At 43.8% G+C, this 288,358-nt stretch overlaps 1 protein-coding gene across 3 annotated transcripts; it reads right to left on the bottom strand.

Moving 5' to 3' along the window:
• Positions 1-129,006: 129,006 nt before the first annotated feature.
• Positions 129,007-286,305, bottom strand: KIF26A (kinesin family member 26A). Of its 3 annotated transcripts, none has more exons than XM_073638633.1 (16): positions 285,590-286,305; positions 263,052-263,279; positions 217,234-217,749; positions 200,453-200,613; positions 172,602-172,785; positions 146,234-146,443; positions 145,265-145,358; positions 144,563-144,825; positions 144,138-144,318; positions 142,322-142,481; positions 139,811-139,973; positions 135,558-138,768; positions 134,900-135,090; positions 132,801-132,821; positions 131,959-132,109; positions 129,007-130,404 (listed from the first exon to the last, which is right to left on the bottom strand). In XM_073638633.1, exons 1-16 carry the CDS (start codon positions 285,722-285,724, stop codon positions 130,226-130,228), a joined length of 6,048 nt encoding a protein of 2,015 aa, XP_073494734.1. In that variant the 5' UTR covers positions 285,725-286,305; the 3' UTR covers positions 129,007-130,225. The 3 variants fall into 3 exon arrangements, with proteins under 3 accessions (XP_073494734.1, XP_073494736.1, XP_073494735.1); XM_073638635.1 differs by having other exon boundaries at positions 217,465-217,749; XM_073638634.1 differs by lacking the exon at positions 285,590-286,305 and adding an exon at positions 270,200-270,493.
• Between the last annotated feature and the right edge of the window lie 2,053 nt (positions 286,306-288,358).

Below are 288,358 nucleotides of genomic sequence, written 5' to 3'. Positions count from 1 at the left end.
CCTTTTATACTCCCTCTGACACCCGAGCCCAGGTGACTAGCCACCAATGGGCTCCTTCCTATGCCCAGAGTCCCTCCCCTCTCTGCTCCTGCACCACTGGGATATTCCTCCCCCCCTCCCACTCCAGCCAGGGACAGACGCTGTCGTACCTGCACATCTATCTGGTGGGAGTACCGTTGATCTGTCCCCCGGAAATGGGATGTATGTGGTGCATGCAGCTAACAGAGTTCCAGTCCACACTCCATGCTTACCCGGGAGTGGAATACCACACCTCTGGTTCGAGGTGCAATACCCCTGTAGCAGCCGAGCCCTCGGGGTGCTACACAAGCAGCTGTCAAAAATTTGGCAGTATAATATTGCAGCCTGTGGGTGGGGGGCTGCATACTTGCGTTTGCATTCCAAGGAATGGGGTAGGGACAACTGAACGTTGCAGTGGGACAAGGACATGGACGGTGATTGTTGCAAGTCTGCAACGACAGGTGCATGGCGGGAGGCATCTTCGCATGCGCCAAGGATCACTTATGATGGGCACACTTTTAGGCAGTGATCTGGGAGTCAGAGAAGCTTCCAGAGGTCTTCCCCATGCTGTTCCCATGTCTTTTCAGCACTGTAAGCATATGTCTGATGATGTGTCACACACCACATGGCCAGATAAGGTTCTAAAATGTTAAAATGACATTTCCTGGTGAATGCATTTGTCTTAGTTGAAAGCAATTCAAAAGTGTAAAAACGCATCAAAAATGCTACGTGTGAACATAGCCCAAGTTGTGGAGGAGTATTTTTGTTTTTGGTTATTTATTTTGCCTTATATACAAGTCATTACCCTGGAAAGGATGTTCCTTAACATATTTCCCAGGAAAATCCATTTTGGCTTAGTTTTTGTATGTTTTATTGTGAATCCGTAAAAGTGGTGTAATACTCTGACAACGTTGTTGACAGCAGTGATCTGGAAGTCAGAAATGCTTCCAGGGGTCTTCCCCATGTCATTTGAGCACTGTTCCCATCGATTTGGGCAAGTTTTAGGCCCTCTGCAGACTGCCAGGGTGCCGCCTGAAAAATGCTTGGTTTCCCATAGACTTACATTGGGCTCGTTGCTCGGGTCGAGCACCCGAGTATTCCAATTTGCTCGACCCGAGAAACGAGTACCCGAGCATTTTAGTGCTCGCTCATCACTAAACGCAATCTCTAGTGGACCTCTGTCCGGTCAATCCTGGAAATCTAGAAAAGACCTCTGGGTTGTCTAGTCTGCAGGTAGGACACAATGCCCATACACATTAAACTAAAGTCAGCCAAACCGGGTGGGATACGCCAACAGCCTAATATGTATGCTTTTATACCCAGAAAGATGATGTTGGGGAAGAGAAGAGTCTGGTTTGTTGGATTTCCATTGGGCGATTCTTTTGCTGTCTGGGAGATGAGCCGCTGCCAGAGGAGTCTGTCCGCAGGTCTCTGAGAGAACACAGGAGCACTCAGACAAACTAAGCACTGCTATGTATTGGGGAGTCCTAGCTATCAAAGGAATATAGTGTTTAGATAGCTAAGTTACTTAGCCGCCTGTTCAACTTTTGGTACATTTATTTTTACTTTAAAGGGGATCTGTCAGCAGTTTTTTGCTCTGTAATCTGAGAGCAGCATGATGTAGGAGCACAGACCCTGATTCCAGCGATGTGTGTGTTTACTGGGTGCAGCAGTTGTGACACAATCAGTTTTCTCTGCTGCAGAGCTCGAAATTCTGAGCTGTTTATAGCCTCACCCACACCCCATGTCAAATCTTCCTCATCCAAAAATGTCTTTGCTTTCCAATAGTAAGGGGAAAAAAAAATCCGTTGTAAGTATTCAGTTGCCGTCGTCTGTGTCAGGCTGTGATAGGTTTGATGTGTTATTAAAGTCGATACCCTGAACACAGAATCATATTACCAGGACTGTAACTACAGACGCTAAGAACAGATATCATCGCTATTTCGGTAAAAGCTCAAATTTACAACTCATTTTTTTTCCCTTCTTTTCAACTAAAAACACATAAGATGACATTTGCCACCAAGTGCAATAACAAAAAACAAAAGGAAAGAAAAATATTAGTTTTTTCTTTTCTCCCTGTTCCGTGCATTCCGTGCCGGGCTCATCAGTAATCACGGCGGCTCCTTTTGATTGGTGGTATTTTGCAGCAATTTCATCCCGGCATATGCCTTGAAGTTTGATATTCTCCGGTAAGAAGTATGCAGCGTTATTGCTTATTGAAAGAGTTTATGTCGCTCTGAAATACAGTTATTACTGGCGCTCTTGGTGCAGAATTGCCTTTGTGCTGTTCAACACTTTCCCTCTTTTATTATAACTATCTAAAGTAGAATCTGGAATGAAGCCGGTGAGAAAGGAGGAATTTCCGTGCTCTACAGCCGAGATGAAATTCCTTTATATTGCAATATACTTTAGATATGCGTATAATCCAGTTATCTAGGCCCGAGCTTGTCTAAAGTGCACTCATGTTTGCTCGGCCCAGGTTCCAGTGGTCCATCATTACTTTATTAAGAGAAACTCTATAGGCCCTTCCATTACTCATTAGATAAAGAAAATCTGGGTAAGTGGGATATGTAATCTTAGATTACGGCTCCTCGCTCCTCTTATCATTCATCATGTTGACCACAATATGATAAATTAGTATAAGAGGTTTATATTTATGTCCTAGGTCCCTGTTTGACTGCGCTTTTATCTTTTTATGGATAGAAAGTGGGTAATAGGATAAGATCAGAATATTTGCTTTAGTAAAAAATTATTGTTTTTTTTTTTTTTTTTTTCTTCCTTGCGCTCATACTGTAGTTTTTTATCAAGTGGGAGGAGGGCGCACACATAGGAAACGCAGAATGCACACAGACTATCATAACTGGCCACCAAGCTTCTATCCCAGCGCCATCTTTTCTTAGGTCACAAGCAGTACTGGGTATTTTTTCCCAGAAACAAGACCCCTCTTATCACAGACGAATCAGCAGCTTCCGCTGACATCACATCGGCAGAACGACGGCTTCTCTTCCGCTCTGCTCTGACAGGGCATGACTGCCGACGTCATTCTGATTCACAGCCAGCTCCCCGCCGCCTAACTGTGGGGAGCCGGCTGGCAATCGGCATGATGTCAGCAGTCACGCCCTGTTGATAGAACAGCCCGGAAGAGGAAGAGCTGCTCTGTTGACGTGGAGCAGTTGAATCGCCAGCAGGAGTGGACGGTGACTGCTTTGAGTTGGCGCCTAGTAAAGCAGGCAGGCAGTTGCCTCTGTTAGCAACTACCTGACTGTTAGTTTTCAGACCCTTAGTAAAAAATAAAATAAAACAGTCCTGGACAACCCCTTTTTAGTCATTTCTTTTTATCAATTAACAAAATGCAAAGCAGATAAACCAAAGAGAAATTTTAATCATTTCAATATTTGGTGACCGTCCTTTGCCGTCATCAGTTCTTCTAGATACACTTGTACTTGCACACAGTTTTTGAAGGAACTCAGCAGAAGGTTGTTCCAAATATCTTGGAGAAGTAACCACAGATCTTCTATGTATGAGGCGTATGCAGATCCTTCTGTCTCTTCATGTGATCCCAGACAGACTGGATGATGTGAGATCAGGGCTCTGTGGGGACCGTATCATCATCCCTTGCCTGACTGCCATTATACATCTCACACAGTTTGTCACCCAACTCGTCTGAATTGGCAAGTTCTGCAATAATACTGTACATACCAGGTACCCAAGGAAAAATCATGAAACACCTAGGTCCTAATGCAAAACTCTCAGAAGAACTCCTCAGCTACTCCTCAGCTACTATATGTCATTTATAACACTGGTGTATTCCCATGTGGAAAAGGCATCTTTGGGCTCCGTAAGGCACCAGGGCCATGTGTAACTGTTAATTCTGTTCCCCTCTTTGCTAACTCTGTGCCTCCCATTGCCCCTGGTAAGCCCAAAATGTTCTCTTACTGCTTTATTAATCAGATTTTCCCAAAATAAATTATTAAAGGGGTTGTCCTATCTTCTGTCTTCAGGACCGCACTGCTTATCTGGCTCTCTGCTTCCTATTTTTTGGGGATTGCGCACTCCTGATGTTCAAGAGTTAAGACCAGCGCTATGGCCGAGTCTCTGATCTGAACTGTGTGCTCTGCGTGGCTACTTTGCCTCTGCTGCATCAGAGGAGCCCCCGGACACTGAAAATGCCCAAACCCAGTGATCCGGACCAGCTTCAGAGCAGCGCTTACAAGCTCAATAGCAAAGACCTTAAAAGCCATGAGACTAACTACCACTGATAGACTACATAGGTGGCCGGTAACCTAGGCAACGTGCAGTAAACAATAAAATTAAACTCTTCCAGTCTTGAGAACAGAGAGGATTTTTAACAAGAGGTAAATTGCAAAATTGCTGGTTTATACTATCACTTTCTCTCATCTTGTCAAATGGCTAAATCTCTTTAATAATTTGTTTAGATTTATGTATTTATTTTCATGTTACTTTTCTTTATGTATTAATATATTTATTACCTGCAGGTGACCACATGTCAGTCTCAGTCTAATTTAATTTTGGAGTATAAAACTGCAACTTTCCTGGGACAAATTGAGCCATTCCAATAATCAGCCTAAATCACTGCCATTGTATGTTGCACTCTTTTCAATCAGCCCTCCAATAAACCAACAGGAATGCCCACTTGCTTTACTCACTAAATTAGACCCTATTGGATTGAAGTTGATTGCTCACAATTTTATGACTACTGTTGGGGGATATATAGATCGCCTGGCTTAGGTCTGCAATATTGAGGTTTATGACACTTGACTAGCGGTAAGGATTGGGTTCACATATGCTTGCTTTTTTTTTTGTAGCAGGCCATAAGCGGTAATTCTACAGGCCATACAGTACCTACATGTGCCATAAATTTCATGCACTCTCTGTTAAAAAGATGTTCTCTAGGAGGCACCATGTGTTGGCACCTGGGCAATGATTCCATAAGACTGGCATTTTGTACGCCAGACTCGATGAACAGTGCACTAGAGTAAGATGCGTCAAGCGTGCGCTTCTTAATGAATTTGGCACACCTTTTAGCTGTTGTGCATCATATTTCTGATGTATATGATAAATTTGTCAGGTGTGATTAGCCACGCTCCTCCTGGCAAGGTCCGACCATATTTCAAAAAGTTGCCACCACTAACCAGAAATGACATAAAAGCATCAAAAGCCGCAATGTTTTTTGCACAACTACAAGTCCCTCAAAAATGTTGGGACATTTCAGCCAGTTTTATGGAGTTTTACCCCATTTTTTTCCAGTCCAGTCCTTGTATTTCCTGCAAAGTTATTTTTTCTGATGAAGCCCCCTTCAGACTGTTGGAGACATAGACAATTGATTGTCTGGAGAAGAAAAGGTGAGTGCTACCTTGAGTCCTGTGTCTGCCAACAGTAAAGCCTCCTGAGACCATTCATGTTTGTGGGTTTCTCATCCATGGCGAGGGGCTCACTCACAATTTTGCCTAAGATTATGGCCATGAATAAAGAATGAGATCTACTTGTCCTCCAAGAGCAACTTCTCCCAACCATCCAGGAGCAATCAGGTGATGATGCTTTTTCCAGCATGATGGAGACCAGGTCAAAAGACAAACATGATCACCAAGTGGCTCGGTGAACAAAAGATTGACATTTTGGGTCCATGGCCAACAAACTCCCCAGATCTCAATTCCATTGAGAACCTCTGTGGTCAATCCTCAAAAAGCGGGAGGACAAACAAACTCACAGAAATTGTGATCAACTCTGAGAATAGGCAAGAATGGCTCATCAGTCAGGATGTGACCCGGAAGCTACCGGGGCGAAGGGCAGAAGTTTGGAGAAATAATGCAGCTCTGGAAATATTGAGTCTTTGTATAAACTTGATGTATTTCTCAATAAAAGTTTAAAAACTTATGAAAAGATGATTGTTCTTCAGTAACGAGAGAAACATCCAACTAAAAGATCTGAAGCTGCCAATTGGGAAAACCAAAATTTGTGTCAGTCTCAAAATTGGCCACAACTGTATATACTGTACAAAGAGGATAAAAAAATATATATACTGTGCTGTGACTTTAAAACTTGGTATATTGAGTGCTGTACTCCATATCGATAAGCCGTGATGAAGAAGAGACTCCAGGTCTACACTCACTTTTTATAAAGACGGCATCTCCCCGATGTCTTCACTTCTGGCTGTCATGTGGGTTCCGTGTATGAATAGGTACATATCGTACTGCATTGTCCTCAGATGAGCATAACAAACCACTGGTTTAGTACATGACCCGGAACACCTGACGGAACAGACCCTCGTTCAGGGTCATGTTATTAAGCCAAAGCGTCTGATGGTGCAATTTACCCAACACTTATGTGCTAAAATCTGACAAGTTACATTGACACCGTTCATATATCTCCAGCTGACACATTATTGGGCCTAACGGAATTACCGTTTGTCATAAAACTCTGAGTGAGCATTTGTCCAAATTAGCCCCAAGGGTGAAGAAGAGCAGAAGTGTCCTTGTGGGATTTGTAGTGTCGTTATTAATTACTGAATTTCCAGGGGGTTGAGGAAAATATTCCCTTAAAATAATATTTGTGCCTCTAAATGCCATCATGAGGGTCCTCCAAAAAAAAAAAGGGACCAGTAACCGGAGGGTCTAATAGAAAATAGTAAGGCAGTATATTATAGGGTTCTTTACCTATTTGTCAGACAGCAGGGTCTCGTGTGACTCCTACTATTGCCCCCCTAATAACAAGAACCCTGAGCCATTAAATTCAGGACATAGTGGTTTTCCACCTTTTGGGGCTTTTATTTTTTACATAAATACATATTTGGGGTAAAAAAAAAATTAACAATTGAAACCTTTTTAAAACTTCTCACTATTTGACTTTTATGGGCTTTTTGTTTCCCTGCACATTCAATTTTGTTGTGGTCTGTGGTGCTAAATCTGAGAGGAGCTCAGAAAAAGACAGATAACAGCTACAAAGCTCACTGATGAAATCTCCGTTAACTCATTCTGCAGCCAGTAATAGACACTGCAACATGGAGGCTATAGAAGGCAAACTTTTAATGAAACCCAATTGCAAAAATGATTTTTAGCCAAAAATGTACGCTTTTAAGAAGGTGAACAACCCTTTTAGTACCTAGCATTCTAGATTTACAAATAACATAAATTGCAATGATCTAACTGAGAGAGTTATATCATACTATCCTCGTAATGCCTATGTAGATGGTTGTATTCCATAGTTTTTCTTTTGACCTTAACAGTTCTGATATTACTTAGTCTACCCATAAACTCGCTGGTTAATCTGATCATTGGGCTGTTTTTTGTCGGGCAAAATACTATGGAGCTCTCGCTAGATAACCGACTGCTTCCTTCATGGTGGCGAGAGCCTCCGTCTTGATCTGCCAGGGCAAGCGGCACTTCATGGTAACGTCACAGACTGGGTCTTTCCTGAATAATAAAGTGATTCTGTCACTTGATCATTGTTCCTGTGCTATTTGACTCTGTTTCTGACTCCCTATCCTGACCTTAACCTGGTTCTAAGATTCTGCTTCTGTCTCGTCCGTCGCACTTGTCACCTCCTTTCTCTATTTCCACTATTGGTTTTAACTTCTGACCTGTCTCCTGACTATTCTGATTCATGTTCTGGCTTATTGAATCCTAACCACTATATCACTGATGACCTGTCTACAAGTTTTTCACTAGAGAGCATCCGACCATAATTGGTGACACGTCTGGCGACCATAACTTGTGAATCCAACTGGAAATATCCATCCCTGCTTTCAGGCGTTAAAGGGGTTGTCCAATCTTGGGGTTCACTCTGTGACTGCAGACTTGTGATTCCTCACAGCGTACACATTGCGCACTGTCAGGATTCTCCAGCGCCAGGAGCAACAGGCATGTGACTGCAAGTATGCGACTTGCATACATGCGGTCACGTGATGACTGGATATGCACGGCCTCGCTCAATACAAGTGAATTGAGCAAAGCCGGACACGTCTAGTTGGAATGTGGCCGGAAGTATGCAAATCACATACTTGTGGCCACATGATCGCCTGGCATTGGAGAATCCTGACAGTGTGGAGTGTGCATGCTGTGAGGATTCACAAGTCTGCAGTTACTTAGTGACTGCAGACTTGAGTCCCAAGCCTGGAAAACTCCTTTCAGGGAAAAGAATAGAGAGAGTCCTTAGATTTTTCACCCAATTCTACACTGAAACTGATTCTAAACTGATTGCTGAGCTCAGCTTTTTTATGTAGAATGTATCTACATATAGGGTATAAGTAGTGTTCAAGGATGGACATATTTTTTAAGGAGGTATTCCAGGTAATTGCTATTAGATCAGTGTGTATCTGACACCCCACTGATCATCCGTTTGTGGCTCCCGCGGTGGGCAGTTGTGCACACTGTACAGAACAGAGCACCGCAATCCCATACACTGTGTAGTGCTCATTCTCTGGTTCTACAACTCAGCTTCTAGTGAAGTTAATGATCTGCAGCACCCGAGAATGCGGGAGTTAAATGGGTTGTCCACTTTGTGACTGCAGACTTGTGGATCCTCACATCTTGCACACTGCGTGCTGTCAGGATTCTCCAGTGCCGGACACAATGAACGGAGCTGAGCGGTGCCATACTTCATATTTTTCTGGCTTTCCCAGTACCTGGTAACAGCTAATCAGTAGTGTTGAGCCACCCCCGTAGTGTTCGGGTTCGGTTCGGTTCGTCGAACACCGGGATGTTCGAGGAACTGTTCATCGAACTGTTCGTCGAACACCTTAGAACACCGTCGAACACCGTTAAAACCAATGGCAGGCAAACAAAAACACATAGAAACACATAGAAAACACCTTCAAAGGTGTCCAAAAGCTGACAAACTGCTCAGAAGACACTCTCTTTAAAAAAGCCGGCCGGCAAATTCAGCAGCGGCATACACCGGTACCCGACAATTTAGACAAGAAGGAATAGAGCTTCACACATAGATTAGATAGATAGAAACATGTCAGTCACTTATATATGAAGTACAGTGACAGTGTTGGTTACTGCACTTGTCATTTAGTGTAAAGGATTTATTAAAAAAAATAATAGTGTTTTCATGCACCGTCTCTCTAAAAAAGCCGGCCGGCAATTCAGCAGCGGTACCCGACAATTTAGAACAGAAAGAATAGAGCTTCACACATAGATTAGATAGATAGAAACATGTCAGTCACATATATAATAAGTACAGTGACAGTGTTGCTTACTGTACTTGTCATTTAGTGTTAAAATAAAGGATTTATTAAAAAAAAAATTGGCGTGGGGTTCCCCGTAATTTTAGTCTCTAGCGGAGGTTAAGCAGATGGCTGGGGCAGATGTTTGAAGCCTGGGAAGGGGGTAATACCCACGAAGCTTCCCAGGCTACTAATATCAGCCCCCAGCTGAATACCTAGCCTTTACTAGGTATTAAAATGGGGAACCCCCAAAAAAATGATGTGGGGTCCCCCCTATTTTAATAGCTAGCAAAGGCTAGGCAGACAGCTGGGGGCTGATATTAATAGCTCAGGAAGGGTGCCATGAATATTGGCCCCCTCCCAGGCTAGAAACACCAGCCGTCAGCCGCCCCAGAAATGGCGCATCCATAGGATGCGCCAATTCTGGCACTTAGCCTCGCTCTTCCCACTGCCCTGTAGCGGTGGCAGTGGGGTAATAGGGCTGGGGTTGATGTCAGCTTATAATGCCAGCTGACATCAAGCCCAGGTTAGTAATGGAGAGGCGTCTATAAGACACCCCCATTACTAACCCCATAGTGAAAGTTAAAAAAACCACAAACACCCAGAATAAAGTCCTTTAATTGAAATAAACACACAATTCTTTATTGTTCTAAATTAAATCATACTTACCATCACGCCCATTCCAGCTGAAGCCAACGATCTCCTGCAATAAAAATTAAATAATAAACCAACATCATCCTTACCTTTCGATGGTTCCCAGGACAGCTCCAGCTCTGCTACATCGAGATGACAGGCTGGACCGCAGCAGAACGCTGCCATCCAGCCTGTCAACCCGCAGACACTGAGAAGAGCAGGCTTGCTTGCGCTCCTCAGTGTCTCGCTGTGACGGCATCCAGATGAGCCGAGGTCATGTCCAATGAACTCGGCTCACCTCATGCACGTCACTGACAGCATGGGAAAATTCTCCTGCACTCAGCGCTTCAGCGTGGGAGAATTCTCACGCTGAAGCGCTGAGTGCAGGAGAATTTTCCCACGCTGTCAGTGACGTGCATGAGGTGAGCTGAGATCATTGGACATGAACTCACCTCAAGCACGTCACTGACAGCGTGGGAAAATTCTCACGCTGAAGCGCTGAGTGCAGGAGAATTCTCCCACGCTGTCAGTGACGTGCATGAGATGAGTTCATGTCCAATGAACTCAGCTCACCTCATGCACGTCACTGACAGCGTGGGAAAATTCTCCTGCACTCAGCGCTTCAGCGTGAGAATTTTCCCACGCTGTCAGTGACGTGCATGAGGTGATCTCATGTCCAATGATCTCAGCTCACCTCATGCACGTCACTTACAGCATGGGAGAATTCTCACGCTGAAGCGCTGAGTGCAGGAGAATTCTCCCACGCTGTCAGTGACGTGCATGAGGTGAGCTGAGTTCATTGGACATGACCTCGGCTCATCTGGATGCCGTCACAGAGAGACGCTGAGGAGCGCAAGCAAGCCTGCGCTTCTCAGTGTCTGCGGGATGACAGGCTGGATGGCAGCTTTCTGCTGCGGTCCAGCCTGTCATCTCGATGTAGCAGAGCTGAAGCTGTCCTGGGAACCATGGAAAGGTAAGGATTATGTTGCTTTATTATTTTTCTTTTATTGCAGGGGATCGTTGGCTTCAGCTGGAATGGGCGTGATTGTAAGTATGGTTTAATTTAGAGCAATAAAGAATTGTGTCTTTATTTCAATTAAAGGACTTTATTCTGGGTGTTTGTGTTTTTTTTTAACTTTGACTATGGGGTTAGTAATGGGGGTGTCTTATAGACGCCTCTCCATTACTAACCTGGGCTTGATGTCAGCTGGCATTATAAGCTGACATCAACCCCAGCCCTATTACCCCACTGCCACCGCTACAGGGCAGTGGGAAGAGCGAGGCTAAGTGCCAGAATTGGCGCATCCTATGGATGTGCCATTTCTGGGGCGGCTGACGGTTGGTGTTTCTAGCCTGGGAGGGGGCCAATATTCATGGCACCCTTCCTGGGCTATTAATATCAGCCCCCAGCTGTCTGCCTAGCCTTTGCTAGCTATTAAAATAGGGGGGGCCCCACGTCAATTTTTTGGGGGGTCCCCCATTTTAATAGCTAGTAAAGGCTAGGTATTCAGCTGGGGGCTGATATTAGTAGCCTGGGAAGCTCCGTGGGTATTACCCTCTTCCCAGGCTTCAAACATCAGCCCCAGCCGTCCGCTTAACCTCCGCTAGAGCCTAAAATTACGGGGAACCCCACGCCAATTTTTTTTTAAATAAATCCTTTATTTTAACACTAAATGACAAGTACAGTAATCAACACTGTCACTGTACTTCATATATATGTGACTGACATGTTTCTATATATCTTATCTATGTGTGAAGCTCTATTCTGTCTTATAAATTGTCGGGTACAGATGCTGAATTGCCGGCCGGCTTTTTTAAAGAGACGGTGCATGAAAACACTAATATTTTTTTTAATAAATCCTTTACACTAAATGGCAAGTACAGTAATCAACACTGTCACTGTACTTTTTATATATGTGACTGACATGTTTCTATCTATCTAATCTATGTGTGATTCTCTATTCCTTCTATTCTAAATTGTCGGGTACCGCTGCTGAATTGCCGGCCGGCTTTTTTAAAGAGACGGTGCATGAAAACACTAATATTTTTTTTAATAAATCCTTTACACTAAATGACAAGTACAGTAAGCAACACTGTCACTGTAATTCTTATATATGTGATTGACATGTTTCTATCTATCTAATCTATGTGTGAAGCTCTATTCTTTCGGTTCTAAATTGTCGGGTACCGGTGTATGCCGCTGATGAATTGCCGGCTTTTCATGTTTCACTGTGAGCACAGTTCCCATCGATTTGGGCAATCACTCTAATGCCACAACCACCATGGCTGTGGCATTACAGTGAGTGGCAGACAATCCCTGCATGATTGGTGCTCTAAATAGCGCCAGACATGCAGGACACACTTTTGGTGCACGAACAGTTATCGAACATAACCTCGAACAGCCGAATTTTTTGCAAATCGCTCGGGTTCGTCGAACAACTCGAACACCGCCCAAAACAGCTCGAATTTGAGATTGGCGAACAGTTCTAGTCGAACACCGCTCATCTCTACTAATCAGTAGAGATGCTGGGTGTTGCAACCCCAAGGATTTGATACTGGTCACCCATCCTAAGGATAGGCCATCTATATATCAAAGCGGATGGTAATACAAGTGGCAATGACAGGACCAGATCTGATCTCATCCTCACACAGTCATCAGTCCTTAGACCAAAGCTTACTTCTGGAAAATCTGTTTTATGGCTCATATTAAAATTTACAACTCTGGCATTACTGACAGAGACCACACATAGGTATAAGAATTTATTCCTATAAGCAGATGGCTTGGTCGGAAAAATGAAACGTTGGTAAATCCAGGAACAATTTACTCATATAGGAAAATAAAATGCTTTGTGAAGTCAATTCAGGCTTCATTGACTCGAGTGAAAGTATTCAGCTTCATGGAGCTCAGTCGAACTTCTAATGTCTACATATGTTATACCATAGGGGGTAAATGATTCCCGTTATGTTACATTACGGCGTGCTGTAGCATGCCATGTCAGTGCTTAACCAACGGGAAGAGCTGGAATCAGAGTAAGCATACATTTATGTAATACATAGTGACAACCTCACATTACCCACAGTATCGTTACCTGATCGCTATCGGATTGTAACCCTTTGTGTGCTGTCATCGACCATTCATAAATAATACCATACAGGCAGAAGGAGGAGAATGACTGACTGATTTCCTCCATCATCCCTCAATCCATATGGAATTGTGCAAGTCAACTTTTAATTGCATTTTTGTTTTTTTTCATTGCATGCATAGAACATATCATCATTAAAGGGGTTGTACAGGAATATAATATCGACGACCCATAGATCGGAAGGGGTCCAACATCTAGCACCTCCATCAATCAGCTATTCATTAGCTCCAGCAGCAGCCTGATGGGAACGGCTTTGTTCAATGTGTAGCGGCCGCTGCTGTCAACAAAGCATCAGCTCCTATTCAAGGGATGCCAGAAAATCCCTTTTAAGGTCAAATATTTAATTTATAAATCATCCCATAGGTAAAAAAAACAAAACAACAACCTGGTCCCAAATGATTGGCTCCAAAGTCACTTCAAATCGGGGGCCACTGGTAGACCACTTCAAAATTAGTTAAGACAATATGATAAAGTAGGGGGGTACAGTATGTTTTGGGTGCCCAAAAGCAAGACGTAGTAGCCAAGCTATGGATGGAGAGGGCTAAGTCCATACCATTTGCCAAGATGTGTATGATTCCTCTTTTTGGTTGCAAGCCTGTCTTAATTTTTACTTTTATACCAATGCGTGGCGTGAGGCAGTGACCGGGATCGTATACGAGGGACGTTATATCTCCCCCAGAATGTGTACAGAGACCTATTAAATCCATTGGAGTGCATTGCAGTCACAAACTCACCTGCGGCTGCAATGCAGGAATGAAGGTGAGCATTGACCTGGTCAGGCTATCTGGCTAAGGCAGATTAGTAAAACCCGGCAGGGCCTTCATTTCTTGGAGGAGGCTACAGGAAGGCAGTGGGGCGGCCTCCTCCCTCCAACCCGGGTTTTCCAGTGGCTCTTGCCACAGGTCCTTTAAAAACCCTGCACTAAGGATTAGTGTTGTTCTATGTTGGGACCTGCTAGGAGCACAGCAGGAAAGCTCGGCGGGCCTGTGTGTAGCTGAACCTACACCTGGGAAGGCTCTGCATTCAGGCTCTGAGCGGCCCGGCGCGGCCGTTGCCCCCGGCGACTGTTGTTTTTGACTTGTGTTAACCCGGCTGCGAACCGGAGGACTCTTCTGTTTACCCGTGAGTTGCTGAATAAAATCTGCTTACGTTGGACTTGCTTGGGTCACTGCCTCAGTTACCTCATGGTGTGAACACCGCCGCTCTACAGTGCCTACCAATGCAGCAGACATAACCGTTAACATGGCACAGTAGCTAAGGCGCCACTTTTTACTTGCAAAGCAATTCTTAGTTTAGGGACAGGTAGTAGGTTGAACTTTTGCAAACTTCCATCTTGCTTTCAAGTACAATTTGTCAACAATAATGTATCGTCTGTTGATTGTATTCCATATGATTGTGAGGAATTTGAGCCTTTCTTGGTCTAATCTCAGATCATCCTTGATAACAAGGTAGCTCTTCCAATAATAGTGGTCTGCAGTTTACTTCTGTATGATAGCTAATACCTGATAGAGAGTAGGTTCCATCTTTGGGATTCCCACCTAGCAGTAGACTATTGTGATCCGTTTCCTTTATAGGATCAGAAATGAAAATTTTGGAATACCATATAATGTGAAGTTGTCCGCCATTTCTTCTTGTTCAAACCAAGTTGTTCAAATCTAGTCACACTCCTTTGTAAGGAATGTAGCACTGCAATCTTTCAGAAGCTGGATAAGGGCACATTTGTGGGCTCACTTTGTGAGGTGGATTCTTAAAGCCATAGGTCAGGGTGAGCATCACCAGCTGGAGGCGATTTATACAACAGACTTGGACTTTGCGTGGATCAGCACAGACCAGGACAGCAAGGTATTCAGGATGACATATGGGCAAGCGAATCTGGAAGTCCTAGATATAGCTGAACCAAATGTGCAGATAGTATAGTAACATCAGAAAATGTAGGCAACTAGTATGAAGTTGCAGGAGTGTAGTTACACTCAGAAATTGAAGACATGTATAGTCAAACTGGTAACTTGCTTGCAGATTGTTACTGACAGAAATAGCAAAGTAGCAAATGTGGACAGCATCAGGATAGCAGAGAAAAGCAGGTTTGCATACAGGAGTAGCTGGGAAGATTATGTGACATCTGGCTGAAGTAAAGACAAGAGGAAGATGAGGCTGACTCCAGGAAAAGAATGTGGTAGCAGGGTGTTATACTTCCTGAATACTTTTGGCAGTGGCTGGAGTCCTGAGCCTGCCTTAAAACGCCTAGAATGATGGCATCAGTAGGGCTTGCCAATCTACCACAAAAACCTGGTGAAGTCTAGCACAGAGGGAGTTGACTATAGGACTAGGAAGTGTAACGCGGCACTGGAGCTGGGACAAGTGAGTACCAGACATTCAGTGGATGACTCCTTTCCATGTCCAGCCTGGATAAACTGACATGTCTCTCTCTATATGCAAACAGAGAGGGACCTGTAATTCAGACTAAGCTGAGCAATGAGAAGCTTGAGGAAGCCCACCTGGCAGATTCCTCCCTCCCTCCCATGCCCAGCTTGGCTTGATTAACAGGTCCCTTCCTATATGGAAATGAGGAAGAACCTGTAAATTAAGTCAGGCTTGTGGGTAAAAAGCTAAATGAAGCCTCGTCTTGCCATGCCCGGATCCTTCTTCAATTTAGTTTTGTGTATTGAAGAAGCCTGTCTAGAATTGCTGTATGTGCAATTGCAAATTAATTGCTTGTTCACCCTTTTAATTAATTATGTTTTAGGATTAGAATTAAATGGATTGTACAGAAAAAAACTTAAGCAATATACAAGTATACTTGAAGACTGAAAGATGCCCCCATTTTCACGTACAAGCCCCTTTCCCAGGTCATAGCAGGTCTTCTCCCAATTAGTGTCACACACAGGGCAATGTATCCTGTGTTGGTATGTAACTAGTGATGAGCGAGCACTAAAATGCTCGGGTACTCGTTGCTCGGGTCAAGCAAATTGGAATACTCGGGTGCTCGACCCGAGCAACGAGCCCAATGTAAGTCTATGGGAAACTCGAGCATTTTTCAGGCGGCTCCCCCCGGCGGTCTGCAGAGGGCCTAAAAATTGCCCAAATCAATGGGAACAGTGCTCAAGTCATATGGGAACAGCATGGGGAAGACCCCTGGAAGCATCTCTGACTCCCAGATCACTGCTGTCAACAACATTGTCAGAGTATTACGCCACTTTTACGGACTCACAATAAAACATACAAAAATGAAACCAAAATGGATTTTCCTGGGAAATATGTTAAGGAACATCCTTTCCAGGGTAATGACTTGTATATAAGGCAAAATAAATAACCAAAAACAAAAATACTCCTCCACACTCTGGGCTATGTTCACACGTAGCGTTTTTGATGCGTTTTTGCACTTTTGCATTGCTTTCAACCAAGACAAATGCATTCACCAGGAAATGTAATTTTAACATTTTACAACCTTATCTGGCCATGTGGTGTGTGACACATCATCAGACACATGCATACAGTGCTGAAAAGACATGGGAACAGCATGGGGAAGACCTCTGGAAGCATCTCTGACTTCCCAGGTCACTGCCTAAAAGTGTGCCCATCATAAGTGATCCTTGGCGCATGCGAAGATGCCTCCCGCCATGCACCTGTCATTGTAGACTTGCAACAATCACCGTCCACGTCCTTGTCTCAGTGCAGCGTTCAGTTGTCCCTACCCCATTCCTTGGAATGCAGGCGCAAGTATGCAGCCAGCCACCCACCCACCCACAGGCTGCAATACTATACTGCCAAATTTTTGACAGCTGCTTGCACTTGAAATGTGGCCTTTTAGGCTCGTGGAGGCGGAAGCTTTTCATAACCTCATGCCGGTGGCGGCTGGGTGTCCATACTCGGTCCCCAGCTGCCACTGTTTCTCCCGGTGTCGTCTCCGCCTTCCACAAGCATGGGTCCCACAACATTACCCGTGCTATCCCCAGTGCACTTACTGGGAAGGACCGCCTAACCACAAACATGTGGATAGGTGAATGTGGACAGGGACGGTAAGGAGCCAGTCCACAGCTTTTTTTGCTGAGTTGTATTTCACCACAGCCATATTCTTTAGCTTAGTGAAAGGACTAGGGAAACCATATCTAAACAGCTGTCATTTCTCCCAGGAAGTCCTCTAAAGCTGCTTTCACTTGAAATGTGGCCTTTTTAGGCTCGTGGAGGCGGAAGCTTTTCACAACCTCATGCCTCGTGTCCATACTCGGTCCTCGGCCTCCACTATTTCTTCCGGTGTTGTCTCCGACTTCTTTAAGCGCGGGTCCCTGAACATTACTGTTGGTACTTTTCTGTGGGAATTTGCTTGCCTCCTACCAGCCTGGAATATTTCCAGTAAACTATGGTACGACACCATGGTATTAGCACTGCCCCCAGTACCAGTAGCGAAGCCTTCCCCAATTTCCTTCTCAGGAATTTTATTTGCTAGACTGAGTGGCTGCCCAAATACATTAGTTTATCACAAAGGAGCTGAAGATAGAGTGGCAGTAGGTGCAAGTTTCTCCAGCCTGTTAGATATCAGAGGGTGAACGGCAGCACATTGGATCAGTGGATAGCACTGAAGCCTTGCAGCGCTGGGATCCTGGGTTCAAATCCCAGCAAGGACAAAATCTACAAGGATTTTGTATGTTCTCCCCGTGTTTGCGTGGGTTTCCTCCTCAGTAAAAAAGCAGCCATAGAGTGTCCGGGCACCTTCCCACACACTTTTCTTTAGTCAGGACTGCTTCTCGGCATGGTTAGACGGTCTCACCAGAGAATGGTGTGCCCTGGCCTCTACATCAGGAGAGTTCATGATAGCACTAACTTTGCAGCTGCTATGGGGCGCTTGAGCGGGTGAGAAAGGTGAGCCCTCAGAATGAAATCCTGTGGTGGGCCCAATGTTTTTCAATCTGAAACAGCTTCTCAGTGGGAGTTGTATTTCACCACAGCCATATTCTTATGCTCGGTGAAAGGACTGGCATAGAGGGAAACTGTATCTACTCCGGCTGTCATTTCTCCGTCACCAGGTTCCGCCCATTGTCTCACACAACCATGCCTGGCTGTATGTTCAGCGGTGAGAGCCATAGATCAGGCTGCTATGTTACAGCTTTCAACAACTCTGCAGCGCTGGGCGGTTTGTCATTTAAGCATGTTATCTTCAGCACAGCCTGTTGCCGCTTGGCCAAGGCAGTGCTGCAGTGCTATCAGCTTGTGACTGATGTGATCATTTCGGAGATGGAGGAGGAGGTGCAGGAGCTGAACAATGTGATAACATTGAGGTTACATTGGCGACTCTGTTTTTATACTAAAGAAAGATCCTACTGTTTTTTGTTTTTTTTACGTTATTTTTTAAGGCAAATGCATTCACCGGGAAATGTCATTTTAACATTTTACAACTTTATCTGGCAATGTGGTGTGTGACACATCATCAGACACATCCTGTTTCATTGATGATGGAGGGACTCTGAAAGACACACAGAGCAGGGCCACAGTAACGAGTACAACATGTTCCCATTAGAAAGGAGAGAGTCTGCTATACAGTTATAGGGTTTACAGTGAGTCCAACGGCTGACCAAATTTAGGAAAAACCACACTAAGAAACTAAAGACACATAGAGCAGGGCCACAGTAACGACAAATTCACATTAGAAAGGACAGAGTCTGCTATACAGTTATAGGGTATGCAGTGAGTCCAACGGCTGACCAAATTTAGGAAAAACCCCACTAAGAAATTAAAGACCCATAGAACAGGGCCACAGTAACAAGTACGACATGTTCCCATTAGAAAGGAGAGGATCTGCTATACAGTTATAGGGTATGCAGTGAGTCTAACGGCTGACCAAATTTAGGAAAAACCACACTAACAATTTAAACAGACAAAGAGCAGGGCCACAGTAATGACAAATTCCCATTAGAAAGGAGAGAGTCTCCCATTGTGTTGGCCTATGCAGTGAATGCAAGTGCTGCCAAAAATTTGGAGGCACTTCAATGCCCCTTGGAAGAGACGTGGAGGAGGGCCTCATAAAAAATGTTCCCATTAGAAAGGAGCAGGCCTCCTATACTTGTAATGCCCATGCACTAAGTGTATGGGCTGACAAACATTTACCCCTGGGGGGTATACATGAACATATTGTATAAAAAAAAATTTTACGGGCATCATAAACACCCTTTAAAAAAATTATGTGGGTGTTGCATCACGGACCACGGTCACCCTGGTGATATGATGGTGGAAGATGAGGAAGAGGACAAGAGCAAATAGCCAAAATCAGGAAGCGTATACCCATGTGTGGGTGTTTAAAGGTGCATGGGAATACACCTCCCAAGAAAAGACACTGGATTTGAGTTTATGTTACTCTGCTATCATTCGGTGGTGTTGAGAAGTCTGGCCCAATCCAGCCCTTGTTCATTTTTATAAGAGTCAGCCTGTCAGCATTTTCAGTTGACCGGCGGATGCGCTTATCAGTTATAATTCCACCAGCGGCACTAAATACCCACTCTGATAAAACGCTGGCGGCAGGGCACACCAGGACCTCCAAGGCATAGAGAGCCAGCTCATTCCACGTATCCAGCTTGGATACCCAATAATTATAAGGCACAGCGGAATCATGGAGGACGTGGTACGGTCGGCAAGGTACTCCCTCAACATCTTCCCAAACTTTGCACTCCTTGTGAGAGTACCCCGCGCCTCAGGGCCTGTGCGAGGGGAGGGTCTGAGAAAACGCTCCCAGAACTTTGACAGTGTTCCCCTGCCTCTCCTTGATTGAAGTTGTGTCTCTCTCGCCTCTACTCCTTGGTTGTCCAACGAAGTGTGCCCTCTGCCGCCAGCGTTTTCAGATGGGAATTGTTTTAATAGTTCCGCAACAAGGGCCTTCTGGTACAGCCCCATTTTTGTAGACCTGTCCGCCTCAGGAATAAGAGATATAAAGTTCTCCTTGTAGCGTGGGTCTAGAAGTGTCACCAACCAGTAATGACTGTCACCCAAAATTTTGAGACCGCGAGGGTCATGGGAAAGGCAGCGTACCATAAACTCAGCCATGCGTGCCAGACTACTAACAGGCAAGACTTCCGTGTCCTCACCAAGAGGATGACTGACCATGCTCTCCTCCTCTCTGTCCTCTGGCCATCCACGCTGAACAGACAGTATGACAGCTGTGCAGGTAGTACCGTCTATAGTGCATGAAACTTGCTCCTGCCCTTCCTCCTCTTCCTCCTCTTCTTCCTCATTGTCACCCAATCCACGTTGGGATGAGATGAGGCTTGGCTGTGTGTAATCACCCTGTATGGTTCCTTGCTCCATTTCATCGTGCTCCGCCTGCAATGCATCCTCTTTGATTCTGAGCAGAGAGCGTTTCAGAAGACAGAGAAGCGGGATGGTGACGCTAATTATGGCGTCATTGCCGCTCACCATCTTGGTGGAGTCCTCAAAGTTTTGGAGGATGGTACATATGTCTGACATCCATGTCCACTCCTGAGGTCTTATGTGTGGAGTCTGAACTGAATACCGACGGCCTTGTTGATGCTGGTACTCAACAACTGCCCTCTTCTGCTCACAAATCCTTCCCAACATCTGCAGTGTAGAGTTCCAAAGGGTGGGGACATCACACACCAGTCTGTGAGCCGGAAGCTGCAAACGCTGCTGAAACACGGCAAGGGCGGCGTAAGCTGTAGCTGACTTTCTAAAATGGGCACACAGGCGGCGTACTTTAACAAGTAGATCCGGCACCTCCGGGTAGGATTTGAGAAACCGCTGAACCACGAGGTTAAGCACATGGGCCAGGCATGGTATGTGTGTGAGCTCGCCTCGCCTCAGAGCCGCCATCAGGTTCCGGCCATTGTCACACACGACCATACCTGGCTGTAGGTTCAGTGGTGTGAGCCACAGATCTGCCTGCTCTTTCAGATCTGTCCACAACTCTTCAGCATTGTGCGGTTTGTCACCTAAGCATATTAGCTTCAGCACAGCCTGTTGCCGCTTGGCCAAGGCAGTGCTGCAGTGCTTCCAGCTTGTGACTGATGTGGTCATTTCGGAGATGGAGGCTGAAGAGGAGGAGGATGAGGTGCAGAAGCTGTAGACCATGGGGGCAACCCTGATTGACCTAGGGTCCGCAATACTTGGCGTCGGGAGGAGGTGTTCCGTCCCAAGGTCCGACTGGGTCCCGGCTTCCACTATGTTAACCCAGTGTGCCGTCAGTGAGATGTACCGTCCCTGCCCACAAGCACTTGTCCACGTGTCCGTGGTTAGATGGACTTTCCTGGTAACTGCGTTGTTGAGGGCACGGCTAATGTTTTGGGACACGTGCTTGTGTAATGCGGGGACGGCACACCGGGAGAAATAGTGGCGGCTGGGGACCGAGTACCGAGGGACGGCCACCGCCATCAGGTTGTGGAATGCTTCCGTCTCCATGAGCCTAAAAGGCAACATTTCGAGCCCAAGCAGTCGAGAAATGTGAGAATTTAGTAGTGTGGCCTGTGGGGCGTTGGCTGTATATTTGCACTTTGTGTTCCAAGGACTGGGGTATGGACAACTGAACGCTGCGCTGGGACAAGGACATGGACGTGCTTCCTGATGCTGCTACTTGAGTGTGCAATGACAGGTCCAGGTCAAGAGGCATCTTCGCATGCACCATGGACAGGGGATTGGCTTGCATGCACAACAGCGGAAGAATCAATGGTGCGACCTGCACACACTGTTCCTGGACCCTGGGGTTCCGCCCATAAAGTCGGGTGCTTTGCTGCCATGTGCCTGATCATGCTGGTGGTGGTCAGGCTGGTCGTTTTGCCACCCCTGCTGATGCTGGTGTGACGCCTCTTCTCGGAAGCCCCTTTATTTACCCTGGGAGATGGGGGACTCGGAGTCGGGTCCAGCGATGGGGAGATGGGGTGCAGCCATGGCCCGGACCCGACCCGTGCCCAGGGCCGTCACATTAAAAAAAGGATGGTACGGGCTTATCCGGGTTGAGTGGCTGGTTACGACTACGCCACCTGTGACATTTGATGGCAGAAGGAAGGCGACTCCCTGCTCCTCACGGAGTTCTGCGGTCACCAGAGACGAAGGGGGTCCGACAACCTCCGAGTAAGTCCAGCGTTCAATCAGGACCCCGCACCAGAGTGTTCCTAAACTACAGACCGAGTGCTTTCCTGTCTGTGTGTGTAAATAGGCCGGGTCTCCCTCTGAACTCCTCTCAGAAAAAGGGCACGGGTGGCAGCTCACTCCTTCCGATACCCGGTGGGATCCTCAGGGCCTACAAGGCTTCCCCGACCAGGACATGGAGTAGCAAGGTCGGGTGTCGGGGGCTGATACCCCTCTTGCAGCCGGACTCCCTCTGAATATATCAGGTGGTGAGGACAGGTGGCGTATACCGCTCCGTCTGCATCCTCCCTGGGATCAATTTGCTGTGGAGCTACACTCTTAAGCTCCGGGCCTTCTTGGTCGTGGTCCTAGACCGGGTTGAGACATTCCTTGTCTACAACCTACCCCTCGACCCAAGGCCAAGGTACGAGGGCCGTGTCTCCATCCGCTGCAGGTCCACACAGGATCCACGTTCAGGGTGGGAGATCACAGTAATCCTCAGTTCAAAGACCCATCGAAAGACTTATAACCAAAAATGGCTTTTTATTAAATATGAAATTTTAAGTGTTACTAAAATGTGAGTCCTACACCCTCACCCACTAAAATGGTTCCCCTAGCTCTTGGTTCCCCAGTCTCCCTGTAACCAGGAGGGCAGCACCAAGTGCATTCTAGCTCCCTCTGGTGGAGAAATGTGGTGTTGGATGTGGAGGTGGAGTCCCGATCATCACACTGTTCTTACCTCAGAGGAGGAAGACTACACTCCATTAAAGAAGTGCAGCATCCCTGTGGCGGTCGAACCCTCAGGGGCGGCACACTGGCCTGGCAGGTGGTGCAAATGGCCTTTTTGGGGTTATCGGCAGAGTCTTTAAAAAACAACCAGACTCGGGAAGACCTAACAGTTGTACTGCCAACTTCCTTCGTGTTGGTGTTACGGGGATCGTTTGCCTGCCCTCTGTCTGTGGCCACCACACTGCTTCTTCCTGCCTGTTGGGGTGCTCTGCCTCCCTCCCCCTGTGTGCTGCTGTCCTCGCTCTGCATGTCCTCCTGCCAGGTTGGGTCAGTTACTATATCATCCACCACCTCGTCTTCCACTTCTGCACCCTGATCTTCCTCCTGACTTTCTGGCAATTGTGTCTTATCATCGTCCACCTCTTGTGACACTTTCCCACCGTCACCTTCGTGTGACCGTGGCTGCTCAAATATTTGGGCATCGCTACACGCGATCTCCTCTTGCCCCGCTTCAAGTGGACCAGGCGAGAGGCCCGAATCTATAAATGGAAAAGTAAACAGCTCTTCAGAGTGTCCAAGTGTGGGATCAGTTGTCTCCGGGTACTCAGCATGGTGGGAGGAAGGAGGATCAGGGTGAGGAATATGCGGTCCAGACTCATGGCTACTGAGACTTGACCGTGTGGAAGACAGGGTGGTGGTGGTGGTGGTGGCTAAGTGACTGGAAGCATTATCCGCTATCCAACCAACAATCTTTTGACACTGCTCAGTGTTCAATAGTGATGTGCTGCGGTCCCCTAGAAATTGGGACAGGAAGGTCAGGCAAGAAGATGTGGGTGTTTGTTGTGGCACAATTTCAGCTTGCCCACGGCCTTGTCCTCGGCCTCTGCATGCACCATTACCATCACGTCCAGTTCCCCGTCTCTTGCCACGTGCCTTGCCCTTTTTAAATGGAGGACAGTATCTTCCATGCTCACTACAAATGAATTTGGAGCGAACTTATATGTGATCCGTGTGACGGAGAAAACAGAGTTTTAAATACCTGGCCTGTAGGTAAGTAGTTTGAACAGCAAACTGCAGTGAATTGCTTCAATGACACACTAAAGGAAATTTTTAATGGAGGCCAGAAATGGCAGTATTTTCTGACAACGTATATGTGATCTGTGTGATGGAGAAAACACAGTTTTAAATAGCTGGATTTTTAACGCTGTAATATGGAAAGGACCTGGCTGTACTCTGCAGTGTCAACAAGCAAATGGCGCAGAAAAACGGTGTTCTCTGGATTGCTTTTTAAGCAAGTCATGAGGATTAAGATCCAAAGAAAAGTATTCCTGGCCCCTGAGATCTGGCCTTTGTATATAAATATCTAACAGCAGCAGAAGGCAGAATTGGAATGGAGCCTCTTGTGCTATATGCACTGCAGTCTGCTATATACACCGCCTGCCTATACACCCTGCCTGCCTGATATCTCTGCAGATGGATTAGTCCTCAGAAGGACTGTTTAAGATGAATATGTGTAATGTACGGTTTTTCTCCCTACACTACCTAATACACAAGCAAATCTCTCCCTAGCTCAGCAGCACCTCTCCCTACGCTGCCTGATTCCGGAGTGACTGTGACGAACATGGCGGCGCCAGGTCTGATATAGACCTGATGACGCTGTGCGGCCAGCCAATCACTGTAATGCCCACAAGCAACATGGCTGCGGCATTACAGTGCATGGCAGGCAATCGTTGCATGTTCATTGGCTCTGTAAAGAGCGCCAAACATGTAGGGAGGGGACCCGAGCTCCCGCTAGTAACCCCGGAAATACTCGGCGAGCGCCGAGCATCTCGAGCAGTGAGATGCTCGGGCAAGCACCGAGCAGTAGCGAGCATGCTCGCTCATCACTATATGTAACTACAGCGGAGTTTGTAAAGTCAGCCAGCCCCCTTCACACACTGCCCTGGTTACTGAAAAGCTGTATTAAGACCTGCCAAGTCCAAGGACCAGAACTTTAGATCGGAGCACCCCCAGAATACTAGTAAGTTGCATGACTTAATAATATAGGTTCATTTAACTATCATTTTCTTTGGCTGGATAAACCTTTTATTATATTTTACACTAAAATGTTCTTTTTTTTTTTTTTTTTATTCATTATTTAGATTTTTACATAAGAACTTGGAAAATCTATAAATATGAGTATTACATGAAGCATTACTCACACAGTCCTATGGTATCTGCTTGACACATTAACTTCATCTAGTCACCATAAATTTTACGATCTATTTTAACAATTCCAGTTTATGGTAATGAATCTGAGCCATGAAATGGTGCAGAAGCGAATGTCGGATTGGCACATAGGAGCCAATCTTTTCAGGACCGACACGTGTTCTCTAGCTTGAACCATTAGAGGGAATTACATCTGCAAACAAATTCTCTGCCGTGAACAATGAGCGAGATTCAGCCTTCCATCAAAGAATAAAATGTACTGGTGTGGACATAGCAGCACAGGACTTATTTAAATGTTAATGAGAGAGGCTTTCCGAATGATGGGACTACTAATGAAACAGTCCCAAAGAAACCCCATATTCTCTGCTCAACACTTTTATGGTGCCATGCTATAAACTCAGGGACATATGCAGGGCTAACAATCTGACTCTGCGTATTTGGTAATGGACTTGAGGTGGCCGGTTTCCATTAGAATGAGAGTTTATTGCAGCGGCAAGAAACTAACATTGCATTTATTGCAAATATTGTACAATATGGATAGTGTAAATAATTGAAAAGAGTAGGAAAATACGTAAGATATTTTCGACATGTAGAACGCATTATGGGAGTTGGAATTGACGGTATCCAGAATGCTTTGTGTACAACGTATGTCCCTTAATGCAGTGCAGGTACATTAATAATCTACATCTCCATCTGGTTATGTTATAGCGACATATACTTCTCTGCTTACAATGTAATAGCGGTGTAACTAAAGCTGATAGCAAGGCACCCTAATAGAGCGTACTGTCAACAGGACATGGTGCCTTGAAGGGTCGGCAGTTAGAAATTATCATTTATTTTTAGAGCACCATTGATTCCATGGTGCCGTACATGAGTTGGGGGTTACATACAGGATAAAAATATAAATTATAATTAACAAACTAACAATGACCGAATGGTATAGAGGGTAGAGGACCCTGACCTTGCAGACTTACAGTATACAGTGTGATGGGGAAGGAGACAGTAGGTTAGGGGGTTGTGGCAGCTCCAGTGGTGTTGAGGAGGCGGCTCCGGTGGGGGTGAGGAGGCGGCTCCGGTGGGGGTGAGGAGGCGGCTCCGGTGGGGGTGAGGAGGCGGCTCCGGTGGTGGTGAGTTGGCAGCGGGGTAATTGCAAGCTGTAGCTTTCTTGAAGACATGGGTTTTCAAGTTCCGTCTGAAAGTTCCGAATTTTGTGTATAATTGGAAGTGTTGGGGCACAGAATTCCAGAGGATGGGGGATATTCGGGAAAAGTTTAGGATGTGATTGGGTGAGGAATGTATAAATGTGGAGGAGGGAAGGAGGTCTTGGGAGGACCGGAGATTACGTGTTGCAAGATATTGAAATATTGGTTCAGACACATATGGAGGAAACAGATTATGGATGGCTTTGAAGGTCAATGTTAGTAGTTTGAACTGGATACTTTGGGGGAATTGGGAGCCAATGAAGGAATATGCAGAGGAGAGATGCAGAGGAATAGCAAGGAAAGAGGTGGATTAGTCGGGCAGCATTAAGGACACACTGGAGAGGTGCGAGAGTTTTAGCAGGGAGGCCACATAGAAGGATATTGCCGTAGTCGAGGCGGGAGATGATGAGGGCATGCATTAACATTTTAGTAGACTGAGGTTTATGGAAAGGATGGATTCTGGGAATATTTTTGAGTTGGAGGTGGTAAGAGCTTGGATGTGCAGTTTGAAGGACAGGGCAGAGTCAAGTGTTACTAAGAGGCAGCGGACTTCCGGTACTGAAGAAAAAGTAGTGTCATTTATTGTGATAGATAGATCAGGTAGGGGAGTTAGGTGAGATGGAAGAAAGATGATGAGTTCAGTTTTGTCCACATTGAGCTTCAGGAAGCTTGATGAGAAGGAGGAGGATATGGCTCATGGACATTGTGAGTCTTAGAGCAGAGAGGTGACATCTCACAAAATAACAGGATTCTGCAAATATTTACTATGTGTTCCCAACTTTTCTGGATCCTTAGACATCAGAGTCATAGGGGACCATTGGTTTACACAACCCTCAGATAGAAAAGTGCAGAGCATGTATACCCAGATTATCCTCTCTGTCTGTCCTCCCTAATCTGGAGCCTATAAGTGTGCAAAAGGCTTGTGCCATAAACAACACCTGTATATAACCTGTTCACAAGAGAGGTGATAAATGTATGATCGCTGGGGGGTCGACCTCTGGGCCCCCCACTGATCACAGAAATGGTTGTCCTTAATTTTCGAGTGAGAAGGGAGCGGTAATGAGCATGTGTGACCACTGCTTCATTCACAATCTACAGCAGGAATGGAGGTGGAGTGATTGCAAATGCTCACTACCCCTCTATTCACACAGGGGACTTTGAACCCCTGTTGTTGGTTTTGGTAAGGGTCACAGTGGTCGAATCCACAGGGATCATGCATTTATCATGTATCCTGCCATCAGGTAATATATGTTGTTTATGGGTCAAAGATTGTGATCTGTAGTTCCTGTGAAAACCAGTGATAATCTGGAACCCATAAATGCAAATGGTTTCTCCTGTTCCCGCTCTGTAGGTATCCCAAATATTGAGAGTCTTGAACTTCTTGGAAGAGTAAAATAATATCCACTTTTATGTATAAATGCATAATGCTGCACAGTTCTAAATAATTTTCCATTTATTACCAGCCTACGCTGGGCGCCAATGCGATCATTGTCTTCGATAGTTTAGTTGTATTTAGAGAACAGTCCATGAATTGTCTTACAGTATTAACAGATTAAATCCATCAGTGCACTACTTCCCATTCACCAGCAGATTATCCCAGCTACGGCCGGCATGTATTTATATGTTATTGTGAGGCCGAACAATGAAGGCACAGAACAATATAGCAAATCAGGCTTACACAACGTGTGGCTTTTAATATGCTGCTACAGTACGTCCCGGCAAGCTCCTCGGCCTAAACTGGTTGATAAACTGCTGTAGGCTAGAATCACACATGTAGCCAGAGGTAGATTAAAAAATAGTGGAAATATAAAGGAAGAACTTCTACTTCTTTTTTCTGTTGGATCCACCTTGACTTTGCCCTCAAAATTGCAGTGGTATTTCCTGTCTAAAAGAGAAATCCAGTTAGATGTGAGATACCTGCCCAAACCCCTATAGCGCTATGGAAGCATTGCTAGAAATCTCCATTCTAAACAAAAGAGCAATAAAATCAATGAGCCTTCACTTGCACTTTGTTTTTAAAGCTGCCCCATTGTTCAGGTCAACAATAGGGATTTGAGCTCATGGTCTCCTCCAGAGCAATCTTTTATGGCCTGTGATATCTGGTATTAGGTTAATTGCACCATCTGTCATGTTTATAGAGTCACTAGTTGTTCCTTAAGACCTCCCATACAGGTTAGATGGCTGTGGGCCAAACAATGCTTTGGCTGATCGATCGTTCAGCTGATGGCCATCTCGGCTGACTCTTCCATAGACAGCAGCGCTCGTTCGGCTGAGTCCTCCTGTGTTCTCTCCAATCAGCGCCGGCGTCACTGTCCCCGCTTTCTGTTGAATTGAACATGAAGAGGACGCCCGGGCTGCGGCTGATCTTTGACTTCATCTTCATGTTCAATTCGTACGAAGGCGGAGACAGTGACACCAGCGCTCATTGGGCACCTGGCTCAAGTGTCACAACAAGCGCACGAGAGCCCCGGGGAGAGCGAGTGCTGACACCGCTGGAACGGCGCCTGCACAGAAGGTGACTATAAGCTTTTTGTATTTTATCGGGGTCAAGCGTGGGGTATGACGAGGAGTTGTTCAAGTAGCGGACAACTTCTTTAAGACATAATAGGCATGTATGATGCAGTTGAATTCAGGTTAGAAGACCTAGTGCCAGTCTGAACGTTGCGGTTCATACTTGTAACGTAAATGTTAGAAGTATGAAATCAGTCTTAATCAGCAAATAGCAAATGTCTACCTTATGTCTAAGGTGTTATATCATCTAATCTCAGTAGGCTTCTTCTAGAAACTCCAGTTTTCTCATAACGAGGTTATAGCCATTTGTCTTTCAGATTTTTATTACCATAGAGTTTTGGAGGCACCTAGCCACTTCTCTTCATACCCTGATGCCCTCTTGTACATCCTACTTAACTGTGCAATAAGTCTCTAGTCCGCACCTACAATAGTACTAGTCGTAACGGTTAATATATGATGGTGTTCTGTAGAGTAACATTTTATATACTCCTTTTCTTAAGCAATATGTAATTATTTTTTTCCTATTGACCTTAATGGAAAAAATTTAATTGAAAAAATGCATTCATGAATTACTCAAAAATGATTTTTAGATCCCGTACCATGATGGTAGTTTCCCATACATATTCTACAAACATTTACACATTCAAATAGTCTGTTAAAGACCCTGAAAAAAAAAATTAATGGTTGTTTTGTCTACACAGTGTTCTGTCTCCTAACTCGCGTCCGTATGTCTATTTTTGATCTGTATATGACATCTGTTTTTTACTTCTTAAAAAAAATGCTCAGTTCACTTTCCTGTGTCATTTTTGCAACGGATCAGTAAAAAAACGGATGCCCTGTAGATAGTGACTAGGTGCTTTTGCTTTTTTGTTTTTTTAACATTCATTGAATTGAATGGACAAGTCTAGTGCACAGAACACACTAGTGCATGCCGGCAGTTATTTCATGGGAACTGTGTGTTAGAGTGGGAAAACTTTCACCTGAATTGTGCTTTTATCTGAATTGTGGTTACATTAGTCCATGTACAGTCCGTCATGCATGGACTGAAAATACACTCATCTGAACTCAGCCTAAATCTGTCTGTTTGTTTTTTTAGTAATGAAACCCCTTGCAGTGTGTTATGTCTCACCTGGTGAGGTGGATCCTCAAATTCTTGGTCTGGATGAACAGTTGTTATGTAGCACGGACAGATGGCGTTGGTGCAGCAGGTTTATCAAGATAGAAAAACAAAAGCTGTAGTGGCAGAACGGCAACAGAAGGAGCAAAATGGGGTGAATGGATCCAATGAGACAGTGTTGAGCTAACGGCAACAGGAATGACTGAGTGATGTTCCACAAGGAAGTATAGGAGACTCTGTTACATATGAGATTCCAAGGCAAGACCAGACCTGTAGTGAAGCAGAGCTAGGTTTGTTACAGAGTTCAATGCAGAAATGACTCAGTGATGCACAGCTAAGTTTGTCACAAGGTACAATGCAGACCTGGCGGTGGTATGACAGAGTCTACTCCATGATAGCAGAGCTTAGTTTACCACAAGGTCCAATTCAGAGCTAGCAGCTGTATGACATAGCAAAGCTAACTCATCAATAGCAGAGCTTAGTTTGCCACAAGGTCCAATTCAGAGCTAGAAGCTCTATAGCATATCAAAGCTGACTCCTCAATAGCAGAGCTTAGTTTGTCACAAGGTCCAATACAGAAATGGCAATGGTGCACAGTAGCTCCAAGGTTGCAAACTACCTGAAAACTCAGGCAGCGTTCAGCCGCGAGAGCTGGCCTACGAAACCAAGGAGTATGATGACTTTAGGTTACCATGGTAACCAGAATAGAAGAAGGAAACTGAGAGCTTGGCATTAGATTCATGAGAGGTGAGTAATATAATTGCCATTAACAGGCTTTATGATGCAACACAGTGAATCACTTAAAACTATGAGCATAGAGCTCATGCACATGGATGCATGCTAGAGACATATTGATTCCTCTATTGTATCTCCATTTGCCTCCCATTTCACACACAGCATTTCTTCTATGGGTTAATATCGGTACACACAAAGTCCATCCCAGCTTATGTGGCTGTGCATGGCTGCATGGTCCTGTATTGGAGACTCCGAGCCTTTCTCGCTGACAAAGTATGTGGATACTGTGTGCATATGTCGTGTCAGACTGAAAATAAAAGGCCGGACTCTATACCCCAAAATCAAACCACATGTATAATTTCATAGATGAGTGATCCTGTCACTTACAGAGAGTCCCTGTGGAACGGTTTGGCTCATTTTTAGCATGGCTGGTCCCAGCGGCTGGAATGGATTGTCACTCTCCGATGTCAGATATCTACTTTAATGTCGTTTTTGGTCGCGAGACTTTAAATTTCACTTATTCCTCCAAATGACATTGACAAATGTGCCCTGATGACAGAAAATCAAAAATAGAAGTTTTTCCTTCTCTGCTCTGTTGAACACAAGCCTAAGAAGATTGCATAATCATGGAAATTATCCGCTAGGCCGTTTTTCTGTATTTTAAACAATGTTTACATTCGAGAATCGGAGAACTGAATTAATTTATATTTGCCAACACGTTAAATGGGAAAAATTGAATTGCTGCTTTGTTACCCGCACTGGTGAAACGGCAGCTGTCTGGTTCCTCCGGGTAACACCTCCACTTTTTATTTGCTCTGGTGTTTATAAATGTGGCCAAAAAACCAAGCAAGTCAGCTCCTTCCCAGAAGGAAAGATAATTTTACTAGTGCCATGTGTTAAACGCAGATATTTGCAGGTTCATGTCTGACCCTTTTAACAAGACTTATTATATGATGAAGGGTATAAGCCGAGCCGGACACCCATCTGCAAACAGCATGCACGCACTTATGTAAATGAGTTCTTCTCCAAGAGGAAAAATAAGCTGACTCTTTAGTGCCATCTATTGGGAGGTAGCTACTCTACAAGACCATGTTTAACCCTTTAAATAGAACTCGTCATGTCCCCAAAGCTAGTAACATGCAGATATGGGGTTAAACTGTGGATCAATAGTGTTCTACAGCTGTACGGCTGCCATATTGAGGGAATGAATACCGGGAGGAAATTAGCTCCGGCTTTCAGTCATAGAGGCCGGTGCAGTTACAGTCTTCACTCAGTACATAGTGAGCTGCAGCGGTAAGCACGTCTGGCATATTGACTGGCAACTATCTGTGCACTGATACGCTGCAGAGACGGCTGTCGGATATTGTGCCAGAGCATTGTTACAGCCACCACTCATTGTTTACTAAGCGGTGACGGAAGCCGTGCTGGCCACACCTCTATGACTGAAAGCCGGAAGCTGCCTGGAGGAATACTGTAGTTAGTTTCCTCCCGACAGTCGGGCATTCATTATGTCGGACGCGCAGCTTTGGAACGCTATTAACCTGCAGATTAACACTGTATCTGCAGGCAAATAGCATTTGGGGACATTATAGGTTTCCTTTAATAAAACTAATCTTCTCTAAAACATGAAAATAGCCCATCTGCAGATGACTGGTTTGGGGTTTCTTGCCCTTCATTACTACAGAGAAGGGTAAAGATTTGGCTGCCTCATGGTTTTTGACGAAAGTCAAGTGAATTTAAGCTCTCACACAGCCAACCAGTACCCCACTAATGCTCATTAAGGGGTTATACAGTGACTTATAGGGTAGCTACATCCTGTAGATGGCACCAGAGAGCCAGTTTTCTTCCTATTGGAGCTAATTTACATACTTTTTTCCCAGGTAGCACTGACTGACTACACTAGCTTGGCAGACTTCTCTGTACCCCCTAAAAGTACTCTTAGGCTGTGTGCCCACAATGCATTTTTGGTGCGGATTTGCAGCACAGAAACGCTCCAGAAACGCATTGCATACCTTATCCCATGACTTCCTATGACATTCTGCAAGTTCTGTGCACATGGTCAGGATTTTTTCTGCGTGGATTTTACTCGCAGAAAAAAAACTGACATGACCAATTCTTGTGCGTTTCTGCATGTTTTCCGTTTGTCTATACAATGCATTGGAAAAACGCATGGCAAAAACGCATCAAAAACGCGTAAAAAATGCATGGAAAAACTGCATGCGTTTTTCTGCCAAGGAGATGCAGAAATGCTCAGGAAAATTTCTGCATCATGGGCACTATGCCTTAGGCCGATTTCAGACACCCCATCAACATTCCCAGTCTGAGTGTCTGAGTATGGACAGCTATGTCTGGACCAGCCGTGGGTCTCATGACTCAAACTCAACAGTCAAGTAGGCATTATGAGTCTGTTGGCTTTGGGTTAGGAAATCCACAGGCAGTCCGTAACTGGACCTTGAATGTCAAATATGAGAATCTGGCTTTAGGGGCACTATTCTGGTTTATGGCTAAAATTATGAGGTAGACGTATTGCTTTTTTAGGAGGCCTCATCTGTATAATACAATGCTGCACAGAGGAACCATATGGCAGCCCTCGAAGTGCCAAGACTCTTTGTAAAGCTTCTGTGCATATAACACAGGAACAAGTTATCAGGAACCTCAAACCTCCAGGAGACCTTTAGTGACTCCTGAAATCTAAAACCACAGCTGAATTGATTTAATCTGGTTTCTCCTAAGATATTCCCTAAAAGGGGGTCAGTGTCAATCCTGCCTGTCCACTCCCCACTTCACAATTCATAAAGCGCTGAATGTTAAAGCACCAGCTATTTATTGTGTCAGTCAGTAATGTGAAGAATGATGAGCGCTGCAGCTGCATGATGCCGGGATGAAGCCGCTATTTATATTTCCAGGGAAGACATTAGTGATACGAACTAGTGTTGAGAGAGCACTTGTTATGCACACGCCCGGGCTAAGCGGCGTGTGCGGGGGATTGGTAGTGATTCCACTGGACCGTGCCGGAGAGTGTATGCCTGGAGGGGCGTGACTAAGTATTCACCCGATCCGACCAGGGTCGCACGACGGCATACGACGCCAGTGCACCAAGGAGGAACCGAGCAGAGGGACCAGGTGCTACTCCAGGAAAGACCCCGGACACGGCTGTTGACCCACACAGGGGAATACAGGAACAGACTGGTATGCAGGCAGGCGGGTATGCAGGCAGGCGGGTATGCAGGCAGGCGGGTATGCAGGCAGGCGGGTAAAGGTAAGCACAGATAGAGTGCAGACAGGGAGGCACTAGCAAGTAGGAACACAGGCGGGATAGGACCCAGTACACACCGGGATTCAGGAACAATACAGGCAGAGGGGTACAGGCAAGCACAACTAGAGTGCAGAAGACTGAGCAGGGAGGACAGGGCTCTGTTCACACTGAACAGACAGGAAGGGAAAGGCAGAGCCAGACACCCACAGGGTACTTGCAGTGAAGTAGCGAGTGGACCACAAACTCACAAACGGGAGTACAGAGACAACAGGCAGGAGTTAGGTACAAGTTCAGACTCTGCAGAAAAAGGAAGGGAACGGGCATAGAGGCAAAACAGGTAAAGGATAGGAGAGAGTTCAGACTGGAACTGAGTGTACGGAGGAGACCGACACTGCAGCGGAATACAGGAGCGGGTCTGGGAATACTGCCCCCAGAGAGGCGGAACGAACAGGCAAGGAGCGTGTTCAGACAGGACAGACTAGATACACAGAAAGGACTCAGTTCAGACACGGGAACTAATACCGTAAAGCAGGAAACATACAGGACTTAGTTCAGACACGGGAACTAATACCGTAAAGCAGGAGACATACAGGACACAGTTCAGACACGGGAGCTGACACCGCAAGGCAGGAGAAATACAGGACTTAGTTCAGACACGGGAACTAATACCGTAAAGCAGGAGACATACAGGACTTAGTTCAGACACGGGAACTAATACCGTAAAGCAGGAGACATACAGGACACAGTTCAGACACGGGAGCTGACACCGCAAGGCAGGAGACATACAGGACACAGTTCAGACACGGGAGCTGACACCGCAAGGCAGGAGACATACAGGACACAGTTCAGACACGGGAGCTGACACCGCAAGGCAGGAGACATACAGGACACAGTTCAGACAGGCCTGGAAATACAGCCTCCAGGAAGGGCGGACAGGGAAACAGGAACGGGACCTGGCATCTTCAGAGTGCAAGCACACACTGAAAGAAACACATATGCACAGGCAGGGATAGAAGGGAGCTGCTGAGCTATATACCAAGTGTCAGACAGCAATAGGCTGAGGACGCACAAGGGGCGTGACCCACAGCAGGTACAAAGAGCAGGAAGTGATCGGGCGCCGCCCTTAAGCAGCAGAGACAGACACAAACAGACAGCATGGAGGGAAGCCAGAGAGACATTCTGGACAGGAGATCAAGTGCGCTCTCTTGCACAGTGGGAGATGGACCACCATGCAAGGACGCCGCCAGGTATGTTACAGTACCTCCCCCCTTACGCCCCCTCTTCTTCAGGCCTGCCAGAATCTTCCGCAGGGAATTCGAGGACCAGTCGTTCACTGGGTTGGAGGGGGACAGAGACTTGAGGGTAATCTCTGCTTCGAGGTACATCTTGTCAAGCTCACAGGAAAAAATAGACGGGTTATCAGGTACATAATGAGGAAAAGTCACTGTCTCTTTGTTATCTGGTGGTATCCCGGAGGATTCAGGAAACAACTGGAGGTCCTCCGCCGGGTCAGAAGAGTACTGAGGCTCAGAGAAAACATCTGCTTCAGAGTACACTAGGTCGGACTCACTGGAGGAAGCAGGCGAGGTATCAGGTACAGGAAATAGGAAAGTCTCTGTCCATTCACCACCAGGTGGCACCCCGAAGGGTTCTAAACACAACTGGAGGTCCTCCGCCTGGTCGGAGGGGTGTAGAGACTCGGGAGTAACTTCTGCTTCGGAGAACACTAGGTCGGACTCACTGGAGGAAGCAGGCGAGGTATCAGGTACAGGAAATAGGAAAGTCTCTGTCCATTCACCACCAGGTGGCACCCCGAAGGGTTCTAAACACAACTGGAGGTCCTCCGCCTGGTCGGAGGGGTGTAGAGACTCGGGAGTAACTTCTGCTTCGGAGAACACTAGGTCGGACTCACTGGAGGAAGCAGGCGAGGTATCAGGTACAGGAAATAGGAAAGTCTCTGTCCATTCACCACCAGGTGGCACCCCGAAGGGTTCTAAACACAACTGGAGGTCCTCCGCCTGGTCGGAGGGGTGTAGAGACTCGGGAGTAACTTCTGCTTCGGAGAACACTAGGTCGGACTCACTGGAGGAAGCAGGCGAGGTATCGGGTACCGAGTATAGGAAAGTCTCTGTCCATTCACCACCAGGTGGCACCCCGAAGGGTTCTGAACACAACTGGAGGTCCTCCGCCTGGTCGGAGGGGTGTAGAGACTCGGGAGTAACCTCTGCTTCGGAGTACACCAGGTTGGACTCACTGGACGAAGCGAGCGAGGTATCAGGTACAGAGTATAGGAGAGTCTCTGTCCTTTCGTTACCAGGTAGCACCCCGAAGGGTTCAGGAGGTCTCAGGGAGGACAGACCCAGGCGTGACTGCTTGCCTCTAAGTCTAGCACGTCTGGACTGCCTCTTGAGGTTGGGAGAAGTATTCCGGAAAGCGTAGTCACCCTGTGAGGATTCTGGGTGGGCAGTAGTCTCATTGGGCTGGAGAACTATTACGCTACCCACACACATTACCCATTGGGGCTGCTCCGGGATATTGGGAAGTGAAGCTTCAGCAGGAGCCTCCGGGTTAGGATCATCGAAGACCATTAGAAAGGCCACCAGGAAGGCCATTAGGTCCCGGAGGATCGGATCCTGTGTCTCATATAGGGGGTTGATCCATTCCAAGGCATCCCCCGCCAGGTAAGACATAATAAAGGCCACTTTAGCCCAATCGGAAGGAAAATAGAGAGGGTAGGCCTTAAAGTGTAGCATGCATTGCTCCACAAATGCACGACACTGTTTTGGATCCCCATAGTAACGTGGCGGATCCGCAGGAACGAGAGCTGATAGATCCATCTGGACGAGTGCGCAATTCGCCTGGAACTCAGCTAAGGGAAAAAAATTTATTTATTTATTTTAATGCATGTATTCGCTGGAAAACTTCTCAGAGAGCGAAGGCCGTGGGGCTCAACGGGAACCAGGGCCTGTGCATGCTGTTATGCACACGCCCGGGCTAAGCGGCGTGTGCGGGGGATTGGTAGTGATTCCACTGGACCGTGCCGGAGAGTGTATGCCTGGAGGGGCGTGACTAAGTATTCACCCGATCCGACCAGGGTCGCACGACGGCATACGACGCCAGTGCACCAAGGAGGAACCGAGCAGAGGGACCAGGTGCTACTCCAGGAAAGACCCCGGACACGGCTGTTGACCCACACAGGGGAATACAGGAACAGACTGGTATGCAGGCAGGCGGGTATGCAGGCAGGCGGGTATGCAGGCAGGCGGGTATGCAGGCAGGCGGGTAAAGGTAAGCACAGATAGAGTGCAGACAGGGAGGCACTAGCAAGTAGGAACACAGGCGGGATAGGACCCAGTACACACCGGGATTCAGGAACAATACAGGCAGAGGGGTACAGGCAAGCACAACTAGAGTGCAGAAGACTGAGCAGGGAGGACAGGGCTCTGTTCACACTGAACAGACAGGAAGGGAAAGGCAGAGCCAGACACCCACAGGGTACTTGCAGTGAAGTAGCGAGTGGACCACAAACTCACAAACGGGAGTACAGAGACAACAGGCAGGAGTTAGGTACAAGTTCAGACTCTGCAGAAAAAGGAAGGGAACGGGCATAGAGGCAAAACAGGTAAAGGATAGGAGAGAGTTCAGACTGGAACTGAGTGTACGGAGGAGACCGACACTGCAGCGGAATACAGGAGCGGGTCTGGGAATACTGCCCCCAGAGAGGCGGAACGAACAGGCAAGGAGCGTGTTCAGACAGGACAGACTAGATACACAGAAAGGACTCAGTTCAGACACGGGAACTAATACCGTAAAGCAGGAAACATACAGGACTTAGTTCAGACACGGGAACTAATACCGTAAAGCAGGAGACATACAGGACACAGTTCAGACACGGGAGCTGACACCGCAAGGCAGGAGAAATACAGGACTTAGTTCAGACACGGGAACTAATACCGTAAAGCAGGAGACATACAGGACTTAGTTCAGACACGGGAACTAATACCGTAAAGCAGGAGACATACAGGACACAGTTCAGACACGGGAGCTGACACCGCAAGGCAGGAGACATACAGGACACAGTTCAGACACGGGAGCTGACACCGCAAGGCAGGAGACATACAGGACACAGTTCAGACACGGGAGCTGACACCGCAAGGCAGGAGACATACAGGACACAGTTCAGACAGGCCTGGAAATACAGCCTCCAGGAAGGGCGGACAGGGAAACAGGAACGGGACCTGGCATCTTCAGAGTGCAAGCACACACTGAAAGAAACACATATGCACAGGCAGGGATAGAAGGGAGCTGCTGAGCTATATACCAAGTGTCAGACAGCAATAGGCTGAGGACGCACAAGGGGCGTGACCCACAGCAGGTACAAAGAGCAGGAAGTGATCGGGCGCCGCCCTTAAGCAGCAGAGACAGACACAAACAGACAGCATGGAGGGAAGCCAGAGAGACATTCTGGACAGGAGATCAAGTGCGCTCTCTTGCACAGTGGGAGATGGACCACCATGCAAGGACGCCGCCAGGTATGTTACAGCACTAAAATGCTCGGGTGCTCGAAGCTCGGGTCGAGCTCGCCGTGATACTCGGGTGCTCGACCCGAGCAACGAGCCCAATGTTAGTCTACGGGAGACCCAAGCATTTTTGCGGCGGCACCCCCGGCAGTCTGTAGAAAGCCTTAAAAGAGCCCAAAACGATAGTGACAGTGCTCAAATGGTATGGGGGACAGCATGGGGATCGCCCCAAGAAGCATTTCTGACCCCCAGGTCACTGCTGGCAACAACGTGGTCAGAGGTATTAAGCCACTTTTACGGGCTCACAATAAAACGTTCAAAAACGAAACTGAAACTGTTTTCCTGTGAAATATGTTAAGGAACATCCTTTCCAGGGTAAAGACTTGTGTATAAGGTAAAATAAATAGCCAAAAACAAAAATACTCCGCTACACCTTGGGCTATGTTCACAAGCAGCATTTTTTATGCGTTTTTGCACTTTTGTATTGCTTTCAACCGTGACAAATGCATTCACCGGGAAATGTCATTTTAACATTTTACAACCTTATCTGGCCATGTGCTGTGTGACACATGCATACAGTGCTGAAAAGACATGGGAACAGCATGGGGAAGACCCCTGGAAGCATCTCTGACACCCAGGTCACTGCCTAAAAGTGTGCCCATCAGAAGTCATCCTTGCCGCATCAGAAGATGCAGACTTGCAACTATCTCCGTGCAAGTCCTTGTCCCAGGGCAGTGTTCAATTGTACCTCCCCCATTCCTTGCAATGCAAGCGCAAATATGCAGCCAACCACCCACCCACCCGCAGGCTGCAATACTATACTGCTAGCTTGCACTTGAAATGGGGCCTTTTAGTTTGGAGGAGGCCGAACTGGCCACTACCTCATGGTTGCGTCGGCAGCGAGGTCTCCATACTCAGTCCCCAGCTGCCACTATTTGTCCTGGGAACCTTCCCACACTTTTCTTAGCCTGGCCTGCTTTAGGGCAGCATTGGACGAGCCCACCAGACCACCAGAGACTCCTCCGGTGGGCCCTGGCTTCTCCATCAGGGGCGTTGAGAGTGCCAAGGTGAGGAGCATGATGATGATGATAGAAGTTAGCATCTGCTTTGTTTTCTTGGAATGCAAGCATAAGTGTGCAGCCTGCCACCCACACACCCCCAGGCTTCAATACCATACTGATAGCTTTAGTTTGGAGGAGGTCGAAGCTGGCCACTAACTCATGGCTGCTTCGGCTGCTTCGGCAGCGAGCTCTCCATACTCAGTCCCAAGCCGCCACTATTTGTCCCGGTAACCTTCCCCACACTTTTTTCTTAGCCTGGCCTGCTTTAGGGCAGCATTGGACGAGCCCACCAGACAACCAGACTCCTCCGGTGGGCCCTGGCTTCTCCATCAGGGGAGTTGAGAGTGGCAAGGTGAGGAGTATGATGATGATGATGATGATGATGATGATAGAAGTTAACATCTGCTTTGTTTTCTTGGAATGCAAGCATAAGTGTGCAGCCTGACACCCACCCACCCCCAGGCTTCAATACCATACTGATAGCTTGCTTGCACTTGAAATGAGGCCTTTTAGGCTTGTGGAGGCAGACGCCGGCCACCATGTCATGGCTGCGTTGGCGGCCTGGTATACATACTCCGTACCCAGCCGCCCGGCGGCCGGGTGTCCACGCTTGGTCCCCAGCCGCCAGGGGGCGGCCGAGTGTCCACACTTGGTCCCCAGCCGCCTGGGGGTGGCCGGGTGGCCATAAACAGTTCCCAGCCGCCCCTGTTTGTCTCGGTGCACCCTATACACAAGCGTGCATACCAAAACATTACCTGTGCCTTCCCCAGTGCATTTAATGGGAAGGACAGCCTAACCACAAAAACATGGACAAGTGAATGTGGCCAGGGATGGTCCATCTCACTGACGCCTTCACATTGGGTTAATATTGTGGAAGCCGGGACACAGTTGGACACTGGGATGCAACACGTCCTCCAGATATAGAGGATTGCGGGTCCTGGGTAAATCATTCAACACAAAGTTCAGAAGGTAGACAGCAGCAGTGGTCGGCCTCCTACACAACGAGTAAATTATTCATGATCATGAGGCCATCCATCTCCTTAGCTTTCTGTTCCTTGGAATGCAAGCGCATGTATGTGTGGCTCCCAGGGGATGGGGACTACTCGGCGCCTGGGCCTTAATGCCTGGTCTTGGGGGGGGGGGAATGTCGCGGTGGTCGGCTCCCGGGCCCGTACCCTGGGGTCTCTCTTAAAAAAAAAAAAAAAAAAGAAGGGGAAAATAAAATGTCAAAGTTCGTGACGCCCCCTGTGGTGTCTGGTGAGGATCACCAACGCTGCGGCAGTCCACTGAGGCCGGTGTTACGGCAGCTTTGATGGTGTAGCTCCCCACAGGTGGAGCTAGGCCTCAGGGCAGCGATGTTTGACGAGGTGCACGATATGGCGGTGACCCAGCCGGGTCCAAGGAAGGACAGGGGACACACACACACGGTTTGCTTCTGTACCTTTTACTGGTGGAAATGCAGGTACCGTCCGGAGCGCTGTAGGGTGAGGGGTGCACTGCAGGACTCTCCCCAGTGAGCAGGTGTAGGGCCTCCTGTTTCTTCGCCGCTTAGTGTTAGTCTCTGGCCTGCCTGGAGCTAGGCCAAACTTAGTCTCTGTTCTGCACCGGCTGATCCTGTGGTAGGGCCTTCTGTTGGAGTGCACACTCCCTGGTATATGGGGCCTCGGTAACTCCTGACCCTGGTATAACAGTCAGCGTTTGGTATTCCTGGGAAATGTAGTTCGCCAGGGGTTCTGGTTGTCTTCTGCTGGGTGTAAAGAATCCTTGCAGACTCGGACCCGGTGTCCGGTATATGGTTTCTGGGGTGAGCTGATAAAGCTCCTCTGCCCCCAATGCTACTCACTCCTCTAGCCTTTGGCCTACTCGGGCCTTCACTAGGCTATACACACTGGCAGTTAGCTGGCTGCCTCTTCTGCTGCTCTCTGAGTGTCAGCAGTGCTCCTAGCTCACTTAACTTGAGCTGCTTGAGTCTGACTGAGCTCCACTGCAGACTGACCTGTTTCTCTGTGTCTCACTCTGCAGGAACTGGCTGTGGACTCCAGACTGTTCTGTCTCCACTCACTTCCTGAGGAGAACTAACTCACAGACTGACTCTGCCTAGCTCCACCCTCCGTATTTATATTCCTATCGGGGATCCCTCTGGTGGTCAGAGGTAGGGTGGAGGTGTGTGTATGCTCTGAGAGCCTCTTGTGGAGAAATCCTGAAATGCACCCCTCCAGGATCTGTGGCTCCATGCGCAGCAGGGCGTCACATATGTAGTAGCGGCTAGGCCTGAGGTGGTCAGCGTTTTGGCGCATATCCTACCTCCTCCGAGGATTGCTGGATGTTTTCCTGCTACTATCCCAGTTCTATGACTCCCGTTAAAACAAAGCTTCAGGTGATGAATGATGGATGAGGTGGTGGCAAAGGAGAAAGAGCAGGAGGAACAGGGACCATTCACATCAATATCAGGCCAGTCAACCACACATGTCTTGTAGGATATATGTTTCTGTACCAAAAGGAGCGGTTCGGCTACACAGTTATAGGGCATACAGTGAGTGCAATGCCTACCAAAAATTTCGAGGCACTCCAATGCCCCTTGGAAGTGACATGGAGGTCAGAGGGCCTTAACTAAACCGTTTTTTCCATTTATAGCAACTGGGTCTCCTGTACACTGTTGGCCTAAGCAGTGAATGGAAGGCTTTCCAAAAATTATGAGGAACTGCAATGCCCCTTGAAACAGACGTGGATTACAGCATACTAAAAACCTTCTACCCATTATTAAGGAGTAGGTCTCCCTTAGTGTTCGCCTATGCATTGAAAAGCAAAAGCTGACTAAAATTAGGAGGAAATGCAATGCCCGTTGGAAGAGTCATGGAGGTTAGAGGTAATTAAAAACAACATTTCAATGCCCCTTGGAAGGGCTGTGGAGTTCAGAGTGGTTTAACAAGACGGTTTTAATGCCCCTTGGAAGAGACGTGGAGGTCACAGTAGTTTAACAAGACAGTTTTAATGCCCCTTGGAAGAGACGTGGAGGTAACAGTAGCTTAACAAGACGATTTTAATGCCCCTTACAAGAGCCATGCAGTACAGCATATTAAAAACATTATTCCCATTATTGGGGAGTGGATCTCCCATAGTCTTTGCCTATGCCTTCCAAGCAAAAGCTGACAAAAATTAGGACGGAGGAACTCTTGCAATGCTGGCAACACGGACCACGGTCACCCTGGTGGTATAGTGGTGGTGGAGGCTGAGGATAAGGAGAAGAGCAAAAAACAGCCGAAATGAGGAAGCGTATACCCATGTGGGTTATAGGAAGTTTCGCCACCAGCAGTTCGCCCCCATCAGTTTGCCCCCAGGTACATTTCGCCCCTGCACATTTCACCCCCAGGAAGATTCGCCCCCGCACGTTTCGCCCCCGGACCGGTTACGAACTGGGGGCGATATGTGCGGGGGTGAAATGTGCGGGGGCAAAACATCCTGGAGGCCAAATGCTGGGGACGAAATGTGCGGGAGCGAAATGTACCCCGGGGCGAACTGCTGGGGGCGAACTGCTGGGGGCAAAACATCCAATTCCCACCCATGTGTGGGTGTGAAGCGGTGCATGGGAATACACCTCCCGAAATAACACAGTGGATTTGACTTTATGTTACTCTGTTGTCATTCGGTGGTGATGAGAAGTCTGGCCCAATCCAGCCCTTTGTTCGTTTTGATAAGGGTCAGCTTGTCAGTATTGTCAGTTGACAGGCGAGTGCGCTTATCAGTTATAATTCCCCCAGCAGCACTAAAAACATGCTCCGATAACACGCTAGCGGCAGGGCAGACCAGGACCTCCAAGGCGTACAGAGCGAGTTCATTCCAAGTGTCCAGCTTGGATACCCAATAATTAAAAGGCACAGAGGAATCACGGAGGACGCTGGTACGGTCGGCAAGGTACTCCCTCACCATCTTTTGAAACTTTCCACTCCTTGTGAGAGTACCCCGCACCTCAGTGCCTGTAAGCTGGTCGGGTCTCAGAAAACTGTCCCAGAACGTTGACAGTGTTCCCCTGCCTCTGCTGGATTGGAGTTGCGTCTCTCTCGCCTGTACGCCTTGGTTGGGCAACGAACTGTGACCTCTGCCGCTAGCGTGTTCAGATGGGAATTTTTTTAACAGTTCTGCAGCATGGCCTTCTGGTACTGCTCCATTTTTGTAGACCTCTCCACCTCAGGAATAAGAGAGTGAAAGTTTTCCTTGTAGCAGGGGTCTAAAAGTGTCACCAACCAGTAATGACTGTCACCCAACATTTTGAAGCGAGGGTCACGGTTAAGGCAGCGTAACATAAAGTCAGCCATGCGTGCCAGACTGGTAACGGGAAAGACTTCCGTGTCCTCACCAAGATGACGACTGACCATGTCCTCCTCCTCCTCCTCCCCCCTGTCCTCAGGCCACCCACGCTGAACCGACGGTATGACAGTTGTACAGGTAATACCGTCTACTGCGCATGATACCAGCTCCTGTTCTTCCTCCTCCTCCTCTCCCTCATTGTCCCCCAATGCACATTGGGATGAGATGAGGCTGGGCTGTGTGTAATCGCCCGCTACGGCTTCTTGATCCATCTCCTCATACTCTGGCTACAATGCCTCCTCTTTAATTCTCTGCAGAGAGCGTTGCAAAAGACAGACAAGTGGGATGCTGACGCTAATGATGGCGTCATTACCACTCACCATCTTGGTGGAATCCTCAAAGTTTGTCAGGATGGTACATATGTCAGACATCCAGGTCCACTCCTGAGGTCTTACGTGTGGAGTCTGACCTGAATATCGACGGCCTTGTGGCAGCTGGTACGCCACAACTGCTCTCTTCTGCTCACAAATCCTTTGCAACATGTGGAGGGTAGAGTTCCAACGTGTGGGGACATCACACACCAGTCGGTGTGCCGGAAGATGCAAACGCTGCTGCAACACAGCAAGGGCAGCAGAAGCTGTAGCCGACTTCCGAAAATGAGCTGACAGGCGGCGTACTTTGACGAGCAGATCTGGCAACTCTGGGTACAATTTAAGAAACCGCTGAACCACGAGGTTAAGCACATGAGCCAGGCATGGTACGTGTGTGATCTCGCCTCGCCTCAGAGCCACCACCAGGTTACGGCCATTGTCACACACTACCATGCCTGGATGTAGGTTCAGCGGTCTCAGCCACAGATCTGCCTGCTCTTTCACAGCTGTCCACAACTCACAAGCAGTGTGAGGATTCTCACCTAAGCTTGAGTTTCAGCACAGCCTGTTGCCGCTTGGCTGAGGCAGTACTGCAGTGCTTCCAGCTTGCAACTGATGTGGTGATATCTGAGATGGAGGCTGAGCATGAGGAGGAGGAGGAGGATGATGCACAGGAGCTGTACACTGTGGGGGCAACTCTGACTGACATAGGGCCCATAATCCTCGGTGTGGGGAGGATGTGTTCCGTCCCAAGGTCCGACTGGGTCCCGGCTTCCACTATGTTTACCCAGTGTGCCGTCAGGGAGATGTACCGTCCCTGGCCACAAGCACTTGTCCACGTGTCCGTTGTCAGGTGGACTCTCCCAGTAACTGCGTTGTTGAGGACACGGCAGATGTTTTGGGACACGTGCTTGTGTAGTGCGGGGATGGCACACCGTGCAAAATAGTGTCAGCTGGGGACCGAGTACCGAGGGACGGCCACCGCCATAAGGTTGCGGAAGGATTCCGTCTCCACCAGCCTAAAAGGCAGCATTTCCAATGCAAGCAGTCGTGAAATGTGCGAATTTAGGACTGTGGCCTGTGGGGCGTTGGATGCGAATTTGTGCTTTCGTTCCAACGTTTTTCTTTACTTAGAATTTGTATTATGGCAAGAAAAAAGCAGCTAACAGTCTATTCAGTAGGACTATCAGCTGTGTATCCACCTGACTTCTGCACAACACAACTGATGGTCCCAACCCCATTTATAAGGCAAGAAATCCCACTTATTAAACCTGACAGGGCACACCTGTGAAGCGAAAACCATTTCCGGTGACTACCTCTTGAAGCTCATCAAGAGAATGCCAAGAGTGTGCAAAGCAGTCCTCAAAGCAAAAGGTGGCTACTTTGAAGAACCTAGAATATAAGACATATTTTCAGTTGTTTCACACTTTTTTTGTTAAGTATATAATTCCACATGTGTTAATTCATAGTTTTGATGCCTTCAGTGTGAATGTACAATTTTCATAGTCATGGAAATACAGAAAAATCTTTAAATGAGAAGGTGTGTCCAAACTTTTGGTCTGTACTGTATCTACCTTGTTCGGTGCCTACTGTAATACAATACCTAGTTACAAAAACTATACCTTTCTGCTCAATAACAGTGCCTAAGATTGGCCAAATAACAGTTTTTCATGTAGTTGCATAAAAAGATGAGTGCATCGATTCTAAACTATTCAAATTCACTACAAATTCAAGAGATATTCTGCTTTCTACAAATATGATTTATGTTCTAGATAGATCAGTGTAGGTACAATCACTGGAACAACCACAGAATGAGGTGATTATGGCCAGGAGAAGTAGATTGGCGTGATAGTCGCTCATAAGCCCTGCTGCTCTATTTAAAATCTAAGGTACTTATTAGGACCTGGATCTAGTGATTAGTGGTGGTCCTCGTAATTAGAACCACTCTGATTTAAGTTATCATCATCTCTCCAGTGAATAGGTGACCATTTGTTGAAAGGGAGTTTGTGAGCTTAAAATGACTGCTCAAACCAAGCATAGGTGCTCGGTGTATCCTTGGCCTTGCGGAGTAGTTCAGTGCATCTTCCCACCTGCTTGTTTTCCATAGATCTCTGGCTCCTGTAAAACCAGAGCTGTCAATCAAGAAAGAAGAGGGTGAAGATGGATGGAAAGCAAATAAGTAGGAAGGAGCACCGAACTGCTCAGCCAAAGTGCACTGAGTGCCTGTGCTTGGTTTGAACAGTCATTTTGTGCTGACAAACTCAGTTTAACCTATATAATACCCCTGGACTTAATGAGACCTTTTCTGATGGACTTCATGATGCTGAGGCATATGCTGTAAAGCGAATTGCTGAAATTGTGAGTAACAGCTCAGGCTAGATGACTGTACCAAAAAACAGAATAAAAAATATGTACAATCAAAAAATGGATATAGTTAGCTAAAAAATTGTAAAAAAAAAAAGAGAAATATTTTCCCCTTTAAAAAATAAAATAAAAAAATCCATTTAATCTCCCTGGTAGCTAGAATCCACGGAGTTTATGAGGGACCCATTTAGGAAAGACATAAAAACAGGTTAAATGAGGTTGACTATAAAATTTCTATCTATTCTCGTGGCGCAACAAATTGAGAGAAAATGCAGAGCAAATGACAGGTAGACTAATTTCAATCATCTCAGTCTTCCTGTGTGAGTGTCAGTGAGTGATTGGATCTACAATTTCATTCAATGTGTGACTATTGCTTTTTGGTGAAGATTTACATTACCGTTCCAAGCCCTAAGGGGAAAGGATTCTGAAAATTGGTTTCGAAATGTTCTTTTCATTACATTTTTTTTTCTCCCTCCCCTGAAATAAAAGACCAATTGTGAGCTGTTGAACATCTGACTGACAAAGTTGCAGTTAGACCTGATACGATTTTTATTTCTTTGTTTTTTTTTTTTTTCTCCCTTTTTAAGTCGAGAAGGAAAACACATCATGTTTTATATTGACCCGCTAAATTACCTCAGCACTGAAAAAAATCTTTGTCGGCGTAAAAAGAAGATAGAGGAGATGAGAAATAGATTTTGTAGGAAGCATTAATTTGCCATTGAGAAGAATGATGTAGCACCTGAAGAAAGACGAGGAGAGGGTGTAAATGTCTGAGAAAATGTTAATGACTTACTATTTAAGACCTGCTGTCAAGATGGCACATTCCCCATTACGCACACGGGTATCTAAACAAAGGGACACCATGACAGACATTTAAAGCAAAATTATGGAACACACAAGTAGGGGTGACGTCTCTAAAAAGTTCGATAACAATAGGGAATGATATTTTATCTATAGAATTTGCCTCTGAGCAAAAGTTAACGGGATTCTTCAAAAGCGCATTCGAATGTTTTCGCCCCCAATGTTCACAAGGCGAGGCTTCACAGGATAGCCACCAGTTCTTGCACACAGTCATCCGCTAAATCACAAGTTTCATGGTGGCTATTATCATTTGCGGGTTTCTCCAAAAAGTTGCGCTCATAGACATTTAAGTCTCGCCCCAGAAGAACACTCTCAAACCTCACAGGAACCAACCCGAACACCTACTTTGGAACGGGGTTGACATAAAATCTGACCCGCAATATTGTAACACGGGGATCATTTGGGGTTATGCACCCCTGAGTGGATATGAGGCTACTCAGGCTCACAGATGTAAAAAAAAAAAAAAAAGTCAACAGGATATTTTATGGAAGAATCTTCCAGTTGGACTGACACTTGGCTTAAATGTTGCTCAAATAGTAAAGAAGAGTGGCCAGTCCTCTCAGGTGCCTCTGCGTTCACGATAGCCACATTTTATTCCGGCATGGTTCCATCCTGCTACATTCACACAAGCCTAGTCAAGCCAAGTTCTCCACCGAGTTTTTTTCAATCCTCTCTGCTTTTTTCCTATCTAGAAGAGGTGATACTTCCTTCCCAACAGTTTGGTCTCCTCCTGGGTGGGCAACGTATGTAGACCAGCCGTCGACTTTATTTCTTTTTACTTTTCACACAGGCTTCAGAGGTCTACTATCACCCCTCAGGAAGGCAGCACCCCTCCACCTCAGTTTCTGCAGCAAGCCGGCTATACACACTCGCTCTTGCTCCCGTCTAGGTTGCCCATAAGCAAAGGTTTTCAGACATGGTTTCTTCAGCAACCCTACTTACCGGGTGGCCTGTCTTTCACATGCAGAGAGCCACAGAAAGCCTCCACGATACTTAGCAAAGGTGACACACTGTATCTTCGAGTGTACACCCAGGTTAAAGTTTACACATTTTATTCAACATCTTAGGTGTCACCTGCATCTGTACCCTCTGTAACTGACCCGAAATGGAGGCAAAATCCAGCTTAAGTGTGAATGGACACATCACATGTTCTGTGCAACACCACCAATTCGCTATGCTCACAGGCAACGTACATGTCATACCCACATGGATTCTTAGAAGTCCCGAACCACCCACTTGCTATTCAGGGATACAATCCAGGGCTTCCGGGCCAGACGACCTCTCTTGATGCCATATCTCTATGCTTGCTTCCCTAAAACACAAGCACATACAAATGTTGCAGCAAATAAAGTGCAACATTACAACACAATATCAAGTGCAATCATGGTGCACAAAGGAAGAATGAATCCAACATTAGTAAGATTTCATCCAGCCAGACTCATGGCAATAACATTGGTAAGAGTTTTGTTGGTGGATTTTCAAAAATGGACAAAATGGAGAACTGGTAAATATTGTTATCGGCATATCCCTGTTTGTTGTTATATCTTAGACCATATAAAGATATGATCAGCTGATGAACAATTGTTTTGCTTACCTGCTGACACAGTCCAATGATCAGAAACAAATATTGCCACCAACACTCGCTCAGCCAATTTTCTGCTCATATAAAAGAGTCTTAATCCCTAAACTACAGCAATATCAAGTTCTTGGAAAGTGGAAGATGGATGAATGAATGGATGAAACATAGATACTAGTGATGAGCACAAGTGTTCGTTACTCGAGTTTGCCGAGGGTGCTCGGTAATGCACCGAGTATCGCGGGTGCTCGAGTGACATGTTAAAGTCCCCGCAGCTGCATATTCCGCGGCTGTAAGGCTGGGTGCCCACGTAGCGTTTTTCAAGCGTTTATGCTGTGGAATTTCCGCAGCGTAAACGCTTGTTAAACGCTAGGTAATCCGCACCCCATGGTCTCCAAGGGGATTCCGCATGTTCTATGCACATGCTGCGGATTTTTCCGCAGCGTTTATGCTGCGTACAAAAATCCGCAGCATGTCATTTAATTTTGCGGTAGCGCAGCGGAACTCCCGCCATTGACTTGCATTGAAACGCATAGAAACCGCGACTGTACATTTCTACAAGCGGCTTCTATGCGTCTCTATGTGCGGATGGTACCCAGTTCTGGAGGAGAGGAGACTCTCCTCCAGACCTGGGTACCATTGTACCTGTAAAAAAAGAATAAAATAACAAATAAAGTTATATTCACCTGTCCGGCGTCTTCTCTCTGAATGCCGGCATCGCTTGAGGACCTGCGGTGACGTCACAGTCATGTGACCGCAGGCCCTTCACCGCTCTGTCTCGCAATATGCCGGCAGCCGGGAACCAGACAGGAACGAGCGCTGCAGCCACGCCGGGACATCGGGGGTGAGTATAGCTTTATTTGTTTTAATTTTTACAGTTCACACTGTATAAATCCATGCCGTTTGCATGGATTTATACAGTGTGACCTAGCTGTCAAGCACTTTCCAATTGATGCTAAAATCGCCTGGAAAGCGCTTGTCAATCTGCATGCGGAAACGCATGTGAACCCGCATGTGGATCCGCATGTATTCTGCAGGAAAAACGCATGCACAATCTGCATGCGTTTTTTCTGCCAGGGAGATGCAGAAATGCTGCAGAAATTTTCTGCTTCATTTCTGCATCGTGGGCACATAGCCTTAGACCGTCACAAAACATGCGAGGAATGCCTGACAAACATGGGCAATCCCCGCATGTTTTGTGGCTGTCTTAAAAGTCGCGAAACATGAGGCTGCGGAGACTTGAACATGTCACTCAAGCACCCGCGATACTCTGTGCATTACCGAGCACCCTCGGCAAACTCAAGTAATGAGTACTGGCGCTCATCACTAGTAGATATTCAGGCAGGAATTCTGTACAATTACCCATCAGATGAATAATACATATATTTAGCTCCCATATAATGCCCAGATATATGTGTGCAGGTCATATGGAGCAGGATCACTGCATATAAGCAATGCAGCAAATATTTGTGGTCAGAGATGTATTTTTGAATCGCGTCACTAGATTGACACGCTGCCGCATCTTCACGGACAGACATAACCACATGAACCGCATGAAGAAGAGTGATGAGAGCTGGTTTCAAAACCATTTGTCATTCCTTTTCATGCATATGTGTTCATGTACAGACATAGGCTGGTACAAATGTGAGCTGATCAATGGACATTTATACAAAAGTTTGTAAAAAAAACTTTGTAGAAGTGATGGATGGATAGATGTTAGACAAGAGATCCATGGGGAGAGAGCCACAGATACAGATCCATGGATATATATATTTGATGAATAGGAGTTGGCTGGATATGGGATGATAGATTGATAGGCATGGGATGCATGGATAGATATGAGATGAATAGATAATTAGCTATGGAATGTATGGATAGATGAATAGATAATTTAGATATGGGATGGATGGAGATTGGGTGGATAGATATGGGCTGTATAGCTTGATAGATATGGGATAGATGAATTGGTAATTAGATATGTGATGGTTGGATATATAAATATAGGATACGTAGGAAATGGATGGATACATAGAAGGATGTATTGATAGATACGATGGATAGATGATAGATGAATATGAGAGAAATATAATTGGGCACCTTCAGTAGATGAGTATTAGATGTGATCAGACTACAAAGGATCTTTTTGTAGTCTGTAACTATGGAGGCACAAGTCTATATAAGAGTTATATACACAAGGTATAATAACAATAATCACGATTATTTACAAAATGGCTTATTTTTTTAATTTTAGACACAATGGTACAGTATAAAAATATTGGTTGTACATGTAGACCCCCTTTAAGGGGGTTTTCCACCCCTTCCTTTTATTTTAGGTATAACTCGTATTATACCAAACTCATTGGAGGACATAGACTGAAGAGGCCCCTGTGCGAGGGCTGTATATGGGCCCTTTGCAGTCCAATAGCTCATGATAATGCACAAGTCTACCTGCTTTTGAGGTAGAGGTGGCCCCCTTACCTCTTGGGCCCCTGGACAGGTTGCACCTAACTCACCTGGTGTTCCCCTGTCGCTACTCCATCCCGCTGTCTAGGTTTCCTACCGGTCTCCGCTTCATCTTTTCCTTCTTGGATGGCTCCTGATTTTCCACCGCAGCCATCAGTCACACACCGACAACGCTGGAAGAGAAGGAAAGGAGATCAGCGAGGGCCCCGGCCAACGGGACGGAGGAGCGGCGGGACATCAGCAGGTGTGTAGGTGCTGTTCATTATGCTGACAGCACTTTAGGGCTATACCTTAAAATAAAAAAAACGGTAGAAAACCCTTTTTAAGGTCATCATAACCCATAGAGAGCAATTGGCAAATTATGTACAGAAATATTTTAAGGGAAGTTACTTTAGAGCAACACATTTAATGAAAACATCCTTTAATTTTACTATTAGTGAAAAAGCTTTGGGCATTTTAAACATGAATCCAAATAGAAATTAAATCACTTTTCTCCTTTTAACACTGCATTAACATGTCAGACGTAAAAACTCAAAATGAAATGTTACGACCTGATGGACCCGCTGAAAAAGGCGTAATAATAGCCGCTAAATGTGTGAAAGTCTCTCCAACAAGTATCACATTATCTGCTGAGAGCACCTCTAACACGACATGACGGGGGCAGTAAATCTGTGCGGATACAGTCACTTACCAGGCTCTCAGCACGGGAAACGCCATATAACGGAGCAGCGGAGTAGTGCGGGGACTGCACCTCCAGACTTATCATAGCACGGCCTCAGTCACATCATGATACTATCGGGGCTTTATTATGCTAAATAGCTTTAAGCATTCATTCTCCAGTCTAGACGCTGTTCCTACAGAGAGATGAATGGTTCATAAAAGTAATGTTTCATCTTCTGTAAAATCGCCATCAGAACTGTAATGTGTGTTTCCGAATCCAGCAGTATGCACATAGTAAGATCATGCAAGGGTAGACGGACTAGGCAGCAGACTAAGGCTCAAATGTAGGGGGGGGTGCAATTTAAAAATATATAATTTCTTACAGGAAAAAGGCAGACATGTTTTTCTAATTCCTTTAACAGCCCCAACCCTGCTTACAGGTTGTCTCATTTTGGAGACCGGCTCCTGTGCATGCTGGATACAATATGTAGAGAGTAGGGTTGAGCAAAAAATATTTGCAAGACCCTGGTCCGGTTGGCGAGTCTGTAGTCTGTGGCTACCGAACCAGAGCACTTCAAACTTCCTACTACCTACCCCCAGTGCTTCTTTCGATTAATATGCCCTGCAACATAATTACATTGTGGCGCAATGTTGCTGGGACCTGCAGTTCAGAAGAGGCGCTAGGGATATTGTAGGAGGTTCTCAGAGCTCTGGTCCACAAATTACTGACATGGCCGCTGGACCAGGGTCCTGAAAATATTTTTTGCTCAACTAGTAGATGAGTAAAATCTCTAAATAGTAGGTAGCCACTACTATGCAACCCCGAAATCAAGAGGTGACTAGTAGTTAGTCATAACTGAAGATGGAAGTTGGATTTAGTGTTGCAGATTACTGGGAGACCAAGTCAAGAAGGAAAGAGACTAAAACGATTATAAACTTCCATGTTGTGAAGAAAACAACCCAACCTTACATTGGATAGTTGATAACTTTTACTGTTGCGAATATCACTCATATGGAGGAGTACGGCCCCGCAGGTTTCCTTGTGATCAGTAACAGGCACGAGGGGCAGGTTAACCCCTTTAACTTTAAGGTATACTTAACAGATAGGGTTCTGATGGGTCTATACACTGCTGGCCAAAAGTATTGGCACCCCTGCAATTCTGTCAGATAATACTCAGTTTCTTCCTGAAAATGATTGCAATCACAAATTCTTTGGTATTATTCTCTTCATTTAATTTGTCTTCAATGAAAAAAACACAAAAAGAATTGTCCTAAAGCCAAATTGGATATAATTCCACACCAAACCTAAAAAAGGGGTGGACAAAAGTATTGGCACCCTTTGAAAAATCATGTGATGCTTCTCTAATTCGTGTAATTAACAGCACCTGTAACTTACCTGTGGCACCTAACAGGTGTTGGCAATAACTAAATCACACTTGCAGCCAGTTAACATGGATTAAAGTTGACTCAACCTCTGTCCTGTGTCCTTGTGTGTACCACATTGAGCATGGAGAAAAGAAAGAAGACCAAAGAACTGTCTGAGGACTTGAGAAACCAAATTGTGAGGAAGCATGAGCAATCTCAAGGCTACAAGTCCATCTCCAAAGACCTGAATGTTCCTGTGTCTTCCGTGCGCAGTGTCATCAAGAAGTTTAAAGCCCATGGCACTGTGGCTAACCTCCCTAGATGTGGACGGAAAAGAAAAATTGACGAGAGATTTCAACGCAAGATTGTGCGGATGGTGGATAAAGAACCTCGACTAACATCCAAACAAGTTCAAGCTGCCCTGCAGTCCGAGGGTACAACAGTGTCAACCCGTACTATCCGTCGGCGTCTGAATGAAAAAGGACTGTATGGTAGGATACCCAGGAAGACCCCACTTCTTACCCCGAGACATAAAAAAGCCAGGCTGGAGTTTGCCAAAACTTACCTGAGAAAGTCTAAAACGTTTTGGAAGAATGTTCTCTGGTCAGATGAGACAAAAGTAGAGCTTTTTGGGAAAAAGCATCAACATAGAGTGTACAGGAAAAAAAAAGAGGCATTCAAAGAAAAGAACACGGTCTCTACAGTCAAACATGGCGGAGGTTCCCTGATGTTTTGGGGTTGCTTTGCTGCCTCTGGCACTGGACTGCTTGACCGTGTGCATGGCATTATGAAGTCTGAAGACTACCAACAAATTTTGCAGCATAATGTAGGGCCCAGTGTGAGAAAGCTGGGTCTCCCTCAGAGGTCATGGGTCTTCCAGCAGGACAATGACCCAAAACACACTTCCAAAAGCACTATAAAATGATTTGAGAGAAAGCACTGGAGACTTCTAAGGTGGCCAGCAATGAGTCCAGACCTGAATCTCATAGAACACCTGTGGAGAGATCTCAAAATGGCAGTTTGGAGAAGGCACCCTTCAAATATCAGGGACCTGGAGCAGTTTGCCAAAGAAGAATGGTCTACAATTCCAGCAGAGCATTGTAAGAAACTCATTGATGGTTACCGGAAGCGGTTGTTCGCAGTTATTTTGGCTAAAGGTTGTGCAACCAAGTATTAGGCTGGGGGTGCCAATACTTTTGTCTGGCCCTTTTTTGGAGTTTTGTGTGAAATGATCAATGATTTGATTTTTGCTTCATTCTCTTTTGTGTTTTTTCATTGAAGACAAATTAAATGAAGAGAATAATACCAAAGAATTTGCGATTGCAATGATTTTCAGGAAGAAACTGAGTATTGTCTGACAGAATTGCAGGGGTGCCAATACTTTTGGCCAGCACTGTATATTTCCCTTTGCCTATATAGAGCCAGTATATTCTGCATCACAGTACAAAAATGATCACCATTAACATCAGTCTATGTTCCCAGAAGTATTAAAAGACGTCACTTCCAAACAGAACAGGTGTGAACAGGTGCATACTAAGAGTAGCCATCTCTATATATAACAAAGTTGTACTCTGTAGTGCTATAGCATGTAAACATGAAATATATGAAATTGGAATTGCATTACTGCTCTAGAAAATAGGAAAAAACGAAGATACTTAGCTCATAAATTGGCCAATCCATGTATGCCCAGTAGCCATGACAAGGCGATCTTCTTTGCTGGGAACCTAGCTTAATGTGTTTCCTCTCCTGGGCTGAATAGCATACAAATATATGGGTAGGTAGGATCCTGCTGTTATTAAAACCACCATAGGCTGATGGGTGGAGTACTTGGTCAGAGAGCCTATGTATACAAATATCAAAAGACTGAAGGTCCCTTCCAAACTGAACAGGTGTGAACAGGTACATACTAAGAGTAGCCATCTGCATATATAACAACAAATAACAAAGTTGCACTGTGTAACACCATAGCATGAAATATATGAAATTGGAATTGCATTAATGCTCTAGAAAATAGGAAAAAATGAAGATACTTAGCACATGAATTGGCCAATCCATGTGTGCCCAGCAACCACAACAAGGCGATCTTCTTCGCTGGGGACCTCACGAGTTCTGTTCCCAGAAGAGCTCACAATCTAATAACCCTCCCACTAGGACCAATTGCATACAAAGCCAATGTTTTTATATTTTTTTTTAGTGGAGTATTAATATAAAACCCATGCAAACACAGTAAGACTATACAAACTTCAATGTCGATCTCAAATCAGCGTGGCATATATACAAATTTGCGTCAAAGTGGCATTTCTGGGGCAGAGAGCCTAAAGGGATTGGATGATAATTTGCTGATGGCTAGGATCCCACCAATCCCAAGATCTGGGCTCTGAAATGCCCATTAGCATGTAGCATGTGGTTGCGTATTTGCCTCACTGCCCTGTGCATTGTCGGTGGGACTTTCGGAGACAGATGAGTGTTACCGCTCCATTCCAACAAGGCGTTTCAGAACCCCAATCTCAGAATCCCTTTCTCGGGGGGCCACAGCTAGTGATCTGCATGTTACCAGCTATTTTGTGGATTGGTAGTTACCTACTCATTTGTGGCAACCCCTTTAACAGGAACCTGTCCGCACCTTTTTGTGCATATGGAAGTAACGGTATGGCTGTATAGGCAATGAAAATGATACCTTTTTTTATGTAGACATCCAAGGAACCAGTCATGAGAAATCTAGTGCAGAAGACTGTGTGTCTGGGTGTGTCAATGCATTTGGAAGAAGCAGTCCACGCCCCCTTTGCACTTCCAGCCTGATTTGCATATGGCTTCTATGCTAGATTTCTCCAGACTGGCGCAACAAAAAGGTATAATTTTTATTGTGAGAAAAAACATCTGTTAAAACACGTGGACGGGTTTCCCTTTAAATTTTCCAAAATTGAAGTGTTGGAAGGTATGTTTATAGATGGAGACATAATCCCATACCATTACCTAATGCATCTGCGGTATAGCATCTGTCTGTGAAGGATATAATAGCATCATCCTGAAATTCTGAACACGGCACATAACAAGTTATTATGTATCACTGATTAAATTAGGCAGAACACAAAACGCTGGCGGAAAAGTGGAGCTTTATAATGGGTACTGCGGAGAGGTATAGGGAAAGCCATGTCCAGATGTGCGCGACATTCATTACTAGACCTGTTTTCCATCTGGGTAGATAATAGGGCATATCATGTTGTTTGGCATTGAACTGCACAGCAAGTCGTTATATCAGCACAATGGATTGTGGGAAATGACGGAGTCAACATTATCCATTTAGCCGCCTCACCTAATATTGATACAATGCGAAGCAATCAGGGGTCCCGATCAATTCCTTTCTTAAAGAAGCTGCACCTAGAGAAAGAACGGGACTAAATTACCCTTAACTGGGCAGAGAGCTGGAAAAAAATCCCTGGTGGTGAATTAACATTTCCAGCCCATTTCAGACCAATTTTACAACACATTTCTGCTTAGTGCTTGACTGAACCCTTTAAGTGACTCACTTTGCGTGTTCAGCATTAGAATATATCAACATTTTTTCCAATAACCGGAGCCTCGGCATATATCCCACTGATGGTGGCGCGTGCATGGGGCTGAATGATAATCTGTCCACAGATCCAAATAATGGCCGCACAGTGTGCGCAGTGTCAGTCTCCGCTGCCAGCCCAGAAACCCTACAAACTCCTACCCATCACCGGAAATCAGTAATTTCCTAATGTATTCCCCCTTCCATGAAGTTAGATGGTGTCTGAGGGTGGCCCTGGTGTCTGAGGGTGGCCAAACACCTCTCTGCCCCCAAAGAGACTTCAGTATTAGTGGGACTTGGATGTTCAGACCCATATTAGAGATTTTGCATTGGGACCCAGGAGCCGCCAGTCACACATGGGGTATGTGTGGTATTACATGGGCTTTGTACAATGGTAGACTGTAGACCAGTGATATTACGTGGGCTCTGTATATAGGTATTACATAGTGTGTATAACACTATTATGTGCTCACTGTATAGTGATATTACATGGGCTGTGTATATTGGTATTACATAGGGTGTGTATGGCACTATTATGTGCTCACTGTATAGTGATATTACATGGGCTATATATATTGGTATTACATAGGGTGTGTATGGCACTATTATGTGCTCACTGTATAGTGGTATTGTAGCGCCGGCGTTCCTGCCCTCTGCTAGGCAGGGACGCTGTTCCCCTCACCTCTTTGCTCCGTGCCCGGCGTCCTCCTCCCGCTCTGCTGGCAGCGCGCGCTCCTTCCCGGCCACTGTGCTTAGGGCGCGCGCGCTCTCCCTCCCTCTTAAAGGGGCCGCGCGCGCCGTCCTAAGGAGTCCCCGGCCAATGGCCGGAGGACTTCACCATATATAAGGCACCTCCTCCAAAATGGAGGTGCCCGAGCAATGTTGTTGCACTGTTCACTACTCTGCTTCAGCCCTCAGGTCCCGTTGCCAGTTACCTGCCAGATACCTGCCAGATTCCTGCCAGCTTGCTGTCTTATTCCTGCCTGATATTCTGCTACCTGCCTGCTAGCCTGAGGTCCGACGGTCTGCTTTACTACTCCTGTCAGTCTGTCTAAGGACCAGCTTGCCCGCTCACCTGGGAGCGCACATCAACTACCTGCCTGCTTGCCTGAGGTCCGACGGTCTGCCTTCCAACTCTTGTCAGTCTGTCTATGGACCAGCTTGCCCGCTCACCTGGGAGCGCACATCTGCTACCTGCCTGCTAGCCTACCTGGAGGCTCTGCCGTCACGTGCTGTGACCACCCGCCTGTCCAGAGACTTCTGCCCGCTCACCTGGGAGCGCTCATCTGCCGCCTGTCTGTTGGTCTTCCTGGAGGCTCCGCCGTCACATGCTGTGACCACCCATTTATCCAGAGACTCTCGCCTGCTCACCTGGGATCTCACGTCTACCATCAGCCGCCACAGGTCGTACCAACCCTTTACCCAGAGACTGCCCCGGTCACTTGCCGTGACCATCTGCCCGTTCACCCAGAGACTGCCCCGGTCACTTGCCGTGACCATCTGCCCGTTCACCCAGAGACTGCCCCGGTCACTTGCCGTGACCATCTGCCCGTTCACCCAGAGACTGCCCCGGTCACTTGCCGTGACCATCTGCCCGTTCATCCAGAGACTGCCCCGGTCACTTGCCGTGACCTCCTGCCCGTTCTTCTAGAGACTGTCCCGGTCACCTGCTGTGACTGCCTGCCTGGTCGCCACCCGCTCCCTTACAAGGACCGCCCCCTTGTATAGTAGCTCAGAGGTTCCGCCTCCCAGACCCGTTACAGTTTGCTTGGGCCATGGAACCAGGTGGCACCCAAGCTCCCTCGCTCTCGGACCTGTGTCATGAACTGTCCCGTCAGAGGTCCCAACAGGAGTCCATCCTGGGTCACCTGCGGAATGCCAATTCTCGCCTGGACACTCTGACTGCTCCACCAGCAACCTCCGCCAGTGCCATGACTCGCAATCCGGCAGCTCCGCTGTCCACTAATACCATGGTATCCTACCCCGGCTTTCTGCACCTCCTCGCTTCGGAGGCGACTCCGCCCAGGCTCGGGGCTTCATAAATCAGTGCACCCTGCACTTTGAACTCCTGTCCCACCAGTTTAACTCCGACCGGGCCAAAATTGCCTTCATCATGTCCCATCTCACCGGGGAGGCCCTGGCCTGGCTAAATCCTCTATGGGAGAGAGGAGACCCCCTGGTGTCCGACTTGCCTGCCTTTCTCATGGCTTTCCGGAGAGTCTTCGACGAACCCGGACGGAAGACCTCATCCGCATCATCACTGCTACGCCTCCGTCAGGGAAGCCTCACCGTGGGCCAATATGCCATACGGTTCCGTACCCTTGCCTCGGAGCTGGCCTGGGATAACGACGCTCTGGTATCCGTCTTCTGGGAGGGTCTGTCCGGCCGTATTAAAGATGAACTTGCCGGTCGGGACATTCCTACCACTCTCGATGACCTAATAACTCTTGCCACCCGGATTGACCTACGGTTCCAGGAGCGTGCCAAAGAGGTCACCCGTGAGAGGAGGTTTCCACGTCTAGCTCCTACTTTTCAGAAATCCGTCTCTCCCCAGGTACACTCTCCTGAGCCTAGGCAGGTCGACCAGACCAAGATGGTCAAAACCCGTCAGGACTTACGCCGTGCCGAGGGGAGCTGCTTCTACTGTGGCAGTAAGGAGCACCGGATCCGTGCCTACCCGGAGAGGTCGGGAAACGCCTGTGTCTAGGTTCGCTCAGAGAGGTCGACCTAGACAAGAATAAATCCTCTCCATCTCTGCTGCTGTCAGTCTCAATCGTCTGCGGGGAGAACCGTTATTTCGAACTAGCCCAACTTGACTCTGGAGCAGCCGGGAATCTTATTTCACAGTCCCTGGTAGAGAAATACCGCATCCCCACCAAACCTCTGGCTGTACCCTTGTCTGTTGCTGCCGTGGATGGGGGTCTCTTACCACGCCCCATCCAACTCATCACCGAATCCATTACTCTGCAGGTGGGAATGCTGCATTCTGAGAGTATCTCCTTTCATGTTCTGCCTGGACTCTCTCACGCCCTCTTGCTAGGTCTACCTTGGCTCCAGAGACATGCACCCGTGCTTGACTGGCAGACCGGAGAAGTCCTTCGCTGGGGACAGGACTGCCATAAGACCTGTCTGGTTCCCGTCCATCCCGTCCGTCCTTCTCCTACCCCAGCTAATCTACCTGGACTTCCGATTCCTTATTGGTCTTATGCTGATGTCTTTAATAAAAAGGAGGCAGAGACACTACCCCCTCATAGACCATACGACTGCCCTATCGACCTGTTACCTGGTACTACTCCTCCCCGTGGGCGTATTTATCCATTATCCGCTGCTGAGACCCGGTCGATGTCCGAATATATTGAGGAGAATCTGGCCAGGGGATTCATCCGGAAATCTACCTCCCCGGCGGGAGCAGGCTTCTTTTTCGTCAAAAAGAAGGACGGCTCTCTCCGTCCCTGTATAGACTATAGAGGCCTTAACCAGATCACGGTGAAGAATAAGTACCCCCTTCCGCTCATTCCAGAGTTATTTGATCGTCTGAGGGGGGCTAGAATCTTCACCAAACTGGACCTCCGTGGGGCGTACAACCTGGCTCGTATCCGTCAGGGGGATGAATGGAAGACGGCATTCAACACCCGGGACGGCCACTATGAATATCTGGTAATGCCCTTTGGTCTCTGTAACGCTCCTGCCGTCTTTCAAGAGTTGGTCAATGACATCTTCCGGGACCTTCTCTACTCCTGCGTAGTGGTGTACCTGGACGACATCTTGGTCTTCTCTCCGGATCTCCAGACTCACCGGAGGGACGTTCGTCAGGTCCTGCTCAGGCTCAGGCAGAATCACCTCTTCGCTAAATACGAGAAGTGCCTCTTTGAGCAGACCTCGCTTCCGTTTTTGGGCTACATTATTTCTCAGACCGGCCTACGAATGGATCCAGAGAAACTGTCTGCCATCGAGAAATGGCCTTGACCGGAGGGGTTGAAGGCCATTCAGCGGTTCCTGGGCTTCGCCAACTACTACCACCTCTTCATACCGCACTTCTCTTCCCGGACTGCCCCAATTTCCGCGCTCACCCGTAAGGGTACTAATCCCAAAGAGTGGCCGCCCGAAGCAGAGGAGGCCTTTCTTTCCTTAAAACAGGCCTTCTCTTCCGCCCCGGTGCTGCATCGCCCGGACGGCAACAAGCAGTTCTTCCTGGAAGTTGACGCCTCCTCCTCTGGAGCCGGAGCGGTACTTACTCAAAAATCATCTTCCGGGAGGATGGTAACTTGCGGCTTCTTCTCTAAACTCTTCTCCTCCTCAGAGCGCAATTATTCCATAGGAGACCGAGAGTTATTGGCCATCAAACTGGCATTGGAGGAGTGGCGTTACCTGCTCGAGGGGGCTCTTCACCCGGTAATAATTTACACTGACCACAAGAACTTGGCTTACCTCCAGCATGCCCAGAGACTTAACCCGCGCCAAGCCCGGTGGTCCTTGTTTTTTGCTCGCTTTGATTTTGTTCTTCATTTTCGCCCGGCTGACAAAAACGTCAAGGCGGACGCCTTGTCCCGATCCTTTCTGGTGTCTGATCTCGAGGAAGATCCGAAACACATCATCGATCCCGCCAGAGTAATGCAGGTGGCTCCCGTGAGTCTAAATCGTCTCCCTCCCGGAAAGACGTTCGTATCAGTACCTGATCGGGAGAAGATCCTTCACTGGGGTCACTCGTCTAAACTGGCTGGCCACGCCGGTCAGAAAAAGACCCTCCAGCTTATTACCCGGCACTACTGGTGGCCTACCCTGCACAAGGACGTAATAGACTTTGTTTCTGCCTGTGTGTCCTGCGCCTGCAACAAGGTTCCGAGACATCTGCCAGCCGGTTGCCTCCTTCCGCTTTCTGTACCTGCTGCCCCCTGGCAGCATATAGCAATGGACTTTATAACTGACCTCCCAGTCTCTGCCGGTTGTACGGTCATTTGGGTGGTCGCTGACCGCTTCTCCAAGATGGCTCATTTCGTTCCCCTGCCAGGCCTCCCGTCTGCACCCGAGCTAGCTAAAGACTTTATTCGTCACATCTTTCGTCTTCATGGCCTGCCCCTCCACATCGTGTCGGATCGTGGGGTACAGTTCACCTCACGCTTCTGGAGAGCCACTTGTAAACTGCTAGACGTCACCCTGGACTTCTCTTCCGCTTACCACCCACAGTCCATTGGTCAAGTGGAGCGGATCAATCAGAACCTGACCAGTTACCTCCGGCACTTCGTTAATGCCCATCATTCAGACTGGGTGGATCTCCTACCATGGGCCGAGTTCTCTTATAACAATCACGAGAGCGAATCCTCCTCCAAATCCCCGTTTTTTGTAGTCTTCGGTCAGCATCCTCGGATTCCTTTTCCTGTCTCCACCTCTGTGGACAACCCGGCTGCGGAATCTCTCGTTAGCAAATTTTCCTCCATTTGGGAGAGTACACGATCCGCACTCCTTCAGTCGTCCGAACGGATGAAAAGACACGCTGACAAAAAACGCCTGGATCCTCCACAATTTCGTCCTGGAGATAAAGTCTGGCTCTCATCTAAATATGTCCGACTCAAGATACCTTCTTACAAGTTAGGGCCTCGGTTCATCGGTCCTCTGGAGGTCATCAGTCAGATCAACCCGGTGGCCTATAAATTGAAACTCCCGGCCAACTTACGGATCCCTAACTCCTTCCATGTATCTCTCCTCAAACCTGTGGTACTTAACTCTTTTTCCAAGTCTACAGGTACGCCTCCTGCTCCGGTTTCTGCTGAGGACGAGTTTGAGGTAGAGAACATTCTTGCCACCAAAAGGGTAAGAGGAAAGACCTTTTTTCTAGTAGATTGGAAGGGGTTTGGTCCTGAGGAGAGAACGTGGGAGCCCCGGGAGAACATCCATGCCCCGCTCATCCTTGCTAAATTTCTGTCTGGCCTAAAAAAGGGGGGGCCTAATGGGGGGGGTACTGTAGCGCCGGCGTCCCTGCCCTCTGCTAGGAAGGGACGCTGTTCCCCTCACCTCTCTGCTCCGTGCCCGGCATCCTCCTCCCGCTCTGCTGGCAGCGCGCGCTCCTTCCTGGCCACTGTGCTTAGGGCGCGCGCGCGCGCTCTCCCTCCCTCTTAAAGGGGCCGCGCGCGCCGTCCTAAGGAGTCCCCGGCCAATGGCCGGAGGACTTCACCATATATAAGGCACCTCCTCCAAAATGGAGGTGCCCGAGCAATGTTGTTACACTGTTCACTACTCTGCTTCAGCCCTCAGGTCCCGTTGCCAGTTACCTGCCAGATACCTGCCAGATTCCTGCCAGCTTGCGGTCTTATTCCTGCCTGATATTCTGCTACCTGCCTGCTAGCCTGAGGTCCGACGGTCTGCTTTACTACTCCTGTCAGTCTGTCTAAGGACCAGCTTGCCCGCTCACCTGGGAGCGCACATCAACTACCTGCCTGCTTGCCTGAGGTCCGACGGTCTGCCTTCCAACTCTTGTCAGTCTGTCTATGGACCAGCTTGCCCGCTCACCTGGGAGCGCACATCTGCTACCTGCCTGCTAGCCTACCTGGAGGCTCTGCCGTCACGTGCTGTGACCACCTGCCTGTCCAGTGACTCCTGCCCGCTCACCTGGGAGCGCTCATCTGCTGCCTGTCTGCTAGCCTACCTGGAGGCTCTGCCGTCACGTGCTGTGACCACCCGCCTGTCCAGAGACTTCTGCCCGCTCACCTGGGAGCACTCATCTGCCGCCTGTCTGTTGGTCTTCCTGGAGGCTCCGCCGTCACATGCTGTGACCACCCGTTTATCCAGAGACTCTCGCCTGCTCACCTGGGAGCTCACGTCTACCATCAGCCGCCACAGGTCGTACCAACCCTTTACCCAGAGACTGCCCCGGTCACTTGCCGTGACCATCTGCCCGTTCACCCAGAGACTGCCACGGTCACTTGCCGTGACCATCTGCCCGTTCACCCAGAGACTGCCCCGGTCACTTGCCGTGACCATCTGCCCGTTCACCCAGAGACTGCCCCGGTCACTTGCCGTGACCATCTGCCCGTTCATCCAGAGACTGCCCCGGTCACCTGCTGTGACTGCCTGCCTGGTCGCCACCCGCTCCCTTACAAGGACCGCCCCCTTGTATAGTAGCTCAGAGGTTCCGCCTCCCAGACCCGTTACAGGTATTACATGGGGTGTGTATGGCACTATTATGTGCTCACTGTATAGTGGTATTACATGGGCTGTGTATATTGGTATTACATAGGGTGTGTATGGCACTATTATGTGCTCACTGTATAGTGATATTACGTGGGCTCTGTATATAGATATTACATAGGGTGTGTATGGCACTATTATGTGCTCACTGTATAGTGATATTACATGGGCTATATATATTGGTATTACATAGGGTGTGTATGGCACTATTATGTGCTCACTGTATAGTGATATTACATGGGCTATGTATATTGGTATTACATAGGGTGTGTATGGCACTATTATGTGCTCACTGTATAGTGATATTACATGGGCTGTGTATATTGGTATTACATAGGGTGTGTATGGCACTATTATGTGCTCACTGTATAGTGATATTACATGGGCTGTGTATATTGGTATTACATAGGGTGTGTATGGCACTATTATGTGCTCACTGTATAATGATATTACATGGGCTGTGTATATTGGTATTACATAGGGTGTGTATGGCACTATTATGTGCTCACTGTATAGTGATATTACATGGGCTGTGTATATTGGTATTACATAGGGTGTGTATGGCACTATTATGTGCTCACTGTATAGTGATATTACATGGGCTGTGTATATTGGTATTACATAGTGTGTATGGCACTATTATGTGCTCACTGTATAGTGATATTACATGGGCTGTGTATATTGGTATTAAATGGGGTGTGTATGGCACTATTATGTGCTCATTGTATAGTGGTATTACATGGGCTGTGTATATTGGTATTACATAGGGTGTGTATGGCACTATTATGTGCTCACTGTATAGTGATATTACATGGGCTGTGTATATTGGTATTACATAGGGTGTGTATGGCACTATTATGTGCTCACTGTATAGTGATATTACATGGGCTGTGTATATTGGTATTACATAGGGTGTGTATGGCACTATTATGTGCTCACTGTATAGTGTTATTACATGGGGTGTGTATGGCACTATTATGTGCTCACTGTATAGTGGTATTACATGGGCTGTGTATATTGGTATTACATAGGGTGTGTATGGCACTATTATGTGCTCACTGTATAGTGGTATTACATGGGCTATGTATATTGGTATTACATAGGGTGTGTATGGCACTATTATGTGCTCACTGTATAGTGATATTACATGGGCAGTGTATATTGGTATTACATAGGGTGTGTATGGCACTATTATGTGCTCACTGTATAGTGATATTACATGGGCTGTGTATATTGGTATTAAATGGGGTGTGTATGGCACTATTATGTGCTCACTGTATAGTGATATTACATGGGCTGTGTATATTGGTATTACATAGTGTGTATGGCACTATTATGTGCTCACTGTATAGTGATATTACATGGGCTGTGTATATTGGTATTACATAGGGTGTGTATGGCACTATTATGCGCTCACTGTATAGTGGTATTACATGGGCTGTGTATATTGGTATTACATAGGGTGTGTATGGCACTATTATGTGCTCACTGTATAGTGATATTACATGGGCTGTGTATATTGGTATTACATAGGGTGTGTATGGCACTATTATGTGCTCACTGTATAGTGATATTACATGGGCTGTGTATATTGGTATTACATAGGGTGTGTATGGCACTATTATGTGCTCACTGTATAGTGGTATTACATGGGCTGTGTATATTGGTATTACATAGGGTGTGTATGGCACTATTATGTGCTCACTGTATAGTGGTATTACATGGGCTGTGTATATTGGTATTACATAGGGTGTGTATGGCACTATTATGTGCTCACTGTATAGTGATATTACATGGGCTGTGTATATTGGTATTACATAGGGTGTGTATGGCACTATTATGTGCTCACTGTATAGTGATATTACATGGGCTGTGTATATTGGTATTACATAGGGTGTGTATGGCACTATTATGTGCTCACTGTATAGTGATATTACATGGGCTGTGTATATTGGTATTACATAGGGTGTGTATGGCACTATTATGTGCTCACTGTATAATGATATTACATGGGTTGTGTATATTGGTATTACATAGGGTGTGTATGGCACTATTATGTGCTCACTGTATAGTGATATTACATGGGCTGTGTATATTGGTATTACATAGGGTGTGTATGGCACTATTATGTGCTCACTGTATAGTGGTATTACATGGGCTGTGTATATTGGTATTACATGGGCTGTGTATATTGGTATTACATAGGGTGTGTATGGCACTATTATGTGCTCACTGTATAGTGATATTACATGGGCTGTGTATATTGGTATTACATAGGGTGTGTATGGCACTATTATGTGCTCACTGTATAGTGGTATTACATGGGCTGTGTATATTGGTATTACATGGGCTGTGTATATTGGTATTACATAGGGTGTGTATGGCACTATTATGTGCTCACTGTATAGTGGTATTACATGGGCTGTGTATATTGGTATTACATAGGGTGTGTATGGCACTATTATGTGCTCACTGTATAGCGATATTACATGGGCTGTGTATATTGGTATTACATAGTGTGTATGGCACTATTATGTGCTCACTGTACAGTGGTATTACATGGGCTGTGTATATTGGTATTACATAGGGTGTGTATGGCACTATTATGTGCTCACTGTATTGTGATATTACATGGGCTGTGTATATTGGTATTACATAGGGTGTGTATGGCACTATTATGTGCTCACTGTATAGTGATATTACATGGGCTGTGTATATTGGTATTACATAGGGTGTGTATGGCACTATTATGTGCTCACTGTATAGTGGTATTACATGGGGTGTGTATGGCACTATTATGTGCTCACTGTATAGTGATATTACATGGGCTGTGTATATTGGTATTACATACGGTGTGTATGGCACTATTATGTGCTCACTGTATAGTGGTATTACATGGGCTATGTATATTGGTATTACATAGGGTGTGTATGGCACTATTATGTGCTCACTGTATAGTGATATTACATGGGCTGTGTATGTTGGTATTACATAGGGTGTTTATGGCACTATTATGTGCTCACTGTATAGTGGTATTACATGGGCTGTGTATATTGGTATTACATAGGGTGTGTATGGCACTATTATGTGCTCACTGTATAGTGATATTACATGGGCTGTGTATATTGGTATTAAATGGGGTGTGTATGGCACTATTATGTGCTCACTGTATAGTGATAATACATGGGCTGTGTGTATTGGTATTACATAGTGTGTATGGCACTATTATGTGCTCACTGTATAGTGATATTACATGGGCTGTGTATATTGGTATTACATAGGGTGTGTATGGCACTATTATGTGCTCACTGTATAGTGATATTACATGGGCTGTGTATATTGGTATTACATAGGGTGTGTATGGCACTATTATCTGCTCACTGTATAGTGATATTACATGGGCTGTGTATATTGGTATTACATAGGGTGTGTATGGCACTATTATGTGCTCACTGTATAGTGATATTACATGGGCTGTGTATATTGGTATTAAATGGGGTGTGTATGGCACTATTATGTGCTCACTGTATAGTGATATTACATGGGCTGTGTATATTGGTATTACATAGTGTGTATGGCACTATTATGTGCTCACTGTATAGTGATATTACATGGGCTGTGTATATTGGTATTACATAGGGTGTGTATGGCACTATTATGTGCTCAATGTATAATGATATTACATAGGCTGTGTATATTGGTATTACATAGGGTGTGTATGGCACTATTATGTGCTCACTGTATAGTGATATTACATGGGCTGTGTATATTGGTATTACATAGGGTGTGTATGGCACTATTATGTGCTCACTGTATAGTGATATTACATGGGCTGTGTATATTGGTATTACATAGTGTGTATGGCACTATTATGTGCTCACTGTATAGTGATATTACATGGGCTGTGTATATTGGTATTACATAGGGTGTGTATGGCACTATTATGTGCTCAATGTATAGTGATATTACATGGGCTGTTAATATTGGTATTACATAGGGTGTGTATGGCACTATTATGTGCTCACTGTATAGTGATATTACATGGGCTGTGTATATTGGTATTACATAGGGTGTGTATGGCACTATTATGTGCTCACTGTATAGTGATATTACATGGGCTGTGTATATTGTTATTACATAGTGTGTATGGCACTATTATGTGCTCACTGTATAGTGATATTACATGGGCTGTGTATATTGGTATTAAATGGGGTGTGTATGGCACTATTATGTGCTCACTGTATAGTGATATTACATGGGCTGTGTATATTGGTATTAAATGGGGTGTGTATGGCACTATTATGTGCTCACTGTATAGTGATATTACATGGGCTGTGTATATTGGTATTACATAGGGTGTGTATGGCACTATTATGTGCTCACTGTATAGTGATATTACATGGGCTGTGTATATAGGTATTACATAGTGTGTATGACACTATTATGTGCTCACTGTATAGTGATATTACGTGGGCTCTGTATATTGGTATTACATAGGGTGTGTATGGCACTATTATGTGCTCACTGTATAGTGATATTACATGGGCTGTGTATATTGGTATTACATAGGGTGTGTATGGCACTATTATGTGCTCACTGTATAGTGATATTACATGGGCTGTGTATATTGTTATTACATAGTGTGTATGGCACTATTATGTGCTCACTGTATAGTGATATTACATGGGCTGTGTATATTGGTATTAAATGGGGTGTGTATGGCACTATTATGTGCTCACTGTATAGTGATATTACATGGGCTGTGTATATTGGTATTAAATGGGGTGTGTATGGCACTATTATGTGCTCACTGTATAGTGATATTACATGGGCTGTGTATATTGGTATTACATAGGGTGTGTATGGCACTATTATGTGCTCACTGTATAGTGATATTACATGGGCTGTGTATATAGGTATTACATAGTGTGTATGACACTATTATGTGCTCACTGTATAGTGATATTACGTGGGCTCTGTATATTGGTATTACATAGGGTGTGTATGGCACTATTATATGCTCACTGTATAATGATATTACATGGGCTGTTTACATCAGTATTACTTAGGCAGAATTATCTGTGCTTTGTGAAGTCTTATAGATCCTTGGGTTTGTAGGTCAGTATTATTTTTCAATGTCCTATAGATTGACTTTGATTTTGGTTCTGGGGTCCGCAGGGTCTTCTGATAAAAGCTTGCAGCCACTCAATGTGACTGTAGACTTCTGAATCCTTAGGCTATGTTCACACGATGATCTTTTGTTGAGTTTTTTACTGTTGCAGAATTTCTGTGCCTATTATTGAAATTAGGTTACTTGCGTTATTTTATTGCATTTTTGTGTGCGTTTTTTTAACGTGTTTTTGACGCTGCGGTTTTTGTCTTGTTGATGTGTCATGCTTTAAATAAAGCTGTTTTGTTTTTGAAACGCCTTGATATTTGGCTTTGACAAAACTTTGACATACTTAGGTGCAGATTACATGCATTTTTGATGCGTTTCTGCCGAGGAAACGCACTTAAAAACACGTGCGGTTTTTTTACCTGCTGATTTTTTGTTTCTAATGTAAATCTATGGGGAAATTCATCACAGAAAACTCTGTTTACTTACAAGAGATATAAACTGGCTGCGGATTTGAAACTCGCACCGCCGATGATGAGATTTTTAGAAATTCTATCCACTTTGCTGGAACTGTAAGACGCAATGTTTTTGCGGTAGCAAAAATACGCAGCGTAAATAAAAGCACCAAAAGCTCATCATGGAACGTAGCCTTCCAGTGTGTGGTGTGTACACTGTCAGGATTCACTGGTATTGTCAGCAAGAGCGATTTTCATACTTGCGGTCACATACCAACCAGACGTGCTCGGTCTCTGAATTAACTTTGATCGAGCGAGGCCGAGCACGTCTAGTTAAATTGTGGCCAGAAATATGCAAATCACATATTTGTGGTCACACAACCTCCCGCTCTCGCTGGCAATACCAGAGAATCCTGACTGTGTGCGCATCGCACGCTGTAAGTATTTAAGTTTTACTTGCACCTTAAAGGAACCTTTTCTGTCTATTATTTCATCCTAATTTGAAGCATCGTGGATGATAAATGGATGAGACGAAAGCCCCAAATAAGTAAATCATAAAGAAAATCCTAAATGTATATAATAATCAGTACCGAAACGTGAATAATTAGGGATTTATAGATCCACACAAAACCCAGGCAGATGTATTCATTGTGCTGTAAACCTTTATTAAAGTAACGAGCCGTGTTTGTCCCCTTCTTGTTTAGCCCCAGCCTCCACGTACAGATAAAAGCCAGGCGGAGATGTGTTTTAATGGGCAGATTTATGGGAAAGCTAATAAACTGGGTAAGAGGTTTAGCAAATAAACAGGTAGATCCTCAAATGCTACAAATCCGCTGCCAAAGAAATTATAACCTTGGGTGAAAGCGGCTTTTAGAGGCAGTTGCTGTCGTCGATAGCAGGGTAAAGCCTTTGTAATCTGTTACTGGAAGCATCTTTCCGGCAGCCTTTTTACGACTCCAGGCAGGCAGCAATGAAGAGTTTTCTTAAGCCAATGCTATATGTCCCTTCTAAACCCGGCTTCCAAGTCAATGAAGTGAGAGATGCAAACGGCAATTTCAGTCGCCAGCATCGAGCACCTAGCAGATGGCATCCGCTGGAATTCAACAGTGCTGACTCTGGTCAATGAAATTTTACGGCAAGCCCACCAATATGAATTACTGTCTTCAGAACCACTAATTAAAATAGCTCTTTTTATTAGTTAAGACCATCTGTTAAACCATTGAATTTGTAGAAGAGAGAACTATGGTGGTTACGTTGATGGAACCTGTTGTTTTTGTAATGAAAGGTTTGGGTCGATGCGGAGACTTACCAGTAGAACTAAAAGTGTCTCAGTCAGGACCTGGAAGAGTTGGATCTGTTTTCTCTGAATCAGGACCTAGGGGGAAGGACTCCAGTGTGTGTTTGTACCTAGTACATGGCTATATAGTTCATTATTTATTTGCTTTTCTTGCAATTTGGTCTTCCTTGGAAGTCAAACTCACAATCTGTAGCATGGCAGACAGAAACCTAAGGAGTGAGCCACATGCTGCACTGCTTGGTATAGGAGCATTTTCTCTGCCTAAACATCTAAATAATATTCCTCTTCTTGACAAACCTGTTATAATGGTACATAGAGATACATCTCCATGTATTGTACCTGTATTTTAAGGATAAATTAAAACTCAGAGATTGACTTTTAATGAATAATGAAATGAACGAATGAACAAAGAAAACTGTCTGAACAAATGCATAACAAAATGTCATTGTGTATGTGCATGTGTAATATACTGCTCAAAAAAATACAGGGAACACTTAAACAGAATATAACTCCAAGTAAATGAAACTTCTGTGAAATCAAACTGTCCACTTAGGAAGCAACACTGATTGACAATTAATTTCACATGCTGTTGTGCAAATGGAATAGACAATAGATGGAAATTATTGGCAATTATCAAGACACCCTCAATAAAGGAGTGGTTCTGCAGGTGGGGACCACAGACCACATCTCAGTACCAATGCTTTCTGGCTGATGTTTTGGTCACTTTTGAATGTTGGTTGTTTTTTCACACTCGTGGTAGCATGAGACGTACTCTACAACCCACAGAAGTTGCTCAGGTAGTGCTGCTCATCCAGGATGGCACATCAATGCGAGCTGTGGCAAGAAGGTTTGCTGTGTCTGTCAGCATAGTGTCCATAGGCTGGAGGTGCTACCAGGAGACAGGCCAGTACACCAGGAGACGTGGAGGGGGCCGTAGGAGGGCAACAACCCAGCAGCAGAACCGCTACCTCCGCCTTTGTGCAAGGAGAAACAGGAGGAGCACTTCCAGAGCCCTGCAAAATGACCTCCAGCAGGCCACAAATGGGCATGTATCTGTACAAATTGTTAGAAATTGACTCCATGAGGGTGGTATGAGGGCCCGGCGTCCACAGATGGGGGTTGTGCTCACAGCCCAACACCATGCAGGGAACTTGGCATTTGCCACAGAACACCAGGATTGGAAAAGTCGCCACTGGCGCCCTGTGCTCTTCACAGATGAAAGCAGGTTCACACTGAGCACATGTGACAGACGTGACAGAGTCTGGAGACGCCGTGGAGAGCGATCTGCTGCCTGCAACATCCTTCAGCATGACCGGTTTGGCAGTGGGTCAGTAATAGTGTGGGTGGCATCTCTTTGGAGGGCCGCACAGCCCTCCATGTGCTCGCCAGAGGTAGCCTGACTGCCATTAGGTATCGAGATGAGATCCTCAGACCCCTTGTGAGACCATATGCTGGTGCGGTTGGCCCTGGGTTTCTCCTAATGCAGCACAATGCCAGACCTCATGTGGCTGGAGTGTGTCAGCAGTTCCTACAAGATAAAGACATTGAAGCTATGGACTGGCCGCCCGTTCCCCAGACCTGAATCCGATTGAGCACATCTGGGGCATCATGTCTCGCTCCATCCACCAACGTCACGTTGCACCACAGACTGTCCAGGAGTTGGCGGATGCTTTAGTCCGGGTCTGGGAGGAGATCCCACAGGAGACCATCCGCAACCTCATCAGGAGCATGCCCAGGCATTGTAGGGAGGTCATACAGGCACATGGAGGCCACACACAATACTGAGCCTCATTTTGACTTGTTTTAAGGACATTACATCAAAGTTGGATCAGCCTGTAGTGTGTTTTTCCACTTTAATTTTGGGGGTGACTCCAAATCCAGGCCTCCATTGGTTAATAAATTTGATTTCCATTCATGATTTTTGTGTGATTTTGTCAACACATTCAACTTTGTACAGAACAAAGTATTCAATGAGAATATTTCATTCATTCAGATCTAGGATGTGTTATTTGAGTGTATATATGGGTGTATCTTATATATGCTTGTGTGAATGTGTGGCACCCCAGGGGTCTGGTTACCACAGTAATAGAAATATTACGTCTGAGAGCAAGTGGGAGGTTTCCTGGTCAGGAGCCCTTAAACATGCAACACCTCCTGTCCCAGACCAGATAGGGGAGGAACCTGCCCTATATAAACTGGATCTGGGGCGGGGTTAGTTAGTCAGAGCCTGGAGTTTGTTCCAGACACAGGGAAAGTGACAGCAAGGAGCTCTGTAGGAGCAGGAGCTGAAGACCAGGGGCTGGAGCTAAGCAGAGCTCGCCCTGGCAGAAGAATCTAAGAACCGGACACCGGAGTCCGAGGCTGCAAGGATCTTTAAGTCCAGCAGCAGAAACCAGCCGGCTGGGGATTCCAGGTCCTCTGGCCATAGAAGCCCGGAGGCTCAGTCACGAGCAAGGGACCAGCACCGCCATCGAGGAGCGGAGGCTAACAGAAGGCCCCAAGTCACCAGCCGTACGGGTGAGCACTACACGGTACACTCAGGGACGTGGGCTACTTCCACTCGCTTACAGCAAGGTAGCCAGGAAGAGTGCAGACAGACGGGGAGGCCTACAACTCCACCTGGTCAGGGGAACTCCTGTTTGCTCACAGACTGACCAGGCCCCTTATGCTAGCCAGTACTCTCGGGAGGGTCTGCCTTATCACCAGTAAAGACCCTGAACTGCACTGCAAAGACTCTGAGTCATTCCTGCTGCGCTCATGCACCATCACTCCCATCATCCACATTCCCTGCCCTGAGGCTATACTCCTCCCGTGGGGAGTTGTCTCATCCTTTGCTGCGCACACCACACCAGCCTCAGCGGTCTGCCTCGCAGCGGCGGTACACCCTGACCGCAATCCACGGGTGGCGTAGTCGGACATTAAACCACAAAAACCCTATAAAGACTGCCACTGGTTTGACCACCCTGAGCCACGGGACCGGGTCGCCGCCACGGAGACTACAACCCCCAGAGACCCGGCTCCGGGTAACCCACACGCGTGCACACACGGCCCAGGGGGCGCGTCACATGCTTGTACTGTGTATATGCATGTTTAATGTGTATGGGTATACAGTTGCGCTCAAAAATTTACATACCCCGGCAGAATTTTTGCTTTCTTGTCCTTGTTTCAGAGAATATGAATGATAACAGAAAAACTTTTTCTCCACTCATGGTTATTGGTTGGGTGAAGCTATTTATTGTTAAATTACTGTGTTTTCTCTTTTTAAATCTTAATCACAACCAAAAACATCCAAATGACCCTGATCAAATGTTCACATACCCTGGTGATTTTGGCCTGACAACATGCACAGAATTTGACACAAATGGGTTTGAATGGCTACTAAAGGTAACATCCTCACCTGTGACCTGTTTGCTTGTAATCAGTGTGTGTGCATAAAAGCTGAGTGAGTTTCTGGGATCCAGACAGACTCTTGCATCTTTCATCCAGCCACTGACATATCTGGATTGTGAGTCATGGGGAAAGCAAAAGAATTGTCAACGGATCTACAGGAAAAGGTAAAAATTGAACTGTATAACACAGGAAAGGGATACAAAAAATATCCAATGAATTGATAATGCCAGTCAGCAGCATTCAGACTGTGATTAACAAATGGAAAATCAGGGGCTCTGTAAAAACCAAACCACGGTCAGGTAGACCAACAAAAATTTCGGCCACAACTGCCAGGAAAACTGTTCAGGATGCAATGAAAAACCCAGAAATAACATCAGCTGAAATTCAGGACTCTCTGAAAACTAGCGGTGTGGCTGTTTCAAGATGCACAATAAGGAGGCACTTAAAGAAAAATGGGCTGCATGATCGAGTCGCCTGAAGAAAGCCATTATTGCGCAAATGCCACAAAGTATCTCGCCTACAATACGCCAAACAGCACAGAGACAAGCCTCAAAACTTCTGGAACAAGGTAATTTGGAGTGATGAGACCAAAATTGAACTTTTTGGCCACAACCATAAATGTTACATTTGGAGAGAGGTCAACAAGGCCTATGATGAAAGGAACACCATTCCTACAGTAAAGCACGGAGGTGGATCGCTAATGTTTTGGGGAAATGTGAACTACAAAGGCACAGGAAACTTGGTAAAAGTTGAAGGAAAGATGAATGCAGCACGTTATCAGCAAATACTGGAGGCAAATTTGCACTCATCAGCTGGAAGCTGAGCATGGGACGTACTTGGATGTTCCAATATGACATCGATCCAAAACACAAGGCCAAGTCGACCTGTCAATGACTACAGCAGAACAAAGTGAAGGTTCTGGAGTGGTTATCTCTCCTGACCTCAATATCATTGAGCCACTCTGGGGAGATCTCAAGCGCGCAGTTCATGCTAGACAGCCCAGGAATTTACAGGAACTGGAGGCTTTTTGCCAAGAAGAATGGGCAGCTTTATCATATGAGAAAATAAAGAACCTCATCCACAACTATCACAAAAGACTTCAAGCTGTCATTGATGTTAGAGGGGGCAATACACAGTATTAAGAACTGGGGTATGTGAAGTTTTGATCAGGGTCATTTGGATGTTTTTGGTTGTCATTAAGATTTAGAAAGAGAAAACACAGTAGTTTAACAATAAATGGCTTCACCCAACCAATACCAAAAAATCTTTTTCTCCACTCATTGTTATTATTCATATTTTCTGAAACCAGGCCAAAAAAGGAAAAATTCTGCCAGGGTATGTAAACTTTTGAGCACAACTGTATCTTATGCTTGTGTGCATGATTGTACTGTGTGTATGCGTGTGTAATGTGTATGGGTGTATCTTATGCTTGTGTGCATGTTTGTACTGTGTATATGCATGTGTAATGTGTATGGGTTGTGGGGTTTCTACTCACTCGGGTTCGTCGGGAGGCAAAACAGGAAGCATTTCTGTTTTAAATGTCCATGTCGGTTTAGTACCTCATAAATCGTCCACAAGCAAAAGGAAAACAAACAGCCTGCGGTGCAGGCAAAACAAAGAAAACGGTCCTTTAGGCAAAATCTCTGATTAACTAGTCCTGTGGTCACACAGGCTGGATAGCATCTAGTACACTGGCTCAGTCTCACACAGGAGGCCTTATCCCTCCATACACAGACCATGTGTCAAACAAAGGACTCCATTTTAACCTCTTAACCACACCCAGAGGTGAGGTATGTAGGCAATCAGACCCGCCCATCTCTCAGGTTGCCTGTAAAATCTGGGCCCGGATGCACCAAACAATCCTCTCACTGCTTACGTGCACTAGAGCAACATTCCAGGATTACATCACAGATGACAACCATGTGTCCGAGAGTTATCTTACAGGGTGTATCTTATGCTTGTGTGCATGTTTGTTCTGTGTATATGCATATGTAATGTGTATGGGTGTATCTTATATATGCTTGTGTGCATGTTTGTTCTGTGTACATGCATGTGTTATATGTATGGGTGCATCTTCTATATGCTTGTGTGCATGTTTGTACTGTGTATATGCATGTGTAATGTGTATGGGTGTATCTTATGCTTGTGTGCATGTTTGTACTGTGTATATGCATGTGCAATGTGTATGGATGTATCTTATGCTTGTGTGCATGATTGTTCTATGTACAGTTAAGTCCATATATATTTGGACAGAGACAACATTTTTCTAATTTTGGTTCTAGACATTACCACAATGAATTTTAAACAAAACAATTCAGATGCAGTTGAAGTTCAGACTTTCAGCTTTCATTTGAGGGTATCCACATTAAAATTGGATGAAGGGTTTAGGAGTTTCAGCTCCTTAACATGTGCCACCCTGTTTTTAAAGGGACTAAAAGTAATTGGACAGATTAAATAATTGTAAATAAAATGTTCATTTCTAGTACTTGGTTGAAAACCCTTTGTTGGCAATGACTGCCTGAAGTCTTGAACTCATGGACATCACCAGACGCTGTGTTTCCTCCTTTTTGATGCTCTGCCAGGCCTTCACTGCGGTGGTTTTCAGTTGCTGTTTGTTTGTGGGCCTTTCTGTCTGAAGTTTAGTCTTTAACAAGTGAAATGCATGCTCAATTGGGTTGAGATCAGGTGACTGACTTGGCCATTCAAGAATATTCCACTTCTTTGCTTTAATAAACTCCTGGGTTGCTTTGGCTTTATGTTTTGGGTCATTGTCCATCTGTAGTAGGAAACGACGACCAATCAGTTTGGCTGCATTTGGCTGGATCTGAGTACACAGTATGGCTTTGAATACATCAGAATTCATTCGGCTGCTTCTGTCCTGTGTCACATAATCAATAAACACTAGTGACCCAGTGCCACTGCAAGCCATGCATGCCCAAGCCATCACACTGCCTCCGCCGTGTTTTACAGATGATGTGGTATGCTTTGGATCATGAGCTGTACCATGCCTTCGCCATACTTTTCTCTTTCCATCATTCTGGTAGAGGTTGATCTTGGTTTCATCTGTCCAAAGAATGTTCTTCCAGAACTGTGCTGGCTTTTTTAGATGTTTTTTAGCAAAGTCCAGTCTAGCCCTTTTCTTCTTGATGCTTATGAGTGGCTTGCACCGTGCAGTGAACCCTCTGTAGTTACTTTCATGCAGTCTTCTCTTTATGGTAGATTTGGATATTGATACGCCTACCTCCTGGAGAGTGTTGTTCACTTGGTTGGCTGTTGTGAAGGGGTTTCTCTTCACCATGGAGATTATTCTGTGATCATCCACCACTGTTGTGTTCTGTGGGCGCCCAGGTCTTTTTGCATTGATGAGTTCACCAGTGCTTTCTTTCTTTCTTTCTTTCTTTCTCAGGATGTACCAAACTGTAGATTTTGCCACTCCTAATATTGTAGCAATTTCTTGGATGGGTTTTTTCTGTTTTTGCAGCTTAAGGATGGCTTGATTCACCTGCATGGAGAGCTCCTTTGGTCACATGTTTACTTCACAGCAAAACCTTCCAAATGCAAGCACCACACCTCAAATCAACTCCAGGCCTTTTATCTGCTTAATTGAGAATTACATAACGAAGGGATTGCCCACACCTGTCCATGAAATAGCCTTGGAGTCAATTGTCCAATTACTTTTAGTCCCTTTAAAAACAGGGTGGCACATATTAAGGAGCTGAAACTCCTAAACCCTTCATCCAATTTTAATGTGGATACCCTCAAATGAAAGCTGAAAGTCTGAATTTCAACTGCATCTGAATTGTTTTGTTTAAAATTCATTGTGGTAATGTCTAGAACCAAAATTAGAAAAATGTTGTCTCTGTCCAAATATATATGGACCTAACTGTATATGCATGTGCAATGTGTATCTTATGCTTGTGTGTATGTTTGTACTATGTATATGCATGTGTAATGTGTATGGGTGTATCTTATATATGCTTGTGTTCATGTTTGTACTGTGTATATGCATGTGCAATGTGTATGGATGTATCTTAGGCTTGTGTGCATGCTTGTTCTGTGTATATGCATGTGTAATGTGTATGGGTGTATCTTTTATATGCTTGCGTGCATGTTTGTTCTGTGTATATTCATGTGTAATGTGTATGGGTGTATCTTACCCTTGTGCGCATGTTTGATCTATGTATATGCATGTGTATCTTATGCTTGTGTGCATGTTTGTTCTGTGTATATGCATGTGTAATGTGTATGGGTGTATCTTATATATGCTTGTGTGCATGTTTGTAATGTGTAAATGCTCATGTAATCTGCATGTGCATATTTTATAGTATATGATGTACCTAATGTGAATATGCATGTAAATGTGCGTGTGTGTATATGCAGGTGGGGCCTGACGTAGGGGAAGGGGACCGGACATGAGTCCTTTACTGTCTGTATCTGCCCCTGCACAGTATCACTAGCATTTCTTTAGGCATCTATATGGAAGTATTATTTAGCCAATGGACTGTTTGGCACTGCTGTTTGGGCACTATAGTAGGCAGTTTTATATTTAGGCCCTTAAAGGGAAGGGTCAGTAGACCATACTGCTGTGGCCTTGGCATATGCAATTTTTATTATTTTGGTAATATGTGCAATAATGGAAATATATGAAATATGGCTCCATTTGTAGAAAATACAACCACAATATAGCAATGCCTTAGTAAATGCAGGGGACACAATGCTCTTGGCTTATATCCATGTTCTAATAATCCCAGTCAATTAGAATGGCTCTGTGCCAGACAAAATGCAAATAAGGCGACCTGGAGTCTTGAGAAGAAAAACGCAAGAAAAGCCAAAAGCCTATTATGCATCCCTCCCGCGACACGGCGCACAATTTTCACCTTTTGACCATTCGTTAATGTGGTGAAATACCTAAGAACGGCCGGGCAGGAAGCGGCACGCAGCACGGCTCCTTTCCTATTACCCAGTGTAAATATGTATTCAGGAAGGAGCTCGGCCTTAATCCTCGCCAAGATCCAGGCTTGTTTGCTTTATCCACAATGTTTTTACACTTCCACGTTCTGAGGCCGGGGAGGACCAGGACAGAAATCGTTTCTGCCTCCTCTGAGAATGAACATGTCAAGTTGCTGAGTCTGTGACATTTACACTTGTCAGAGGAGAGTGCTGGCCGAGCTGCCTTCCAAAAAAAAGCGAGCGAGCCAGGGGGAAATTGATTAGAAGGTTACTGTAGACGCTGGTCGTGAAAGTAAATAGCCCTTCTGGCTGCCAGGCTGGAGAAGAAAGAAAAGGCCACCAATGGGAAACCAATTTCCCTGTCACTGTTTGTTTTTTACTTTTTTTAGTTTTTGATAATAGAAGGATGGATAGATATTAGGTAGATATAGCGTTTGTGTGTGTGTGTGTGTGTATATATATATATATATATATATATTAAAATGGCCACCAGACATGTCCTTGAGGGGAGATATGTATCGCTGAGGTTGGCAACTTCAGTGATGTAAAACCAGAAAAGCATGCTCCAGCACAAGTAGTGCTGAGAGGGTTAATAGGGCGTATCATGGCCGTTTTTTTCGAACAGTCATAAGAGATGGGGGGATTGGCTGCTCACATATCCCCACCCCCAGGGCGTGTGTATAAAATGGAGACCAAGTGTCTCATTCAGTGTCTGTGGCTGGAGGTGTGGAGACCTCCAGAGTGTTTGTGCCAAAAAGACACTGACTGGGACCGTGAGCGGGCGAACCCGCCATATTTTATTGAACTGTTTATTTTCTGTTTTTGTTACACTGTGTCGGACAAGGCTTTCTTTTGTTTACTTCTGAGAGTTCAGTTTATGCAGCATAATAAATCTGCTTTGGATATTTTAAAGAGACGGTGTCCCGTGCCTACCTCTAACGCGGCTAAGTGAGTACCGAACCCTGCAGTTGGTGGAGAATGCAGGCACTAATCCCAAGGGGCAGTGTGACGGCTATAAGAACCCGTTTATGTCCTGGGTGAAGGCCGCCAGCCAGCCAGGGACGTCCAGCAGCATGGAGGAGCTCATTAAGCAACTGGTGCAGGCTAACCTCCAGAAGCACCAACAGCAGCAGCAGTGGCAACAGCAGCAGAAAGCGCATCGGTAGTGGCAACAGCATCAGCAGATGCAACCTGAATCTTCCTTCCCAGCACAAATGGTTGAGAAAGTTGTCATGGACAGGTTCATACACTCCCTTCCGAGGTCGGTGCAATCCTGGGTTGCCCAGGGAGATCCCTGCAATGCCGATGACTTGGTGGGGTTGGTGGAAAGGTACCAGGCGGTTGAGAGTTCCTTGGGGAAACAAAGGGTCGTAGCATCTCCATACTGGGGTTCCCAAAAAGGGGCGGACACCCAAAAGAGGGGAGCTAGAGCTACACCTGGGGGGCGTCCTAAAGCTCAGGAGGGGTCTGAGTTGCTGCCCAAGGTCCCCCCCCATAACGTAGAATGATGGAGGTGTCATACCCCAGGTCACATAGCCACCCAGTGCCCCATGACAACTGAACCAATGGACTGCAGCGCAGGACGGCGTTGCTCATATTTTGCATATCCTGCCTGCAGTGCTGTCCCTCAACCAGGCGAGGGACCGCAGGCATGCCTTGTGTCGGTGAATGGTATGCAAGTGACTGCTCTGTTAGACTCGGGGAGTTTAGTAACCCTAGTGAGAGCCACAGTTCCTCATCAGCTGGTTCCGGGGAAAAAGGTTGGCGTCCGTTGTATCCATGGGGATGTTAAGGAATACCCTGTGGCCCGAGTTGTCATAGACACAAACTGTCCCATAAGGTCGGCGTTGTCAAGGACCTGTTGCATCTGGTTATAATAGGGCGGGACATTGCCCTGTTTTGGGACTCGTGGGAGAATGGGAGGAAGTCGAGTTGTCCGGGCAACAACCAAGTCAACCCTGAGAAAACCTCTTCACAGGCCGCAGTCGATGGGTTTCCTTTTTGTGTGCTGGTTGGGGATGAGGATGAGGCAGCATCCCCGGAGGTTAACATCCCTGAACTGGAGGTGTCTGGGGGAAACTTTGGAACTGCCCAGCTCAGGGACTTAACTCTAAAAGGGGCGTTTAATAATGTAACGGTTCTTAATGGTGTTGCTCAAGAGCCGGGGGCTGACACCCGATATCCGCACTTAGCCATAAATGGGGAGTTACTATATCGGGTCACCAAGCTCAGAGGGGAAGTAATCGAGCAGTTACTAGTGCCAAGGCCGCACAGACGCAGGGTGTTTGATATGGCCCATTCAAATGTCTTGGGTGGACCTCTGGAAGTAGAAAAAACCCAGGAAAGGATCTTCCAGAAGTTCTACTGGCCTGGGTGTCACCGAGAGATAGTGAATTATTGCAGGTCGTGTCCCACCTGTCAGCTGACCTCCCCGGTGGCTCACTTCCGTTGCCCTTTAGTTCCTCTACCTGTCATTGAGATCCCGTTTGAAAGCATCGCAAAGGATCTACTGGGACCCCTGGTCAAGTCCGCCGGGGGACATCAGTACATCCTAGTGGTACTGGACTATGCTACGCAGTATCTGGAGGTCGTAATAATATAATAGTTTATTTTTTATTTTATTTTTTATTATAGTCGTACCCCTACGAAACTCCTCCAAGTGTATAGCCCGGGAGTTGGTCCATATCTTTTCCAGGACGCGGTTGCCTAAAGAGATTCTAACTGACCAAGTAACTCCGTTTATGTGAAAGATGATGAGGGAGTTGTGCAAGAGCCTGCAAATCACACAACTAAGGACCTCTCTTTACCACCCGCAGACAGATGGCTTGATGGAGCGGTTCAATAAAACCTTGAAGGCCATGTTGAAGAAGGTCGTACAGAAAGACGTCTGGGACTGGGACTGCTTACTGCCGTACATTCTGCTCTCCATCAGAGAGGTCCCAAAGGCCTCTATTGGATTCTCCCCTTTCGAGCTGCTGTATGGCCGACACCCCTCGTGGACTTCTGGACGTAGCAAAGGAGACCTGAGAGGCTGAGTCTACACCCTACAGGACTGTAATTGAACATGTGGCACAGATGCAAGAGAGGATTGCAGAAGTAATGCCCATTGTGAAACAACACCTCAAAGCGCAAGAAGCACAGTCGAGGGTGTACAATAGGTCGGCGAGGGTGAGACACTTCAACCCTGGAGATTGGGTACTTGTGCTGGTGCCTAAAGTGGAGAGCAAATTCCTGGCCAAGTGGCAGGGTCCCTATGAAGTAGTGGAAAAGGTTGGTGATGTAAATTATAAAATTCATCAGCCAGGGAGGAGAAAGCCCTACCAGGTGTACCACGTCAACTTAATCAAGCCATGGCGAGCTAGGGAGCCTGTGGAAGCTTTGTGTTTGGTGGCGAAGTCTGAAGCCGATGTGGAAGAGGTCAAGGTGGCTGAGTCGCTCTCATGTGGCCATAAGCAACAGTGCCGAGAGTTGCTGCAGCAGAACAGGAACCTGTTCTCCAAACTACCAGGTTGTACCCAGATCATAGAGCATGAGGTCCTTACAGAACCTCATGTCCGGGTAAACCTGAAGCCGTATCGGATTCCTGAAGTCCGCCGAGAGGTAATCTCGAAAGAAGTAAAGTGGATGCTAGGTCTGGGAGTCATTGAAGAATCCAAGAGTGGCTGGTCCAGTCCCATAGTCCTAGTGCTGAAACCAGATGGAGAATGGCGGTTTTGCAACGACTATAGGAAACTAAATGAGGTCTCTAAATTTGATTCATACCCAATGCCCAGGGTAGATGAACTAATTGAAAGGCTAGGGCCGGCCAGGTACATTACCACCCTTAACCTCACAAAACTGTATTGGCAGATCCCTATGGCCCAAGATGCCAAGGAGAAGATGACCTTTTCAACTCCAGATGGGTGTTTTCAGTACTCCAAGATGCCATTTGGGTTGCAAGGAGCTCCAGCTACCTTCCAGAGAGCCATGGACCGGATCCTAGCTCCCCACAAGAAGTATGCAGCGGCCTACCTGGATGATATTGTGATCTACAGCCAGAATTGGGGAAGCCATCTGAGTAAAGTCCAGGCAATATTCGATGCTCTGCGATAGGCGGGGTTTGCAATCAACCCAAAGAAATGTGCCATGGGCATGGAGGAAGCCAGATATTTGGGCTATGTCATAGGCAGAGGCATGATAAAGCCCCAAATAAATAAAATTGAAGCGATCCAGGGTTGGCCACAACCTCTCTCAAAAAAACATGTCAGACCCTTCCTGGGCATCGTGGGCTACTACCGCCGGTTCATCCCTAACTTCGCCATGATAGCCACCTCTCTGACAGACCTCCTTAAAGGGACAAAGGGCTATGGCTAAGTGGTCTCCAGAAGCTGAGACGGCTTTCCAGGAGGTGAAGCAGGCTCTGTGTAAATAGCCAGTGCTGGTGGCGCCGGATTTCTCAAAGGAGTTTGTGGTCCAGACGGACGAGTCAGATGTTGGACTGGGGGCTGTCTTATCACAAGAGGTGAACGGGGATGAGCACCCCATAATGTATTTTTTAAGTCGGAAGCTGACATCTTGTGAGAAGAATTACTCCATAGTGGAGAAGGAATGTTTGGCCATCAAGTGGGTGTTGGACACCCTGAAATACTACCTCTTAGGCAGTAAGTTCAGGCTGGTGTCAGACCATGCCTCACTAAGGTGGATGAGCGAGAAGAAGGGGAACAATGCCCGAGTGACCAGGTGGTTCCTAGCCCTCCAGGAATTTAGCTTCCATGTAAAGCATAGGCCTGGGAAACTGCATGGCAATGCTGATGCATTGTCGAGGGTCCACTGTATGTTAGCAGAAGGTGCCAAGCCTCCCAGCTTTGGGCAGAGGAAGGGGGGGGGGTATGTAAAATGGCCACCGAACATGTCCTTGAGGGGAGATATGTATCGCTGAGGTTGGCAACTTCAGTGATGTAAAACCAGAAAAGCATGCTCCAGCACAAGTAGTGCTGAGAGGGTTAATTAGGTGTATCAGGGCTGGTTTTTTCAAGCAGTCATAAGACCGTGAGTGGGTGAACCCGCCATATTGTATTGGACTGTTTATTTTCTGATTTTGTTACACTGTGTCGGACAAGGCTTTCTTTTGTTTACTTCTGAGAGTGCGGTTTATGCAGCGTAATAAATCTGCTTTGGATATTTTAAAGAGACAGTGTCCCGTGCCTACCTCTAACGCGGCTAAGTGAGTACCGAACCCTACAATGTATTTATGATGCGCCCCTTGGGCCGTGGGGTACTCGGTAGCCGGGCCTGTCGGTGCTGGGGATAGCACTTTGGCAGTGATCCGGTCCGTGACCCAGGGCGGTCAATTAAAGGGAAAGTAAAAAGGGAATAAAGTTTTTAGGATAATGTTCGTGACTCCACCTGTGGTATGCGGCTATATGGGGCCGCCACTGCGGTGCAAATCCTCTGGAGCTGATGGTGACACAGCAGAATTGGTTCAGCTCTCCACAGGTAGAGCTAAGCTCCAGGGCAGGATATAGGGGTTTTATGAGGTAGATGTTGTTGGTGCTGTGTAGTGCAGGGCTGGTGATGGCGCAGCAATAATTCCAGGACACGGTGGGGTGCAGTCTTCAAGGTTTACTCACAGTTGTTCAAGACTCCAGGTTATCAGCGCCAGTGTGTAAACTCCCGCATCGTCCTGTGTTCACCAGGGAAGGCGTTCAGAAACTCTCAAGTCTCTGAGGAGTACTTAAACGGGACCCCGTTCTATGTGCCTTTCCCAGTCGTCTTCCCTGCGCTGGCTCTCTCCCTCCTGCCCTGCGCCTCACAATCAGTGTCCCAAGCCGGTAGCCTCGGGTCTTGTCGGGCGACTTGCAATCCCCTGGACCCTATGCGGCCACCTTTTCGGCGATGTAATTGTGGTGGTTGGCTGCAGCATCTTCCAAATACAGCAGACTCCGGTTATCTAGCTGAGCCTAATTATTCTCCACTAGTTTAGGGGCCGGTACCCTCTGCGGCCTGATCCCTCCACGTCCGTGTAGATTCGGGAGCACGGGTGGTTTCCTGCACTCACCGTGCCCCTGGGATCCCCTCTGTTGGTGGAGCCTTCCCTCTGCTCTTGTCCTCTCCCAATATCTCCTGAGCCTCTCAGACTAGGCCTGACTCCTCTCTCCACTCCTCCTGAGCAGAGCTCCTCCTGAGCTCCTGCTCTGGACTCTCACTCTGACTGACTTCACTCCTTCTAGATGGTTCCCCCTCTTCTTATACTCTTCCTGTCTGTGCTGCCTTCATCTACTTCCTCCACCCACACCCACTACATGATTCCCCCTCTCTTGGTTCCCCCCCTTCCAACCAGGACAGGGCTCAGCAGTGGATCAGTGCATCTTGCCCCTCCTGCTGGTCTGGAATGGTGTAGTGTTGGATGTGGGTGTTTGGGTCTCAGGTAGTACTCCCTCCTTACCTGAGAGTGGGGTACCACACCTCTGGGTGAGATGCAGTACCTCTGTGGCGACTGAACCCGCAGGGGCGCCACATATATACACTGCTCAAAAAAATAAAGGGAACACTTAAACAGAGTATAACTCCAAGTAAATTAAACTTCTGTGAAATCAAACTGTCCACTTAGGAAGCAACACTGATTGACAATCAATTTCACATGCTGTTGTGCAAATGGAATAGACAATAGATGGAAATTATTGGCAATTATCAAGACACCCTCAATAAAGGAGTGGTTCTGCAGGTGGGGACCACAGACCACATCTCAGTACCAATGCTTTCTGGCTGATGTTTTGGTCACTTTTGAATGCTGGTTGTGCTTTCACGCTCGTGGTAGCATGAGATGGACTGTACAACCCACAGAAGTTGCTCAGGTAGTGACGCGCCCCGGGCCGGTCGATGCTGGGTGATGTCACAGTGGCAGTGACCCGCTCCGTGACCCAGTGCGGTCAATAAAAGGGGAATAAAGAAAAGGGAATAAAGTTTTTATACAAATGTTTGTGACGCCACCTGTGGTATGTGGCTATATGGAGCCGCCGCTGCGGTGCAGATCCTCTGGAGCTTTTGGTGATGCAGCAGAGTTGGTTCAACTCTCCACAGGTAGAGCTAAGCTCCAGGGCAGTGCAGTGATGTTATAGATGAGGTAGATGTTGCTGTGCAGTGTAGTGCAGGGGATGGCACAGATAATAATTCTAGGACACAGTGGGGTGCAGTCTTCAAGGTTTACTCACAGTTGTTGCACTCCAGGTTACCAGGACCGTGGTAACCTCCCACGCCGTCCTGTGTTTACCAAGGCAGGGGTTCAGCAAACTCCCAGGTGCTTCAGAAGTACATAACGGGACCCCATTCTGTGTGCCTTCCTCGGTCATCTTTCTACGCTGGCTCTCACCCTCCTGCCCTGCGCCTCGCAACCAGTGTCCCAAGCCAGTAACCTCAGATTTTGGCGGGCAACCTGCTGTCCCCTGAATCCTATATGGCTATCTTTTCGGCGATATAGTTGTGGCTGTGGCAACTGCACCCTGAAAGTACAGAAGCCTCCGGTTTCTAGCTGAGCCTTGTAGTTCTCCACTAGTTAGGGGCTGGTCCCCTTTGCGGCCTGATCCCTCCACGTTCCTGCAGATTCGGGCGCACGGGTGGCTTCCGCACTCGCCGTGCCCCTGGGATCCCCTCACTCCTGGAGCCTTCCTCCGCTCCCTTCCTTGTCCTGCCAGTCCTCCTGGGCCTCTCAACTTAGGCCAGCTCCTCTGAGCAGAGCTCTTACAGAGCTCCTGCTCCCACACTCTCTCCTCACTGAACTCTCTCCTCAGACTAATCTGTCTCCTTCAAGATGGTTCCCTCTTTATATACTCCCTCTGAAGTGCTCCCCTGTTCAGCTTCCTCCACCCACACCCACTACATGGTTCCACCCTCCAGCTACGGACCAGGGACTGTGCTCTCTCTTAGGAGCAATCTCGCCCTTCCCTCTGAAGTGGAGCGTAATGGATGCAAGTGGGTGGGTCCCGGGCAGTACTCCATCCTTACCTGAGAGTGGGATACCACACCTCTGGGTGAGATGCAGTACATCTTTGGCGACTGAACCCTCAGGGGCGCCACAGTAGTGCAGCTCATCCAGGATGGCACATCAATGCGAGCTGTGGCAAGAAGGTTTGCTGTGTCTGTCAGCGTAGTGTTCAGAGGCTGGAAGCGCTATCAGGGAACAGGACAGTACACTAGGAGACGTGGAGGGGGCCGTAGGAGGGCAACAACTCAGCAGCAGGACCGCTACCTCCGCCTGTGCAAGGAGGAACAGGACGAGCACTGCCAGAGCCCTGCAAAATGTCCTCCCACAGGCCACAAATGTGCATGTGTCTGCACAAACGGTTAGAGGGTGGTATGAGGGCCTGACGTCCACAGATGGGGGTTGTTCTCACAGCCCAACACCGTGCAGGACGCTTGGCATTTGCCACAGAACACCAGGATTGGCAAAGTCGCCACTGGCACCCTGTGCTCTTCAAATATGAAAGCAGGTTCACACTGAGCACATGTGACAGACGTGACAAAGTCTGGAGACGCCGTGGGGAGCGATCTGCTGCCTGCAACATCCTGCAGCATGACCGTTTTGGCAGTGGGTCAGTAATGGTGTGGGGTGGCATTTCTTTGGAGGGCCGCACAGCCCTCCATGTGCTCGCCAGAGGTAGCCTGACTGCCATTAGGTACCGAGATGAGATCCTCAGACCACTTGTGAGACCATATGCTGATGCGGTTGGCCCTGGGTTCCTCCTAATGCTGGACAATGCCAGACCTCATGTGGCTGGAGTGTGTCAGCAGTTCCTGCAAGATGAAGGCATTGAAGCTATGGACTGGCCGCCCGTTCCCCAGACCTGAATCCGATTGAGCACATCTGGGACATCATGTCTCGCTCCATCCACCAACGTCACGTTGCACCACAGACTGTCCAGGAGTTGGCGGATGCTTTAGTCCAGGTCTGGGAGGAGATCCCACAGGAGACCATCCGCAACCTCATCAGGAGCATGCCCAGGCGTTGTAGGGAGGTCATACAGGCACATGGAGGCCACACACAATATTGAGCCTCATTTTGACTTGTTTTAAGGACATTACATCAAGGTTGGATCAGCCTGTAGTGTGTTTTTCCACTTTAATTTTGGGGGTGACTCCAAATCCAGGCTTCCATTGGTTAATACATTTGATTTCCATTGATGATTTTTTGTGTGATTTTTGTTGTCCGCACATTCAACTTTGTACAGAACAAAGTATTCAATGAGAATATTTCATTCATTCAGATCTAGGATGTGTTATTTGAGTGTTCCCTTTATTTTTTTGAGCAGTAATATATATATATATATATATATATATATATACACTAGCGACCCAGGTTTAAGAAAAATACGTTTTGGAAGCTAGAAAAGTGTGCTCTACATAATAAAAGCTAACTCAAATTACCCTTGTCTATTTACTTTCAGCCTTTTAACAAGATAAAAAACAGAGTTATAGTAATTAATAAATTAGTCAATGGCATTACGGAAAACAAAAATAAAATTTAGAAGATTACAGAGATGTTCGCCAATTCAAAAAGTGAATTGCCCAGGGCAGATCGCGTGGAAATCTCTCTGTGTGCTGCCCCTCTGGCCTACTTGAAGTAATTGCAGCTGATGTTTTTCTTGGACTCACCTCATCATTAAGCTCTTTATGTAGTAAGATAATTAAATGGATATATTGCAAGATATTAGATGGATTGATTGATGGATATATATTAATGAATGGAAAGATATTAGATGGATAAATGGATTGACAGATGGATAGATATGTATTACGTGGATGGATAGACATTAGGTAGATGAATGGATATATATTGGATAGATGAATGGATACATATTAGGCCTCCTTCACATGTACCGTATGTGTGTACAGTACGTGTGGCATCCGTTTTCTTCACGGATACCACATGTACCCATGTTGTAGGTATTTAACTTTGCAAAGTAGAGAAGAAGCTTTGTAATTTCATTCTCTCTTTATCTGTACTGGAAAAACAGTGTCGGCACACTTGTCCAAAATACCAATGACACTAGAGCTGTTTTTTCCGATACCGGTTTAATACGGACGTGTGAAGGGGACCCAGATGAATAGATATTAGATTGGTGGATAGATACATATTAGATGGATGAATAGATAGATATTAGATGGATAGATACATATTAGAGGGTGTAACACCATTGCCGGCGCCCCTGCATGTTGTCTTCTCCCCCCTCCATGCAGGGATGCTGGCTTACTCACAGCCTCGGCTCCGCGACATGGTCCCCAGCGCGTTCCCTGCTTCCTACTTCCTGCTCTGTCCAGAGACCGGGTGGTGCGCCTAGGGCGCATGTTCCCCTGCTCTCAAATTGTTGCTGAGAGGTATTTAGTATAACAACCTCACCTGCTGGATGACTCTCAGCCAATTGCTGGGAGTCATTTTGTATGAAAGACTCCCTCTCCCTTAGGGAGTCACCAAAGCAACTGTTTTCATTAGTATGTAGTCTCCCCTACTAGTGAGTTGTTGGGTCCGCTGGTCCCAGTGGTGTGGCCAGTGTCCTAAACCCAAATCCCTAGTCCCGGTGCGGCCAGGTCATGAACCTGAATCCCAGGGCCTGAACATTGTCCCCTGTTCCTGGTGTGGCCAGTCCTGTTTCCGAAGTCCCCTGGTCCCGGTGAAATAAATAGCAGAATGTTTCCCTATCTGAATCTTTGTGTCAGTAACCATTCTGCAGTGATCCTGTACGGAGCCCTAGTCTGTGTCAGCTAACCGGATCACTGGGGTCAGCTGCTGTAGTACTGGCATTAGCCTAGGAGTGGTACCTGGTGGCTACCTGCAGCTTAGCCTGTCTCCACGATCTGGAGCTGCAGTGAACACCAGGCAGCCGCTCAGCTAGGCCCCTACCTAGGCAGTCCCAGCACAGTGGCACAGTGGGTCCACTAATCCAGATTTGCTACAGGTGGGCGTAGCAGAGAGATAGACACATAGATGGATATATGTATAATAGATGGCTGTATAGATGAATGGATAGATATGAAATGGATGAATAGATATTAGAACTCTTTACAGACAGACATTGGCATAGAGACCCCCTTTATGGTGTGATGTGCCCTTGTGAGGAGTTTAATTTTTATCTATCTTGTGGATGTACTCTTCACTCACTGGAATAAGCTTCTCCGCTCCCCTCTGTAGTGGCAGTCTTCGCCCTCTCTCCATAAAGGCAGTACTTTCTTGCAGTTTGGTTTGTCTCTTTCATCTGGGATAAATCACATCAGCTGCAGTTAATGCTCCACTGTGGCCCCCTAACTCCCACTTGCTAGCTAGATATAGCGCAAGCTTTTGCTGCTGCACAGTTTCTCCATCTTTTCCAGGTTGTGTTTGAACTTTATTGGTGGGGGGGGGAGACAGGAATCTTTTATTCTATCTACAAAACTTACTTCTTTTTTTACTTTTTTTTTTCTTAGACCTGCAATCACTTGATTGCTTGTTTTGTATACTGCAATACTATAGCGCTGCACTATATTGTGGTGAAGTTTATTATCTTATATGAAGTCAAGCCACAGGTTTCATAGTAGCACAGAGATGAACAGAGATGGTGTCTTTTAGTCGGCCCCGGGGTAATATGGAAACTGATCGGCATTCTGTGATCGTGTCATAGGGCAGCCAGTAGGTTTCTTAAATGTCGTTGTCAGAAATTGACAATAGTATTTAGCCGGTTAAAAAGCAGTGAATAAGGCTAGCTAGTTAAGTCAATATTTTTGTAAGAGGATGGCGGACTTATTTTTGTCTTACAGATGGATGGATTCTTGGAAAGATTTTATATGAGGGTTATACACAGTACAGACCAAAAGTTTGGACACACCTTCCTATTTAAAGATTTTTCTGTATTTTCATGACTTTGAAAATTGTACATTCACACTGAAGGCATCAAAACTATGAATTAACACATGTGGAATTATATACTTAACAAAAAAGTGTGAAACAGCTGAAAATATGTCTTATATTCTAGGTTCTTCAAAGTAGCCACCTTTTGCTTTGATGACTGCTTTGCACACTCTTGGCAATCTCTTGATGAGCTTCAAGAGGTAGTCACCGGAAATGGTCTTCCAACAATCTTGAAGGAGTTCCCAGAGATGCTTAGCACTTGTTGGCCCTTTTCCCTAAACTCTGCGGTCCAGCTCACCCCAAACCATTTTGATTGGGTTCAGGTCTGGTAACTGTGGAGGCCAGGTTATCTGGCGTAGCACCCCATCACTCTCCTTCTTGGTCAAATAGCCCTTACACAGCCTGGAGGTGTGTTTGGCGTCATTATGCTGTTGAAAAATAAATTATGGTCCAACTAAACGCAAACCGGATGGAATAGCATGCCGCTGTAAGATGCTGTGGTAGCCATGCTGGTTCAGTATGCCTTCAATTTTGAATAAATCCCCAACAGTGTCATCAGCAAAGCACCCCCACACCATCACACCTCCTCCTCCTCCATGCTTCACGGTGGGAACCAGGCATGTAGAGTCCATCCGTTCACCTTTTTTGCGTCGCACAAAGACACGGTGGTTGGAACCAAAGATTTCAAATTTGGACTCATCAAAGCACAGATTTCCACTGGTCTAATGTCCATTCCTTGTGCTCTTTAGCCCAAACAAGTCTCTTCTGCTTGTTGCCTGTCCTTAGCAGCGGTTTCCTAGCAGCTATTTTACCATGAAGGCCTCCTGCACAAAGTCTCCTCTTAACAGTTGTTGTAGAGATGTGTCTGCTGCTAGAACTCTGTGTGGCATTGACCTGGTCTCTAATCTGAGCTGCTGTTAACCTGCGATTTCTGAGGCTGGTGACTCGGATAAACTTATCCTCAGAAGCAGAGGTGACTCTTGGTCTTCTTTTCCTGGGGCGGTCCTCATGTGAGCCAGTTTCTTTGTAGCGCTTGATGGTTTTTGCAACTGCACTTGGGGACACTTTCTAAGCTTTCCCAATTTTTCGGACTGACTGACCTTCATTTCTTTAAGTAATGATGGCCACTAGTTTTTCTTTACTTAGCTGCTTTTTTCTTGCCATAATACAAATTCTAACAGTCTATTCAGTAGTACTATCACCTGTGTATCCACTAGACTTCTGCACAACACAACTGATGGTCCCAACCCCATTTATAAGGCAAGAAACCCCACTTATTAAACCTGACAGGGCACACCTGTGAAGTGAAAACCATTTCCGGTGACTACCTCTTGAAGCTCATCAAGAGAATGCCAAGAGTGTGCAAAGCAGTCATCAAAGCAAAAGGTGGCTACTTTGAAGAACCTAGAATATAAGACATATTTTCAGTTGTTTCACACTTTTTTGTTAAGTATATAATTCCACATGTCTTAATTCATAATTTTGATGCCTTCAGTGTGAATGTACAATTTTCATAGTCATGAAAATACAGAAAAATCTTTAAATGAGAAGGTGTGTCCAAACTTTTGGTCTGTACTGTATGTGGTGCCAATGTAAGAAGAATATATAAGGATCCTGCTCTCCACGGCTTATTATTGAGTATCTCCTTCACGTCTCTTTAGCAGTTTTATTCTCATTAGCTCAGTCTCGTCAATGCAACCTAATAGACCGTAGGAAGCACTACTAATAGCCCTGCAAGCTGGCAGTCAACCCCCATTACTTATAGGGTAGCCGCAAGCATTGTATAAATGGATACATACATAGATAGGTGTGACTATTTATTTTACTCACTTGTATAGCGCCATTAATTCCACAGCGCTTTACAGACATTATCATCACTGTCCCCATTGGGGTTCACAATCTACATTTCCTATCAGTATGTCTTTGGAGTGTGGGAGGAAACCGGAGAACCTGGAGGAAACTCACACAAACACGGGGAGAACATACAGACTCCTTGCAGATGTTAAAGTAAAATGTAAAAAACTGCAGTATCGCTGCTGCTATAGTAAGATCAGATAGGCAAAGAGCCGCAATCTCAAAGCACCGTATGCCCTGGTGCAAATAATAATGAAATGATAAAAGAAAAGAGATGCGCTGCAAACCACTCATAAAATACAAAAAGAGTGATTCCTACCGGTCTTAGAGAAAATGGTAGTCCAAATGAAGCACTTCAGATATACGCAGCTTCCAGGGGTCCTTTGAAGAAGTCACAACTGCAACTAGAGGTGATGGACAAGTGCCGGAGTCTGTAGAACAAGCCGTGAGTGTTGCAGAATATGAGTTCAGACGGCGTGTTAACGCCGGAGATAGAGGGCTGCAGAGACTCTCAGAGACTCGGGCTTTCAGGTACATGCAGCCGTTGCACTAGGTGGATACAGGGATGAAGATCATGGGTGAGAAGAACTGCAGACAGCCTGGTAGGTGTGCCGGCCGGTCACACATGCAGGACCGCTGATAATCAAGGATGTGAGCTCTTAGTATCTGTGTGACGTCACAACAGCTGGGGGATTCCACTGAGGGAAAAACAGTCAACCGGCAGCACCTACAAACACCACGTTTTCCTTTTTTCTTTTTTCTTCAAGTTCTGTGCCTGACTTGGTCAGATTCAGCGGGTGGAGCAGCAGCCACGTCCTACCATTCATTCCTCAAACCCAGTGCAGTGTTGTACGTGCAATTTGAATAACCTTACCAGGTAATCCTGACCCTTGAGTCCCTCTCTCTCAGTTTTATCCCACAGATTTCACATATGGAGCGCACCTGGTTCTTATCCTTTTTAGTTCTGAGTTGATGGCACTGCTGGGCATCTAATTTTAAAAGGGAAGCATGATGTGTCTGTTATCTGCAGGGCCACCACCAGGAATTTCAAGGCCCATACTGGCAACATTTTCGGGCCCCCTTGAGACTTCACCCAGGTTCCACCCCAGCTCCGCCTCTACCTCAGCTCCGCCTCTACCTCAGCTCCGCCTCCACCTCAGCTCCGCCTCTACACCTCAAAACTCCCATATTCCTACCCCAAACTCCTCTTCTGCCCCACATCCTCACCAATCACACACTAACAGTTCCCATTGAACACCACATCACACACATAGCCAGCAGCTTTTGTTTTGGCCAAAAGATTTTTTAAGCTGCCACCACGACAAGGAGACTCTTCTGGCCGGGCCTCTAACCTATTAAACAGTTAAAATTAACAGTTAAAATATCCAGTACTCTTTTTAGGTATATTTTTATTTAAGGGAATGTGTGAAGTACATTTTTTAAAATGACTAATAATATCACAGACAAGAGAGAAATACCATAACACCATGGCCGGACCACATAATGAAAGAATACCACATACAAGGAATACCGCCACACCATAACCAGACCACATTTTATCATCACATAGTGACCCAATAATACCACATATAAGGAAAAAATACTGCCACACCATGACCAGACCACATATTACCACCATATAGTAACCAAATAATACCACATACAGGGACAAATACCATCACACTATGACTAGACCACATATTACCACCACATAATAACCAAATAATACAACATATAAAGAACAAATACCACCACACTATGACCAGACCACATATTACCAACACATAGTAACCAAATAATACCACATACAAAGAACAAATACCGCCACACCATCATCAGACCACATATTACTACCACATAGTGACCAAATATTACAATACCGATCATTAATAAAAAAACAAAATATTAATATTACCATAAGTGCCGTTATACACAGGAGCTCTGTATATAGTGTCAGTGTACAGGTAATACAGGGATCACCACTGACCTTATACACAGGAGCTCTGTATATAGTGTATACTGTACAGGTAATACAGTGAACACCAGTTATGATATACACAGGAGCTCTGTACATATTATATAGTGTATAGTGTCAGTGTACTGGTAATACAGGGTTCACCAGTGACATTATACACGGGATCTCTGTGTATAGTGTAAGTGTACAGATAACACACTGACTCACCAGTGACGTCTCTAGTAGAAGTCCTTCATCTTCGCTTTTCTTTTTCATCCAGTGCAGACCGCCATCACTTCTTCCAGCCAGGACTCGTCTCTGCATAAAATAACACAGTAATCTAGAGCACATTCCCCACTTTTTCCACTTCTACTCAGCCCCATCATTTGCAGCTCCCCCCTCACTCCATCATTTGCAGTTCCCCCTCTCCCATCATTTGCAGTTCCCCCTCTCCCATCATTTGCAGCTCCCCTCTCACGCCATCATTTGCAGTACCTCTTTCCCCCTCACTCCATCAATTACAGTACCTCTTCCCCCCTCAATACATCATTTGCATCCCCCTTCCCCCATCATTTGCAGCTCCCCTTGCTCCATCATTTATAGCACACCCCTCACTTCATCATTTGCAGTCCCCCTCACTCCATAATTTACAGCCCCCCTCACTCCATAATTTACAGCCCCCCTCATTCCATAATTTACAGCCCCCGTCACTCCATCATTTACAGCCCCCCCTCACTCCATCATTTACAGCCCCCCCTCGCTCCATCACTTGCAGTCCCCCTCCCTCACCTATTTAATTCATTTTAGAAAGAAATCACCTGCAGGCGCAGCTCGGCTTGTGGTGCCCAGGCAATGGCGCTGGGTGCTCTCCCAGAGCTCCGCAGCCACGCAACTCCTGCTTCCTGATACTTCTGCTGACTTCTGGTCAGGTGACGGTGCGTACGCGATGTCACCTGACCAGAAGTCCGGAGAAGTATGAGGGAACTGCTGGAGCTACGCGGTTATGGAGCTCCGGTAAGGCAGTTAGCGCTGAGGTGTGCACCGCCGAAGGCACTTTGTTACAGTATGGGGCCCCACCTCTGTACTGCTGCTCACCGGGCCCCATACAGCAGTAAGGGCAGTAATGTCCCGAAGGCGACCCTGGTTATCTGCTGCACTAAGTTTCCTTGGTCGACCACTGCATTTTCAGCTTACGACATTGCGCATTTCTTGGAGGAGCTAGAACAGAACATCTTGAAACCCCAATCTGCTTTGAAATCTTTACCTGGGACATATCTTGCTGATGCAGTATAACTACTTTGTTTCTTGTTGCTGTGCTCAATCTTGCCATGATGAGTGGACCTGTGACGTGAAACTGTCTTCCACAACCTCACCTTTATAGTCGACTTTGACACTTCTCTATAGCGCCACAAATTGCCTGCATATGTGATGTACTTATATATGTATTGCCAACTATGGTGAGGGCTGGTTTCTCTGCTGTTATATTTGCATCCACACATTGTACCCGATCCCTTACTGGAGGATTGTGCACTTTTGCCTGAACCAGGAAGTGTGCATGATCCCTCAGGAGGGGAGGAGGTGCTTCAGAAGAGAAGTGAAGATGTCTGGAGAAGTAGCAACATGGAGTTCCGGGTGAAGAGGAGCAGCATGCTCTCTTAAAGGACAAGCTGCATGAGCCAGGGTATCCGTCCCTAGAGCCACATAGACTTCCAGAGAAACTGAGAGACTGCTCGGTCTTCATATAACAAGCAGTGAAGTGCTTTGTCCAGGAGTTCAGCAGCACATAGAATCAGGAATACTGCTGCAAGAGAAAGTAAGTGTTTTCCACAGGATTCAAGCTGCCTGCTATCCTGGGAGTCAGCCCTGGTTGGGAAGGGTTAATCATCTGGCACTGTTCATCACCACCTAACTCCAAGGGGCCTTCATCAGTGCCCGGCCATACCAGGCCGAACATCCCAACTGGCATCACAAACCTTTTTATTATTTTATTATTATCCCACAATTGATAGACTGTCGCTCACCCCCGGTCGGGCCTGACCAGCTCTCGGACTGCTGTGCACCAGTACCGTGACCGCAGCGGCCCGGCCAGGGTGTGACACGTTCACACCAAATATTGATTAAATTTAGATTTCTCTTTTGTTTATTTTCAACAATTAACAATTTTGTTTATTTTCAACAATTAACAAAATGCAAAATGAATAAACTATAAATACTTCTGTAATGAAAGCATTCTTGCTTTGCAGCATTTTTTCCACCACACCTGTCTGAAACCTTGCGCAGTACTGTATGTATATAAATACAACCCCAGTTCAAAAAAAGTTGTCCACCAACTCTTTATTTCCTTCTGACTATAATATCTCTTATATAGTTTCTTGCTCTGTACCATAATAAAACACTGAATGGATGTAGATATACAGTATGTGATAATTATATTCTTTTCCATACATTGGGCACAGGTTTTTTTTTTTTTACTAACAGTAGGTTCACTTTAAAAGAAAATTCATTTCGATCCAGCCATTTCTAGCAGATCTTTCTTCAGGTCTTCAGAATACGCTTCCAGTATGTGCTCAATGACGGCAGACATCTCACTTTACGGAAAGTATTTGAGCCAACATAAACCCTGCACGGTCTCCTCCATGTCCTCGTACGGTGGAGAGCTCAGGCGAGAGCTTTACATATGATATTAATGTTGCCAATGTAGGAACTTTGGACAATGCTTCCCTTTATGTCTTAGTGGACAGATGTAGCTGAGCGGATTTTGTCTCTGGCGCAGAGTTATTAGTGCATTATAGCGATTTATTATATTTGGACTATTGCAGCATTGCTAAATCTTGCAATTTTGTATTTACCGAGCATCTGATAATGTCATCTCTGCTACAGCTGATAATCTTCGCTAATTTATAAATGATCATTTTAGCCCAGCTTCTCCTGGTAATCTCAGATTTTTTTCTGCAGATGATCTCGGCTCTGTTACATCTCAGCAGAGTTATAGGTGAACTTTCCTTCAACCGGGGGAAAGGTTCGGTTTGGCAAGTCCCCACATTCACGACCTAAAACTTGCAATGGGGAGAGTTGATTATTGAGGCTTTCCCAGAACTCATCTCCCACCAGCCCGCTCCAGCCCCCTCCAGCCATGCCTCTTAATCTCAGTACTGCCACATCTGACAACCTCAAAGAGATTTTCCAAAAACTGCAAGTTATCACCAATCCTTTGGGTTGATGTTTTTTGGGGGTCCGACCGCAGTGACACCCAGCGATCTTGAGAACGAGGCTCTGTAGGGTATAACACTCGGCTTTGTGCAGCAGTCCCATAATGAATGGAGCTGAGGCCGGGTATCCACACCTCCGTTCCATGATGAGGCTTTACTGCCCCGAGCCATGTTTTCAGGATTGCTGGGTGTCTCTCTGCAAAGAAGTTATCAGGTTATCCCATATTCTATAAACAGGGGCTAAGTTGCGATTTTGGGAAAAAAATGTTCCTGAATTTCACCACTTCTAATAATCTCAATGCTTCTCATTTGACATTCTCAGCCCTGCTACATCTGTTTGTCCAATTACCTACATATTAATATAATGCCCCCACTCTATTTATTGTGAACAAGCTGCCTGCAACACTATGAATAATGAGTAACCCTGGAGTCTTAGGTAAGTGCGGACAGCTGCCCTTTTAACTCACATATCAGCAAATGACATGTTGGAATTCTCCACAAGCTGAGCCCGTGCCGTGTTTATGAAACGTCGCCCCATTTCTACATCACCCACCCCAGACGTTCGTCCGGAGAATAAAGAACTTCCTTAGCAAAATTCCACGTACAGTGTGTGCGAGCATCCCGGGAAGGCATTATCCCAAACTAATAGGAATATTCAATACCCCGATGAATCGTCTGCCAGATTACATCCTGCAGATCATCGCAGCCGTCTCACAAATTGGTAAACTAGATTGTTAAAAAGGCTCAAAATCTGATCTACAAGTTCCCGCATATAGAAAAAAAAAGCGCATCTGCTCTGGAAACATAAACATATATATGTATATATTCCAGACCAGTCAGCCCATTAAAAGCACAGGCATAACTGGAAGCTCCTGGGACACGATGCAAAATCTGTAACTGGGTCTCTTACTAAGCCTGTGGCATTTATAATCCTGGTATCATATGTGGCAGAGGGGCCCCCCTCAATCACCAGGTGTGATTGTGGACTCTATACCCCCAGGAAAGTAGTCTGGATTCAACAAACCAAAGAATAACACAGATATATAGTCAGATGATGAGTCAGGATGTAAAGGAGTGAAGAAGATATCGTCACCCTCCCTTGAAGGCCTTATGGTTACATAATGCATTGCCATGTTTTATATGTTATTTTATCTGGTTTTTGGCCTGCAACAGTTGGTTAGCTGCAGATGGGGTTAACTATTGGGGCCATCCTGTGACATGCAGAAGTAGTGCTGTTGCTTCCAAAGCATCCAGGAACTGTTACAAATAACACAAGCACAGGAGACAGGAAGTGTTGTGCTTCAGAAGCATCCAGCAACAAGAGGGGTTAACACAGTCACAGGAGACAGGGAGTGTTTTAGCAGAGCCCCAGGGGGATTGTGGGGAACTTGTTATTGTAGTCTGGCTGAAGCCAAAGAGACAGGTGGTGTGTTATCTGGATCTGACAGAAGGCAACTGAACAGGATTCAGATCCGTAGAGAAACTAAACACAGGTCAGATAAACTCCCTGAACTAACAGTGCAGAGTATTATTGGGCAGGAAGATAAGGACTGGAAGGAATTGTGTCACAGGGATCATCTCCCTCATCAACCCCCCTCCCATCCATCTCCATGCAGGATAAATAATGCTATGTACTATTGTGTCCTTGTGTAGGAAAAGCCTGTGGTTGTGTATGCATAGAAGTGTGCTGCTAAGAGATCTAATCTATGCTGAAATATGCTACTGAAGAGACTGTAATACTGTGCCTTGTGAAGAAACTACTGTATTGTTACTGGAGCCGGTTGCTCAAGAAACTCCAACTGTACTGTATTGAAGATTGTTGCAGTAATATCCCTGAATTGCACTGGCCATGCTTCAGATTAAATTCCACTGTTAAACTGTTGAAAAAGACTCTTGGCAGATGTGTCTGGTCATCAACTGAATCTATCATGTGCCTGAGAGAAACTGCAGCCTATGGTCGCCCTGGGTAACTGTTCCCCCAGGATTCCAAAGAATCCATGAAACTCATCTTGCTCTATCTGAACCTAGCAGCATGCATGTAACAATCCCTTAGTAAGAGGAATTACATGGGCATGAGAGATACAGTTTCCTATTGTTAGGAAGATAGGTCCTTTTCCTTTCAAGTATTTTTCCCTATCGTGCAGTTGCTCGCAGACCTACATTGAAAAAGGTGATTGTGTGAGAAGTGTTATGCACCTGCTTTACTTCCATCTTCCCGGTCTGCTAGACTTTCTTGTGCTATACGTCGGGCTTTGTAAGTAGCCCAGCCTGCTCTGTAATGTTTATTTCCTAGGCCCCCATAAGGCCTCCCAAGACACACACCTGTGTCTTGGTATTAAGACTTTCTAGTGTGTCTTTTAGTTTGTCTGTGAACAGTTTTAGGCCACAGTCTCCAGGACCCCTGTGGTTTCCAGTCCCTGAGTTACATGTCTGCAATTTTCAGTACCACTGCTAAATGGCTAGATTCTCCTGGACATCGTCTATGGTTTTCAGAGTTTCTATTTACTTTGGAGTTCTGTCTGCTGCATGTTCCCAGTCTTCTAGGACCTCTGCTTCATGTCTGGCAGTTTACAGAACATCTCCTAGCTGCCTGCGGCTTCCATGGTATTTAGCCTTTCCTGTTCCTCCGGAGTTTTGTCTGATACCTGTCTTCTGTTTCCATGTCACCTCCTGTCTGCCTGCGGTTCCCAGTCCTTGAGTCTCCAGTCTGCCTGCTGTCTACTTTAACTATGCAATCTGCCTGCGGTCTTCAGTTACTCTGCAATCTGCCTGCAGTCTTCAGTAACTCTACAAGTCTGCCTGTCGTAACAGTAACTCTGCAGTCTGCCTGCGGTCTTCAATAAGTCTGCAATCTGCCAGCGGCTTCTTGTAACTCTGGCTGTCTGCGGCTTTCAGTAACACTATCTGTTTGTAGTCTTCAGGATGTCACCTGTCTGTCTGTGGCTTCCAGTCCCTGAGTTTCCGGTCTGCGGCCTTCAGTACCTCTGTTAAGTCTCCTGTCTGTTATCTGTGTCCTGTGTGCCTCACCTGCTTGCTTCACCAATGCCCATGTGCCAACCAGGACCATGGGATTAGAGCAGTATTCCCCAACTCCAGTCCTCAAGACCCACCAACAAGTCATGTTTTCAGGATTTCCTTACTATTACACAGGTGATGGAATTATTGCCTGTGCGGGTGATGGAATTATCACTTGAGCAATACTAAGGAAATCCTGAAAACATGACCTGTTGATGGGACTTGAGGACTGGAGTTGGGGAACCCTGGATTAGAGGATCCACCTCACCTAGTGAGCCCCCTAACCATGACACAAAAAAGGGAAGCCATAATCTGATATTATATTCTGAAGGAAACAAGGATTCCTTCTGCCACTAATTCCTTATCTCAGGCAAGTGGTGGCCTACAGTAATCGTTATCTATACTAGATAAGAAGTGGAAGTGTAGCCAGACCTGAGGGTCATAGAGGAGAAGATTGCCAGGCTGGGACAAGTGTTCTCCTACAGGGAACTAAAGGTACAGTGGCACACCAAGGGGCGTGTGGCCTTCATTGAATGGACTTTGATAATAGTACTGAGGAGTCGTAGCATCTCAGCCAGTGAGGTTCTCACAAATCAATTGGAAGTTGACTACCTGTGAGAGACCATAGCGACACACCTCGACCCATGCGGTCCTCACAGTGAAAGATGGAGGTTCCCATAATAGTTTTCAGGACTAATGTAACATGTAACGGAAATAATGTACCGCCACATGTAACCGCAATTTTCCTGCCTCTGGATTGTGCAAAAGATGTAAAGTGTTGTGCCTGCTATCTGATGTATATACTTCTCATTGGTTTGTTCAGTAAAGAAAAGTTTATTTTTGGACTCTGGTCTCCCTCGTTCATCTTTACCTCATTGGATCCTGGCCTGCCATGTCAAGCAGCAACATGTGGTCTGCAATGTTTTTTTCGCTAAGGTAAAACCAGACACACCCAGCCAGTACCCCCCATTTTTCTGTAGCTTGGTGGGGCGTGGATGTTGACCCTTGACCATGGCCTCCCTTTCTGCTACAGGGACAGAACCAAGGCACAAGACAGAAGCTACATCCAAAAAGGAAGTCAGTCTAGATCATTCAAAACTGACAGGTGAGTAAAAAAATAAAGCAACATGCTGCACTAATTTTTCCAGTCAAATGGTAAAACTCAGTGGACCTCATTGTAAGTCAAAGGGATCCATCAGCCAGGCATCCGCACAATTGGTGATGGATCCAGCACATGATCATATTCCATTTCCTGTTCTTATGTTGGAACAAACTCCTGAAAAATGATAATGCAGATGTGTACCTTGCCTTGTGCATCTATTTTCTATTGTACTTTCTTGCATCTCAATCATCTTCGCTGATGACCTCAAGGAACCCAGGACCAACACTCATTCAGAGGGCATAGAAGAGGTCTGACCTTAAAGGACGCAACTACACGGACAAGCACAGTCCTCCAGGGAGGCATCCATGAAAGTTGACAAGTTTGTCTTAGACCAGTGGTTCTCAACTCCAGTCCTCAAGACCCACCAATAGATCATGTTTTCAGGATTTCCTAAGTATTGCACAGGTGATGGAATTATTACCTGTGTAATACTAATGAAATGCTGAAAACATGATCTGTTAGTGGGTCTTGAGGACTGGAGTTGAGAACCACTGTCTTAGACTAACCTTCACACCAACCTTCTCTCCTCTAAAAGAGGTCCTGCAGCAGCTTAGACAATGCACCATATTTTATAATACACATTCTACCTGCAGAACCTGTTTGCGGTGATATGGTGCCAGTTTAGTAAACTCCTCTGCAAAATAGGATGAATATCTGAGTTTTAACCAAAGGATATGGATTTATAGGCAAATATTTAAGAGGAAATTTGCACAAGTGTAAAAATTCCATGCAGTGATTTTCTGTGGACTTTAAGGAAACATTTCAGTGGATGGATCTGAACTTCGTCTTCAGTCTGTGACTTTCCATACAGGAAGCTGCGCGTTACTGCACACCTCTGTTATGTGACTCTTCATATTTCTATCTAAATGTAATTACAGGAATGTCGCCCAGTTCTCGGCTTCTTTATATTCGAATGGAAAATATTACATATAAATTAAGGCTGTAGAGATGGGGGGGGGGGTTGGGACACACATATTGTACCGGTCCATAAACAATATTTTTCTGTTTTTTGGAGCAAGTGCAACCTTTGAAGTATATATATAGTATATCAAATTTTGAAAAGGGATATTTTTGAGATACAAAATAGGGGAATACAGAGTAGCACACACAAAATTTCTTTAAAATTAAAAAAAAAAAAAAAAAAAAATCTTTAAGCCCTGCCCATTTTTTAAACCTATTCCCAACACACAGTATATGAATCACAAATTGTTTATATGATACCCTCCATCACACCCCAAAATGATGACCACAAACCAGACCTCTTGAGCACAGGCCCATGAATATAGACATGAAACCAAACTTCCTCTATATTTAGACCCCAGATAAGTCCGATCTAATTTGCCAACCTGAGAACACATCCCTTTCACTGATAGACCCCCAGACCAACCGTTTTACAGATGTTATGTGACATGCAGAAGTAGTGCTGTTGCTTCAAAAGCATCCAGCAACTGTTACAAATAACACAAGCACTGGAGATAGGAAGTGTTGTGCTTCAGAAGCATCCAGCAGCTAGAGGGGTTAACACAGTCACAGGAGACAGGGAGTGTTTTAGCAGAGCCCCAGGGGGATTGTGGGGAACTTGTTATTGTAGTCTTGCTGAAGCCGAAGAGAAAGGTGGTGTGTTATCTGGATCTGACAGAAGGCAACTGAACAGGATTCAGATCAGGAGAGAAACTAAACACAGGTCAGATAAACTCCCTGAACTAACAGTTCAGAGTATTATCTGGCAGGAAGATAAGGACTGGAAGGAATTGTGTCACATGGATCATCTCCCTCATCAAACCCTCCCCCCTCCATCTCCATGCAGGATAAAGAATGCTGTGTATTATTGTGTCCTTGTGAAGGAAAAGCCTGTGGTTGTGTATGCATAGAAGTGTGCTGCTAAGATATCTAATCTATGCTGAATTATGCTACTGAAGAGACTGTAATACTGTGCCTAGTGAAGAAACTACTGGATTGTTACTGGAGTCGGTTGCTCAAGAAACTCAGACTGTACTGTAATGAAGATTGTTGCTGTAATATCCCTGAATTGTACTGGCCGTGCTTCAGATTAAATTCCACTGTTAAACTGTTGAAAAAGACTATTGTCAGATGTGTCTGGTCAGCAATTGAATCTATTGTGGGCCTGAGAAAACTGCAGCCTATGGTCGCCCTGAGTAACGGTTCCCCCGGGATTCCAAAGAATTTATGAAACCCGTCTCGCCCTATCTGAACCTAGCGGCGTGTGTGTAACAGTTACCCTAGTTCCTATTGTTTACAGATCCAGATCAGTTTTCATAAATGCTAGTCCAACCTCATGCAGAGAGTAACATGTTAAGCATGTCAACATGAGGAGACTTTTAAGCCATGCATGCTCCTCTGGGAAATATGCAATTTGTCTCTTCAGAGAGGAAAAGGACTAAAACTTTAGTGCCACCTATAGGAAGTAGCAATCCTAAAAGTTAATATCGACTCTCTAACAAGCCTTGTCACATGACTTAGGATAAAAACCAGAACCAGAATCTCAATTTGCAGACACTGTGTTTTGGGGTACTACTCCTCATCAGTGCTAAGTCCCCAGAACAAACCCTTTTATAGACGACAGGTCAGCCCATTTACAGACTTCAGACCATATCTCTTCTTTACAGACCCCAGAACAGCCCCCCATATTTACAGACCCACATCAGATTTCCTTTGTTTATAGAACCCTAGACTAGCCCAGCTTCATTTACTGACACCCCAAAAAACCTTTATCATTTACAGATAACAGACCAGTTCCCCCTTGATTACAAACTCAGATCAGATTTCCTCAGATTACAAATCACAGACCAGACCCCTCCTGTTTACAAACCAAGACCAAACTTGCTTTATGTACAGACCCCAAACCAGGCCCCTCTTTGTTTACAGTTCTCATACCAAACCTTGTCAGTGGTGCCAAACTATCAGATACTCATCCATTCCCCGTTACTGCACATTCATCCACTTCAGCAGAAGACAATACACTTTAGAGCAGGGGTGGGCAATCAATTTTCCCGAGGGGCCATATGAGAGACTGTGACAGTTGTGGAGGCCGCACCAATAGGCTGAAATTTATTCTGCTCAATGTTAATATTAACATATTAATTATAATTATTGATATTAATATTAATTGTATCATTTAATATTGAGCAGAATTAAGTATGCGGACATCTCCCTATATAGCATATGAGCCCGCACACAGCCCCTCTATATACCGTATGAGCCCACACATAGCCCCTATATACAGTATGAGCCCTCACATAGCCTCCTATATAGTATGAGCCCTCACATAGCCTCCTATATAGTATGAGCCCTCACATAGCCTCCTATATACAGTATGAGCCCCCACATAGCCTCCCATATACAGTATGAGCCCCCACATAGCCTCCCATATACAGTGTGAGCCCTCAGATAGCCTCCTATATACAGTATGAGCCCTCACATAGCCTCATATATACAGTATCAGCCCTCACATAGCCTCCTGTATACAATATCAACTCTCATATAGTCTCATATATACAGTATCAGCCCCCCACATAGCCTTCATGTATACATACAAATATCCCATATATATGAAAATAACAACACATACTCGCCTTGCTCCCGTTGCCCCAGCACTTGGCTCCTGTGCACTGAGTCTCAGCAGCAGTGCGATGAAAGAACGTCATCGCGACTGCTGGCTCACACTCTGGTGGAAGATGGAGCCCGCGGCCGTGTCATCCACCAATGGATCCACCTCTGTCTGCATTCTGAGGATGCAGATAACGGTGAAAGTGGGTGGCGACGGATGGGTGAATGGCGGGCGGGTGAGGGCAGGATGTGGCCCATAGGCCACTGTTTCAGCCCTTTGACTGTCTCGGTCCGCAGTGCGGACTGGAACAGCCATAGGCCGTGGGCCGCAGTTTGCCCAAGTCTGATTTACAGCCATTAGCCTGCTAGAAGGGTCCATTTTTATGGAATGATTCACCACTTACTACATCTTTGTGACGATATATCCCAGTGGTATAACTATAGCGGGTCCCTCATAACCATATGAGGGGTCCTGTCCCACGCAATTTCTCATGGTATTCCATGCAATTTATTCTGTGGGAAGGTGAATTCTCTAAGCTGTAGAATTGCATGAGTTGGCACCAATTTAAGGCATTGGTGCAGCGAGATACAGCAGACTTGGATAACCTGCATGGCAGGTCAGCACCTGGAGTGGCATGGAACAGCAAAAGCTGAACATGATAGCATGTGGAACAAGTTAGCTGGATATGCAGACAGTCATCTTGGTACAACAGAGCAGAGTGTGTGGACAGCTACTTGGAAAAGCAGAGCTTTTGTACAGCAGACCCGAGTATGTAGACAGGGATCATGGTACAGTAGATCGGAGTGAGAATCTTGGAACGTTGCATCAGCAAAGCTCAGTATGCTGCTTATTGAGTGTGTGGACAAGCAGCCTGGAACAGCAGAGCCAATTGTGCGGACAGTTATCTTGGAGCAACGTCAAGTTTATTAGAAGGCACAATTCAGAGAATGTGTAACAATAAAGAGTCCTAACAAGTAGTAGCCAGCATAGGCTAAACCACCTCAGTACTCAGCCAGCGTACTGCAATTTGAGCCAACCTAAAAAGGCCTGGGGGGTGAGATCAGAGTTGCGGAGTGCAGTGGGCAGGTGATTAGCCTCTTTGTTCCGATCTTTGTTTCCAATTCTGATTTTAATGCAAACAATAATCCATCATAATTCTAGATTTATTATAGTAATGTGTTACCCACAGCTTCATGATTTGGAAAGAAAGAATAAAAAAAAAATCAAGCTGTAAATAATTAACATACAGCTCATTACAACACACTGAAAAGAATTAATGAAGCGACGTTACAAAACACATGTATATTACATAGTAACTTCTGTTTGTTGACTTGAGAAAACAATGGCGCGGCCGCTAAGCAGCCGTATATAGACAGCTGCTTTACATTGATTTCCTGCGGAAAAACAATTCCTCTTTCTCTTTGCAAATATACTGAAATATATAAAAGAAAATACAAACCATTACCGTCTCCAGCAGCTCCATTGTATAACAAGCTCCTGGTAATGAAAGAATTAACAGTGGTGGCCGATCGCCTCATGAAATCCCCATTAACTTGAATTCTCCAGATAATAACATGGGCTTGGTGAACTGTGCACCTTCACTCACACATTTGTATAGAAGAAAATAGCTCGCAGTCACTGTGAATTGTTTGTCTAGCCGCATAAAACTTGCCTGATTTAAAGTTGATCTGTCACCAGATATCACAATACAAACTGAATGCATTGCTAAATATAGCTCTAAGACCTGATGAGGCTGGTGTACTTGCTTTGGAAATATATGTCAGTGTGACGGTATAATCCTTTGTGAAAGTGTTCCTCAGTGTCAAGGATTAGGGAGGGTATTATTCCACAGGTCTCATTGTTTGAGCATTTAATCAATTTACATAGTCGGTATAGCAAGGGGGCTCTTGTAAATCAACATCTAGCTGGCTTTAGTACAATATGCAATTAGCATAGTAACAAACATCATTGTTTCACCCTGAGTCACTGTCCTTGACCAGCCAAAGAAGCACACATACATTCACAAGTCAACTGTCATGGGTGTGTCAGAAGTGACAGACAGTCGCCCTGCAGTTGTTTGCAGGAGATCTCTACATTCAGCATTACACACATCTTCTTAGAGGCTGTCTCTAGGACCCAGCGGCTACCTCCCTCTGGCTAAATAACTCCCTAGCCTGGGTGTATAAATACCTGGTGTGTTCTAGAGGGAGGTACCGGTGATATTCATTACTACCTGTGAAGGCTTTAGCAAGAGCAGTACTTTGTCCTCTCTGGAGCTTGAGGACGTGTGCGCACTTGTCTGGAGTTGTCTAAAGCTAAGCAATCCCCCCCTCTGTTTGTCCTTCCTTGTTGTCTATAGTGTTTAGTGGAGATCGACTAGTGATCATCTCCTCCCTTCCCTAGCCTGAGCAAAACGCCAGGGAAAGACAGGGCGAGGTAAGTGTGCGGCGATTGGTGAAGAGCCAATACAGGGACGCTAGGGGAGACAGGGTGAAGCTAGATCAATCTGGGAGGTCTCCACTCCCCCCCCCCCTTTCCCTAGAGTCTGGGCTCTCTTTCCCTCTTCCCTTTGTGTTGCACTAAGTCTTTCCAACTCAATAGTGTATTCCTCTTGGCTTAACAAATGTATATGTCTGGCTGATTAAGATAAGAAGCTGTTTCGTCATGCTATCTATTGACAGCTCTTCATTGTCTTTCATACCTACTGTTGAGATCTCACACTGCTCAGGACAAGCTGCAGCTATGAGTCAGACTGGGCGGGGGTAACTGAATGTCATTGGATTGATGTGTTCTCATACTTAGACTTGTCATACTCATAAGTCCAAGTCATTTTACTTTCGTGATTATATAGCCATTCCGACATGTATATTGAAGTTCAGTTACCTCTAAGAGCCTCAAACACTATATTTAGTGGGGCATGGCTTTTGAGGAAATCGATCATCAGAAAATTACCTAATCAGATTTTTGTGCTAAAGGCAATTTTTTTAAATATATGCATCACTATCTTTATAAAAAAAAAAAAAAATTGTAATCTTGCAATTTTTATGCTGGCCCCTGAAGCTATTTTAGACTCAAGCTTCCTGTCCTTTCAAATAGAGTTTTCAGCAGTCTCCTTATCAGCAGAGACAGGATTACAAGGACAGGTAACACCTGTATACCCAGCTGATAACACAGGATCCACCAATCACAATAGGTGATGTCACAGCCGACCCTGCTCCCTGCCCCTTCTCAATAACTTTTGCCCACACTCATTTGATGTTTTAATACAAGAGATAGGACCAGGGTCTGTTCAATTTGGCTAATGAACATGTGGAGTTTGAAGGAAGAGGAACTTAAAAATATTTTTAAAAAAAATTGCAATATGGGAAAAAAAAACATTGGCCAACAATTAAAAAAATGCATGTAACAAAAAACATGATGTAAACAATTGGTACATTTTCTGATGAAGCTGAGAGGCTGAGGACTGGTATCCATCTCAAGGGCTATGTTAAGACAACCCCCTTAAGACAGTACCCCACCTGGGACAAAGTTAATTTTAGGGCTTCTTCCCTCCCAAAATCTATAACTTAATTGTATATGGGAAGTTTCTTCTTGGGCCAATTCTATGTTTTACCCAACACCTCAAATCATATGTCAGACACCCCCTTATCACAGCTACACCCCAAGTATAAATGATACAAACTGCAGAAATTACTGAATACTGCGATTTTGGTTATTTCTCAGCGCATTATAAAGATAATATCTCCTGCATCAAAAGTAAAGGGTAAGATGAATGAGTCCCTTTAAATTTCCCAGCATTGTTACTGATAACCTTTATCGCTTCCCCAAATAACTAGTTTTCTCAACATTCATTCTGAGACACACTGAGCCATCTGGAGATGCCCCCAGGCAGGTTCCATGGTATGATCACCAGCTGGGCAAGCAGTTGTTGGAATTCATGGGGTGATTGAGCTCGCAGGCTACACTCTCACATACCATTACATTAAAATTCAAAAATTCTGTAACCTTTCCAAGATTAGAAAAAAAAAAATATCTTAATCCTTGAATTGCCAATTACTCTATTTGTTTAACTCTATACATATTGGGAATTTGCAAACACTGGGATTTCGCAAGGAAAATAACAGTATCTGCTATGTATTCTGTAACTGCAGACAGATTTAAAGGGGGAGTCCAGGATTTTCACCCAAAAGACAAATTGGGCAGATATTAGTAAATCAAGCATCAGAGCTACAGTTTGGTAATTATGTTTGTTTTCCTTACACATGCATTGTCTGCTGTTTTGTTGTGGCAGCTATTGATGTAACTGATGGTAAAACTATAACTTTATTATTAATTGAAGATGCTGAGGCAATAATGCTTTCTGAGAAACTATATCCAAACAGTGCCAACTATTCTGGCTAGGTGAGGAGACTCTGTAGCAATGTAGCAGAGCCCAGCGATGTAGCAAAGCTGAGTATGTCAGATAAATCATTCTTGATGTAGAAGAACTCAGTGATGTAGCAGAGTGAAGTATGTCAGGTGACTCATTGTTAATGTAGCAGAGCCCAACGATCTAGCAGAGTTGAGTATGTCAGGTTACTCATTATTGATGTAGCAGGGTTCAGTATGTCAGGTGACTGTTGATGTGGTAGAGCCCAGCGATGTAGCAGAATTGAATATGCCAGGTGACTCATTGTTGATGTAGCCGAGTTGAGTATGTCAGGAGACTCATTGTTGATGTGGTAGAGCCCAGCGATGTAGCAGAATTGAATATGTCAGGTGACTTATTGTTGATGTAGCAGAGTTGAGTATGTCAGGAGACTTGTTGATGTAATAGTAGAAAGGGATATACAGATAATTCTGCTGCGCTGTTGGTCACAAAGATATCCAATAAAGATAATTGTGCTGACTGAAGAGCAGTTTTATTAACCAACGCATTTCAGAGTTGAACAAACTCCATCAGTAAAAAACGCAGGTGACTCATTGATGTAGCAGAGCCCAGCAATGTAGCAGAGTTGAGCATGTCAGGTGATTCTTTGTTGATGCTGTAGAATCTATTATGGTCAGGGGCCACCTTGGTATTGCAGAGTAGCACAAATTACTAGTGTCATGGAAGCCAGATACCTAAATACTTAGGTGGCATGCCACTGCCTGAACTGGCCTTTTAAGGTCTAGACTATAAGCATGACCTCAGAGGTGTGCTCCGGGTTACCATGTGAATCACAGAGAGAGCTAGCCACAGAGGGAGGAAGATAGCGAGCCCAGCTCCGGAGCCAGGACAGGGGGGGAACAAATATGGGATAGGAAAAGATAGAAGGACCGATATAAAGACAGTGACATGAAGGAGACATCAATAGACATATTGTTCAACAGCTGGATATACCAATGAAAGATTGACAGCTGGATATACCAATGAAAGATTGACAGCTGGATATACCAATGAAAGATTGACAGCTGGATATACCAATGAAAGATTGACAGCTGGATAGATTGACAGCTAGATAAATAGATAAAAAATAGATTAAAAGGTAGATAGATATGAGTTATACCAATGTGAGATAAATAAGACAGAATGACATAAAATGCAGATACATAGATGTAGATGGATATGATTCACAGGTATAATGAGATTTATGACTCTAGTTACAGTTTATTGATTGTAAAACCATTCATTGTGAATTTCGAGGAAGGACATTTTTCCCCAAGTCGTAGACCGGCTGTAATCACACTGGAAATGCTAGTTATATCCTTTTACAACATTCCCATATGTGAAGAACAGAGGTAATTAAACTTCAGTATGACCAGTCTACCAAATGTCAGACCAATAGATTTAATTGCTACAAGCGTATAAATGTAATTCACCGATCTCCTTGCAGGTACATGGTTTAGTAGCTCACATATTACTGCCACGTAATTGATCCACCAAATCGTAATGGTTTTATTGTAATTAAGATTGCTCAGATCTGTTTAATGAAATGTCACCTTTATAAATTGCATCTTTAGATATAGAACATAAAGATCTATGGAGATAGTATCAGAGGAGGCATTTAGAGATAGACTGATGTGTGAAGGGACAGGCTGATGTGTGACGGGACAGGCTGATGTGTGACGGGACCGGCTGATGTGTGACGGGACCGGCTGATGTGTGACGGGACAGGCTGATGTGTGACGGGACAGGCTGATGTGTGACGGGACAGGCTGATGTGTGACGGGACAGGCTGATGTGTGACGGGACAGGCTGATGTGTGGCGGGACAGGCTGATGTGTGGCGGGACAGGCTGATGTGTGACGGGACAGGCTGATGTGTGACGGGACAGGCTGATGTGTGACGGGACAGGCTGATGTGTGATTGGACAGACTGGTGTGGGACAGGCTGATGTGTGACGGGACAGGCTGATGTGTGACGGGACAGGCTGATGTGTGATGGGACCGACTGATCTGGTGGACTGGTGCAAAATGAGACTGACTGACTGATGGACATATGGGTGGAACCACTGTGCTGTGGCTTAAGGAAAGTTTGGAGGGTAGATAGATAGGCAGGCTGACAGACAGGCAGGCAAGCAGGCACGACTGTTGTACAGGACTGGTATACTGGATACGAGCACTGGGACCTGAGAACTAGCAAGTGTGTTAGAACAGACAAACAACGTTGCTCAGGCACCTCGATGCTGGAGGAGGTGCCTTAAATAGTAAGTGTCCTCCAGCTATTGGCTAGAGACACTTTAGGACAGCGCGCGTGGCCCCTTTAAGAGACAGGGTGCATGCGCACACTCTGAGCACAGTGCCCGGGGATCTGCGAGCCGTGAGCATACTCTGGGCGGCCGCTGACCTGGAAGAAGGAAGAAGTGCGGGACGGGTGCTGCAGCAGTGAGCGAGCTGGCATCCCTGCTGGGGAAGAGGGATAGGGTGCAGAGACTGACTGATGGGCATGAGACTGACTGATGGGCATGAGACTGACTGATGGGCATGAGACTGACTGATGGGCATGAGACTGACTGATGGGCATGAGACTGATAGATGGATATGAAACTGATCTCTATGAGATGAATGGATAGATTTAAGAGATGGATAAATATGAAATAGATAAGAAATACTTAGTCGTGAGAGTGTACAATGTGCCCACTGTCAGGATTCCAAAGTATTCCCAGGAGGAGTGGACGGTCATGTAACCACATGTATGAGATTTTCATGCTTTCGGTCACGTGCACACTAGATTTTCATCTGCTTCTCACAATGTTATATTAAGAGAAGTAACCGAATATATAGTCGGCACATGACCACAAGTGTGCAAACTGCATCCATGTGATGACGTGACCACCCACTTTCTCTGGGAATGCAGGGGAATCCAGACACCGTGCACGTTGCACACTATCACAATTCAGTAATCTGCAGTCTCATAGTGACTGCAGAAATTTGAACATAGCTCAGAAAACTCCTTTAACGAGTCTTATAATCATATAGGTCCCACTTTCAGATTTCAAATAATACCACCATACATTGAGTAATTTAATTTTTCCTCTGAATTTCCTATTCTCCGGGGGAGAACTAGTAAACTGGGACTCTAAGCAGTCTCTTTGTAATTCTTCTTTTCCTGTATCAAAATCCATTTCCAGCAAAAAAAAAAAAAATATGTTGGCTGCACACCATGACAACCTAAGGATAAATCAAATATGGAACAGACCATCTTGTATCAGATGAATTGGTTTCTGCTTTAAGAGAGGGATAAATCGTATTTCACAAATCTTGTGGATTATACCTCACTCAGCAGGAAAATATGAAAATCATAGATTTAGATTAGAGGGGACGTGGGCAAGACAAACAGGAAAATTCAATAGAAAAATCACTTGAAAATTGTATTTTAGCTGATTAAATACTTTTTGACTTTTTTTGCTTTAATCATATCAGGAGCCCATTCTTTTCGGAATATCAAATTATTTTTTTACAACTAAGAGTTTTTAATAAATTATGCAGCGTGCAGATCCGTATGCATTTCATGCTTATTTTATTCTGAATGCATAAAATTCTGATTCTCCTGAGGGTACAGGCGAGAACAGAGCCCTCCATCACTTCCACCATCTACTATGATTACTTAGAACCTGTTTGATATGCAAACACTACATTGTAGATATCTCCGTGGTGGTTTTTCTTTATTGTGGTGGGGTTCTTTTGTTTATTTTCAGATTGTATTTCATAAATCATCCTAAAAAAATAGTAGGAAAAATATATTCTACAGGATTCACACAGTGGTGTAACTGGGCTCAGCTATAAAGGGGGTGCAGAAGAAGGCGTCGTACCAGGTTCTGGGGTCTAAGAGGCTCATAGTCAAAAGTATTATAAATAGCACATAGCAGATGGGAATCTAACTTTTACAGATTATGCGTTATTTCACATTGGGGGCCCAGTAGCCTGAAGTTGAGACCTTTTCACCCCTTTTCATTTAATAATGAACAGAATAGGTGTTCATAAGAAGACTTTTTCCCGATCATTGGACCATGTAAACATGGCTGCGATCAGTTGACGAACTGGCAAACAGTGTTATCATTTTAGCCCACATAATGCCACCATGTAGTATCCAAATAATACTCCAATTTAATTGTAAAATAATACTACCATGTTCTGGGGAAAAAATTGCCGCTTGCAGCGTAGCTCTCTATATGAACAAGAGAGGAGCACAGTATGCAAGTGTTATGAGGACCAGACCTTATATTAAAGGTCCCAAACTGCTATTAACCTGCAGATACATAATCTGCAGGTTAATGCATTTAGAAATCTGCTCGGCCGCCATACTGAAAGCGCAGTTGCTGGGAGGAAATTAATTTTATTCTTCCCTGAGCCGCCGAGTTTCTGTCATACAGGCATGCCCGGAGAGGCTACAGTCAGTGCTCATGTCACTGTAAGCTGTAAGCACGCCCTGGACTTTGACTGACAGCCAGCTCTGCAGCGTATCACCCTTGCAGGATGGTGTCCTGGAGGGATCGCCTCCCAGACCTGAATCAGGACCTCAGTGACCTCCTCGATTGTCTGTGGTGATGGATGCACTGATACATAATGAAAAAAGCCAAGCCAGCGTCCAAAATTATTTAACACCTGAAATGTATGTCTTCACATTAAAAAACATATATCCAGTGAGACTCCACAAACGGAAGATATGAGTATCGCTTATGTGCTTCAGGCACAACTGGCCCGTAATCGTAGCAATGATCAATAATTAATTTTGGACGCTGGCTTCGGTTGTTTCGTTCTGTTTATCCACTGCCTAGAAATCAGCCGTGTGACCACCCAGGTGCAGGCGAACTGAGTATTCTTCTTTCTAACTGATACGTAATGTCACAATTAGATTCATATCTGGGGCATGTGAGGGCCAGTCAGCCTTCATCATCCAGAACTGCCTGCACACTCTGGCCACATGAGACCGGCATTGCCTTGTACCATCCTAAGGTCTGATAATGACTCTAAGGATTTCATCCTGGTAAACTACAGCAGTCCAGAAACTGTTGGCTATCACATGGAGCTTTTTGAAACCCTTCAAGAATATGCCTCCCCCTACCACCCTCCAAGGGTATGCCTCCACTGACCACCCTCCAAGGATATGCCTCCCCTGACTGCCCTCCAAAGATATGCCTCCCATGACCACCCTCCAAGGATATGCCTCCACCGCCAACCCTCCAAGGATATACATCCTCTGACCTTCCTCCAAGGATATACATCCTCTGACCGCCCTCCAAGGATATGCCTCACCCTGAATACTCTCCAAGGATATACATCCTCTGACCTTCCTAAAAGGATATGCCTCCCCTGACCGCCCTCCAAGGATATGCCTCCCCTGACCGCCCTCCAAGGATATGCCTCCCCCTGACCACCCTCCAAGGATATGCCTCCCCTGACCGCCCTCCAAGGATATGCCTCCCCTTGACCACCCTCCAAGGATATACATCCTCTGACCTTCCTCCAAGGATATACTGTACATCCTCTGACCGCCCTCCAAGGATTTACATCCTCTGACCGCCCTCCAAGGATATGCCTCCCCCTGACCACCCTCCAAGGATATACATCCTCTGACCTTCCTCCAAGGATATACATCCTCTGACCGCCCTCCAAGGATATTCCTCCCCTGACCGCCCTCCAAGGATATGCCTACCAGACCACCACTGCCAAACTAGTCATGATGGATGCCCCTTCCAAACCAGTCATGCTAAATGAGTTAAAAGCAACATGAAGTTAATTACAGCATCTCCAGGCTCTTTCACATCTGTCACTTGTGCTCAGTGTAAACCTGCTCTCATCTGTGAAGACACGGGCACCAATGACGAATCTGACAGTTTTCACCCAGTTGCACTGTATGGTGCTGGGCTGTGAGCACTGGTCCCTCCTGAACCTCATACAGTCTGTTTCTGACAATTTGGTGAGAAACCTGCCCAACAACAGCTGCTGGAGGTCATTTTCTATGGCGCTTACAGTGCCTCCTGCCAGGTGACGGCCCTTCTCCTGGTATCTGCTCTCCATTGATTGATTTGGATTGATATTCATGAAGTTTTATTGACCTCCTGAGGCTGCATTGTGATGCTCAGTTGAGTTCAGGTAACACAGAGGAGGTTCTGGCATTGTGTCTATTAATATAAAAATGCGTCCTCTTTTGCTCTTTATGATCCCAACTAGTTTCACCAGATAAAAAAGGTCTTTAATAACCTACCTTATACAGGCTGCTAAGAATATTATTCCTCGTCACTGGAAAAGTACTTCACCTACTCTGGAGGAGTGGTTCTGTGAAATAGCCGATCTAAATAGGATGGAACATTTGATTGCCCAATCCCCCACTGACTGATAGATACTGTGAGACTTGGAGAGACTGGATTGAATCCCAGGAATCCGATGCCTACCGTCTTACATCAGACTGATGTGACCCACCCTTTTCTCTGGTGTGTTTCTTCTCTGTCCGGATTGTGCTCCGCGTTGGTTTGCGCCTGGCTGCACTATGTATGGTGTCCACTGGATTTTAGTAACTTCATAATTGTAATACTGATGGCCTAAAATGTTCCCTTCCCTCCTTTTTCTTCCGATAACTTGATGTTTTATTGGACGTTATACTTATATTCTATGATATATTGATGCTGATATTGTCCTAGTTATTATTTTTTATATATATATATATATATATATTTTTGTAATTGAAAATTATTTAACCTTTAAATAAAAATTGAATTTTGATAAAAATGCGTCCATTTGGGGATTTAGGTTTTGTTTAACCTCAGAGCAGGGACTGACATATATCATTGGTGCAACCTGTGCAGATGCACGGAGGTCCAAGAGGTAAGGGGGCAACTTCTATTTCCAAAGCAAAAGCAGGTAGAATTGTGCTTTATGATGAGTTACTGGACTGCAAAGGACCCATATACTGTTCTTGCATAGGGAACTCTTCTGTCTGTTTCCGCTGCTGCCTCCTTATATTGCACCAACCTACGCTCTTATTATGCAGCCAATGGCTTGAGCTCCACAGAAATTTATGATTGAGGTCACACAACTGTATAGCGTACAATTTTATGTGACATGAAGACAAAAATGCACATACAATTTAGGTAGAAATGTTAAAATCACAATTACATGATTCATTGTCACCGGTGTGTCAGGTGTGATAGACAGTCGTTCTGGATCCAGCTGTAGAAGGTCATTGCGCTTGGCTCTGCAGACACATTCTTGATCTTTTCATCTTTGTAGTGTAGTGATATCCTTCTCCTTCTAGGACCTAGCAGTGACCTAAACCTTTGGCTGCTAATTGCTGGATGTTTTAAATACCTTCAGTCTCTCCAGCGAGTCGCCTGTGATATCTCTATTTTCCTCTGTCCTGTTCTGAAGTACTAGTAGCCGGCTAGTGTCTTCTTGGAGTTCCCCTGGAGGATAACCGTGGGAGACAGCGTGGGAGAATTCTCACGCTGAAGCGCTGAGTGCAGGAGAATTTTCCCACGCTGTCAGTGACGTGCATGAGGTGAGCTGAGTTCATTGGACATGAACTCGGCTCATCTGGATGACGTCACAGAGAGACACTGAGGAGCGCAAGCATGCCTGCGCTTCTCAGTGTCTGCGGGATGACAGGCTGGATGGCAGCGTTCTGCTGCGGTCCAGCCTGTCATCTCGATGTAGCAGAGCTGGAGCTGTCCTGGGAACCATGGAAAGGTAAGGATGAGGTTGCTTTATTATTTTACTTTTATTGCAGGAGATCGTTGGCTTCAGCTGGAATGGGCGTGATGGTAAGTATGGTTTAATTTAGAACAATAAAGAATTGTGTCTTTATTTCAATTAAAGGACTTTATTCTGGGTGTTTGTGTTTTCTTTTAACTTTGACTATGGGGTTAGTAATGGGGGTGTCTTATAGACGCCTCTCCATTACTAACCTGGGCTTGATGTCAGCTGGCATTATAAGCTGACATCAACCCCAACCCTATTACCCCCTGCCACCGCACCAGGGCAGCGTGGAAGAGCGAGGCTAAGTGCCAGAATTGGCGCATCCTATGGATGCGCCATTTCTGGGGCGGCTGACGGCTGGTGTTTCTAGCCTGGGAGGGGGCCAATATTCATGGCACCCTTCCTGGGCTATTAATATCAGCCCCCAGCTGTCTGCCTAGCCTGTGCTAGCTATTAAATTAGGGGGGACCCCACGTTATTTTTTGGGGGGGGTTCCCCCATTTTAATAGCTAGTAAAGGCTAGGTATTCAGCTGGGGGCTGATATTAGTAGCCTGGGAAGCTCCGTGGGTATTACCCCCTTCCCAGGCTTCAAACATTTGCCCCCGCTGTCTGCTTAACCTCCGCTAGAGCCTAAAATTAAGGGGAACCCCACGCCAATTTTTTTTTAAATAAATCCTTTATTTTAACACTAAATGACAAGTACAGTAATCAACACTGTCACTGTACTTCATATATATGTGACTGACATGTTTCTATCTATCTAATCTATGTGTGATTCTCTATTCCTTCTATTCTAAATTGTCGGGTACAGATGCTGAATTGCCGGCCGGCTTTCTTAAAGAGACGGTGCATGAAAACACTATTATTTTTTTAAATAAATCCTTTACACTAAATGACAAGTACAGTAAGCAACACTGTCACTGTACTTCATATATATGTGACTGACATGTTTCTATCTATCTAATCTATGTGTGAAGCTCTATTCTTTCTGTTATAAATTGTCGGGTACAGATGCTGAATTGCCGGCCGGCTTTTTTAAAGAGACGGTGCACGAAAACACTAATATTTTTTTTAATAAATCCTTTACACTAAATGACAAGTTCTGTAAGCAACACTGTCACTGTACTTCTTATATATGTGACTGACATGTTTCTATCTATCTAATCTATGTGTGAAGCTCTATTCTGTCTGTTATAAATTGTCGGGTACCGCTGCTGAATTGCCGGCCGGCTTTTTTAAAGAGACGGTGCACGAAAACACTAATATTTTTTTTAATAAATCCTTTACACTAAATGACAAGTACAGTAAGCAACACTGTCACTGTACTTCATATATATGTGACTGACATGTTTCTATCTATCTAATCTATGTGTGAAGCTCTATTCTTTCTGTTGTAAATTGTCGGGTACCGGTGTATGCCGCTGATGAATTGCCGGCTTTTCATGTCATTCTACATTATTCTTAGTTGTTTTACTTCATGTAGAATTAACCTACAAGGAAAGAAAGGGTTTATTTTCATTCCGATATTTGTGTCCCATTGACTTGCATTGGTTTCCGGTATCGGAATCGGCGATATCCGATACTTTTTGGGTATCGGCCCGATCCAATCCGATACGATATTTCCTGATATCGGAAGGTATCGCTCAACACTAGCCCCCACCTTTTATCTGCTTCCCTGTGTCTGAGCTCAGGTGACCAGCACCCAATGAGCTCCTTCCTATGCTCCAGAAACCGTCCCCTACTGCTCCTACATCACTGGGTTCTCTCCCCCCTCCCCACTCCAGCCATGGACATGGTCTGTTGTGCCTGCACTTCTGTCTAGTGGGAGCACCGTTGAGCTGTCCCCTGGAAATGGGGTGTGTGTGATGCATGCAGCTACTGAGCCCTGGTCCACACTCCATCCTTACCCGGTAGTGGAATATCACACTTCTGGTTGAGGTGCAATACCCCTGTAGCAACCGAACCCTCGGGGCGCTACATATCCCCTTGTCTGTTTACCTGTTTGTCTTTAGTTGCAGTGGGGGCTGACTAGTACTCACCCCGTCCCCCCTATCTAGGGCCTACCGCTAGGGGCAGTCAGGGATTAGATTTCCTGCTCGGTGATAGATGCGGAACCTATTTAAGGACGTTAGGACAGTCAGGGTGTTTTCAGATCTGTCTAGGGGTCTCCACTCCCCCTTTCCCTAGTGTTTGGGCTTCCTCCCCCTCTTCCCGTCATTGTGCACTTAGTCTTTCCCTCACCTTGCGTGACATATGTAGATTGCAATAATGAAAATCATGGACATTTTGCATTAAATTGCATGCACAACTTGTATACCCCCCTTCGGGATACACTGCCTGCGATATGACAATCTATTGCAGTCATTATTGTGCGTAAAAAATATATACGGTATATAATGAAAATCTGACCCCAAAGGAACCTAGCCTATAAAACACCAGAGTACATCTTGCATACATATGTTGGGTGTAGACTCTATCCCACTAAATAATTTATCCAGAACTATGATGAATGGACCATCAAGTAAGTATTACAATCTGCATGATTACTTTCAGGTACTTTCCATTAAGTAACAGATGCCTTCTTTTACCGGTCGGCAGGGGATTAAAGGAACCTTCATGAAAAAAAAAAAATAAAAAGCTTATCCTTCCCCCTTTAAAATGTAAAGATGGGATCCTTTAAGTAACAGATGGCTGGCGGCCTTAGAAGGTATTTGTGCGCTGTAGTGAGCACGGCTCTGACACCGGCAATGATGAAGGGAAGACCCAGGGCAGGGGAAGTGCTGGAGAAATCCATTCTGCTAGCTCGGCAGAAATGGCGAGATTTAACGCCAGCTTTGGGATGCAGACTTTCAACTTCAGAGAGTAAATATAACATCCAACACACTATAAGAAAAACCAATTAAAGGGATTCATGTATGTACGGGGACATTTAAAGATCGCTCGCAGCCACCGTTAGAAAACCCGCTCCTTTCTTTTATGATTCTTTGAAAAATGCTTTGCTAAGGAAATGCATTTTTTCCAGCAGTAATCTGTCAATCATTAAGGGAACCTCGGAGGATATGTATTTAGTACAGACGTATGTTCCAGACCTGCTGCCTATAAAGGATACGCTGCACATGGGAACATTTATGTTTATTGCTTCATGAAAATTTAAAAAAAAGAAAAAAATCACTAGGCAGGAGAATTTCTTTGTGAAATTTAAAGAGAAGATGGCATTTATTTTTTTGCACAGAGGGGATGTCTTTAATTTTTAGGAAAACAAAATATGGCTGTAATGTTCATGTATAGGGGTACAAAACATTGTATGTGAACTGCAATTCCTAAATGCTTCATTATACAAACCCATAGGCTAATATTCAAAGGAGCTGAGCTGCAGTACCACACGCAACCTATAAAAAAGGGGAGGCGCTGCTTTTTCAAAGAAAGCAGCCATGGTTTTTTTTAAAACCTTAATGACTCCTTTAATTGCATAAATAGCCTTTAGGGGGGTGTAAATGGCTCACACTATTATATAAGGACATGTATATGATATGGATATTGACTGGCACTGATAAGCCTGCTACCATGGCTGACAACGTTATGGGGCTACAGACTGTAACTACTTAATGTGCATACATACATTTATGTGTATGAACCAGTGTTCATGATTTATAATACCCCCGCTCCCCCCAAAATAATCCTGCATATGCCCAATATATGTGACATCCCTATTCCCCAACTAAACTAACAAAACTCAACAAAGCTTAAAGGGAATTTTTCAGGCCGACTTCAATACTAAAACTAGCAATACAGCTTTATAGGTCCCACTATAACAATAAATATGATACCTGTCTTGTAGTAATCCCATGTTCCAGTGCTGAGAAATCAAGCTTTGAAACCACATGCAAATTAGTCTCGAAGTGCATTAGGGGAGCATTGGAGCACTTCCAGTCTAATTTGCATGTGGCTACTATGCTTGATTTCTCAGCACTGGCAGATCGGATTACTACAAGAGAGGAGCCATTTTTATTGTTGTGCTAAGACCTCCACAGCCGTACCATTAGTTTCAGTAGCAAAATCATTCTAATTGGTTCCCTTTAAGCGGAAGGATAATTTGCACCACCTTGATCCCAAATTTTTTGTAATCCCACCCTTCAATCTTTCATGCACCGTAGCCCCAACCTAACTGTGTCACTTCAGTTGCTTGCATCTATTTTTTACACTTTGCTTACAAAATGATGGTTAAGGGCAGCACGGTGGTTCAGTGGTTAGCACTGCAGCCTTGCAGCACTGGGGTCCTGGGTTCAAATCCCACCAAGGACGACATCTGCAAGGAGTTTGTATGTTCTCCCCGTGTTTGCGTGGGTTTCCTCTGGGTTCTCCGGTTTCCTCCTACACTCCAAAGACATACTGATGGGGAATCTAGATTGTGAGCCCCAATGGGGACAGTGCCGATAATGTGTCTGGATTGTAAAGTGCTGTGGCATATGTTGGCGCTAGATAAATAAAAAGATTATTATTATTATGCATACATATGCTGTGAGAGACCTCAGTGTTCTTGATTGCACTGGTTTTTATGCATGAGCCTCCATTTTTCCTATTTCCACATCTCCAACCTCTCCATGAATAACTGCTCTCCTAATTAGAGGTGAGTGAATCAATTCAATGTAAATATAATTTTTAGGAATCCGCTGAACCTGGTGAATTTGCCTAAAATGGTTACAACTATATTACACATTACAGAAGATTATGTCAGCCAGAGAAGGATCACACAACGCTGGTCATGGTTGGTTGATTTTCCACTTATGCCTTGCACCTATCATATGGTATAGAGCAGTGATTTTCAACCTTTTTTGAGCCGCGGCACACTTTTTATACTTAGAAAATCCTGGGGCACACCACCAACCAAAATAGCACAAAATGACACTAAAACAGTCATATTATACATATAGTTAATAATATAGATTCTAAATTTATTTTACTCACTCAGTGTGAAACCTGGGCCTGTTTCGATAAACACAAAAGGGATATCCTGGCAGGAATGGTGGAAAGACACACACGAAGCTCTTCCTCAACAGTTCTCAGTTTCTCCCTGTTTTTAGTTTTTATCGCAGTCAAGCTTGAGAAGCCCAGCTCACATAGATATGTGGTTGAAAATGGGAGCAATGTCAAAATAGCTTTGTTGGCCAGAATGGGGAACTCCTTGGCAACAGATAACCAAAAACTGTCCAAAGGAAGATCAGCAAACTTTAGCTTTAAACCGCGATCTTGCTTCAGTTCAACGAGTTCCTCTTGCTCCTTTAAAGTCATGTCCTTTCCAGCAACGGATAATGAGCTGTATGGGTCCCTAACCCAGTCAAGGCATTCTGTGAAGGCTGAAGAGAAATAGAACGATAACTTCTCCTCAAGAGTTTTCAAATGTCTGCCAATCGCTTCGCACATTGCAGCAGTATTGTCATCATGCAGTTTCTCGGTGAGTGGGAACATCTGAAGGTTGCCACCCTGCACATGTTGTTGCCAGAGCTGCACCTTTAAACGGAATCCGTTCATTTTATCAGTGCTTGTAAGCAGGTTTTCATTTCGACCTTGCATCCGTGTGTTTAGTTCATTCAGATATTGAAATATATCAGCCAGGTATGCCAGCTTTGCACACCACTCATCACTTGCAAGCAGCTTTGAATAATCGGACCTCTCGTTTGTAAGAAATATTTTAAGTTCCTCTCGCAACTCATACACACGGGCCAGCACTTTGCCGCGTGACAGCCACCTGACCTCCGAGTGGAGCAATAAGATTTTATGTTCCGCTCCCATTTCTGTACACAAAGACGCAAATAAGCGACATCTCAAAGGTCGCGTCTTCACAAAGTTCACTATGCGCACAACATCATCCAACACAGGAGCTAGATCTGCTGGTAAGGTCTTTGCAACGAGGGCCTCACGGTGCAAGAAACAGTGGGTAGCAAGAACATCTGGGTTTCTTTCTTTAACCCTACTTACAAAGCCTTTGATGCGCCCGACCATGGCTGCGGCTCCATCAGTGCAGACACCTGTGCAGTTTTCCCATGTAAGTCCACTTTTATCAAGATATTCCGATGTGACTTGGAATATTGCCTCTCCTGTTGATTTTTCTGTCAGTGCCTTGCAAAATAGGAAGTTTTCTCTAATGGCTTCACCATCCACAAAACGCACATTGGCCAACAACTGACAATGTCCACTGATATCTGTCGACTCATCAAGTTGCAAGGCAAATTTCTTCCTGATGCGCACCTTTTCCAAAACAACTGTTTCAATGTCCGCAGACAAGTCATCAATCCGTCTGGCAATTGTGTTATCAGAGAGAGGCACTTTAGCTATCTCTTTAGCTGCTTCAGGGCCAAGCATCTCATTTACAATAGCTTTACAAGCTGGTAGTATTAATGTTTCTGCCACAGTGTGGGACTTTTTTGATTTAGCTATGAGTTCAGCAACAAGGTAGCTAGCTTTGAGGGCTCTCTCATTTACCTTTGTGCTTTTTCTCAAAAAAGTTGCCCCTTTCTCATTGTTTGTACGTAAGCGTACAAAATACTCCATCGGTTTATTTTGAACGGAAGGGTGTTTCGTTTGGAGATGGCGTTTAAGTTTGCTTGGCACCATAGCGCTATTGGAAAGCTTCTCACCACACACCAAGCACAGTGGTGTTGGTGCTGTCGCATCCCCAGTGGAAGTAAATCCAAATGAAAGATAGCTTTCACTGTATTGCCTTGAGCTCACCGTCTTGTCTTTTTTCTTTTGTCGAACTCTCATACTAGGGCCTTCATTTGGGTTAGAATTGTGTCCAGGATCCTGTTCGGCATTTGCCTTTTCCATTCTCAAATACTTCTCCATCACTGCTGAGATAGTGTGCGCAGCCACACACTAAAATAGAAGAGTATTACATTATCTGCCACACTTAAAGGACCTCTGCTAGGCATATTTCATTCCTGAGGGCTTAAAAAGCAGCTCTCGTGGTGACAAGAAGCTGATTTAAACCCCCCAAGAGTGAACTTCGCGAGAGCTGTATGTGTGTGATAATAACTTCTATTACTACGGTCTGCATTTCCTGCTTGAATTGACACTAGTGACGTAGCACTCAGCTTTCTCTATAAGTAGAATAGAGCCGGCTGCCAAGTGCTACGCCACTAGAGTCGATTCAAGCAGGACATGACTGCTGAGGAACGGTACTAATATCATTTATTATTCCATACATACAACTCTCATGGAGTTCACTCTTGGGGGTTTTAAATCAGCTTCTTACCACCACAAGAGCTACTTTTTTAGCCCTCAAGAGTGAAATATGCCTGGCAGAGGTCCTTTCAATAAATTATTTATTTAAAAAAAGTGAAATAAAAAAGGATAACCCCCTCATATATTCAATCCCATGTAACCTCATAAATACAGTCCCACGTATATGAGCACATGATTATCAGCATCATATACTGTGGTGATGTGCACTGTACAGCGCCACAGTATATGGTGCTGATTATTATGTGGCTCATATACTGCAATATAAAGGGGTACAATGAGAAGTACTATGGCCATGAGGTCAGAGTACAAGTGCCAGCTCATATACTCAGCATATGAGCTGGTACTTGTAGTACTCCAGCCTCATGACTATAGTATTTCTCGTTTTACATTTCTCATTGTTATATGCAGTATACTGCTGGAGTACTAAAAGTACCAGCTCATATGCTGAGTATTCTGCCAACAGTTCATATACTCAGGCAAAAGCTCATATAGTCAGCATTATTGGTGGGCATTACCTTGGCGGCGGGCAAATGCGAGAGTCTCTCCGCTCTCAGGATGACGCGCCGGCCTCGGTGACGTCATTAAGTCGCGCGAGGTTCAAAGCTTGCGCATGTGTTATTGTACACGTCTCCTACATTGTAAGAAGGCGTGACTGCGCATCGAGCGCATTGCCGGGAAACAAAACACAGGGGGCACCATAGTTTGGGGAACTTTCCCCGCGGCACACCCGACCATGTGTCGCGGCACACTAGTGTGCCGCGGAACACTGGTTGAAAATCACTGGTATAGAGCAACCAATCAGGTGGGACTATCATAGCCTGTATAAAAGCAGAGACAGGGAATGCAACAGCCATTTTGTGGTGAATCTGGAAGGTGAGAGAATGTCACAGCTTAGCCATAGAGATAGGGGAAATAAAACCATAAAGTACTGAGGAAGATTGATGTGTGAGGAAAAGAGAATTGTGTCACACACATTTTTCGGGGCTAGTGAACGCTTTTGATTTACAATGAATTAAACACAGGGAATGAAGAAAATCCATGATGAAGAGAATTTTTTATGACTTAATCATAGGGCATACTTTACTTGACCAAGGAGCTCTTCATATTTAATATTTGAAGATGTTCATCATGGGTTCTGTTATTTTTGAGTTTGCAGCACTAATAGAACTTCAACAGAAACTCGATGAACCCTTTTGACTTCATGGAGTCAAGATTTAGGACTCTTTTATGTTACAGAGATGTTTGGGTAAACCATAATTTAAGCACTTAGGCCATAAATGTTGGTATTCTCGTGGCATCTGTGCAGGGACTTTCATTTTAGTAGTAAAACCATGCTCAACCATCGGGATATCAGCACTATTTTCTCTACCGACGCGTCTGTTGTATATCACTGGTTATGACTTTGACAATTAAACGGCAACAAGCAATGACCTGGAAAATGGTACATAACTTTCTTTATTGCTACATGCTGACCTCCTCGCTCCCAGTATTATATATTGCTACCAACCATCAGAAATCAAAAGACTGTCGCGCTGACGCAGTGCCAGCCTCAGTCTTGCCAGTGCCATTTATTGAAAACGCCACCAAAATGGACCCTTTTGTCATAAAGACTGAACAAAGAGTCTCCATTTCTCCTAGAGAGAGTAATAAAAATGTACACAACCATAAATCGGGCTGACACTGGGGATCTAAACCTTAGACAAGTTGCTTTGATGAATCCTAGCATATGTCAGATATATTAAAGGGAACCTACTGCTGTCAAAGTAATCTTTCGGCTAGGTGTAGATGACTGTGTGTTCTCTCATCCCAGAGAATTGGGTTGATTAGACAAATCACACTCTGATCAAACTGTGACTAAAAAGTAATCATAGTGTGATCGGATTCTCTTGGATGAGAAGATGGAGGAAAAAAGTTCTGCATCTTGTCCATTCTGTCAGTCCGTGGAAATCGGACTGCACTCAGTTGGTTCAATGTTTTGCCGAATCGTACTTGGACAGGAAGTACAGCCATCTGCAATAGCCCTTAGAGTAACAAATCTGTAGTATGCCCTACAAAAGTAGTGGCCACAGTTGCATATTTTAAAGCTTTATAAGGGAATTAAGGGAATAGAAGTTCTGGGCATTAACCAAATGTGAGGATTTCACTACTAGAGTCACCCAATGATCAATCAGTATAATTGTACGGCATCTTTTAAAACCCCTCCTTGACCCCTAAAAGTAAAGAGCTGTGAGGATTCTCCGATGCTGGCACCGGGAGCAGGCGGTCACATGACCGCAAGTATGCAATTGAAATACTTCCGGCCACATTCCAACTAAACGTGTCCGGCATCACTCAATGAACTTGTATTGAGCGAGGTCGCATACGTTTAGTTGGCATGTGACCGCATGTATGCAAATCACATACTTGCAGCTCCCGGCGCCGGCATTGGAGAATCCTCACATCGCTCGCACACAGAGTGGCTGCAGACTTGTACCCAAAGGCTGGACAACCCCTTTAAGATCCCTGTACACATTAGATAGGTGTCAGCCAAACGATCTCTCATGGAGAACAAAAGGAACAACTAGTGGACATTAAACAAGCCGGATCATTCCCTTCACCAACATCATCTGTTGGGGGAGAGTCGGGGGGGCACCCCATACTCATTAGACTATTGAGTTAATTTTCTTGTGGTTCAAAGCTCGATTTCTCAGCATTGGCACATTTGACAGGTATCCATTTTTATTGTTCTTTTACTACCTAAACAGTCTTCTCGTTAGTTTGATAGGTAAAATCATCCCTTGAACTTTGATCGGAGAGTGAAATGTTGCTGTCAAGCCCCAAACGAATGGAATTGTAACATAAGTGTAAACATTTCCAGGAAAGAGAGAAAAAAATATATTAATAAATGCATCTTTTATTCACAGATAAAAGTTTAAGTAAGTTATTATACATTTATACAAAGGTTTTGAAAACCTCATATAAAAAAAACAAGATGATCAGAAAATATGACTCCATATGAAATGTAATATTACTTACACAAACCTTTGCAAAGTGTTTGGCAATCATACAACAATCGGTGCTTGAGACATCCATTAGAAAACAGAAAAATGCACACATTACATGCAGCATGTATAGGTATAACCTGAGCTTTTGCCTTCTATAAAAAACGGTAACAAAAAAATTCCTTAAAAAAATGCATAAACAGTGTAAGTAGAAAAAAATAAACCATGCTTCACCGTACTACGCCCAGTATAGTACAATGTAAAAACGTACAAGAGGGAGCATTTTTTTTGTTTAGTGGAGAATAGAGAACTGTAGAAAAAGGAAAGTGAAGCGTAATCCAAAAAATTGCATACAATTCGTTTAATTGGTCAGAAAAATATTATTTCATTATGAAGAAGGAAACTTTTTGTTTTGGCTGCATAAAAACAGCTTTTTTTTGTGAAACCAGAAGGCATAATTCAGGTCCAGAAACATACTTTCTTTATTGCTCCTGTTACAAAACTTCTCATTTTTGTTACTTTTTTTCCCTCCTTTTTGTATGTTTTTTGTTTTATTTTTATTTTTTTACAAGTAATTACACTGTACAGTATAAATGTTGATACATTTAATGGTCTGCTTAGGTTTGCTGGCTTTGAAAATTTAGCACCAAAAAAATGTAAAAAAATTTATAAGAAAACAAGGCACTTTAATTATGTTCTTTTTTTTAACGCATGATGTGATGTTTCTCTTTTTTTTTTTTTTTTCAATACCACATTCTTCTATATCCCTCTTGACTCCCAATGCTTGAGAATCCCATTGCAGTGTGTTGTCTCACTAGGGTTGTAATCTTTTTTAATACTTTCGGAATTTATTATTCAGACGCAGATGTTGTGTATACCATATTCTGAATGTAAAACCCGACCCCTCGTGGTTCTACTGGGATATATATGGTGTTGTAACATTGGCTCAGTAGAGCTGTAGGGGTCTTACATCCAGAATAAAGATAGTTAAAGGGAATCTGTCAGCACAAAATGGCTGTTCAAACCAAGCACCGACCTGGGTGCATCCTTGGGGTGGCTGAGCAGATCAGGGAATCTACCTACTAGCTTGTTTTCCATCCATCTTCCTTGATTGACTTTCCAGGAGCAAAAGGAGGATAAAGATAGATGTAAAACAAGTAGGCAGAACTACTTGGTCACCCTGAGGGTGCACTGCGGGCGTGTGCTAGGTCTGAACAGTCATTTTGTGCTGACAGACTTTCTTTTAAACATGAGTACAATATGGCCATCTAAGGGCGCATTCAGACATCCGTACAAATCGGTCCTAGATCAAACCACAATGCACGGACTGGCCGTGGGTCGGGAGAACAGTGGCCAGTTCGTGCGTTGCGATCCGATCTCGGACCAATTTGTACGGATGTGTGAATGCGCCCTAACAGAGATGTAACTGTAATAGCACGGGCCAATTCTCTAGGTTATTTGAAACGTCAAGTTCCAGTCTGTTTTTGCAGGCGAAGGCGGACATATCATGTACGTGCAACAAGTGCATCTTCATAAGGGTCCTGTAAACAAGAAGTGCCATAGCCATATCAAAAACACTGAGCTTTTGCTCCTTTAATATATTTCCTTCTCCCCGATGGAGCTGAGGTGGGCAATATACAAGTCCTGTGGCCACTTGGTTTCCCGCATAGTGGCCTTCTGCTATCTATGCCCGCACATGGTGGCAGGTCATTGCAGATCCAAATAACCCAGAGAACCAATTCGCCTACGTACGGTCTAGTGGCACCGTATTCATTTCTCGGTCATTACAATTCATCATCGGTATCAATCCAAGTAACATTCTTTCCATTTTTACATTTTCACATTCTGATGTACATTTTTTTTTTCATTGCACGATGCAGAGTCATTTCTAAATCAACTCCTCAATGTCCATTATCGTCTTCAATCCAACTTGATCATTCTTCACACTTCCACTTCTCTTCCACTATCTTGCTGATCTGCTATCATTCCGATGTCGAAGCAGGTCACTATCATGACGTGAGATTTGCATATGTTAACACAGAGCTCCAGGTCCTCTGTGACTTGTTCCAGTGCCTCTAGGTACTCCTGAGACTCTCTGTCGAGATCTGGGTCCACTTCAACTGTTGGCCAAGAATGTGGAAACAATGTGAGATCATTATAATAACAATTTTGCATAAGGTACATCTATTACATTCATACATCACTACCACCAAATACACAGTATTGACATGAAAAGAGTGGAGATTACTTTAGAAGTTATTGTTTTGTTTATAGAAGTTGCTTAAATAAAATTAAAGGGGTTGTCCAAGACTATATCGATGACAAATCATCAATTAAGTTGGCTTTCAAGATCAGGTCTGTGTGGGTGTGAAACCTAATACCCTATCAATTGGCTGTTGGCAGGTCCTCACAGCTCCGTGTACTATGTAGTGGCCATTCTCGGGCACTGCAGTTTGGCTCCCATAGAGCTATGGTGGGGTTAGTTGACGTTAGCCCCCCATAGATCTGATACTGATAACTTATTCTATAGGATAGGTCATCAATATTGTAGTCCCGGACACACCTTTAAAGGCGTTGTCCAGGACTATATTATTTTTTTTACTATGGGCCTATAATCTAACCGGCACGTAATTGTTAACAGAGGTAACTAACTGCCTGTTTGTTCCACCCTGTGGCAGCTCAAAGCGATCAACGAACGCTCCTGCCGGTGATTCAGCTGCTCCATGTCAACAGAGCAGCTCTTCCTCTTCTGGGCTGCTCTGTCGACAGTGCGTGACTGCCGGCGTCATGCTGATGGACAGCCGGCTTACCGCATTTAGGCAGTGGGGAGCCGGTTGTCAATCAGCATGACATTGCAGTCACACCCTTTCAACAGAGCAGAACGAAAGAGAAGATGCTGCTCTGTTGACGTGACATCAGTGAAAGCCACTAAATAACCGGCAGGAGCAGTCTGTGACCACTCTGTGTTGGCAGAGATCAGCACTGGGCACAACAGGCAGGTAGTTTATAACTAGCTGCCTGTTAGTTCTTAGACACATAGAAAAAAAAAAAAGTCCTGGATAACCCCTTCAATGGACATTAACTTTTTACCTATGATTCACCTTGATCTAGTCCTGTAAGACCACCATCTTAGAAATAAAGGCACATAAGCCTCTCTTTCGTATTCTCTATTTTCCTATTATAGGGGTTGTCCCCTTTCAACACAAGTTTACCCATTGGCTCATTTAGCTGTAAAAAAACAAACTGTGCTTTACTTACGTTTCCTAGGTCCAGCGCTGTGTCTTTGTTGCCGCCCCGTTCTGTCTTTTGACACCAGAGGTGATATCATGTTAACAGACCTGCAGCCAATGATTGAACTCATCAACTAGTGCCGTCTACATTGACCAGAGCCTTTGAGCCCAGTGATTGGCTGCAGCGCTGTCAGCGTGCAGTCAAACAACAGAGACCGGGGCAGCATCGGAGGCACCGCAGAAGACCCAGGAAGGTTTAAATAAAGCTGTTTGTTTTTTTACATGCAACTGAGCCTAAGAACAACGGTTTGTTGAACGGGGACAAGCCCTTAAATGCATGTAGCCAAGTTGCAGTCAATTAATTTACAATTGTGAAAAATTTGATCCATAATCCTTAAATCGTTAAGAATTTTATCACCCCATGAGGACACCAATAATACTTACATTCTCCTCTCCACTTGTTGGGATCCATCATCAGGCGAGCCTTCGTCTCCTCTAACTCCTCTTTCAACATCTCATATTTTGCCTTCACATCTTTGATTCTCTGTTGACGTCTTTCCGCAACCTTCAGCTTGGTGTTGAAGTACATCAGACCCTTAGGAAAATAGATAAAACATGTTATCAGCACTAGAGAGATTTCCGATAACGTAGAGATCACGGGGCAGATATTTTTTTTTTACTTTCTGGTTGACCTTAGCAATGTGTTGTGGATTGCTTCAATTATACTACAAATAAAAAAAAAAAGTATGTATCACATAGAAAAGCTTCCAAACTATACAAACTCACTATTGATTTACAAAACTTGTCATGGTGTAAATTTTTAATAGAAAATGTTTTTTTTCTTTTTTTTTGTAGTATCTGTGTGCGAGTGTAATTACATAATGGTCTACTTGGCTTTCCCTTTCATGTTTCGTCAATTTGTTTAATTAAACCATTTATTCTAATTTACTAATTAACAGCAAGACAAATAAAAGTCTACAGGGGCGTGTTAATTAGGTACTGACTATATTTAATTGAGATTCAATTTTAAAAATTAGTACTAAATTAGAAGAAAATAAAAAAATATATATATATTACCTGAGCAAATTTACTTTGAGGGAAATGTTTGAGTAATAGACAATTAAAAAAAGGTACGGAAAATAACTAGGAGTATTAAAAAATGTTTAAAGAAATAATTCTACAAATTTTCTAAAAAGATTCTAAATTTGAGAATCAATGAAACATAGATAGATAGACAGATAGATATGAGATAGATACAGACAGACAGACACATTTCCAATCTTTACCTTTTCCATGTCCTGGAAAGGCTAAAAAAAAAAGGAAATATTAGACTCAAATTTCCCAACAAAATTTAGAAAAAGTACACTTTTCTATGAAAAATAAATCAAATTAAAACAAAATGATTGAACTCTTTAGTTACACTAAAGTCAGATATGATCTGTAAAAACATTTAATGAAAATTCATAGACGATGGCTTTTCACAATATTTTTCGTTCAGAGTCCACCAAAAAAATACGTTAATCTTGGACTTTCCTACTGCGATGACCCATAGTGAAGAGCTGTGACATCTGTGAAGGAACCTTGTGTTAATTCCACTAAAGCACCACCACTGTTAAAATGAGGTATTACAGGATGCTTTTTTAAATCGATAGACTCTTAAAGGGCTTGTAAAGGATTTTATATTAGTGCCCTATCCTTAGGATAGGTCATCAATATCAGACCGGTTGGGATGCGACACCCAGCACCTTCACCAATATGCCGATGGTGGCCAGATATGCTTAGTTGCAGAGAAGAACTATACAGCTCTGTCATCTGCATAGTGGCTATAGTTAGGTACTGCAGATCTACTTTCTATTCATTTAAATAGGGGCGGATGTGCAGCACCCGGCCGTGTCCACTATACAGTTGACGGAGCTGTATAGTTCCTCTCATCAACTGAGCACCTCTGGCCACCACCATAAACAGCTGATCGGGGGAGGTGCCGGGTGTCTCACACTCACTGGTCTAACATTGATGACCTATCCTAAGGATAGGTGTCACGGGTGTATCAGAGGTGACAGACAGTCGCCCTGCAGTTGATTGCAGGAGATCTCTACGTTTGGCATTACAGACATCTTCTTAGATGAGAGGCTGTCTCTAGGACCTAGCGGATACCTCCCTTTGGTAATTAGCTCCCTGGCCTGGGTGTATATATACCTGGTGTATCTGAGAAGGAGGTGCCGGCTATATTCATTTCTACTTGTGAAGGCTTAGCAAGAGTAGTACTTCATCTTCTCTGGAGCTTGAGGCCGAGTTCACATTTGTCTAGAGTCATCTAGTCTTGTTGTCTATGGAGTTTAGTGGAGATCGACTAGTGCTCATCTCCTCCCATCCCTAGCCTTAGCCATACGCCAGGGAAAGACAGGTCGAGTCACGCATGCGGCGATTGCTGAAGAGCCAATATAGGGACGTTAGTTGAGACAGGGTGACACTAGACCAGACAAGGAGGTCTCCACTTCCCCCTTTCCCTAGTGTCTGGGCTCCCTTTCCCTCTGTGTTGCACTAAGTCTTTTCCACACCTGAAGTGACAATAGGCCACTAATATAAAGTCCTGGACAACTCCTTTAACGTAGTAGTTATGTGCACCAGGCCCTGCAACTTGAGAGATATTTTTGTAGCCACTTTCTGCTTTAGGCAAAGGATGGGGGTCTTGAATGAGGAACCCATCAAATATTACAGAATGAAGCCACAAGGTATTTGAAAATGGGTTTTCTAAACCAGACAACCTCTTTCTGACAAGCCTTTGAATTGGAATCTGAGTAGTTGGCTGGGTGTGGGCCTTAAAATCTCCTGAAATTATTACCACTTCTATGTAAATAATCTACCACTTAATATAGTGTAACTAGCTCACACGGGCAAACCACAAGCTTAGCTGCCACTTTCATTATGGTGTACTAGTTTGCCTTTTTTAGATATGAAACCATTGTCGATATATATTCTGAACTAGACATATTTGCATAATTTCAAAGGTAATTAATTGGGAAACCTTATTTTAAAACTGAGTAAAAATAACTTATATTATTGTGATGTGATAATTACTTAATGCAATCTGCTTTGAGTAATGCATTTCTGTTAGATGTGTCACCCTATGAAAACCTTATAACAGGGAGTCTCTGTGATCGGCACTGATCTGTGATGGAACCTGGAAGAAAAGGCTCAATTTCTCTACAGTGCCACAGCAGGACAAATGAAGAATTACAGGCCATTAAAATTATTGGGCTGTTCTTGCAGGGTCCTACAAAGCAAGATATGCTCCCTCTTTTAATTCATAAATCCCCAACAGGATATTTCTCGAGTCTCGACATCTATTATATATAATCATGATGAATAATACATAACATCTGACCTCTGTCTCTTCACGTTTGTGTCTCTGCAGCCTTTCCACATCATCAATTTCATAAACTTTGATTTCAAATGGTTCTTTTAAAGTGCCAGGCAAAGGCGGGAGGTCGACCCATTGGCCAGTAACATTATTCTTTCTGCCAACTGTAGAAGCCTCAGGAAGAGGTGTGGGTATGAGCCTCCTGCGCTGAAGACCTAAGAAAAAATCAACCTCTTGAGTCCTGACCAATCAAAGACCCATCAATATAAGGCAATGATAATAGAGCATTTAAAGAGTACTTGTCATTTGCCACAAATATATATATTTTTTTCACCTGGTCTATGTAAATCTTGTCTTTTTATCAGCATTGGCGTGGACCTCACGTTTTCTCTGTGGGACTCTTCCTAAGAATAACGCTCACTTGGCTAAACTAACTAGATTCATGTATATAGCAAAGTGGAAGCCATATCTCCGGAATGGAGAGGCGAAAGAACAAAAAAAACACAAGATTCAAGAGACCAACTGCATTTACACTCGATATAAAAAATAAAAGCAACATATTCATAGCAAGTGACAGGTCCGCTTTAAGGCAAACACAACAGTTTATCAAATACTTAACAAAATTTATCAGTTCGGAACAAAAAATTTTTAGGCAGGTTTATAGATGTAAAATTCACATTACCTCTTTTCTTTGGAGACTTTAAACTCCTCAGTCGTCCAGAAGATGACATTCCACTTTCACTCATTGAGTCGTGGGCTGAGGATGCACTTCCGGTGGCTTCACTATCCCGGATCATGCTTTCGTAACCACTGCTACCGCTGTGATAGAAGAGGGCCGTCCTTCCCATTGCAGGGGGCAGCTCTCCGCTTAACACACTGCTGTTATCACTGCCATGCCCGCTGCTGTATCTCTGAGGACGCCTTGGGGCAGTTATTTTACTATAGGGTGAAGGTAGAACGGGAGCCTGAGATTTTTCATCGCTAAGATTAATACCACTGTCATTACCACTATCTGAGTCCGTTGACCCCCGGAAGTGGCTAATTTTGCTAGTACCACCAGATGCCAACTCATTTACACGGTTGTTGGCAGCCCTTAATGCTTGCTTTGTGCCCATAATGGTTCCTCTCGCAGGTTTGACATTAGCACTTTGAACGGATCTCGAACCTGCTTTTCCACTAGGAGGTATTCCAGAACATTTGCCATTTGACTGATTAAGAGACTTTACAGAAGAACTGAGAGATTTTGATCCATTGGGTGTAAGGCTGCGGTTTTTGCTTAAACTTGTTGTAGCTTTCTGAGAAAGGGAACTTTTAGCCTGGTTGCTTTTGGTGGAAGAGCTGCAAGAAGGTGGTGAGGTAATTGTATTAGATGCTGGTGGATTGCCAAGTCTAGGCACTGTACGGCCAGCCTTATTGATACTACTGACACTGCTGTTATCTCTATTCGTGCTTGTCCTTGAGCCAACAGATGTAAGACTATCACATCTCTCCAGAGACGTGTGGCTTCCATAGCGTTGAACACACTCAGATTTGTTGGATTTATTTTTCAAGCTGGAGACTGCTTTGGGCAGTGAATGATCACTTTTAGCAATTTTGCTGCCAAGTTGTGTTTCTGAATCTTCTTCTAAATTTAAAGTGGACCTACTATAATCTGCTACTTCTAACCTGCCAAGACTATTTGAGTGAAGAGGATTATTTTTATGATCTAAGCTTGACTTTCTTACAGGAGGAGCTGGAGGTCCAGTACCACCTGGTCTTGGCAACATGCTTGTCTTCTGCGGAAATGTCTTTCTAGCTCCTGAAAAAGTAGCATCTGAGACTCCTTTTATCCCATGCTCCATTTGTGAACTGTGGTTCGTTACGACACCTAATGTTGTGGCACCTCTCCTCAGTTGTGGCACTTTTGTGAGCGGCTCGCTCTTTTTAGTGGAAGGTTTAGGATCCACCTCACAGCCATCCACCACGCGTTGTGAGCATCCCAACGTTGTTTGAGATTTTGTAGCCTTAGGCATATTGGTTTGTGCAACTTTTGAGCTTTGTTTTAACTGATTGTCTGTAACCAAAGTGAATGATTTTGCAGAAAGTGTCTGATTTTCAGTCCTTCCTTCTAAGGAATTTTCCTGTCGCACTGTCCATGGGTCTTCAAACATGCTTTCTTTGCAAGTCAATGGGTTCGCATGTGTTGTGCTTGAGGTAGACTTATTTTTCCGAGGAAGACTAGAATGGATAGTTTCTACTGAAATTGTGCCCCAGGTGCTACAAGCTCTAGGTTGGCTAGTTGCTTGATGAGCAGTTGGCATAGCTTTGGTTAGCTCAGAAGTCTTAAGGCTCTTCTCATTGCTAGCATACACGAGACTAGATGTAATACTGTCATTGTCCATTTCGGAAAAGCAAAACCCACTATCGTTTAGAGAATTTTTTAGATTCTTGCCAATATGAACATTTGTGCTGTCTGAATCCAAATCCAAACTTTCCACAATTTCATCGCCTTTATAAGATGAGTGCGGCATTAAAGTGTCGTACGTCTGTGCTCCATCACTTTTAATTGTACAGATACTCACTTCACTCAACCACGAGCTTATAGAAGAGCGCCTGCTGCTGATTGTGCATTGATCCTCGGTTAAGGGAACTACAATATCGATATTAACACCAGCGGTGGTTATCTGTGAGGTGTAGGCATCAAACTCATCATTAATACTGCTTATAATACTAACTGGTCTAGATCCAGAAGCAAGGGCCTGCAGAGAACAGTCGCTGTTAAAGCTAATGATGCTGGATGGTCTACCGCTATCGAGAATCCCACCTATGGACAGTTCTTCAACAACAGTGAACACAAGTTCATCTTCTCCGTTAAGCTCAACAGGCTTCTGCAGTGTTACTGTTGTGGTTACAATATCGCGATCAAACCCTTTTCCGTTCACTGCTGAACAAAACCTGCGTACCTCAACTGGGCCAGATGGTTTAGGAGTGCTTTTCATAACCGGAAATGTGCTGCCTAGTAAATTGTGCTTGTCCTGGCTCCTTAATCTGCTCATTCCAACAGGAGGTGTCCTGACACCACTACATGGTTCTAAGCTCACTTTTGAGTTCATTTGAGGAGGTGGTGGTGCAGGACTTGGGAGAGGTCTTTTTGTAAGGAGGCTTTTTTCCCTCACTGATGGATCAATAGATAATTTTGGTTGTTCCATTAATTTGCTGTTAATTGACAATGTTCCTTTTTGCCTTTCTGTGATTGTCAACTGATCTCCATCTGGGACATAGTCCAAATGTGCAGTTTCAGCTTTGGCTTGTGTTTGAGGGTGATCTTGTGTTGGCTGAGGTGGCAACGTTTCCAATCCTGAACAGTTATATGGAAAAGCGGATGAAATATTACTGCTTTGTCCTTTCCTGGGTGACTGTGGCAGTTTTTCTTGCTGTGGCATAGGAGGTATATTTTCCTGGTAATTCATGGCTTTTGTAGCAAGAGCTGATGAGGCAAGTTCTTCATGGAGGAACCTGATAGGATTTTCACTGCCGTCAATACACTCAAGTCTTTCTTGTAGCTCGGCAAATGTGTTGCATTTCAAGTGATCATTATCTGAACTTCGAAGACCGGATAAATTATCTTTGCTCTTTCTCTTGAGAAGTGAAGGAATAATGGGGACAAACTCTGGAGGACCTTCATTATCTGTCAGATCTTGGTCAGATAAAACCGCCCCATTTGGACCAACGTAGATAACTGTATCACAAGACTGCTCACTGCTGGAAGAATAATCTGGATCACTGTGCATTCCAAGAGCAGGAAAATCGGGGTCAAGTACAACTGTCTTTGGGTGGAAGGGTCTCATGTGGTGAGGTCTTCTTGCTCGGCCTTCTTCGCAAGAGCTTTCTCCTCCAGATGAGCTGGATGCGTACTAGAAAATTAAGAAAGGGACAGTATGCTGAGAATGTGACAGCTGCACTACTTAATATCACCCACTCCTTCTGAGTCAAGAGGAAACTTATCTTAAGTCCTAATTACTCGCTTCTTCTAACCACTGCTGAACCCCATCCAAGCAAGTATCTACAAATACTGCAAAAAAACCTATCTATCTATTATTATAACCCACTGCAGCTACAGTCAATCATCCATAAGAAAGTGATAATGTGATAAAGAACTAAATCACAGAATTTTGGACCCATTTAGATATGGGTGAAGCATGGGTGTGGTGGTTTGGATGTTGTGCATTCGTGAAGGGCTCTCTGGGGGCTTGCATAACAGTAAATGCATTTGCTTGAATTTGGATCTATGCACACAGCAGAGACTCCATGTATTGCCATACAGACTTCACTGTCAAGTCTCTATGGGCAGATTTTATCCCCTAAAAGCAAAGCTTATAGCTTCTACAAGACGAGAGCTCTATAGAACATGCCCCCAATTTTTTTCCCCCCACACTTGAACGAGCGCGCTGAATCAAGCCGCAATGTGCATGAGATCTTAGTGTATGGAAAGTGGCAAACTAAACTATATATGACATTCTGCTCAATAATGGGCTTCTCGGGGTGCACTTTTATCCTAAAACTGACCATACATGTTAAAGTCAGCAGAACGCAACAATTTTGGTGACACTGGCTTCCTATCTAATGGGCATGGTGGTGTCTAGACTCTCCCTCCGGTGGCAGTGGAAAATGGATAAGGCTGTTGGCTTTCACCATGCCTGATCCTTCTTGTCCTTATGAAATCTAAGACGCCATCAGAATCCATCGGTTATTTAATCCATGCATTTTGTATAGGATGTTGGAAGGAACATCTAACGATTGTATGATCGTTATATAAAGTTTATGGCCAGCTTAAGAATAGGCCATCGATGCATTTTTCTAGAAAACCTTCTCCTTAAAGTCCTTTATACAGAATATAATTTATCCTGGACACAATCTATTTTCCTCCAGTAAGTACAATAGAGAGAACAGACTAACCTTGGATTTTTTCTTTTTCATTCGATGAATCCTTGATGCGAGCTGCACGGTGGCGAGGGATTCTGGGTAATTTGACGGAGAGTCTGAGATGTGGGCAATCATCGTTGTTCTGCAGTTAATATTCCCCAGAGATTCCCTCAGGAGCATAGTTAATTTGCTGTCCCTATTTAACAAGGGGGAAAGGCGAATTAAAATTCTGCACCGGGCATTTGGAGACATTCCTTTTGTTATTTCAGTATTGTAAGGGCATGCCAACAAGCAAGTAAAAGGATTACATTAAAAATACCAGCTGTTTGCAATGCTATAAATGACAGCCAGTTGTAATTTAACCTGTCCAGTCTGCAATAAACTTCAAGGCAACTTAGCTAAAGCCCTTGCTGGCAACTAAGGGATTAATTATTTCCATTTTTGACACCAGTATTTGCAAACAATTCAAGGAATGAAGCCGTTAGTCAGTGCTCATCATAATATGGATGGAGAGTGGCTCCGTGCACCCGAGGAACCAGCGGACTCAGCAGGTTTCCTGGTTCAAAACAAGACATGGCTAGAGTGTTTTTGAATTTTTAATTTATAATATTAATTAAACTGTTATAAAATCTATAAATATTTATATATCGAAGATACAATATAAACTTCCAACAAGCCCATCCGCTTCCTTACAGTGGAAAAGGACAGGAAAGAAGAATTGAAAAAGGGAGATTTTAAATAGTTCATTTTTTGGTGATATATTACCTTTTATACACCAGTGCACTTATCAGATATCATGAGGTGCATACTTCATTTTGTGTTATGTTTTTGCAGCTTTTCTTGCACTTTAATCGTACACTTTACAGCACATTACAGGGCATTCATTGCCAGCAGCCAAGACCCAACGCTGGGAGGGTTCTCATCTTTCCAATGTGAAGCCATTAATCATCTTGCAATTTGCAAACGTTTTAACCTTGCAAGAATATTACGGGATGTGCCGCTCCCACTTTGCTGCTTAATAAAATAATTACGTCTTTGGATTCTTCTACTTGGACCCAATAGCTGTTTAGTTTGTTAGTAATGTTTAATTTATTGACTTTTTTTTAACTCTAAACTTGATCTATACATCTATCAGAGATATATTGATAGATTTCTCAAGCCATGGGGCGTAATAGAGGTATAGGTACCTATACAAGACTTTAAGAAAGGCTCCTAATAAAACTATACACATTATGTTATACCTGGAGCAAGCGGTAGGAATGGCAAAGTGTATATGTTTTGGTTTTCTACTGTATATGTACTTTGTTACGCCCTCCAACAGTAGTGCTGTATTTTTTTTTTAGGCTTGAGAAAGGCCAATTATGGCTTAAACGTTGCCTGCTTTGTCTTCCTGTTTTAACTAATTTGGAATACAGATCAAATTTTTATCAAGAACCTGCGGTTTTGGTGCCTCGGCTTCTCTGAATTTTATTTTTTAGTTATGCCCTGTTAGGTCAAGCGTTAAAGGAGTCGTTCAGGACTTTAACATTGATGGTCTATCCTTAGCATAGGTCCTCAGTGTCTAATCGTTGGGGGGTGTGACACCCGAACCTGACCCAGTTGATTAGCTGTTCCCGGTGTTGGCGGTAGCCGGAACTGCTCAGTTGCGGAGGTGCACAGTACAGTTCCATCAATGTATAGTGGTCGAGGCTTTGTACTGCACATCCGCCCTTTATTCAAATCAATAGGAGCTGGATGTGCAGTACCCGGCCAGGACTCTATTCCGCCAATGGTGCTGTGCAGCTCCGCAACTGGGAACAGCTGATTGGCAGGGGTGCCGTGTCATCCTCGCCCACCAATCTGACATTGATAACCTATCCTGAGGATAAACCATCAATGTTTAAGGCTTGGACAACCCCTTTATATATAACACATTATAAAAGTTTTTTTTGCTTTAAAGAGGTTGTCTTCACGAGTCTACCCTTTTCCATGTGCTCCATAAGGTCAAATAAATACTTACTGTAGATAGAAAAAATATATTGCGGAGATGGAACATGGAGTCAAAGTAAAAGAAAATTGTTGGGAGAGCAACAAAGGAGGAAAAGTTGAAGAAAGGGTCAAAATAATTGTTCTCCATATCCTAAATCTTGCTGCTGTTGAGGATCATGCTAGAGTAGAGGCCCCATTATAGCTTATATCATGGGCAGAGCCACCAGTGTCCCAAGGATGTTGAGTGCCGAGGTGGGTGAGGAATCATAAAAAGAAATGAACCATTCTCCAGAGTGAAATAAATCCTTACTATGGCTCTGCTTTTCCTATAGTATCATGATGGTTCAGAAACTGCATTGAAGCTCCTCTTGGGTAATAATGGAGAATGGGGGGTTAGAATTGTGGGTAACATTTGTTATTTTTAAAACATATGAGTACATGTGAGGTCAACCCAAGCTTGGAGGTGTCCACTGTCCAACTGAATCGGAATGACTTGACATAGCACTAACTTTTCATATAAATACATTACCTACAGCAAGTCCAAAGACTCGTAAACGTTGGGTACACCGGACTAACCTGTATGGGATATGCTTAGCACCGTTCACAAGAGCTAATATGACATTGCCCAGAGCATTCAGAGATAGACAGAGGCCTCCTCCTGCATCACGACTTTTACTCAGCACTCTTTCGCAACTCCCAAGGTCAATAAGGTGTAATCGGCTGCGGCCACCCGACACTATTGAAGGAGAAAAACCCCATATCATGTAAAATTAGAGTTGTAGTATGAGATATTCATAAAAACAGAATCCCATGGTAAACAACATAGATGTTTTTCTTTCTCATGAAACCATATGTATTGCTGAAATTGTCGGCTTTACCATGATAATGATGCAGCCATCAATATTTTCTACCCGATATCTCTGGAGGAAAGTGCAGCACTTGACCTTTCCGTACTTTACAACCTTACAAAGTTCAGCTATTATTTAAACCTACAGCCACTTCCTTCCATTTCTCTATTCCCCCAGTAGACATAAACCTCACGGAAACTGCATTTCTACTATTCAGAGTAGGAAGCGCCATTGTTTTCCATCAACCTGTTAATTTTTTGTGCACCTGTTACACACATATAATTGCCCCTTAATGGGAAGTCCACATTTGTTCTACATTTGCAAATAGTCCAAATTAAATTCATGGGGGAGCTGTAAAAAACAACAAGTTGTCTATTCTTACTTGTTGGTTCTTGCCTTTGTGATATAAAGGTCTATTAATTTTTTTTCAGAACATGGGAAACAATGCTGAGACAAAATCAGGATCGGGCTGAATTGTAATCATTCAGAAATATAACAACATGGTTGATTTAAAAAAAAAAAATCAACACCTCCCAAACAGCGCCACACATATTCATATGTTGTTTGTGGTACTGCAGCTCAGCCCTATGCACGTGAATAAAACTAAGCTGCAATATCAGATTCAATTTATGAAAAGGTGTGGTGGAAAGATGAGCAAAAAGATTTGGAGGACACTGGTTGAGCCACCACGTTAGTCTGTGGCATCCTACCTGAGTCATCTTTGGTATCTCTTCTAATTATTAAAGTTGTTGTCCATTACTAGTATCACCCTTTCTCAATTAGCATGTTTGCCCCCAGTAAAATAACAACACATATAATCGCCTACGGTGTTGGCACTCGCTCTCCTGGGGATTGTGCCACACTGTTATGCCACGTGATTTCTGTGCCCAATCAACGTTGGCTTTACTCTCCCCGACTTTGGACAAATCAGACAATAAGAGGGAGTCAGAGCTCACTTCTTCTTGATGTCTGATACATCTGAAGTCGAGGAGAGTAAAACCAGCGCTGATTGGCCACAGAGATCGCGTGAAATAACAGTGTGACGCGATCCCCGGGAGAGCCAGTACTGACACAGCTGGAACGGCTTTGGCACCGAAGGTGAGTATAAGTGGTGTTATTTTACTGAGGGCAAATATGCTGATTGCGAAGGGACAATCCTTTTAAGCCGGGCATAACGTCATGCTTGTGTTAAGCCACAAAAGTGACGTTACACAGCGCCTACAAATAAAAAGAGCCGCCAGGGATTCTGGTAGGTAGGAGACAGTTTGCAGGGCTTCTTACCAGAAGTTATGGACTACTGACATTACCGCTAGACCAGGGTCCTGCAAATCTTATCTAGCATGATTATGTTTTTGGAAAATAGAAGCCATGATTTTCTAATCTTGGACAACCCTTTTTATTTCCAGGTAAGAAATACTATCCATAGGTTAATTCCTATTGGGTCAGCACTTCTGTTCTGCGAATATTGGGCTATTAATGTAATAGTGCTACAATCTTTGACACCAAAAAGATCAGGCATTGATGCACATTCCCTACACACGTACTTCCTCCTTTTCCACTCTTTTCCATACGATACTGGTATATGTGAAGGGTGAAAAGCATATGCGAGTTCCTCCGGTCTTCGTCACAATCCACCTTATTGGTACTTCTTGCAGCAATGGCAGCATCAAGGAAGTGAGCAGCTTTTTCTGCCGTCGGGGCTCTGAGCTCGCTCTGGTTTTGAAGCTGAAAACACGGGGAAAAAAAAACCACTTAATTAGGATGAGGGTGAGCTTTCTTTCTCAACTGCTGAACTCTCTTGGGCAATCAGAAAAACAAATATGGATAGCTAGGGACAAGGGATTCTGGCTTTTAGGCAAGAGAGAGTTTCATCAGATCTATAATGGCTGAAAAGAAAGAGATTTGAAACAAAAGTCGGAGATTTGGAAATAAAATGTATAAATAAATAATCCATGGAAAGTTATTATACCTGAGTTCCACATATTGGATCTTCTCGGAGATACACCCCGGGGGACTGTCCGTCTTGAAGGCTACCAGTGGCTACCTCTGCTAATAAATCCTTAAGGTTTTCATCTTTGCCATAGATTTCGACAGCAGATACCCGGATTGAGAAGCGAGTTCCAGTCTTTTCTCTCCTCTCGTTGATTAGTTTGAAAAGCCAGGAGATTGCGCAGGGTATAATGCCGAGGCTTTGTGTAGAAGCATCTTTGCCAATCATCGTATACGTCTTACCTAAAAAGAAAGCGCCATTAGATGACAATGGAGTCATCTCGATGTAGAGTCAGCCATTCATTGTCATACAAATCTCCATCTGCAAGCTATAAATACCACGGCCAATTCCAAGAAAATCTGGAATCATTTTCTTTCCAAGAATCTATTTCGGCTTTTCGACAAGCAACAATTTGACTTTTCATTCGCTATGAATATAGTGATACGAGCGCATGATGAGGCTATAATGTAATGTTAACACAATCATTTACAATGTTTAGTAATAATTTTGATCATTTCCAATTGATATCGTAACATTGGAGGAGAAATTAATTGAAGCAAGTTTTGTAACTAATTAAAAGCTATAATCTATTTGCATTCACTATGTTTGCCGAACCAGATACCGACAGCATGTAATTAACAGACTGACATATAATTAACTGTAACAAATCTGGGAGCTTACCAAGCTTGACATGACCAAAGCAAAATATGCACCCATCTGCACCATTCACGACAGACTGGATCACTTCTGCAACAGTCCCGGAGCAAACTTCAGCCTAGAGTACGATCAAGAAATTTACAGTGCCCTATTAGTATTGTGTATCTGAGCCATCTATGGAGATTTTCATAACAGATATGATGGGGACATTTTTTGAACAGTGCTGCAATTTGCTTGTATAACACAATTTATCGAACCTATACTCTGATTCTACAGCTCCTATGGTGTTCCCGATGAGGAACCATATATTTTGGTCAACATTTGTCCTCCCTATGAGTGGTGGGAATGAATGAAGGGCTCGTTCTCTATACAATCTTAAGGCCCCAATACTTAGTAAATGAAAACTGGGCAAATTCAACTTGGAATGGCAGATCATCTAATGTGTATGGGGACCTTCTCACTCAACTCGCAATAGATGTTGGGGAAGATACAGATTGGGCAGTTGGAACTTTTAACACCTGATCCTTTTGGTTTCAGATATGATAAACCACTGACAGGTGTTTCTGGCAGTGGCCTCCTTCTTGCTCTCATAAAAAAAATACTGTATGCGGTTGGGGAGTATGGGGCAGTAAGGAGTGGTAGATGTCTAGTGAACATTTGGCCAACAGCTTTGTCATGTGTATGGTCAACTTTAGCAATCATGAATATTGGGATACCAAGAATCATGAAGGCAACTCTCCCACAAAGTGAGGAAGAAAACTGGTCATCATACACCTTCCTATCCCCACCATCAAGAAGGATGAGCTACATGAAATATTTTATTTAAGTGGTATGATCCCAACTAGGTCTTATTGTTGTTTTTCAATATGCAATCTTGATAATTCTAGGGAACACTTCGAAAGTCAGATTTACAATATTTATCTAGATGCCATCAAAACTAAAGACCAGGATCAAACTATTACGTTCGTAAACATGCAGATGGTCTTGACCTACCTGAGAAGAGTCTTGAGGAAACACAGAATCGAAGGCAAACATCTTTGGAGCAGCAACAACAGCTCTTCTGTGGCCAGAAATGGAGGGACCACAAGTAGATGGATCATATAGAGTGATCTGTTTTTTCCGTGGGTCAACTTTTAAAAAGGACATTGACTCAGATGTATCATGACTTCCTTGAGAAGGACAGATCCTAAGCATGACTTTCACCTGAAAAAGAAAAACACCAACCACAAGGTTTTAAAAACAGGTTGGGTTGAAGCCTATACTTTTCTAAAGACAAATTCATAAAATGGCATCTTTAGTGAGGATGGTGATATCAAAACATAGGCTGAACACTTGTTCAACTCATGGAATTGATCCCACGTCATTAAAGGGCTAGGAGAATCCTTTCTCAGTAGAAGAGTTCCCTAAAGATAATTGGATCAAGAGTACAGCTGTAACCCGTAAAGGAATCTGCAGAAAGTGTTCAATTCCTCTATAGCTCCTCCGCAGGTGGAATGAAGAATTACATAAAGGCAATGGAAATCAATGGGTTGTCCATTAACATGCTGGGTCCTCCAGTTAAATAAAAAGTGGCCTTGTATTGGGTACTGTCATTCAGCATTTCCTAATAGGGTATTTGAAACAGATTTTCTAAATGAGACAGCTCCTTTAAGGGTAACATGACCGGTTAGCATTAGAAAACATTCCCATGAGTGGACGGAAAAGGGACTTTCTTTTACAAGGTCTTTTACAGTTTTTATTAGTTAAATGTGAATTATAACATCATAATGCATTGCCATACTCAGTCTTTAACACGCCATTTTATAGAATTAATCATCACAGAAATTGTAATTTGTAAGGTCAAACATAGCCTGCAATCTCATCTTCATCAGTCGCCTGGAGCTTAAGTACTGAATTCTATATGTTGTAAAAAGACTTTAAAATCTGGAAGGAAAAAAGGGATGTTGGATCTGCATTGCCGCATGTGGTCAGGAAAATGAATGAACAGGAACTCTCAAGTGTATATTAAAGAATGAGGCTTATGCAGCTGCCGTCAAAGGAAGTATTCCATCTGATTTACATGTGCTTGGGAATAATTTTCTTTTACACTTACATCTAAGTAGCCAATTATTTTTCACTTGCTATAGTCACTAAAAGTATTATGTGAACTGAATCTGAAGTGGGGAAAAACAGGTTCTAAATAGATGGATGCTCCAGCGGTCAGGGCCCAAGGTGTACATCAGTCACCCGACCAATGAGGCCACTGTAAGCTGCAGTAGTCAGGTAACTAATGAACAGGATGTCATCCCATCAGAAGTGATGACGCCATCCCACCAGAAGTGATGACCCCATCCCACCAGAAGTGATGACCCCATCCCACCAGAAGTGATGACGCCATCCCACCAGAAGGGACGATGCCATCCCACCAGAAGGGACGATGCCATCCCACCAGAAGGGACGATGCCATCCCACCAGAAGGGACGATGCCTTCACATCAGAAGGGACGATGCCTTCACATCAGAAGTGACGACCCCATCCCACCAGAAGTGATGACGCCATCCCACCAGAGTGATGACGCCATCCCACCAGAAGTGATGACGCCATCCCACCAGAAGTGATGACGCCATCCCACCAGAAGGGACGATGCCATCCCACCAGAAGGGACGACGCCATCCCACCAGAAGGGACGACGCCATCCCACCAGAAGGGACGACGACTTCACATCAGAAGGGACGACCCCATCCCACCAGAAGTGATGACGCCATCCCACCAGAAGGGGCGACGCCATCCCACCAGAAGTGATGACGCCATCCCACCAGAAGGGACGAAGCCTTCACATCAGAAGTGATGACGCCATCCCACCAAAAGGGACGATGCCATCCCACCAGAAGGGACGATGCCTTCACATCAGAAGTGATGACGCCATCCCACCAGAAGGGACGATGCCTTCACATCAGAAGTGATGACGCCATCCCACCAGAAGGGACGACGCCATCCCACCAGAAGGGACGATGCCTTCACATCAGAAGTGATGACGCCATCCCACCAGAAGTGACGACCCCATCCCACCAGAAGTGATGACGCCATCCCACCAGAAGTGACGACCCCATCCCACCAGAAGTGACGACGCCATCCCACCAGAAGGGACGACGCCATCCCACCAGAAGGGACGACGCCATCCCACCAGAAGGGACAACGCCATCCCACCAGAAGGGACGATGCCTTCACATCAGAAGGGAAGATGCCTTCACATCAGAAGGGACGATGTTATCCCACCAGAAGGGACGACGCCATCCCACCAGAAGGGACGACGCCTTCACATCAGAAGGGACGACGCCATCCCACTAGAAGGGACGATGCCTTCACATCAGAAGTGATGACGCCATCCCACCAGAAGGGACGACGCCATCCCACCAGAAGGGACGACGCCATCCCACCAGAAGGGACGACGCCATCCCACCAGAAGGGACGACGCCTTCACATCAGAAGGGACGACGCCATCCCACCAGAAGGGACGAGGCCTTCACACCAGAAGGGATGACGCCTTCACATCAGAAGGGACGACGCCATCCCACCAGAAGGGACGACGCCTTCACATCAGAAGTGACGATGTTATCCCACCAGAAGGGACGACGCCATCCCACCAGAAGGGACGACGTCTTCCCACCAGAAGGGACGACGCCATCCCACCAGAAGGGACGACGCCATCCCACCAGAAGGGACGACGACTTCACATCAGAAGGGACGACCCCATCCCACCAGAAGTGATGACGCCATCCCACCAGAAGGGGCGACGCCATCCCACCAGAAGTGATGACGCCATCCCACCAGAAGGGACGAAGCCTTCACATCAGAAGTGATGACGCCATCCCACCAAAAGGGACGATGCCATCCCACCAGAAGGGACGATGCCTTCACATCAGAAGTGATGACGCCATCCCACCAGAAGGGACGATGCCTTCACATCAGAAGTGATGACGCCATCCCACCAGAAGGGACGACGCCATCCCACCAGAAGGGACGATGCCTTCACATCAGAAGTGATGACGCCATCCCACCAGAAGTGACGACCCCATCCCACCAGAAGTGATGACGCCATCCCACCAGAAGTGACGACCCCATCCCACCAGAAGTGACGACGCCATCCCACCAGAAGGGACGACGCCATCCCACCAGAAGGGACGACGCCATCCCACCAGAAGGGACAACGCCATCCCACCAGAAGGGACGATGCCTTCACATCAGAAGGGACGATGCCTTCACATCAGAAGGGACGATGTTATCCCACCAGAAGGGACGACGCCATCCCACCAGAAGGGACGACGCCTTCACATCAGAAGGGACGACGCCATCCCACTAGAAGGGACGATGCCTTCACATCAGAAGTGATGACGCCATCCCACCAGAAGGGACGACGCCATCCCACCAGAAGGGACGACGCCATCCCACCAGAAGGGACGACGCCTTCACATCAGAAGGGACGACGCCATCCCACCAGAAGGGACGAGGCCTTCACACCAGAAGGGATGACGCCTTCACATCAGAAGGGACGACGCCATCCCACCAGAAGGGACGACGCCTTCACATCAGAAGTGACGATGTTATCCCACCAGAAGGGACGACGCCATCCCACCAGAAGGGACGACGTCTTCCCACCAGAAGGGACGACGCCATCCCACCAGAAGGGACGACGCCATCCCACCAGAAGGGACGACGCCTTTACATCAGAAGGAACGATGCTATCCCACCAGAAGGGACGACGCCATCCCATCAGAAGTGACGACGCCTTCACATCAGAAGGGACGATGCTATCCCACCTGAAGGGACGACGACATCCCACCAGAAGAGACGACGCCTTCCCATCAGAAGTGACGACGCCATCCCACTAGAAGGGACGACGCCTTCACATCAGAAGGCACGATGCTATCCCACCAGAAGGGACGACGCCTTCCCACCAGAAGGGACGACGCCATGCCACCAGAAGGGACGATGCCATGCCACCAGAAGGGACGATGCCATGCCACCAGAAGGGATGACGTCGTCCCACCAGAAGGGATGACGTCTTGTCGAATCCCTGATCCTGCTGCAAATCGGTGGCCTCAGCAGTTGGGTGACTGATGGGTAGGACATAACTCTTCTGTAGAATGCAGTAATCACATTTCTGCATAGCTTTTACATTTTTTTTAGCCAGACCATAAATTATTTTTCTGTCTAACCACCTATATGACACGGTCAGCCTTGATTGCAGCATCTAAGGGGTTGAACGGCTAGGAATTAAATTATCTCTGATTTTATCCAATTGGGTACAATGTATGTTGAATAATACAGCTGGCACCTGCAAATGATGGCACAGACGTAGCCCAAGTACACATTCTATCACTAAGACCTAAAAGTATTGTGGCATGGAAGAGTGGCATAGTTCTCATGATTTACTATCATGTTCCTGGAGAAGAGGGGGTTAAATAGCTCAAATAATTCTTATATCCAGTAACCAAATACCAACACCATATATAAGGCAATCTACTAACAGCGCTATACAATGTCTAAATAATACCATCCTACAAATGATAATTATGAAGGGAGTCTGTCAACCCCAAATCACTATTTAAATTAAGCCCATAGTCATATAAGAAACTCAGCCCCTATAAAAATCATACTAATGTTGTACTAATGTTTTATTTTTTGTGCCCAAAAAGCATTTAGTTTGATATGCAAATTATGGTGCTTGGTGCACCCTTGGAGTGACCAAGAGATTTGGAGCATTCTTCGGTCTATGAACCGCCACTTGTTGATTGACAGCTGCATCAATGCGATCATCCACCCTCTGCTCCTTTCTCTGAAGCTTGTAACAGAGGAGCAAGCGGCCGCAGCAGATAGGACTGTGAGGGCGCATGGCTCCTGCTGTTACACTGTGTGCACACACTGGAGGATTCTTTTCAGGCAGCGCTCGCTATGTCAATCGACACAAAGGGAAGCAGCAGCTCATTTTAATTAAGGGGGTGGAACGGTGCACCAAATCTATTGACTATGCCAAGGGTGCACTGAACACCCTAATTTGATATAAAAAACAATATACTTTTTTTTAGCTATAAAAAAGACAGCATTTACTACAACAGTTGTATGATTTTTATTGGGGCGTATTCCCCTATATGGCTAAGGCTTCGTTTAAATAGTGATTTTGGGGCGACAGACTCCTTTTTACATGGTTGAAAATAGTATCTGATCTGGAAGCAGGATGCAATAGAGCAGGAGAGGCTGATCGGATTGATAGACATTTTTGTGATGATAAAAGTTTCGGAAAAACTTGCATTTTAGTCATGGAAATCCAATATTAGTCCAGTGGGCGTTCCTATCCAGTGATTGACAGTCTTCTCTGTATGAGTGTGCATGCATAGAAGGAGTTGGCGGGGAGGAGGAGGGTTAGAGCTGTTCACGCTGGTGACATAGATTAATCCGTTGCTGTAATTAGAAACCAGTGGGTGCCGTAGCTTAATTTGATTGCAGCTGACAGAATAAAAAACGAGGGTAGTTTCCGGCACAACAGACTGTATAAAAATTATAAGTTTATTGAATCAAGTTAAAAGTCCAGTTGGTTGTTCCGGGAACTAACCGCGTTTTTCCCCCGCCCCCTGGACTCCTGAGTAGTGCCGCCCCCTGGACTCCTGAGTAGTGCCGCCCACTGGACTCCTGAGTAGTGCCGCCCACTGGACTCCTGAGTAGTGCCGCCTACTGGACTCCTGAGTAGTGCCGCCCACTGGACTCCTGAGTAGTGCCGCCCACTGGACTCCTGAGTAGTGCCGCCCACTGGACTCCTGAGTAGTGCCGCCCACTGGACTCCTGAGTAGTGCCGCCCACTGGACTCCTGAGTAGTGCCGCCCACTGGACTCCTGAGTAGTGCCGCCCACTGGACTCCTGAGTAGTGCCGCCCACTGGACTCCTGAGTAGTGCCGCCCACTGGACTCCTGAGTAGTGCCGCCCACTGGACTCCTGAGTAGTGCCGCCCACTGGACTCCTATTAATACAAGCACCAGATATTTCAATTAATAAAATGCTGAATCTTTTCCAACAAACCTTTTACATAGTTCTGTTCAGCTCTTCCTTCTCGATATGATAATGTCCACAGACCGGACAGCAGGCACAACGTCACAGGTTCCCTTTAAGATCTAAAGCTGTGACAAGTTTCTATTGGCAGATTATTGGGGAGAGCTCACTTTAAATGATAGATATAACACGGAGGGATGCAAAGGGTGAAAAACCCAGACTATCTTTCCATCCTGCTGCATTTCACATGCCACATTCATTTGGCTGGATGCATAATAAGTCCAGAGACTCTGGGTGCACTCCTTGCCTGCGGGCTTGACCTCTGGCTACACAGTAAATGAGAAGAAGGAGAGTGGAGGGGGCACAGGACAAAGCAAACAAAGAATAAGTAGGCAGCGATTATCCAGAATGATTATTACCAGGGTGTGAATACTTTTATTTTGTCCACTTTAATTGCGCTATTGTTTAACCTCTGCGGTGCCAGTATGCTACCCTAGTATAATATACATGATTTTGTCTATTTTTTTTTTTATTCGTTAGGCTTTTTTTATGGCAAATAAGAATTTGATATATTTTTATTGGTCATATTTAAGAATTCTCAGAGAGTGAAGCATAAATTGTACATCAATCAATAAATTCAATAAATCACAGCAGGGTGAGGGGCTTTAATTAATAACATACATATAGCCATTTTTATATATGCTAATATCTCTTGACTAGTATACACCAGAGACTACATTCTCATATCTCTTGCATTTTATGACTGTGTTATGCGGGCACCAAATCCATCTCAAGTATCTTCTATATACATTTAATTACTTGCTCTATACTTGGAGAAACCCAGATCCCCCCCAGCAGCCCATCTGCTGCCTTGTAATATATGCAGAATTAAGCTCCAAGGTTGTGTGGGCTGGTTTTACATAAGAGCGCTCATCGTGGAAGGTCACAGGTCTAAAGGTGTACTTCAAGCCTGAGCTTCCACTTTGTTCAGAAACCACGTAACACTAAGCCCAACAGGTTTATTTCCCAATAAACACTATATAAAAAGGTCTAAAATCTTGTTCGGATTCATTTCATGACTTACAATTATCGCATTTGGAGTCCCGTTTTCCTGATACAAATCTTCTCTAGACATAAATGGTAAAAACTGTTTGCTGTCTGCAGTCACCACTAGAGGGAGCTTAGGAGCTAACTGCATACTAGTTATACATTGAGCTCAATAATAAAACTGTATATAGTAAGCGCCCTCTAGTGGTGACCGCTGGTAGCCTATATTGTATCATTTCACTTTGTTTCAATGCAGGGCTCGCTTTCAAGAAATTAATCCACACTGAATGTTTTGGAGATTCATTTGAAGCTGTTTTTATATAATTATCACCGAACACTGAAAAGTTCTGCAACTTTTGAATATATTTTGCATATATTTTAAGCTAGCTGTCATGAATGAGTGGGTCAATTCTTCCTTAAAGTACAGGCCGGTGGTCTTCATATGTCCTTAGTATTACTCTGCTCAGTTTTCTCAATGTACAATCTGGAGAATCTCATGGTTCGGTGTGAACTTTTATCTATGGCTGGAAATCCTGTTTAATAATCTGCCCCAGGTACCTGTGCTGAATTCATTAACTGATGTTTAAAAACAATGATTTCATCCGGTAATTATCTCAACTCAAGGTAATTGCAACAGTAAATTAAGTGGGAGATTCGGGAGCAGAGTGTTATGTAACAGGCGGAAAAGGATTATCTTGAAGCATCTTCAGGGCAGTGTAAATTAATATTGCAAAATATTGGGGAAAAAATAGATTTAGCGTTCATCATAGCTACCCGTAAAAGCAGACAGTAGGGGGCGACCTTGTCCCTTGCTACCTGTGATCCCTGACTTGTATGGGCACCCAGAGGGCAATGAGAGGAAGGTCAGTAACCTGGCACATCTCTGTTATTTGCATGTTACCACGTTACCCATCATCTGTCAGACATGCCTTTTGGTGGTTGGTACCTTCTAGTGACAATATGGTGTCCTGTATATTGCCCATATTATACAATTATACAGTTCCAATGTAAGACCACTGTAAGATACCCAGAAACATTACACAATCCAAGAACTAGGGAGTGTATCTGCTTTATATGTCGCTGCCTTTCCATAGGTTTGGACAACATGATCAGGATTGAGGGTGCAAGCCCTGGGTGCTCAGACCATCAAGGCCAGTGGTTCCCCCTTCTATAGTCATAAGTAATATGCCATGTGTGACAGCTCTGGTTTTATACCACCTGAGGCTGACCCTAACCATCTGCATATGTGACTGTAAACCCCTCAACACTGAATCCATACTGCCCTGCCCCCCACCCCATGCACCTTTCATGAGAGCCTATCAGAAGGTTTTTGTTCTCCAAATCGGCACCAAAACTCAATAGTTTTGTACCTGCAGTATCCAAATGTGTCCTTATTAAAGCCAATTGTCTCTTCACAGAAGAAGAGGACTAGAACTCTAGTGCCACCCATGGAAGTAGCAATCCTAAAAGTCAATATCGACTCTCTAACGAGCCTTGTCACATGACTTAGGATAATAACAAAAATCTCAATTTGCAGACACTGTGTTTCAGGGTATTGCCCCTTGTCAGTGCAAAGTGTGAGATCTGGTTTGGCTGGGTGAGAGGCGTCTGACCGGGATCCAAGGGGTAACGTTTTATTCTTGCGGAGAGTGACATGTCAAGCTTGACATGCCAAGGTGAGCCCACACACATTAGACTAATGTTGGCTGAATCCACCCATATCGATGGTTATGGCAAACTCTAATGTGTATGGGGACGCCAGCTAACTGACTGTCACGAGAGAAGTCAATTGGACATGTCCGATTTAGACTGCCGATCTTTGTTCTCCCAGAGATAGACCACCGGCCGACATGTCGGTCGGTGGCTTTCTCATGGAGAACACAGGAGCACTCGGTGTAATGAGCGATCCTGTGTATGGGAGAAATGGCTGTCAGCTGAAGCATCATTTGGGCGATATCCATCTAATGTTGTATGGCCAGATTTACTAACTAAAGAAGATGAGTCCTATTGATCTAGGCTCATTATAGTCCTTACAAGTCAAGGAAGAGGATGCTACCTAGTCAAGTCCATGCTTTTTTCCTGCCCTATCAAGATTGATTCACATCCCTCAATAACTGTCATCACATAATCTTGCACATGCGCCGTTGTGCGCCACTTTGGGTACATGCTCTTAAGGCTCGTTCACACGTTCGATTTTCGCGTATGCGAGCTTTCACAGATAGCATTCATACCTATGATATTTTGTTGGGCTGTGCACATGTCCAATTTTTATCCTCGGACCGATTTGAGGGTCAATATCAAAAGCGGCAATGCAAGTCAATGCGTCAGTGAAAAAATCGGACCATACTCGGATGATATCTGAGTGAGGTTCAATTTCACAGACTACCAGAATGGAGAAGGTGGAGTCATTTTTTTTTTTTTTTTTTATTTCCGCACGTCAAACGGAAGAAACTCTGATCAAAGCCTGATCAGAATAATCCATCCGATTTTATCGTACGTGGAAAAATCGGATGTGTGAATGAGGCCTTAGCTTTAGCAGCATTGCTGATGGTAGGGCAAATATACCCTGCTTCTCTATAGAACATAACTACAGGTATCAACCCTCTGACAGGTTCCCTTTAAAAAGGACTCGTTTATGTCCGTAGTGACTGGCAAAATTATAGACTGTCTTCTTTTAAGTATAGGTAAAGTCCTGAAAATAGAAGCTTTCCTTGGGAGGAGCCTTTAAAATATCAATAAGGGCTCATGTAGGAATTTACGGAAGCAAACACTATGTCTTGTAAGAACGTGCCCCTTGATTACTAAGGAACAGTAATATATTGCACCATGCCTGACCCGCTGCTCTGAAGTTACAGACTAAGCTGGAGCCCCCTGTAATTACAAGTGTTCCCTGGAGAGAAGAAGGTGAATTCGTTTCCTGGGCGGTGTGGGAAATACTCATGCTCTTGCTTTGTTTGCCTTGTGCTGCTGATTTCCGTATTAGAGGATTTTTAGAACAGTATCACTTATGTAAAATGGTTTACACCTTTTAACAACCGCCATCTATTAGTCAGTGTGGAGTGTGGCTACAAAAAAACACCAGAAATGAGAAATCCTTGATCTACCTTGTTCTTCCAGGCATCTGACAACTAGGTAACATTATGGCTTTCATAAGGGTTGTCATCTGTTTTCCTAGAGTCCCGAATAACAAAATTTGCCCAACTTTGTATTGTTACGCTCTCTACTCCATTCAGGAGTCTAGGAAAGCTGGATGTCCACCTAGGTGGTACCTAAAATGACCGGTGGCCAAGTTGGCCCCATCACCCAGCTTATATAAAACATTGTTGGATTGAATTTGCTGAAATCTTTCCATTGAAGAGAAGGGGATCCAAGGGGTAACGTTTTTCTGACGCGCCCCTGGGCCTGTGTCGCGCTGCGTTGCGCACGCGGGAGCTTACCCGGAGCCGGATCTTTTGAGGGTTGTAGTCTCGTGGCGGTGACCCGGTCCGTGCCCAGGGAGTCAAACTAAGTGGCGGTCTATTAGCAGTGGATGTTGGACGACTACGCCACCCGTTGAATGCAGCTATGGAGCTGCCGCTGCAGGGCAGACCGCTGAGGCCGGTGGAAGGATGGTGCAGCGTGGATGGTATAACTCCCAACGGGAGGGGTATGGCCTCAGGGCAGCCGACGTGGATGATGGGGGTAGCAGGAACCACTCAGAGACGATGCGGTGTAGTTCAGGGTCTTTACTGGTGACAAAGATAGACCCTCCCGGAGTACTGGCTAGCGGTTGAGGCCTGGTCAGTCCTTGAGCAGATGGGATCTCCCCTGGCCAGGCGGAGTTGTAGGCCTCCCAAACTAACGATACTCTTCTGGCTACCTTGCTAGAAGCGAGTATAAGTAGCCCACGTCCCTGAGTGTACCGTGTGGTGCTCACCCGTATGGCCGGTGACTCGGGGCCTTCTAGTAGCTTCCGCTCCACGACGGCGGTGCTGGTCCCATGCGTGTGACCGTGCCTTCGGGTTTCTTGGCCAGAGGACCTGAAATCCCCTGCCTGACGGATTCTGCTGCTGGGTAGGCGTTAGTCCCCACAGCCTCGGACTCCGGGTCCGGTAAGAAATCTTCTCAGTCAGGGCGAGCTCTGCAGCTGCCAGCCCCTGACTCTTTGTAACACTGCTCCCACAGAGCTCCTGTTGTTTCTTCCTATGCTGCTTCTCTTCTCTACTTCTGGCATGGCCCAGGAGCTGGGCCCAGCCGGAGCCACAGCTCCCTGTCAGCCCTCCTGGCTGAACTCTCCCTCTCAACTCTCTAACCCTGCCTCAGCCCCAGGTTTATACAGGGGAAGTTCTTCCCCTCCCAGGACTGGGCAGGAGGTGTGGCATGCATAGGATTCCTGACCAAGAGACCTCCCACCTGCTCTCAGACATAACATTGCTTGTTACTGTGGAAACCAGACCCCTGGGGTGCCACATTCCCCCCTAGTGAAATTTAGTACTCCGGGACTAAACATATTTTTAGAAAAACATAACAAGGTATAAACAATAATAATACAATAAGAAAAACACATAAAGATGGTTACGGCGTGTCCGCAACCGGGTGCAGTCTTTGAAGAAAAGCAAGGTGTCCATTTCACCAAAACAGGGAGACGTAACCAGGTAGGGGTCTGTCCTCCCCGAGTCCTTAACAGTCTTTTAGTCCATCCTGGGTTACGCTCCACTAACTGTACAAAGGATTCCCGGTAAATCCACCAAGGACTCCTATAAATTACTAGAAACACATAATTATTTACAGGATATGGCCGCTCTCAGTCCTCGGCCAGTGGGGATAAGGATTGGCTGCTCACAGTCCTCAGCCTGGTTTAAGATAGGGGCACATGGGGAACAATTCACTAATCCCAACGGGGACCATATTTTAATTAGCAGCAGTCCTTGTACCCTTACGGGTAACTATTTACAGCTCTTTATTCACGCTACTTCCCTTCAGTAGCTATGTCCTCTTTGTGCTCCCTCCTGAGGGTAGTCCTCAGACCCGTCCGGGTCCTCTTGGCTTTCCTCGTATTGGTAGTACTGCAGCTCCTCCTCGGTTAGCTGGGTTAGTATCTCTGCGACAGTCCTCCTCCCAGGTGGCCAGGACTTTACCTCCCTTTGGGCTGCCCCGGTTAATTGGGCCACCAGGATGCTCACTTTTTGCTCCTCTGTGAGGGGGTACACCTGGAAGAGGCTATCCAGCTTTTCTCTAAAGTCATGCAGGGTATGTGACTCCCCTGAGTACTGGGGTAGCCAGGCTGCCCCCGGGATATAGGGCATGGTGAAAGGCATGACCGCAACAGCGGTGGCGCTGGCGGGGGTTGAAGCGGTGAAGCTCTCCTCCGTATCCGGCATCCTTCTCCCCCCTAGTGGACCGTGGCCTACCTTGCGATGATCCTCTTCCGTAGGCCGCGGCTCCGCAGTGGATCGTCAGGGTTGAGGACCTTCCGTCATTTCCTTACGGAGAGTGACATGTCAGGCTTGACATGCCAAGGTGAGGAGACTTTTAAGCCGCAATGCTCCTCTGGGAAATATGCAAATTGTCTCTTCAGAGAGGAAGAGAACTAGAACTTTAGTGCCACCTATAGGGAGTAGCAATCCTAAAAGTCACTATCGACTCTCTAACGAACCAGATCTCACACTTTGCACTGATGAGGGGCAGTACCCTGAAACACAGTGTCTGAAAATAGAGATATTGGTTTTGACTATTATCCCAAGTCATGTGACAAGGCTTGTTAGAGAGTCGATATTGACTTTTAGGATTGCTACTTCCTATATCGACTCTCTAACGAGCCTTGTCACGTGACTTGGGATAATAGCTAAAACCAATATCTCAATTTGCAGACACTGTGTTTCAGGGTCCTGCCCTGTGTCAGTGCAAAGTGTGAGATCTGGTTCGTTAGAGAGTAAATATTGAATTTTAGGATTGCTACTTCCTGTAGGTGGCACTAGAGTGCTAGTCCTCTTCCTGTCTGAAGAGACAAACTGCATATTTCCAAGAGGAGCATTGCGGTTTAAGTCTCCTCACCTTGGCATGTCAGGCTTGACATGTCACTCTCCGAAAAGAGAAAAGTAACCCCTGGGATCCCAGTCAGACGCCTCTCACCCAGCCAAACCAGATCTCACACTTTGCACTGACGAGGGGCAGAACTCCGAAACACAGTGTCTGCAAATTGAGATTTTGGTTTTGGCTATTATCCTAAGCCATGTGACAAGGCTAGTTAGAGAGTCGATATTGACTTTTAAGATTACTACTTCCTATCGGTGGCAATAGAGTTCTAGTCCTCTTCCTCTTTCAGGAGACAATTTGCAATAAAGAGAAGAAATCACGACCAATAGGTTGGTATAAAATCTCTTTGTCAGCATAGATGCAATTACAAAAGGCTCATTGCCAGTTGGATGGTGTGAAAACTCCTCGTGGCCATAAGCTTTAGTGCAGCAGACTGTTGTTGAGGAGCGTTGAGTAAACTGTCAAACTGAGGGATAATCTGGCCCTATTCAGGGTTCATTGTATTCCTTGCCTATAATTCCCCACCATTTTCTTCTACCTTTTAGATCTGCACCACGCCATGCCAGCCCTATGTAAAGGGAGCTCACAATCAAGGGTGCGGACATTAAATCAGGGTCACTGGTTATATTGAAGGTCCACAATAGAGGAGCTTGTTCCTTTATATAAGCACTGACGTGACCATGTTATTACAGGCCTCGTTTCAGACCGAATAACAGACTCTGTCACTCAGTTGATTTGACACCAAACCACTGAGAAGGCATGATGGACCCCCCCGACAGATTCCCTACCCACGCTGGAGTGCCTAAAGAGAATATCTGTGCTAAATTTTTCTAAGCTTTCATTAAAGGGCCAGTAAACCTTAAGTACTAGGTTCATGAAAGTATATCTCAGAAAATGATCTTTTAATATTTCATACACAATTATAAAAAATAACAGCAATAATATAATCTCAACATAAAGATAATATAAAATATTAATACACCTATGTAGCTATAGAAGGTAAAGTTTAAAAAAAAACACCTGAAAGCTCTTCACTCACCCTCCTTGGGTCCAGTGCTGAGGCACCAACGCTGCTCCAGTGTTTGTTATGGTATGCAGTGCTGCAGACAATCAGCGAGCTGAGCGACTCTTGCCGTCACTGATTGGCTGTACCTCTGCCAACGTGACAGACAATAACAGATACCAGGAGCAGTGGCAGAGAATCAGCGTTGGACCCCGGGAGAGTGAGTAAAGCGCACTTTGCTTGTTTTTTTTTAACACAAACTGCAGCCAGAGGACAGGAGGTTTACATAATGGGAAAATTCAGGATTTTTTTTTCCTGATCTTGGGTCATTTAGTAAAGCTGATAACATAGAATAAGGACTGGATGAGTGTTTTACTTCAGAGCCTGGTATTGGTCAATATTGTATATTTTAGGCTGATTCTCCTATCGCTGATATTTTAAAGAGAACCTGTCGGCACAGACGTAGTGGTATGGCAGCTGCCAGTTGTGTAGGTGCTTGTCCCCTGATAAAAATTAAGAGATTTGATGTGCCATTCATAACAAATCAAGAGTAGCAGCCATATGCAAATCTGTCTGCAAGTGCACTGGGGGTGTGGCTGTGCACTTAGAAGCAGCAGCAGTGACACGCCTCCAGTGCACTTTCAGCCTGTATGTCAAACATCCCAGTAGGTTCCCTTTAAGTAATCCATCAGACAAATATATAGAAAAAAAAATTCTGAATATTAGGGATTACCACCTTATACGGCTCATATGGGTACATAAAAAGGAACCACGGGGACACCATCTACAATTGTGCAGGTCTTTACCAGGTTGGATCCTTAGTGCAATATCAGAGAAGGACAGGGGAAGAATTTTACTAACAGCATGGATATATTCCCTCAATTAAACATGTTGTATATGGGACCTGCACCAATTGGACATTTACCCATGCCTCAGGTGGAGCAACCCCTTAAAGGCTATCTGCACTTTTATGGGTTCCACTTGCATGAGGTGCCAATGCCATGTGACACAGAGGTATCAAAAAGTGTGCTAATATAACCCAGGCACCCTCCGCAATACCACCATTGCTTGGCATAAGAACCAATGGGGTTTATGCTCCTAAACTCTTATGGCATATTTGAACATCCATGGTTTCGCAGCACGTCTCAAAGTAAAGTTCAGACACCTGAAGAAGGCTGGATACAGGCGAAACTCGTTGTGTTGTTAAATAACATTTTTATTTTATTCTGGCACTTTTTTAAATATGTTTCCATTTGATTACATCTGCTATCATGGGACAGCCCTTTACCTGGTATCTCCACCCTCCCAAAGTATTAAAGCAAATTTTCAGTTCAATTTGAAATAATAAAGAAAACAATTCCATTGAAAGAAAAATCGATTTTTAAGACCTTTTTTTTTTTATTCGCACAAAAGAATTTAAAAAAAATAACAAAAATCTTCGGAGAGAAGATCACCGTGCATTTGTCTAAAAGAATAACAATTTGGAAGTCGCATCTAATAAGGTTCTTCTTTGTGTTGGACACATTTTTTTCACGGCCCTCTAAAGCACAATATAAAAGCTTTCATAAAAAAGTCCCATTACCCCTTCCCTATGCGTTAGCCCTGCAGAATATACTGCCTAATAGAGTACAATGCTCTCTTTCCGCTGCGGTAGTGATATGAATTGGAAAAGGCAGTCCTAGAAACTAAGTGAGCCTTAAAATAAATGAAATTGCTGCTTCAAAAGTGTATGTGCATTGTTGGTGACAGATTCAAGGCTGAACGTCTATAAAAGCTTCATGAATTTCGTTTGGCTCTCCTCTTTCTCTATGCAGACTGTATTTTTTTTTTTTTTTTTAACCTTGAAATGTTTTAGAGGTGTTTGGCTAAAAGTCATTCAGACTGTGTGGTGAACAAGACTAATTAAAATTCATTTTCACTTGGCTCGGGTTGTCATCGAGGATTGCAGTTTTATTCGAGGCTGTTGAATGACACTTCTGAGTACAGGGTTGTAGAAGAAAACATAGGAGTAACCAGGTAAGAATGAGGTATGCTGCTTTAATGCATTTTTTAATGTTTTTATAAGTACAGCATTAGAGACAGGAGAAAGAATAAGGCCGTACATTTGGTTTCATGGTCCAACATATGGTCCTCATCACCTTAATTATCAAATTGAAGATCTAACTATCATACTTTAGCCCTTCCATTGTAGTGGTAAACTGACTGAATTGATCTCATGGTCCATGCAACATGGACCATATGATGGTCATATTATGACTCATTTAATGACCTGTTGGTTCAGGAGATGCAGAATTCTCAACTAGAATGCTTCTCTAGGCTGCTCTACAAAAGTGCTCAACTAGACTGCTTACATGAGTGCTCCTCTAGACTGCTCTACAAGAGTGCTCCCTTAGAATGCTTTACTAGAGTGCTCACTCTAGATTGCTTCACTAGTACTCACCATAGAGTGCTTCACTAGAGTGCTCTACTAGGGTGCTTGTCCTAGAATGCTTACCCTCTACTAGAGTGCTTGCCCTAGAAAGCTCTACGAAGGGTGTTTGCCCTAGAGTTCTCTACTAGAGTGCTTGCCCAAGAGTGCTCTGCTAGAGTTCTCAGCCTAGAATGCTCCAGAGCTCGTACTTTCGAAAATGAATAAGTGACCAATGAAAACATTTCCATTTTGCCCATCTTACTACAGTATGGAATCAAAGCGTTAGGAAAAAAAAACTCCATAAACTCTCCCTCCCTGTTCAACACATCATACCCCATTTCTTCCATGAAGATGTTGTCTTGGTTGAACTGCTTGAATTGAATCTGTTGCCAATACAACACAACAACCTTCTTATACTGACTCTCTGTGACCTATTGATAGAGGAGAAACTGAATGCTCCAAAGCTCAAAAGAGGCAAAAAGCCTGAGTGACAAATGTATCGACTGTGAGCATTAGCAAAATTTCCATATTAGTAGATAGTTTTACCAGGAGGTTCAAAGGGGCCATAAAGAGGTCAAAAGGTTTCACATTTTCCAACGGCACATTTTCCAACCTTCATGCCCGTCCACCGCTCCTATATGTGGTAGTAATTGGCAAGATCCAGTTTGGGGACAAAGTTTAAAATGAGGGTCTCACCAAAGTTTTTGTCCAGCAGGGGGCCTCCACCAACCTTATTCTAGTCCTGGGTGTTAGAGTATTAATATGAGATATCACTCTATAAATGTAATGAGGTCTAGTGCAATGAAACAGGCATCTACTACGGTAAATCTAATGGTACTGTGCAGACACCTATGTGTATTTTTGTGGAGATGAGTCGATGAAGTGTTGTAGACAGTCTCTTTATTCCATATATTCAGTGTATAATTGCTGCTCTCTAAGCTAAATAATGCTAACCGAGTGGAGGTAAATGGGACCATCAACTCCCCTTTCATTGACCTCACGCTTATTATTAGATTACGAATCCTGGGCAAGGAAGAAGAAAATTCTATATTGATCTCGACCTTTACTCATCATTCCCATCAGCCCGGCTCCCATCCAGAGTATAGACACTCGGAGCGAACATCTGTAATGTCAGCTTTTTAGATGTTCCTATAGATGTGGTAAATGCGGAGATCCCACCATATAAAGCAACTGGGGAAAAGCAAAGTCAATGCTCCAAGGTCATCGGCATTATTCTAACCAGAGCTTTCAAGGGAGATGGAAGGAAAAAAAACAGCCTCTGTCAGCCGTCGTTAACTGTTTCATAGCCGAGAGCATTGTCAATACTGTGCCTATTAATTATGAAGTGTGAACAAGTGCTACAGCAAATCCGGCCCTCCAGTAGAATCAGGACAGGATGAATGTTTCTGACATGGATGGATCTCTTTCTGGGCATTCACTCCTTTGAGGGGGAAGGGAGGTGACAACCATATGGCAACCACAAATAGCACCCAGATAGGTTGACATTTTTAAGTCACATGCACTACCTCCCTGTTTTTAGGATTTTTCTCAAATTCTAACTTAAAACTCCTGGGCCCCTTGGGGGCTCTTCATGAACCAGTTCCAGGGGCGACGCTACTTATTTACTCCCCATAGAAAAGACCCTGGTTGGATTATAAACTAGTCCAGTAGGACTGGAGGTCTAGAGACATGTGTGTTCATTTTTGGACACTGTTTCAGAAAAGGCTTGCTACCCCTGATATGCTCGTTTTTGGACACCACTTCAGAAAAGGCTTGCCCACCCCTGATGTGCTCGTTTTTGGACACTGTTTCAGAAAAGACTTGCCACCCCTGATGTGCTCGTTTTTGGACACTGTTTCAGAAAAGGCTTGTCACCCCTGATGTGCTAGTTTTTGGACACCGTTTTAGAAAAGGCTTGCCACCCCTTATGTGCTCGTTTTTGGACACTATTTTAGAAAAGGCTTGCCACCCTTGATGTGCTCTTTTTTTGGACACCGCTTCAGAAAAGGCTGTCACCCCTGATGTGCACGTCTTTGGACACCGTTTCAGAAAAAGCATGCCTACCCCTGATGTGCTCATTTTTGAACACCGCTTCAGAAAAGGCTTGCCGCCCCTGATGTCCTCGTTTTTGGACACCGTTTCAGAAAAGGCTGCCACCCTTGATGTGCTCTTTTTTGGACACCGCTTCAGAAAAGGCTTGCCACCCCTGATATGTTCATTTTTGGACACTGTTTCAGAAAAGGCTTGCCACCCCTTATGTGCTCGTTTTTGGACACCACTTCAGAAAAGGCTGTCACCCCTGATGTGCACGTCTTTGGACACCGTTTCAGAAAAAGCATGCCTACCCCTGATGTGCTCATTTTTGAACACCGCTTCAGAAAAGGCTTGCCGCCCCTGATGTCCTCGTTTTTGAACACCGTTTCAGAAAAGGCTGCCACCCTTGATGCGCTCTTTTTTGGACACCGCTTCAGAAAAGGCTTGCCACCCCTGATATGTTCATTTTTGGACACTGTTTCAGAAAAGGCTTGCCACCCCTTATGTGCTTGTTTTTGGACACCACTTCAGAAAAGGCTGTCACCCCTGATGTGCACGTCTTTGGACACCGTTTCAGAAAAAGCATGCCCACCCCTGATGTGCTCATTTTTGAACACCAATTCAGAAAAGGCTTGCCGCCCCTGATGTCCTCGTTTTTGGACACCGTTTCAGAAAAGGCTGCCACCCTTGATGTGCTCTTTTTTGGACACCGCTTCAGAAAAGGCTTGCCACCCCTGATATGTTCATTTTTGGACACTGTTTCAGAAAAGGCTTGCCACCCCTTATGTGCTCGTTTTTGGACACCACTTCAGAAAAGGCTGTCACCCCTGATGTGCACGTCTTTGGACACCGTTTCAGAAAAAGCATGCCTACCCCTGATGTGCTCATTTTTGAACACCGCTTCAGAAAAGGCTTGCCGCCCCTGATGTCCTCGTTTTTGAACACCGTTTCAGAAAAGGCTGCCACCCTTGATGCGCTCTTTTTTGGACACCGCTTCAGAAAAGGCTTGCCACCCCTGATATGTTCATTTTTGGACACTGTTTCAGAAAAGGCTTGCCACCCCTTATGTGCTTGTTTTTGGACACCACTTCAGAAAAGGCTGTCACCCCTGATGTGCACGTCTTTGGACACCGTTTCAGAAAAAGCATGCCCACCCCTGATGTGCTCATTTTTGAACACCAATTCAGAAAAGGCTTGCCGCCCCTGATGTCCTCGTTTTTGGACACCGTTTCAGAAAAGGCTGCCACCCTTGATGTGCTCTTTTTTGGACACCGCTTCAGAAAAGGCTTGCCACCCCTGATATGTTCATTTTTGGACACTGTTTCAGAAAAGGCTTGCCACCCCTTATGTGCTCGTTTTTGGACACCACTTCAGAAAAGGCTGTCACCCCTGATGTGCACGTCTTTGGACACCGTTTCAGAAAAAGCATGCCTACCCCTGATGTGCTCATTTTTGAACACCGCTTCAGAAAAGGCTTGCCGCCCCTGATGTCCTCGTTTTTGAACACCGTTTCAGAAAAGGCTGCCACCCTTGATGCGCTCTTTTTTGGACACCGCTTCAGAAAAGGCTTGCCACCCCTGATATGTTCATTTTTGGACACTGTTTCAGAAAAGGCTTGCCACCCCTTATGTGCTTGTTTTTGGACACCACTTCAGAAAAGGCTGTCACCCCTGATGTGCACGTCTTTGGACACCGTTTCAGAAAAAGCATGCCCACCCCTGATGTGCTCATTTTTGAACACCAATTCAGAAAAGGCTTGCCGCCCCTGATGTCCTCGTTTTTGGACACCGTTTCAGAAATCGCTGCCACCCTTGATGTGCTCTTTTTTGGACACCGCTTCAGAAAAGGCTTGCCACCCCTGATGTGCTCTTTTTTGGACACCGCTTCAGAAAAGGCTTGCTACCCCTGATGTGCTCGCTTTTGGACACCGCTTCAGAAAAGGCTTGCCCTCTCCAGAATATATTTTTCATTACTTGTTCAGTATTCTCCAAAATGTAAAAAAAAAAGTAAAACACCAGAACAGATTTGCCACTCTTCTTTCAGCTTTGCCTCAATTTACCGCCAGTCTCCTGTGCTTTGTCTTCTAGCCAGATGGGAATGTGACAGCAGCAGTCAACCACAAGCCATTGCATCATAACCATGATTGGCTGCAGCAGTCACATTTCAATAGCAAAACAGGAGGTTCAAAGCCAGGCGATGCTGGAAGAGGAGATGGCACTCCTGCTTCAAATCACACCTTCAGAGGTCGGGAAGGAGTATAAAGAGGTGTACCTTTGAAAAGGGGGCATTACTATCAGAAGAAAATTTCCATGGAGCGCTTAGCTTGCTACAACTATAATCCTCCCGGAGTATCGCTCAAAATTACCAAGTATGCAAATTTAAAGGGAATCTGTCACCACCTTTTGTCATCTAATCTCAGAGCAGCATAATGTAGAGCCCGAGACCCCGATTCCAGTGATATGTCACTTACAGGGCGGTGTGCTGTAGTTTTGGTAAAATCACAGTTTTTATCAGCAGGGGATTAAAATGAGAGGACTAGTAAACCTGCTGCCAAGTAGTCAAGCCACTCCCCCATCACTGATTGGCAGCTTTCTGTTCACTGTTCAGTGGTGTGGGCGGGGTTATACACAGCTCAGCATTCGGAGAACTGCTAGATCTTCAGCAGAGAAAACTGTGATTTTTATCAAAACTACAGCAAGCAGCCTAGTGAGTGACACATCGCTGGAATCAGAGTCTCTGCCTCTACATCATGCTGCTCTCAGATGGTGGCGCAAAAACCTGGCGACAGATTCCCTTTAATTAAAAAGAAAATCTGCAGGCCCAAAAATGGGATATAATAATGAGTTTTGCTATGTATAGAACTAAACTCTCAATGTGCATAATTCTGATCACAGCACCGCGCAAAATTCAGGATCAGACATCACTTTGGCTAAATTCACAGTCCAATCACCCTTCAATTTGTTCACATCCTCTAAGATTCCCAGTTTTCCTTTAAGATGTTGTCTTCAGCTCGTACGTCCCAATCCCCAACGAGGCTTCTTCATTACTTTGCTGCAGCATCAATCTAATTAGGGATGTCTATGCTCGGTGCCAATATGTTCCATTCCATATAATCCAAACTGACAGATATGCATAACCCTTACAAAATTGGTTTATGGAAGATATTTCATACAAGCTGTTTATTTGCCGGCATGACCCGCAGCTGGCGGTTTATTTGCTAAGCGAAGACATGATCTTATTGTGGGTTCTCATTATGAGGACTGGGCACGTCAGGATAAGGGGATGTGTGTAACTTAATAAGATTTCAATATCTATGGGTATAAGGAGTCGAGTCAATGCCAGAACGGCAGCCTCGTATTTACTCCACTGAATAACAATTGGCCAACGGGATGCGGTTAGTGAAGACAATCTACTCTCCCCAAAGATGCCAATGCCAATCTGTTGTCACAATGGAGAAATACAGTATACAGCGCACGTCCTGAATTATAAGCCAGCGTAATGCACCAGTGATCAGCGCCGCACGGTTACAATGCTGATTTCCCCTTTTATTTACTATGCTGATATTGCCGAATTGCTGGAGAGCAAATGACATCCAATTAGTAAAAGTCTAAAGTGAATTGCTTCCGAACAGGAATTAAGAAAAAAAAAATCCTCTTCAGACGGGCAGTGAAATTACACTGATAATCACCTAATAAATTGCATCAAGGAGCTATGTTTAAAGAGGATGTCCCATTAAAGCAGACCCACTTTTTATAATGGATCATTTGGCAGGGGGCATCTGCATAATGTCATGTAACTAGAGTTGAAGACACTGTACTCTTTTCCCCCCTATAATGTTCATGCACCCTAAAGCTGACCATACAAATTAGACTCATCGATGGGTTCGGCCGACAGTCTAATGTGTATGTGAACACCGGCCAAATGATGTCGATCGGACATGTCTGATTTCGGACAGCCGATCGCATTGTTCTCCGTAGGATAAGCCGTCGGCCAACGTGTCGATCGTCAGTTTTCTCATAGAGAACACAGGAGCGCTCAGCCAAACGAGCGCTCCTGTGTATGGGAGAATCGGCTAAGATGGCTGATTTCGGCCGACAGCCATCTAATGTGTCAGGCCGGTCTAACTGGGAATATAGGTGGAGGTAACCCTGTTGGGGCAATCTCAAAAGTCGTCTTTCCTTTGGACAATGCTGGTAACAGGGAATCCCGTTATTAAATCTCGCTGTACATGAGATAACTGATGGCTCAATATTTGTTCGGTTGAGCGCTATCTCCCCCGACTGCCCCATGCATGATCAATCAGATCAGCTATGTGTTTTACATGGGGAGAGAGGATAAAGTCGCTGTCAGACACACAAAAGTAAAAGCAAAAGGTTCAGCCGCTGAAATTTAGTCTGCCATATCCTTCTCTCCCTTGACATCATCTGTCGGGGAACAGTCAGAAGGCCTCATAGACCTTACATGGTCGGATGTTCCTGTCAAAGTCAGGGGATTCATCCAACATAGGTATGGAGGACTTAAAACCCTCATATATCAGCTGGAATCTGTGAAGGAACCCTTTAGTAAGTGTTCAATTTTCCTGCAGTGCCCCCATTGAGGACATTAAGTATTACATGGTGGGCAAGGAGCTCAATGGGCAGTTTGAAACGAGGAGTCCTCCACACCTTGTAGCCCCTCTCAACTCTTGTTATAAGGGACTCTCCTTTGTTATTTTAGAAGGCCTTAACACAACATTCGACAAGCAATTTTCCAACTCCTTCGAACATCCTTCAGCTTAATAATGGCCACCCCCCATCAGATTGTTAGTCAAACTCCACAATTTTGGTTTGACCAGACGATTATTTCATGTGTATTGTAGACTCCCAAGTCTTCCCCAAAAGACAATAATGAATGTCATCAGTCAATCCTTTTTTTCCTAGGGCAAATAAACAGCTTTTAGATGTCACTGCCGCCTTCCCATTTTTGAAGCATGCATACTCGATAGAGCTGAGCGTACATGTGTATAGAGAGAGCTGTTGGTCAGACGACTGTTCAGCTGACCACTATCCGAGGTCCAAATTAAGTAGATCTTACACCTACCACTGGCAACTTCCATTTTCCTTGAGTTTTTAGACCTCCTCATCCAACCAATATAGGTACAGCTTCAACCAATAGTTATACCTGGCCCATTCACGACATGGCTTTTTTAGGGTTATTCAGTTGTCTTTACTATAGGATGAGTGAGTCGTTGTGCCCCAGAAGCAGGGGCCCGGCTGCAAGTTCTCCCTTTATCCTGAGCATTCTAATATGTATGTTCTTCATAACATATATTTGTACAGTTAACAGGTCAACAACTACAAAAAGTTTGTTTGCAGTCTGTAACCGTGGAAAAAGTTTTGCATAAGAGCTGTATACACAAAACGTCAGTAGTCTTAAATCCAGAAGAAAAAAAAAGACTGATCATTACTATGTCAGCCATGTCTAAAGGGTTACTGAAAATAAATTCTCGCAAATATTACATAATCTAAACGGCGCATTTATTTACTTAAACGACCCTCATCAAATGCAAATTTTTAGACTTTTCTTCTAAGGGATCTCAAGAAAATGACAAGTATTTAAAACTAAAGTTTAAACTCAATATAGAACCTCTTAGGTGAAGAAAAAAAAATATCCAAGTGTAAATGTGACATCCAGATACCTCCGCAGCCTGGAAAGTAGTCAGGAAATTAAGATGCTCGGCAGCGTTTTCAATGAAAAGACGTCATTTTAATGCCACCGGATGATAAATTACCTTAAGTAGCACATTAATGTCAGAGATTGAGTACAATCCAACTTCTTCTCCGTGTCATCATAAAATGGCTTTCAGACATCATTTGTACTATTCCAACATTAAATTTAATAACTTCCACAGAGACGGCGGGAAAAAAAAAAAATTTGGTTAAAAAAGGCCGACAGCATTGGCTCATTGCTTTTAAACGGTGAGTTTATGTAAGTGGATGGCACTGTTTGATGTTTCCAACACATTAATACACAAAGTGGATAATTCCCTCCATTATGTTTAGCAATGGCGGAAGGTTTCTGCAAAGATCGTGGAAGTGGTGTAATCAGAAGAGTGCGGAAAAAGGATGGGAGGCAACAGATCTGACTGTCGGGGTGTTATCACTATTTATTATCAGCAGACAGGCGGGTTAAATATTAGTCAGATGCATTTCATACTGTCAGACCAAAAGGCCCATAGGGTGCAGACCAGGGGGCAACAGAGCAGTACCCATTGGGCCCATCGCCATAGGAGGCGTGCTGTGCTTTAGCTGGTAAAAGCACTGACAAGACAAAAAAAGGAAGCAATAATTGCTCCAGCTCATTTGTATTATGGTTCTGGCCCATGATCTTTAATGGTCAGGGGCTCAGATTACTTTTAGCATACATGAATGAAAAAAACAATGGAAGGGTGGGAAGTTCACCAACCTTGCTGGCAGAGATATCCGATTCAAATAATACAACAGGGCGGGTGCAGTATTCAGAGGGCAGTTTGCAGCGATAATGGGCAGTAGAAGAGGAAATTCCGCACATCTATCCATATGCAATATAAAAAAGTTATTTTATTGTAGATCCATAAAAAAATTCCAAAAACATACAAGAGGATATAAAAAACTGACGCGTTTCAAGCAGTAAACTGCTCTTAATCATATTTAAGAGCGGTTTACCGCTCGAAACCCGTCAGTTTTTTATATCCCCTTGTATGTGCTTTGTCATTTTTTTATGGATCTACAATAAAATAACTTTTTTATATTACCGATGGATGTGCGGAATTTCCTCTTCTACTGACTACTTTTAGCATAGCAGTCAACAGTCCCGAATTTGTCTGGACTTTCCTAATTTTTCAGGACGATGGCATTTTTAGGTTTGATTGGGACTGGAATTAAAAGTCTCTATCTTAAAGACTCTAGGTAAGAATTCTTTTATGCAGAAAGGAAAACCAGCTCACCAAGACTCTAGGCATTTTGAAGCACGGATCTCATGGGACCAAATGTAGAAAATCGATGAAGAAAAAAAAATCCAGCTTCATAAAAAATTGCAAACTTTATTCGGACATAAAATTAAAAAATGTCTATATCATGATTGTCAAAAGCAACGCGCTTTGAACGCAAGCTGCTTCCTATTTCAAAGCTTTGAAAAAGGACGCAGCTTGCGTTGGAAACGTGTTACTTTTGACAATCATGATATGGATATGTCTTAATTTTATGTTTGAATAAAGTTTGCAATTTTTATGAAGCTGGATTTTTTTCTTCAAGATTTATTTTAGTCATATTTGCCATATTTCCTGAAATGTCCAAGAAAAACAGAAAGCCTACCAGTCTAACTGAAAAGTTGGGAAATTTTCCAGGACCAGCCAAAAGCCACTTATTTTTGGAAGGTTTCTTGTGCCTGGCGTCTTGGGGAAGAAAGGACCAATGCATTAGTAGGGCGGAGAATGGAAGTAACGTGGGTGGACACCTGAGAGGCAAGTGGTCTATAAAGAAGGTGTTGACAGGGCTTAACATGTTTGACTGTGTCTTACAAATTCCAATTTTTTTTCCTCCCTTAGGCTCCAAATATGATGTGAACAAAGCCTAAGGCTACGTTCCCAAGATGCATTTTTGATGCTGTGTATTATACTTAATGGGTGCAGAAATTCTGCGCAAAATCTGCAATATCAAAAACTCATTGTGAGAACGTAGCCTTAGCATTACTTGACCAAGACAAACAGATTTTCATCCCTTGGAAACTATGAAGGTTCACATTAGCTCATTCACAGACCGCAATCAGAGATGGCCATAAGAGAGACTGATAAAAAGTCACGTTAATTTTCCTACCTTTCCCATGCCTGGATTGTCCTTGATTTTGGACACGGCTCTCATTAAACATGGTGGAGCTGGAGGAGGACATAATTGGAGAATGCCACTGAAGTTGGTTGAGTAAGTGGAATACTCTCGGGAGTGAGGAAGAGGCGGGTGATACTTCTTGCGCTTCGAAGACAGGTTAAGCTTCTGAGCCGCTCTGAAAAAAAAAAATAAGAGAGAAAGAAGTCTTATTATTGCAAACACCCAGCGCCATTCAGGCCATCAAAACAGATGTTCATTGTCATTTCTGCCTGTTTAACAAATCAAGTCATTTCATCCTAATCACATTTCATAAGAACATATCACCAGGAGACTCATAGACAAAACTGTGCTCGGAGAAAGAACCGGCAACTTACTGATTTAATCTGTCCCCCAGCAGAATTTCAATTATTGCATAACTTTTTATCCAACAGCTTGACAGCTGAGTCCAGGACTTCGGAAAGCTCATTGACATCATAAAAAATGCTTGAATGGTCCCCTTGCCGCACTTTGGACCAGATGGGCTTCCTACAGCCAGCAGTTAAGAAGATATTGCAAGCTACTCTAATATCTTATCAATGTGATGAAACTATATTCTCGTACATATTATGGGAACTTCAGCGCAAATGAAAAATCTTAACCAGGCAGATTTTTCATTTTCTTAAAGCGATTTGTGTCAAGTTTACAGGTTATTACCACACTACTGAGTTTAAGGTGTTCGTCATTGCTATAGCTACGTGCCTACAGTAAATGTACAAATCTCCTTGGGATACTTCCTATACATTGGTATTGAGAATAAAGAGAACTTCAGGACCTCACTCCAAATGCATGTACGTAGGGCTGGATTATAGTGGAGGCAAAATGGGCAATTGCCTAGAGGCCTCCATCATCTAGTTACTTCTGGACCACTTGGGGATGCCTTCTGCTTTACTCTGGGGACCATCTCTTTGTTTAAACCTGGGCCCACTAGAGGATCCTCTATTTCTTTTTGGAGCCCTCCTCCAACCTTGATCTGTGGCTACGAGTCCAAATTGTACCTAAGCACTAACTGTGTAAACTTTGGTTCCACCAACCTCCCAGCAATATATCTAATACTAAAAAATACCCAAAGGCATTGGTCGCAAAGGCAAATAACAGAGTAATCTTTAAAGCAGTCAACAAAGGCGAAGTTTTGACCAGGAAACGGACTTTCTCAATCCATGCCTTGAGAAGGATCACTTGTCAAGATCAACCTGTTAAATTGGGACTTTTCGAGAGATCCCATAATTATGAAGATCCTTTTTTGACACTATCAGAAGTACAAGTGGATAATTTGAGCTTCACTTTTTGCAAACTGATATTCAGCTTTAAGGCCCTAAATTAAAATGGGCTGACAAATTATGGTTCATTTAGCGACAACCCCAAGCACATTCGAGACTACATCGGGCAATGTTGAATTTTTTATAGCCATTGAGTCACACCATGTAGAACATGAAACAAAAAAAAATCCAGCCTTGCCAACCATATTTTGAACAATTTCTAATGTTTGTCAGTTCGTTTCACCGTACCAGCAAATAACAGTTCGCTTTGGTCAAAACTGACCATTTTATACGACTTTTGATCTGTATATGGGATCGCCTAAATAATCGATGCTCCCAACAGATGCAATAAATTGTGAACTAGCTAATGGGCCATATCAGATGGAGCAATTTTGCTAATCTCGAAATATCTACATTACTCAAAAATGGAAAAATATATTTTTCCAAATGTGATTATCTAGAAGAAAGGCTGTCAACAGTAAAAGCCTTGTATTATTGATGGACTGAACTGCTAAATATTTCATACTTAATGATCCAATTAGCAGTTCATCACTGCATTGTTACCTAATCAATGACAAGTTGTCTAACCCAAGCCACGTAATACACATATATGTGTTTCGGCCCAGATTCTGTGCAAACAGGAATCAATTACTGCGGTTTCTGCCGTATTTTGTGCACACCATATGAGCAGTTTTCTTTTCTGTGCCCTCAGAAGCACGTCAGAGACTAGAAGACACACATCTTCAATATACAATCAGTAAAATGTAGCAGAGAAGCTGATGAGATAATTACATCTCCAAAAGATTCAGCCTGGAAAAATCCCCAGTGGAAAACTGAGGAAAGAGATAGATACAGCAATTCAATACTGGAATGTTCCAGTAGACAAATTTTGCCATTAATAGGAATATTGCATCGGGCCAATATGTGCGGGTTTTATTTGTATACATATAGAAGAAGTAAGACGAGCGGAGAGGATGTAAGCACTTGCTCTTTGGCTCATCTGCTCTCAACGAAACATGAAATTAGAGAAGATATTAAGCAAATTTCAAGCATTTCCTAAAGTGTCACCGTGGTAATTTGTGGATCATAAGCAGCCACATTAAACTGACATTATATAGTTCTATGAACATCCTGGGGGGTGAAAGAAAATATATACAAATCAATCCCAACAAAACATATTTTATCCTTAAAGGATAAAGAACTTGCAAGCAAATTGAGGGAGAAGATTACATTTTTGAAGAGAGAGAAAAAACATTAAGAAGGGTAATGTGGACCAGATGGGTTTACTACAGAGGTCTAAGCCCCCAATATCTGAAGAGCATATTTTTATCATATTACAATGTTGGTTTCATTCATTTGATTTTCGCGGTCTGAAATATGGACCATGATTTCCAGATTGGTCACGGGTCTTCTTCCCAGGATTTAACATCCTCTTTCCATACATGAAGCTGCTTAGTTTGGGTTGGGACATTGTGGTCTGTACTCGGACTGTAAATGTTGAAAGTGTGCCGAATATGGACCATGATTTCCAGATTGGTCACAGGTCGTCTTCCCAGGACTTAACATTCCTTTTCCATATATGAAACGGTGTAGTTTTGTACTCGGACTGTAAATGTCAGAAGTGTGCCCAATATAGACACTTTTGATGTGTCTAAAGCTGTCGATATAGTTCAGGTAGCCTTTGGCAAAACGTTCAAACAGCCAACAGCTATTCCTTCCAACCTCTGATATATACACATACATTTGCATTCTCAATTGGGTGAGAGGAACAATTCACTGCCGGACACCTCTGGTGATGGCTTATCTACCATGAAAACCAAAAGATCAGGGATGTTGGAATTCAACAGTCCAAAACTCATTTCCCCCATCCACTGTTGGAGGAAAATCTGGACACCAACATACTTCAGATGGTCAGCAGGTCCCAGCGAAATCTGCAGTTTGGGGCAACATCAACATAGTGCCTAAGGCCACCTCTAAACCCACCCTACTTTGAGTAGACACATCACAACTCCAATCCTTTTGAGCACATCCAACCTCAAGAACGGATACAATACACTGTCCTATTGAAAGTAAACTTCCACATCCAAACTGGAAAGTGTCTTGTGTGTCCTTCGCATGATGCAGGAGCCTCCATCAACTTCTCATATGGTCTTCGCATACATTACCTGATGCAAAGATTATAAAATTATAGGGCCAGTGCATTAAACTTTCATTGCAACTATGAAAGTTCCAGTCTCATTAATATAACCAGGTCAAACCAAGGGAGATGCATCCAATCACAATAAGTCTGACCACTGGAGGTCACAGATAGAAAATGGACGTTGTGCAAGAACAGTATACAGGCCCTTTACAGTCCAATGGCTCGTAATAATGCACAATTCTCCCTGATTTGGAGGTGAAAATATGCCCAAATACCCCTTGGGCCCCTGTGCGGCTGCTCAGGTTGCACCAATGATATGTACGCCCCTGAGGCCTGAGTCTTACCAAATAGATGGAGATCACTTTTAACATTTGGCCAATTTGAGACTGCCAAAATGCATCCACATCCATATTACAGCTGCTACACCGAAAACCAAAATTAAATTACATAGAACAATGAAATAAGTTCGATGTTGTAGAACAGTATGACATTCCGGAGACTCAGTCATAACACTAACCCAATTATACGTTCATGTTACGGCCATTAAAAATGGATCTTCATCATTTATCTCTGACACATTAGAAAAAGGAAAATGTATCTGAAATATTAATAATAAACAAAGTTCTTGATTCTTTAAGACTTTACCATTATGTTAGGAAGATTTCCTACAAAGTTGAGATGCAAATTCAAAGTTGAAAAGTCAGCCAAAAGACAGAAAATAATCTTTTCCAACAATTTTTTAGGATGTATCTTCTTGATTTCAAGGATTATTCCCTTTCCTCCTAACATAGAAAAAAATATTGTATCCAGCACTTAGAAAGGGATTATGAGAACGAATTTCCTTCTTTTCCAAATGATCTTCTGCCTGGCCGGAGAAGGAGATAATTCCGGTGCTCTCCTCTTCCATATTAGATCAGTCTTTGTTGTGCTTCCTTTGTTGGTATTCAACAGACAGATTAACTTTAATCCATTCTAATTTGCGCTCCTCTGAACCACAAATGCCCAAACACAGTCCCCTCTGTGCTCCCTTTGTCCTCCTCTCTTCGTAAATATGGTTTCCAAAATAGGGCTTGCTACTGGGAAGACAATTGCAAATTTCGTTGAACCAAAGACATAATATGAAGAAGGATGAGGTTTTCGGCCATGGCCGGCACTTCTATCTTGTATTGTACCTAAAGTCAGCTGATACTTAGCTGTATAACTACCAGTTGTCTCACCAGCAATCTCCTCCATAACACACAGCTACCGGGCAGAGCTCCAAGGAAATCCAGATCCATTGGGACATGACGACCAATTGTCATTGAGACTTCTGTGTTGTTTTGGTAGGATTTGAATAAATGAATTGTCTAATATTAGAAATAAGGGATCAGCTTTTTGCCCAGGATCAGCGCCACTCTTGTCCTTGGATAAAGTATGGTTCTGCAACTAATTTCCTTGAAGATTTCATGCATGAAAGACCATCATAGTAATTTAGGTCATCATTACAGTTGCAACAGGGATTCTCGTCCTGCTTTTCTTGGGTCATGGGTATATTAAAATTAAGGGTTCCCACAGAGAAACCTTACTACAACCTTCTACCTAGGATAGAGGGATTGATGCTTGGTTGTTCCTAATTTCTTTTCCATGATCTTTGGATTGACTGTCCAACTGTTTGGCTGCAGATGTTGCATGGTCTGCAAAGAGGGAAACCCTGGACAAGTTCTCACTAGAGATGAGCAATAGGCCAGACATAATTTGACTACGGCACACACTCATTGGCCACTGCTTAACTTGGTGGATAAACCATTCAGGTTCCCCAAAAGGCCATAAGTATGGCCCCTGCAAAGAAGGGGTCCAGCCCAGATTGCCATCAATCCTTTGTATCCATGGGGAAAACCAGAGTTGAGCAATTCAGTTCAGGCTGACCTGCTTCAGAGTGAAGATAGTCCTTCATGCAAGCAGGTCTTCACTTCTGCAATGGACATCCTGGGCAGCCTCTGACACTTACTAAAACTCATAACATACGTCAAGATGTTGTGTGAGAATTAGTGACTACACCTCATGTGATGCCATGATGTTACGGTGCCTGGTAAGCACAAGAGGCACCTAGGATGCCATGTGGAGGTTTCTGGGAGCAAAATGAAGCCCGGCTGCAATGCTGGACCACTCAGGGCAGCCTGAATTGAATTCCTCATATCTAGTTGCCACCCATTAATTTCAGATATGATGGCAATCTGGGTTGAACCACTTGTTAGAACCTTGCTGTTAGGTTTTTTTTCCTTTGCTGGTCACATGACCTTGTTGGCCTATTTAATCCTGCTCCGCCCTTCTGGCTTTGCTGGACTTCATTGTATATCTACTTTCTAGCTAGCCTGTGCTCTGTATCTAACTCTGTTAGTTTGCTTGGTCTACGGACCTCTATGTTCTATCTATTTTGTTTGTTCGTCTGTCTGCTACTATTTCTGTTAGGTGTCCCATATTCCTCCCAGTCCTTAGTACTTGTAGGGATTCCCTCCCCACATCTATAGGTCTCCGTACAGACTAGATTAGGACTTTAGCAGGTCTGATCGCAGGATCAGGTTCCCTGTTACATCGTAGGGATTCAGCTGAGTCCTATAGTAGGGACAGATCTCCTCTCTTTCCTTAGCTTTGGTAGCAGAACATAACAGTAAGTCCAGCCTGCAAATTCTCTAAGGAAAAACCAGGATGTTGAGCAGTTCTTGCGTTGTTTTGTGGCAGACAATCAAGAGGGGTGGTCTGAGTTTCTGCCACTTGCCGAATTTGCTCTGAACAATCATACATCTTCTTCTGCTGGTTGTTCGCCTTTTTTTTGTTGTTCTGGGAGACATCCGTCGTTTGGGTCGTTCTCCAAGTTGGGATCTGCCGTGCCTGAGGAGGAGAATTTTTCCGGTGATTTGGAAAGAGTTTGGACGGATGTGCGTGGTAATCTTCAGGAGGCCAACAGAAAATCTAAAGACTACTTTGATAGGAAACGACAGGAGGTTTTGTTCGCTGTTGGTGACATGGTTTGGTTGTCCTCTAGGAATCTGCGGTTGAGGATTCCTTCTAAGAAATTGGGTCCCAAGTTTGTAGGGCCCTTTAAGGTGCTTCAGGTTGTCAACCAATCTGCTGTTAGGTTGGAGGACGGGGAATATGAAATTTCTCGCATCCTTGACTCTAGACGGTATAGAGGTAGTTTGCAGTATCTTGTGGCCTGGAAAGGTTTCGGACCCGAGGATAACTCTTGGGTGAGGTCAGATGATGTTTCCGCGTCCAGACTTATCAGAGCGTTTCACAGGAGATTTCCTGATAAGCCTGGTCCTAGGGGATCCGGAGGATCCTCTTAGAAGGGGGGGTACTGTTAGAACCTTGCTGTTAGGTTTTTTTTCCTTTGCTGGTCACATGACCTTGTTGGCCTATTTAATCCTGCTCCGCCCTTCTGGCTTTGCTGGACTTCATTGTATATCTACTTTCTAGCTAGCCTGTGCTCTGTATCTAACTCTGTTAGTTTGCTTGGTCTACGGACCTCTATGTTCTATCTATTTTGTTTGTTCGTCTGTCTGCTACTATTTCTGTTAGGAGGTGTCCCATATTCCTCCCAGTCCTTAGTACTTGTAGGGATTCCCTCCCCACATCTATAGGTCTCCGTACAGACTAGATTAGGACTTTAGCAGGTCTGATCGCAGGATCAGGTTCCCTGTTACATCGTAGGGATTCAGCTGAGTCCTATAGTAGGGACAGATCTCCTCTCTTTCCTTAGCTTTGGTAGCAGAACATAACACCACTTTCTGCTGGGGCCATTCTTATGGGCTTTCTATGGCACTTCAATGGTTGATCCAGCCAGTTAAGCAGTGGCCAGTAATTATATCCTGCTATCATATGCCATCCATCTGGCAGAGGAAACATGGAAACTGGTAGTGGACTCAGTCACCACTGGAAGAGGAGCAGTGGGGGCATCAGTAAAGTGAGTATACTGTATTTTTTATTTTTAATAATTCCTAATTTGAAATATTTTTTTTTTTTTTGTTAATTAATTAGGACGTCCCCTTTAAGATGAGATGAATTCATGTGGATTTCTTTAAGTATAAGGAAAAATTATCTTCAAGAATTTTATTTCTATCCATAAAGAATGAGCCATATCGCATTCACTTAGGTAACATAGGTTGATATTTCTCCCAAGGTACAGTAGGGTGTATGGCGAAAGATTGTTATCTTGATTACATGGGAAGCTTGTCCATACGGGAAGACAAAACACAAAGAATGACGTAAGGCAAGCATTTAGTAAGATGTTTACATTCGTTCTCTCTGTAAGGGGCGCCGTACGTAACATAAACACTCTCAGCGGGTAATGGACGAGAATGTTCCATACCATTAAGAGACGGCAAAGAATGAGCCGTTCCCAGGTCTACAAAACAGCATGGTGAGAAGTGTCCAGCCCTGGTGGGGTCTCTGCAGACTAAATATTCCTGCAGGAACCTGCTAATGACGGACAAACATGGTCTTACGTCTATTTCACTTGTCCGCCCCAAAAAACACTATTGGATCAACAGAATTTAGAGGCCAGTGATCCAGCATCACTCTGGTTCTTTAGATAAACATCAACCAAACTAATTACACTATATGGAAAAAGTATTGTGCCCCCTCAGCAATCCCCCTCCAGAAGCTTTTATGACCTTCCATTCTAAATCCAAAGGTATTAATAAGGAGTTGGCCCCATCTTTGGAGATATAATAGTTTCCACTCTTCTGGGAAGAATTTCTATGATTGCTGCTTCCAATAGGTGGCGCTAAAGAGTTCAAGTCCTCTTTATCTCTGAAGAGGCAATTTGCATACAAGATTTTGGAGGTGTCTGTGGGAACTTTTGCCCCTTCGTCAGCACTAGTGAGGTCAGACCCTGATGTTGGAGGAGAGGCCGGGATCACAATCTCCATTCTAGTTCATCCCAAAGGTGTTGGATGGGGCTGAGGTCGGGGCACTGGGCGGCCGGTCCTGTTCTTCCACACCAAACTCCCCCAACTATGTCTGTATGGACCTTGTGTACTCAGCACCATCATGGAGATCAAAAAAGGGCCTTCCCCAAATGGTTTCCATAAGTGAGGTCGGCCTACCTAAACAAGCTAATAAATGACCACCAATGGGCTTCTATGTAGCTGATTGGCGGTCGTTTAACAGTCACAATCATGTACTCTAAATGCACCTTTACAGCGGGCACAATGTAGTCAGGCGGGTAATGCTCTCCTGGCATTCATCAAACCAAGACTCGTCCATCAGAGAAGTGTGATCTGTCACTGCACAGTCCAGTGCTGGCAGCTTTACACCACTTCATCCGACGCTCGGCATTGTGCTTGGTGATGTAAGGCTGCATGCAGCTACCAGGCCATTATGGTGGGGACACAGTGTTTGTGCCGATGTTAATACCAGAGGAGGTCTGGTTCTGGAGTCAGCATATATGCAGACAGCCACCCGGTGACATGTTGGTAAAGCTAGACGGCATGGCAAGGGGCCGAATGTTATATACATACAGTGCCGTGGTCACTTCTCATAAGTCCATGGGCAACGATAGACCGATAGATAGACCGATAGATAGACCATTTGATAGATAAGTAGATAGATAGGTAGATATGGGATAGATAGATATGAGAGACAGAGAATAGTCGTGCATGAAAAATGCACTTTAAAGACTTCTTTTTGCCCTGAGTCTGGTATATTTGTATAGGCAGCCACGATAATGGCATTTATCTATATATAAAGCCGGCAGCTTCATGTCCTTGGAGAAAAAGCATTAAAAACCACATCTAGACAAGAAGGTTAAAAATAAAAGCCGAGCATTAGTGTATTATATATGAAGACCGGGGAGGCGCATCCTCGGGTCCGGCCACATCTGTGTCCTTGGTGCGCAGTAAATCAGTGTGACTTTATATTGATCAGCTGTGGTTAACGCTTTACTTGCTGTCACCTGACTCATCAGTACAGCCTGACCTGGCACACAAGGTTAACAATATCTGATGCTTGTATCAAGGCATAAGATTTTTAATTTCCCATCATCTAAGACTACCTCCCCTGTAACATTCACGTAAATCAAATCAATAAGTAAGGAAGTTCTACATCTTTTACCCAATGTTCTGTTCCAATGTTTCACTACTTTCAAAAAGACTCTGCTTGCTGTTAGATAATGAATCCCTTCTAAAAAAGAGTACAGACCTAATGCTCCTCACAGCTGAGGATTTGCTACATGGTCTCCACTTTATCTCCACTGATACAGTGTAGCAAACTAACCACAAGGAGAGAAATGAGAGCTATCGATTTTGGATACCCCTCTCTGCTGTGATAATCCATTCCCAAGCCCCCCTGGAAGAATGAACCCTATTCACCGACAGCATGCAGAGATCTTGAAAATAAAAAATTGAAACACTAGATATGTTACATTGATGGTGAAATTTTACTTAGTTGTCAAGCACAGAAAGATCATAGGAGTCAACAATGAAAATGTCGTCTTGCCCCCGGCCTTTAGGGCAGATCAATGGGCACAACGGCACCAATTTCTTGAAAATGGGACCCACTAATGAACATGTTCTCATCATTTACTGTACAGCGTGAAAGAAAATGGACCAACCATTTCTTTTTAAGACCAATGTGTAATACTAGATTTCACCAGTAGTGGCCGCTGTATGAAAAAAATGCACGTTCTGCTGATACCTTTTCTGGCGATCAGTGCTGATTGCTGAAAGTTTCTTGGAAACTAAGTACATTTAATTCCACACGGCAGACAAAACAATTATCGTTACCAATCGTAATGAATAACTGGGTAGTTAATGATAATGGTTATTATTATGGCCGGCTTTAGGCCTGCAGATCTACCGCACAGCACAATAACAGGGAGCGATGATCACACAGAAATGTATCACTGCTTATTATAAACTTCCCAGTAATATAATTAAGGACAGCATATTTCTGCATAACAAGAAGTCATAATGACATAGCACCTCCCGCACATGGATAAATATATAATAAACAGGAATCGGCCCCGGTTCAGCATTATCTCTCCTAATGGACTGAAAATGTCTCTTAAGTACGAGCCGCATTTTTATAGTCTCCAGTAATTGAATTACACCAATAATCATCAGCTGAAAATTAAAAATATTATCTAGAAAACAGAAAAAAAAAACATAATCTTGCTTCGTGCAGTAAGAAAAAAGGTCAAAGCTGTCATTGCCTTGAACGATAGTCAGGCAAATTAATGTACAAGCTGTACGCTCAGAGGAGAACGGCTGCGGGTGGTGTGCTAGTTTGTGAGCCTCCGCTAGTAAAAGTAGCCATTTTTAAGCTTTTAGTAAACTGTGTTTGGTCAACCAGTCACCCAGTCTGTGTGCAAGTCACCCCAGCTCGCTCTTCTGTCTCTGGATGCCAGTAAAGGTGCATTTTAAGCTAGCAAAGCTTATTTCCTGATTATCGTCCTGCCTAAACAGACCTGCCGATCACTGATGAATCCGCAAAAAAGGTTCGTTCGTCAGGTGAGATGATTTTTTAGCTAGGTTAGAAATCATTGTTCTCGGCAGCACATCATGCTGGGTAAACCATGCATGTGCTGCCGAGAAGAACGGTAGCCTACGTGCACAGAACAATCATATTTCTGATAGTTCAGTGTTAATGGAAGTGCAGTCGGTCTGTCTAAAGAGGCTATTAAACGACCGCTGCTCGGCTTCCATGTTGCTGATTGGCAATTGTTTGACGATCACGACTGAAAAGTGTAAATGCACATCAATTCTTGGCCCTGCGACTGCCACACAAGAGGAAGAAACTGCTTTAGAAACAATCCTGTGACAGCCCACAATGTACGGACTGGCCGAGGGTCTCCTGACATGAACACAACAGTCTCATAGAATGCAACAGTTTCAACTGGAGCAAGTTCAGAGGAGAGCTACCAGGATGGTGAGCAGGCTGCAAACTATGTCCTACGAGGAACAGTTAAAGGATCTGGGAATGTTTAGCTTGTAAAAAAGAAGGCAAAGAGGAGACTTAATAGCTGTCTACAAATATCTGAAGGGATGTCACAGTGTAGAGCAGTGTTGCCCTACACCAGTCCTCAAAAGCCACCAACAGGTCATGTTTTCAGGATTTCGTTAGTATTGGCTAGGTGATAATTGTATCACCTGGAGAGGCAAGAACTCCATCACCTGGGCAATACTAAGGAAATCCTGAAAACATGACCTGTTGGTGGCTCTTGAGGACTGGAGTTGGGCAACACTGGTGTAGAGCGATCATCCTTATTCTCATTTTCACATGGAAACACAGGAAGCAATGGGATGAAACTGAAAGGGAGAAGATACAGATTAGATATTAGAAAAAACATTTTGACAGAGCGATCAATGAGTGGAACAGGAGGCCACGAAAGGTGGTTACATATAGTTACATAGTTTATAAGGCCGAAAAAAGACAAGCGTCCATCCAGTTCAGCCTATTTCTTGTGCACTGCAGCTATTCCGCAGCGTTGATCCAGGTGAAGGCAAAAAAAAACCCATGCGGTATAGGCCAATTTACATCATTGAGGAAAAATTCACCTCCCGACTCCAATCTGGCAGTCAGATTAAATCCCTGGATTAATTAACTATCACTAAGCATAAGATGTCATTTTATTGTTCTCACGAAAGGCGTCCAGGCCTCTCTTGAACTCATTAAGTGAGTTGGACATCACCACTTCCTCTCCCAGAGAGTGGTGAGGTCTCCTTCAATAGAAGTCTTCAAACAGAGACTGGACAGACATCTGAGATGGTTTAGTGAATCCTGCATTGAGCAGGGGGTTGGAAACGATGACCCTGGAGGTCCCTTCCAGCTCTACCATTCTAGGATTCCATGATAGGCATATCAGAGCCTGTTAAGTTTGGGTCCAGAGACTGGCGGCAGGTTGGACAATAAATGTTAGATGTGTGAAACAGGTATAGGAAAATGTAGTTATAACAATATGGTAAATCATAGACTTTTTAACTACTTTTGGCTTTTTAAAGGTCCATTCATACAGGTCAGATATGCAGCTGATTTTCCAGGTATAGTGCAAAGGGTGAACTGTGGGACAAATGAAATCTGGAGCAGATACATCCCATGGGAACATATCTTAAAAGGGAGTCATGAATCCCTCTCTGCTGTCCATATGTCCCAAAACATTGGGCCACTGCGGTAAATCATCATCTTGAGTACAAATGCCAGAAATGTTAACTAATTTTTTTTTTTTAGGCCTTTAAATTACCGGCATGATTGTTTGCATTCTGGTTCTTGAGACCCCCTTAAAGACTTCTCAGAAGTGCGCAGCTCAGGGGACAGAAGCACACAGCTCTCGCCTAAGCGCACGCAGAGCAGAATAATAATAAAGTAAATGATAAATAATTTAAAAATAAAGTAATAATTACTTTATTTTTATAGCACAACATATTCCGCAGCACTTTACTACGAAGGTAAGAAGAAGGTACATGTACAAAGTCCAAAAGTACTTGTCCCAAAATCCTTATGTTCAGAGAACAGCTGGAAGAAATAGTGACGTAAGAAGCCAATCGATAATATTCACTGCCCGGCTATAATAATACAGATAAAGATGTGGGCCGGCTGACCGATATTAAAGATACACTAAAAACACCTCTCTACTTTTAAAATTGCAAAGCCATAAAACTAAAGTACATATTAGAGAGCATTTTGCAAAGAGGCAGAATGCTTTTTTTATTGCTGTTAACAATGTCCATTGACTTTTACGACTCTTGTGAGTATGTGCATTGCAAGGCTCTGCAAAAGCAATTAATTTGTCCTAAATACCTGTCTGCTCGGCTAGTGGCACTTTATAATAGAGGGAATACTCTGAAAGGCAGAACAATACAAATACATACGGGGCCAAGAATAATAAGTTTTTGCTCTTTTTTGGTCTACCGCCGCCATTAAATGTCCACCACATTTTGTTATAATTTTTTAATACATTTTCATAACGTTGGAGCTTTATTTTTCTGATACAAAGCTCCAAATCTTCAGTCATTTAGAGCTGATTGGAAAAATTGTGTCTGTCCACGGTCAGCACTTGAGCGGTCCCATGAGTTAGTGCATACTAAACTGTATGCAGTTCCTACGTTTCCCCCTTAATTGCACTTGTAAGTAGTCAGCATTTTCTCGTTTAAAGGGGGTTGACTACTTGAAGCAAATAGGCTTAACTGAGTTTGGAACATACGCATATAGAATTTATTAATATACAGCAGCACTCCTCCTCCTCCCATCAAAGTTTTTAGCCTCTTAATATATTGCAGTCATCATATTATACAGCATTGTGTACTTACAATTGCTCACTTTGCCTTTCTACCCAGCTAATTCTTCTCTTTTTTTCTTCTCTATGTAGAAACAGGAAGTCTCTTGTCCCTGTATTTATCATTCCCCTCTTCAGCTCCTGACCCAGCTGCTCCTCCTCCCCTTGTCAGGGACTTTTGCAGTGACTTACGACTCATGCAACGAAAATTGATCTTCTGTTTCTACATAGAGCTTAGAAGGATTCAGCTAGTCCGTTTTTAATCATGTGACGTCATAGACCGAATGGAAAAGAGAAGAATTATCTGGGTAGAAAGGCAAAATTAGCAATTGTAAGTGCACAGTGCTATATAATATGATGATTGCAATATATTAAGAGGATAAAAGTTTTGATGGGAGGAGGAGGAGGGTTTCTTTAAGGTAACCCTATATCATGATCAGTCCCGGGTCCCAATAGCTCTATTTCTGACTTAACCTAGTACTATGTGTGAAAGGGGCTGGCTAGCTGCTTATTTCAGTAGCTAAGCCATCCCCCTTCTCTGTCACGTCTTGCATAGAAAAAGAAGTGGGCTGGCTTACTTATTAAAATAAGTCACCTTAGTCACCTTCTATTTTGTTTCATAGTACAATTAAAACTGATCTCTATATTGAAGGGGACCTCCACTACTCGGACAACCTCTTCTGAATCCCTGTGTTTTCCCCAGTACAATAAAAACACTTATATTCGTCTCCAGTTCCGGCGCTGTTGCAGTGCTGTCGGCACCGGTCTTTCTGTGGCCAATCCCTCCTCCTTCCTTTGGACAGATCGATTCATCCAGACGAAGAGAGAACTGCCACAGGTCTGACTCTGATGTCCTCCAGATGTCAATTACGTTCGTAGGAGGGGAGAGTAGAGTTAGCACTGACTAGCCACAGGGATCGCGTGGCTTTACAAGATCTCCCCGGGAGAGCCAGTGTTGACACCGCTGGAACGGCATTGGCACCGGAGTTGAGTATAGGTGTCATTATTATACTGAGGGGAACATGGGTTTCAGAAGATGTTGCCTGAGCAGTGGACATCCCCTTTGAGAAATGTCCCGTGTGTGCCTCAGGAGCTCAGTCATGTCACCTTTATCCTCTTCACGGTCTTGTGTGGTTGTGAGACAACTGTCTTCAGCAGGAGCCTCTCCTCTCTACCTTGTCTGCAGTAGGACAAAAGATCATCAATCTCTGCCCTTTAGGGGGAAAGGATTCAGTCATCCACTATCCAAAATGGAATTGATCAGCAGAAGATTATCCCCTTTCTGTGTGTAGGGTCTTTCAGGATCATACAGAAAATGTTGGCTAATAAACAGTGAGGGTCGACTATATTTCTGGTTATATTGAAACTTTCATTTCTAGCTTTAGTGTTTAAAATATTCATATTTTAAGAATATCTAATCTCGTATGAAAAAACGAAAAAGTGCAGTCAATTGGCATGAAATACCAATCTTCACAATATTCATGCTCTCTATATCTGTAGCTAGTTCTCGACCTGAGCTACTGGCGACTAATTCTAGATGATTATTGGGGATTTATGTTCATCTTGAAGACACCTCATAAAATCTTGACATTCCTTCCTTCCAATTAATGGCTGGGCAGATCGGGCTCTCTCTACATTGCCTAGAAGATGTCCCGACTTATTTTATTTCGTTCCTCTACCCTTTAATAGAAGCCGTCTTTTAAGACACCTGTGAGATTTCTCTCTTTACAGCTTAGTGTCAAGAAGACGAATAAAACAAACTTACGGCTCATCCCCGGGCGCTGAAATATAAAGTTACCGAGGACAGTGTCTGGATGGAACCTGGTTAACTTCTTGCCAGATTAATGAGAATAAAGGTGTTTATATATCAAGGACCAAACTTTTATTATGTTTGAGCTGAGGAAAATCGGAACAAATTCTAGAGGGGCAAGCAATAAAGAAAAAGATTGGGATAAAAACTTAAACTTGGTTGGAAACAATAACCATACATGCCCCAATTCATCAGCCAAATTAGGCTATCTGCACACAGGGATTTTTTTCTAGGGTTTCTGAAGTGGACCTTCTCCAGAATCCTCCTTAAAAACTGTTTCATAAACTTTTCTAATTAATTTATATTGGAAATCCAATGCTGTTCCTATAAGGAATTATTTTAGCTTTTTTTTTTCTTTCAGAAGTTTTGAAAAATGTCTGGAGTTAAAAAAAAAATAAAATAAAAAGTGTATGTCATGTCTTTGAAACAGATTCCGAAGGAAACTTTTCCAAACTAGGCATTGTCCATTCAAGAGGCTGCAAAGAACGCTTCAGGGGAAAAAAGGAAACCTCTTCCAAAATGTTTCATAACTTCTTCAATACTGCAATACTGTATCTGGAAACCCTTCATGTAAAGAAAAATTCCTCCTAAATCTAGTGATTTTTGAAATCTTCAAAAAAAATTCTGTGTGCACATAGCCTGTTACATTTATGGCTATCTTCTATGAAATTCTACTGTTCTAGGTAACTGTCATGAATCCGCTGCTCACTATGTCCTAGGGACACAGTGAGTGACACCTCTGCTGCCCAATAGATGACAGGGGCTTTACTGGGCTGTCAGTATTGTGAATTAAGTATAGTCCAGGCACCCAATCAGGTGCGGGGCGTGTGGGCTGTCCCTATGCAAATTCAGGATTGCCCAGCAACCCAATCATGGGCTGGGCCTGCTGGGCTCTCTCCAGGTGTCACCCTTTCTGGGTGTTCACCTGACTATTTAGCTGACTGGCAATGGTCAGACCCTTGTCAGTTGTAGCTTTGCTCAGTGGTGTGCGTTCCTTGTACTTTAGTGCTCTGCTCTTCTGATCTTTTGTTGCCTGATCTTGGACTTTGCCTTTGACTATTCGTTTGCCTAGCCCCCTTTGTCTCGATCCGCACCGTTTTGAACTGCTGACTCTGTACTGTGACCTGTTTACTCTTTTGTCTTGCCCCTCTGCCTTTGACATACACTCTTGGTATTTGACCCCAGACTTCTTGACTCCCCTTCCTCACAGCTCATCCGAGAGAAGTGACGATAGTCAGCATCACAGTAACTTATGGTTTTCTAACTTGTCTAACCAAACTTACAGTGGTACTCCAAACACATATAGTACGTATACACTGAATAAATGCTAGGGTCTGACCATTATGGTTGGCTTTTTCCATGAGAGTCCCAGACTTTTTGAATGGAGCATGAAGCACATGCTTACCACTCAATGTAAGCTCCTCCTTGTCATGGTTGCACAACTGAGGTGATCATGGAGCCCAGGTCCCTTATTCTAGTAATTAATAGGGCGACAACTGGAGCATATCATTTTCTTACCTATATAGGAAACGCAGACTTCAGATCTTGTCGAGGCTGGAAACCATCCAGATCCATAAATTCCCTTATAGGAAAGAAGCTTAAAGCTGACAATATAAGTCAAACTTTTTAAAAATGTTTCTCGGCGCACAAAGTAATTTTCATATATTATGAACCATACACTCTCTTCAAGTTATCGCAGTGGGTAACTATAGGGAGACAACCATAGGATGCGCTTGGCAAGTATCTGCTTGTCATGCACGATGGAATTCCAGAATCCAAAAAATTCAAAGTGTGTGGCAAAATAATAATAATAAAAGAAACAACATTGTTTTATTTTCCAGCCATCTTTTGTTAAAAGAGGAATCTAAGGATGGAAAGCGGGCTAATTAATCATTGGGAACAAGCAAACCCTGTCCCTCCCATTAATCATCCTGTGTTGGGAGATGGCACCCACTGATTGTTTGTTTATGTAGCTAGTCATGCATTCCCCGGGAAAGTGGATGCCTCATAGCAAAGCGTTTCAGCAGCTCACTGTGTTCAAAGCCTTGATTTGTTCTCCCTGTCATAGCAAAATAAAAATGTATACTTGACATCTTTATCAAGGCTGCATAATTAACCGTCTCATTTTCCTGCTGAGGGTGATTTAGTCTTCATAAGTAGAGAAGCGGGTGAAGAAATGTAAAAAGACACTGATTTTTCTGGAAAATAATAAAGTGGCTAAGAATCTTCAAGAAGTTGTGCATGATTCCGATCATTCAAAGTTGGATCCCACCATGGACTGTTGGGTACAGCTTACTTTAACAGTTCCATTATTGCTGACTTCAGATTTATAATTTATTATAAGGTGCCAACAAGCTGTACCTTTGCCAGCGCTCCTGTGTGTCAGACTCCTCCAGACCATTCAGTTCCCTCTTCAGTGTGATGGGTTATTCATGCCAAGATTTAGTAGTAAAACTTTAAAAGCAAATGATCTTCATCAGCGCTACACCATTCCTAGCTCTGCACTGTGCCTGACAAAAACCTCCACTACCTCTAGTGTGTGCCAGACCAAATCTCTCCCAGCTCTACTGTCTGCTAGACTAGTCCTGCTCTGACTGTACTATGTCCAAACCTCAACTCTTCTGTATGCCAGTCCACACCACTCAGTTATACTGTGCGCCAGACCACTCCTACCTCAGCTCTTCTGTGTGCCAGACCTTTCCTATCCCATCTCTTCTGTGTGCAAGACCACTCCTATCCCATCTCTTCTGTGTGCCAGACCACTCCTATCCCATCTTTTCTGTGTGCCAGACCACTCTTGTGTGCCAGACCACTCCTACCTCAGGTCTTCTGTGTGCCAAACCACTCTTATCCCAGGTCTGCTGTGTGCCACACCACTCCTACCATAGCTCTTTTGTGTGCCAGACCACTCCTACCCCAACTCCTCTGTGCTCCGGACAAAAACTCCCTCAGCTATATTGTGCGCCATTACACTTTTATCCCAACTCTTCTGTGTGCCAGAGCAAAGCTTCCCCAACTCTAGTGTGTGCCAGACTACTCCTATCTTAGCTCTTATGTGTGTCAGACCAAAGCTTTCCCATCTCTACTGTGTACAATTCCACTCCTACCCCAGCTCTTCTGTATGCCAGATCAAACTTTCCCAGCTCTGTGCGCTAGACCTCTCTTACCCCAGTTTTTCTGTGTGCCAGACCATTCCTACCCCAACTCTTCTGTGTTCCAAACCACTTTAACATCAGCTCTATTGTGTGGCAAATCAAAGCTCCTCCAGCTCTACTGTGTGCCATTCCACTCCTATCCCAGCTCTTCTGTGTGCCAAAGCAAAGCTTGCCTAGCTCTTTGTGCCAGACTACTCCTACCCTAGCTCTTCTGGGTGCCAAACTAAAGCTCCACCGGCTCTACTGTGTGTCAGCTTACTCCAATCTTCCAATCTGAGCTCTTTCACATGTCAGCCAAAGCTCCCCCAACTTTCCGTGTCCCATTCATTCCTTCTTTAGCACTTTGGTGTGCTGGGCTATACCACCCACAGCTCTTCTGTGTGCCAGACTACTCATACTCAGCTCTTCGGTGTGCTAAGCCACTCTTAATCTGTTTTATTAGTGTCCCAGATTATTCCTTCCCCAGCTATCTACTGTTTGTCACAGCACTCTTCTTTCCTCAGCTCTACGTGGTCCTGATTCCTAGTGCAGTTCAATCCTAAACCAGCTCTTCTACATGCAAGACTAGACCTCCCTCACCTCTGCTGTGTGCCAGATCATTTTTCTGTATAGTAGATCTCTCCTGTTTCTTACATTAGTTATCAATCCAAAACTACTTATGAGGGTTCCACCTTTAAATTTTAAAATTAAATGATAAGTTCATAAATGTATCAGTCACAAATAAAAAACCACTTCTAAACATATATTTTTTAAATGTTTCTAAGAAACTGACTTTAGTAACATTGATTAGATGCCTAATAAAAGAATGAGCTGCAATACCTCACATGGCCCATTGACAAGAGTGGCCCAAGGCAACTCAATCTAAATGTATACTACTAATCTATATCAATACTTTTATGCCCAAAAATGACAAAAGTTTTCTAGAAGTGATACCTTTATTGGCTAATCAGAAGTATCTGGTTAGCTAATAAAGGTATCACTTCTAGAATACTTTTGTCATTTTGGGGCATAGAAGTATTTACATTGTTTTTTTCTGGCTAACACAGTATCAAAATATAATTTTTAAAGTAGACTAAAAAATTTGAAGGTAATTTACAATATTTTATGCCAACAAACTAAAAACTACCAAATGCCTTTTCCTCTATAGTTGACGAATAACATAATTGTATACCATAATAATACTAAAAAATAGTACAACATAGGACTAAATCTAAGACTTGGGCCACGTTCACACTTTCAGTATTTAGTCAGTATTTTACATCAGTATTTGTAAGCCAAAGCCAGGAGTGGAACAATCAGAAGAAAAGTATAATAGAAACACTTTCACCACTCCTGATTTTGGCTTACAAATACTGATGTAAAATACTGACCAAATACTGAACAACTCTTCTTTTCTCACAAAACTTTCTACACTGTTCTGTTTCCCCTGGAAATATCAGTATTCAGGACCACAATGCACCTTTATTATCGAGACTGTTGTGTTTAGAGAGCGCATCTGAGATTAATTCTCATCTGACACAGGGCTAGAATGGCTGAAGAATAACCAAATAATCAAATGCAACCACATCTCTCCAGAAAGGAGTTCAAGAAAACACCCATCACAAGGAACACGACAAAAATAAACACTTCTACGCTATCAGATCAAACGCCATCTGCTTGGCACAGTTCGAACCTTCGACAGGCGTCTAGCAAGTGAAGATGGCGTGCTTCTCACTCACATATGGTTTGTATGTTTTATGCTCCTTACCAATTACACTAGCGATAAATCTGAGAATTCGGAGAGAGCTTCTTTTCAATCTGGCCCCTTTTCCTCAACTTCACCTCATGTAACAGAAGGACCGTAAAAAAAAAAAAAAATCGACAACACCCCTTATGGCACATTATGGCTCGGAGGCAACTTTGTTTGCACTCAGCTAAACATACATGTTTTATTTTACTTCTGGACTCTGTCAAGAACCATTGCCAAAATATCAAACAACGTAATAAAACCAAAAAAAGAGCTATTTGCGTTTATCTTAATACTTTATTAAACTTCTCTGCTCAATTACTATTACATTTGTGCATGCAAAGTTCTCCAAAAAAAATGACTTGAAAAATTATTTTTTAGAATTATGATTTGTGGTTTTGTAATATTTTATTGTGTTTTATCTATGAGCAGGAATAACCAGCAAGTTGGAAAACCAACATAATGTAGATAAGTTAGGCATCAGCTTGGCCATACATATAAAAATAAAAGTAATCCGAAGCCGGCGTGTTCTTCTCTCCACATTAAAATAAACATGGAGGAAAGGTCGAGCGTGTATGTTTATGGAAGATTCAGAAGAAATGACTTGCATACAAAATCGCAAAGGTCCTAGTCCTAGTAGAAAAGAAGTCTTAAAGGGAACCGGTCACGTGAAAAAATGCTGTTAATCTGCAGGCTAATAGCGTTCTTAACCTGCCCGGTGCCTGCACTTAGACCCCCACTGCCGGGAGGAAATGAACTGTATTCCTTCCGGTAGTGTTCGGGTTTCAGTCATGGAGGCGGCATTGACTCGGGTTCAGCCACTGCTCTGTGTATAGAAAGCGATGGCTGTAACCGCGCTTTGGCCCTGACTAACTGCCAAACCTAATGCTGAGCCAGTGTCAGTCAGGGCGGAGAGCGCGGTTACAGCCGCTGCTCCCTAACATAGAGCGGTGACTGAACCCGCGGCGGCGCCACCCCCGTGACTGAAGCCAGAACACTACCAGTAGGAATAAAGTTCACTTCCTCTTGGCAGTGGAGGTCTAAGTGCGGGCGCCGGGCAGGTTCAGAATGCTATAAACCTGCAGATTAACCGCATATCTGCAGGTTAAAAGCATTTTTTCACATGACAGGTTCCCTTAAAAGAGAACATGTCATTTGACATAACTTGTTTACCTGGTATAAATGCCGCTGCTCTCCTGAATCCGGCGCTGTTTTTCTTTTGCTCCAGCTCCTCTCCGTTCCTGAGATATGGCCTCCTCTTCCCTGTGTATAAATCTAATCTTGTTAACCAGGGGGTGTGGTGCACAATAACATGTTCACAGAGTAGTCGAGGACCCCACCCATTTGGCTAACAAGACTAGATTTTTATGCATTAAAGAAAAAGGCCATATCTCAGGAACGGAGAGGCGCAGAGACAAAAGAAAAACAACACCGGATTCAGGAGAACAGCGGGATTTACACTGGGTAAACAATTACCTATTTATGGAAAGAGACAGGTCCTCTTTAAAGGGGTTGTCTCACCGTAGGTCTTGGTCTCCTCAGTAAACAGATGACTTTGGAGGGGGAATCACATCCAGCCAGACATTTCAGTTTTATACCTATCCTGTAATATATAGATGGTTCGTCATTTAGCTTATCGAGGGGGTCCATATAGGGTGCGTGAACTAAAAGGGCATATGGGCAGGATCCTTGGGACCAATTATTATGGACAGTCAATTATCCTAACAGAGCACAACTTATGCCACTAAAGTCATTCATTTCAAAACTTTACATGATGAATGAAGTCATTTTCCTGATGTTTCCAGTGCATGAGGGAGCACTACCACCACAACTTCTAACATGCGGTGATTTCACTGAATATTAAGCATCTGGTTTTTATGCCGAAATGTCAAGAAACAGCTCCCACCTGCAAAGTAGAGATATTCATCAAAATCCTTTTTTCCAGTACCTAAGTTGGCCTCCAGCGATCCATATATTTATTTTTTTCTTTCAGTGTTTAACATCTGGACTTTCTTGAGGTTTCGCGAAACGGCTGTCAGGTTACTGGAATTTTATTCCACAGGAAGGGTTACATTCCCATCTCTGCTCGCCAGGTGCTTCGGCTTGAAAGGAATAGCTAACTGTTGCTATTAAATTGTATAACCTCTTCCTTTGTCAGATGGACATAATTATTATAAGTGCTTTACAACTACAATAAACTACTTCCTCCTTAATTACGGCCATAGAGCTCTGCCTGGATCTACGGACTCATCACACACAATATCGAGGCGGTTTCCTTTGTCTCCTTCAACTTTTTGTCTCACTCTGCAGCCAGGGGCATAGCTATTGGGGATGCACACGTAGTAGTCACCCCCCCAGGCCCTGGTGCCTAAGGGGACCCAAGAGACCTTCTGTCTCATAAGAAGACACCAGTATTAAAAAATAGCCCATGGTAGAAAAGGGTGGTTCCTATTACAGAAATTGGTGCTTCAATTTAAGCATTCAATTTTGTCATTGTAATTTGGGTAAACTGAAAAATATACCCCTCATTTTTTATATTGCCTTCTTAACAAATATGGTTGCAAAATTTAATATTTTAACCATTTTTTAAATATTTTAGTGGAGTCGTGTACCTTATCCTAATAATCAGGTTCAGGACCTCCTCAGAAGCTGCTGCCCAGAAGACCTTCACTGGGGCTTCCTGCCCTTTACGTAAGGGTTCATACACACTGCAAAGTATGCATACATGAACTCTATAGATCCATATTACCGTATATACCTGTAGCTACTTTTAAAGTAATAACCCCTTCCTAAATAATATCCTAATATGGCATTATCATGGTCCAGGCGTTCTTTCATTAGAAGTTTCAATTTAATGATGTGGATATAAATATTTATGTAGCTCCAGTTTCTATAACAATGTCCAAAAAATATGAAAACTCAAATCAAGAAGAATCAGGCCTAACTAAAATATTCATATACAGTAAACTATAGAATTCATAAGCTGATTAAGTTTCAACTGTTAAGACTTTTAAGACCACTATATACACATTAGACTAATATCGACTGAACACATCGACAGTCTAATGTATATGGGGGCCTTCTGATTCTGCCCCAACAGATGATGTCTGGGAGATAAGGATCCAGCCTGTCTGATTTCGGACAGATGATCCTTTTGTTCTCAGTGAGATAAGCCACCGCCAGAGGAGTCTGCCAGTGGCTCTCTCGTAAAGATCACAGGAGCGCTTGGCAGAGCCTCTTGTATATGGAGGAGTTGGGAAAGATAGCTGCCAGCCTGAACAGCTATCTATTATGTATGGGGCCCCTATGTTGTGCAGTTGGCCCCACCACTCTCCAGTGGAGTACGGGTGAGCAAACAGAAGCCTCCGCCATATGATTCCCTAAGTGTCGTTGGCTCATGCCCAATTACTCCCATCCTGGACAGTGCTTGTTCACTCTCTTTTTTTGATATCCAGAGCTGTAGCTAGGTTCTCCTTTATTTGGTGCAAGGTTTTAAGTCATTGCCTTAACCCTGAATCTCAATACCCTGGCCAAGTCAAAGTGGTTTGTTGGCACTCCCTAGCACCCAGGACACAAGCCCCGGTTACGCCTTTCTTAGATAGGCCCATACCTTCGGCCTATATCCACCCATCTTTGTTATCTAGCTGGAGGGAGTACAAAAGTAGCAGTCCCAACATAACCTCTGTAGCCTAAGTGGACCAAAAGGCAGTAAAATAAAGAGCACAGACCTTGCATGGTGAACCAGGAACTTCACGTTACACTTCTGAGTTCATCCTTTTGAAGGACAGCCTTTCCAAAGTTCATGAAGAGGAAAAATGGGGCCTCTCTAAGCTGGAGGCTCAAAGCATCCATAAAACCTGCCTCTATACATGTACATATACTCCTATCAGATAAAAACCCAATGCCACGTTCTTTCCTGGGACAATTTAGGACAAAGGTCCAAAAAAGAGTGAAAAAAATGTGAGTTTGGACATATACATGGATGACATGAGGCGGTTTGTCCTCTTGGAAGCGCGGTCAAACGCGATAATTATTTTCTAGAAATCATTTATTGCCTATCTAAACAAGGAGGAAATTTTGCAAAAAGAGCATTGACACCTGCTGAGTAGAAGAAGCCAAACTTGGCCATGAATCTATGGACACAATTTATAAAAACTAATTGAAGGCTGAGATGCCTTGAACAAAACATATTAGTCACTTAGCGGTATTCCATAATATTAATGCATATATCTGTGTGTTTCATTAAGGGCATATTGGCTCAATACCTTAATCATATGCTCAGTCACAACATAATCAGCACAATGAATATTTCCAAGCTGCTTCTCCATGCCTGGGGCTGATAAGGTGTCTGTTCTATGACTAACCTCAATTATTGACTCTATTTATGACCAATATAATGACCAAGAAATGCCTACCAGTGAGCCATCAGGAGCCGGTGATAGGACGGCGACCCATAGATTATGTAGAACATTATTGTTCATTAGTAAATAATGAGATGCTTTAATCCGCAGCCAGTTAGGGAGTAAATGTGGTTCTGTCATATTAATCTATCTGAGCTTCAGATGTATGTCTCAATTTTGCAAGCCAAGCAGGCGCCCACAGCATACCAAACATGCGGAGTCTGAAGTTTCAGGCAATCTATCTCGAAGAAAACAAACAGCCGATAGACGCTAAAAGCAAGAATAATCTGAAGCAGCCCTTTTATGAGACTTGACATATTGAAAAAAAAAGCTTCTGCTCTTGGAGACGTCTCGATTTTTATTTTCTTGAACAGATCTCTCCTTTCTAAAAGGATCATTGTAATACAAGCCCGAAAGTCTGTGCTCCTGCGTAAATTCTATAACAGCCAGGTTGTAGCCTAAAGTACTGATCTTTCTAGTTACAACCCCTGTCCATATGATGAACAGACGGGTGTAACGTGAAGCTTGTAGGCCCCGATGCAGAGTCTTCAATATAGCCTCTAATAGTACTCATCTTCTCATGTAGGCCAAAGGGACCTTTTGGGTTCCTCCACCTCTAGGCTACAGGACCTGTCAGCGAGTGCTACTATAATTATGATTCTGGTAGTAAGGTCCCTTGAGGTTATAGAAGGGGGCTCTTCCATTTGGGGACTCCTCAATGATTGAGAACAGACAGATGCTTAATAATCGAGTCCTCCACACTGGTGGTCTCCGCTTGTCAACGTATTACATGGCTGGAAATCTACATGTTGCATAGATGATGGGTGAGGTTGATCTTTTTAGCGAAAAAGTGTTGTACCTCAAAAAAGCGTCCCTTCATTCAAAATATAGCCACAGATGGTGGTGGTGGACACATGACGAGAAACAGATGTCTGGAAACTTGGACAAGACCCACTGCACATACACAGGTACTGGACAATCAGAAAGTTAGCGCATGCACAGTGGCACCACTCTATGATCCAGAGCAGAAAGCTGATAATTAAGAGCATCATCCATTCTGGTGGTTAATGTAATACATGGCTGACAATTCATGGCTGCACAGCTGATCGGCAGGGTCGATCTTTTCAGGAAGAATTGTCATCCATCAATAAATCGCCACTGTGTCCATATTATGTCCTCAGATGGAGTGACGAATGGCACAAGACAGCTGTCTGGAAACTCAGGCAAGATCCACTGCGAAGGCACTAGTTTCTCTGCGTCTGCATATGTGGCGCCCCTGAGGGTTCAGTCGCCACAGAGGTACTGCACCTCAGACCGAGGTGTGGTATCTCCTCTCCGAGGTAAGGATGGAGCATCTCTCAGGACTCAGCCATCCATTCAACACTACACCACTCCTGTCCTGAGGGGGGCTTTAAGGCACCATAGTGCTGCCCCAGCCGGGATAGAGGAGATGGGGGGGAACCAAAAGAATGGGGGAACCATGTAGTGGGAGAGGGTGGAGGACGCACCTTTAGGTTACACTTACTAATTCATATTTAACTAACGGCCATCTTAGGTTCATGGTCTTTTGATTGTGGTCTTCATCGCTGAATGTGGCTTTCTGCTAAGAACCTGCAGCCTGTTGAAGATAGACTATCCTCGTTCTCTGGCCTTGAGACGAGGAGCGGGTTAGAGTTAACCGCTGTCTCTACCCGGTCAAGGTCCCTACCTAAGAAGGCCTGGAGGGGAGCGGAGGAGTAAAGCTCCACAGGCAAAAGGATCCCAGGGGATGCGGACGGAGCGGTGTACGCCACCTGCTACCCTTATTCTGGCCAAGTCAGAGGGACTCCTGCTGCAAGAGGGGTACCGGCACCCGATAACTGGCTTTGCTACTTCACGTCTCAGTCAGAAAAGCCCGGAGGCTTAGAGGATCCCACCGGGTAACGGACGGAGCGGAGTCACCACCTGTACCCTTGTTCTGTGTATAACCAGAGGGAGACCCAGCCTTGTAACATGCACCACATACGGACAGGAGAGGACCTAGTGGGAAATTCTAGGAACACTCTGGTGCGGGGGTCCTGATTGATGCACCCGAACTACCCGGAGTGTGCTGAAGCCCTTCCTGGTGGCTGCAGTGCGCCGTGAGGAGCAAGGAGAAGCCTTGCAGCTGACACCTAATAACGTGAGTAAAGCTTGGAAGACTGCATCCATTGCCTCCGGTTTCTTATTTCAGCGCGGCACCACACCTCACCACACCACCCACTACTACTCCCCTGATCCCTCTTCTCTGTCCTGAAGACCTGCTCCGCCTGTGGGGAGTAGTACCATCTTCTGCTGCCACGACATCCCACCTCAGAGGACTGCCGCAGCACTGGTGGCGAATCACCAGACTCCACAGGTGGCGTAGTCATTACATCCATTCGATTACCACCGTCCCTCCTGGCCCTTATTTTTACTGTGACGACCCTGGGCACGGGCCGGGCCTAGGCCACGACTGCATCCACCGTACACAGGAGGCCCGGTTCCGAGTAACCCCATCTCTCAGGGTAGGGCTAGCGAGCGGGAGCGAGGCGTCACACATAGGTCCCAAATAGTCAGGTCTGTTGGCAACCACTGATGAATCCAACTATGGTCCTATCTTCTCACGTGTTCTTCTATTTACGGCCATACTACGCAGCTAGGCTCCTTGAAAGGCTCATAATCTACAGCATCTATCTTCACAGTTCTGCTGGCTGCTATTGGAAACATGGAAATACCTTGTTGATACTTTCCAGAATGCAAATCGCCAGCGCTAACAATAAATGCTGGGAGATTTCTGCTCTGAAGTCTGCAAAATGGTGAATGCAGGCAACAACCCAGGATAAGAAACTTTCTTTTTAGGAAGAGCAATGCTATATGTATACTAAACGTAGTTGCAATACCAGACTTAGACCATAGGCACTATAGCGCCGAATCCGCTTTATTAAGACCAATATGGAGTAAGCACATTTAAAGGTTGTATATATTTGCATGCTATTGCTGGCATGAACTGGATGGTTTTTGTATCTGAGACTATTGTGGATCTGTACATGAAATTTTTATGTACCTGATGAAGAAGGAAGCTGCAGCCGATGTCCCTGAAGACACAACAGCGTCTGGTACGAATCTCTGTGACTGGCCGGCGAAACTCTGCTCACTGATGTTTTCCCCTGAAGACGTGTCCGCGCTCGGGTGCTCCCTTCTCCCGTCTACGGATGTAGAGTCAGGCTAAGACAAACAAGACAGAAAATACAGGAATGAGAAGAGTACAAGCCATCTGTCTGCCTGGATTTTCTTGTAGAGGCTTCTACGGGAAGACACATAATGAGGGAGGACAACCATGCTTTGTTGTGCCGCATCGTAAGGACGACTGTAAACCGCAGACGACAAGCACAGAAGTGCGGGCACCTCTTGTTATGGGCACTGCGCGGTGACACATTATGACAGGCATAGAAAAAAAATGGGACATGAAAAGCAGTGATATTTTGTGCCTGGTACAATCTTTTATCTGGTTGAGTTAGGACTGTCATAAATTATCCTTCCTGTAGAAATCATACACAAGGCAAAATCTACAGGTGGCAAAGATGGTATTTCTACAAAGAAATTCTATACGGACCAGTGACAGTAAAAGTAATCTGTGTACAGCACTGCCGACTATAGAAGTAATGGAGAATAGTATTTTCTGTTTCTTTTCAAAGGTTATGAATAAATTACCAATTGATTTTACCCTTGTCAGTAGGCTGTTGCCTATGAGAAAGCCACCGACAGACACCTCTGCCAGCGACTTCTCCCCGAGAGCGATTGGCAGTCCGAAATCAGACATGCTCGATCAACATCTTCCCGGCAATCAGTCGGCCGGTGCTCTCATATATACTGTATTAGACTGTCGACCGAACCTGTCGATATCAGCGGGTTCTGCCCACATTAGTCTAATGTGTATGGGAGCCTTTAGAAAAATGAAGGCGACAGATAATCAACAGTTTTGCAATAGCTGGAGAGCAGTTGCTTTGTAGGATAGTCTTATAAAATTTTGATCCATTATGAAATGGATAAAATGAAGGGTTCTCTAAGGATCACCATACATAAGGGGCTAAAAAAAAGGGGGTGGTCTCACTACTAAGTGCACCCCCTTCCATTGAAGTAGCCATTAAAGTAGTGGGATCGTAAACATACATCATCCATCTACAGGATAGATGATCAATGTATAACCATTAAGGGTTCCTCTACTAAGACCACGCATCATGCTAACGGGTCCAATTTGAATGGTTACATACGAGATCGACCGTCCATTCAAAGTCTTAGGAATTGGCTTTGATAGCCATGAATCGTCCTTGGTCATTTCCACCAGTCCTATAGACATCCATAGATTCCATATGTGACCACTCCGCCATTAATTTTAGACAAGTGGATATCCCAGTAGTGGGAACCCCAGTGATCAGACATTTACCATCTAATACCATTTAGTTAATTAACCCTTCAGATGCCCAGTGTATGGCCTAAAGAGGAGGATCACAACACAAGGATTCAAACCTGAAAAGTGATATTTGTGTAAAATGATTACTACTGACAGCAACTTACCAATTGCTTTTCCACCTGTTATTTGAAGTTAAAGGCGACTTGCACTTGCCATAAATATATATATTTTTTTAACCTGGTGTAAATGCCGCAGTTCTCCTGAATCCGGCGTTGTTTTTCTTTTGTTTCTGCTCCTCTCCGTTCCTGAGATATGGCCACATCTTCCCTGTATATAAATCTAGTCTTGTCAGCAAAGTGGGCGTGGTAATCAACTCTTCTCTGTAGGGAAGATCACACCCATTTGGTTAAAAAGACTTGATTTATATGCAGGGCCATATCTCAGGAAAGGAGAGGCGCAGGAACAAAAGAAAAACATCGCCGGATTCAGGAGAACAGCGGCATTTACGCCAGATTAAAAAAAATTACCCATTCATGGAAGTGACAAATCCTCTTAAAAGGGGTTGTCTTATCATAGCTCTTGACCTGCTCAGTAAACAGATCACATTTACACCTGATTAAAAAATGACCTATTTATGGCAAGTTATTTCAAAATCTCATTGGTTGTCAAGAATCTAGTCATCTCATATTAAATTACACTGGACACTATTGTGATTTTGACTATAAGAAATCTCTTTGAGTTATTGTGGCCGCGCTAAAGGAACACCAAGAAAACTTCACCAATCACCAGTTAAATGCCATTGAAGCCGATGCTATAAATCACTCGCCCGGCTGCTCCGATAGATCCTCTTTCACTAGTCTGTATGTACCTTACCCATTATCTACTTTGAAAAATGGCTTGGAGACCATCGCGTCCTAATGAATGTTATGTATACACATTTGTCCTCATCCAGTTATACACAGCCCATAGCCTGCCCTTTCATGCTCCCATCCACTCCCTTCACACACATCTACTACTCCACAAAAACCACCATTGGGTGAAAAATTAACGAGACCAAGATGTGCTGCCGTAATTTGTGGGCAGTCGACAGTCACAAAAGATTGATGCCCAAGCGGACAGCCAAGTTAAAAACAAAGCAAGTGAATAATGCACTTAAAGAAAATCTATATGTCCCATTGTGCTTTAAAATGACTTCATTAGTAATGGATGGCTGGGCCGGCGAGAACAGGCCTTGGCTTGACGGCTAGGAAGCATTTCTGGGTACACGGAAAACTTGTTCAGTCATGTGATTCGAAAGCCAATAACACATCAATTTCTTACTAACGTGTAATGAAATGTGGGATCAGTAATGTTTAATCACTGGCGAGAGGAGATAATGGCCCATATTTGTAAGACCACAGCAGCCGAGGTATGATTTGTCATCCCCTCCCAAAAGACTGAGAATGTCTGATGATGAAGGAACTTCTGTCACTTCTCCTGGCAGGTCACTAAATCACTATAAAATAATATACTGGAGAACACTGTCTTACAGTCCCATATTTAATCTGTTCCTCCTTCTGGAAATGGTTGAATAAATTGACAACTGGGTGTTACCATTCCCTCCCCCTTCTTAATAGGGTGTGTCACTACACATGGACAACCCTGATTGAAAAGTATAGTGTGTTGAGACATACCCCTTTGGCAAGGGGTGATGGCAAAACCCAATTGTCTATTAATTCAAAACAGTTCCATGAGGAATAACAGATGGACGGCACAATGTAGAGAACCGAGAAAAGGGATTAGAAATGAACGGCACAATGTAGAGAACCGAGAAAAGGGATTAGAAATGGACAGCACAAAGTAGAGAACCGAGAAAAGGGATTAGAAATGGACAGCACAAAGTAGAGAACCGAGAAAAGGGATTAGAAATGGACGGCACAATATAGAGAACCGAGAAAAGGGATTAGAAATGGACGGCACAATATAGAGAACCGAGAAAAGGGATTAGAAATGGACGTCACAATGTAGAGAACCGAGAAACGGGATTAGAAATGGATGGCGCATTGTAGAGAACCGAGAAAAGGGATTAGAAATGGACGGCACAATGTAGAGATCCGAGAAAAGGGATTAGAAATGGATGGCACAATGTAGAGATACGAGAAAAGGGATTAGAAATGGATGGCACAATGTAGAGGTACGAGAAAAGGGATTAGAAATGGATGGCACAATGTAGAGATAAGAGAAAAGGGATTAGAAATGGCTGTCACATTGTAGAGAACCGAGAAAAGGGATTAGAAATGGATGGCACAATGTAGAGGTACGAGAAAAGGGATTAGAAATGGATGCCACAATGTAGAGGTACGAGAAAAGGGATTAGAAATGGATGGCACAATGTAAAGATCCGAGAAAAGGGATTAGAAATGGACGGCACAATGTAAAGATCCGAGAAAAGGGATTAGAAATGGACGGCACAATTTAGGGATACGAAAAAAGGGATTAGAAATGGACGGCACAATGTAGGGATCAGAGAAAAGGGATTAGAAATGGATGGCACAATGTAGGGATACGAAAAAAGGGATTAGAAATGGACGGCACAATGTAGGGATCAGAGAAAAGGGATTAGAAATGGACGGTACAATGTAGAGATCCAAGAAAAGGGATTAGAAATGGACGGCACAATGTAGAGAACCGAGAAAAGGGATTAGAAATGGACGGCACAATGTAGAGAACCGAGAAACGGGATTAGAAATGGACGGCACAATGTAGAGAACCGAGAAACGGGATTAGAAATGGATGGCACATTGTAGAGAACCGAGAAAAGGGATTAGAAATGGACGGCACATTGTGGAGAACCGAGAAAAGGAATTAGAAATGGACGGCACAATGTAGAGATCCGAGAAAAGGGATTAGAAATGGACGGCACAATGTAGAGATCCGAGAAAAGGGATTAGAAATGGACGGCACATTGTAGAGAGCCGAGAAAAGGGATTAGAAATGGACGGCACAATGTAGAGAACCGAGAAAAGGGATTAGAAATAGATGGCACAATGTAGAGATCCGAGAAAAGGGATTAGAAATGGATGGCACATTGTAGGGATCCGAGAAAAGGGATTAGAAATGGACGGCACAATGTAGAGAACCTAGAAAAGGTATTAGAAATGGATGGCACAATGTAGAGATGCGAGAAAAGGGATTAGAAATGGATGGCACATTGTAGGGATATGAGAAAAGGGATTAGAAATGGACGGCACAATGTAGAGATACGAGAAAAGGGATTAGAAATGGATGGCACATTGTAGGGATCCGAGAAAAGGGATTAGAAATGGACGGCACAATGTAGAGAACCTAGAAAAGGTATTAGAAATGGATGGCACAATGTAGAGATGCGAGAAAAGGGATTAGAAATGGACGGCACAATGTAGAGAACCTAGAAAAGGTATTAGAAATGGACGGCACAATGTAGAGAACCTAGAAAAGGTATTAGAAATGGATGGCACAATGTAGAGAACCTAGAAAAGGTATTAGAAATGGATGGCACAATGTAGAGATCTGAGAAAAGGGATTACAAATGGACGGCACAATGTAGGGATCCGAGAAAAGGGATTACAATTCCTACTTTATGGGTAATAGAGGTATTTACTAAAACAGACGTGAGGCGAGGTGACAGGTCCTATCTAAAAGGGCATATCGATAGATGCTGCTTTGGTGGTGTCACAACTCTATGACCCCCCCCCCCACACACACACAAACACACTTTAAGGGTCTCCAGATGGAAAATAAATGAAAAAATCTCTATGAAGGGTATGTATAGTCAGAAAATTACCTATTGTTTAAAAATAAAGTTTTTGTGTAACTTTTTTTTTTTTGGAATTGTCAGGGTTTTTTTTTTCCTACCATTATTTCTTAATGAATTAGTAATCTTGCAGTTTTCACACTGGTCCATTATACTGATGATTCCTATCATTTCAAGAGGCGTTTACATCAGTTTCATTATCATCAGAGGCAGTATTACAATGACGTGTAACACCTCTATATACAGCTGATAACCCAAGACCCACCAATCATGATAGGTGATATAACAGCTGTTGGATTTCGGGAAAGAGCAGGAAGTATGAGTGTAGACTAGCCCCGGTGGAAGGTGTGATAATTGCAAGATTTCTATTTATTTTTTATTTTAAATGCAGATTGAAATATGGAAAAAAACATTGCTAAAAATGTAAAAAAATATATATATATATATATATATATATATATATATATATTGAACACAAAAACATGATTTACACAATAGGTTATTTTCTGATGACACATTCATTTTAAAGAAAAGCTACTTTTTCTGGAGCACTGTAATGTTAGAAAAAAAAGGGTTAACAACTAATAAAAAGATCATGTTTCCCATTTTTCTCCTAGAAAGGTGGGACAAATAAGCCCCACATGGGGTGTGTTAGATGGTGGGGTGAAGAACTGTGCAATAGGTGCCTTATTGAAATATTCGCTATTGTTATAATATTTATTTTATAAATCAATCGTACAGGGGAAAATAAGTAACTTTGTAATATATCTCATCAGAAAAATCTGCTTCTTTATCCTTCTGGACTGATCTTTCACTCTCAATTCACAGGTAAAATCTGTATTCAGTGAAGATGGATTTTGCCATTACTGAGATAGGAGATGACAGTTGGTGCTTTTAAAATTCCATGGAGAAGGAGGAGCTTGAGGCTGATATACTGGGTATGTGCACATGTTCAGTATTTGCGGCAGAAAAATCTGCTGCAAATACTGGACTGTTGGCAGGAAAAACACTGCATAAAATACACTCGTTTTTGATGCTTTTTTATGCGTTTTTTTCTTATTCATTTGAAGGGGTGAAAAACGCTGAAAGAATTAACAGGTCAAAAACGCAACATGGGAACAAGCCCACACAAACAGTCTTCTGCAACGTCTGCTGAAACGTTAGTTACAGTTCTCCATAGAACGTTATAAGCACCAACTGTCATCTCCTATCTCAGTAATGGGAAAATCTGTCTTCACTGAATACAAATTTTACCCGTGAATTAAGAAAGAAAGATCAATCCAGGAAGAGAAAGAAGCCGATTTCTCTGATAAGATATATTACAATGTTGCTAATTTTCATATGTACTAGAAAAAAAATTATATTGACGGGTCCAGATAGGGATATATGGAAAAGTTTGCTCACCATCAGTAAATGTCTGCGTACTGTCCTCCCTTTTTCTACCCAGCTGAGCCCGGGTAAGTAAGACATTAGTTGTGCGAGTCACACCTATTCCCGGATGTATTTCTCTCAGCAGTGCTGTGCTGATCATTATATGCTGATTACGTAGAACAGATAAAACATATGGTTACCACATTATGCACTAAACGTGCAAAAAGCCAGGAGTTTCCATCCCATCAAACACTTGTGCTCTCGGTGGTGGTCCATCATCTCTTCCTGATCATCAGCATGGAGGATTGCACAACACGACAGAAATGCAGCTCGATAACAGAGATGTAACCCATGAATCTCGCCAGTAATCTTCTCCATATGGAACGGTTTGGAAATAATTATATAGACATTGCTTTTATCAGGGCTCTTTCTATACAAAATTGTAGACAATTGTTCATGTTCAAAGAAGAAGAGATTTGTCAATTACCGTATAAGGGTTGTCCAGGATTAGTTACAAGGGTCACTGTTTTGATGAATTTGTTCTATTTCTAGAATACCCCTACTAGTATCAGGAGTAGGAATGAGCAGACCCACGGAAGTTCGGGTTCTGGTTACCCGACCCAAACTTTATTCCAAAATTCGGATTGGGTACCGGAACTGTACCCAAACTTAAACCAGAAACTGAACCCCATTGACACAATGGGAACCCGGACTTTTGAGCCAGAAAATTTTCTCTCCCTCTACCTCTCTCTGTTCCTACCTCCCTCCCCACCTACCTCTCTCCTTCCCTACCTCTCTCCCTCCCTACCTCTCTCTCCCCCCCACCTACCTCTCTCCCTCCCTACCTCTCTCATCCCCCACCTACCTCTCTCCCTCCCTACCTCTCTCCCTCCCTACCTCTCTCTCTACCTCTCTCCCTCCCTACCTCTCTCTCCCTCCCACCTACCTCTCTCTCCCCCCACCTACCTCTCTCCCTCCCTACCTCTCTCTCCTCCCCCACCTACCTCTCTCCCTCCCTACCTCTCTCTACCTCTCTCCCTCCCTACCTCTATCCCCCCACCTAACTCTCTCCCTCCCTACCTCTCTCTCCCTCCCCACCTACCTCTCTCCCTCCCTCTCTCTCCCTACCTCCCTCCCCACATACCCCTCTCCATCCCTCTCCCCACCTCTCTCTCCCTCCCCACATACCTCTCTCCATCCCTCTCCCTACCTCTCTCTCCCTCCCCACATACCTCTCTCCATCCCTCTCTCTCCCTCCCCACATACCTCTCTCCATCCCTCTCCCTACCTCTGTCTCCCTCCCCACCTACCTCTTTCCTTCCCCACCTTCCTCTCTCCCTACCTCCCACTCTCTCTGTCTCTCCAACGGACTTCCCTTAGAACTCCTGAACTTTGCAACGGACTTCCGGGAGAGCTCACTGTTCAGCGTTCAGCTCATTTCTAATCAGGAGCAATAAATGACTGTATAATAGGACTTTTTATACTATACTTTAAAGAGAGCCTGTCACTTACCATGAATATGTAATTTTTTTACCTGGTGTAAATGCCGCTGTTCTCCTGAATCCGGCGATGTTTTTCTTGTGTTCCTGCGCCTCTCTGTTACTGAGATATGGCCTCCTCTTCCCTATACATACATCTTGTTTTGTTGTCCAACTGGGTGTGGTTCCCAAGACAATTACCATAGAGAAGAGTTAGAGACCACACCCACTTAGTATCTAGACTAGATTAACATTCAGGAAAGAGTGGTCCATATCTCAGGATTGGAGAGGCGCAGGAACAAAAGAAACACATCGTATTCAGGAGAACAGCGGCATTTACACCAGGTAAAATATATTGTAATGCAGCAGCTTGCTAGCATTACTGTAAATGGTCCAGGATGTGTTTTACCTGACCATGTACCTTCCCCTTTAACTGACTGGTCACATGACTGTGACATCACACAGGTCCTGTATGCACAGTAAAGGTCTGTACACATGACTGGGACAGCACACAGGACCTATACACACAGCTGACTGATCACATGACTGTGACATCAGCAAGGTCCTGTCAGTATGGGTGTATGTGTGCACAGGATATATAAACCCCGGTAATTGGAGACAGGTGTGTTCGGTGTGAGAGACATGAGGCCTGTTCCCCATGTGTGTGGGACACCGTTCTGCCTAGTGAGGCTGAGTGAAGCCTGGCAGCCTGAAAGGCTGAGACTGGATCCTGTGAGTGGATGCTAGTGGCCTTGGAAGGCAGCGGCTTGGTGAAGAGTCCGGAAAGGCGCAGACTGGATGTGTGTGAGTGAAACATTCCAGTAGCCTTAGACGGGACGACGGCTAGAGACCCCTACCTGGGAAGCCACAAAGCCACAGTGGTGGCGGATTAAAGGGACTGCAGCAACTAAACCCGGCAAAGGTAATACACTTTGTTACATGGACTGTGTTATGGACATTGCTATAGTATTACCTTGCTGAAGGCTGTGACCTGGGCCAATTGGGCCTGTCTGCTATTTGAGAGACTCCCGGATGTTAAGTGTGTAAACATGCCGGTGACAAACTAAGATGGACATTATGTGTGTGAACAGCGGTTTATGATAACATAATAAACTGCTGTATTGAGAAAATACCGGAAGGACATTGCACGTGTGCTTAATTTACCCGGTGCAGCGAGTATCCCCCATAATGATGACTAGCGCTGCCTTACAATATGTACATACATTTGGCAATAATTAGGTCCTCTTTACAGAAATAGTTTGATCTTAAATTAATAGAATAGAGAGTACCCCCAGGTAGGACCTTCATTTATTAGCCTTAGTCAAGTGTGGCTACAAAGAATAAATTGGTGAGTCATTTAGTAGCAGATTTTTTAATGTGGCAGTGAAAGATAAGTCATATTGAAGAACAACATGCCCAATCTTTTTTTTTTTTTCCCCCGACATCTGCCATTGTGGCAAAGAAGAGAGAACCTAGTACAAAGTAGACTGTCTAATGATCCTACTGATATTTAAGTCCTCACTTGTCTCAAGATAACCCAGAAGCCACAGCAGATAACCTGGTAGCCACTTGTCTTCAAGCCTTGTGACAAACACAAGGTCATAACACTGGGAGGTGATGTTTGTCTCGTCTTGGAGGCCTGCGCTGCTGATGAGTGAAGTAGTGGAATGTAAAATGAAGAGGCAATCTGGATAATTGATTTTTATCTTTTCTTCTTTTAGTTCTTTTTCCTCCATAAAAGTGATTTCTGTTATCTGACTGAATTGCTTAAAATAACAGTTTGCATAGCTCCCATCCTGCGCTCCTGATTTAAATTTTAAAGTCTAGTCATAAATTATTTATGTACTATTATGTTCGACTGCAGTTGGCTCTCAAGGAAAAAGAAAATGATTCTGAAGGAAAAAAAATAAAAAATAAAGAGACACTGCAGCTTTTAATCTTCGCTAATGGATGGGAGTTAATTACTTCAGGTTCCTGCGAGCAGTCTCCAAGACATCTCCGACTTTCTAGCCTCAAAGAAAGCAAAATTGCAGAAAATCATTCTACTAAATTGGTCCATTAGATATAAAAATAAGAAGAAAAAAAAAGAAGAAACGACAGTGTTTCCGTAGATGATTATAGCATGTGTGTAGGTGTACCAAAGAGTGAAACTTGATAAACCCTAGGATTAGACCTAGATTACCCAAGACCTATTCTAGGCAGGTGCCTAAGGGTAAGGAACAATTAAGGGGTCCTTAGAAACTTGCAAAATTTTCAATTGCAGTCCGATCATGTTTCAAGACTCGGCATCGACTCATTTCAGTGAAGTCTGAGGTCACACTCTTAACGGAAACTCTGTACACCTTTGAGGTCGACCAAAGGTTTGTGCCTAAGGAAGGCTTTAAGATAAGTGAAGCACTGCCTGGGGTGGCTTTATAATGGCCTCGGATAAGATTTAACAAAAGGAATTAAGGTTCAGTGACCGTGGTTTCCTATTAACACTTGCGTGATATATGAAGTACTAAACCTTAGGTCTCAAAAAGCTTTTTCCAGGGGAAAATGTCAATAAATACCATCACCAAATCCTTCGGAACAAAGGGAAACCTGACTTTACGGAATGGTTTAGGGCTAGATCAAAGAAATAAGGATTAGCTCATCTATCTTTAGTAAAGTCGTAAGGTAGCCATGGACCTTTTATAGCCGTCATGCACATGAAATATTTGTTGGCTAAACGTTTATCCAGCAGACCCCACCATCTCTCCTGACTCCCTCATACATGAGTGCTGAGCTCGACCGAGCATTCAACTGGGAGAAAGTCGCTGCAAGACACCAACTTATCTCCCTTGAAAAAAAAAAAGGATCGACTATTGAAATTCCAATGGCCAACCCTCTTTTTCAGTAGAGAGCCGGGAGGCCGTCACACACACCAGATGGCCAGCTGGTCCTACTGAATTTTTGGCAAAGATTGACTTTTATCTACGGTGTACTGCAGTTGGATGTCATCCTAGTGCAGTCCAATTTACACAGACAATGGAGGAGATGGAGAAATTAAGTTCTCCCCCTTCTTCGCACCTGTGGATTCGATACTCTCATCTGAGAGAGAGTTGGATCATGGTAAGCTGACACTCAGATCAGAGTTTGAGCAGAGTGTCATTACCATAATCGATCTGATTCTCTTGGAAGAAGCGAGCCCTAAAGTATACATCTGGGGTACAAATGTGTGAACCTCTCGAAATTCGTTTCGAGCAGAGTCACTTGAATCATTCAGCAGATTTGACCCTGTCAAAATCTAATCTGACCCAAAAAGACATTTATTAAGCTTTGAGGTCTTATGGGACCTCAAGGCATAATAAATCGGAGGTCAAAAAACAATAAAAGATTATGCTCACCTATCCTGCCGCACTGCAGCTCCTTGCCTGGCTCCATTGGCTTCTGATTGGTCTTCCACCACTGATTAAAGCTTTTGCGGGGTACGATGTACGTCATTCAGATCAATGACAAGTGTCTTGCCCCACGTCACCACATGAGGTCTAGTCAGTGCTGGATGATCCTAATCGATGAAAAAGAGAGAAGACCGATCCAAAGTAACCAAGGGACCCAGTGGGGAGCTAATGTGGAAAGATAAGAGAGTAGAGAGTATAATCTTTTATGACTTTTTAACCTCTTTCCGGCTGTATAAAAAAATCAGCATAAAGTTGGCCAGCTAGCTGCCATTTTGCTGAATTCCTGCGAAAAATTTTGATTCTGGCAAATTGAAATTTTTGGGGCTATTTGGATTTGTTACAAATTGATTTGTCCATCTCTAATTTGGAGGATTTCTCAATGCATAAGTAACATATCTCTCATCCATGGGTTTCCATGTTAAAAAATAAAAATGTACACTGCAATATTCATTTTTTTTCCTTGGAGCCTCTGTGTGGAATAGTGGTTGGGTGTTTGGATATGTTTGACATATATAGGTTTATCAGCATAAATGGTAACCACAAAATACAGTTTAGGGAATATGGTCCCATTTATGGGATCCCATTTCACCTCTTTGATTGATATTTTCCGTTCTGTTTGATATCATTAGCAGCCGTATCATTTTTATAAAGTCCGTTCACACGCTTTAAATCTCGAGCTAGACTCGGTAACAACCAACCAGCAATCTGAGAACATCTCTATATAAATTCCATCACGACTTTCATATGCCCAAAATAAATCCGTATTTCAGAAATCAATGACGCCTTTCAATGGGTGTTAAGAATCTAAATGGGTTACCTCCACTGGCAGCTATAATGCTGTCTGACTTCACGCATTGATTCTCAATAACCCGGCTAAATTACCTCATCCTAAATCCTCAGGTTTTATTTACATGGTTAATAATCTCGCCATTGATTATTGTGACTCGGTTCTAATTATAAATCCATTATAGGACTCACAATGAAATTAAATCAATGTTCTACATAAATGGAAAAAGAAGCCTATAATACACAGGCCTAGTCACATGGATAATGGATCCTTCATCCGGTAAATTATTTTCTATAAACTAGGTGACATTTAGAACGAGGGTTGAATTTATCCTTTATGTCCAATACTTGGCTTGTGGAAGTTATATATTAGGTGTGAGCACAAGCAGGCAAATTTCATTTTCCACTATTTGGAGCCCATGCCCTCTCTGAAAAATGGGGGAACCCAAATTCTTTTTTGTGGACTGGAGGAGAAACGACCATACTCCGTTGGGTCCAGACTGTTCAACCATCACTCCAAAAGCCTCATCCCAACTGAGCCTGTCGAAAAGGGAAAATAACAAGTTATGACAGTACTACCTCCTATAGCTTGATGGGCTCTGCCAACAGAAGGCTGTATCATGTCTTTTTACATATCTACCACCAGCAAATATATAGTAGAAAACTACTTTTAAGATGGCCTTAATCTATTGGGTGGCACATATGATATGTCATAATCACACCAATCCAGAGCTGTAGCTTAGCTTTTCGTCACCCAGGGCAAAGGGTACAATGTACTGCCCTCACCTTGTAGGTAAAGACCTCAGCCCAAGCAAACTGGCTTGTTGGAGCCACCATTGACTCCTAGAACCTGGGGCAAGTTGACGAGTTGACCTCTACACCACCTCTTCACTCATCTTACATTATGGCAAAATTGTAAGACTCTTATTTAAAATGAAAAAACCTGGGAGTCTGAACTGAAACGTAAATTGATGTGCATGCAAAATGTAAATGCATGTTCACACAAGGCCATTAGACAGAGAAAAACCAAAGACAAGCAAAATACCTAAATATCTGGAAGTAAATGGATAAGGGTAGAGAGATCAATTTACGTTTCAGTTCGGACTCCCAGGTTTTTTCTTTGCAGTTTAGTGTGCTTTAGTGCATATAAAGGGTGTGGCCGCCCTTTGTCTGAGCTGAAAGGTTCATTCTGCCTCAGGTCTATGCTTCTACTAGGGGTTCAGTCTCTCTGCCCTTATCCATATGTATATCACTTGACAAATGGTAAGGTTTTAATATTAGAGTTAGGACTGTCCCATAAGGGTTACCGTGACGTGGTGGGATGGCTTTTACATTATTTTGATCAAAATTATGTTAACTAAATACCCTTTATTATTTATCATTATTTTTGCACTGTGCGATTTATCCATTTACTTCCAGATATTTGGGTATTTTGCTTGTCTTTGGTTTTTCTCTTATTTAAAATGGCAGTAAGAGATAGAGAAAACATAGTTGGAGTCCTAGCAAACCGTTCTCTCTATTCAACTCAATGTCAATATGACGTTATACTGAAGATCTGAGTGATGTGATGAGACAGACTGGCCACTATGCAACTGGATGGCTGACAATCCAATTTGAAAGCTTGAAGGAAGTGTATCCCTAGAAGCCATTCTATCTGACCTGGCTAAAGATGGTCAAAGAGTCTGTGTTGGCACCAGAGACTTGGGAAATACAGCTGAAGTGACTACTGTTCCATGCCACCTTGCCGTACACTTCCAATTGTTGGCAACCAAAGACTAAGCTAATAGATCCTACATACATTCAGGCATGGTCCAGTTGAGCAAGCATGAGTTGTCAATAGGAAAATGGAAGTAGCTACTGACAGACCATTCTAGCTAAGAACAAAGGATCAGTCATGTTGAAATTCAACATGCCCAATAAAAATCTACCTCAACAGGTCATACACATTCGATGTTTTGCCATCCCCGCTGACTTTGGTCTAAACTGTAAATCGAAATCTCCCTGTTCAGAAATTTTAATCTTTATGAAAAAGAAAATTAAAAATGAGGCTTACAGAGGACTTGTCACTTGCCATAATTGAACATTTAATCTGTTTATCTGGTGTAAATGCCGCTGTTCTCCCGAATCCGACATACTTTTTATTTTGTTCCTGCGCTTCTTCATTTCTGAAGTATGGCCCTCTCTTACTTCTATATAAATCTAGTCTTGTTAGCCAAGTAGGCGTGATCATTGTCAAACTGAAGAACATTGGGCCCACAAGAGGATTTGATTCTGAGGGCCCACCTTTCTCCCCCACTCAAGAGCCCCATAGCAGCTGCAATGTTTGCACTATCAACTCTCCTAAAGGAGAAGCCAGGGCCCACCAGAGGATTCTCCAGTTCTCTGGTGGGCCAGTCCAACCCTGGGCGTGATCATCAGCTCTTCTCTATGGGCGTTACCTCGACGAACACACCCAAGAAGAACAGATTTTTTTTCGCACAAGGAATAGGGGGGCCATATCTCGGGAACGGAGGGGAGCAGGAACAAAAGAAATACAACGCCGGATTCAGGAGAACAGCGGCATTTACACCAGGTAAAAAAAATAATAATATTTATAGCAAATGACAGGTCCTCTTTATATTAATTAGGGTCTCTTGAACGTCACCCGCTGTTACCCCAATACTAAATATCATGATTATTTTTTAAAACATATCTACATTTATTTAAGGTAGCACAATACTGCCATGTATAGTCGTTGCTGTGTGACTTTTTACTGTAGGTTACACACATTAAAAATGTAATTCAACACACACCATCTTAAATTATGGAAATGCTTTCAATGGCTTATGTAAAAATACAGCCCAGGGCAAGATTACTGAAAGAAAGTGAAAACCGGGCTCTAGAGTTATAAAAACGAATGTTTGCTGTCTGCGTTTGGACTTAATCCAAGATTTCTTATCCTTGAAGTTACTTTCTATATTTTCTGTATCCTAAAATCCACTATATTGTACAACCGTTTCCAACGTACCAGTGTGAAATGATCACTAGATTCTCAGAGAGCTATGTGGATCACTTATTTCCTCATACACATTAGATAAAAGTCGTCAGAAGCCAACGCCTTCTGATGTGTATGGCGGTCTACCGGCAAAACCTTTCGGACCGGTTCCCTTTAAAAAGAGTTTACATGCGTCAACCAACTTGAATTTCCAAAATAAAGAAAAGAATAATTAATAATATATTTGGTCTCATAATAATCTGGATATCAGATGCAGATTTAAAGGAATTATGTATTTTTATTTTATCACATATGGTGCTTTAAAGATAAATATTGGTCTTCATGGTGATACATTACTCGATTGAGGCACTGGCACGGATATTATTTTGGTTATTATTTTGTTAAAAGTCAACCTTAAAATAAGAGTCAGAGCTAAATTGTTCTCTATTTCACACTGATGTCTTTTTTTATATCCCACAGTGGTTGAATTAAGTCATTCCGTGGATGTACAAGTCATACACCGAGGAGCTGTAAGTCATTAGTTTTCATTATATTCCATTTATTTCTATGTCTTACGAATACATTTGTTGTATACTATATATGCTGCATGATCCACGGGCTGTACCACATTCTTTGAAATCTTTTCTTTTCAAATTATAAAAGCAATTTATTTTACTTTCTTGTACAAAATGAAAAAAAAAAAAAATTGTATTAAGAAGTTGTCGTCGGAGCAGGTTATACGTGCGGAGGAAAAAAAAAGTATTAAGGGAAATATAATTCGGTGCCTCAGTCTTCTTGTATCCAATTTTCAGTTTTTAATTTTCATTCTTACAGAATTCCTCCGGTCATCCAATTAAGATACAGAATCTGTGGCATTACTTATTTCAGCTCTGCTAAAATGTTCATGCCGACTTTAAAAGGTTTATCCAGGACTATTTTTTTTTTACTCTGGGCCTAAAAGTTAAGAGGCAGGTAGTTGTTAACTATAACTACTTGCCTGTTCTACCAGGACGCCGCCACAGAGCGTTCATTGACCACCCCTTGCCGGTGATTCAGTTAACAAAGCAACTCTTCCTTCTCCGGGCTGCTCTTTTGATGGAGAATGACTTCCAATGTCATTCTGATTGACCACTGGCTTCCCACAGTTAGGCGGCGGGGAGCTGGCTGTCAATCATGATGTCACACACCCATCAACAGAGCAGAGCGTAAGAGAAGCCGAAGCTCTGTCAATGTGACTAGAATGGGCTAGTCTGCCCCTTACCAGAATATGATCCTTGGCACTTTTTGAGCATCCTCTCCCCTTAACGATTCAATTTTGTGCTGCTCTTTTTAGGACCCCAAAGAAAGAATTCTCTAGGGTGGTCTGAGTATGTTCAGTCTTATTACCAACTGGAATGAGATATTTTGGGGCCCTAAATCAGCCCATTGACTAGGATCAGTAAATATAATGCACTCACTATTATATTATAAATGCATTTTATATATGTATATAGTCTCTTTACGCTTTCATCATATTCTGTGACTACACTGTTTGAAATCCAGTTCCGGTTACTATGGTGCTGGTAATAAAGGGTTTATTCACGGACAAGGACACACATGACATCACTACACACACAGTTGGGAATACTCACTTGGATGGGTGGAGGAAGGAAATTATTCACCCTCGATATGCTCCACATTCCCTCTAGATATTGTTGAGCTTGAATGGTCACTGAACTCAGTGCCCCACCAATGCCGCTGGAACCCACCGTCACTTGTACACTTGAACTTGGAAAACTTCCCTGCCCATGAGGCCATCCAAGTCCTTTCCTCCGCTCCGTCCCCGAAAATATATTGGTAGATTTTCCAGACTGCCTACCCACCTGCCCTGCAATCATCAGCAATTCCTTCGGCGAGGAGACTGTGACCACATTCTGGGGCGAGAGCCTGGGTATGACGGTAGCCACAGGCACCGAAGTTTGGGGACGATCGAGAATATCAGGACACCCGGCTTGGTTTATGGTTTGAATCATCTGCACGGCTTCTTGTTTTAGCTGATTCAGGTGAGTAGCGCAGACGTCACAGCGACTCTCTCCTTCATTCCTGCTTTTCTGCAGATAGTCAGGCACTTGGAGCTTGTCGAAAATTAAAGCTGAAAATTGAGCATTCTGGAAGAAAGTAGATAAAATTAATGAGCTTGGAAGAAAAAAGAGAAAAATGCATTGTACAAAGTGACAAAAATAGGGTATGCATACAGACTTCTCTACTGCAACACCATTATCTCAGGGTCGTGCAGTCGCTTCGTTAGTTCCTCACATGCCTTTGTCTACTCCACCTGTTCTTCCATTTGGTATGGAGGGTCAAGCTTGACACACTGCTAACAATCACACTCGTTACTATAAAGAAACTTTTGACACTCTAAGTTTCATAATTGACATAACATTCAGCCGGCTAAAAAGTCTTTCAACTTGAGTGACGGAGACAACAATGTGCTCCACCAACTTGTTGACCAAAATGGCCAATGAGAAATCTATTGAAACCAAAGGGTTTCATTCACGCTCATTAAGCCTCTTACCAAACCCAAGTCAGGAAGCCCAAAGGTTGGAGTGACCGCACGTGGACAGAATGACCTGAAACCATGATTGTTTGGTCGGCCAGTGTTGATAACAAATGATATCTAGATTATTCAACATTTTCAGATGCATTAAGGCATCAACCTCATTGAGAAGGCAAAAAAGAACTTCAGTAGATAATATGTAAGTGCTAGTGTTACATGAATGTCGTCTATGTACCCAAACCTTAATAATTCTTGGTCTTCTGCTGTGTGGAAAATAAATAGAAAAAAATCTCCTCTTGGACAAAATGCTATAACTTGTGCCTCTATCTGCTAGGGAATCCCTAAGAAAATTCCAAGTAGCCCTGGTTTACATTATACCATGATAATGGGGCTCATCCACATTAGAGAGAAGCCGTCGGAACCAATTCCAGCAGAAGTTACAGACTCCCCTATGAGTCTGGGGGCCTTCCTATTGGGTAATAGTGCCTAATAGGTAACCGGCCACCTGGGATGTCTATCAGCAGTGGCTGGTCTCCTTGGCAAAGAGTGTAGCGCTTACAAACTCTTTGCTATAGAGTTTGCAAGGACTGCTATGAAGCTGTGCTCCTCTGCTCGGGAAGGCAGCAGTACAACCATGCAGGTGGTCCGAACTGTCAATCATCCAGGGAGCTGAGAGGCTGGGGAGTTGCGCGCTCTTGAAAACCTAACTTAAGACAACCTCTTTAAGTTATGAGGTTTATAGATTTTTCTATTACATAAGTTCAAGGAAACACAATAAGCAGCAAGGAAATCAAGAGAAATATACAAACTAAAGAATGTAACCACATATCTCCTCCTACAAGTATATAGATCATTTGTCTAGAATATACAGGGCCCAACTCATCAACGTTTTAAGCCAGAATTCAGTCATAAAAATCTTTGAAGATTGGCATAATTTTGGCACAATGCGAAGCTGCACTGAAATTTTGTGACTTTTGGCGGTCTAGCGCCTTTTTTGCCCAGCTTCAACACAGTGGGTGTCGTAGCAAATCCCACTCCTCAAATTAATGACAAGTGACAGCATTCGTTACGGCACAAATCTTACTCTAGTCACCGACTGGAGTAAGATAAGTGGCGGGGCACAGATGGAATCACGCGTCACTTTTCAGACGTGACGGATACATTAAGAGGAATAACGCTGGGAACAATGAAGGTCTGGTTGAATCTGGGCCATAGATTCTATACGGCAATTGGTTCCAGTTGATGGCTTTTTCTACCGCATGTTGAGAGTTGTAGTTTTCAGCCGCTGCAGAGCCATTGGATGGAGATCACAGCTATATAGAATGAAGTGTGGAAGCCTAGAACAACCCCATGCTAAAGCAAAACAGCACAATGTTGGCAGCGCTGAACCTTTTTTGCCCATTCATATCCATGTTTTCCTAACTATTTAATTTGTATGGAATATAAGGAACGCTATTTTACGAGGACTGGTCCTTCCTCTGTTGGAAATATTATCTGTCTACGCCCAGGCTTCACGCTCTGCTGTCACAGGCCACGCATGCCATGAAAACCATTTAAAGCCATGCCGTACATTAATAGCGCGGAGGTACCCTGATGGATTTATATGCTTTTGAATCCACATGTAAATATTTTGGTCGGGTCCCTTTGAACTCCACACTTGGGCGTACAAAGGATTTTTACAGGTCAGCGTAAACTATTCCGAAGCAAGAATTCTCTCTCCCGGGTTGGAATTTTGATTGGCTATTTGCAGGAGAACATGTTAACCACTGAACCATTTTTTACAAAGCCTGGTTATATTGTTGTAACCGTATTCCTCCTGCCGCTTGTTCTCGGACCAGCTGTGCTACGGCGATTACATTGTGACCCAATGTGACGAAGCACCTGGCCGGCAGAAGGGTGCGAAGGTTAAACTAAAGCAGGTTCTGATGTGTCTCTAAGCGATAACTCGACAGACTTGAAAGCGAAAAGCTGAACTGTTAAAAACTGTTTTATTGGTGGACGGTAAACTTGTGTTTCTCATAGATCTCTACTGGGAGGAACATGGATTAGGAGGGAGGAAATAATCATGGAAGAAAGTAACCGGTGGGTCCACTAAAGGCCCCTATTCTCATTAAAGTAGGATCTAATGTATACGGGGGCGCCCTGACTCTTCTCCGAAAGATGATGTTGGGGAGAGAAGAATCAGATACCTTTCATTTTAGAAGTCCAATTCCTTTGTTCTCAAGGAGATAGAGCACCACCAGTAGAGAGTGGCAACAGTTTACGCCCCTTATCCCGTAAAGAACATACGTATGCTCAGCCAAGCTGAGTGTGCATGTGTACATGGGTGGTCAAGTGAGACAGCTCTTGGCTGATTGACCGCTATCTGATGTGTATGGCCTGCTTAAGATTGGGGAAATCAAGCTGGTGATTAATTAGGTTTTAAATTAACCATTTCCATTGGTTGTTGGATACGGTGTTTGGCTTATGAGGCTCCAATAAAATCATTATATTGGGGAAAGAAGGTATGACCATACGATAAGTTGATCGCAAGCTGCTTCCGCAATCAGATATAACCTGAAAGTAACTGTTCAAATTCCCTACAGCGCCATTACAGGAAAAAAGAAGTATTACACCATTACTAATAAAATTAATGGGCTGTCTATGTAATGTATGAATGTGTTGGGTCCTCCAGAGCAAGAGACACTCTGGGAACATTGCTCAAGCAGTCCTGTGTGGACAGCAAGGTATAGAGGAGAAGCTGGTGTTTGTATTCATAGGAGTCCAGGGGGCGGTCCTACTCAGTGATTGACAGTAGTGATGAGCGAGCATGAATTGTTAACCCTTTCGGCAAGCACGCTCGGGTGCTCACCGAGTATTTGCGGCGTGATCTGCATCGATGTCAGTGTCGCCATTTGACACATGCAATTTAATAGCCGTGACACATGCCGCCGCGGCGACACTAACATCGATGCCGAGCACGTCACAAATACTCGACGAGTACTCGAGCGTGCTCGTCGAAATGGTTAACAATTCATGCTCGCTAATCACTAATTGACAGCTATCTCTGCATGCACAGTCATACAGGGAAGCCTGTCAATCACTGAGTAGAACCGTCCTCTGGACTCTTAGACATCCCTGGTGTTTCATAAAAGTCCAGGGGGTGGTCCTATTCAGTGATTGACAGGTTTTCCTATATGACTGTGCATGCAGAGATAGCTGTCAATCACTGAGTAGGACCGCCCCCTGGACTCTTATGCCTACAAACACTAGGGATGTCTATGAATAAAATGAAGCTTTTCCCACAAAAATGTCTATCAATCTGATCAGCTCCTCCTGCTCTATAACATCCGGACTGGGGATCAGATACCGTTTTCAACATGACCGGTTCACTTTAAGTCAGAATTACTTTTTTAGGGTAGGGTTTGCTGAACTGGACAACAATGATGACGCCTTTTTTGTTGCCTCTGGTTAAAGTCCAAGTCCAACAAGCGCTCAATATATTAAGAAAATTGGTGCAGGGAAAAATTGATTTTGACATATTATGAGATGTCAAGGTCGCCAAAGTCAACTTTTTTTTCGTTGCACTTTACCCAAAAGGCATTGTTGCTTTTACGAGGGAAGCACTAGTGATGGGGATATAACACGTCTATCAAAGTGTGCTGCAAAATAGCCATAAAGCAATCACTTTTTACAAAGAGATATGGTCTTCAGGAAGGGATCTTTTGTCTAAATGTATAAACCTAGACCAGGTAACTTCTTAGTTGCCATGAAGTGGCAGACTCGTCAGAAGATTTTAGAGTGATTAGTCGTCTCCTCTTATGGATGAGCCATGGATCACAATGATGGCTGTCCAGTGTAGAACCCCCCATTGTTTATTGAAAAGGATTTTCATATCTGTCCTTAAATCCCCTCAGACACAAAAGGACTCGAGATTATTTCCCAAAACGATCCCAGGATAAATAAGAGGACACATGCGGATCTCATACAATGAGTCACTTTGCATATCTGGGAGACTGTGGTTAATGATGTCACTTCTCAACATCATCCATCAATATGTTATAAAGAGATGAAGTCATCTTCCCCATTTCATCTAGTAAATTAGTATCAGCCTTTCAGACATTATTTCTTGACGTGTCAAATCATTTGTTAAGGTTCCTGAACTTCAGCTTTATTGATGACATATGTCCTTTTCATGCTACGTATGGGCACTAGGTACATGTTACTGGTTAAAAAACATACAGTAAATCCCCGCAGTCATATCTTATATTAAAATTAGTCCATTACCCCAAAACTCAATTTAAGCCCCTATAGAAAAACATACTTTTAGCATAGATTTCACAACATTAGTTGTACAAATGAGGGGTCATCAGTGCACCCTTGGCATGACCAAGGACTAAATGCACCATTCCACCTCTTCAGTTTGCCTCTTCTACACTTCTCCTTTGCGTAACTGACAGCACTTGCTTACCCAGAACAAGCGCTACTTGAGCTGAATTCCCGGCCCTACCCATGCACACCGACACTGCAGGAACCCACACACATACATAGTGTCAGTGCAGGCGCATACCTGAACTGATGCCTTTTGTGCAAGCACAACTAAGTAGGGCCGGGGATTCAGTTCAGGCAGCACTCGCTCTGGGCAAGCAAGCGCTATCAGTCAAGCTAAAGGGAAGTGCGGAGGGAGAATGCACTAAGCCATTGGCCACGCCAAGGGCGCCCCGAGGGCTCCTCATATACATATGTAATAAAACAGCTTTATGTAAAACTAAGTAGTGAAATCTATACTACAGGTCTGATTTTTATAGGGGCTAATTCCCCAAAATCACTGTACAAGAGGTTTAATTTGAGTTTTGGGGTAACAGACTAATTTTAAACTAGGGGGCGACAAACTTTCCATCAGAGCTTAAAGCTCTGGGAACCATTACAAAACCCTGCACCGACAAAGTGACATATGTATACTACTAGTGTCTACTAATTTATTTATTTTGCTCACTTATATAGCGCCATTAATTCCGCAGTGCTTTACAGACATTATCACTGCTGTCCTCATTGGGGCTCACAATCTAAATTCCCTATCTGTATGTCTTTGGAGTGTGGGAAGAAACCGGAGAACCCGGAAGAAACCCACGCAAACACGGGGAGAACATACAAACTCCTTGCAGATGTGGTCCTTGGTGGGATTTGAAACCAGGACCCCAGCGCTGCAAGGCTGCAGTGCTAACCACTGAGCCACCAGTCTGCCCACTACCCCCTCAAACTCCAGAGCTCTGTGCGACTGTTATCTCTGCACCTCCTATACATGCGTCCCTGCAGAACATCAATACCACAATGTCTACATTGGCCTCTCAACCTTTGCTCAACACTGGTGCCTATACACCCTAGATTGCGGTTGGGAGACCAATATCTCTCCCAACTTCCCGATATATGTAGACCCGCTTCACCCAATTGTGGATGTATTTCTAATTGAATTGGAAGAGTGCAGTAACTCACCATGCCTGATCCTTCTCTCCACTGACATCAATTCTGGTGGAGGCCTCCAAACACCTTAAATGGTCACCCAATCTGATAGATTTAATTCATCCGGACTCAACGTTTTTCCAACATGTGTCTTGTTGGGGGGGTGGTAGCTTTGTGTCAAAGAAAGTTAAGAAGAGAGAATCATCAATCATCTACTGGTTGTCTGGGATTATGTCTGGTATAATGTCTCATGCCCAGTCAAGAAAATGTGGCCAAACTGAAGTACCACACACATCCTACATACAAGAGTGGAGGTGTCTCTAGAAGAAAGTATTTTCTAATTTTGGATAAACTTTTTAACATGATAATGAATGGTGAAGTTGACCATCTCCATTGCTGGATCAAACACCTCCTAATAGGACTACCCAAGCCAAATGGATGAGATTCATGAGTAGGTGCTACAACCATAGAAGTGATTATTTATGACCTTCTATAAGTCATCCTACAAAACTTATCGAGATTGATATCGGACTTATTACTTGGCATCATGAGTCTGTTTAGCTTCAGCCATTAGGTAAAATGAACCCTTTAAATTACAAAGAAGCTCCAATTTATAGACCAGCTATATGTACAGTATAATTACATACAGGAGAATTATAGATGCCACTTCCAAGTTTTATGACCTTTTTAAAGGCTCCAACAACAAAAGGCACAACCTATAAGTCTGTGAACTCATTGGAGGAGAATGAATGGGGCCGGATGATGACAGATAGGAACAAGGTGCCCGAGTGTTTGGTTACGGGCGATGGCCTTTGTTTACAAGACTTACAAGTGCCCATTACATTTATAGGAAGCGTCTATCAGTGGCATGCTAGAAATGACAAGTAGCTAATAAATATGTCACAGCTGTATGTCCTCAATCTTTTTTTTCTGTTGTTTTTCTTAGTAAATGTCCTCTTCAAAGGGGTTGGCTAAAAATAAGCTTGTTTGTGCAGCCATCGTAAAGCCGGAGATGAGCACAGGGCAAATGTTGTTATCACTAGGTAATGCGCGGCGTGTGGCATCAAAGCTCAGATCGGTGGGAGTGAGTTCTATAAAAAATACTATTTTCCCAAAGAACAGTAACTTGGATAATAAAACTATATGTGGTTAAAAGCCAAGATGTAAAGTTAGGCCTGAAAGCAAAATCTGTAACATGGCCCCCTTCCATACTGTGCCACTTATATTACTGGGGTCTACACGGGCCCCAGGGCTCGTGGACAACTGCTTCTTCCGCAGCCCCTACAGTTACACCCTTAGTCACAAGTTGGATTTAGTTGTGTTTATAGACCTGAAAAAAGTCTCTACTTAAAGAAATACTTTACCCCTAGTATATAAACAGGGTTGCCAACCGTTGAGAAATTCCAGGACAGTCCATAAAAATAGAGCCATTTTTTGCCCTATCCGTAAAAAAAAAATGAGGGTGTCCGTGATTTTTTTTTAAGCAGAAGAGACTAATACAGATTATTTTGATTGTTATTATCATTATTTTACAGTTCACAGTGAAGGCAGCTGATGTCCTCATATCAGAATTATAGGCTGTAGACATGGATCACTTATCAAAATGATTTATTATGGTTTTCCAATGTGTCCGTAAAAAATATTGTCCGTCCAGGATTTTCTGATACATAAAAAGTCAAGTTGGCAGCCTTGAGGGTAAATAGAAGAAATAGCCCTAGGTGTACTATTCCGGAAGGTGGTTTTCTGGCATCCGAAGATTCATGGCCTAACCTTAGGTTACACTATCAATGTTAGATTGGTGGCGGTCCAACTCTCGGCACTTCTGACATTCAGCTGTTTGGAGAGGCCACATTGCTGCCACCTCTCGTGCTACATGGTGCTTACATAGTAATGGCGGTGTAGGGTATTACAGCGTTGTTCCATTAATGTGAGAAGGACAATGCTGTACCCGACAATACTATGTAGATGGCATTCAGGTAAACCGGGCAGAAGAAGTTGAGGGTCTAAATAACCATTGTGGTACCTTTAATCAGCTGATCATTGAGGTTGCCAAGAGTTGGACCCCCTCCAATAGCCTATCCTACTTACCACTTGTATTTACTGGATGCATTTGCTATACAGAACCACTACTAATTAAAATGTACAACTTGCCATAGCCTTATTATTATTAGCATAGTATGGTATTGGATAACACTGCTGCCTCAAATTACCGGGGTCTTCAGTTCAAAGTCAACTGAGGACATCATATACGGTACGTAGAGATTGCAATGTCTCCCTGTTTTATCTGACTTTCCTCTAGGATAACTGGCTTCCTAAGAAATTGGCCCTCATGTCTGAGTCAGAGACTCCCCTTAAAGCAGACTTATCATAAAAATATCATTTTTACCTGGTGTAAATCCCAATGTTCTCCTGGATCCGGCGTTGCTTTTCCTTTGTTTCTGCACCCCTCTGTTCTTGAGATATGGTCCTCTCTTAGATGTATGTAAAGATAATTTTTCTTAGCCAACTGGTCGAGGTCCTCAACTCTTCTCTATTTGAGTCCAGTTCATGACCACGCCCAGTTGACTATAAACACAATTATAGACAAGGAAGAAGGGTCCATAATCCAGGAATGGAGAGGAGCAGAGACAAAAAATAAACAGCAGTAGATTCAGGAGAACAGCGACATTTATCACCAAATAACAAAAATTTCATATTTTGGGTCCTCTTAAAGTGGTAAAATCTTAGTCCCCTCCATTGGTCCTGGACTACATCTCATGCCATATGTTACAATGGATCTAGCAGGGGAGACTATGTGCCCTGACAGGCGAGATGTGTAGTCTAGTGTCCATTAATAACAAAGACGTCATACAGACCCGGCATATCAGTCATCAGAATGTATAGAAACGATTAACATAACAATGATATAGTATCTCATTCCATGTAACTCGACCCTCCTCCATGTTTAGAGTGTTTTATGAACCTCAGTAAGACTTTTTGTCTCCCGTGGAGAAAAGTTAGACAAAACAAGAACATACCCCGCAGAGACAGAATTACAGGAAGTTCTACCAAGAACCACTCCAACATTGCCCCACACGGCAGATACATCATCCCCACCGCATGCTGGTAGTACTAACCGTAAACCCAATAGGGAAAAAAGCTGAACATCTGTTCAAAAACCTCACGAAAGTGGCACCATACTGGAATTTATCCATTACGTATGCACTAAATGTTTCAACACATTAGGCTTAGACACAGGGTTACAGAACACAGACGTATAAAGTTAGGGTTACGTATGGCCCTATGTTGTCATCTAGTTATAATAATACACCTATTGGGTCAAGATGGCCCAGCCAGGCTGAATATGGACCAGTAGCCATGTTTTACTACTCAATGCAACATCTATGGAGATGACCTAAAGCCCCAAGAATTAAAATAATGCCAATATCCTCTAACCAGACATTATTAAACTTTTGTGTAACTACAACCCCAGTACGCTGAAAAGAATTAGGTTGGGGACCATTAACCTAGAAGTTTTGTAAAAAAAAAAAAAATAACTATAAATATATAAAGAAATATAGTACAATTACACTAACAATATGAAATATAAAAACAAAAAATTATATAATAAATATAAAACAATAAATCTAAAATAATAGCATTAAAACTAAAATGTAAAGAATAAAAGTAACATCCAAAAATAAAAATATATGTAAAATAAATCATACTAAAATATATAAAATGATAAAAACAAAGTAAAAAAATGTATGTAAAATAAGAAAATAAAATACTAAAAAATTAAATGTAAAATAAATCATAATAGTAAAATGATAGAAAAAAAAACAAAGTAAAGAAATAGCAAAAAAGAAATAAATGTAAAGTGAGAAAATAACATAATCAAGAAATAAATGTAAAATAAATAATAATAGCAAAATATATAAAATGATAAAAAAAACGAAGTAAAAATTAATAAAAAAGATTAATTATTAAAATAAAAAAATCTACAAAAGCCACGTTAAATTTACTACACATTTTTTTACACAATTTTTTAAAAATACCCCAAACCGCTACAGAGAATTTAAATAAAATTGCAATCCTACTTTGAAAAACTCTTAAAAAAGTTTACAAAAGTGATTATCTGGAAGCAGATAGGAATTGGCTGTGGTCTCTTACCTAGGCTTCTAAATGAGGTGTGGGAGAGCAGGAACTCATCACAGAGATAAGAACTTCCAAGACCATCTGCTATCTGACTCAGAATGATGGAGGGCTCCTCTGGAATAATACCTACCTTTGTAACACTATCCTCAAGGAAAAGTCTGTGTCCACTGGGTGTGAAGATAAAATGAGAACTAAACGTCTAGCAATCACACTCTCTAATTAACTGCTCCAACCTTTTCCTATCCTGTAATTCAGGACTTCCAAATGACACGTTAATTAATTTTTATTTGTTTTTTGGGGGTTTTTTTAAGTAGCTGCTTGCCTAAGCAATTAAAGGGTTCAATTGGGGCTTCTGCTAGGAAGTTAACTTATTATTTTTGTGCAGTTCTACACAGTGCTAAAATAGGAACACAAAAGTCATGTACTTGCATTCATAGTGGCAGCAGTGGGAGATTGTGAATTAAAAGGGATTGTCCAGGATTTGAAAAACATGGCTGCTGTCTTAAAGAAACAGTGATACATCATTCTAATTTTGTATATTCCACTATTAAAACAGAAATTGGGTAATGTTTCCTATTTTTTTTACTTGAATCTATTCCTATCAAGTTGGACTTTGAGAAGTTAAAAAAGCAGCACTAAGCTAAATGTATTTTTTTTTATGGAGAAGCGGGCTGATGACTGTTGGCAGAATTAGGGACATGGCAATAGGGGGTGGATCAGTAACAAGTGGGCTCAGATACCCAAGAGAAACGATCTGTGCCAATTACTAGAATTGATAACTGATTATTTAAGGAACGTGTTAAATTGGTGCCCAAGAGCTTCAAGATGCACACCTTGGCCAAATAGTTATCTCAGGGTCTTGTAGTGACACCATAGTGGAACTTAAAGGTTCACAAGAAGACAATCCCATTTGGAGTTGACTTTGGAGTCGTTTAATTGCCATGGGGGAAGGAGATGGTATAAGTATAAAACTTATGGGTGGGGGTTCAAAAATAGGTAGAGGACACTTTCTTTGGTGCCAATGAACTTCAAGATTCACCTATTAACCACAAAGTTATATCATTGGTGCAGCTGCACAGGAGCCCAAGAGATAAGGAGGACCATTTCCACCTCCAAAGCTAGTGGAATTTTTCATTATGATGAGTTTTTGTACTGCAAAGGGCCCATATATTGTTCTTGCAGAGGAGACCTATTCTGTCTGTGTCCACCACTGGTGGGACCCAAAGTTTTAACAGAAGACAACCCCATTTTGCATTGATTTGGTGTCATAGACTTGCCATGGAGGTCTAAAGCTTTTGGGAGATTTTACAAATGATCTATTAAACCTTATTTATTTTATATTCCAAGTATGCAAATGTGGACCCAAAGAACCCTTGTCACATTGGCTATCACATTTCTACAGTTTAGGGACAGGCTACAAACCCAAACTAAATTGGAGAAGTTCTGACATTAGTAGGGACAGCGAGATTAGATAACAGCGGTCAAATAACAGAGATAGGCACTCTGGAATATATAATGAAGAGCTGCCACAATCTCTCTAAAGTCTGCTCTATTTCAGGTCTGGTAAGTGCTGCTTCATACATGGAGACCAAGTCCTTATCTTCCGATGTTCCTGATCTTCCTAAGCTTTCTGTGAATGGAAACAATCCTTGCTCACATTCAGATCTAGACCTAATAGAGTTTGCTACAATGTATCCATGTAGATAGGAGCAATCATCTTGGGAGAGTAGTGCTCCCGCTGTGATTAGCTCACCGAGATTGACACATTCTCCAGAAGATGTGAACGCTCAGTTATAAGTTTATCACAAGCAATTGTTTCTTGGAGAATCCTGGAGTTGATGGGTCCTAAACACATCCCGGTGGATAAAGAATGGCTAAACTTTTCCAGGGTTAAATATTCAAGCCTGTCTGTAGAGATTAAGGCAATATGACATCTATGTACTAATGAGGTCCCACAGAGCTCAGGCTGGACCCATCCCCCTTTTCCAGCCATGGAGTGCAGGACTGTACCCTTATCTCCTAAATGAGATGGGTATGGGGATGACAAAATTGCCAGACCTTCCTGAGACAAGATGTACAGAAATAAGCTCATATTTTTTCTTGTAAGTCTCCATACACCAACTGGATCTCCTCAATGAGAACATTACCCCTCAGCGTTAAGACATGAAGACTATAATGTGAAGAGTAGAGGAACCAACCAAGTAATTCTGTATTTGGATTTTTGACATGGCACTTAACCAGAAATCTATAAATATATTTCCCCGTCACAGGCCAAAACCAACTTTTCGTGGCTCATGGTCCTAATCCAGGTTTTGGGTAGCCCCAAGAAAATCACTTATTTGGGCTATTTTTCCAATAAAGTAGTATTCTTTGTGGATAATAAGACCTGCGTGAGCAATACCAGAAGACTGTCCCATACATCTAACTGATTGTGGTTCAGTACTATCTCATGTGGTGGGCCCAAGGTATCCATGTCCATCCGATGAATGCTAGTATGTTGGATGGGCTTGTCATATGCAGATTGATTCATTTTATCATGTACATAGATGCTATTATTAAAGCGCCCCCAACTGGGCATCTTTTGTCAATATTGTCCAAGTAGAGCAAAAAGAGGTTTAGGACCCCCATATTTAATTTGTGCGGAGATCTAGGCAATGGTTGCCATCATTTCTATAGTCACCATGTAATATCAGAATTCTTCTGTAGTGGCCACTGCAGGGAAAATAATCAACTGCTGCCCAAACAGTTATATGGATATTCCCATCTCCAAAATCCTATCCCAATAAGTAGTAGGTGTAATAATAATATTATCAAATACCTCCAATTAGAAATGTAGTATAGTTGTTCTGATAATCTATGTCGCTTAACCCATGTGCAGGGCATTGCAGTAGCTTAGGTATCCATGGTTACGATCATTCATATAATGACAGTTAGTTGTTAGTAGTCGTAACCATGGATATCTAAGCTACAGCAATGCCCTGCACATGGGGTAAGCAACATAGTTAATCAGAAGAACTATATTACATTTCTTATTGGAGGTATTTGCTAATAATATTATTACACCTACTACATACTGGGATAGGATCTTGGAGATGGGAATACCCCTTTAAGAATCAATCTTCATGATCAATGGCAATTATAGGATAATAAGTAGAGTTACTGGTGATTAGGTGAAATAACATTGTAGCCATTTTTACCCCAGGGCCATGTCATACCATTCTACTAGCGATGTGCAAATCAAGTTGAAACTGATCGAATTCCTTTTCTAATTTCCCTAAAAAGTGAGATTCCCAAGAATTAGATTTTTTTTTTATTTCGGTTTCTGCAAATTTTAGCAAAATTTGAGGATTGAGAATGGGTTAAAAAAAAAATATATGGCCTTCACGACACCTCTCCCACTCCTGCCGTTCCTCTGATCATCACCTATGTCTTCGCTCTTTCATCTTCTTCTCTTTCCGACCCTCTGACGCTGACGTTCTTTACTATTTCTCACAATAGTGACATGTGTTGCGACCTACACAGTCATGTCGTATGCGATGTGCTTCATTGAGGTCAACAACGTGCATCGCCCCTGCCGTGACGGCATAAAATCCAGCTCGGAAAGAGAAAACATAGAAGACAAAGGACCTGATCGGAGGGTCAGCCGTGGCCGAGGCCGAGGAAAGGTAAGTATTAGAGGAGGTGGTTTTTAAACCCCTTCCCGACCAGTTCGATTTGCACCAAATTTATTACAGCAAATTTAATTTCCCAGACAAAATTGAGCGATTCGGCCAAATTAGAATTTACGTATACACTTATGGCAGCTGGATGTTAGATGCGGAAAAGACAAAAGGAAACATAAAGAAACTCACACAACTCTAGGAATAAGGGAAGCCTTGAGGGCAGGATGGCCGTGACTTTGGCTGTACAAATAGGCTGTTGACCTCAGACCCCAGAAGCCAATAACAGTTTCTTTTACAGCCCTGGAATGCTCCGAGCGCTCGAGTGGCCGTTAAATGGAGCTGTTGATTTTTACATGCTTCCAACAATAAAACTTAGTAACAAGTTCCTGCCAACTGTGATCCATAAAAATCCTTGTCATCTTCACTTTTTTTTTTTTTTTTTCTAAATTCTTACGGCCACCTTTTATTTTTGTGCAGTGGAAACATGTCCGACCATAAAGATGAGTCTTCTCGCAGGAATGCTCCATGAAGACGACACAGGAAACTGCACTTATCTGTTTTATTTCCCAACGACACTTGTCAGCACCCACAAATCCCTCCATTCCCTTAGAACTTCCCTTCCCTCTTATCTGCTCCTCAGGACCCCTGAAGTGAGCTGGACACATGCAGAACAGATCTTCTTTGTGCATCCGCAGAACAAAAACATTTTCTTTACAATCAAACTAAGTATTAAATGGGAGGATGATATAGAGAATAATGCAGAGGATCAAAATGAACCTCATTTAAAGACTGTAGTAGGAAATTGCTTAGATAGCACTTCTAGTCTCCCGGTACATACCTGCACGCAACCTCCGATCCTCACAAGATCTCCTTCTCTACTCCCCTCTTATCTCCTCCTCCCACAATCGCATACAAGATTTCTCCCGTGCTTCCCTACACTGGAACTCTCTACCCCAACACATCAGACTCTCGCCTACCGTGGAAACCTTCAAAAGGAGCCTGAAGACCCACCTCTTCCGACAAGAGTACAACCTGCAGTAACCGTCGCTCCACCATACCGCTGCACGACCAGCTCTACCCTCACTTACTGTATCCTCACCCTTCACTTGTAGACTGTGAGCCCTCGCGGGCAGGGTCCTCGCTCCTCCTGTACCAGTCTCTGTCACGTTTTGTTCAAGATTATTGCAATTGTTTTCGCTATGTATACCCCTTTCTCACATGTAAAGCGCCATGGAATAAATGGCTCTATAATAATAAATAATAATAATAAATAGAAAATGCCTAAACTTTTCAATACGATGTTACTTTACCCACAATAGATCCAAAAACAGCAAAAATGTCCTATATTTGCCCTTTGAAGCACATCGGGAGACTAAAGGCTGCCACTGACTACAACCTGTCCTTGAAATACAGCCCACACGATGGGCAACAATCAAATAGCAGCTCCCATAAGTATTAATAGCAATTACATATTATAATACTACTACTGAGAGTTTCACTTAGCAAATTCCCTGCAATTCCTGCCCACAAAGTTTGAACAGTAATTTTATGCCAACAGACTCTCTTTAATCATCTCCATTTGGGTAACAGACAGGTAACTTTTTTTTTTACCCTGGACATCTCCTTTAACCAATACGTTACCATTAAACACATCGGTCTGTAACTACGCAAGTTGCACACCACTGAAACTGGGTAGCTAAGTTTTACCTGTAATCATTTCTCAGCCTTCTGGCTAAAATCAAGTGTAGTTTTGCTCGAAAAAGCGGCTTTATCTGGGTGCCACCCTTGTAGTTTGATACATTATGCACATTGGGTATGGTGCGCTGGATAGTACACTGGGTGGCTTATAAAGTAATCCGGTGGAGACCCTAGACCTCAAGGATCGAGGTCATTGGATTGGGTAAGTTTGAGAGCCTGAGGTGCGAAGTGCCTCTGGAGTGGTAACCCTGGGGTGCCCTAACTCACTGGGCGTGGGAAACCTACTTGAGTTTTTGCACATATGGCACGTCACCTTTTCATTCTTCTTGAGCACACACCATTGTCAAGACTTCTGGCTCGGAAGGGGAATTTTTCAATTCTTGGTCGAATGTTTGGCTGGTATCACACTAGAAATACCTTTACTATTTAATTGCTTTCACCATCGTGTCACCATTTTCATGGGTGTCTTTGTCACTAGGACTTCTCAGGGTGCGGTTCCTGTATGGGTTGCCTCTTGATCGGTCTTGGGTATGGCCATTATGGTTCCTCTCCCCCTGAAGACCCCTGGCTCTCCTCTCTCGGGAGGTCAGACGACCTAGATGGCTCCTAGTTCTGCTTGGGTGGCAGCCGGGGCGGATGCTGGGAGCAAGATTGGGTCTCCCTTGGCTTTGGCTAGGGGAGGCCGCTGGTCCGCGACTATCGCTGTGGCCTTCTGGTTCGGAGGGACAGGGATCGGTTAGGTCTCCTGTTGTAGAGGTCTATTTCTGCATCCTAGTGCATTTTTTTGTGCCACTTTGGTCACTTTTTTTAGAGCACTCGGGTATAGACCACAGTTTTCAGGCTCTTGAAGAAAAAAACGTGGGAGCAAAATGAATAAATTATTAAATGAATTATGGACTGGTGATATTTGGGACCCCTCAAACACCATGGTCCAGGTGTGATTGATACCCTTGCACCACCTACAACTACATCCCCCTACCTTTAATGTGACAGGTTCCCAAAGAAAAGAAAAAAATTGCGTTGATGGGCAGATAGAGCCTTACATTATTATGCAGGAATTCAGTCGATGATTCCACCGCTACTGTCTCTTCATCTACACGAGAGATTTCGCCAATGAAGATCGGAGTTCTATATATTATTACCGCTATTGCGCAGATGTGCGATGATGATGATGAGAAAAAAAAAGTTTATTTTTTAGGAAAAACTTTTTTAATCCTTTGATTACCAATGTACCATATTCAAGTCAGTAGTGACGATGATGGGAGCGATCAGGAGGGGTTGTATACTAATTATCCCTTATCTGTCGTTTGGTTTATGATGCCGCAAAGCACTAAACATTCTGCCTGATCAGAACCAGGGCCATAATCCGCTTTTATAACCTTTTTAAGATGCTAAAGGGATCCGCAGTTTTCTAAACAAACGGTCGTTTGAGGGAAGTAAAACAGCGCTTAATCCATCGGCGGGTGCAATGGTATTCATCGCGCTCTTATCTCCGGCATTAAACGCCCACATAGGAGGTTGTTAGCTCTCCAGGTAGCCCATCTCCCCAAACAATATTCTCCATCCCAATTAGGATGACACAGCTTCTGTTTAATTGCTAGTGCTCACATCCATAGGCTGGAGGGAGGCATCCAAGGCTCGTCTCTCACTACCAGAGGAGTCATGATCGGAACATCTGTTTCGCAGTATCACCACAAAAATGCTTTTCTTTCTGGAAGGTGTCATTTAAGATCCTGAGGCCTAATTACCGGGAAGGGAGTTGGGGAAGGAGGGGAGAAAGCCCCCAGGTTCAAGGTATTTACAGGCCATCTACTGCTTATTCTTCTCTTCACACCGCCTGGATTCCCCGGGGGCGTCTGGTTTCTAAAACAGAATATATTTGCACACTGTTGAAACTACAGAGGGTTTGGTTAAACGGTTTATAGGCTCAAGTGCAGACAGCTGTCCATAAATGTATATGGCCGCAAATGATGGCGACATCGAGTGTATTCACCATTACATCCCCCAGGGCAAAACACTACAGGCGTCTCTCATGGAAGCATTAAGATTAGATGCAAGAAAGGGATATATGGATGGATATGGGATAGATAGATAGATAGATAGATAGATAGATAGATAGATATGGGATAGATAGATAGATAGATAGATAGATAGATAGATATGGGATAGATAGATAGATAGATAGATAGATAGATAGATATGGGATAGATAGATAGATAGATATGGGATAGATAGATATGAGATAGATAGATAGATAGATAGATAGATAGATATGGGATAGATAGATAGATAGATATGGGATAGATAGATAGATAGATATGGGATAGATATGGGATAGATAGATAGATAGATAGATATGGGATAGATAGAGGGATAGATAGATAGATAGATAGATAGATAGATAGATAGATGAATGATAGATATGGGATAGATAGATAGATAGATAGATATGGGATAGATAGATAGATAGATAGATATGGGATAGATAGATAGATAGATAGATATGAGATAGATAGATAGATATGGGATAGATAGATAGATAGATAGATATGGGATAGATAGATATGGGATAGATAGATGATAGATAGATAGATAGACAGATATGGGATAGATAGATAGATAGATAGATATGGGATAGATAGAGGGATAGAGAGATATGGGATAGATAGATAGATAGATAGATAGATATGGGATAGATAGATAGATAGATAGATATGGGATAGATAGATAGATATGGGATAGATAGATAGATAGATAGATAGATAGATAGATAGATAGATAGATAGATAGATATGGGATAGATAGATAGATATGAGATAGATAGATATGGGATAGATAGATGATAGATAGATAGATAGATCTGGGATAGATAGATAGATAGATAGATATGGGATAGATAGATATGAGATAGATAGATATCGGATAGATAGATAGATATGGGATAGATAGATAGATAGATAGATAGATATGGGATAGATAGATAGATAGATATGGGATAGATGATAGATAGATAGATATGGGATAGATAGATAGATATGGGATAGATAGATAGATGATAGATAGATAGATAGATAGATAGATAGATATGGGATAGATAGATAATAGATAGATATGGGATTGATAGATAGATAGATAGAAAATAGATAGATATGGGATTGATAGATATGGGATACATAGATATGGGATAGATAGATAGATATGGGATGGATAGATAGATATGAGAGATAGATAGATAGATAGATATGGGATAGATAGATAGATATGGGATAGATGGATAGATAGATAGATATGGGATAGATAGATAGATAGATAGATATGGGATAGATAGATAGATAGATATGGGATAGATAGATAGATATGGGATAGATAGAGGGCTGGATAGGGGGATAGATAGATAAACAGATAGATATGAAATAGATAATAAATAAGATATATGGATAGTTAGATATGGGATAGATAGATAGATAGATAGATAAATAGAATAGATAGATATGACGATGATAAGAAGATATATGGATAGATAGATGTTAGATAGATAGATATCTATCTCATATCTCTCGATTTATCTATGTCCAAAAAAGATAAAGGCAGCACTCCAAGGTCCAAAAGTATTTTGTAGTTTATTGACTAGTCATGATGGCGACGTTTCGTTCCAAGAGTGGAATTCTCTCAAGTTTGAGAAAGTTCCACACTTGGAACGAAACGTCGCCATCATGACTAGTCAATAAACTACAAAATACTTTTGGACCTTGGAGTGCTGCCTTTATCTTTTTTGGACATAGATAAATCGAGAGATATGAGATAGATATCTAATTGATATTAGAGAGAGATATAAAATAGATGGATATGAGGGAGATGCAGAGAAAGATCAATAGACATCATAGATAGATTTGATAACAGATCAGTATAAGGATCAATAACTATAGAATAGATAGATACAGGAGATATGAGGTAGATATAAAGATCAATAATTATGAAAAAGAGAATTTGTTAGACATGAGATGGAGTAAAAGATAGATGCACAGTGCATGTTTTTATATATATAATATATATACTATATATATATATATATATATATATATATATATATATATATATATATACTGTATCCTGGTGGACGACGGCTTCTAAAAGCCCACTATAACTTACGACTACTATTACAAATGGCACAAAGCAGTTGGGGCCCTGTGACAGAAAGGCCACAGACAGCCACAGTGACTTGGGCCTTACGTGAGACAAACATCCAGGCATATAACTATGGCGGGTGCAAGGGTTGCAATCAGCTCTTGAGCCTAGTGGGGCCCAAAAGGTCCCTTTAGCCCATATGAAAAGATCAATACTATTAAAGACGACGATTGGAGACTCTGTTGAAGATTTTGCAATGGCCGTCATAATCCATCCCCCATGGAGGACGTACACTTCAGACATTTAAAAATGACCTGGACTTCTAATAGTGCTCTCCTAGGACTTCTGGAGGAAAACCACATTGGCCAATTCCATTCTCTGAGGTGGGTATCACTGGAAGCGGTGCGTCAGTCACTCGTCATGCCCGAGCTCACCCAAGAACCCCATTGATAATGGGGGAACACTGATACTTTTTTGCAACTGGTTAACAGATAAGCCATGGTCTAGAAATGAGATCTGAAACGTTCGCAGTCTATATCTGAGAATTAATAGATGATATAGTTTTACAACTTCTTTTCATCTTCTCTTTGGCTCTTGGCACCTCTACAATGTAATTTTATATATGCAGGAAATAATCCGAGGCCACACATTCATCCTGGCCGAGCCACTGTCTGTGTCCCCACAATTTCCACCCATACTAATAAGCTGACGCATTTCGGGTCTTTATTTACACACGTGGCGGTCACTAACAAAACCTCCTGCTATTAATGTGTTATTCGTGGGCTCTTCTATTTCTGACAGGCATCTATCTGGGCGTAACCGCTGACCTATTGTTTTTCCTGAGTTAACAACAGATTCAGGAAAGAGAAGTGTTGCCTAAACAGTTGGATAGGAGGCCTGCCAAAACACAAATGACATGGAGGCTGGATAGGAAACTCTTCCCTCACATAGAAATCAGAGATTACAGCCTGATGGGTGGAATGAACTTCAACCTGTCCGGCACGGACGTGCCGCCGAGGGAAGGGGGGATTTTCCTATACATCCCGAATGGAAAAAATAACAAGTCTTGTGGAGTTGTCAGTGAATTCTGAAGTTTGTGGTCAGGTCTGTTCCCATCTTCATAGATCAGTGTTGCTTTATTGTGAGCAATTTTGCAATTTACTGCTTAAAATTTTTGTTCTTGAGATATTAACACTTTTGTTTTGTTTACAGCTCGTTGCCTAGGAGTCGGACCACCATTGTTTTCTTGCTTGTAAGCACTGCATTGAAGGTGGCCGGGTTTAGGTGGCATCGGCTCGCTCCAGGGATCCTGGCCTGCTTCAAAGCAGAGCTTATTACTAGGGTGATTAATGAGTGGAACAGGCGGCCACGAGAGGTGGTGAGTTCCCCTTCAATGGACGTCTTCAAACAGAGGCTGGACAGACATCTGTCTGAGATGATCTAGTAAATCCTGCTTTGAGCAGGGGGTTGGACCAGATGACCCAGGAGGTCCCCTCCAACTCTACCATTCTATGATTCTATGATTCTATGATTCTATAAGCTCAATCAGTTCTTCTGTCTGGCTGTGGTGGTCGGTCACCAAGGCAACGAGCTGTAAACAATAGAAAAGTAACCTGTAAATATTCAAAGAAAAGCTCAAAAATTGGTAGCCAAGTGGGAGTGGTCCTCCATTTTACCATGAGTGCCACGCCTCCTTGGATAACAAGACAACATTTTATATAGAGAAACGAGAGGGGATATACAGTGGTGGCCAAAAGTATTGGCACCCCTGCAATTCTGTCAGATAATACTCAGTTTCTTCCTGAAAATGATTGCAATCACAAATTCTTTGGTCTTATTATCTTCATTTAATTTGTCTTCAATGAAAAAACACAAAAAGAATTGTCCTAAAGCCAAATTGGATATAATTCCACACCAAACCTAAAAAAGGGGGTGGACAAAAGTATTGGCACCCTTTGAAAAATCATGTGATGCTTCTCTAATTTGTGTAATTAACAGCACCTGTAACTAACCTGTGCACCTAACAGGTGTTGGCAATAACTAAATCACACTTGCAGCCAGTTAACATGGATTAAAGTTGACTCAACCTCTGTTCTGTGTCCTTGTGTGTACCACATTGAGCATGGAGAAAAGAAAGAAGACCAAAGAACTGTCTGAGGACTTGAGAAACCAAATTGTGAGGAAGCATGAGCAATCTCAAGGCTACAAATCCATCTCCAAAGACCTGAATGTTCTTGTGTCTTCCGTGCGCAGTGTCATCAAGAAGTTTAAAGCCCATGGCACTGTGGCTAACCTCCCTAGATGTGGACGGAAAAGAAAAATTATCGAGAGATTTCAACGCAAGATTGTGCGGATGGTGGATAAAGAACCTCGACTAACATCCAAACAAGTTCAAGCAGCCCTGCAGTCCGAGGGTACAACAGTGTCCACCAGTACTATCCGTTGGCGTCTGAATGAAAAGGGACTGTATGGTAGGATACCCAGGAAGACCCCACTTCTTACCTCGAGACATAAAAAAGCCAGGCTGGAGTTTGCCAAAACTTACCTGAGAAAGCCTAAAACGTTTTGGAAGAATGTTCTCTGGTCAGATGAGACAAAAGTAGAGCTTTTTGGGAAAAAGCATCAACATAGAGTGTACAGGAAAAAAAAAGAGGCATTCAAAGAAAAGAACACGGTCCCTACAGTCAAACATGGCGGAGGTTCTCTGATGTTTTGGGGTTGCTTTGCTGCCTCTGGCACTGGACTGCTTGACCGTGTGCATGGCATTATGAAGCCTGAAGACTACCAACACATTTTGCAGCATAATGTAGGGCCCAGTGTGAGAAAGCTGGGTCTCCCTCAGAGGTCATGGGTCTTCCAGCAGGACAATGACCCAAAACACACTTCCAAAAGCACTATAAAATGGTTTGAGAGAAAGCACTGGAGACTTCTAAGGTGGCCAGCAATGAGTCCAGACCTGAATCCTATAGAACACCTGTGGAGAGATCTCAAAATGGCAGTTTGGAGAAGACACCCTTCAAATATCAGGGACCTGGAGCAGTTTGCCAAAGAAGAATGGTCTACAATTCCAGCAGAGCATTGTAAGAAACTCATTGATGGTTACCGGAAGCGGTTGTTCGCAGTTATTTTGGCTAAAGGTTGTGCAACGAAGTATTAGGCTGAGGGTGCCAATACTTTTGTCTGGCCCATTTTTGGAGTTTTGTGTGAAATGATCAATGATTTGATTTTTTCTTCATTCTCTTTTGTGTTTTTTCCTTGCAAGCAAATTAAATGAAGAAAATAAGACCAAAGAATTTGTGATTGCAATCATTTTCAGGAAGAAACTGAGTATTATCTGACAGAATTGCAGGGGTGCCAATACTTTTGGCCAGCACTGTATCTCTGGAACAGAGAGGCGTAGAAACAAGAGAGAAACCATGCCAAATTCAGGAGAACAGCGGTATTTACACTGGGTAAAAAAATTACGGATTTATGGCAAATGACAGGTTCTTTTTAAAGGAACTTTCCAGGTAAAACTTTATGCCTAGTGTAGATTTTTAGAGGGCAAAAATCTCCTAAAATAAAGTAAGAATCCAAACCCCACAGACATGGAGTGTTTTTGAAAAGTCATCTACCCCCCAGCACACCAGGCCCTGCCAATACTTTGACCAGAGTGTTCCACTAATTGTATAGGGTACATAGATCCCACACATTGTGAGGTCACGGGGAATAAAGAAATAAATATTTCCCTGCTTTATGCACAAGGTCTATGGACAATGCTCAGAAGTTCCAGTAACGTACGGAGAACAAACGTTTCACACTTAATGAATTGTGACGGTTTTGTTTTGCAACGATCAACAAGTAGGAAATGTTGTGTTTTCCCAAGTGCTCTCTTTTCCGGAGTAGCAGAGTTTTAGAGGAAAAGCCCCGAGTGTTCCAGACTTTGATGTTCACAATACCAGGCTCGGTCATGCTCTCTAGCATTAGTGTCGCAGGGAAAGCAATGTGCCGCTTCACCATTTTGCAGACATGTGAAAAGGGGTCTACTCTTTCCGTAGAAACAGCGCCCCCTCTTGTCTATGGGCTGTTACCGGTATAGCAGCTCACCCTTATTCACGTAAACACTGAAATGCTAGTCACTGCCAACAGACAAAGATATACCTCAACTTAGTAAATAAGTGGAGGACTATGGACTACGACCCCCCACCACCACCACCACCCCAGGCCTGTATACTGCAAATATATCCCTGCTCAATGACCATACTGTAATCCAATGGGCGCAGACAAGGGCGTATAAGCCACAGAAGCAAGCAGGTGGCGGTAATGGGGCTCTTGATCTCTCTGTTTTTGGCAAGCATTCTCCTTAATAGCAAAAAAGGGGGGTGCAAAATTGATCCAAGGGTCATTAAATGGCTTGTCCATAGTCCAATGGTGGTCCTAAAATTAAAAATGTCACCTACTGTTTGTTCTTCTGATCCGTCAAAGCCGAAAGAGACAGTCTCCTAGCTCTGCCGTCTCAGACAGAAAGTGATCGCTGCAGCAGTGGCAACTGACTGGCTGCAGCAATACCATCACATTCCTTACCGGAGGGAAATGGAGACCAGCAGGGACATGGGCAGCGCTGTGGTGAAAGTCAGAGGTCGAGTAGGTGAGTGTGTCTTTTTTTTTATTTTAAGACTACCATGGGCCCATTTGTAAGATTAAATATAGTAGTGGAGAAACCCTTTAAAGGGTTGTTGGAAGGGAAAACCGAAAAACAAAAACCCCTAAAAGAGTACCTTTATTAATTAACCTATAAAACAGGTATGTACAGCACCTGAATGCAGACGGACACTTATAAATTGGGTCACATACAGTGTCAGACTGAAGAACATTGGGCCCACCAGAGGATTTGATTTTGGGGGCCCACCTTTATCCCCTGTTCAAGAGCCCCATAGCAGATGCAAGGTTTGCACTATGAACTCTCCTGAAGGAGAAGCCAGGACCCACCGGAGAATTCTCCAGTTCTCTGGTGGGCCAGTCCAACCCTGGTCACATAATGAAAGAGGGAATTGGGGACTGATGCGCCCTAAAGCATTCCCTTCCTATCCGCGGAGGTTGGCACCCTATAAGTATGATGTTGCGCCCCCCTGCTCAACAAAGACTATCCCTCTTTCTATGGAATATCACTAGATGTGGTGATAAACTAATGACAGTGCAATTTCATTCCTCAAAAGAGAGTATGTCCTAGGTGGTGGACAGCACAAAATAAAATATAATAGACAATATCAAAGACAAGTTCAAATGGAGCCAGTATGGGCTGAAATAAAAAGGGATTTGACTTTATGAACGTCTAGATAATTGTCCCTACGTAGTTCCAGAGGACTATGCCAATTATTTAGACGTTCATAAAGTTAACGTTTTTTTAACTATACACTGTGTGCAGACTTATTAGGCAAATGCGTATTTTGATCACTTTCATACTTTTTATACCTGTTGTCCTACTCCAAGCTGCATAGGCTTGAGAGCCAACTACCAATTAAGTAAATCTGGTGATGTGCATCTCTGTAATGAGGAGGGGTGTTGACTAATGACATCAACACCCTATATAAGGTGTGCTTAATTATTAGGCAATTTCCTTTCCTTTGGCAAAATGGGTCAGAAGAGAGGTTTGACGGGCTCTGAAAAGTCCAAAATTGTGAGATGTCTTGCAGAGGGATGCAGCAGTCTTGAAATTTCCACACTTTTGAAGCGTGATCACCGAACAATCAAGCGTTTCATGGCAAATAGCCAACAGGGTCGCAAGAAGCGTGTTGGCCAAAAAAGGCGCAAAATAACTGCCCTTGAATTGAGGAAAATCAAGCGTGAAGCTGCCAAGATGCCATTCGCCACCAGTTTTGCCATATTTCAGAGTTGCAACGTTACTGGAGAATCAAAAAGCATAAGGTGTGCGATACTCAGGGACATGGGCAAGTTAAGGAAGGCTGAAAAACGACCACCTTTGAACAAGAAACATAAGATAAAACGTCAAGAATGGGACAAGAAATATCTTAAGACTGATTTTTCAAAGGTTTTATGGACTGATGAAATGAGCGTGACTCTTGATGGGCCAGATGGATGGGCCAGAGGCTGGATCAGTAAAGGGCAGAGAGCTCCACTCCGACTCAGACGCCAGCAAGGTGGAGGTGGGGTACTGGTATGGGCTGGTATCATCAAAGATGAACTTGTGGGACCTTTTCGGGTTGAGGATGGAGTGAAGCTCAACTTCCAGACCTACTGCCAGTTTCTGGAAGACAACTTCTTCAAGCAGTGGTACAGGAAGAAGTCGGTATTGTTCAAGAAAAACTTGATTTTCATGCAGGATAATGCTCCATCACATGCATCCAACTACTCCACAGCGTGGCTGGCCAGTAAAGGTCTAAAAGAAGAAAAAATAATGACATGGCCCCCTTGTTCACCTGATCTGAACACCATAGAGAACCTGTGGTCCATCATAAAATGTGAGATCTACAGGGAGGGAAAACAGTACACCTCTGGGAGCAGTGTCTGGGAGGCTGTGGTGGCTGCTGCACGCAATGTTGATCGAAAACAGATCAAGCAACTGACAGAATCTATGGATGGAAGGCTGTTGAGTGTCATCATAAAGAAAGGTGGCTATATTGATCACTAATTTTTGGGGTTTTTGTTTTTGCATGTCAGAAATGTTTATTTCTAAATTTTGTGCACTGATATTGGTTTACCTGGTGAAAATAAACAAGTGAGATGGGATTATATTTGATTTTTATTAAGTTGCCTAATAATTCTGCACAGTAATAGTTACCTGCACAAACAGATATCCTCCTAAGATAGCCAAATCTAAAAAAAAAACCACTCCAACTTCCAAAAATATTAAGCTTGGATATTTATGAGTCTTTTGGGTTGATTGAGAACATAGTTGTTAATCAATAAGAAAAATAATCCTCTAAAATACAACTTGCCTAATAATTCTGCACATAGTGTAAATCAATGAATGTAAATAAATTAATAGAATAAATTAAATCTTATCTTAAAGTTAAACCTCAATCTCATTGATTAAGGAGCCTATGTATGTCCGGGCAATAAGAGCAAGGAGTCTCCTGCAAGAGTCCTAATCATAAGTCACTTATAACTCGCACATAAGTCATGTCCGGGTTTTAGGAGCTAAATGGACAACGAGATCTACTCCTAGGAACCAACAGATTGTATGTGACAGGCCAGACACAGGGGCTTAGCTCCGGCTTTAGAGCGGTGGATATTCTGAGACGTGTGTAGGAGAAATCCAGTGGTTGAGATAAAAGGAGATTGGAAGGCGGCCAACGCAAACACACTGCAACAACGCAGCCCTAAGCTAGTCGTCAGCACTTGCTGAGACGTCCTAAAGGGGGAAAGGGTCATGGGTTGCAAAAGTCTTTTTAAAGGATATTCCAAGTCCATACAGAAAAAAATAATGCGACAATTATAGAAATTGACATACTATAAATCAAAGCCCCTCAGTTTTCAATGAGTCATGTTCCATCAAATTCTAAATAATGGAGGTACTCGTAATGCATTTCTTATGAGCGAATACATCCAAAACATTCTTACCAAAATTTGAATTCTTAAAGTCAGGACTCTTAAAGAGGACATGTCACTTGTCATAAATATCGATTTTTTTTTTTACCTGGTATAAATGCCGCTGTTCTCCTGAATCCGACGATGTTTTTCTTTGGTTTCTATGCTCTTCTGTTCCTGAGATATGGCCTCTTCTTCTCTGTATTTAAATCTCGTCTATTTATCCAAGAGGCCATGGTCCTAGAGAAGAAACCTAGATAGAAACACTGAGGACCATGCCCAGTTGGCTAAAATAAACTAGATTCACATAGAGTAAAAAAAAAGGGTCATATCTCCGGAACTGAAAGGTGCAGGAACAAAAGACAAAACAGCACCGGATTAAGGAAAACAGCAGCATTTACACCAGGTAAAAAATATATAATATTTATGAAAAAAGTCAGGTCATCAGCCTCCGGACCACTAAGGAACTCACATTTGTCAGGATTACCATAAGTACCACCCTTTTGTGGGTTGGCGCTCAGGATTATTCAGGCAAAATCTGGCCTGTACGGTATAAAATGGTGCCATATAGAGGCCCAGGACAGCAGCGCATGGCGTGTCTTCAGCTCCATACTATGAAACCATAACAATCCATCTGCTAATTTACAGGCACCGAGCACACGGTTCTTTCAACATTTTCACTGCATAATTCTGTTATTTCCTTTGTGGAAATATTATTGATTGAAGTTGCAAGCCATGAGCAACCATGATATTTTCAGGTCCAATTTTTGCATTTTTGGAAATATAAGGTTTTTTTTTTTATAACATTTTGTCTGTCTAGCTTAGTTGTCGGAGGCTTCCAAGATGATTTTTTTTTTTCGCTTTTCTATGTAAGTAATATACAAGTTAGTTAGACAATCAAGAGTCAAACAATAGGCACACTCCTTAAACTTGCCAAACTCCAGACAGACTGCAAGCGAATCAATTGTGAGAAATAGGACAGGATGTGTCGGAAAGCTAGATGACTGATACAGCCAGTTGCATACGGACATCAATTCCTATCAGTTATAGTAGACTGAGTTCAGTGCTGCCGTAGCCATAAGCCAAGCTGGCTCTCATAAAGAGCTCTGCACAATGCTTAGCTGTGGGAAAGTAAGACTGACACGGGCAGGAAGGAACTTTCTGAAAAGCAAGACCTACAATAGTAAACACAATACGGCATGGGAACGTCAGGCCGAGCCACGGACAATGGACCAGACTACTCCAGCGAGAAAACTTGGCCACTCGACAATATGAAATTCAGTCTATACGGCCGAGCAAGAAATATGAATCTACTATTCTGAGCATTTTTGGATCAGGTTAAGTTGGGGCTATGGAGGAACTTGGTCATTCACACCAGCCAAACTCCTCGTCAACAATGATTAAGTAGAGCAACAAAAACGTCCGGCGCAAATTATTCTGTGCTAATGTCATTCTGCAATAGATCAATTTACCAATGTGCTGCCAGTAAGAGAAAAAAAAATAGTTTTTACTGGAATGATGACTTCGACGTATGGAGTCATTTACTATGTTTTCACCGGGTCACTTAAGATTGCAAGGGCAGGCTCGACTTATACTTACTCATCGGCTAAATGGCTCCCCGTCTGCTGTAATCTCCGAGATGATTCCCATGAACTAGACATTACTGGCCAAAAAGAACATTACAGCGCCATAGAAAGCTTTGTAATGTAAGCAGTAATGACAGGAGGTATTTTTGGGACACCTCAAGCCTCTACTCAGCTCTTTCTAATCAACGAAACGCCAAACATCTATCTGTCCTTGAGACATCAAAAGTAGAAGGCAAGGATGACTACTTAAAAGAGAGAAGAGGAGGGACTGTAAAGGCCCTGTCACACATAACGAGATCGCTAGCGAGATCGTTATTGCGTCATGGTTTTGGGATCGCTGGGGAGATGTCAAACATGCAGAACTTTCCAACGATGTTTGCCGCCCCAGCGATCTAACCAACGATCTCGGTGGTCGTTGGGACGCTTTCACACAGCAGCTATTTCAACAATCCACACCTTAATAGGGACTGTACTATGTCAGAAAGGCGTGCATAAAATTGCTTTTCCGCGCCCCCCTCATCTCCAATTGGTGGACGCTACTGCGTTCTGATTGGGTGGCCTTGGTTTAACACTGCGTCTCTGGTCAGATGGGATCTCTACTGCGTCTCTATTAAAAAATGGAAACTCATTTGAGACCCCAAACAATACTTACCTCGCTAAAGATGCCTGATTTCCTCAAAATGGAGTCACAGCCGGAGAATGCTGGTGGGATCTGAAAAAACAAGGACGCAGTAGTGACCACCAATCAGGGACAAGGAGCGCAGAAAAGTCCAATTTATGTACGCCTACATGTTTCAGTTCTGAATCGTTAACAAGGTCGTTGTTAAGGTGTCAAATACAGCGATGCGCACTGCCCAGCAGGAGCGCAACGACCCAGGAATGGTCCAGGAAGCTTTGTAACGATCAGCGATATCACAGCAGGTGCCTGATCGTTGCTACCTGTCAGACATAACGAGATCGCTAGCGAGATCGCTATTGCGTCAGCAAAACCGTGACTCATTAGCGATCTCGCTAGCGATCTCGTTATGTGTGACGGGGCCTTAAGACTTTATTCACACCCAAAAAAATTTTTTGGGGGGGTGGATCAGATATGCTTCAAACTGTTCTGTAAAAACTATTTGGAAAACTCTTACTAATCATTTCTATAGGAAATCCATTTTGCTGATAATATGGGAAGATTTTTTAGCATTTTTCTTTTCTAAGGAGGCTTTGAAAATGCCAGACGGAAGAAAAAGGTGCATATCACTTCTTTGAAGTGGATTCTGATGGAATCACAAAAAATTCACAAGTCGCAAAAAAAAACCACTTTAGGAAATAAACTTCCAAAGTCTTCAGGCCCCTTTAAGAAAAAGGAAAACTCTGAAGTGTTTCTCGAAAGTTTCTTAAAAATTTGTTGGTTTTGAATGCCTTAAAAAACTCCACCAAACATCTCCTTACTTTATGTGCACATGACGTCTTTTGGACATACTGTAGTTATTGAAGTAGAAGACGCTTCAGGAAAATGCCAGCCGAATTTTCCCTGAAGTGTCTTTTCTGATGTCCCTGTGGACGTCCTTTGCGGCAACTTCGCTGCCATTTTTGTATTATTTTCATTCCATATATAACATAGTGACAGCTTCCGAGCGCAAGCTGTGAGAAGAATGGACCGATCCCTTTTTTATCCGGTTTCACGGCTTTCAAAGCCTGAAGCAGTTAAAAGAAGTTTCAAAATATGGAACTGAAAGTTGTGTGCAGTTTTAATTACAGCATTTTTGGAGAATAATTCCAAAATACAGTTTTTGATTACATTTTTTAAACCAAACCCAGGAATGGATTCAGGAAGAAAAAGTCCTTCATTTTATATTTCCCATTCTTTAACATTTTGGCTCTAAAACCATATCAAACACCAAGAAACAATATCTATATAACATGTCACGGTGTGTCAAACCATAATAGAAAAACAAAAATTGGGACAAGCTGCTGCTTGTGGGAAGTGTTGGTGTTCTCAACCTAGTTTCACATCTTTACTTCTCAAAATGAGGAATGCGACCAACCAAAATTAAGCCCCCTGGCAAAGATATGGGCTGCTACTATAGTACGTGTGGCCCGAGATGGGATCCCACAGTAGAAAATAAGGTTCTTGCCATAGTGATCAGTGTAGTCACACTTCTCTTCTTGGGTGTCATAGGGTTTTGTGCACCCAAGCCTCCTCAAGAGGAAGGTGCCATAATCCATAAGCAGTTTACGTATCTTTAGTAGATAATGTTGGGGTACCAGAGAAGAGGGGGTCCCTGTAAAGCTCACACTGTTAATGGAAGGGAGGCCAATCATACTTGTCAGCTATCCATGAGCCAAAAGGCCTTGGGTTCCTGTTAACTCCACCGAAAAGTGGGCATTCCTGGTGGACCCGGGTGTTGCAATAAAGCATGTTGTTGTAGTTAAGTCTTTAAAGTTCCTAGAAATGTTGGCAACTCTGGAAACTGGGCCAACCCAAGATGCACCAACTATCCCTATGTATCACTATCGGGTATTCTGCTGTTTTAATGCTCACTCAAAAAAAACCTTTTGAGGTTCTGTCAAAACTGGTGCCAAGTAAAAGTAGAGCATTTATCCATACCGACCAAATCTCATATTTGATTGCTCAGAAGTTCTAATTGTTATTTGCAGCTGCTCCACTTTTGCACTAATTTTGATAAATTTCCCCTGTAATACATTATTTCTAAATTGATTTTTTTACGCCAAGTTAGATTGGATGTCAATTGAAAACTAGGTTTATATGGAACAACTGCACATGTCATAAGGAGGACTGACCCTATTAGTCTGTGGTTACACTTATATGAGCAAAACATGTTCCCAAAATAGTGCACTTGATCAGTAGGATGAAGCGATATTAAAAAACATACAACGCCTTCCAAGCGAATGATGAATCTGTCTATGAAACACACATAAACCAAAAGGCTGATAAATGATTATGTTCCCTGAAATACGTCTATGACCTAACAGGACGACTACTCCTCGGAGTGCACTTTAAATGAATCACCCCCTTCTGCAATCAGTCACATAGGAGCAGAAACATGTGGTTAAACATTTGTTAAGAATGATTAAAATCGGTATTTTAAGAAGACAGCATGTCATAGAAAAACAGAAATGAAAGTGCATTCCACAAGATGCATATTTATACCAGACCTTCAATATGGAGATTGAAAATGTAAAGTTAGGTTGCCATAGATTACCATTATGCAGAGGAAATTTCTTCTCACTGATACTTTCAAAGGTTGAATCAAATATTTGACCCTTCAGTTCTGATTTTATCCATTCACTCATTTCCAATCTTTGGATGTTCTGTAGGACAGTTCTTGTCATGTTTCCCTGTTTTCCAAGGCTTCTTTTCATTGCTTGATGTTCCTTCTCAAGTCTTTCTTGATAATATCCAGGCAATGGACCTTTGATCTTCCGTTTTTTACCACTGACTATTCCCAGTAGCATCTTCTTTTCTTATGAAGTTGCCCTCATCACATATGTAAAATAGTTCGCTTTCTGTCTGGTGATCTCACCTTCCAAAGACAATTCTGGATTTATATGATCAAGAACATCTTTGTTGGTGATATATATTAGCTGCTAGAGGTATTTAAAGAAGTCTTCTCCAGCACCACAGCTCAAAGGCTTCAATTTTTCTTCTGTCTTCTTTCATGAAGGTCCACGTCTCACAGCTGTATGTCGCAAATGGGAACACAACTGAAGAGATCAGTCTTTGTTTGACAGTGACTGAGATATCCTTGCAGTTCCGTATTTGAGAACTTCCTTGTTGGTGGTAGTCATGATTTTGGTCTTCTTGACGTTCAGGAAAAGTCCCATCTTCTCGCTCCCTTCTTTTAACTTCAGCATCAGCTTCTTCAGCTCCTTCTCACTCTTTGCAAGCAAGGTTGAATCATCTGCATATCTCAGATAGTTCTTCTACCTACTTTCAACCCAACACTCGAATAATTTAAACCCAGCTTCCCCAAGATTACATCTGAATATAGGTTGGAAAAAAAAAGAGAGGATGCATCCTGATCTTGTGCCCTTTTTAATCTTGAACCATTATGTATCTCCATACCAGGGCCACTTCAGCTCTATCCTCAATTAAATGTCAATTTTGAAGCATTCTTTACTTACACTTCTGAGTTGTGTTCTTCCTCTGTTCTTCCTACTTGAAATGAATGACTATATTTGACAACCAGTAATAGTGTGTGTATACATAAAGTCTCACAAATTCTTCTACCAAGAGGTCCTAAAGTCCCATTTGAATGAAGCGGTAATGGATATACAGTATATATGTCCATTGATCCAACTGACTGGGAATTGACCAGTCTATCATCTATCTATCTACCTAATATATTTATACATCTGTCCTGTATACTGTGTATCTATTCATCTATCTCATATTTATTTTTTGTCTACCATCTATCCACCTACCTATCCAAAATGTATGCATCCCATACCTATCTAGCTCATATCTATGTTACATTTCTACCTAACTTTTTGTCTATCAAATTAATCTATTTATGTATCTTCTGGTTACACATGTACATTACCACTCCATTTACACAGCGGCATGAGACCCATCTCCTTATTATCATCGATGCCCAAGACCCACGCCAATCATACATTTATCACCTAACCTTTGCCTATTTTTTGTAGGATAACCCCTTTATGAAACCCATGTTAAGGTACCCTTATGCATGATTTATTATTAGGGTGTCAGCTCAAGACTCCTGTTGTAAGCGCAAGGAGTAGCAAAGCAGAAAATCCTTCTCTTTTGAAGGACTCCGCACATCCATACATTGCACAGACTTGCAGGTTACGTCAAGAAGCACTCCTACTCCTCGTATCAAAGTTTTTACCCTCTTAATATATTGCAATCATCATATTATATAGCACTGTGTACTAACAATTGCTCTTTTTGCCTTTCTACCCAGATAATTCTTCTCTTTTCCATTAGGTCTATGACGTCACATGATTAAAAACTGACAATTTTCCCTGCATGAGTCATAAGTCACTGCGAAAATTAATGGCAGTGGGGGAGCAGGGAGCAGCTTGGTCAGGGGTTGAAGAGGGGAATAGTTTCTGCAGAGACAAGACACTTTCTTTTTCTATATGGAGCAGAGAAAAGAGGAAAAATAACTGGGTAGAAAGGCAAAATGAGCAATTGTAAGTGCACTGTGCTATATAATATGATGAATGCAATATATTAAGAGGATAAAAAATTTTATGGGAGTGTTTCTTTCAGTGTGAACTGTGTAATTATTCCTTAATCCTGCGGAGGCACTGCAGAGAAGGTAAATAGTTACTGCTTGGCTCCACTTCCAGATTGCATCTGATTGCCGAGGAAACCAGCAGCAGTAATCATGTTAAATATTAGTAGACAAGTTAAAGAATAAGTAATAAATGATATAGATGTCAGAAGAGGAGTCTAAAATCCCATAGCTGCAAAAGAACATTCTAAGTAAAATTACAGAGTAATTAAAAAATATAAATCACTTCATCTAAAATAAATAGAAAGCGTCTCATCAGTCCCATTACTGCACCACAGCATCAAAATGAATAAAATATGGAGTGTTCATAATTTTACAATTAATTGCTAAGAGACTAATATTTTCATTCCTAGCCGTTGGCATATTGCAAATAAACGTAATTGTGGAAATCATGAACATTTGAACTTGATAGTTGTTTTATTAAACTAAGTAACTTGCTCAAAGGGGTTTTCCAGACTTGGGTCATCATTATCAGATGGCTGGAGATTCATCATCTGGTACCCCCACCGATCAGCTGGTCAGATGTAAAGAGTGAACGGAGCCAAAAGCCACAGCTCCATTCATTGTGCAGTGGCTGATCCCGGGTACTGCAGCTTAGCTCCTATTCACTTCCTTTGTAGCTGAGCTGCAGTACCTGGCAGTGGCCACATCACAGTGAATGGCACTGTTCGGCTCCAGTGACTGTTTACATTCGCCTACTGCCAACGCTGAAAACAGCTCTTCCGGGGGGTTTCGGGTGTTAGAGAACGTGTGTTCTGCCGTTCATCATTTTTGGGCGTATACGCCTATTGGAGGTGGACACTCAGAAGCAGTCTACTACATCTGGGTGTCCGTCTCAAATTGTACACACTCGAAAATGATGCAAAGCAGAGCGCACGTTCTCTCTCCATGCACCATTATAGTCTATGGCCCCATCGGCATACAGTATATGTCCGAATCCCGTTTTGTGGGGGCTTCGGACGTAAGGCTCGATGGGGCCACCGAACGGGATGCCGAAACGCAATGTGGAAGCACCCTAAGTAAAAGCAAGTCAGCTCAATGCTAGGAAGCTGTAAACAAGACTTGGGATATATCAGGAATGTCAATATTACGCAGCTAAAAACTATGGAGGAGGTGGAATAGTTGTCGATTTCCCATTTTTCCAGGCAGTCTTCTAATCTGACATTTTGCTGGTTCTAAATAATCCAGAATAACTGTTAGGCTAGGGTCACAAGACCGTTTTCTCTCCATCCGTGAAAATCGGTCCAGTTATGCTAATCAGACTCTGATCAGAGTGGGATCCGATTTTCTTCTTCATTATGTCAATCCATGGAAATCGGACCGCACTCGTATGTTATTCCAGTGAAGTCCAATTATTTTTCACAGACCCATAGACATGAAAGGGCGAGTGCCATCCAATTTCCAGAGGCAAATCCTGCATGCTGCCATCTTTTTCCTCTGACCTCTTGGTTTGAACAAAATATCAGACACATGGGCAGTCCCATAGACTAACATGGGTACGAGTGCGATCCATCAAAACCACCGATAGCACTTATCCAACATATACAATTGTTTGCACAAACCCTAATAAGATGTATGTTAGTGGCGATGCGGTGCCTACACATAAAAGTGGCATCATAGCTCATAAATATTATGCAACCAACTGATTAAAGTGTCTCATTGCCCAAATACTATTTTTTTTTTACACGCACGTGAATATTTTTCTTATTTTAGTCTATCACATGGTCAACCGTTTTGGAGGCTATGGAGAACTTTCTTTCATCCCCCAAAAGTATAAATGTCCCTGTTCTCTTTTCTGATTTCTCCATGTATGTCGCTCTCAGAGTCATACACTTGTGTCTTTTATGCCTGCTTAACGTAAAGGGGTTTTTCCCACCAACAAAAGTTCATTTTAATCAATAGATCTTGGAATAATAATAATAACTTACACAATTGGATGTGTTTAAATAAAATGTTCCTGTGCTGAGATAATCTTATAAATGTGCCCCTGCTGTGTACTGTGTAATGGCTGTGTCTGACTGTACAGGAACATGGTCTGATCATACCACAGCTCCTGGGCAGGGGAGTAGAAAAAAGTATACAGATATTACAGCTGGGGATCACAAATTATTCTCTCTTTGAAGTAAAACATTGTTTAAAAACAGACAAGGAAATGTTTTACCTCACAAAAAGAATCAGCTGTGATCCCGTGCTGTAATGTCCGTATACTCTTTTGCTTCCTCCCCTGCTCAGGAGATGTGGTATGATCAGACCATGTTCCTGTATGGTCAGACACAGCCATTACACAGTACACAGCAGGGGCACATTTATAAGATTATCTCAGCACAGGAACATTTTATTTAATCACATCCAATTGTGGAACTTATTATTATTCCCAAATCTATTGATTAAAACGTACTTTTGTTCATGGGAAAACCCCTTTAAAGGTTTTATCTAACTACCTGCCTGTTCTACCCGGCGCTGGCACAGAACGGTCACTGACCGCTCCTACCAGCAATTTAGCTGGTAACAGAGCAGCTCTTCTTCTTCTGGGCTGCTCTGTTAATGGGGCGTGACCTTCGATATCATACTGATTGACACTCAGCTCCCTGCAGTTAGGCAGCGGGGAGTAAACTGTCAATCATCATGATATTAGCCATCATGTCCCGTCAACAGAGCAGAGTGGAAGAGAAGCTGCTGCCCTGTCGATGTAACATCAGCAAAAGCCACTGAATCACCGGCAGGAGTGGACTGTAACTGGTCTGTGCCGGCAGAGATCGGCGCCGGGCACAAAAGGCAGGTAGTTAATAACTACCTGCCCGTTCTTAGACCCTGAGTATAAAAAAATAAAGCCCTGGATAACCTCTTTATCATGCACTGAGGCCTCATATACATAATTTTCTATAATTATTTTTTAAACTAAATTTCTATAGATCGATTAATCGGAACTTTTATATCACAAAAGAAAATTTGCAAAAAATTGGGACTTTCAAGAACGTTTATGAGATACTTGATGCTGAGCAGATCTGAACAGAGTTAACCTTTCTCCCGGTGGTCAATGCTCTTTACAACCTTTAGACACAAAGTAAGGTTTGTACCTGAAATCCTACCCTTATACAAGCTGGCGCACAATGACAGGTCACCGCATTAATAGCGCCCTTTACAGAGATGGAAATGTATTAGGAGGGAGATTCTCTTGCCAATCATCGGCTTCCCCGCCCCCCCCCTCTATTATCCAAGATGTTCCCCTTTGAAGGACAGATAATTGGGACCACACAGAGTGACCTCCTAGGACAGGTGCACCCGACCTGCTACAACCAGGGCTCTCAACAGAAAGCAGGTGTATTTTCCCAAAAGCATATACCACCCAGCAGGAGACAGGTCAATGTCAATAAGCAGCAGATAAAGCCGTGAGAAGAATCTACGCATTGTAAGTCCCGATCGACTTGCCAAGAACAGCCAACAACTTAATATTATCCACCAGCCGTCAGCTGTGACCAAATCAAGCGTTCAATGACTCTTTGAAAAAAAAAATCAAAAGTCTTGTTTTGCTTCTTATTTCCAGACGCCGGACTTTAAACCCACATCCCAATGCGACCAAAAAAAAAACAACTAAATTTAGTTCCAGTAAAGGAATTTTATAATCATCACGCAGGAAACATTTCAATTGAAATGAAGGTCAATAAGATCAGATTTCCCCTGCAGACCCCCGGCTTCTCCTGCAGGAAAAATGACATTGTTTAATGAAACAATGTTGTTATAATACATAAAGTAAAACAATATAATCACCGACAAATGGACGAATCCCTAGTAATAACAGAGATGTCCAGGACTAATTTATGGCAGGAAGCTGGAAGGTGTCATTAAGTAGATCCTACACCAATGTTTGGGTTTGGAGTTGAACAAGGGCTTTGGATAATACGGGAATGTGGGATTTTCATAAACCATTTTACTTCCCCTAAAATTAACTATTTATTGGCAGGGTACGTATTTACATTTCAGTTCCGAAATAATAGGAATAGGGTTTGATTAAAAAAAAAAAAATGAAATAAAATAAAACACATGGGTCATCCTCATCTAGACAAGTCCTTTTTCAAATCGAGTTTCAACCAAATTCTCTGGCTGTCAGCGATCAGAGGATCGCAGGTCTAAATAAACCTTTCCTCTGCAGTGACCTCTACAGGGGAACACGTAGCATTACATGGCTGCTATTTAAATATATGGTCATCCATCAGGTTCACCACAGTGGGAGCCACTCTTACAGAAGAACAGTTGGCAAACAGAAGGGGTTCACATGCCCTAATAGGATCCATAGGCTGGGGCTGAGTTCCTAAATTCTATTGAAACTTTTCATAGTTTTAGCCATTTCTGAGACACCTGGGTGACAACACGGATGGCTGCCATTGTGGTCAGTTATGCTATAATTGGAAATTTGTAAAAAAAAAAAAAAAAAAAAAAAGCTTAATTTTGCAAGACTGGACCCGTAGAACAACTTGAATGTGGAACATATAAACTTTCGCTCCCTTGGACCACCAAGGAACTTCAGTACCCTGAATGCTCCAGAGCACCAAAGACTTCACTATTAACGCCTTCATTAATTGGGTGTTAAACGGCTTTATATTTGGACATTGGCAATTTTTGGTGGCACTGAATGGCAGTATTGTTAGAATTATTTGCAGCGTTATATGGCACCATGTTATAGGAATATTTGGATACTGTATTTAGGCATTGTATTGGTCCACCTAATAGAGCCTTGTGTAACACCATTGCCAGCTTGCCTGCATGGCTTCCCCTCCCCCTCCATGCAGGGACGCTGGCATACTCACTGCTCCGGCCCCGCGGCACGGTCTCCTTATGCTGGCATGTCTCCTACATGTGCATGCCACACTTCCTGGCAGCTGGCCTACTGTTCACACGGGACCGCTTCCCCATTATTAAAGGGGCAGCGCTCGCACATATTTCCCCAGTGAATAGCTGGGACGCATTTAGCATGATGAGCTCACCGGCTGGATGGCTCTCAGCCTATTAGTATGTAGTCGCCCCTACTAGTGAGTTGTTAGGTCCTCTGGTCTGGTGTGGCCAGTGTCCTGTACCCGAATCCCTGGCCTGGTGTGGCCAGGTCCTGTTCCCGAACATTGTCCCCTGGTCCTGGAGCGGCCAGTCCTGTTCCCAAACTCCCCCAGTCCTGTTACAGCCAGTGCCCCAAACATGGTCCCCCGGCTCTGGTGCGGCCATTTCCCTGAACATTGTCCCCTAGTGCGGGTGCGGCCATTGCCCTGAACATTGTCTCCTGGTGCGGCCAGAGCCCTGAACATTGTCCCCTGGTTCTGGTGCGGCCAGGTACTGAACATTGCCCCCTGGTCCCGGTGCAGCCAGTGTCTGAACATTTCCCTATCCATGTATCCGGACTGCTACAAACTATCCCAGAAGTATCCGCCTCAATCTCCGTGTCTGTAACCGTTCTGCCGTAAACCTCAACTTATCCTATTAGTCTGAACGGAGTCCTAGCCTGTGTCAGCTAACCGGATCACTGGGGTCAGCTGCTGCAGTACCAGCATCTGCCTAGGAGTGGTACCTGAGGGCTACCTGCAGCCCAGCCTGTCTCCAACATCTGGAGCTGCAGTGAACACCAGGTAGCCATTCAGCTATGCCCCTACCTAGACAGACCCGACCCTGCGGCACAGTGGGTCCACTAATCCACTTGCGCCACGGGTGGCGTTATACCTTGCCATATGAAAACCCCAATAGACAAGTCCTCATACTTTTGAGGAAGGCGTATAAATAACATTTAATTAACCACTAGATAAGTGATAAATGCACGATGACTGGGGGTCCTACTGCCAGGTACAGCAGCGATCCCAAGATGGAAGAGCTTCTTTCCAATATATTGTGTTCCTGTTCCTTCCTTCTCACAACCTAAAAATCCAGGTATGACTAGACTTAAAGGTGACCCATTACTCACCATAAATATCTATTTTTTTTACCTGGTGTAAATGCCGCTGTTCTCATGAATCCGGCGCTGGTTTTCTTTTGTTTCTGGGCCTCTCCGTTCCTGAAATATGGCTCCTTCTTCCCTCTAAATGTGATCTTTTTAGTTTCGTGGGTGTGGTTCTCAACTATTGTAGAAGACCACGCCCATTTAGTTCAAAATACTAGATTTATATACAGGGAAGAGGGGGTCATATCTCAGGAACGGAGAGGACCAGGAACAAAAGAAAAACATCGCCGGATTCAGGAGAACAGCGGCATTTACACCAGGTAAAAAAATTACACATTTATGGTGAGTGATGAGTGACCTTTAAGTCTAGTCATACCTAGATTTTTAGGTTATGAGAAGGAAGGAACAGGAACACAATATGTTGGAGAGAAGAGAAATCTGAATCTTCATACAAAATCCTTCACTCGCCCCTTCCTGCTCTTCCATTAGCGCTCGGCATATATAACACATGTAGGGGGGATATAAACACTGTTATTAGTTACTCTAAACATTTCTTTATATGGCCCAGTAAAGGCGAGAGACTTCTGTAATATACAGTAGATGTATATGGCACAGTGAGATGAACGGGAAGAGGGATGTTTATATAAGGAGACCTCCTCCCATAATTCCACATTATGAGTTTGTTTCATGACATCCAGAAACCCTGCACTTTACTAAATCCTAGATATATATTAAGATTCCAGTGTAGTCGAGGCATTCCCATGCTTGTGTCTCCACCTGTTGAGTCGCAAGACAGAACACGTCTTCTACCACGGGACTAATGCTCGTTATAGGAATTTAAGTGATCCACTGCATTAGCTGATGACCACCTGTTCAAGCCAAAGTTTACGATCACTGTTGGACAATTCCAGGGAAGAACTCCATAATTAACATTTTTTTGAAGGGACGGACCCCTAGTTCATTAAATATTTGCTGTGGTATTGTGATGGTGGAGCCCCCAGGAGGACTAGATGGAATGTCAATTGGCTAACTAGCCTATTAACGTTTTGCAGTATGTAAACTTTTAATTGTGATCACATTCTTGTCTTGGGAATTATTCCAATGTGACCGACCTGTAATGCGCCTCCTCTATGCAAGGTTCCACGGTGGCTGTCTGAACGATACATATATCCGTGATGTCATCAGACACGGATTCTTAGTGACATACAGATGTAGCAAAGGTTACCGTGACCATCATGATAACTTGTGACAGAATGTTATCGCACTTAAGACGATTAAGAAAACTTATCACTGCACAAGCCACTGACCCTCATCAACTCATTAGGTGTTGAATTACTTTTTTTGCACTGTGATATCCCAATGCTGTGATGTCAGAGTCAAGGTAACCTTTGCTAGATCTGTACCATTGACTGTATGAATTTCTCTTGCTATTGTCCAGTTGTTTTCCTAAACTGAAACCCAACCTCTCTATTATACCTGTATGCATTATGACAGACAGCAAAGCAGGAGCAGAATTACAAATACCCACCCTCACTTCCCATTAAGAGACCGAGATCCACCCCCACTTCCCATTGAGAAACAAAGACCAGCCTCCTCTCCTCATTAAAAGACAGACTCACTCCCACTTCCCATTGAGACACAGAGACCAGCCCCCTCTTCCCATGGAGAGACAGAGACCAGCCCCCTCTTCCCATGGAGAGACAGAGACCAGCCCCCTCTTCCAGGGGAGAGACAGAGACCAGCCCCCTCTTCCCGCGGAGAGACAGGGACCAGCCCCCTCTTCCCGCGGAGAGACAGAGACCAGCCCCCTCTTCCCGCGGAGAGACAGAGACCAGCCCCCTCTTCCCGCGGAGAGACAGAGACCAGCCCCCTCTTCCCGCGGAGAGACAGAGACCAGCCCCCTCTTCCCGCGGAGAGACAGAGACCAGCCCCCTCTTCCCGTGGAGAGACAGAGACCAGTCCCCTCTTCCCGCGGAGAGACAGAGACCAGCCCCCTCTTCCCGCGGAGAGACAGAGACCAGCCCCCTCTTCCCGCGGAGAGACAGAGACCAGCCCCCTCTTCCCGCGGTGAGACAGATACCAGCCCCCTCTTCCCGCGGAGAGACAGAGACCAGCCCCCTCTTCCCGCGGAGAGACAGAGACCAGCCCCCTCTTCCCGCGGAGAGACAGAGACCAGCCCCCTCTTCCCGCGGAGAGACAGAGACCAGCCCCCTCTTCCCGCGGAGAGACAGAGACCAGCCCCCTCTTCCCGCGGAGAGACAGAGACCAGCCCCCTCTTCCCGCGGAGAGACAGAGACCAGCCCCCTCTTCCCACGGAGAGACAGAGACCAGCCCCCTCTTCCCGCGGAGAGACAGAGACCAGCCCCCTCTTCCCGCGGAGAGACAGAGACCAGCCCCCTCTTCCCGCGGAGAGACAAGAGACCAGCCCCCTCTTCCCGCGGAGAGACAGAGACCAGCCCCCTCTTCCCGCGGAGAGACAGAGACCAGGCCCCTCTTCCCGCGGAGAGACAGAGACCAGCCCCCTCTTCCCGCGGAGAGACAGAGACCAGCCCCCTCTTCCCGCGGAGAGACAGAGACCAGCCCCCTCTTCCCGCGGAGAGACAGAGACCAGCCCCCTCTTCCCGCGGTGAGACAGAGACCAGCCCCCTCTTCCCGCGCAGAGACAGAGACCAGCCCCCTCTTCCCGCGCAGAGACAGAGACCAGCCCCCTCTTCCCGCGCAGAGACAGAGACCAGCCCCCTCTTCCCGCGGAGAGACAGAGACCAGCCCCCTCTTCCCGCGGAGAGACAGAGACCACCCTCACTTCCCATTGAGACACAGTGATCAGCCAATAGAGAAAACAGAAAAATCCAGCTCACAGATAAAGTCCAAAAAAGTGCATTTTATTTTCCAAGGTACATGAAGCAAAGATTAAAATTGTGTGTTCACAAAAAAGAGAATGCAGGCATCTTTTGGCGCATTTCGAGCGGCAAGCGCTCTTTGTCAAGATCGTTGAGAGACAAAAACCTGCCCCACTTCCAATTGCGAAAAAAGATCCACCCTCACTTCCCATTTAGAGGCAAATACATGCCCCACTCCTATTGGGAGACAAAGCCCCGTCCGCACTCCTATTGGGAGACAAAGACACGCCCTCACTTCCGCTGAAAGACAATGCCCCGCCCTCACTTCCTGTTGAGAGAAAAAGCCCCGCCTTCATTTCCTGTTGAGACAAAGCCCCGCCCTCACTTCCTGTAAGTCTTCTCAGCCTCTCTGCTGCTAGTGATGGATTACACTTGACAACAGGCAGTGAATATTAATATGAACAGGAGAGAGATACCTACTATCCGGCACTGTAGAGTCATTTGTGGAAGGCTCAGAATGTGATTGTGGGTAAATAAAGTAATTTGCAGTTGTGTTCCTCATTGCATTGGCCACCAGATGAGCATACGCCTACAGAAATGACAGCGGCCCTTTAATAAACTTGACATCCTAAAGCCGTGTCATCCGCACTATTAAACGATCATATGGCGCTTTGACAATATCTTAGAAAAATAAATTCACCCATATGGCAAAAATTTAGCAGAAAATGTGTAACAGGTGGACTGACTCACTCCTCCTCGTGGCTCATGTTTACATCATTTGGCATTAGCCGACTAATGATGACAACTGTCCTCGGATGCACTGAAAACTAATGAGGTTATTTAAAGGGATCCTTTTTTTTTCTTTTCTTGCAAGGGCAGAAAAAGAATGGAAATGTTTGTATCTAATCTATTTGGGTTACTGTCCCTTTTAGATTCGGAAACATGCTGTAATGTTATTTTATTGTCACTGATCCCTCCCTCGTCAAAGGGTCGGGCTGGTTTCCTTCCTGAGCCAAGATCACACAGCACGGCATCGGGTCACCCTGTCATTAATTGTCACAGTGGTTTTTCTTTCTCACAAACATTCCAAAAAAAAAAAAACACAGCAGAAACCGGGAGGAATAATGCAGCTCGTAATTACTGCACATTTAATCCTGGGTGGGTGACGGCCGTCTATGTGAACGCCAGATGTTGGCTCAAATAGCGTAACAATTACATCTCTGCACTGGATATAGAGGAGAAGGAGCTGTGATTGCATTACAGGTTATTTGTATAGCACCATCCTATACCCAAGCGCTGCACCAAGTGGGAACTATTAATAAGAACCACAATATCATTTCCCTAAATCACACTCCATTGTCATAGAAATTAGAGATTTGCACGACCATCGATAGTCCGTGGCAGCTGGACTAGAGTCATGCAAACTTCCTCTTATCTGCTGGCGTCCCCCGCACCTCTTCTCATTATAGGGCTGGCACAAAGTCATTGGAGATGCTGACAGGTAGAAGGGGGCTCGTAGGGCTCTAGTCTGGCAGCGATGGGCTACTGGACCTGTCCTGCAATTTTTTTTGCTCAACTCTAGTAGAAAACTATTTAAAAGGGTGATCCAGATCTTCGTTTTTAGTCCCATAGTAAAAAAAAAAAAAAAACAGGCAGGTAGTTTGTAACAACCTGCCTGTTGTACCCAGTGTAGACTCCGACCACTTCTGCTCCAGCTGCTCCATGTCAACAGAGCAGCTCTTCCTCTTCCGGGCTGTTCTGTCGATGGGGAGTGACTGTCTAAGTCATGCTGATTGACAGATGGCTCCCCGCAGTTAGGAAGCAGGGAGCCGGCAGTCAATCAGCATGACGTCAGCAGTCACGCCCCGTCAACAGAGCAGAGCGGATGAGAAGTTGCTACTCTGTCGACAACCGCGGTCTGTGATCGCTCTGGGACGACGGAGATCGGGGCTGGGCACAACAGACAGGTAGTTAGCAACTACCTTCCTGTTAGTTCTTTGGCCCATAGTTTAAAAAAAAATAGTCCCGGATAACCCCTTTAAGATAGAAAATACAGGCAGAATATGTAAAGTGCATGTAGAGTCTGCGCTGGTTGGATCAGAACCAATGGCTCAGTCCCTTTGCATTATAAGATATAAAGAACTGTCAATCTGCACATTTTCAGAGCTTTTATATAATTTTGCACCATCATTATGGAAATTTTGCACCAAGAGAAACGTTAAAAATAACAAAGTGAGTTTCAGACCATCATAGACTCAATGTTATAATAAAATCTCTCTGCTAGGTGGCAGTAAGGAGCAGCATGCGAAATACCGACTAACCCAAACACTTCCAGACAGGAACAAAGCAAAAACTAACACCAGTATTACTTATAGTGACTACTGTGCTAAAGATCTGCACAGACACCATCCCAGAGCCTTCATCAGAGCCTTAGGATTAACCCTTTGTTCCAAAAGCAAATTAAGACATTGCAACAATTCTGTGCTCAGATAATCCTACAGTGAGCACCAATTACTAGCGAGGGTTACATGGTCTTATAATACGTTAATAAGCCCTATTTACTTGAATAGGTATAAGCTGCAATACCAGACGCAGCCTAGGGACAAGAGTGGCGCTATTCTGAGTGGAAAAAGCACCGGACATCCCTTTAAGTGTCAAGCTATATCACTGACCATAAACTAAAGGAGGCGTTATCAGAGGCGCTCTTACCATTATGGAGCCGGGGGCCGCCAATTTGAGGGCTTGCTTCTTCAGTTCAGCCAGTTTTGCTTGACAGTAAGGGCACCATTTTCCCACCCCGGGTCCCTCTGACAGCTCGGACACCGAGGCTGCCCCAGCTCCCTCAGGGGCAGGACGGCTGCCTTGAAGAGCTTCATCTGCTGACTGCAACCTTTTCCTGGGTGGTGGGACTTCTCTGCCAGGGAACCTGTCTGCAACCTAAGGAGGGAGACCAGAGAGAGCTTTAATAAATCCATACATCACATACATCAGTGTACAGTCATTATTATGGCATCTGCTATTCATACAACTGTCATCTACACAGAATTCGGGGATTTGTCCAGAGAGCTCACACTCATCAAGCGTCAGTCGTATTTATCACATTTGAGAACTACATCGGTAACTCTCAGTGCCACATGGGTATACATTGCTGGTAGATGTACATGTAATGGCGGTACTCCTGGGAGATGTACATGTAATGACAGTACTCCTGGGAGATGTACATGTAATGGCAGTACTCCTGGGAGATGTACATGTAATGACGGTACTCCTGGGAGATGTACATGTAATGGCAGTACTCCTGGGAGATGTACATGTAATGGCAGTACTCCTGGGAGATGTACATGTAATGGCGGTACTCCTGGGAGATGTACATGTAATGGCAGTACTCCTGGTAGATGTACATGTAATGGCGGTACTCCTGGTAAATGTACATGTAATGGCGGTACTCCTGGGAGATGTACATGTAATGGTGGTACTCCTGGGAGATGTACATGTAATGGCGGTACTCCTGGGAGATGTACATGTAATGGCGGTACTCCTGGTAGATGTACATGTAATGGCAGTACTCCTGGTAAATGTACATGTAATGGCGGTACTCCTGGGAGATGTACATGTAATGGCGGTACTCCTGGGAGATGTACATGTAATGGCGGTACTCCTGGTAGATGTACATGTAATGGCGGTACTCCTGGTAAATGTACATGTAATGGCGGTACTCCTGGGAGATGTACATGTAATGGCGGTACTCCTGGGAGATGTACATGTAATGGCGGTACTCCTGGGAGATGTACATGTAATGGCGGTACTCCTGGTAGATGTACATGTAATGGCAGTACTCCTGGGAGATGTACATGTAATGACAGTACTCCTGGGAGATGTACATGTAATGACGGTACTCCTGGGAGATGTACATGTAATGGCAGTACTCCTGGGAGATGTACATGTAATGGCGGTACTCCTGGGAGATGTACATGTAATGGCGGTACTCCTGGGAGATGTACATGTAATGGCGGTACTCCTGGTAGATGTACATGTAATGGCGGTACTCCTGGTAAATGTACATGTAATGGCGGTACTCCTGGGAGATGTACATGTAATGGTGGTACTCCTGGGAGATGTACATGTAATGGCGGTACTCCTGGGAGATGTACATGTAATGGCGGTACTCCTGGTAGATGTACATGTAATGGCAGTACTCCTGGTAAATGTACATGTAATGGCGGTACTCCTGGGAGATGTACATGTAATGGCGGTACTCCTGGGAGATGTACATGTAATGGCGGTACTCCTGGTAGATGTACATGTAATGGCGGTACTCCTGGTAAATGTACATGTAATGGCGGTACTCCTGGGAGATGTACATGTAATGGCGGTACTCCTGGGAGATGTACATGTAATGGCGGTACTCCTGGGAGATGTACATGTAATGGCGGTACTCCTGGGAGATGTACATGTAATGGCGGTACTCCTGGTAGATGTACATGTAATGGCAGTACTCCTGGTAAATGTACATGTAATGGCGGTACTCCTGGGAGATGAACATGTAATGGCGGTACTCCTGGGAGATGTACATGTAATGGCGGTACTCCTGGTAAATGTACATGTAATGGCGGTACTCCTGGGAGATGTACATGTAATGGCGGTACTCCTGGGAGATGTACATGTAATGGCGGTACTCCTGGGAGATGTACATGTAATGGCGGTACTCCTGGTAGATGTACATGTAATGGCGGTACTCCTGGTAGATGTACATGTAATGGCGGTACTCCTGGTAGATGTAAATGTAATGGCGGTACTCCTGGGAGATGAACATGTAATGGCGGTACTCCTGGGAGATGTGCATGTAATGGCGGTACTCCTGGGAGATGTACATGTAATGGCGGTACTCCTGGGAGATGTACATGTAATGGCGGTACTCCTGGGAGATGTACATGTAATGGCGGTACTCCTGGGAGATGTACATGTAATGGCGGTACTCCTGGTAGATGTACATGTAATGGCGGTACTCCTGGTAAATGTACATGTAATGGCGGTACTCCTGGGAGATGTGCATGTAATGGCGGTACTCCTGGGAGATGTGCATGTAATGGCGGTACTCCTGGTAGATGTACATGTAATGGCGGTACTCCTGGTAGATGTACATGTAATGGCGGTACTCCTGGTAGATGTACATGTAATGGCGGTACTCCTGGGAGATGTACATGTAATGGCGGTACTCCTGGTAGATGTACATGTAATGGCGGTACTCCTGGTAGATGTACATGTAATGGCGGTACTCCTGGTAGATGTAAATGTAATGGCGGTACTCCTGGGAGATGAACATGTAATGGCGGTACTCCTGGGAGATGTGCATGTAATGGCGGTACTCCTGGGAGATGTACATGTAATGGCGGTACTCCTGGGAGATGTACATGTAATGGCGGTACTCCTGGGAGATGTACATGTAATGGCGGTACTCCTGGGAGATGTACATGTAATGGCGGTACTCCTGGTAGATGTACATGTAATGGCGGTACTCCTGGTAAATGTACATGTAATGGCGGTACTCCTGGGAGATGTGCATGTAATGGCGGTACTCCTGGGAGATGTGCATGTAATGGCGGTACTCCTGGTAGATGTACATGTAATGGCGGTACTCCTGGTAGATGTACATGTAATGGCGGTACTCCTGGTAGATGTACATGTAATGGCGGTACTCCTGGTAGATGTACATGTAATGGCGGTACTCCTGGGAGATGTACATGTAATAGCGGTACTCCTGGGAGATGTGCATGTAATGGCGGTACTCCTGGGAGATGTACATGTAATGGCGGTACTCCTGGGAGATGTACATGTAATGGCAGTATTCCTGGTAAATGTACATGTAATGGCGGTACTCCTGGGAGATGAACATGTAATGGCGGTACTCCTGGGAGATGTACATGTAATGGCGGTACTCCTGGTAAATGTACATGTAATGGCGGTACTCCTGGGAGATGTACATGTAATGGCGGTACTCCTGGGAGATGTACATGTAATGGCGGTACTCCTGGGAGATGTACATGTAATGGCGGTACTCCTGGTAGATGTACATGTAATGGCGGTACTCCTGGTAAATGTACATGTAATGGCGGTACTCCTGGGAGATGTGCATGTAATGGCGGTACTCCTGGGAGATGTGCATGTAATGGCGGTACTCCTGGTAGATGTACATGTAATGGCGGTACTCCTGGGAGATGTACATGTAATGGCGGTACTCCTGGGAGATGTACATGTAATGGCAGTATTCCTGGTAAATGTACATGTAATGGCGGTACTCCTGGGAGATGAACATGTAATGGCGGTACTCCTGGGAGATGTACATGTAATGGCGGTACTCCTGGTAAATGTACATGTAATGGCGGTACTCCTGGGAGATGTACATGTAATGGCGGTACTCCTGGGAGATGTACATGTAATGGCGGTACTCCTGGGAGATGTACATGTAATGGCGGTACTCCTGGTAGATGTACATGTAATGGCGGTACTCCTGGTCAATGTACATGTAATGGCGGTACTCCTGGGAGATGTGCATGTAATGGCGGTACTCCTGGGAGATGTGCATGTAATGGCGGTACTCCTGGTAGATGTACATGTAATGGCGGTACTCCTGGTAGATGTACATGTAATGGCGGTACTCCTGGTAGATGTACATGTAATGGCGGTACTCCTGGTAGATGTAAATGTAATGGCGGTACTCCTGGGAGATGAACATGTAATGGCGGTACTCCTGGGAGATGTGCATGTAATGGCGGTACTCCTGGGAGATGTACATGTAATGGCGGTACTCCTGGGAGATGTACATGTAATGGCGGTACTCCTGGGAGATGTACATGTAATGGCGGTACTCCTGGGAGATGTGCATGTAATGGCGGTACTCCTGGGAGATGTACATGTAATGGCGGTACTCCTGGGAGATGTGCATGTAATGGCGGTACTCCTGGGAGATGTACATGTAATGGCGGTACTCCTGGGAGATGTACATGTAATGGCGGTACTCCTGGGAGATGTACATGTAATGGCGGTACTCCTGGGAGATGTACATGTAATGGCGGTACTCCTGGGAGATGTGCATGTAATAGCGGTACTCCTGGGAGATGTGCATGTAATGGCGGTACTCCTGGGAGATGTACATGTAATGGCGGTACTCCTGGGAGATGTGCATGTAATGGCGGTACTCCTGGGAGATGTACATGTAATGGTGGTACTCCTGGGAGATGTACATGTAATGGCGGTACTCCTGGGAGATGTACATGTAATGGTGGTACTCCTGGTAGATGTACATGTAATGGTGGTACTCCTGGGAGATGTACATGTAATGGCGGTACTCCTAGGAGATGTACATGTAATGGCGGTACTCCTAGGAGATGTACATGTAATGGCGGTACTCCTGGTAGATGTACATGTAATGGCAGTACTCCTGGGAGATGTGCATGTAATGGCGGTACTCCTGGGAGATGTACATGTAATGGTGGTACTCCTGGTAGATGTACATGTAATGGTGGTACTCCTGGTAGATGTACATGTAATGGTGGTACTCCTGGGAGATGTACATGTAATGGCGGTACTCCTAGGAGATGTACATGTAATGGCGGTACTCCTGGTAGATGTACATGTAATGGCAGTACTCCTGGGAGATGTGCATGTAATGGCGGTACTCCTGGGAGATGTACATGTAATGGTGGTACTCCTGGTAGATGTACATGTAATGGTGGTACTCCTGGGAGATGTACATGTAATGGCGGTACTCCTAGGAGATGTACATGTAATGGCGGTACTCCTGGTAGATGTACATGTAATAGCGGTACTCCTGGGAGATGTGCATGTAATGGCGGTACTCCTGGGAGATGTACATGTAATGGCGGTACTCCTGGGAGATGTACATGTAATGGCGGTACTCCTGGTAGATGTACATGTAATAGCGGTACTCCTGGGAGATGTGCATGTAATGGCGGTACTCCTGGGAGATGTGCATGTAATGGCGGTACTCCTGGGAGATGTGCATGTAATGGCGGTACTCCTGGGAGATGTACATGTAATGGCAGTATTCCTGGTAGATGTACATGTAATGGCAGTATTCCTGGTAGATGTACACGTAATGGCGGTACTCCTGGGAGATGTGCATGTAATGGCGGTACTCCTGGGAGATGTACATGTAATGGCGGTACTCCTGGTACATGTACATGTAATGGCAGTATTCCTGGTAGATGTACACGTAATGGCGGTACTCCTCCCTGTGCTTTATGAATATGTATAGTAGCAGTAGAACTTTTTCCAATGCAAGTATATAGAATTGATTTTGATTTTGTAGTAAGTAGCAGCGCAGTCACAGAGAAGAATTAATAGCAGAGATTGCACTTATCCCAGTGCTACATACGAACCCACACACACATACGTAGTATTGGGACTTCTAGTGCTGCATGATCTGTGTGTATAGTGGTGGTAATGGCCGTATGTCTGACATTTTTTTCCAATGGCCCATACACATATATTGGTAAAGCAGTAGGAGTATTGGTGCTTCCTCTAGTATTGCTTGCAATGGTAAACTTACAGTAGTTGTAGCAATAACTATGAAACTTTTTCCTCAGTGCCACATGTGCAGATATTGGTAACAGAAGTAGGAGCAGGAGCACGTCTTGTAATATTGCCTGCATTTATTATACATGTAGTAGTATTAGTGGTATCTTATTAACATTCTCTAGCGCCATGTGTGTGTATAATCGTTATACATTAGAAGATGAGAATTACCATACTTGTGCTATTACACACACACATATATATGTGTAAATGTGTATATATATATATATATAATATTTATTATTGGCATTAGGAAATGTATATTACCGAATACCATTCATATATCTATATTCATACAGCGCATATATATATATATATATTTGTATGCATGTGTGTGTGTGTATATATATATATATATATATATATATATATATATATATATATACAGTATATATATTCATACATGTATATAGGTATCATAATAGCAGAATTTCCCCCAGAGCTACCAGTTGCTGTCATAGTTGTAGGGGTAGTTATTCTGAAACTTTTTCCTGTACTACATACACATTGATACTAGCAATGTGAAGTAATGTCACCTCTAATATTATATGTAATTACTGGACATATAGCTGTAGTACTAAATCCCCCAGAATTACATTCTCACATCAGTATAATAGTAGCACAGGTCATTTCTCTATGCTTAATATATAGGTGGTGCATATATATGTATATGTGTGTGTGTGTATGTATGTGTGTGTATATATATGTGTATATATATATATATATATATATATATATATATATATATATATATATATATATATACACACACATTATATTATATAATATTATGTATTATTAGTAATAGTGGTAGTACAGGAAGCATTAGAAATGGTGTATGTGTATATGTATGAGAATTAATATATATGTGTGTGTGTGTGTGTGTGTATATATATAATGTGTGTGTATATATATATATATATATATATATATACATTTTATTGTTATGATATCATTATATTATTGTATAATATTAGTAGTAGTGGTGGTAGTACAATAAGTATTAGAGAGGGTACAAGTATGTGTATATATTTGAGAATTAATATTGCATATGGATTATGTATATATATATACAATATTAATTGCCATTATTACAATTACAATGCAGGCAGACCACCATATATCAGCGTTACTATGTGTTCAGTCCATTTTCACACACTAAGAATTAGTTCAGCCTCTGGAAGTCTTCAGTTTTGTATTCTTCATCCCTGAAGCAAAGCAATTTCAAAGTTTTCCTTGCCAGCAAAAGTTCTTCAACTTACCAGCCCTGTGTGATTGGCACCGCCAGCCTTGCCCAGCACAGGGACCATGGTGGTGGTGGGGTTTCCTTGTGTGCAGCACAGAGAGTAGCTCAGTCATGGAGAAGAGGACAAGGCGCCTTCTGCTAGGTAATTTTGCCATCCATGCTGTCTTCCCAGGAATCCCAATATGAAGGTATAAGGGGCAATAAGGGGCAGCAGGGAGCGCAGCCTCCTCTCTGCAGCTCCGGACTGGCCAGACTGAGGAGTGAGGACGCCGCCGCCGCTGCTGCAGAGAGTGCAGGGAGGGGCAGACTGATGATCAGCACCAGGACTGCTGCACTTTCCCACAGACACAGGGTCCAGCACAGGAGCAGGATCCCAGCCATGCCCCAGTGCAGGCAGGAAAAGGCAAATATAAACTGTGGGTGAAGACGCCAGGACCTGACTGTGTTGACTTTACAGCTGAGTTGTTACAGTGTAGCAGGGTCTGGTAACTTTATACTATACCCCTGCTCAGAATGTATCCATTCTCTCAGGGCAATATATCATTTTATAAAGAATGTAACAATAATAATAGTCATGGGCATAGCTGATGACTGGCCCAGTTAAAGGGAATCTATCAGTAGGATCAATCCTCCTCCTAGGCCGTCTATATGGGCATGTAGGTCATAGAAAGCTGAATAAAATGATACCTTGATATCTGGGATCCGATGTCTTATTCCAGAGCAATTCACACTTTTCTTAATATGTAAATGAGCTGTTACAGATCTATGTCCGGCCCATAGATCTTATGAGAATCAGAGCTTACCAGGAGACATTACCAGTGTGAGACGTAGATCAGGAGAGCGGACTGTCAGTCATTACATGTCTCACACTAGCAACGCCCACTTTCATTTAAAATAAGCTCTGGAGACAGATTCTCAGGGAGATCTATGTCCAGTCCATAGATCTTAACAGCTTATTTACATATTAAGAAATGTGTAGATTCCTCTGGAATAAGACATCGGATCACAGAGAACAAGGTGTCATTTTATTCAGCTTCCTATGACCTACGTGTCCATATAGACGGCTTAGGAGTGTTGATCCTACTGACAGATGCCCTTTAAAGATTTTGCATGGGGGCTCTGGAGATTTTAAGGGTCATTCCCATGTTCTTGCAAGAGAAAAACAATCAACTTTGCAATTTACTTGTTATTAAAAAAAAAAACTCTCCGAATGGAAGGATTTTTCATTTTATTTTTTACTGCTTGTTGTCTAGGTTACCGACCACCGCTACAGGCTAGCAGCAGTGGCCAAACATTTTCAGTGCTTACAAGCTCTTCCCAATAGATCACTGAAGCACACTTAAGGTCCCGATCCCAGACAGTTTTCGTGTCAATGTATTTCTGACGCTGCAGAGCCAAAGCTGCCTCACATGGCGGCATCAGAGAGTGCACAGTTGGGGGCCGCAACGCAAAAAAGACGCTGGTCCGAACTGTCCATCCAGCAGGAGTGCGCATGCAGGAAGCCTGGAGTCTGAGGAGTGGCTGCTCCTGCAGACCATCATGAGACAAACCCTTTAATGCTCAATTTTGTGATCATTTATAATTCTCCTGCAATCTGAGAACAATGCGTGTGCTATTCTGGCTATGGTGGGAGCGGTGCCTTTGATAACATTGGAAGACCCCCATCCTCTTAGCTTAGATACACTGACGCACATGATGTGATCATGTTGTGGTTTATTGCTGCAATTACAAAAAATGTGGGTAAAATCCTAGAGTTTTATCACAATTCTGCAAAAATACTGCAATTTTTTCTCAAATTTTGCAATAATTTTAGGGCTATACTTCATTGTGTGAATATACCCCAACAGCTTGAACACAAAATATAGACCCCACTAGTCTAGACACACAGTGGACACCTAGCGGCATTTACGGGATATTTCATCCCCATCCCTAGACCACCTGGGAAGACCCCCACAGTAAATATCATGGTGGTGGTTTTGACAAACCCCATCCCTTTTGCATCCTGCCACAATTACTGCACAAATCTATCGATGTGTCACAATTTTTCAGTAAGGGCGACCAAAAATTTTTTGTTTTGACCACATCATATGAATAGAATAGTTTAAATGCTTCATCTAAATAGCAAAGTTATCCAATCCTATGACCTCAAAAGTCTTCTTTTAGTTTCACGACAAATTTGCATATTTTTGTGCCTATGATAATGTATGCAGACATTCATATAATACTAAGGGACCCGGATACAGCAGCCTGGAAAGGGCCGCGGGGCTGACGGCTCAGAGGTTGGAGACATTTACATGTCCAGGTTATATATTACTGGCCCACTTAATGTTGATGTAAGATAAGTAGACAGATATGAAGCAGATAGAAAGCTCTAGTAAAAGACTTAAGATATATGTACTAAGGACAGACATGACAGAGATACTAGATCGGGGGTGCACAGACTTATTTTGATCAGGGTGCCAAATTTTGGGATCGTACCGCCTAAAATATGAAGAGTATTCTGATCCGAGGTATACAGCGACAGTGCCATATATGCCATCATTTATTATCAGGGGATCCACTTCTGGAACTTGCATTATTATAGAAAAAGAGGGTCCTGTGCTCCTCTATGTAGTCGCCCAGAAAAAGTCACGACAACAATATGATTTGTGCAGCTATCCCCATAGGCTTGAGAGTTACTGAACCCCGAGGAGTCCGGGAGGGCTGGGGGTCACATGTGGCCCCTGGGGAGCAGGTTGTGCACCCGCGTACTAACTAGAAGGATGGATAGACAGACAGGTGGATAGATGAAAAGTGGATAGAGATGATAGACAGACATCAGACAGAGAGAGACAGATAGACGTCAGATAAGTGGACAGATGCAATTGATAGACAGATGTGAGATAGATTCAAATTGTATAGATGTGAGAATGAAGAAATAGATAAATCAATATGATAGATAGTTATGAGATAGACACACATGAACCTAATTGCCAGAAGATAGGTAGACATGGGATAGATATTTTTTTGTTACTTTTTGGGAGGTTAATTATTTATGGGGTCTTTGGAAATCTACTCATTAGATTGATAGATAGATATGAGATAGATATGAGATAGATATGAGATAGATATGAGATAGATAGATAGATATGAGATAGATAGATAGATATGGGATATATAGATATGGGATAGATAGATAGATAGATAGATAGATAATAGATAGATAGATAGATAGATGATAGATATGAGATAGATAGATAGATATGAGATAGATAGATAGATAGATAGATAGATAGATATGAGATAGATAGATAGATATGAGATAGATAGATAGATAGATATGGGATATATAGATATGGGATAGATAGATAGATAGATAGATAGATAATAGATATGAGATAGATAGATGATAGATATGAGATAGATAGATAGATATGGGATAGATAGATAGATATGGGATAGATAGATAGATAGATAGATAGATAGATAGATAGATATGGGATAGATAGATAGATAGATATATAGATGATAGATATGAGATAGATAGATAGATATGGGATAGATAGATAGATAGATATGGGATAGATAGATAGATATGAAATAGATAGATAGATATGGAATAGATAGATATGAGATAGATAGATTAATAGATAGATATGAGGTAGATAGATAGATAGATACTAGATAGATAGATAGATTAATAGATAGATAGATATTGGACAGATATGGGATAGATAGATAGATATGGGATAGATAGATAGATAGATATGGGATAGATAGATAGATAGATAGATATGGGATGGATAGATATGGGATAGATAGATAGATAGATATGGGATGGATAGATAGATAGATATGGGATAGATAGATAGATAGATAGATATGGGATAGATAGATATGGGATATATAGATAGATATGGGATAGATATGTGATAGATAGATATGGGATAGATAGATAGATATGAGATAGATAGATAGATAGATAGATAGATAGATAGATAGATATGAGATAGATAGATAGATATGGGATAGATAGATAGATATGGGATAGATAGATAGATATGGGATGGATAGATATGGGATAGATAGATAGATAGATAGATAGATAGATATGGGATAGATAGATATGAGATAGATAGATAGATATGGGATAGATAGATAGATAGATAGATAGATAGATAGATAGATAGATAGATAGATAGATATGGGATGGATAGATAGATAGATAGATAGATATGGGATCATGTCAGGGCGACGTTTCGGTCTAACAGTGGGGACCGAAACGTCGTCCTGACATGATGGGTCAATAAATCACCCTATTTTGGACTATGCACTGCTGCCTTTGTCTTTTTTGGATACCTTGAGGTTTGGTTTTGCCTGGAAGGTGTTTTTTGGACACAATTACTTTTCTAATAAAGAGATCTTTGCTAGTGCTGCACCTGTATTTTTCTAGATAGATAGATAGATAATAGATATGAGATGAAAAAAAATGGATGCGGCCCACCAATAGCCTTCCAGATATTGAGGTGATGTAGTAGCTCAGAGACCTATGAGACAGATGAATCTGACATTCTGTAGATATAAGATAGATATTGGATGGGACATCTGTCCACCTGTAAGACCCTCTTGTCTTATTGCACCGTCCTCCTACTTCTCACTGCTGACACTTTTCTTAGTTTACATCTAAGTTCAGCAATCTGCACCTCTGAACCCCTAAATAGACAATTTGGCCCCTAGAGCCGGATAAATACTATACATTGTAGAGCTCGTAGTGACCCTTACAATCACTTTTCAGAGTCGCCCTCTTTCTGTAGCAGCCGGGGATATGTTACCCCTCAGCATTAGGTAATGTGAGCGGTGCCCCCTGCTCCTCTCCACACATTATCCCTTCACTCTTGACTCTTGGATTTCATTATTAACCATATGAGAACAGAATGTTTCAGCAGCTCATGTCTTCCTGATGGGACGGGTGGATTTCTATAAGTGGCATCTGAGATAGAGCAAATGTGGTAGGCGACAGCTGAGGCCGGCACCAGGCTATGGACGTCCCGGAGCCTGAGCAGCGAGGGATATATCATATCACATAGGGGACAACATGGCGGTGTGTGCAGTCTTTATTTGGCCCCTGCCTGTCCCCAGTATCTCAACCTCACCAATTCATGTATTTTTCTTGAAAAATGGAGCAGACAGTGCAAGCAAGGCTAGCTGTCAAGCATCGGGAGCGCCTGATTACTCCGCTAATCTCCTGGATGTGTGCATGTTTGAGAAGCTCAAAGATTTAGTGGACAGCAGCTAAACCTAATAAGTAAATGTCCAGGTATGGCGTCTGACCTCTCGGTAATGTGTCGTCTTAGTGCAGGGCGCTAATGAAATCTGTGCTGTGTGTGGTAGGTCACGGTGCAAGGGGTAAGGGGCCAGGAACCAGTCACGCTGCCGTGCCCATGGGGTAAGGCAGAACATGGATACTTGCTCCAGAAACTTAGTCAAGACTGAAAGCAGTCCATGTGGCGGCATTAGGGCCCCTGGAAAGTTAGGGCCCATCAGAGGTGTAGCATGGGGGGGCACAGGGGTTGGGAGTCCAGGGCACAAAATTTCAAAAGAAAAAAAAAAGTACATAGCAGAGCCCTCGCTAGCACCGAAGAATCACAAACATACAGTGGGGCTTTTGCACTAGTTTTCTTGTGTAAAAAAAAAGTCCCAAGTTTTGGAACACATTTAAATTTTTGGCATTTTTACACTACTTTCAAGACTTTTTAAAAGTAGGTGTCAGACAGGTTTTAGCTTAGATTTAGGAATTACAACTTTTTAAAAAGTTGTAAAAAAGTCACAATTTTCACTTTAGAAGAGGTGGAGTAAAAGTTGTGAAATCATCTGTAGACAGAAGTGTTGAATGCGAAATTTAACAAACATCATATAAAACTTTATAAATTTGGACCAAATAAAGGCAACACAGCCTTAAGGGGGTTTTCCACTTTTAGGTTTTTGGTTTCCTTGACTGGAGTAGCGGTGTCGAGCCAAAGCTGGACAGGGAGAGACCGAGTATCAACTGATTTTACTATTTTAACACAGTGCTGGCCAATAGAGGCCAATGACCTCTTCAGGCAAAACGGACTTCCTTAACTCTTTCCATAGTTCACTGAAGTAGTTTTAAATGGTAACACTAATTTCATTCTCATTACGAAGAAACATTGTGTATCCATGTGTAGTATAGTGTGGCAACTAACTCGGAATAATAGGTAAAGCTAAAAACTGCAACTGACTCTGCTGGTTCCTCTACAGACAGTGGCGTACCGCCAATGGCAGCAGGCCATGCGACTGCTATGGGGCCCGTGAGCCGGGGGGCCCCACCGCCACTCCTGCATCTGCCCTTCCCCTTCTCTGGCCAGTCAGCGTCGCACCCCCCGCTCCGCATTCAACTGTATCGGTGGGCAGATGTCGATTCAGTTGAAAGCAATGACGGGAGGAGGGAGCGTCATGTGACACTCCCTCTCCCATCATTCCTCCTCTGCATCTGACGCAGGTCACCGCAGGTCCGGGCGCTGGTGTATGCGGTGCTGGGACCCATCGTGATGAAAGCCAGGGAGATAGAGAAGGAGCTGCAGCAGGTGAGACAGTGCGGCGGACTACAGGACCCAGCAAGGCTCTGAGCATCCAGCACCAGGAGCAACCGGAAGTCCCAGAATCAGGAGGATGACACTGGGGGCAGCAGATCCGAGCTTGTCCTAGCACTGTAGCCGCCTGCACTCTGCTGCATCTGCCTGACTGCATCATCCGCTGCTGCCTGCAGACTCCTGGCAGCTTCTACGGGCCCCCTGCCCCCTGCCTACACTGCACTGCTTCTATACTGGGGTCACACAGGGCGCGGGGTGGGCCACTGATTTCACACTGCAGACACACAGATCAGGATGCCCCACATCACAGTGCACTATACTGCATGGAGGACCATGTGGAGTGTGAAGGTTTGTGTGGGGGCCATTATACTGTTTGGAGGGCTAGTGCGGGCCACTATATTGTATGTAGGCCCATTATACTGCATGGAGGGCTGTGTGGGGGTCACAGTTGAGGTCACCATACTTTGCCTTGGGAGTTGAGGTGGGGTACAGTAGGGTCATCATACTGTGCATGTGGAGGAATTCACCATGGGGGTATAATACTGTGTTTGGCAGGCACTTTTGTTGGCATCATACTTTATGGGACAATGAAAGAGGGATCTGGGACTTCAGCAGGAGGAAAATAACTTTGTAAAGGCTGGAAAGTTATGAGATATGCTATTCTGTGACCCCAACAATTATTTACATTTTCTTGTGGGTGGGGGTCCCAATTAGAACTTCTGCTATGGGGCCCCATGATTCCCATGTATGCCCCTGTCTAGAGACTAGAGCTCCTGACCCCGCAGTCCCTAGTGGTTCCTGCATGAGCAGAGATAGCCCTAACCACAGACTAGAAGATGGCAACTCGGACCTATGCTGCCTGAAAGGGCGTTGAGTGCTTCACGTTCCTCCTGAAAAAGCAGAGGGCAGAGCAGAGTGTGAATTACCTACAAAAGGGAAAGTGTGCTGAAAAAAGAAAAGATCCCAGAGTGAGCAAAACAAACCACGGAATACAACATAAAGAATAAAGTACATACTGTTAGGCAATGTGCCTCCTTCTTTCGAAACAGGGAGAGAAAATAGGAGCAGAGTCAAGAACAGAAACAGCAAGGAGTTAAATCCTAGCTGCAATTTCACTGACTGGCTTGAAACTACAACAGAATGTCTGGACATACAAAATGAGACTATCACCAGCAGGAGGAAAGAATATAAAGCCGCATCCGAAAGGTGATAGGGTAGACAAATGAAAACACCTGTGTTATGCTAAACAGACTTCTGCAGCCAGAATAACAGACCCTAACCACCCAGAGAAAAGTTGTGTCTGCTGTGGCTCGGTGGACAGAGAAGCCGACCACAAAACACAGGCTCAACGGTTCGAACCCAGGAGCATGACACCATGCTAGTCGATCACTAGTTGTTGCTGTGACTTTATTGCCAGTGATCAGCTGCCATGGTCATCTAAAGGGACAAAAGGAATACAAAACGGAGATCCGAACTCCATCTACCCTTGGACAAAACTCCACACACCCGCTGTAGCCGATGGCCATATGACCGTTTCAATATCGTGGGTCTAATTTCTGCCTACAAGACCTATGCCTTCCATGCACATTCAATAGTCTTTATCTCAACTCTTTGGAGTTAGGTTTGTCAACTGTAGCTAAAAACTGTCCATCAGTGATATCACAAAATTTCATAGCCAACTGTGGAGACGGCAGCAGGTCTCCTCTGAAGGCAATACATGATTGAGGTTGCAGGGGAGAAGGTCAAGCCCTACATAGAATTTGTATGATAGTACAAGGGACAGTCTCGGTCCTGAGATGGAATCAAACCACAGAAGAGGCGTAACTATATTGGGTGCAGGGGTTGTAGTCACACCCGGGCCATGAAAACTTAGGAGGGGCTTAAAAAGTTCATTTTGGCGAATATGAGAAGGCCAATTCTATTAAAGATCTGTGAATAGTTTGTGGGCCTATTGGAAATTTTGCACTGGTAGCCCACAAAACTCAAGTTACACCACTGACCGCAGACATTAGAAATGCAACCACTTCCTAAAAGTACAGGCCAATCTACTGCTTTAAGACACCAGTATTATAAATGACACATGGGAATTGGGCCTCTGTTACAGATTTTACATTGGGGCTCATATTTTCCAAGTTACGCTTCTGTATTGTAGTGAAGCCCAGGTAGACCATTCATATGTCGTTCGTTGCAATTCCGTGGATGGCGAAGCAATTTTGGAACCAATCAAGCCAGACTTTTCACTCGAAGCAAGGTTCACCAAGCTACGACTTGCCTATGTTGAACACGTCATACAAAGAGAGCAATCATTGGAGAAGGGTATCATGGTTGAAAGAATAGAAGGAACAAGGCGAAGAGGAAGACCAGAAATCTGATGTCTTGATGCTATCAATATAATGGTGGAGAAGACCCTGGTGGACCTATCTAGGCTTGCAGAAGATCGATCTTAGAAAGATAGAATCCTAGAATGTTAGAGTTGGAGGGGACCTCCAGGGTCCTCGTGTCCAACCCCCTGCTCAATGCAGGATACACTAAACCATCTCAGACTGATGTCTGTCCAGTCTCTGTGTGAAGACTTCCATTGATGGAGAACTCACCACCTCTCATGGCAGGCTTACTGTAGATCTTCCTATAGATCGTTCATTCATGAAGTAGCCAGATATCTATATCAGATCAGTAATTCTCTCAGCATCTGCATTGTCTTCTTCTGATGTCTGGAATGACACCTCCACTATGAGTTATCCCCCAGATTTCCTATCCCCCAGAATAGCCTACCCCCCCCCATACTTCTACGTAGGTGTCATGGCTGCCATAACTTTCATAACAACTAAATAGTTGGACAAAAGAGAGAGGCTAAACAATTAATAATAATGAATTATTTCAAAATCGAGGCACAGGGAGGTAGAATATAGCCTTACAAATTGCTATGGGTGTGAAAGTAGTCCATGTGCGTAACGATAAGGGCTCGCTAGTCTGTATTATATACTTTCAGCTGAGTATATTATATGATGACTACCTGTATAGCATTAATACTAATATACAGAATTTAAGGATAATTCTACACAGTGGAAGAATAAGTCCCCCACCAAAGATCCAGGGGGTCGGGGAGGGGAAGGGGGGGGGGATAGACGACATTAATAATGATGGTTTTATTGGACTCATCCACCTTAACCAATTCCAAACACGAAAATCCAATGCGAGCAGATAAAACTAGGAATTTATGACGCAGCATGAACGGGATTCCAGCAGTGCCGGTGGTTTTGTAGCATATGGCCAGGACCTCACTACCTGTGGTTGCCTGTAGCATCGCCTGCCTGCCTTCCTGTACCACTCATTTCCACATTTGTTTAGTTCGCAGCAAGATCCGCCTGTTTCCTTAATTTGTCAGCCCTTATTCAGGAGACAAGACATCCACATCCTTTATGGCACCCTGCAAGGAAATGCTCCGTCAGAGGCTAGTGATGAGGGTACTGCCACCTGCTAACATCCCCAAACTCCGGGACATACAGTATAAAATGCAGAAAACAACACTCAGGGGGTAAAGTAGTGATCATTACAGTAGGGAAGCTTTCTAACCTGAAATGGCTGATAACAGAGAACAGAAGATTGCATCCAAGCACACAGCAAATGGAAATAAAATGTGATGATCTGGAGAGACAGGAGAATCTACTCTGTTCTCTGAAGAGTCGTGCGTCACAGCGCCACCTAGCACTGAATTCTCTAGCAGACTTTAGACTTTTATGTTACTCCATGAGAACAAAACAGAAATTCGACCAGTGTAACCAGACAAGATCAGAACTTGTCAAAACAGGTGGATGACGTCAAAATAAAGCGTATACCGCGCAACAATGAAACAATGATCAAAGTGCACGGAAGAAACACAATGGCTTAGGTGTGGTGCTTTCTCTTTTCATGAGTGGGATAGATGGATAGATAGATATATATGACTGATAGATAGATAGATAGATAGATAAATAGATAGAATGATAGATTGATATGGGATAGATAATAGATAGAATGATAGATATGGGATAAATAATAGTTAGAACATATATAGGTAGATTATTGCAATGAATAGTTGTGTAACGCTCTGAGGTCTCCTTGTATTGAACACTTTTCAAGCTATTTAACACAAACACTGCCTTAGACATGTCAGAGACCTCAACGTATGTATCTATGGGTAAACCGATGGTCACCATTTTTCACTGTTGTCCTGAACACACTATCTGTCATGTGTATTCAATGTTCTGACTATTTTTTACCTATCTCTATAACTGAGTTTTGAGCTCTGACGTCCTCTCACTATTCAGATTCTCTACAAAGCGGCTGTATTCCCTGCCTCTGCTTTTATACAGACTATAATAGTCCCTCCTGATTGGCTGTACTATACCATGTGATGCAATAGCTGCAAGGCAGAACAGGGAATCCCACCTGGCCGCCCCTGAAGGTCATGTGAGCCTCCTCTGACTGATGCAATTTGCTTTGTGTGAAATGGTTGTAAGCATTTTTTTGGGTGATTCACGTGAATTGAATTGCAAATTATTCGAATTTGCCAAGTCCAGCGACTATCATAAAATCTGACACAAATTTGAATTGATTCATTAATATCTATTATATAGATCCTTAGGGCAGAGATGTTGTAGGATATATAGAGGAACAACCTGAGCCCCTGATGACACAATAGGTAGATTTTAGACTACATTAGACTCCAATAGACAATGCAGGGAGGATAGATGGATAAAGGGGCAGATTTACTATTGGTGCAACCTGTTCAGGCACAACAGTAGCCCAAGAGGTAAGGGGGTCACTCCCATCTCCAAAGCAGGTGGAATTGTGTATTATGATGAGCTACTGGACTACAAAGGGCCCATATATTGTTCTTGTACAGGGGTCTCTTCCGTCTGTGTCGCTCCTGGATAGATGGATCTCTAGTCCCTCAGAACATAGTAGCAATGCTCCACTTTACTCGTAATAGTCTAATAATATGCAGAAAGCCACCTTGTCCGTCATTATCATGTACGTAGCCAGCATTTGAGATTTCGGAGATTTGTGACTTTCCACCACTTGCAGAATATTTTCCTGTCTTTTGTACAGCACGCCCTCCCTGATGTCAGCTGCTTCCTACCCTCAACGCAGAGTCACAGCAGTATCTGAAGCAGCAGTGCCACCTACTGGTCACAGGCAGAACTTCACCCAGCAATCCCCCTGACACCCTCTATGTCCTTATGCTCACTGATTCTCTCTTAAACTAACACAAGATGACAGTCTCTAGTTTAACCCCAGGGAAAGCAATCTTTTCATGCCGCACTTTCTCCCGTATCTGCACTCTCTTCCCTACATTTTAAAAAGCGTTATACATACTTAAGAACGGTTCCTCCATGAATAGATTTAAAACTCTGACTTTCAGGAAACTTTCCCAGCCAAGTGCATAACTTAAAGGAGTACAAAGCCTACAACCCTGCAGCTATAATCATTCACACATCTATCTGGAGTGGCTGACTACAGAGAACAATAGATTATGTTTAACATCACAGTAATTTCAGAGGTATAACTAAGTGGACCCCCCTCCTAAAAAAAAATGGTTTGTGGGGCCTCGCTTTAGTTATTCCCCTACTTAGTGCCCATTTAATAGTGGGGACTTTGTTTGGAATGTTACAATGTTTATTATTATTGATACTTTTTATATTATTTATTATTATTGATACTTTTTATATTATTATTTATTATTATTGATACTTTTAATATTGTTTATTATTGATACTTTTGATATTATTACTGATGCTTTTTATATTATTATTTATTATTATTGATGCTTTTGATATTATTTATTATTATTGATACTTTTGATACTATTACTGATGCTTTTCATATTATTATTTATTATTATTGATACTTTTTATATTTATTATTATTGATGCCTTTTATATTATTATTTATTATTATTGATACTTTTTTAGATTATTATTATTTTTATTGTTTGATTTATATTATTATACTGTTTTGCACATGTATCGCAGCACATTACGGCATGTTATAATGCAGCGTGTCCTGGTCGTGCCACAATTAGGCATCCCAGCATGTGCCCTGTGCGGTGCGAGTCGCTCTAAGGCCTGAAGACCGTACAGATTGGGATCTGTCCTACAGATCTAATCCATCTCAGTGGGACAGCGCCGGCTCCACACATTACACGGTCTGCTGAAGTCATTACATTTACGTCCCCCTGATACTTTCACTCTAAATAATACACCTGTGCTATTTTAAAGTCGCATTGTCTCTCCCTTTGTGCACAAGTTTTGATTAGCATGTATTATTCAGGCGCAGGCATCCTCCCGGGGGTATGTGTCATTTTTGTTGGGTGAGGGGAATAATGATTACGTATACTGTGCGAAAAAAAAAAAAAAAAAAAGGGCGGGGGGCTGTATATACAAAGCAATCGCCAATAAGCGGTTGGCAAATTGGGAGATTCGCTACGATTGGGCGACTTTTGTTTACATTACGGTAATGATTTTGGTATATATGGACAATTAAACATTTAAAGGGGTCAATATTTTAGTTACGGACCAATCATCATACAGTATAAAATACATAGGTGCAGACTGAGCAACTTTTTTCACATTTAATGCTCAACCCCAGGGCAGATGCGCTGCTCCCGCTGCCACTCTCTATGGGACCGGAGCATGTCTCTAGTTTAAAGATTTTTAAAAGGGATAATGAGACGCTCCAGCCCTGCTCTTGCAATGCCCTAAAGGCTATGGCAGAACTGAAGGAGTTAGCCAGAGCTATTAAATTTTAATCTGTTCTACATCCAATACCGCTCTCTTCTGCTTCACTTATCTCAGGCTGAGTGCATATAAGAGGCGCCTGAGCAGCGCACCAAGCGGGCGAATTTAGATCAGCAGATTAAGGTTAAGATTATGCAAAGGACAAAATAAAATTCCAAATAAATGCAAATAAAAAGGTAAAATATCAATGTTTTGATTACAAAAGCTCCCTCCTTAAAATGTACCCATATTTATATTTTTGGATATTGCATTATTTTTTCTTTTTTATATACAGATTTTTTTTTTATTGTAGACAGGTTGGTAAGCAGAATTGCATGTAAGTGTCAAATGCAATAGATGTGCACATTGCAACACGCTTTCACTGCAGTAATAAGAATAGGCTAGCTGTTGGTGGATATTTTCCTCCAGGACACCCTGGAGAATAGAAAGAAGAGAAAAGTTAAGAGAATGAAAGCTGCTGATTGATGTTAGGGGAACAGCCCTGGTCAGATCCCTCTAGGAAGCTGCTGTCAAAGTTGCAAACTATAGATGATTAACTCTTGGCAGGCATGGGTTTAACTGCAGGGGTGGCAGCAAAAAGTACCCCCCCCCCTATAAATCATCCTCAAAAGTAACCCCCTTAATGAAGTCTCAAAAAGTAACTACCCTGATGAAGCCCTCAATAAGTAACCCCCCTGATGAAACCCTCAATAAGTAACCCCCCAATGAAGCCCTCAATAAGTAACCCCCTGATGAAGCCCTCAATAAGTAACCCCCTGTTGAAGCCCTCAATAAGTAACCCCCCTGATGAAACCCTCAATAAGTAACCCCCCTGATGAAACCCTCAATAAGTAACCCCCCCGGTGAAGCCCTCAATAAGTAACCCCCTGATGAAGCCCTCAATAAGTAACCCCCGATTAGCCCTCAATAAGTAACCCCCTGATGAAGCCCTCAATAAGTAACCCCCGATGAGCCCTCAATAAGTAACCCCCTGATGAAGCCCTCAATAAGTAACCCCCGATGAACCCTCAATAAGTAACCCTCAATGAATCTCAATAAATAACCCCCCGATGAAGCCCTCAATAAGTAACCCCCCTGATGAACCCTCAATAAGTAACCCCCCCGATGAACCCTCAATAAATAACCCCCCAATGAACCCTCAATAAGTAACCCCCTGATGAAGCCCTCAATAAGTAACCCCATTGATGAAGCCCTCAATAAGTAACCCCCTGATGAAGCCCTCAATAAGTAGCCCCCTGATGAAGTCCTCAATAAGTAACCCCCCTGATGAAACCCTCAATAAGTAATCCCCTGATGAAACCCCTTCAATAAGTAACCCCACCAATGAACCCTCAATAAGTGACCCCCCTGATGAAGCCCTCAATAAGTAACCCCCCCGATGAACCCTAAATAAGTAACCCCCCCCCCTCGATGAAGATTGCTCTCTGTGCCCAAGATGCCTTTTCTGCCTGCATTAATATTTTATATGCTTGTTTCATCTGAGTGCTCCTGTCACCCATCAGCATCAGGTAGGATTTTCATTGTTTGCTATCATATCAAAATCACATAGATAACAAAAAGAAAAGGACTTCTCCATACTTGTTCTTGTGGTTCCACACCATGTGAAATTACACACATGCCCAATTAAAGCATTTTCCGACCACACTATGAGCATGCAGATGGTCACATAGGAGACTAATCTAGAAGTCAGCCCAGTATAGGTCCTCTACCTGTTGTCAGACATTCAGCCTAGTATAGGTCCTCTACCTGTTGTCAGACATTCAGCCTAGTATAGGTCCTCTACCTGTTGTCAGACATTCAGCCTAGTATAGGTCCTCTACCTGTTGTCAGACATTCAGCCTAGTATAGGTCCTCTACCTGTTGTCAGACATTCAGCCTAGTGCACAGTGTGTCAAGGGTCCTGCAATCTGTCAGATGTGCAGAGTTCTGCGCTGTCCCCGGTGCTGAACCGCTTGCAACAATTTGCCATCTGCCCACCCATCTCTCTGTCCCAAGTTCCAGAACCAGGGACTAAGTGATGTGTTAGGGGATCCTCACCTTGCCTCTCCTCCTCAAGAGATGACTGGTAAATCCAAAAATGATCTCCGAGTCCAAGCACAGTGCCCCCAGCTCCAACAGGCTGGGGTTCTTCCTATCTGGAGTGTTAGACCCAGATGAATTCTCACAAGCCATAGTTGGTGTGATATCTCCAGCTCCCTGAGCAAATAGAAAAAAACGTGCTTATCCCTTCATCCTGTGCTGGAGGATGCGATTTATTCTGTCCAGGAGCAATGCGGAATATCATAAAAAAAAAAAAGACTTGAGCAGTGATCAGGGTACCACTCCCCTCAATGTCCCACCAGGGCTGCAGTCTGTGCCAGGAAGGATGCCCAGCCGGACAGGAGACCACCTAGATCCATCAGCAGCAGCGACAAGGACGTGCAAATGCAATCTCTCCATGTGATCTTCCCATCATCAAGTCATCAGAAGCACAGAAGACGCATGCCATGCTCTGGGGAAGCCCAGCTCTGCCAGAGGGGCATGCATTGATGGTTGCACCTGAGAAGCACTTTAAGTGTTTGTAGTCCAATGCAAGAAGTTAGCAGATAGGCAGAAGAAGAGCAGGGAGTGATGATGAGGAGGCATTGAAGAGTAGCCCTAGATGAGATGTGCTGCACAGGAGCTGCCTGCCATCATGTGCTGCTGCCTGCATAGTCTGTGCCTGCTCACTTCACACCCTGCCCCTCTGATGTGATGGGACTCCCAGGCTCAGGCCAGCTCACTACACACTGGTAATTGCAGGCTGTCAGCTGTCACTTGGGGCTGTCCTGTGGGCGTGACGTCATTGTCACACCAGTAAAGCCCCCAGCAGCCACTTCTTGGCTTGTCTCCCACCTCTATACAGAACAACTGCATTGGCAGACGAGCTGGACCGATCTAGTGATCTGATCCGGCACAAAATCTGCTGGAGCAGTGAGCAGAGCACCTACTGTCCCCCTATGTGTCCCTCACTCCAGCGCAGGCACTGCTCCTGCTCCTGCCTCTGTGGCATTGTTACAGCGCACACGTGCTGATTTATCTGTAACCTGAGCACTGGCATTGTGCTGGGAAATGCACTCACTGCTGCAACTCCCATCATCCACAGACCTGGGAGAGGAGTTGCAGAGGATAGGAAAGTTTGCATACATGGTCTCTACTACCTGCCTAAGATACAGCACTTACCCTTTGTTCTCTGCCACCTCCCTAATGCCAGCTGCAGCCTATATACTAACAGGGCAGGGACAATACATTGTCAGATGGAAGTATCTTCCCTGATCCTTTGTGTTTCATAGATAGATAGATAGATAATAGACATATGTTAGATAGATATGGGATAGATAGATATATAATAGATATATGTTAGATAGATAGATAGATAATAGATATATGTTAGATAGATATGGGATAGATATGGGATAGATAGATAGATATATAATAGATATATGTTAGATAGATAGATAGATAGATAGATAGATAGATAGATAATAGATATATGTTAGATAGATATGGGATAGATAGATAGATATGGGATAGATAGATAGATAGATAGATAGATAGATAGATAGATATGGGATAGATAGATAGATAGATATGGGATAGATAGATATGGGATAGATAGATAGATAGATAGATATGGGATAGATAGAGAGATAGATAGAGAGATAGATATGGGATAGATAGATAGATGATAGATAGATATGGGATAGATAGATAGATATGGGATAGATAGATAGATAGATAGATAGATAGATAGATATGGGATTGATAGATAGATATGGGATAGATAGATATGAGATAGATAGATATGGGATAGATAGATAGATATGGGATAGATAGATAGATAGATATGGGATAGATAGATAGATAGATAGATATGGGATAGATAGATATGAGATAGATAGATATGGGATAGATAGATAGATAGATAGATAGATATGGGATAGATAGATAGATAGATAGATATGGGATAGATAGATAGATAGATAGATATGGGATAGATAGATAATAGATAGATATGAGATTTATAGTTATGGGATAGATATGAGATCTATAGATATGGGATAGATAAATAGATATGGGATAGATAAATAGATAGATAGATAGATAGATAATAGATATATGTTAGATAGATAGATATGGGATAGATAGATAGATAGATAATAGATATATGGTAGATAGATAGATAGATAGATAGATAGATAGATAGATATGGGATAGATAGATATGAGATAGATAGATAGATAGATATGGGATAGATAGATAGATATGGGATAGATAGATAGATAGATATGGGATAGATAGATAGATAGATAATAGATAGATAGAGATATGGGATAGATAGATAGATAGATATGAGATTTATAGTTATGGGATAGATATGAGATCTATAGATATGGGATAGATGATAGATAGATATTAGATATATGTCAGATAGATAGATAGATATGGGATAGATAGATAGATATGGGATAGATAGATAGATATGGGATAGATAGATAGATAGATAGATAATAGATATATGTTAGATAGATAGATATGGGATAGATAGATAGATAGATAGATATGAGATAGATAGATAATAGATAGATATGAGATCTATAGATAGATAGATGATAGATAGATATGGGATAGATGATAGATAGATATTAGATATATGTCAGATAGATAGATAGATATGGGATAGATAGATAGATAGATATGGGGCAGATAAATAGATAGATATGGGATAGATAGATAGATAGACATATAGATAGATGGATAGATATGGGATAGATAGATACATATGGG

The sequence above is a fragment of the Phyllobates terribilis genome, unplaced genomic scaffold (assembly GCF_046119375.1).
Source record: "Phyllobates terribilis strain yellow unplaced genomic scaffold, ASM4611937v1 Scaffold_7__3_contigs__length_470593459, whole genome shotgun sequence".
Taxonomy (NCBI): domain Eukaryota; kingdom Metazoa; phylum Chordata; class Amphibia; order Anura; family Dendrobatidae; genus Phyllobates; species Phyllobates terribilis.
Note: the sequence above shows the minus strand (reverse complement) of the source record. Positions and strands in the feature narration are given on the sequence as shown.

What these genes read in the sequence shown, in the direction of transcription:
- KIF26A (XM_073638633.1), bottom strand. Translation starts at nt 285,724, where the DNA reads ATGGCTTGTGAGAATTCATCTGGGTCTAACACTCCAGATAGGAAGAAC. An exon ending in GCAGCTTCCTTCTTCATCAG is followed by an intron (nt 172,786 to 200,452) that starts GTACATAAAAAT and finishes TTTTTTTTTCAG; the next exon opens with AGCGGCTCAGAAGCTTAACC. An exon ending in CTTTCCAGGACATGGAAAAG is followed by an intron (nt 132,110 to 132,800) that starts GTAAAGATTGGA and finishes TATTTTCCTAAG; the next exon opens with GGTCTGATGTACTTCAACAC.